The sequence below is a fragment of the Sus scrofa genome, chromosome 14 (genome assembly GCF_054392235.1).
Source record: "Sus scrofa isolate SSC_HxYL_T2T_F1_AM1 chromosome 14, Sscrofa_HxYL_maternal_Yorkshire_Landrace_v2.0, whole genome shotgun sequence".
NCBI classification, from domain to species: Eukaryota; Metazoa; Chordata; class Mammalia; order Artiodactyla; family Suidae; genus Sus; species Sus scrofa.
In genome coordinates, this window is record NC_139396.1 from 41601148 (window position 1) to 41860452 (window position 259305).

Sequence of the window (259305 nt, forward strand, 5' to 3'; positions counted from 1 at the left end):
GCGAATCGGAGCTGCAGCTGCCAGTCTATACCACAGCCACAGCGATGTCAGATCTGAACCTCGTCTGCAATTTACATCACTGGTCACAGCAACGCCAGATCCTCAAACTACTGAGTGAGGCCAGGGATTGAACCTGCATCCTCATGGATACTAGTCAGGTTCATTACCTCTGAGTCACAATGAGAACTCCCTCCCCTACAATTTTCATAATAACATTTTCTTTTCTCTTGCTTACTTTATTGTGAGAATACAGCATGTAATACGTATAATGTATAAGTATGTATCAATTGACTACTTATTTACTGGTAAGGCTTCTGGTCAACAGCAGGCTATTAAAGTTTGGGGGAGTCAAAATTATACATGAGTTTTCCACTGCCAGAGGGTTGGCATCCTTAACCTCTGTGTTATTCAAGGATCAACTGTATTTATCTTTCTCTGTCTGACTTATTTCACTAGGCATAATATTCTCTACTTCCATCCATGTTGTTGCAAATGACAAGACAGCATTCACTTTTTGGTGGCTGAGTAATATTTCATTGTATCTATGTACCACATCCTCTTTATCCATTCCTCTGTTGATGGGCACTTAGGTTGCTTCCCTATCTTGACAACGGTGAATAAAGCTGCTATGAACGTAGGGAAAACATATATCTTTTTGAATTAATGTTTTAGTTTTCTTCAGATAAATATCCCAGAAATGGAATTGCAGGATCACATGGTGGTTTTGTTTTTAATGTTTTGAGGAACCACCATACTGATCTCCATGGTGGTGGCACCTACTTACATTCACATCAACAGTACATGAGCATTCCCTTTGCTCCACATCCTTGCCAACATTTGTTATTTGTTGTCGTTTTCATGATGGCTATTCTGACAGGTGTGAGATGGTATCTCATTGTGGTTTTGATTTCCATTCCCCTGATGATAACTGATGTTGAGCATCTTTTCATGTTGGCATCTGCATGTCTTCTTTGGAAGAATGCCTACTCACATTTTAAAAATTGGGTTGTTTGGATTTTTCGCTATTGGGGAGTTGAATGAGTTCTTTATACATTTTGGGTATTTATCCCTTATCAAACATATCATTTCAAATATTTTCTCCCATTCAGTAGGTTGCCTTATTGTTTGGTCGATGGTTTCCTTTGTTGTATAAAAGCTTTTGAATTTAATTTAGTCTCATTTGTTTATTTTTGCTTTTGTTTCCTTTGCTTGAGGAGACAGATCTGAAAAAAAACCCTGTTAAGACCAATGTCAGTGTTTCCTTCTAGGAGTTTTGTGGTTTTGGGTCTTATAGTTAGGTCTTTAAACTTTATTTGGAGTTTATTTTTTGGTTCTGATGTTAGAGAATGTTCTAATTTTATTGTTTTACATGTACCTGTCCAGTTTTCCCAGATACACTTATTTTTATTTATTTATTTATTTTTTGTCTTTTGTCTTTTGTTGTTGTTGTTGTTGTTGTTGTTGCTATTTCTTGGGCCGCTCCCACGGCATATGGAGGTTCCCAGGTTAGGGGTTGAATCGGAGCTGTAGCCACCGGCCTACGCCAGAGCCACAGCAATGCAGGATCCGAGCCGCGTCTGCAACCTACACCACAGCTCACGGCAACGCCGGATCGTTAACCCACTGAGCGAGGGCAGGGACCAAACCCGCAACCTCATGGTTCCTAGTCAGATTCGTTAACCACTGCGCCACGACGGGAACTCCCCCCAGGTACACTTATTGAAGAGACTGTCCTTTCCCACTGTATATTCTTTCTCCTTTGTCATGGATTAATCAACCATAGGTGTGTGGGTTTATTTCTGGGCTCTTTGTTCTGTTTGTCTGTTTTAGTACCAGTACAATGCTGTTTTGATTATTGTAGCTTTGTAGTATAGTCTGAAGTGAGGGTGTACGATACTTCCTGCTTTTTTCTTCTTTCGCAAGATTTCTTTGGCCATTCAGGATCTTTCACAGTTCCATATAAAGTTTAAGATTATTTGCTCTAGTTCTGTGAAAAATTGCCATGAGTATTTGATGGTGATTGCATTGAATCTGTAGATTGCTTTGGGAAGTATGAACTTAACAATATTATGGATTTAGCAATATTCCTTTGATCCATGAGCACATAATATATCTCTCCACTTATTTGTGTTATCTTCCATTTCTTTCATCAACATCTTAAGTTTTCAAGTACAGGTCTTTCATCTCCTTTGTTAAATTTATTTGTAGTTATTTCATTCTTTTTGACACTATTGTAAATGGGATTGTTTGCTTGATTTCTCTTTCTGGTAATGCATTATTACTGTATACAAATGCAACATATTTCTGTACATTAATTGTGTATCCTGCAACTTCACTGAATTCATATATTAGTTCTAATAGTTTTGTTGAGTCCTTGGGCTTGTCTACATAAAGTATCATGTCATCTGCAAATAGTGACAGGTTTACTACTTCCATTCCAGTGTGGATTGCTTTTATTTTTTTTTCTTTTGTAACTGTGGTGGCTAGGTCTTCCAATACTACGTTGAATTAAAATGATGAGAGTGGGCATCCTTGGCTTGTTCCTGATCTCAGAGAAAAGACTTTCATCTATTCTCCATTGAATACTATGCTGGCCATGGGTTTTCCATAATGGACTTTATTATGCTGAGATATGTTTCCTCTGTAGCCATTTTGTTGAGTTTTATCATTAAAGGACATTGAATTTTGTCAAATACTTGTTCTACATCTGATGAGGCAATCATGTAAATTTTTTTTTGGTCTTTTTTAGGGCTGCACCCAAGGAGGTTCCCAGGCTAGGGGTCTAATCAGAGCTGTAACTGCTGACCTACACCACATCCACAGCAATGTGGGATCCAAGCTGTGTCTGCAACCTACACCACAGCTCATGGCAATGCCAGATCCTTGACCCACTGAGCAAGGCCAGGGATCGAACCTGCAACCTCATGGTTCCTAGTCAGATTCACTTCTACTGCTCCATGATGGGAACTCCCAATCATGTAATTTTTATACTTTGTTTTGTTAATGTGGTCTATCACACTGATTGGTATTGAAGAATCCTTTCATCTCTGGTATAAATCCCACTTGATCATGGTGTATGATCCTTTTTATATATTGTTAGATTTGGTTTGCTGATATTTTGTTAAGGATTTTTGCATCTAGGTTCATCAGAGGTATTGGCATGTAATTTTCTATGTTTAGTGTCTTTTTATGGTTTTGATACCAGAGTAATACTGGCTTTGTAGAATGAGTTTGGAAGTTTTCCCTCCTCTTCAATTTTTTGGAATAGTTTGAGAAGGATAGATGTTAGCTCTTCTTTAAATGGTTGGTAGAATTCAGCTGTGAAGCCATCTGGTCCCGATTTTTGTTCACTGGGAATTTTTTGTTTAGTGATTCAATTTCATTACCAGTGATCAGTCTGATTAGATTATATATTTCTTCCTTATTCAGTCTTGGAAGATTGTATGTTTTTCAGAACTTATCCATCTTTTCTATGTTGTCCAATTTGTTGTCATATAAGTGTTCATAGTATTCTCTTACAACTATATTTCTGTGATATGAGTTGTAACCTCTCTTTCATTTCTAATTTTATTTCTTTGGGCCCTCCCCCACTTTTTTTTTAATGGATGCACCCATGCACCCATGGAAGTTCCTAAACCAGGAATTGAATCCAAGCTGCAGCTGTGACCTATGCCAAAGGTGCAGCAACACTGGATGCTTTAACCCACTGCCACTCTGCTAGGCCAGAGTCGAATGCACCTGCACAGTGACCTGAGCTACTGCAGTTAGATTTTTAAACGACAGTCTCACAGCATTAACTCCCTGCTCTTTTTTTTTCCCCTTGTCTAGCCAAATATTTATCAATTTTGTTTGTCTTTTTTAAAAACTGAATTAGTTTCACTGATCTTTTCTATTGCTCTGATTTTATGTCTCCATTTTACTTGTTTATTTTTGTTCCAATCTTTATTACTTCCTTCTTTCTACTAACTTTGACCTTTGTTTGCTCTTTTCTTTCTAATTCCTTTTGATGTCAAGTTAGGTGTTTATTTGAGATTTTTCTTGTTTCTTGAGGAGGTCTGTATTGCTATGAACGCCCCTCTTAGAACTGCTTTTGCTGCCTTCCCTAGATTTTGGAAAACTGCGTTTCTATTTAATCTCCAACTATTTTTAAATTTCCTTTTTGAAGATGTGGTGCATGTATACAATAGAATATTACTCAGCCATAAAAAGAATGAAATAATGGCATTCACAGCAACATGGATGTACTTAGAAATTATCATACTAAGTGAAGTAAGTCAGAGAAAGACAAATATCATAAGATATCTCTCATCTGTGGAATCTTAACAAATGATGAAATTAGCTTATTTATAAAACGGAAACAGACAGACATAGAAAATAAACTTACGGTTACCAAAAGGGAGTGGGTTGAGGGAAGGATAAATTAGGAACCTGGTATTATCAGATAAATTATCAGGTAAATTACTCTATATAAAATATAGATAAACAGCAAGATCCTACTGTATAGCACACACACACACACACACACACAAATGTATTCAACACCTTATAATAAACTATAATGGAAAAGAAGCTGAAAAAGAATAGATGTAAATGTATGCATAACTGAATCCTTTGCTGTACACCAGAAACTAACACAAAATTGTAAATCAACTATACTTCAATCATAAAAAATAAATTAAATAAAATATTCACGTCAACACTACCCCTACAAATAAGGCTAGTTAGGCTTTACTGAGTTCTTACTAAGTGCCATGTAAATACATCAAGCATTTCAAATGTATTATCTCTTTTAAGCTTCACAACAAACTGTGAGGTAGGTACCATCATCTCCATTTTACGGATGATGAAAATAAGGCTGGCAGAAGTTAAATAACTATCTTTAAGTTACGCAAGTAAAAATGTCCACAGCCTGGACCCACATCCAAATCTGTCCAATTCCACAGTCTGAACTATTCTTCTTGTACAGTAACTGATGCTTGTCATGATGGCCTAGAGTCACCTGTACATGTTAATCTCCTGTGTTTTTATTTCAAAAATCATGGAAACATATACTATCTCTGAAATAGTTTCATTCAAATAAAAGTTGATTTTCCAGAGTAACCCATTTTTCAAGAATTCTGGATAGCGGAAGCTTTAGCTGTACTTTGCAGCTTCTTACTAAATTTCAGTAATTAGAGCTCTACAAAGTGGCTGAGATTGAGTGGCAAATAAAATTTTTATGCAATGCTATAAAATATATTGGTTGTAAATTCTGAGTACTACATAAATTCTATCTATTGCATTTCCTTGCAAACTTCAATTTTAAAAAGGCTTTTAAATGTTTTTGGCAGAATTTTTTTTCTAAATAATACTTGAATATGGACTTTTTCTTGGCAATCCATGAGATTTCCTGGAAGTTCTTGCCGAGTATACACTTACTATGTAAACATAAAACTTGATTCCCCAGTAAAAACATCAACCATTTGCAAATGCCAATAGACTTTACCAGCAATCTGCAGCCTGTGAATAAGACCATCTTCTTTTTTCCATGTTTTTACTCACGCTTGGAGTGTGGGCCACAGAACTCTTGGAAAGGCTATTCTCAAATTCATTCTTGCTTTAAGACCTCCCAACCTTTTGACTAAACATTCCTTCATTTTCCTGGAGTAAAGAATCTGAGTTAAAAACCCTAGTCAGCTTACGTGATCACATTTCCTCCAATATGTCAATGTAGCCATAACTGCTTTGAACATCTAACCTCTCCTGAACCCCCAGCACTTTCGTACAACTACACATAGCAGTATATACCGTTTCTTTTCATTTATCAAAAGAAAGAATCCTTAGGGAATAAAGATTTGACAGCTCCTATTACAAGATAATTGTAATGCTTAAAAAAAGAGAGAGAGATGAGACAGATGGTATATACCGGAGACCTGTGGAAGTTTGCTTGAAAAAGAGCCTCAGAAATTCAATGGAAACTGAAAAGAAATTATGCAAACCATCATTTTTGTGTAAAAGCCTCAAGGAACACAAGGAAATTATCTTAATCTTTAGTTTTCCACAATCTTATCAAAGAGCAAGAATGTCAGCAGGGTTGATCCCATCTTGGTTTTCTATTTTTTTTTTTTTTAAAAAGCTCTGTAGCCCTTCTTTTGCGTCACAAGGAAAAGAGATTATATTGAGAGAGATGATTAAGAACATCTATTTTGCCAGGCTTAGGTCCAATTCATTAACATCAACCATAAATACGCTTTTGGATGAGTTAATCAGTTTTTAAAATATATATTATGTAATTTACATAGGGAGTGCTTTATGATAAATTTACTAGATATTTCATCAGATTAATTCACATGGCATTAAAGGACAATGGACATTTAATTTTTAAAATTGCGTATTACTTAACTTTTTTCACTTTGCCCCTTTAAACTTTATAGGCTTGCCTGATTCACATGTTAACCAAAATTTAAAAAGAAAACATGTGTAAGGAGCTATGAGGACAGAAACTCTAAGGAACAAAGTGAATGCTGGGGTGGCCATGCTGGCAGTATAGGTTGAGGGGACTGAGGAACAGAAAATTAGTGAGAAAACTGACTTCGTGGAAGGAGGAAATCCGCTTACTGACTTCAGGCAGGTTTTCATAAGAACAGGTTTGAAGTGTAGCACCACTGGTGCCTGGTGTCATGATAGCTGAGCTTTTAAGAAAAAAATAAATGCATTTATTTAGGAGCAAGAAAGAGAGGCTGTAGACAAAAGAAAATGTTATGATAGGATCATTTCCACTCACTCTCAGATCATAGAATATATGTTTCAGAGTGTACATGTGAGTTAGGCAAGGTAAAAGGGCCACAGCTTTCACCCAATATTATAATGAAAGCAGAAACCTGGGTTGTACCTTATGAGTCTCCCGTGAATTCATGTGTGTGTGTGTGAGAACTGGCCTATTTAAATGCCATTAGAAAAGCCCCCCTTGCAGTTCCCATCGTGGCTCAGTGGGAATGAATCTATCCATGAGGATGCAGGTTCGATCCCTGGCCTTGTTCAGTAGGTTGAGGATCCAGTGTTGTCATCAGCTGTGGTGTAGGTTGCAGATGTGACTTGGATCCTGTGTTGCTGTGGCCGTGGTGTAGGCCGGTGGCTCCAGCTGGGATTTGACCCCTAGCCTGGGAAACTTCATATGCCGAGGGTACGCCCCCCCAAGAAAATAGACCAAAAAAAAACCCACCTTTTTTTAATTAAAAAAGAAAAGCCAACATTTATATTTAATTTGAACAGAGAAAAAGAAGTGTGAAAATTCATAAGCAATCTTTACCATATAGCGATGGGTTACCAAAGAAGGTGATAGGATTTCATTTCCCGAAGATGGTTAAAGTGATGGATACCCTCTAATGATCTGGGTTGGGCAAAGACTGCTTAGAAGCAAAAAGACAACTTCGAGTTTTAACTTTTAAAATGATAATGTGATAATGCAGTTTGACAAGAGAAAGTATTTTTCATAGGAAGGAAGACATCCTATTATATTTTCTTCCTATAGGTTAAATGTACCTTTGAACTTGGGTGAGAAAACACTAGGGCAGCCAGTGTTCAGGAAGGCTCTCATTGGAATTTCACAGTATCGGCAACAGGACTTGATGTGAGTGACCCTGGTCCACATTTGGGGTCCTGGGGTAACTTGGGTTTCTGGAAAAGCCAATATTTTGGCTCCCTTTTAAACTGATTTTTTTGTCTTTTTAGGGCCACATCCATGGCATATGGAGGTTCCTAGGCCAGGGGTCGAACCAGAGCTGTAGCTGCTGGCCTATGCCACAGCCACAGCAACACCAGATCTAAGCCACTTCTGCAAACTACACCACAGGTCACGGCAACGCTGGATCCTTAACCCAATGAGCAAGGCCAGGGATCAAACCCACAACCTCATGGTTACTTGTCGGGTTTGTTAAACCACTGAGCCACAATGGGAACTCCTAAATTGATATTCTTTTTAAATCTGTACAGCATCTATCAAGAGGAGAGGCTGAGCCCTGGATGGCAGAGTGGGCTGGAAGGGGGACAGGCTGGGGTAAACGCAGGTTGCAGTGTGCAGTCTCTCCTGTTGCCCCAGCAGAACTGCTATGGCTCAAACTCCATTATCTTGCCTTGGTTTTAGTAACAAAGCCTAGATGGCCCTTGATAGACTAGTTTCCTGGTCGGTGCCTGGGGGACCAGGTTAGCTTTTCTCAAATTACGGTGCAGGCATCACATTAGGATCTCTGGATCCTTGACTCCATACTAGACTTACTGAGGGGGTATCTCTGGGGGTGAGGCAGGGTGTCTGCATTTATAGTGAGCTTGGCAGGTGATTCTGACTACACTAAGCCTCAAGACCCATTCCCCAAAGACTGGGTTAGACTTAGAGGCATCTGTAGAACCCCAGCTCCTCCAGGTATTCTACCATCGAGCAGCTCCTCCAATGTTCAGACCTCTTTCAGGGATGCTGGAGGAAGATGCCGTTCAGTTACACCCACTCCTCAGCCTCTCTCCCCAGCATCCGTCCTGATGGAACCAAAGTCCCTGGGGAGTGCCTATTAATACTCCATCTGCTCAGATTTCTTGCCAGACAGTGGAGTTTGCACCACCTTCCCACTACTGAGCCCAGAATAGTTCCTCTGGGCTTGCCTTCCTTGAGCTGCTAAGAGCCCTGCTTCCTGACAACTATGGTGCCTCAGGACCCCTTGCCTTTTTACTTGGGAATTCCATTGCCCTTATATGTCCTTTATGCAATTAGGATGGAGACAAAAATTTACTGCTTAGCAATAATCCAATCCACTCCATAATTATATGCAAACAGATGCACAGAAGAGGAGGCAGAGAACAAAATTTTGAGTCCCCACAATGTGCCAGAAAGGTGCTGTGCTAGATTTTTCAACGTTTTGTCCTCAATTTTTTTTTTTTTAATACAAAGCTTTCAAAGGGTGACATCCTATCTGTTTGTGTAGATATGGAAGTTGGAACTCAAGAAAATGAGAGAAATTTGCAAAATTGTTCAGTTAACAGGTAGTGGACTCAGGTTTGAATCTAGGTTCTAATAAAAATAATAATATTAGCTGTCATTTATTAAGCACTTACCATGTGTTGGTCATCTTTCTAAGCACGGCATTTTTATTAACTTACATAAAACCACCACAAAATCCTTGAGGTACGGATTCAAGGGGACTCAGGCACTGAAGACTAGAAATTGGCACAGGGAAGGCTGATTAGTAGTGGTAGATCCTGACTGCAGCATCTCTTCAGAATCCAGTACCTGGACAGACTGAGCATGGAAGGTAGTTATCGCCCAGGTAGGAGGTCAAGAGGCCTGCAATAAGGAGCAGGGAGAGGTTGGAGAAGCCCTCGGATAATCTCTGTGGATGGGAGGTGGAGGAGGGGGCCGGGGGAGTGGAGACATGCTGCATTTCCTTGCCTGCTCTGGAGCTAAGTCCACAGTGACACCCTTAGCTGAGCCCTGGAATGAAGATAAACCAGCATTGCGTTTCCCTGCTGGGTTATGTAGCTGGTCTTTGGCTGTTCCTCCAGCTCCCTGGTGATCCGTGAGAGGAAGAATAACCCATTCTTATTTTCTACATAAAAACTTTTTGAAGGGTCAATTATAAGAAAGAGCCTATTAATGGAATTTGGAACACTGTCTGCTCCTGTCTGGTTTACTGTTCATAGGGCAGTGGAGTAGTAAGTGCATTTGCAGGGTGGCAGTAAAAACAAGCTCTGCTGGTTGGTTGTCACTCTGGGTTGGTTGTCAAGGATATTTGGTGAAGAAGACAGCTGGATCTGTACCCTTGGGGAGCTTGTAACATGCAGGTGAGGGAGGAAGATAAGTAAGACATCAGAAATCAGCCTGTGCAAAGCACCCCACCCCTGACAAAGGGAGTGACAAAGGAAGCATGATGTGGTGCCCAGTCCAGGTGACACAGGGGCTCCTAAGACGTGGTTTTGATTTTTACTCCAAGTGTCATGGGAAGAAATTGATGAGTTTTAAGCAAGGCAGTAACATGATGTTGTGCATTTTTTGCAGCTGGCTCCACATGTCCAGATTGTGAAGACAGGGCTGGAGGCAGAGAGGCTGGTGAGGAAGGCCAGGGGCCAAGGTGGATGATGGCTGAGATAAGGAGCCAGGAAGGTGAGGGGAAGTGGGTGGAAACTGAAATATATTTGGGTGGAGCTGGCCCACTTGATGAGAGTGGTAGAGAAGGAAAGGGAGAAATCATGATGGGCCCTAGGTTCCTAGTTTAGACACTGGATAAATCATGCTGCTTTTTGTCAATACGGTGGCCACTGGGAGAAGAATTAGGGTTTTTTTCCTCTGATAAATATTTATTATGAATCCAGTGAAATTACATTTAACCAATATATCTTACAAGCTTTTTGTTTAACCACAAAACTTAAAATCAAATGTGAAATTTCTGGGAATTTATACAACCATTTTTTTTGAAAAAGTTATGTTGGTTTTTTCAATTTGTTATTGAGCATCAATAAATATAGTTAAGAACTGTTCAAACAAGTGATAATAAACAGGTTGGGTACAGTTTCGTCTCACTTGGATAATGTCCAAAGCTTCTCTTTGGTTATTATTATTACTATTATTGCTAGTATCATTTTGCTTTTTTAGGGCCACGCCTGTGACATATGGAAGTCCCCAGGCTAGGGATCGAATCAGAGCTACAGCCGCTGGCCTACACCACAGCCACAGCAATGCAGGATCCCTAACCCACTGAGTGAGGCCAGGGATCGAACCCGCATCCTCATGGATCCTAGTTGAGTTTGTTAACCACTGAGACACAAAGGGAACTCCCAGGTTATTATACTCCTGTGGAATTACTGAAATGCAGATATTCTATAACTTTGACTTTCTGAGATAGTAACTATTGGTGCACAATACTTGGCTCCTTAAGGTATTTATGTTGGAAGAATTAGTTTCTGTCTTTTCAATGTTTCTTATCACATATCACTGAGTTTTGATTCAATTTTAAAAAATTGAGTCTTCAAATTTTTTTTCTTCTTTTTTTTTTTTTTTTTTTTTTTTTTTTGCTTTTTATGATCATACCTGCAGCGTAGCAAGTTCCCAGGCTAGTGGTCAAATGGGAGCCTACACCACCACTCATGGCAATGCTGGATCCTTAACCCATCCCCTGAACGAGGCCAGGGATTGAACCTGCATCCTCATGGATACCAGTCGGTTTCATAACCTGGATACCAGTTGGTTTCATAACCTGCTAAAGCCACAACAGGAACTCTGAGGCTCCGAATTCTGTATTGAAGTACAGTTGCTGCACAATATTATATGTTACAAGTATACAGCATAGTGCTTTTTAAAGGCTGTACTCCATTTATAGTTATTATAAAATAGTGGCTATATTCCCTTAGTATATCAAATATTCTCGCAGGATTTTTTCTACCTAGTAGTTTGTACCTCTTACTCCCCTCTTCCTTCTTGCCCCTCCCCCCTTCCTGCTGCTAACCACTAATTTGTTCTCTATATCTGTGAATCTATTTCTTTTTTGTGTTATCTTCACTAGTGTGTTGTATTTTTTAGATTCCCCATATAAGTGATATCATGCCATATTTGTCTTTTGCTGACTTATTCACTTAGCATAAAACCCTCCAAGTGCATCCATATTGCTACAAATGGCAAAATTTCATTATTTTTATTCCATTTATATGTGATATATATATTTATATCGATATATATTGATATATATATATTCTATATATATATATAAAATATATGTCTATACACACACACACACACACACACACACATATATCACTTCTTTATCCAATCTTCTGTCAATGGACACTTAGTGCTTCCGTGTCTTGGCTATTGTAAATAGTGCTGCTATGAACACGGGGGTGCATGTATTTTTCCAAATTAGTGTTTTCTTTTTTTTTTTTTTTTTTCAGGTAAATCCCCAGGAGTAGGATTGCTGGGTCCCATGGTAGTTCAATTTTTAGTTTTTTGAGGAATCTCCATACTGTTCTCCACTGTGGCTGCACCATTTTACATTCCCACAGATAGCATAGGAGGGTTGGAGGAGGAATTAGTTTTGAAGGAAGGTGACAACCAGACACAATGTACACGTACATGTAAATGTAGTACTGAGCTTACCAAGAGGGCTCTGGACTGGGAATTGAAAAGTCTGACTTGTGTCACTACATGATCATTATGAGCAGAAACTTCTCTACACCCTGTCTTTTCCCGTATGTAACATGGAGATGGTTACATCTGTCTTCACTGCTTCAGAGGGGTGCTGAGAAGATGAATGAGATGGCATTTAGGAAGCCCTTTGAAGGCTTGGGAGGAAAAGAACTGTATAAATCCGAGCTATCATTATCATGTACAGGCTGTTTTTATTTTTCATGTATCTGCTCACAATCACAGAGGCCATGCATATATCACAAGTACTTCCTTCATGTTCACCTCCCAGAAACGGTAACATGAATGTGCTTTTCCTTCCCCAGCTCTCCCCTCACCTATAGTATTCCCTTGACAGGATTTTGCAATTATTAGTGTTGTTGCAGACTTTTTAAAGACGCTGGGAGGAAAGGATTTTGCCCAGTATAACTCTTCCTGGGGAATTCTTGGCTGATAAGGATAATGACTATACTTTAAAAGGGATGGACAGGTTACAAAGAGCCAGTGCGCTGTGTCATAGAATCCTCAAAATAGTCTAAGAAAAGCACGTTTTCCCACCATTTGACAGAGGGAAGATAGCTCAAGAGGGCCAAGCAATTTGCCTAAAAACTTCATTTTACAGCTGGAATAATTAAAGCTAATAGAAGAGCTTTGTTCTAAAAAACAAAGTTAATGAGCACCAGGGATTTAAAGAGTCGAGCCCAGGGAGCACTCGAGAGGTGTGTGAACTTTCATCCCTGAAACCCCAGACTGCCTCATTTTTTTTTTTTTTTTCTTTTTTTCGGCCGTGCTTGCACCGTGGGCCAGGGATTGAATCCGAGCCACAGCAGTGACAATGCCCAATCCCCCACCCACTGCACAACCAGGGAACTCCCTCCGGTTCTGTGATGATGGGTCTGACTGCAGATGTTCTGGCCTGGAATTTTAAGAGCTGCACCATTCCACCCAGGACCTTGTGCACTGCTCTCCAAATACAATAGCGGCCTGGAGTTTCCTTCACGGCTCAGCGGTTAACAAACCTGACTAGTATCTATGAGGACTCAGGTTCAATCCTTGCTTGGTGGGTTAAGGATCTGGCGTTGCCATGAGCTGTGGTGTAGGTTGCAGATGCGGCTCAGATCCTGCGTGGCTGTGGCTGTGGCGTGGGCTGGCAGCTATAGCTCCTATTCAAGCCCTAGCCTGGGAACCTCCATATGCCACAGGCATGGCCCTAAAATGACAAACAACGCCTCCCCCCAAAAAAAACCAGTGGCCAAATAACAAAGTAAAATGTCATTTTCCTTTGGTCTCCAGAGTCTTTACCTCATTGAGTGTCACTCTTCCCTGGGGAGGACACACACAGTGTGTTCAGGTTTGCCTGAGGTGACCTGAGAAAGAGGAGCTTGGGGTGGTGGGAAAAAAGCTGAACTTGGGATCCAGGTATACAATTGCATCTTGGTCCAGCCTGATTGATTTTGTGACCTGGGGATAAAGTGATCCTATTTGAGTTTTGGTGTTAATAACTGTAAATGACACATAATAATATTTATCTGTTTAATGCCTGTAACCTTCTAATAAACCTCCCCTCCATCCACCTGCTGGCGGAAACTAGAGGTGTGTGGGCTAAGACATCACTTTCTAAGGGCCTTGTTTGTAGATTATGGGTTAAAAATGCTCTGTTCTGCTCATTGCTCCCCTTGTGTTTCTCAGCTCAAATGTACGTGTTCTAATGGAGGGGACGTGGGATGTCCTTTCTGGCATTGAGTACTGGCTGTGAGCATATTCATCCAGGAGAGCAAAGCCGGGGAGGGACGCATATGGGGGTGCAGTGAGAGCTGGGCTACTCCACCTGGCTAGCAGGTGACTGCAGACAGTGAGGGAGCCATCACTGTACCTGTCACAGCCTTTCCTTTCTCAGGGGATTCTCATTTGTCTTGAATGCTTTGGCTGTGGGCCTGGCTGGAGACCCAGAAGATCACTGACTCCCTTCAAGGTGTCAGGTGCATTGGTGGCCTGGCAGCAGCTCCTTTAAACGGGTCTCTGTCACCCTTTCTCCTTATTTTCTGCATACGTTAGAGGACGGGTATGTGGGATAACTTTTTGTTAAGCTGATGGTAAATGCAAATAAAATGACAATTTTGAGATCAATGACAAAATTTGAGCCCGTTTGCCCTCTAAACTGAGCCTGAGAAACGATCGCCCAAATCTGTGGACGTGTTTTTTCGAAGGACCTTTCGTTTACAGGTGTGTGCCCAGCTTTACAGGTGTGTGCCCTCCCCCCCCCGCCCACCGCCCTGCCCCGGAGGCCGTGGGGCCGGTTCGGGCCGGCCGGGCTGGGGAAGGGCCGCGCGGTGCCCGGAGCCAGGCTGACCCCCGGGTCCGGGGCGGGCCTCCCACCGACCCCGCCTTCCGGGTTCTGGGCCGACCCCCCGGACTCACGCTTTGGTCTGTGGCCGGGGTCGGGGCGGAGCCCGCTCCGCCTCTGCGGACCCCGCGCGGCCACCGCGTCCCCCTCTCGGCAGCTCTCGCAGCCTCGGCGGCGGCCGCCCCTCCCCTCCTCCTGGGACCTCTTCCCGGGCCGGCGAAGCCCAGACGCGGGAGGCTGGCGGGAGGCCTCCCCTGCTCCTCCTCCTCCCTCTCCGCCCTCCTCCCTCCGCCCCCTCCCATCCCCCTGCTCCTCCCCCTCCCATCCCCCTGCTCCTCCCCCTCCCATCCCCCTGCTCCGCCCCCTCCCCGTCCCTCCCCTCCTCCTCCCCCGGCCCGGCAGGCGGCGGCGGCGGGAGCGCGCGGTTGGCGAGCAGAGCCCCGAGCGGCCGCGGCGTCTGAGGCCGGCGAGCGGGAGAGCGCAGGGCGTGCGGACAAAGAGGGCGCCGCGCGGAGGTAGGACCCCGCCCCCGACCCTCGGCCCCTAGCCCCGCGCCCCCGGCCCGGGCTGGAGCGGGGCGGCCCGCCCCGGGTCCCTGCGGCGGCGCGCGCCCCGGGTGCCCGGCGGACGGACCTGGCGACGCTGGGCTGCGGGCTTTTCCAAGCCCCCGAAACTTCCCGCGGGCTTGGGCTCCTGTCCGGCCGGGCCCGGGGGCGGAGGCCAGGCGGCGGATGTCCCCACCCGGCCCGGCCCTGCCCTCCCCTCCCTTCCGCTGGCCCCAGCGCGGGGTCTACGGGGGCGGCCCCTGCACCAGCCCCGGGGCGCGTCTACGCCGGTAGTTCCCGGCACCTGGCCCCAGGCTGTCTATGCGGGCGACCACTGCACCATCCCTGGGGCGCGTCTACACGGGTGGTTCCCAGCACCTGGCCCCGGGGTGTCTATCCAGGCGGACACAGCACCAGCCCCAGGGTGTTTATACGGGCGGCCTCTGGCACCTGGCCCCGCGGTGTCTACGAGGCCCGCCTCCAGCACCTGGCCTCGGGCGCGTCTACGCCGGCCGCCCAGCACCTGGCCCGTCGTCCATAAGAGGCCCCCACCCCGGCCCGGCGTCCACGCGGGTCCGCAGTACCTGCGGCGAGCATAGGGGCGGCCTGGCCCCCGCCCAACCGTCAGGAGTGGCCGTTCCTGCTGTCGGCCACCCGGTTCTCCTGGGCATGTCTACATATAACCGGGGGTGGAGAGAGCAGTGCAGGGTCTGGTTTAAAGGCTTTTTCCTGAATGGCCCCATTTTCTTATTATGCTCACGATTCCCAGTACAGCATTCCATTCTCAAATTCTTTGGGTGATAATTTTGCCAGGTTTTCTGAATGGGATTAGCACAGGCTGTTCAGAAATGGTTTCAGAGTTTGTCAACCGCTGCCCGTTTCAAGGCCAGACTTAAGTGCGTCCTTTAGAATTGTCAACCTTCATCTTGTTTTGGTTGGGCAAGATTTAAGTCTTAGGACCAGTGAAGAAACATATGTATTTAATATTGGGATCACTTGCCAAAAGCGAATCACACCAGAGTGGTTTCTTAATCACTAAAGTGGCTTAAATATTGGGCACCTGGTTGGATTTGAAAGGAATTTCAGTTAAAGGCTCACTTTCTCATGCCATTGGAGGACTTTATACAGGCAGCAGATAGCATGTTGAGAACAGAGGAAATTGTTACTGCATTTCATAGATCCTGTTTGCTGTAGGGATGCTCAATGGGGTTTGATAGCCATTTCTGCACAGGAACCTAGATATCTTTACAGGTTAATTTTGAATTGCTTAGAAAGCCTATTCTGTGTTGAACTGCTGACTTTGGAGTACACTTTTGGTTCCTGGCTCTTCTGTGATGATCATAGGACTTTCTGTCTTCTCTTCTTGGGCTGTGACGACTCCAGAGCAGCGTCTGACATGGATGTTACATGAATCGCTCTCAGGGATGCACATGACTGTGCGCGCTGCTGGAGCCGTTTCCTCGTTGAATTAGGTGAAGATGGATGAGTCCGCTCTGCTGGATCTTCTGGAGTGTCCCGTGTGTCTGGAGCGGCTCGATGCTTCCGCCAAGGTCTTGCCCTGCCAGCACACGTTTTGCAAACGCTGTTTGCTGGGCATTGTGGGTTCCCGAAACGAGCTCCGATGCCCTGAGTGCAGGACCCTGGTTGGCTCAGGCGTGGAACAGCTCCCCAGCAACATCCTGCTGGTCAGACTTCTGGACGGCATCAAGCAGAGGCCTTGGAAACCTGGCCCGGCCGGGGGCAGTGGCACCAGCTGCCCAAATGCAGCGAGGGCTCAGGGCAGCGCTGGGGCCAATTGCAGCTCGAAAGACATCCAGGGCTCCCAGGGGGCACAGCAGCCAAGGGCGCAAGCCTGGAGCCCCCCAGTGAGGGTGAGTAGACCGCGACCTGGTGTGGCGGTGGGGGTGCTGATGGTCATCCTTATTCTTTGTTCTTTAACTGCATGTTTTCTGAATCAGCTCATGGCTAAAGAAGCCACACTTACTGGAACAGGTAGGAAATAATGCCTCAGGAATTTTTTTTTTTTCGTTTTGGAATGAGCTTGGATTGAAATTGGATACATTTTCTTGTTTTTAAAATTCTATCGTGGTGGTTGGTTTCTATTACCTGTTAAGTTAAATTTTGGGAGACAATGGCAATTATTCAATGAAATCTAAAACACAGCTGTTTTTTATGCTGATTTTAAAATGAAGATTTGGTGTGGTTTTACCTTTTTGATGGAGATGGGAGAGCCATGATTGTATGTGTGTGTGTATAGCTATGTATACGTGTTATAAATATATGGGTGCATAAATCCTAAGGAGGAACTTGAGCTTTAATTTTTACGTTGCTTGGAGCCATTCTGTTGGTTTTATGAATGCACAGCACAGAATTTTCTGGTTGGAGGAATTCTTAACAAATCATGGCCACAGGTAGCAGAGTTTTGTTGCTGTAGCAACAAAATGTCATTGAGAGCTGAGCTAAGACAGCAGAGAATCCAGCTTTTTATGTTGGGTTTATAGGGAGTGAAATGAATTGTTCTCATCAAAAAGCTTTTTCTTGGGTTTTGGGTTTTGGGTTTGGGCTGAAATCATTTTAAGTGAGGCTAATATCTGGACAGTTACCACAACTTCAGTTTCTGGAAGGTAAGGTATTTTGTGTCAGTCTCAATTATGCTGCGGGGAATGGCACCCCACTTGTTTTTGTCAACAGAAAACATTGTTATGGACATTAGATAAAGCAGTTCCAATTTTGTTGTAAGAAACTATTTTGACCATTGGCCAAACTTATAAAATCCATTTTTGAAGAACTCTGAGTGAGAAGATTTTTTTCAAATATTCATCGTAAACACCCCAAAATGACTTCTTTTCATGTGATATAGGAATAACCCTTTGGATTGGCATTAAATAGTGTAAATTCACAGGTGTGAGATCACAGAGCATCTTTTACAAATGATGTTAAGTATTTGCATCACCAGATGTAAGGTATGTGAAGCCTTTTAATCACTGGAAACCAGTTTTATCCCCAGGCTCTCAGGTTTCTTTTGAGTCATATTTCATTTTTTTAAAAGATAGTCAGAACTTTGGGTTCTAGAGGTTTGCAGATTTGAAGCCTCCAAGTTGTGAAACTGGTCTTCTTATAGAACTTTTCTTAGATTTCCTTTTTTTAATGGCATTTACTTGATTAGGATCCATGGACTCATGAATATTTAAGCTTCAGAACCAGCGATCAAGTTGATCATTTCTAAGACACCTGACCCAGGTCTGCTTCGCTTAATTAGGGAGTAGATTTGCTTCCGTGAAGGGATTTTGTTTCCTTGTTAATTAGACTGGAGAGGCATAGCTTCTGGCTGCGAATACAAGTGCCTTAGTTGGTTGACTCGTTGCCTTACCTGTTGTGAGGAATGCGGTAAATGTTTGATTACTGATAAAAAGGAATTTAAGAAGCGTGCTCAAGCCTTTAGCTGAAGGTCCTTTGAATTTTTTCTTTCTAATGTGGAAATTGCCGATGTGGTGCTGGGATGTTCATTTTATTTGCACTGCTCATCTCCCACGGTTGAGCTTCACTTTTCTTAGGTAAATTATTCTGAGATTTTGATGATGTTACTATCTTTTTCTGGCTGATAAAATTTTCCTCATTTACTTTATGTTTCATCTTTAGCATGAGAAAAATTACTTGCCAAGATGCTTAACTGAGCTTAAGCCTTATAACTTGGAGAAAGTAGTTGAGGTTGATAAAAACAGGAGATAATGTCTATTACTTTGGAGGGGAGGCATGGAGAATAGAGGACAGAACAAACGAAATTATTCTGTGTTGTGAGTTGATGGAGATGCTGCAGTTCTTATAGAAAGAACTTTTACCCCCAGTCAAAAATAAGGTCTCATTAGCAGTTACTGTTGTCTTTTATTTTCAAATATTCCAAACAACCAGGACTCCACAAACAGCTCAAGCATCTGAAAGATAAATACAGTTCAGAAAATGCTCTTCTTAAAAGTGAGACCGGTGGAGTTGTAAGCCAGTCTGAGGGTGTCCCCTGGGGTGGGTGATGTCACAAATCCAAGCCTGCATCCTCTGACCGCAGCTGTTCTGACACAACCCGGGTGCGAGAGCCTGTTCCCTGCCAGGTGGGAAGCTGGCCCTGATTGCCCAGGGTGCTGCTTAGGTTTATTGGGTCTGTTCCCTTAGCTTGTGGCCATGTGGCTTCCTCTAGCCTGCCGCTCAGGGATGCTGGGTGTTATCAGCAGATAGGAACATTCGCAACGTGTGAGACACATCTTGTTCCCAGAATTTTAGTGTTTCCTGCCTCCCATGAAGGAGAAAATGGAAAAGCATCACCCTGGGAAGCTGTCAGCTCTTTACTGCAAGCAAAGAGTCCCTGCTGTTTTGGGGCCAAAGTTGAGTGATGGAATGAGATGTGGATAGAGGGTGGCTGCAGATAAGGTTTCCAGGGCCTGAAAAATACCAGCAGAAGATGGATTTTGTATATGTAAATATATGCCAAGTTAGACATGGACAGTGTGTTTAATTCCTATAGAATTATGACCTAGTGGAAGAAGTTTCTGCTTTCTGAGTGTGGTTTTCACTGATTTCAAGATCTAATGCCGGTGTTTGTGTCTGTCTGTCTAGGTGCTGTTATTTAATGGTTTCATACTGCTGCTCCCTCAGAATGACCTTATTTGGCAAGTGTTGATCTCCTGGCCCCTGATTTACTCTTACTTATACTTCATGTATTCTTTCCTGGATATTTATTGAGCACTTACTAGGTGCCAGGCACCGCCCTAGCTGTAGATGTAGTCATGGGCAAACCAGATTCAGCTTCTGCTTTGGGCTTACATGTCAGTCTGGGGGAGAGACACACCTTAATAACATGATCATTAGTTCATTCCAGGTGCTAAGTATTAGAAAGGGAGCTGGGGAGAGGGTGGGGCCAGGGCTGGGTGTCATGTGAGGGTGAGTCTATGTCTGTAGGGCAGGCAGTCTTCAAAAGCTTCTTGAGTTGGAGGCATTTGAGCTGAGGTGTTCAGGGTGAGATGACAGGAGCAGGAAATGGGGCAGTGTGTTCGAGAGGCCCTGACCTACTGCAGGGTGAGGAGGAACTTCCAGGAAGAGGCAAGGACAGTCAGTGGGAACAAAGCGATGGGTCATGACCCATGATGTGGCCTCCATTGCAGTGCCGGGCCGGTGCCAGGGGCCATCCAGGGCTGCTGCATGGGCACACAGGTCAGTGCTTTGCATTTGGGACCCAAAAGACAGGTCACTGGGCTGAGATGACCGTCAAGGCTCAGAACGAAAATGTGTTGGAACGTGGCCTTGGAGGCTGAGAGACGGGGAGGCAGGAAGTTCCAGGCACAGGGACACAGCTCAGCTTCCCTTCCTCCATGGTTCTTCCACAGTTACACCTGCCTTTCTCCCTGGAGCTGACTGCGGGGGCTGCGTTGTGACCCCCAGGTGCCTAAATTTAAGCAGTTCTGAGTGTGACTGAGTTTGAGGGCTACATCTTTGAGGCGGTGGTTAAGGTAAAGTAAGCTCATGTGGGGCCCTAACCCACAGTGTGGCTGGGTCCTTAGAAGACAGTAGGACACAGTTGCACATGGGGGAGTGAGGCCTCAGGAGGGACCAGCCCTGCTGATGCCTAGTCCCAGGCCTGCAGCCTCTAGAACCGAGGAGATGGTGTGTGTGGTTAAGGCTACTCTGTGGGCCTCTGTCAGGGTGGTGGGAGCACCACCCTTGGATGTGCTCCTGCACATCTGTCCCTCCATGGCCCAGGTCCCTTTGGCCTCCTGCCCTGGAAGCTGGTCCAGAGGGCAGGGGTCAGGCCTCTGTGCCCTGGACGCTGAGTCACTTCGGGACAGAGTTTGGTCCCTGCACCTACCATCCCACGGGCCTGCAGGGGCTCCCACCAGGTGTGGGGCGGTCAGCAGGCACGCAGTGCTGTGGGGCTGAAGTAGGACCAAGCTTACCTTCAGGAGTCCTCCTGTGAGTGGAGCCTGGCCAAGGCGCCTCACTGGACTCAGTGGGTCAGAGGCATCCCCCAAAGGGGAGGAGCAGGAGGAGCACTGAGAGCCAGGTTGGGTAGGGGCTGGGTACCTGCTATCCCCCATGAGCAGATGCCCACAGGGGGCAGGTGGGGGGCGCTGTCCAGCGTGAGCAGGTGCTCATGGGGTAGGGGTGTGTATCATGGTCCAGTGTGAGCAAATGCGCAGGGAGGGTGGGGGCACGGTCCAGCCCGCTGGGGTGGAGGCTGCCTTGGGTGCGTGTGTGTCAGGGAGAGTGTACGTTTAGAGGAGTCCAAACACACGAGAAACAGCAAGCAAGGCAGCAGGCAGTGAGGGCCCAGGCTTTGGGACCAGATACAGGATTGTCCCTGGCGAGGGTCCAAGTGGCTGGGATTGCGAGTCTGTTCAGAGGGTGGAGGAGGTGGGCGACAGTGGGTGGGGACCCCCCCCCCCCCCAGCCCCATCACAGAAGGGACCACCCATCCTGGACCTAAGCAAGATGTTCACATGGTGGTTTGGATGAGGGGATATTTTGATGTTTCTAAGTGGAAAGAGAAAAAGGTGTTGTTCATGCCAAGCACCGTGCTGCAGACATTCTTGACGCCTTCTTTCCTACTTATCATTCCATCCTTGACCCACCCGCAGCCCTTGGGTTCCCTGTTATTCACTATTACCTTGTTCTTGAGTCAGGCCCAGCCAGGAGGCTCAGGGCTGGGATGGGGAGGGAGTCTGGGGTATGTAATTCTTTTTCATATCACATAAGCATCATGTAACCATTCCTAGTAAATCTCAAACAATCCTCTGCCATTGAAGACTTTTGTTACTTAAAAAATTAAAAAGAATGCAAGTTTTATTAGACACTTAAAGAGAATGCAAAATTCACAATGAGTTCTTTTTTTTTTTTTGTCTTTTTTTTTTTTTTGGCTATTTCTTGGGCCGCTCCCGCGGCATATGGAGGTTCCCAGGCCAGGGGTCTAATTGGAGCTGTAGCTCCCAGCCTACGCCAGAGCCACAGCAACACGGGATCCAAGCCTTATCTGCGACCTACACCACAGCTCACGGCAACGCCAGATCATTAACCCACTGAGCAAGGGCAGGGATCGAACCCGCAACCTCATGGTTCCTACTCGGATTTGTTAACCACTGCGCCACGACGGGAACTCCCCACAACGAGTTCTTAAAAACATTCTGGTTGTACAAAAATTCAGCACTGTGGAGGTATAATGTGTGTCTTCCTGCTCTTCTTTGTTTATGTATGTGTATGTGACTGTTGTGGTTCTTAACCTAGGTGGATACCATATTCTGCGTATCTGATGCCTTCAGTGTATCTGGGAAATTTTGTCATGTCTGAGCATGCACATCTGCTGCATTAAAAAAATCCTCCTGTTTACTGAGGTTATAATGTATAGCTCAATGAATCACCCTGCTTCAGTCTTTTTAAATGACTCCTTGGTATTTTCTGCTCCATCTGAAAAATTAAAGACAATATATATGCTCAAAGTAAGAAATTTATGGTAGTGAAGGTTGTGAAGGAGAAAATCCAGGCTTCTAATCTCTCTCTTCCTAATCTCCAGAGCTGAAGGTTTTTGGTGTAATTTTTTCATCCAGAAAAAAAAAAACCGAATAGAAATAGGATCACCATTATATGTGCTGTCCTGCAACTAAGGGTTACGTGGCATCTCTCTCAGAGCTTCTTTGTGTCCACTCTCATTAATGGACAGGAGGACATCTTCGTTTTGTGGGCGTGGGCAGGGTGGCTGGAGAGGCCCAGTAACTCCCACAAGGCCCCAGCTGTGAGCATGAGATGAGATGGACACCCCCCCCCACACACCCCTGGCCTGTCTTGTCTGCTCCCTCCACTTCCTCCCTTAACCGCGCCCTGCCTGAGGACCCGTCCTCCCTGGTCCTCACGCTGCTGCAGCCCAGGAGGCTTTTCTCAGGTGTAACTGGCGAGGTTCTTTGCACCTCACTGTCCTTGGTGTATGTCTTCTTGTTCTGATAAAAAAAGGGGCAGAGGGACCCTGGGTCAAGGTGGGGGGCCAGGCCCAGCCCTTCCAGAGTGTGGCTATAGGGAGTAGGCCTGGAGGCAGCTGCTCTGGGCTCCAGCTCTTCACAGAAATGCAGAACCCCCGGTCCCGAAGATCCGTGCAGGGCCAGGCCAAGGATGGCTGAGTTCCGCTCATCTTTGACTCTTGAGACCCTTTGCGATGTCTGGCACATGGTCCACACTCAGGAGAGGCTTGCTGAGGGCTCGTTCGTTTCCTGCATGGCTTTCGTCACCGTGGCTGCGCTAGCAGAGCACCACTAACCGGGTGGTTGAGAACAACGGAAGGTCTGGGGCGAGAATTTCAAATCTAGGTGTTGGCAGGTACTCTGGTCTCTGCGTTCCTGGTGCTTCCCAGAAGACCTGCCAACCTCGGCTTGTGGACACATCCCTTCCACCCACTCTTCTTACAGCGCCTTCTGCTCTGGGAGTAAGTCCTGACCCCCTCTTCCTACAAAGATGCCAGTCACTGGGTGATGGTCATTCGAGGCTGATGGCACCTCTTCTCAACTCAATTACGGCTGTGAGACCCTCCTTCCAGCCAAGGCCACATTCACTGGGACGGGGGGTTAGGGCTTGAACAGATCTTTTTGGGGGCCACAGTTTACCCCATGACAGAATGAATGAAAGCATGAACTACAGGGCTGAGTGATGTGAATCGTAGCCACCATCTGGGGATCCTCAGCTGCAGCTCCCTCAACACTTCATACTCACTTAGCCCCCTTTTTTGTGTTGCTGCCGCACAGTCTGTAAACTGGGGTCAACACTCGTCTGCCCATTAGTAAGGTTGTCTTGCGGGTAAAGGCAGGAACTGATGTGCAAACATTTTGAAAATTGTTAACATAATTGGGTGTGTTATTATGAGGATCACTCATAAAAATGAGTCTTCCTTGAGAAGGACTGTAACGCCATTTCTGTTTGGTTGACAAGAGCCACAGTAATTGGAAAGAAGGGTACAAGGTCACAGAGTGTGTGGCGCTGTGCATGTGGGCATGTGAGCACAGTCCTTTGGGGAGAAGCGGCTGCATGGGTTTGTCCTCTTGGGCGCCCGTGTCCCCATGTGGAGGGGTGGGGAAGGGGGCTTGTTTTCTGGTCGCTGGCTGGGCTGATGCAGGGGGACACAGCAGACTGCAGCCATAGCTCCTGGTTCTCAGGCTCCAGCATCTGCCAGCACGGGGCCTCTGGGCCTTGTCCCCTTCATGCCTTGCATGGCCCTGTCCTGCACCTATGGTCTAAGCTTCCTAAATGGCTCAGTGGGAAGTGGGAGAAAGGGCAGAAGGACAGCAGGGCCCCAGCCTGGCCACTTCCTTCCTGCAGCTGCCTTTCCACGTTGCTTTCCCAAGTTGCCTTTTGCCCCGTAATAAAGTCTCTGGGCTGGTGAAGAGAAGACACGGGTACAGAGGTGCAAAAGAGACATGAGGGTTGGGGTCTTCTGACCTTCTCCTCACCATTCCTGACGCCCCTGTGGGCAGAAGACCTGCTTGCCCTGCTGTTAATCACCCCTACCCCCCACCCCAGGCCAGCGCTTTACCGCCCATTAGCAAACCTCAGACATACACGAGAAGCCTTTTCCACGTTGAGGTCAGGAGGCAGATGACTGTGTAATTGGCTTTGCAGCAGGACCTCCATGAGGGTCCGAGGTGGTAGAGGATGGGGGAGGCAGGGTGTTGGAGTTCCTCCTGCCACGTGCACAGGAGGGCGAGGGCTTGGGTGCCACACTGGTGTGCACCAGGCAGCCTCTACGCAACAGCACAGGGGAAACAGCTTTGCTGGTGAGCCTCCCTCCCCATGGAACTCAGACCTCACCCACCCAAAGCTTTTATCACAGAGTGTGTGTATGTCTTTGCTTTTTAAAGAAATTTCAGAGACTTCTGAGAGTAGTGACCCTAACAAAGAGAACTGTGAGCCCCAAGCACTATCGGTGGCCCCGCCGCCCTTGTCCTTGGCCATGTCTGCACCTGCGCCCTGTCTGGAGGATGGAGCACTTGCTCCCTGAAGGCTGTCGGGTGCGTGGCTGTGACATAGCTGTTTCACAGCCTGCCTGCCAGGGGAGGGAATGGAGGTGCATGACCCCTGCTTGGTGGTAGCAGGTAAGTAGTAGGTTGAGTTTTGGAACATGGGGGAAAGGGAGCAGAGGTGGGGTGTGCACAGGAGTTTTTAAGTTGCATTAAATATAAAGCAGGAAGGCAAGGACAGTCAAGTTTGAACATTCTTCTGTTAGCCTAAGGAAATAAAAATTCCTCCAGGCATTTTCTGCAAGGACAAAAATCCTTTGAAACACTGTATGCTCACTGTTTATAATTCAGCAGTGAATGAACAGGGATGAATTATTTTTAAATGGAAGGAGTGTTCCAAAGCAACAGAGAATTGCCTAGGATGACATGCAGGTTTGTTGTGGGAGCTTCATATCTGGTATAGTTCATGTGAAGGGTCCCCTGCCCCACAAACAATGCAACAGCTGTAGGGCAGAACATAGTGTGTGTGGCGGGGGGGTGGTTACCAGTACCTTAATGTCTGTGTAAGCTTCCTGGAAGTGTGTTTGGACACTTAGACTGAAAGGTGGAACATTAGATTTCTTATGAGGAGGTTAAATTCCTATAGAGCTCAAAGTTTCTAACACTCCTAATTATAGAACTGCTTAGTTTCTAAACATCTATCTTTAAAGAACTTTAAAAATTCTTTGATACATTAAACGCATAGATTACACAATATATTGTAATAAAATTAAACATCCAACCTTAAATTTTTATTCACGCAACTCGTTTGAAGTGACATTTGGTTATCAGATATTTCAGTTTTCCCCCATGGTTGGATTTGTCTTTTAAAAACACACTCTTTGATGAATTATTTCCATCATTACATATGTTTTTACTTTTTTCCCCCATAGTTGAGCACAGTTGAAGAGGTTACCTCTCTGTGGTTAAACGTATTGCTGTGTTTGATGGATCTGATTACTGTCTTTCAGTGTTAGGTGTTTCGCAGTACACGACACTGTGTATGAGCACTTTCATTTGTCTATTTTCTGCTTCTTTTTATAAGAAAAGTCCAAAATATTGGAAGGCATTGAAAGCTTCAGCTTCGTTGTACAAAGGCAAATTCTGCTGAGACTGATGTTCACTGAGGGGCATCATCACGTGATGGCCCAGAACATGTAACAGAGTACAGGAACATCCAGCGCTGGCCCCTGGGAAGCTCTGGGTGTCCCTGCATGGGGCATGAGCCTGTAGGAAGCGTGACACTGACGACACCTGGACGGTGGTGGAGTGGTGGAGCCCTGCATCCGTCTTGGCTTTGTGACTTGAAGCCAGTGCTTCTCCTCCGCAGGCCAGCGTTTCCTCTTCTGCAAAGGACTTCTGTGTGTGAGTTCCCGTGCGGTCCTGAAGGTTCTGGCGTAATTGCCCAGGCAGAGGCCAGCCTTGAGAGCACCTAGAGCAGACCAGGGCTGGTGCGTGGTATTGTCCAGGTACACTGGCATGAAATGTGCCTCACAGTCACCTTTGGACACTGGCTTCTCCCCTCTGTCCCCTGGAGGCCTGTTCCCACTGCAGGGACCTTTACAGGGGCTGCTGGCTGGGCTGGGTCACGAGGAGGGGTCAGTGGGGACCCAACATGGACCAGGCTCTGAGCAGGGTGGCTAGGCTTCTGTGCGAAGCGTGACCTCTGTTCTGCCCGAGACTCATCCTCATACAGACCTGCCCACTGCCTGAAGTCCCTGCCGCTGAGGCTGAACACTTACGTGGGAACACCCTCCTCTGGGGGGGGGGTTGGGGGGGTTGGTCTTATCTCCCTTTCCCATCACAGCTGATGCGCCGGGTGTCTGTGAACTTGGGGGTCAGATGAGCCCAGCTGGTGGGTGGACAGGGAGGACAATTGGCCTTCGTCCTCTGCACTGGGAAGGATGCTGTGGAAGTGGAGAGGGAGGCTGTGGGTAGAGCAGAGTCAGTGGGACCCTGTGGGGCGATTGGGGAAGGAGTGCAGGGAAGATGCCAGAGAAAACAGAGGCTCCATCTCAGTGGCCGGGGAGGCACGGGACTGACTTCTGTGAAAGCCCCCCTCTGTGCACTGGAGAGAATATGGGGTGGGGGGTGGGGAGCCAGCACTGGGCAGGCCCGCCTGCTCCCGTTACCCATGCAGCTCTGGCACCTTCCTGGGCCTGGCTTCTTCCCCTGTGGACCCGGTTAGGATCTGCTCTCCAGGGCTGCCTGCGAGAAGGACCGGATCTGCTAGATGCTGGGTGACATGCTTCTGGTTCTTTCCAGAAAGGAGGACTCTTGGTGCTGGCTGTCAGTTACCTTGTAAAATAAATTCTGCGCATATGTGCACATGGGCTTGTGAAGCCTGGTGGTTTAATTATTCGGTGTTTGTGATGTTCATGTCATCGGATGTTTTGTTCTGTTTTAAACAGCCAGCTTCAACTTTAGGTTCACGAACTGTTCACGAGTTAGTGGCTACAATGATGCTAAGTGTCTGGTTTCGGCCTGTTCTCCCACTGGCGGATGTGACCCTGGTCTTGTTTGTGAAGGGACCTTGTCTTTTCCTTCCTGCTGCTCCTCCTCCTGTGGCCCCAGCAGACTGACCTTCCCTCCTCAACCCCCTCTTTCATGATATGGGGGCTTTTTTTTATTTCCCCCGCTCACCCTCCTCCCACCCCTCCTTCAGAGCACCAAGAGGATGGCTCTTAAATAGATACTAAGGTTGTTTTCTCCATGTTTGATTATTTTTCTATCTCCCAGCCTTTTTATGTGACTAGACCCATTTCTGGCTAAATAAGTGCATTTATGTAACTGAGAACTTTTCAATGAATTTTGAAAATGCAGCAGCAGTGAAGAGCTTTGCTGTGCTTCAACTTTCAGTAAGTTTGTGTTTGGTTTTTTTTAATGGAGATTCTATTCGTGGTTAAAATATTCACTTTCTATTTTTGCGGGGTGAGAAAGACTGAGTGAACATCTTATGAAGATGATCATCTACTGTGTTTTAAAAGGTCTCTTGGGAGTTCCTGTCTTGGCACAGCGGAAACGAATCCGACTAGGAACCATGAGGTTGTGGGTTCGATCCCTGGCCTCTCTCAGTGGGTTAAGGATCTGGTGTTGCTGTGAGCTGTGGTATAGGTTGCAGACGTAGTTGGGATCTCGCATTGCTGTGGCTATGGCATAGGCCGGTGGCCGTAGCTCCGACTTGACCCCTAGCCTGGGAACCTCCATATGCCCAGGGTGCAGCCCTAAAAAGACAAAAGACAAAAATAAAATAAAATGAAATAAAATGTCTCTTGAGGGTAGGGAATGGGATGGACTGGGAGTTCAGGGTTGGTAGATGCAAACTATTAGTTTAGAATGGATAAGCAATGAGGTCCTACTGCACAGCACAGGGAACTGTATATAATCTCTTGGGATAAAACATGATAGAAGATAATATGAGAAAAAGAATGTATATATGTGTGTGATTTGAGTCTTTGCTGTACAGCAGAAATTGACAGAACATTGTAAATCAACTATAATAAATTTTTTTTAAAAAGTCTCTTAAAAAGTCTCTTGAAACAGGCATTTCAAAAGCTTGTTGGTAACTTATTCCAGTGCCTTGCAGTCTTCAGCGCCAGGAAGTTCTGTGTGTGTGTCAATTATAAAGCCCTGTCCTTGCAGTTTAATCACATTCCTCTCATCCCTCCCGTCCCTAATGGGACAGGAATGTCCCTGGTCCACGATGGGCTCCTCCTTAGGCTCCTCATCTGCACATCTGCTGGATGTCCTCCTAGGACCTGTTTCCTTGAGTTTGGATTGTTTCGGCTGCCCACCAGCTTCTCCTTGCACTGGGTTCACGTCCCGACAAGCTCCCAGCCTGGTCTGAGGTTCTGAACTTGCGGTGGAAGGACGGTCACGTGACCTTCCCAGTGTGGTGCTCCTGGTGCAGCTTTAAAATAACTCACTGTGCTGCTGTTTAATGCTTTGCCCAGACCCTCAGGTTTTCTCCTGTATTCCTGTAAATTTGGTTTTCGCCCATCTTGACGCTTAGTTTTTACCTCTTTCCTAATTAAACCACCTCCTGGGTCTCTAATCCGTGTGGCTGTGTCAGTAACTGTCAGTGAACTGAACACTGTCGATCCCAAGCCTTGTTTCTGTGATAGGTAACTGTCGTTTATGCAGCCTTGACCTTAAACACACATGTAACTTGCTCATTACATTAACTTAGACTGTCCTCTGCTCTGATAGGTTATTTGTCCTTTAGTTGGTGTTTTAGTTTTGTCTCTGGTACCAAGTTATAAATTTCTTGAGGGCAGGAATCTTGTGATCCACGTCTCTTTTCTGTTGTCGACATTTGAAAAAGTCATGGGAGTTCAGTGTAGGACCTCCGTCTTCGTGGCCTTGACAGTTCACATCCCAGAACCCCAGGTCCACCTGGACTCTTCTGTCTTCATCTGCAGTGTCCTTCCGTGCACTTGATTGTGTTCCTTCTCCATCATCTAAGTCAGCTGCGAATGCGTTTCCAGAGGCCCTTGTGAAACGAGACCATCATTGGATCCCCTCTGGAGGATGGCCCTCAACACGGGTGACATCCAGCACGGTAGTCTGGAAGTTGTGTCTTCCTAGTTTATTAGAATGTTCTGAATTGAATCAAAAGCCTTATGCAAATTCAGGTATGTGATCTCTTATCTCCTGTCCCCCAGGCGCATCGTCAGTCTGACACAGAGGAAGGGGAAGTGGGTGTTATGGGAATTAGCTGCCAAGTGGTCAGGTTGATTTTTACCAGACACCTTGATCCCCCTGCTGGCAAGTCTGCTTTTGGCCTGAAAATGTTACCTGTGGTAAAGGCCGAGGTTTGAGGCAGAGAATCCCGATCCTGAGTGAGTCCTGGGTCAGCAGTCCCGCAGGTGGTTGGAAGCACAGGTGGCATGTGGTTAGCAGCTACACCTCCACACCCTAAATCCCACCAGAGGCAATGTCCACATTCAAAATTAAATTAAAATGCCTGAAAATGAAGCAGAAAGGGGAAAGCAAAGGGCAGTTAGGAGAATAAATTAGCCCCAAGGGGCTCTTTCCAGTTCTGCAGTCCTAAGCCGGCTATGGTAGAGCCATGACCCTGGGCTCTGCGATTCTGATACTTGCAAGGCTGAGTCCCTGTGAGTGTTAACATATCAGCTATTTAACTGTAATGCATGGAACTACCTTGCGTTATTTTAACCTCTCTCAGGAGACTGAGCTCGTGACACTCACACATAGGTAGCACCGGATCAGCCTCATTATAGGTGAGAGAGACCAGTCTGTCTTAAGGCATATCCAAAAGGCTTGGTGATCTTAGGAATGCCCCACACTTTGACCTTCAGGTGGGCTGTAAATGGAGAACTTTCTGTCCAAGGAGTGGGTTGCCATGTGAATATTTATGGTGTGAATTTGCTTGTGTTGCTGGGTTGGCTTATTTAAGTTTCTTCTTTGTGAGCCTACCTTTCGTTACTTCCTGGACTGGGAAGCAGGTTTATTTTTCACGTTAAGCTGCTATGTAAATTTCTCAACCCGCTGGCAGCTATTTTCTCCTTCCTGTAGAGGTACAAGGTTGGGGTCTGGGCAGGAAATGCCGCTGTTGACAGCTAGCTGGTGACTTGTCTGTTTGGCTGCAGCCCACCTGTGATCCACTCGTGCTTTTCTAACTGGGGTCTATTGGCCAGGGTGGGATTTACTTAACATGCCTTAGGTTCAGTGATGTAAGTTGGAATTGAGAAGGTATGAAAACAGGTGGTGATCCATTCGTGCAGTGCGCATTTCTTCCCCATGCTTGCATTGAAAAGTCACCATTTCTGGGACATTACCAGACCCACAGAGATATTAAACCAAAGAATAGGTAGGTGGGTTAAAGAGATATTAAGCCCAAGATTAATTTTCAGCTTGATACTTAATGGCAATCTTCCCAGGCAGTTGAGTGTTGCCTGACAAGTATGCAGAGTTGCCAGTTATTGGCAGCTGTGTGCTGGATAATGCAATTTGCGAAGTTGGGAGTTATTAGATCACCACTGTCTACAGTAGCTTTAGGTTGAAAATAGTAGCGATTTTAGTTGGATGGCAAAGTCACTTTTAAATGGTCTGAAATCATTTTAGGAGCTGATTCTGTGGATTTAAGAAAGTAAATTCTGGACCATTGGACCTTGGGGAAAAATATGTAACAAGATGTGTGTGATCTTCAAAGAGCGAGGTAGTGTTTTAGTAACATTGTATTCTGTTTGTTGCATCCAGGCTAGCAGAGAAGGAATTCCTTATGTTCTCAAAGAACTTGTTTTGCACTGATATCACCCTCTGAAAAAGGAAGCTGTGATATGTTTCATAAACTGGAAAACTCAGCATGCCCTAAAATATGAAAATGCAGGGCTTCCTTTTACATTCGAAGTACAGCCTGAAACGTCAGGCTTATTGCCTTCCTTCCAGGGTTCCCGTGAACGGGAAAGCAGACTCCCGGCCCTGTAGACATATAATCTCTCGATTATAGTCTCCGAAGGATAAATACACTTATTTGGCTCAAACACACATATCAAAGGTGATCTGAACAATAACATATAGTTTTGATGAAGGAATATGTTGGGCTTTTCTTTAAAGTTTGAACGAAGGATGACTCCCCACACAGTTTTGTTAATAAAATAAACAGGGGCTTTAAGACTGGACTCTGCAGCCTTAAATCATTCACAAGTAATGCAGCAGTTTTCTGGACAGATTGTGTTTCCTCACAAGGAAGGAAGCCACCTTTGTTCTGAGTCCCAGACGCATTCCTCACAGGTGAGGCCACCTGGTTCCTTTCAGGAAAGGGTGCTGTGGACCCTCCCCTGCATTCCAGCCCCCAGTCCCAGGTTCCAGAGCAAGGCTTACAGGTACCTGTCGATGAGGGGATTTTGAAGGACGAAAGCCCACCCCAGGGACTTGGTGAAGCATGAACGGACAGTAAAAGACAGTATGCTTCTGTTTTTCAAATAGCCTGTTCAAGGACAAAGGACTATTCACTCCTGGATGACTTTCATGTGGTGACAGTGAAGGAGAGGATGGGGGTCATTTCGTTTTGTGCTTGATTTTCAGGCTGCTTGACTGAGACCATTTGAAACCTTAGTTTTCAGTTGTTCCAGACTAGCAAAGTCACCGAGGGACGTGGGCTTGGCGTGTTCATGTCTTTTTCCTCGGGAAGACGTTTAAGAGGTAGCTCCCACCCCTGCACAAGCTAAAGAGGGAAGGCGTTTCGAGAGTGTCAGGTTAAGCTCTGACTAACCCACTGTGTCTCCCAGAGTCCCTGGCATTTCCGGTCCAGGTGACTTGATGCCTCTTGTTCAAAACTGCTCCAAGGTTATTCTGAAGCCCGGTACCTGGGTCCTGCCCTTTCTACCCCCTTATCTGTGCCACGCCCATGTCTTTTGCTCCAGTCACACAGGCTGTCCTGCAGTTTACCTGCCCTCAGCCCTGTCTGGAAGGAAGAGCCCCTTTGGCTCCCAGCTGTGAGGACCAGAACTTGCATTCATTTATTTCAGCTTGAATACTGCCTGGTGCTTAACAGGCCCTCAGTAAAGAATCAGTTAAGTTCACAGATTGGTGAATGAGTTTTACGTAAGGTATGTTGTTGGTCTTCATTACACTGCAGACCTCATGTTGAAAAAATGTGGCAAATGGGAAAATGATTGTGACTCATTCAGATGTTTAAGTTGGAACCGAGAACTTTTCTAGATGAGTGAATTAAAGTGTCATACATGCCTATTTGGCCATTCATTGTGTATTGCTTTGTTTTGTGAGGATAAATGTGGAATGATTGAAAAAATAATCTTTGCCACGAGCCCTTTTGTTCAACCTAAGGGATGAGCAACGTGATTTCAGACGATGGCAGCGCCTCTGTTTTTAGCTTTCGGAAATGAATACAGCTCTGATCACTGATGGTGCTTCAGTTCCTGAGCTGTGCCGACTCCCAGAATACAGATAATGAGGGTGCTGGGAGGGGCTCTTTTTCACTCATTTCTGCAAGTCCTGTGCCTCACATGCCCGGGGGTGGAGAAGCGACATTGTTTTCCATCCCTGCAGCTGTGTGAGGAGTGGGTGGAAACACCTAGTCATCGCAGCTGTGTCGTGACTCTGGCGAATTGAGTGTATGATGTGACGGGTATAGAAAGCGGCACTCAGCCACCCTGTTCCCCTTCACAGAGTCACACTGCCGACTGTTGGGCCAGCTACTGTGGGTTAACATCAGAAGGACCTTTTCTTTTCCAAGTCTGGTCGTGGCTGTATGTGTTTGTGTCACATCAGGGCTCATGGAGTGGCTCCCATGGGCCCTTGTGTCTCACTGGTGGCTGCACCAAACTCCATGAGCTGCCTCTCTTTGTGATTTGGGGAGTGGCCAGCAGGGGGTGGGTCTTTATGCTTCCCACTTCCTGATGACTCTGTGCTTCCGCACGTACTGGGACAGGGCCCACTTGCACCTAAATTTAGAGGATGTTCCCCCACTGCCCAGTGGAGGGGGAGATCACTGGGACTTGGCAGTGCAGATTGTGCTGGTGTCCCATCAGGTGTCACAGCCCCTGCCAGGTGTGCAGCTCTGAGCCTTTGCTGGGGCACATGGCTGCCTCCCTCTCCCATTTCCACCCCCTGTGGTCAGCTCCAGGGTGTCCAGTACCTGCAGGAAGTTCATGACACTTCCTGGGACAGATCTCCTCTTGGGCCCTTGAGTCTCAGGACGGCAGAACTGTTCTCTTGGCCCATGCGGATCACATTTGGTTGGGGGTGCTTCTCCCACCCCTGCAGGGAGCTGACCTCAGATCAGGGGAGCTGCATCCACTCCACCTGCAGGCCCTCCTGGCATGCTAGGCACTGATGGTCCCTGTCCTGGGTGGGGCCCCTCCAGCCTCACTGTGGATGCTGCTGCCATTCGTTCCCTTGGCAGACACTGCTTTGAGAGGCCATCCCTCAGCTGATCTGGTGGCCACTCCTGCCCTCCCTCAGGCCAGCCTCTTCTCCTTTCCCCACCTGCTTCCCTCTTGTTTCCCCTTTCTGTCCCTCTGCCCTCTCCGGCCTGTCTCCAATTCCAGGATTTGAGCTGTTGGCCTCAGTCATCACGTTTTCCCAATTAGCCCATCAGGCTTTATTCTGTTAAATAGCCCTTCATGTCATGTCTTGTTTTTCCTTTTTAGGGCCACACCTGTGGCACATGGAGGTTCCCAGGCTAGGGGTCACCTAGGAGCTGCAGCTGCCGGCCTACACCATAGTCACAGCAATGCTAGATGCGAGCCACATCTGCGACCTACACCACAGCTTACGGAAATGCCAGATCCTTAACCTACTGAGCAGGGCTAGGGATTGAACTTGCATCCTCATGGATACTAGTCGGGTTCATTACTGCTGAGCCACAACAGGAACTCTTTGTTTTTCTTTTTAAATTAAAGAATTTTACACAATTTTTAAAAGTTACTTTCCATTTGCAGTTATTACAAAATGCTGACTCTGTTCCTCGTGTTGTACCCTATACACCTTGAACCTCTTTCACACCCAGTAGTTTGGACCCTCCTGCCCCTCCCCCTCCCCAGGTAACCACTAGTTCTCTGTATCTGGGAATCTGCCTCTTTTTCTTTTTTTTTGGATGTTACTGGGATGGGGTATAGTTGATTCACAATGTTGTGTTTTAGGTGTACAGCAAAGTGAATCAGTTATATATGTGTTCCTTTCTCAGATTCTTTTCCCTTACAGGTCATTACAAAATATTGAGTAGATTTCCCTGTGTTGTACAATAGTTCCTTGAGAATCTGCTTCTTTTTTGTTACATTCACTTGTTTATTTTCCTTGATGTCCTTTCTCAATTCCTTCAGCACATTTGATTTCATGGGTAGAACAAAACCAGGGGAGAGTGAAGCACATGGTCAGAGGTGACTTTCTCCAGACTTTAATTTTCCTGCAAAAGGAAACTTTGTCTTTTTCCAGCTCCCTGTCTAGGTGAAGAGCTGTGTGATTATCCACATCTTCCACCAGCAGTCTTGCAAGATGGTCACATTTGCCAGGGAATTATTTTATAGATGAAAAAATTTGAGTTGGCTTTTAGTTTCAGAGTAAAATAATTGCTAGTTAAATGACTTACATTAGTGGATCAGACCCAGTTAATGTAAGCGTGTGCCTCTCTTAAAATAAAAGTTGAAAAATTGAATTTGTTCCTTGGTAATTTGATTTGTAGGAAGTGCGGAACAAAGGATTCCAAACAGGGCTTTTAAAATCAGCACTAATTAATTGCGTGTGCAGATGCACCAGGGAAGATTTGGAGGCAATTAGTCTCATTATGTTTAAAATACAGTTGCGCGCCTAAATAGATCACCACACCCGCAGGCCTGCCTATCTTTTTCTACTTTCTCCTTTAGGCATCTAGTGAATTTTTTGGCCATTAAGCATGACCTCGTCAGAGTCTGTGGAGCAGAACAGAGTGACAGACTGTAGAGGAGTGGCATTGCACACCTCCAGCTCGGCAGTAAGGCTGTTCAGCAGCCTAGATGGGGACACTAAGATGTGCTGGGGACAACTTAGGTTCTCTACCCACCCCCCCTTGCCTTTTTTTTTTTTTTGGAAGTCTGCGCTCTCGCTGAAATATTTTTCTCTTGCTCTGACTTGGAGTAAACTGTAACTGAATCTTGTTTCTGAACATGATGAAGTGATTTGAGTTTGAGAGTAAAAGTTGAGTAAGTAGCACCTTGCCTAATAATATACCCTTAGCATGGAAGACTTAGCTGCTGGCCAGCTGAAGGGGAGGGTCAGGTGGGAGGGGCCAGGTGGGGGGGCAGATGGAGGGAGCCAGGTGGGGGGCCAAGTAAAGGCCAGGTGGGAGGAGGTAGGGGTAGATGGGCTTCTGGAGTCGTTTTATACCTGCCAGGTCTTCAACTGTTGCTGCTACAGTGGATGTGACAGTCCTTCAAAACCATGTTTTTCTTTTTGACTTAAGTACAGGAGACTGAACCAGAGACATTTTTTCTGTCTTTTCATTAAAAAGTAAAGGGAACCACTTTTCTCTTCTGTAGATTCAGTTTTATGGGAAGAACTGTTGAAGGTGGTCTTCTGCAACTATTCCCCTATTGCCCTTCCTTTGGTTTCTGGTAGCACTAAAAATGATTTATAAATTACATTTTCAGTTTATAGGCTGTCCTGCCGTTACAAGACTACCGTCTTTATTCCCTACCTACCACAGCGATTTTGCTTTTCCCTGCAGCTGCATTGGCTGTATTTCTGATCATATTATTTGCAGCAGAAACTGAGGTTTTCTGTCATTGCTGTCTTAATAGCTGGATTGTGTGGTTTTCTCCAAGTAGGTTTTCTCCTACAAAGACGGATCTTGAGGACCCATGGCGGTGGCATTTTGGTTTTCTGATTTTGGTAGTTCTGGTGTAAGAACAAAGCTTACTTCATCTGTGGATTTAGGTAGCAGTGGACAAATTTAGACGAAGATTTGAAACACAGACATTTGAGTAGATAGGTCACTGGGCAATGAGGCTTGTTCACGGTTTGCCTGTGGACACAGGCTTAACTCTGAGTAGCTGTTCAGAGATGACAGTTCAGTTTTCCTTCTTGGAGGTTGCTTTGCCAAAGAGTTGGTGTTTGAGAAGTTTATTCTTTAATCTTTGAAATAAAGCAACTCTTTTTTTTTTTTTTTTCCTTTTTAGGGTTGCACCCTCAGCATATGGAAGTTCTCAGGCTAGGGGTCAGATCGGAGCTACAGTTGCAGGCCTACACCACAGCCACAGCAGCACTGGATCTGAGCCATGTCTTTGACCTGTGCTGCAGCTTGCTGCAATGCAGGATCCTTAACCCACTGAGCAAGGCTGGGGATTGAACCCACATCCTCATGAAGACAAGTCAGGTCCTTAACCCACTAAGCCACAACAGTAACTCCAAAACCACTCATCTAATCATGGTAAACATACCCAGATTCTTTTAAGGTCGAGTCAAATTTTGGAATTTGGTTTGTAATATGGCAGAAGATAAATATGTTCTTTTAAACAGATGTCAGTGCCCGTCATGCTGTTATTATGCCAGAATATATGCTCATAGAACATGGATGTGTTTGGTGTACTTACCTCCATGTGTTGGGTGACCTCTGTACATGACCTGGATTTTGCATAACCTTTACCAAAAATGGCATAACTCACACTTTTGCTTTGTTATGAATTTGGTGCATTTTTTTTTTCATGCAAAGTCTTATATATTATACTCTTTTCTTTTCTTTGGTTTTTAGGGCCACACCTGTGGCATATGGAGGTTCCCAGGGGTCGAATCGGAGCTACAGCTGTCAGCCTACACCACAGCCACAGCAACATGGGCTCTGAGCCATGTCTGCAATCTACACAGCACCTCACGGCAACACTGGATCCTTAACCCACTGAGTGAGGTCAGAGATTGAACCCACATCCTCATGGATACTAGTTGGGCTCTTTAACCACTGAGCCATGACAGGAACTCCAATCCTCTTTGTTTCTTATTATCAAAATCTTAAATAATAGCACAATTTAAAAATATTGAAAGAATGAACAGGTTATAACAACAGAACTGAAAACCACTGCTTAAGTCTAGAAACATTGGGGTTGCCATTGTGTCGTGGTTAAATTTGTGCAACTTAAAAAAAATACTCTGTCCTGTGTATTATTTTATTAGCCTCCACATAGTATATTTTAAATATTATCTTAAATATTACCATATGCATGTTGGTTAGTTAGGACACAATTTTGTGTGTCTTTCCCCTTTAAGAATTCTTGTTATAGTTAGATGAATTTCAATGATTAACTTATGGTCTGGGAGAATTTAGATTGATTGACATTCTGGCATTGGTAGTATAGTGCATTCTTGAGTCCACACAAAAAAAAAGATGTATTGTGAAACCCCAGAATTGGGTAGAAAGAGATCGTCTGTGTAGTGGCTTTAAAAAAAAAAAAAAAAAAAAAAAACTGGGAAGAGCTTTTACAAAAGCAGCAGGAAGTTCTTACTGAATCAGCACCGGGCCATTGTGTAGAGGGGTTTGCAGATTTCTAATTAAGCCCCTGAATACTTATAGTCCTCAATTCACATGGAAAAATTTTAAAATGGTGGTGAGGCTCCTGTCCCTGTGTGTTTGTGTAGGGCAGTTATATGTAATGACTTGATAGTGAAAATTAGGAAAAAAAAAAAAAACATGCATGGAAACAGCAAGAAAAATTGAAATAGAGCATCTTTTAAAAAAACAGTAGAACGCACAAGCAAAAAGTCACTCCGTGTAATTTCAAGATCAGACAGAGGGATGGCCAGAGCTTAATGGGAGCGTGTAGAAGCCTGTTGCTAAATCAGAAATGAACAGGAATGTGGCCCAGAACCTCATTTACTGCTCTTTAGTCTGTTGCCCTAGAGACAGACTTCACATATTGACTCTGGCGATACACACGCTTGCCTCTCTGCAATTATTGAAGTGAAAAATCTGAATTTGTGATTTGAAAATGTAAGTTTACCATCGCTGGGGCTACAGATTACATTTGTGGTTGGGTAGGAATTTCCAGAAGCTTCTCCGTCACCTTTTGGAAAACCATGAAATTAAAAAAAAAAAATCAGAAATGAATTCTGATTCTAAAGAGTTCAAATAGGAAAACACAGTAAATGAAAGCAAGCCCGGGACAGTGGCTGCTGAGATTGATTTAAACGTCAGGCACTGTCTCATGTTGTAGCAGGATGAGGTAACTGGAGTATGGAGATAACAAAATTAACCGTCAGGGGAGTGCTGAAAATATTGTTTAAAGATTAAACTGAGAGAATTCGCCTAAAATGATCACGATCCCATGCCACTCTAATTTTAAATGACACCGCCAAGCGAGTATTTCTGCTTCCCTTTACTCTGTCTGCTGTGCCTTGCCTCTCCGTGTTTTTGTTATTCTGTAGTTGCAGTGAAAGTGACATTTCAAAGCTTTTTCTTGAAAAACACTAATCCAACTAGGGATTGTTTAAAAAGTGTCAAATGAAAAAAAAAAAATCCTGGTGTTGAAGCCTGGACAGCTCTAATGGAAATGAATTCTCTTCCCTGCAGTGCTATTTTCTGGACCACCTGCGTCAGAAACACCAGGGTGCTTATTAAAAATGCATGTTCCTAGTCCCCCTTCCCCCACCCCCCCCCTCCCCAGGGACCCACTGGTTTCCTAGGGTTGGGACTTGGGAATCTGTATTTTGAACCAGTTCTGGGGCTAATGTTTGAGGAAAAACTCTTCCATGATGTAAATGTAGATCTTAGCTGTTAAGGCACACAGATTTTAACGTTTCAAATCTCTCTCTCCTTTGGAAAAGAGGAAACTTTGGGAAGTGGCATCTCATCCAAAAAATAGCGTTTGATAGTAAAAGATTCTGTAGATGCTAGATCTTGGGCCACTGTACAGGCAAGGTGTCTGTGTGTGGGGAGGAAGGTTTTCATATAAAGCAGTTTTGTGTCTGTGATTAAATCACACAGCAGATCAGTGATTGCTGCAGTTTTAGGCAGAGTACCTCCCCTTTGGGGAGAATGGCAGAGGGTCATTTATCTTACACGTTTTACTCTTCTGTTAAAGAAACATTTTCTGATTCAATTAGAAAACCATTTGATGAATCATATCCCTTCTTTCCCACCCAGGGACCTGATGTGTAGTATTTTTGGCATATAAGTATTATTTTTTATAACAAAATCTTCAGTTCTCATCGAAAATACGATTGAACTAAAACTTCATCTCCTAAGTTTTAGAAACAATTTTTGATGCTACGCTTTCTGCTCTTCTCACTACCTGGTCATGAGTTTAGGGACCAGCTATAGAGCGGAGAAGCTGGTTGATTTTCCAGGGCTCCAGGGCCTATGTGGGTAGCCAGCCCCCCTCTCCTTGGAAGTATAGTATTTCACTGACCTGCTGTCCATGGGCCTGGGTGATACTGCAGGGGGGTCTTGGCCCTGGGTTTTGAGGTTCCATTTCAGAAGCATGGTCATGTTCTTTCTTTGGTTTGGATGGGTTTCTGGAGCCACTGAACTTGGCCCAGCCCAGGTCCTGTTGGCTTCCCTGTGTCTCTGCGTGGAACCCAGGTGCCCATGTTGGTGGCAGGGCTGACTTAAGCATATCTCCTTATTCACATGCCTTCCAGCCCTTCTCCCCTCTCAGGCCATGACTTCAGGAATGGTAATTTAAAAGACAGCCAGCATACCCCCAGATAAGGTCCGACAGTCCTGGAGAGAAGTGGGGCTAAAATTCACTGCCTATCTGCCGAAGAGTGGGTTTGGTGAAGAAAATCTATGCAAGTCCCTTCTAAATAGTATTGAGTCTGCATTTCCTGGATTAATTTGAAAGTTTATTTTTATTTTTTTTTTGGCCACACCCATGGCATGTGGAAGTTCCTTGGCCAGGAATTGAATCCCTGCTACAGCGGTTGACCCAAGCCACAGCAGCGGCAACACTGAGTCCTTAACCACTAGGCTTCCAGGGAACTCCTAATTTGAAGGTTTAAACTGAGGTCCATTTCACATAGACTTGAGCCATTGGCAGAGCTTTAGATTATCCAGCCCCTAGTTAACATTTACAAAAGAAGGCTTCGCTCCTTCCTGAGGCCTCTGTGCCGTGAGAGGGATGCTCCGGTGTTTGGTTAGGTCTGGATGAGGATGGTGATGAGCTAGGGCTGTGTACCAGTGGGGTGGGCGGGAAAGGCACAGAGCAGGTTGGCAGCCCAAGTGGGAAACAGTTGCTCAAATGCCATCTTTTTAGGGCCACACCCACAACATATGAAGGTTCCCCAGGCTAGCGGTCAAATCGGAGCTGTAGCTGCTGGCCTACACCACAGCTCACGGCAACATCAGACCCTTAACCCACTGAGTGAGGCCAGGGATCAAATCTGCATCCTCATGGATGCTAGTTAGATTCATTTCTGCTGAGCCACGACGGAAACTCCAGACTCCATCCTTAAATAAAATAAGTGAAACTGATTGATCGTCGTAAAGCTGTGAGAGGTTTCATTTGACTTTCAGAAAGTCGATCTTCTCATTCTGGGTGTAGCTATCCTTAGAGAGTTTGTACTCTGTGATCCTTACTGTTGGGCTTCATTATTGTTAAAGAAACCTTTTTTATTGATGGGTCTTGTGTTATAATTTGCAGTCAATTAATTGCAGTTTTCCCGAGAACTTCAAAAGAATGTTCACATTTCATTGAGATGAACGTGTTTGATGAGGAGGCAGACACTGTAATGCTGGAGAGGTTGGAAGCTTTAACCCTTAGATGGTGCCTTTTAATTTCTTCAGAAAAGTCTGTGAACAGCTGTGTAACAAAATGTGCAAGTTTAACATTATTCTGGTACACTTGACTTCCTGGGCATCAGTCTCTTTTTGCACGTCACTTGTGCACCTGGCCTTTAGGATGTCCCTCGTGGTTGACGGGAGATGTGTGATGTTGACAGAAACATCCCTTATAAATAAAGTGGGTCAATTTGTAACTGTTTTTGGGGCTGCAATCGTGACTAAACAGTGACCCACATGTGGGTCAAAAAATTCCATGCTGAGGCCAGAAGTGAGTAGGAGGAAGATCACTGAAGCATTGATGAGGTGAGCCAGGCGTATCTGGTGGGGTCTAGGCTTTGAGAACTGGCCAAGGGTAGCACCGAGGGCTAAAGCTCTCAGTTTTTTTTTTGTTTGTTTGTTTGTTTTTGTTTTTTTGCCTTTTCTAGGGCCACTCCCGCGGCATATGGAGGTTCCCAGGCTCAGGGTCTAATCAGAGCTGTAGCCGCCAGCCTACGCTAGAGCCACAGCAACTCAGGATCTGAGCCAGGTCTGCAACCTACACCACAGCTCATGGCAACGCCGGATCCTCAACCCACTGTATAGTTCTCAGTTTTGAGAGTGCGTGAAAGACCAGCATCGTATCTGGAAACTGCAAGGGGTAAAGGAGGGAAAGAAAAAACAGAATTGGCGTCTTTATGCCTGAAATCTGATGGACCATAGCCTTCTGCCTGGTGGGATGGGGTGCTGTACCAGGCCCAGCTCCCATGCCTCCCCACAGTGCCGCCCTGGGGGTGGGCACCGGTCCCCATGCTGCCCTGCAGGGGCCAGGCATTCTCGGGGCTGGTACACCTTCCCCTGATGTCCCAGAACGTCCTTCTTCAGTTCCCAGAGGAGGTGGTGTCTGTGCTGTTTCCTCTTGGCTTGTCCTTGACCTGAATTCGGGGTGTCCAGAAACTGCTGACATTTTTTTCTCTTTTCGTCTGACTTTGTATGAGGACTTGTGTGTGTACATGAAAATGTGTTTATCTGGAGGGAGGGTCCCCTGGGCTCCCCACCTGGAGTGTTGAGAGTCGCTGTCTGAATCATGCTGTCCCCTGGGTGGGGCTGCGTGCCCTCCGAGGTTGCAGCACTGGTTCCTCCCCAGGACGAGACCTCTTTCTGACCTCTGTCTCACCGCCTTCCTCCTCTGGCTGGTCTCCAGGCTGTCCGCTTCACTTCTCCGGACCCTCTGTAACTTGCCATGGATGGCTTCCTGATGGACCTCCCACCGTCAGCTGCGTTCTGGGTCTCATTCAAATCTGCACTTGGAGATCCGGAAACCTCCATAGCCAGTTCCCTGCTAGGTTTTTTTCCAGGAGAGTGGAGGGCTTTTCAGTACATAAAGTCACTCTTCTCTCTACCTTTAAGAAAGTCTCCCTCTGTTTCCTTTACCAAAATTACATCTCGTAAGGACTTCAGAACCTGGCATTGTACTAAGCTGGTTATTGTTGTGGGCAGCCACCTGTGGCCACATACTGCCATCTGTCCTCTGGAATAGCTTCACTTTTCTTGCCAGTAAATAAAGAGCACCTGCTGAGACTAGCCCTTGGGTGCTTCTTCTCTTTAAAAGGCTTCATGATGGTCAGCATGGGCCCCTTCCTGCCCTGCTCACCGTTTTTGTGCCCAGGAGCCTCTCCCGATGGTTTCCCCATCATCACTCCTCTGCCTGCTGGTTCTACCCTCCTCTTCCACGTCAGGGGACATGAATTACTCTGTGTGTCACAGCCGGTTGGCAGCACACTTTTGGCTCCTTCTGATGAAGCTCTTTCTAGGCAGCTGGCAGATTGTCTGCTCATTGAGAAGGGTGTGTGTTTGTATTTGTGTTTGTTTACATGCTTGTTACCGGCAGAGGATGAAGCAGAAGCAAAAGTTGGGCTGGCTAAACATTGTCTCTCTCCCATTTTTCTTTCTTTTTTCATTGCTTGGTACCAGAGATCATGGATATTCCTGCTCATTTTTTTTTCTTTTTCATTTGTTCAGGTTTTTCTTTTTGTATTGAAGTATAGTTGAGATACAGTGTTATATAGCTACAGGTGTACGATAGAGTGATTCAGTTTTTAAAGATTATGCTCCATTTATAATTTATAATATATGTATTATTATTTTGAAAATACTGGCTTTGTTTTCCATGTTGTACAGTATATCCTTGTAGCTTTTCTTCTACCTAATACTTTGTACCTCCTAATGCCCCACCCCTTTGCTGCCCCTCCCAACTGGTAACCACTAGTTTGTTCTATATCTGTGAGTCTGCTTCATTTTTGTCATAGTCACTAGTTTGTTTTGTTTTTTAGGTTTCACATATAAATGATAACATGCAGTATTTGTCTTTGACGTATTTCACTTAGCATAATGCCCTCCAAGTCTATCCATGTTGCTGCAAATGACATGATTTCATTCCTTTTTATGGCTGAGTAGTATTCCATTGTATATATGAACCACATCTTCTTTATCCATTCCCCTTTCAGTTATCATTTAGGTTGCTTTCATGTCTTGGCTGTTTTGAATAGTGCTTCTCTGAACACTGAAGTCCATGTGTATTTTTGAATTAGCATTTTTTTTTTTTTTTCAGATATATATCCAGGAGTGGAATTGATGGGTCATATGGTGGGTTTCTGTTTTTAGTTTTTTTGAGAAACTTCCTTATGGTCAGTCAGTTATTTGCTGGCGTTTGAGTCTGTGTATGTAGGTATGTATGTATTATTATTTTGTCCTTTTTAGGGCCACACCCATGGCATATGGAGGTTCCCAGGCTAGGGGTTGAATTGGAGCTCTGTCTACAACCTATACCACAGCCACAGCAATGTAGGATCTGAGCTGTGTCTACAGCCTATACCACAGGTCACAGCAACCTGGATCCTTAACCCACTGAGCAAGGCCAGGGATCGAACCCGCGTCCTCATGGATACTAGTCAGGTTTGTTAACCATTGAGCCATGACAGGAACTCTGAATCTGTGTATTTAACAGTTCATCATTAGAATGGTAAGAAACAGCACATGTATTTCCACATGCTTCTTCGTGTTATGGTCTCAGCCGAGGCCAGCCAGTGGGCGGAGTGGTCGGGGTGGAGCGTGGGGTCCAGTGTACCAGCCACATTCTGGGTCTTCATGCGTGTGAACCGGTGGGACTCTCAGCAGCACCAGGAGATCGTCACTGTTACAGTCTGGGTTTATGGATGAGGAGGTCAGACGCAGAGAGATTAACAAGTTCAAGGTCCCTCAGCTGGTGAGTGTGTCACCAGGAGCAGGTTAAGTGGTTGGTGACAGATGGCCCTGCCTTCTGAGGGGCTTCCCTTGACTCACACTCACTGTGTACTTGTGCTGCAGGCCTGGCCCACGGAGCTCCATGTCAGCTCCTGCTTCCAGAGGGGATGGGCCACCAGGTCTCGGGAGTGACACATTTCCCTATGCTCATGTCTCGCTGTCTGAGCCCTCGCTGGGTGGTGAGTGGTGTGGTCCTGCATGCCCCGTGGATAGGAGAAGGGGTCTGCCAGCAGCCTTGGGACTAGCGGGGGGCAGGGCACCAGCCTCTGCCCCAGCACAGTGACCACACAGTGCAGGCATCCTGACCCATGTGGTGTCCACCGTGGTTTTGTTGCTTATGATGCAGAGGATGTGTCTTTTTTTTTTTTTTTTTATGCTTTTTAGTCCCACACCCAAGGCATATGGAGGTTCCCAGGCTAGGGGTCCTATCGAAGCTGAAACCATTGGCCTACACTACAGCCACAGCAAGGCAGAATCCGAGCCACATCTGCGACCTACACCACAGCTCACTGCAACTCCAGATCCTTAACCCACTGAGTAAGGCCAGGGATCAAACCTGTGTCCTCATGGATGCTAGTCAGATTCATTAACCGCTGAGCCATGACAGGAACTCCCAGAGGACATGTCCTGGAAAGAAAGTGAAATTCCCCTGCAGTATGCTCATTATGATGTGATTTTTTTTCTTTCTTTTTTTTTTTTTTTCTTTTCAGGGTCCCACCTGCAGCATATGGAAGTTGCCGGGCTAGGGGTCAAATCAAAGCTGCAGCTGCCAGCCTGCACTACAGCCATAGCAACACCAGATCCTTACCCCACTGAGCGAGGCCAGGGATTGAACCTGGATCCTCATGGACAGTAGTCGGGTTCTTAACCCACTGAACCACAGTAGGAACTCCTATTATGTGATTTGTAATGATCGATGAATGATGGCAAGCTTTTCTGTAACAGGAAGAGTAGCAGGGTTGTAGGAACATGGATTCTGGAGTCAGGCTGCTTGGATTCAAATGCCAGCTCTGTTGAGGATTACCTGTGTGACCTGGGGCGAGTTACTTAAGCACCCTGTACTTTAATTGCCCCCTATTTGAATGGAAATAGTAATAGCACTTGTCATACAGAGTATCATCTAAAGCTGTGTGTGTATTGCTATTAGAATAGCAAGTAAAGAGTTCATAGTAAATATTGAATAAATGCTAGCCACTATTTTTTATCATGAATTTCATCATGCCACAGAATAAATGACATCTCTAGGAGCTTAACTGTAAGTGAAAAAGTTGGATGACCAGGCTAGTCTGTAAGGATGTCAGTGTGTTTTTACAGAAGCCAGGCTGTCGGAATGCTTGGGTTCTGATTGGTGTTTGTAAATTTCCATTGGTGTTCACCAAGGATTAGAAAAGTGTTGCTCTCAGACCTTTTTTTCCGCAGTTATAGATGGAATCCTGCTTTTAGAATGTCAAGGCAAAGGAACTTGTTGATTTAGTTATTAAACACACCTGTGCCCAGCAAACCTAGTGAATGAAGTGTTGGAGCAGCAGTCTCATCCCCCAGGGATGTCCACAGTGTCTGGACCCTTGTCCTGGACTGGGGATGTGTGTGCTGGCATCTAGTGGGTTGAGGCCAGAGATGCTGCTAAACGTCCTACAGTGCACAGGACGATCCCCACTGCAGAAAATCATTTAGCCTAAAACACCAGCAGTGCCGGGCTGAGAAACCTGACCAAGAAGTGGGAATCCACTCCCTGTGGACGGCTTCCCGTGGGAAGAGCCCCCTGAGTCTGGCCGGTTCCCTGCAGTGAAGGCTGTTGTGACAATTGAGACTGTTTCTGGATGGGGCCAGAGCTCCTGCTGACAGGCTGTGCATGGGGCCTGGCACAGTATGGTCCATGAAAAGCTTGGGGTCAGAAGTGAGTGAATCCATCCTTGCCCTGAAGCCTGCTATCATAGTACCTGTTTAGGGGCCATGAAGGTTCTTCCCCAAACCCACGTTCTCTGGGTGCTGTGGCAGGTGTATGGGAGCAGGGTGTGTGGTTCACTCCCTGTGAGAACCTGGAGCTTTGGTGCTGTGCCCGAGGTCTCTTCTCAGCACCATGCTTGCCTTTTGGATCCTTCCTTTCTTTCTCTCTTTCTTTCTTTTCTTTTGGTTTTTAGGGCTGAACCAGTGGCATATGGAGGTTCCCAGGCTAGGGGTCGAATTGGAGCTGCAGCTGCTGGCCTTGACCACAGCCACAGCAACATGGGATTTGAGCCGTATATGCTATTTATGCCACAGTTCATGGGAACCCTGAATGCTTAACCCACTGAGCGAGGCCAGGGATCGAACTCACATCCTCACGGATACTAGTCAGATTCATTTCTGCTGAGCCATGATGGGAACTCTCCTTCCTTCCTTCATTTTTTCTTTGACTATTTTTCTCCCATTTTAAAAATTAAATTTTTAATTGAAGTATAGGGGGAAGTATAATTGATTTTCAATGTTGTGTTTTAGGTATATAGCAAAGTGATTTAGTTTTGTGTATATATATATATATATATATATATATATCTCCTTTTTTAGGTTATTTTTCCCTTTAGGCTGTTACAAAATATTGAGCGTGGTTCTATGTGTTATGCAGCAAGCAGGTCCTTGATTTTGGTCCTTTTTTTGTGTGGTCTGGTCTTTCATCGCAGGGTATTTATTAGCAGGCGCCTGGAAACCTCCCCCTAGAGGCCAACAGCAGCCTCCTCCCTAACCCCTAGCCAGCAGGGACAATAAAACCTTTGGCACTGCAAGTGTCCTCTGGGGATGGGGTATGTATGTGCCCAGTGCAGGACCAGCTCTAGAGTAGATCTAGAGTGGCTCGGGCAAGGACACTGCTTTTCCAGGGGTGTCTAGGGGACTAAATGGATAGGTTTGGCAGAGTGTGGTAAGAGTGGAAAACCAGCAGCAGCAACAAGCTGGAGCGCTTCTCAGTTTCAGGGCCTCATAGGACAGGGATGGCAGGTGGGGGCCAGCTCAGAGGACAGGATGGGCCAGCAGATCGTACTTACAGGGACAGAAAATTCTTCACAGTGGTTCCGGGCAGCGGTAAAAATAGAGAAATCGAGGGGGCAGGAAGACCCTCAGACTTACCTGAAAGCTACATTTTCATTCTGTTCCTTAATGAAATGTCAGCTTGTAAGGGTAGAGCTGACACCTATGAAAGAGGAATGGTTTTGTAAAATAATAGGGCAGAGGAGATGGTTTGCCAATTAAGTTGCTCATTATGTGGAAGCTGTGAAGAAAATCAAGCAATGAATTATTGTGGTGAAATAGAAACATTCATCTTTCCAGAAACCAAATCACCAAAAAAAAAAAAAAAAACCCACTAAAATAACCAGATTTATTTTTCATGCTTAAGATGACAGTTCTTGTTCCAGATTTATTTTTCATGACTTAAGATGACAGTTCTGGTTTATCAACAAGTTAATGAGGTGAAGTGTGTAATAGATAAACACTCACCAGAGCACCTGCCTGTGGTAAGCTTTCAATACATGCCCGTTATCATTAGCTGTTAAAATGAAGACCGTAAATAATCATACTCAGAATGGTTTTAATGTTATTTTATTGTAATTCTTTGAAAATTGTGTAATGCACAGACTACATATTACCATCCAAATAACCATAATATTAAATTAACCAGAACGTCCCATTTACTCGGAGTAACCAGAGTTTTACTATAATCTGTGCCGTAGTAGGGTCTTGATATGTACAAGCAGGCAGTTCCTGCCATTGACCAGCAGAATCTTGGGTTCCATCATGTTGCAAGTTACAGTCCTGCGTAATGCTTTGCTGGACACGAGTCTTCCCTGGGGGTTTGAGTACATCCCTGAAGAAGGGTAAAATATCCAGGGGCAGCTGACTCTCAGGAAGAAAGCACAGTTTTCCCAGATTCCCTGCATCAGCTTCATTTGATGCAGCTGTGAGGGGTGCATGCAGTTGTTTCAGTCAGGGGGTCTCTGATCGGCTTGTTGAGGTCACGTGCTTGGGCCTTGCTGGGGGACTGTAGCTTAGGGCGAGATGTGACCCACGTTGGCCTTTTACTACAATTTCAAGGGGTTGAGAGACCTGGATTCATGGTCCGCCTTGCTGCCACCGCTGTTTAGCGTTGCAGTGTGACTGTGGCAAACCTGGGACCTCGTCGAGGCTCAGTGTCCAACACTAAGTGGGACACTAAGTGCACTCATGTTGGAGTCAGGCACTGTGTTAGGGCTGCAGACACCCCGATGCTCCCCGGCTCAGGCTGCCATTTCCCTAATTCCTGCTTGCTTCATGTTACTGTCCACATTGCTGCAGCAGTCCTTTCCAAATGTGCAGTCCTTTCCAGACGCAGCAGAGCACTAGTGCCCCTGCTTAAATCTCTGCCAGGCCTTCAGCTGAGGAGAGCAGAGCCCACAGTTTGGGCATGTCCATGGCCAAGGGGCCTCACCTCGCTGTCCTCCCTCATCCCTCCCCGGCATTTAGGATAGATGCTCAGGGCTGGTCCAGCTCACCCACCTTTGTACAAGCTGCGCTCTACCTGCAGCACCCCCTGGTCTCCCTGACTGGCTCCCTGGCCTCTTGCCCCCCCTCCCCTCAGCAGGGCAGCCAGCCCTTTGTTTCTGCCAGTACTCTCCACTACGTCGTGGATGTATTTCCACTCTAGAATTTTTTAAACTGTTGGAAAATGTTTTTTTTTTCACTTTTTCTCCTTCTAGACTAATGGGTTTTTAAAGATAAGACCTGGTGCTTAAATGTCTTTATATTTCTTATGTCAAACAGTGCCTGACAGATAGTGGTATTTGATGAATAGAGTTGAAGGAATCCATAATTGAAGAGAGATGGTCCAGGCCAAGTAGAAGGCGGCCTCAGGTGTTCAAGACTCTTCCGGGAGCAGAACTGGTCTTTGGTGGTTATGGCTTGTTGGTGGAGGAGTAACTGTCCTGTTGCAGCTTTGGGATCTTGGCAGTTTAGAATCTTCAGTAGAGGAGAGATGTCCTTGGCATTTATGAATGACAGATTTGGGGCAGCAAACATGATCAGATAGTGTGTAGTGGAAACAGCAGTAACAGAATAAGCGGACATTCTTGTCAAATGCTCATGGGCCATTACTGTCCCCAGAGTCTGTGTAGTTAAAGGCCTGTCACTGCCACTCCTGTGTAATGAGGTGTGGCTTCTGGGAAGGTGAGCAACCCGGGCATAGGTGCAGAGCTGCCCACCCTGAACTTGTGGTCCCCATGCTGTATCTTAGCATCTCCCAGAGCAGTGTGCTCATTGACCAAAGACATTGTTTTTTGACCAGTTGAGCCCAGTGTATTGTTTCTGTTTAATGACTTTAAACTTAAAGATCTCATTTCTGTAGAGTTTTTTTATTTTTATTTTTTATTTTTTTTTGTCTTGTTGTTGTTGTTGTTGTTGTTGCTATCTCTTGGGCCGCTCCCGCGGCATATGGAGGTTCCCAGGCTAGGGGTTGAATCGGAGCTGTAGCCACCGGCCTACGCCAGAGGCACAGCAACGCGGGATCCGAGCCGCGTCTGCAACCTACACCACAGCTCACGGCAACGCCGGATCGTTAACCCACTGAGCAAGGGCAGGGACCGAACCCGCAACCTCATGGTTCCTAGTCGGATTCGTTAACCACTGCGCCACGACGGGAACTCCATCTGTAGAGTTTTTTTAAAAAGTAGAGTCACTAGTATTTGAATAGTTAATATATTAAGATTAAAGGTAAGGTTTTCACTTTAGATGGAAATATTTCTAGACTTTTGTTGAAACACAGAGAACCATTTAAAAGAAATTTCCCACCCTGTCAAAATTAACTTCAGTTTATTTTGAGTATCCTTTTTGATTAACTTAGTGGATGAAGAACAAACCTTTTGAAATGCCTTTTACAAATCTGTTGCTTATTTATAGTGGATGGAACGTCCATGGCTCTTATTGGAGAGCTAGCGGTTGGGTAGGATACATTTTGACTGTTTATAAACACAGTATGGTTTGTTTAGACTTGGATCATTTAAAGTTATATTGAGTTAAACATTGTTTCTTTTAAGTGACCCATCCATATAAATACAATTAGAGGCTACAGTACATTTTCATATTTGTGTTGTTTCCAGTAAATCTTAATCCTGCTTGCAATTTGGCATTGATTGTACATTGGATATTTGCGAATAGATCCTGTAAACTCTCGTGGGCTGTAGTGGGGCTGGTTTGTTCACACTTGTGACGAGGTAGCGGGGGCGCTCAGTGAGTGACACTCTGTGGAGATATTTTCTGCTTCAGTGTTCTCTCCTGCCTCAGCTCTGGATATTTACAGGGGTGTCAGGAAAGCTTTCTGAGAACAGTGAGGTCGCACAGTTAAAAGTCCAGTGCTACAGGACTTGTGGGTTTGAAACAGTTAATGAGCATTGGTGGCCTCTAAAAAGAGGGTCGTGTATACATCCATTGCCAAATACATGTGACCACAGAACTGGGGTTTTCTAGTTTTGTTTTTTGGGGGGGGGGCGGTGTTTAGATACACCACTTTATATTTCTTTTTTTTTTTTTTTGTCTTTTTGCTATTTCTTGGGCCGCTCCCGCGGCATATGGAGGTTCCCAGGCTAGGGGTCTAATCGGAGCTGTAGTCTCCGGCCTACGCCAGAGCCACAGCAACGCGGGATCCGAGCCGCGTCTGCAACCTACACCACAGCTCACGGCAACGCCGGATCGTTAACCCACTGAGCAAGGGCAGGGACCGAACCCACAACCTCATGGTTCCTAGTCGGATTCGTTAACCACTGCGCCACGACGGGAACTCCCACTTTATATTTCTGAGTGTTCAAGGAACATGGTCAATTTGGGGAACAACAAAGTCATGTGTTTTAGAATAAATTATTACTTAAATGACTCTTTTGAAGATTGAGAAGTTGTTCCTCTGATCGTTATTTAAAGAAAGTGGCCAACGAAGTATTAGAGAATTGAGTTTGACAGAATTGTTCTTAATTAAATTCACATGTTTTAATTACTCTTTGCAAATCTCTTCACTTGATTAAAAAAAAAATGTAATGATGAGTCCGTTTTCCCACAACTGAGGTTGGGATTAAAATGTCATGGTTTATGTTTATTGGAAAGAAGTGACAGCTGAGACAGAGTTCAGATATATTTGGTTAACTAAACAGAGACCTTGAGAATTTCTGGAAAAACTAACTCTTTTGAAATAATGTAGAATTAACTTATTGGAAGTGAAACCATATTTCAGCCTGCCTGTAACAGAATGAATTATACCTACAGCAGCCTTCAGAATAAGGCTTTTTGGGATAAGCCCTGAAATGTGCTTATAGTCAGTATCAAACCCTTTGTGAACCTGAGAGAGAGAGCTCCTTGGTGGGGCTGTCGTGACTTTATTTTTATTTTTTGGTCTTTTGTCTTTTTAGGGCTGCACCCGTGGCATATAGAAGTTCCCAGGCTATGGATCGAATCTGAGCTGTAGCCACCGGCCTACTCTATAGCCACAGCAACTCCAGATCCAAGCCGTGTCCTCGACCTATACCACAGCTCATGGCAATGCTGGATTTTTCACCCACTGAGAAAGGCCAGGGATCGAACCCATGTTCTCACGGATACTAGTCAGGTTTGTTAACCACTGAGCTATGACGGGAACTCCTGTCATGCCTTTATTATTATTTTTCAATCAAAGTAAAGATATTTTCTGGTTTGTATTCTTGAAGCCATCTGAAATTTCTTTCAAGAACATATTTTATAGTAGTTCCCGTTGTGGCTCATTGGTAATGAACCCAATAGTATCCATGAGGATGCGGGTTTGATCCCTGGCCTCGTTCAGTGGGTTAAGGATCCGGCATTGTTGTGCGCTGTGGTATAGGTCCAGATGTGGCATAGGCCGGTGTCTGTAGCCCTGAATCAGAACTTCCACATGCTCTGGTTGCAGCCCTAAAAAGCAAAAAATAAACAACAAACAAACAAAAAAACCCAGGTTAAAAAAAAAAAAGTTAGCACTACAAAGTTCTAGGAGGTGTTTGTGGGATGATTCAGCAGGGTTAGCGTAGAACTCATAAACCAGAGCAAGAAGTCCAAGAGGTCGTGTTGTACAAGTATGGCGTGTGTCTGTATCTCTATGAAGGAGTGAAATGGCATGTGTACTAATTGATGATTATAGACAGTGGGCGGCCAACGGAGGGCCCCTGCTCATTCTGGAGCCTGTGAGTCTGTTGTCTCATGGCAAAGGGCAGTTAGGGCTGCAGATGGGAACAGGGTTGCTAGTCAGCTGACTTCGAGATGAAGAGGTGACCTGGGAGTGTCCAGATGGGTCCAGTGTAGTCCAAGGAGGAGCGAAGGTCAGAGTGATGCCCTGTGAGAAGCAGCCACTGCTGCCACTTTGAGGTGGAGGAAGGACCTATAAACCAAGGGACCTGGGTGACCTCTATCTAGGGGTGAAGGCAAGAGGACAGCGCCCCCCTGGAGCCTTCAGAAGGGGAGTATGGTCCTGCCCACACCTTGACTTCAGCTCAGGGGGACCCACTTTGGACCTTGGACCTCAGAACTGTAAGATGATGAATTTGGGTGGTTTTAACCCATGAAGTTTGTAGTAATTTGCTATAGCAGCCACAGGAAACTAATATGTGTGTATCCTGTGTTCTGTTTTGGTTGACCACCTGTATCTGAAGGTCACCTGGTTTTATAGCCAGTGTTTTCTCATATGGATTTTCAGTTCTTGTAGAAGATGTACTTTAAAATATGTATTTGCTGCTCCTGGAAACAGTTAAAAAGTGATACAGTGAAATGACTTGTTGAAGAAAAATAAGAATTGAAAACACATTGTTACTTTCATAGGAAATAAAATCCTTACTAATGTTCAGATCAGGCTTTTGGGATTCAGAACCACTTCATGACCCCAGGATTTATAGACTTCCCTGCGTTTATTCTTGTGGTATTATTTTTTTTAAAGTTTTCTTATGAATTTCTTGGATTGAAGCATTTTGGGATGCAGGAGATTGTCCTTATGAGTCCAGGGTGGTATGTTTCCCTGTGGGAAATTCCATAATAGCTCTCTGTTGGCGTTTGATGTTCCTCTAGAAGTGGCTGGCTTTATCTGTCCTGCCGCCTGGGGACACGTTGGCTTTGTTCTCAAGGTGTTTCCAGTCCACTGGGGGAGAGTAATTACGATCTGAGTGGGACAGTGGCACAGTGAGATGAAGAATGCAGAGGTTGAGGAACACTCAGGGGTCCCAGCTACTGCTACCAAGATGTTGTTTCAGGATATGAAAGGCTAATTCTGATTTTAAAAGAAACGTGTTGCTGGGGGCTCCATTACAAGTCATAAAGCATGAATTCCAACTTGACAACTGACACCTTTTAAGAAAGCCATTCCTGGAGTTGCTGCTGTGGTGCAGCAGGTTAAGGATCTGGCATTGTCTCTGTTGTGGCATGGGTTTGATCCCTGGCCTGGTACAGTGGGTTAAGGATCCACTGTGATTGTGGTGTAGGTTGCAGCTGTGGCTTGGATTTGATCCCTGGCCCGGGAACTTCCATATGCTGCAGATGCGGCCCAAAAAGAACAAAGAAAGGCACTCATTTTTGTAGCCATGGATGGTCTCTGAATCATTTTGCCATGTACCTATCAGTGAAAGATGGAATATTTGGTGACAGATACAGTTTATTCAAGAGGAGTATTTTAGAAATATGTGAAATAGGGAATAGTTCTTTGTTTCTTACTTGCCATTTCAAATCTATTTAGTGTTTAATAAATTGAGTTTTTTGAAAATAGGTTATTGATTAATGTTATGGTCTAATGATTTTTAAATTTCCTATTCTTTTTTTTTTTTTTTGGTCTTTTTTGCCATTTCTTGGGCTGTTCCCGCGGCATATGGAGGTTCCCAGGCTAGGGGTCCAATCGGAGCTGTAGCCACCGGCCTATGCCAGAGCCACAGCAACATGGGATCCGAGCCACCTCTGCAACCCACACCACAGCTCACAGCAACGCCAGATCCTTAACCCACCGAACAAGGCCAGGGATTGAACCTGCAACTTCATGGTTCCTAGTCGGATTCGTTAACCACTGCGCCACGACGGGAACTCCAATTTCCTATTCTTAATATTTTGAATTTGGAATTAATTAAACTATCAGTTCTTTTTTTTTTTTTTTTTCGGTTTGTTTTTAAAACCAGTTTGGTAATTTAGGAGGTACACTTTAGATTTAGAATTAAGATTTACAGTAATACACTAGGTCATTCACTTTGTCACCCAATCAGGTGTTATAACTCTTGACCTTCATGACAGCCTTGGTGCACTGAATAAATACAGTTATAAAGATACATTTTCATTATTTACAGTAGTTTCCTACCTACTGCTGGTTTGTGCCATTTCTGTACCTCCCTTTGGGGCAGGAGGGGTGTTTAAATGAAGTTAGCATGTATTAATTACTTATTTCATTTATGTATCCTGTTCTCTCTTGTTTGTTTCTTTTTTAAATATAGCTTTGTCAAAGTTTCCCTTATTTTAGCATCCTATATATTTTGCTTTTTACGCTATGGAATTGTGGTGTTTGGCGACCAGGAAGAAAACTTGCCATGTAGACACAACTATGGTGCTTTCCATTTCCAGAATCCTTTTATGAATTTGAAGCTGAATTCTAAATGTCCAATGATTGTGAAAGATCAACCCAGTAGGAGTTTAACTTAATTTCAGAAACAAAATATGCTCCTTTACATACAGCAGGTTTTGCCCTGTCTGGAAGGTTCTTCTTCATTTCCTGACTAAAGGTGCTTAATCACCACCTCTTTTTTTTTTTTTTTTTTTTTTTGCTTAGTTTATTTTTCTGCTATACAGCATGGGGGCCAAGTTACACTTACATTTATACATTTTTTTTCCACCCTTTGTTCTGTTGCAGTGTAAGTATCTAGACATAGTTCTCAATGCTACTCAGCAGGATCTCATTGTAAATCCATTCCAAGTTGTATCTGATAACCCCAAAGCTCCTGACCCCTCCCACTCCCTCTCTCTCCCCGCGGGTGGCCACAAGTCTATTCTCCAGGTCCATCATTTTCTTTTCTGTGGAAATGTTTGTTTGTGCTGTATATTAGATTCCAGTTATATAATTTATATGGAACCACAAAAGACCCAGAATTGCCAAAGCAATCCTGAGAAACAAAAACCAAGCAGGGGGCGTAACTCTCCCAGACTTCAAGCAATATTACAAAGCCACAGTCATCAAAACAGTGTGGTACTGGTATCAAAACAGACAGACCAATGGAACAGAATAGAGAACCCAGAAATAAACCCAGACACCTGTGGTCAATTAATCTTTGACAAAGGAGGCAAGAACATAAAATGGGAAAAAGACAGTCTATTCAGCAAGCATTGCTGGGAAACCTGACAGCTGCATGCAAAGCAATGAAATTAGAACACACCCTCACACCATGCACAAAAATAAACCCAAAATGGCTGAAAGATTAAATATAAGACAAGACACCATCAAACTCCTGGAAGAATACATAGGCAAAACACTCTCTGACATCAACCTCATGAATATTTTCTTAGGTCAGTCTCCCAAAGCAACAGAAATGAGAGCAAAAATAAACCAATGGGATTTAATCAAACTGAAAAGCTTTTGCACAGCAAAGGAAACCAAAAAGAAAATCACTACCTCTTTCATTTGCTAAATGCAGGAAACCAGAGTCAGCCGGAGTCCCAGCCTGGGCTCTTTTGAGGGCAGGAGTCACTGGGGGATCTGCCATCAGGATGCTGTCTCTCCCTTCAGTGACCCTCCGAGTGAGCTGCCCTCAGTCTTCTGCCCTCTTGTTCTTTAGTTACGTCACTTAGATGAGGTTCCAGTCCCTTCCTCACCCCTGGAGTCTTCTCGCTAAGCTCCTTAATTCTCACTCACTCACTCACTCACACTCACACGTGTCCTCTGCCCTGCCCCTCCCTCATGGTATCCCCACCCCTATCCCCTTCCTTTTATTATTTTTTAAATTAAAATTTTTTTTTTTGGGGTCTTTGGAGGTTCCCAGGCATATGGAGTTTCCCAGGCTAGGGGTCTAATTAGAGCTGTTGTTGCTGGCCTACGCCAGAGCCACAGCAATGCCAGATCTGAGTCGTGTCTGTGACCTACACCACAGCTCATGGCAACACCAGATCCTTAACTCACTGAGCAAGGCCAGGGATCGAACCCATAACTTCATGGTTCCTAGTCGAATTTGTTTCTGCTGTGCCGTGACGAGAACTCCTCCCCTTCCTTTTAGAAGCAGCTTTGACAAGCGGTGCCCCCTCCCTGTGTCCCCTCCAGGTGCCTCTCACCTTCGTCCCTTCCACTCGCCCCTCCCCTTCGTCCCTTCCAGGCACCTGTGTGTGGACCTTGCCACATAGCTTGGTGCCTGAGGTACCTCTTCCTTCTCCCATGGCAGCCTTCAACCCAAGGTTTTCGATGCTGACCTCCCAGGTGGTGACATCAGTCTGTGACTTCCGTGGGAGCTTTGCTGATGCAGGCTCAGCAGTGACCCTGACCCCACCCCCCACCCGGGCCTGGGCTCTGGGCTCATACCCAGCTGACTCTCCTGCCAGAGTGCCTTCTCCTCAGCCCCCTCCTTATCCAAGGTCAGCTTGTTTGTGGCCTGCCACCCTTCTGCCCCGAGAGGGAGTTCCAGTGACCAGCATCACCATTCTGCTCTGATGGGCCTGTTTACACAATGCTCCCGTCTTCCTATTTCTAGCCCCCTCCTGTCTGTGCCCACCCCAGGCTAAATGTGGTCACCCTGTGACTGCAGTGTCCTGTCGCTGGTTCCCCCCTGCCCCCAACCGGTTGCTTTCTTCCTAGAGTCAGCCTCTCGTGCAGTAGACAGAGACCAATAAAGATAAAGTTGGGATCTCAGTTCCGTAGGACAGACCTGTCCTCTGCTCTGCTCTCTGCACTTGAAACGCGGCCACAGGGGATCCCGTGTGGGTCCACACTTGTTCCCAGGGTGAGCCTGCCCTGTAGCAGCATTGGAGTGAGGGCAGTTCTCTGGTTGTTACAGGATGGTCTGGGTGGCCTCCAGCGGCCATGATGCCTAGGGAACAGGACCACCCTCCCTGTCTCCCTCCCTGTCTCCTTCCCTGTCCTCCCCGGGGCTGTTGCCTCCCTTTCCCTTGTCCCTGACTGCTGCCCCCCTGCTGGGGCCTTTGTACCTGTACCCCCAGCCCTGCTTTGTCCAAGTCACTTCTCTTCTCACTTGGTTCATTCAGGCCTCTGCCCCTGTGTCACCTTCTTCTGGGTCCTCCGCTAGAAATCCCCCCAGATCACCTGCCCTTACTCTGCTTTATTTTCACTCTTTGTACTCAGCACCACCTGACATTTGCTTGTGTGTGTTTGCGGGTCTGTCTGTCCATCTCCTGTCCTGGAGAATGAGCTCCTAAGCCTGCTGCCCATCCTGTCTGCAGGGCCGCCCACCCCAGTGACCGCTTGGCGTGACAACCCGCAATGGATGAGTGGTTGGGGAGGTGACACTGTGGGTGGGGTTGGAACGAGGTCAGGCTGATGGCTCGCACCTGTTCAGATGCCCGCTGTCTGCACCTCACTTCCCACTGTCTTTGGGGCCCTTTCGGCTGCGGCAGCCTCTGATCTCACCAGCTTTATCTGCTGCTCTTTTATCAGTCGAATAGGTGTCCTTGGGAGTCCTCCTGGGGAAGAGGCCCCTGAGGGGTCAACCATGCAGTGTCCAGTGGGAGGACCTGAGCCACCTGCAAGGACGTTGGCAACATGGCATGTACCTCCCCTATTCCACACTGCACATGCCTGGGCGTACCGACCTCACCACACTCTTCTAGGGGCACCGTCCACACTGTGCATGCCTGGGTGTACCGACCGACCTCACCACACTCGTCAAGGGGGCGCCGTCCACATTGCACAAGCGTGGGTGCACTGACTTCACCACACCTGTCCATGGGCGCTGTCCACACTGTGCATGCCCAGGTGTGTTGACCTCACAACCCTCGTCTAGGGGTGCCATCTACACCACATGCATCCAGTCCACACAGGCACTGACTCTGGCCCCTTGGGGTCCTGGTCAGATGGTGCAGAACTTCCCGTGCAGACTGAATTTTCTCAGCAGCCTGAGAGGTGTGAGGTGTGGCCGGGGCAGGAGGGAGCCTGGGGAATAAACCTGCTCCATAAAAGTTAAAGCGTCACAAAGCAGCAAGTTGTTAACCTCAGCTCTTTCTCACTTTTAGTTGTAAAATGCATTTTAGAAGGTGAAAGATTAACAAGGGAAGCAGTAAAGGGGCTAAAACTTATCCTCAGGTTATGATTCCACATTTATTGAAGCAGACTTTGTTTTTATTTTGTTCCGGTGTTTATCTCACAATGTGGCTAACTTGGAGTTAAATTCTGTTATCTTAAATCCCTGTTAGGGAGGTGTCAAAATAATAAAGCACAACTAACAATTTATAATTTGAAAGCAAATAGTAATCATGTGTTGCTGATTTGATGTTGCAGTGTGTTGGGAACATTCTGGGAAAACATGTCAACCTTAAAAAAAAAAAAAAAGCAACAAGCAGGCAGATTGAGTATATGTTATTATCACAGAGTCCACGGCTATGCTCCATCATGTTACACATAGTCCACATGATATTACTTTTAGTTTATCAAGTCCTGCCTAGTCTGTTTATCCACCAAGCACTAAGGTTCTGCTTTAAAAGCTCAGCAGTTCAGTGTGTGTGCCATATAAAAAACTCAGGATCCCTCTAAAAAAAGCTATCAGATTGATAGAAAATGGGTATTGTGTGAATGATGACATGTCAAATTCAAGCAAATTTTAGGGAGGAAAATATGCAGTGTTAGATCATCTTGGATGTTATATTATCTTGGATCATGCTCTTTTAAAACGTGTCTTTTCATTCCAGTGTTACTGAGACATAATTGACATACAGTACTGTATAGCTTTATGGTATGCGGCATAAGGATTTGACTCACAGACATCATGAAAGGATTGCCAGTAACTTTAGTGACCATCCGCCTCACAGAGATACAGAAGAACACTGGAAGATAATTTTCCTCCTTATGATGAGAACTCTTAAGATTTTTTCTCTTAGAGCTCATGTGTAACAGACAACAGAGTTAATTGAGTGAATCGTGTTCACATTATTCCCTAGCTCTCCTTTATCTTTTAACTGGAAGTTTGTATGTTTTTGACCTCCTTTATCCAGTTCCCCTGCCCCCACGTCTGGCAACCTCAGATCTGGTCTCTCTTTCTGGGTTTCTGTGTTTCTCAAGTATAATCGACATATAACACTATGTTCCAGGTACACGGCATAGCAATTCGGTATTCCTGTGTGTTCAAAGTGAGCGCAATGATGCGTCTTAAACAGCTACAGTCTTTCCTTATAAGGCATAATTACAGATTACAAGGTATAGTCCTGAGAGTATAGTGTTTTTATGTTAAAATGAAATGTTGTGGAGAAGATTCTAGCCTGTATTGCATGTATTTGACCGAACCTTCTTTTCCAGTGTTAATGTTTTCTAAATTTTCCCAGAACAGAGTTGTTAGTGTAGTGGATTATGGTAAAGCTTAAGTTATACATTATTTTTCTTTGATGAAGATCAAAACCAGCAATTTGAGCAGTTCTTGAGTTTTATTTTTGTGGAGACGGGGTCCTAAGAGGGCTTCCAGGTCTGTGACTCAGCTGGTTCACTGTCTGTTGCACTTTGTTGGAAAGACCTATTTTTTTGTGTGTTCAGAGGCTTCTCAGAGTTCTGTTTATAAACACTGTCGGGAGTAGAGAGTGTTAGGAATCTTCCGCTTGAAGGAGAAATGACAAAAGGAATACAGGCATTCCTGGCCTTGCCCGAGGTCTGCTGCCTGGCCTCTCGGCCTGGGGCCCTGGGCTCCACCCTCAGCAGCGGGCATGGGGCACGTGGTGCCAGCAAGCTGAAAGCCGAGGTGAAAGGAAGCATGTGTCTCTTCCCCTGATGGACTGTTCCGGCCCCTTGAGAAGTAAGGTTGAATTGTGCTTAAACCATTTTGACACGTGATGCTCACATTTAAAAAAATTTTTTTATTATAGTTGATTCACAATGTTGTATCAATTTCTGCTATATAGCAAAGTGACCTAGTCATACATATATAGTCATTCTTTTTCTTATATTGTGATGCTCACATTTTAACTAAACTTTCAACTTGCTCACATTTTTAACTGAACTTTCAGCTAAACCAGAAGTGTTTGTCTGCCCATCTTCCACCCTGAAGGTACATTTTACCTGTGACTGACCTTCAATCTCATTACTTTGCATAATAATCGAAACCTCTGTGGTGACTTTGTTGTTCAGAAGGGTGACACTAACCCCGTGAAGTCCACAGATGGCTGACTCTGCCTCCAGTTGCCGCTATGTGGAATGTCACGTTCCCATGTGTGTGAATGATTGAAGGATGTTAGCCTGGTCACACGCATGTGTGGTGGCAGCTCGTAGCCGTGAGGGCAGTTGGCTGACCGAGGCGTCCAGGTGGTAGAAGTGACTCGAGCTGGTGCCCAGGTGCCCAGACTGCTGGATGGTGGGCCAGCCATGAATTGCTCATCTCTGCAAAGGCCACACAGTGGCTACCTTCAGAGCCAAGCCGGAGTCCCCCACCCCTTAGTCCGCCCCCGCCAAGGCATGCAGCCCGGGGCTCCAGAGAAAGGAGCTTTATCCTGTGGGAGAGAGGATCCAACAGAAGTTCACCTGGCTCGTTCGTTCCTGGCCGCCAAAAGCTGGTATAAATGTTTAATCATAGAACTTGTGAAGTGATGTGGGTTCATGGTGAAATTGATTCTTCATCTGCCTTCCTGTGATGAGGCAGCCAGCGCTGCACACACTTGGCATTTTCCTTCCAGTTCCAGTTCCAAGACGTTCATAGTGAAGAGAGGAAGTTATGTCAATGTCAACTTCATTATTAAAACAGTCAAGATTGTGCACTGCCTGGAACACAGGCTACCTCCTGTGCTAGTGGCTTTTCTCTAGTTGTAGACAGGCACGAGGTGGGAGGCTTACTGATTGGCAGATGGTCCACTGTGTGTCTTTAAGAAAGGTTTAAATGTCCCCTGTAATGAAAGGTTCCTCTTCTCTCCTTCCTTCTGTCCTTGCCCTAATTCAGATGACCACAAGCTAAAGGGAATTGATTGTACCAGTGTCGATTGTTAATGATGAGAAGAACTGTCTTTTAAGTATCATTTTCATCAAAGTGAAATCTGGGAGTAAAAAGCCTGACATTTAAGTGAATAACATGATACAGGGTGACAAGTCAATAATTGATCCTGGTGATTGATTGCCTGATAGGAGAAAATTGAGGTGAAGAAGTAGTCTCACCTTCAGCATTGATCACCCTTGGATCAGCAGGGGGGACGCTGGGGCTTGGCTGGGTTGTTGGGACAGCTGTGTCCTGCCCTCCGCCTGTAAGAGGGCCCAAGGGAAGCAGAAAACACTGGACAAGGAGAGCCAACACAAGCTGCCCTTGTCCGCAGCCCTCAAGTGTGCAGTGTGGGATGTTAGAGGCGGGGACATTCATTTTTTTAGCGGCCAGCATTTGATAACCTTGAAATAATTTCTTTTAGGAAGAAAAACTTGAAAATAAAGCCATGGCTCAAGACCCGTGGATGAATATTTAACTGTCATTTATCACATCACACACCAGAATGCTTTTTCTTTCTGTGATTTTACTGAAGTGTTGCCTTAAATGCATCACGTGCCCCCCGCCAGCATTGATCACCCCTGGATCAGCAGCAAGGATGCCAGGGCTTGGCTGGGTTGTCAGGGCAGCTAGACAAGGACTGCCCAGTGGAGGTGGCCCTTCCCTGCTGGTTTGGGATGCCCATGCTGCACCCAGCATTGCTCCAGGCCCCTGCGGCCCAGAGTCGGGTGTCTATCTTTGACTTGTTCACCCCTTCCCCAGTGTTAGGCTTCACCTGTCAACCTTCTGATTTCTTAGGAGTTGAGAACTCAGATAGCTGGGTTTACTGTGACTTGTGTGTCAGGAAGATTACCCAGGAGTGTGGGTCTAGGGGCTTGGTGATGCATCTTTGGGTGCAGGGGTCAGGCTTCTGTGCTCAGGGCTGTTTTAAAGGGTGGGTCTATCCAAAGTCTGATTTCTAAATGCTCTAAGTAATTGTGTCCTCTTTAAGACACCTTGAACTGTAAATTCTTATTTACTTGGAACAAAATCTACTTCTAGATTACCTTTACTTATATTATTCTAAGCTGCTTCCTCTCATTAACTTGTTAATACATGTATTTATTTTACTAGCACTCTACTGCCTACTTTGCATACCTACAAATGCATCCTGGTATCAGCTTCAGCCAGCTTTCACTAGGTAGTTAACTCTGTTCTAATTCCTAAATGAGGCGTAGTGACCTTGGCTTCCCCTGCATTCTGGTTGGTGGTCCTTTTAGGCCCCTGCTTTCCAGCCTCCCATCCCTGTGTCAGAGTAGCTGCACCCCCATCCCCAGGCTCATGGTCCCAGCTCCAGGGAAATGGTGAGGGGTATCCAGTTCAGGGCAGTGATTTTTATAGAGGGGGGAGTGAATGTTTTATTTAAATGTGTGTATGTATGTTCATTTTACACACACACACACACACGTACACGCGTTTGAAATGAAGGTGGCTGCATCAGACTCGATTCTGGTGTGAATCCTGGCCACTGCTGCTTCTCTGTGGGGGTAAAGGCACTCTCATTTGAGTTATTCTCTTCTCGGAAGTTGTTTATAGACCGTTTTTGCACCATGGTGATTTGGATGATCATGGCAAATTTCTCAGGGTCCTTGAAGAGACCCAGTACTTTTGACCAATGATGCTAGAAAGGATTTTTTCCCTTATTTTAGAAAAATTTCTCTTCACTGTAGTAAGATGCATATAACATACAATTTACTGTTTTAGGAGTACAGTTCTCAGGCTTTGGGGACACTTGTGGTGTCGTGCATCCATCTACAGGCACTCCCATCTCCCCACTGAACAATCGCTCCCTCTCCCGGTCCTGGGACTAGGCCAGTGCTTATTCCTCACAAGAAGGCACATCCGATGCTTGTCCAGCCCTGGGGCTAATCCTTCATCCAGAGTCCTGGGTTAGTGCCGGCCACACGCCCTTGGACTTGGGCTTCCTTTCTGCTTCTGGAGCTGCCTCCGTCTGTCCTTCCCTGAGCTCTGACCACTGTCTGACCTTCTGCCTCCCCTGAGCTCTAACCACTGTCTGTCCTTTTGTCTTTCCTGAGCTCTGACCACTGTCCTTCTGCCCTCCACTGACCACTGTCTGTCTTTCCGCCCTCCCCTGGCCTCTGACCACTGTCTGTCTTTCCGTCCTCTCCTGACTCTTGACCACTGTCTGTCCTTCTGTCTCCCCTGATCTGACCACTGCATGACCTTCTGCCCTCCCTTGACCCCCGATTGTCCTTCTGACTCCCCTGATCTGACCATTGTCTGTCCTTCTGCTTTCCCCTGAGCTCTGACCACTGTCTGTCCTTCTGTCCTCCCCTGAGCTCTGGCCCCTGTCCGAGTCCCTTCGCTGACTCAGTCACCGTCTCCTGCCCTGATTGCTGTCTCTCCAGTTTGCTGCCTGGTTACGGATGCTCTGATGGTAGTGACTTCGTCAGGTGGTCTCTTTGTTCCCCACTGTTGGCTCTGGGGCCCGCCTGCAGCTTCAAGCCGTCTCCCCAGGCTGCTGTGTTCCTCCTCCCGCTTCCTTAACGGGCCTTGGTCCTGTGCAGCCTGCCTGACCAAGCCTTTACCAACCATGAAAGAATAACATCAAGCAGGCTTTAAATTCTAAGCTAGCTTCTTTTACTGAAGCCCATGGGATACCTACTGCACAAGGAACTAAATGGTATTGTACTTTATTATAATGTATAACATTGAAAAATGAAATACCAAGTGTATTTCACTTACCAAAAATCTAAAACGTGGGAAAAATATTGAAGACTATTAATTAGTTTTCTAAAGATAATTTTCAAGTTAACAATTACTGGATAATACAAAAGGAACAGATGAATAATTCCCATTAAGACCTTCGAGTAGATGTTTAAGAAATTTGTATTAATCCAAGTGGGGAGAATATTTTCCTCTGTTGTTACATTGCTGTTTATTGCTGTGTAACAAACTGCCACTAAATCTGATTTCTTATAACTTGGGTTGGAGGGCTCAGCCGGGCGGTTCTTCTCTCTGTGCACTGGGGCTGCTCCAGAGGCAGCATCCAGCTGGGAGCAGACTAGGCCAGGGTGTCTGCGATGGCCCGCCCTTGTGCCTGTTCTCTTTCCACATGGCCTCCCATCTGTTCCAGCTCCTTCACCTGGCCATGGTGTTCCAAGATGATTTTCATCAACATTTTATTCTAACATTTGGAAAACTGCTCCTACCTTGATTTCATTTACTGTTAACATGTGAAAAGAAGTAGTTAAATACACCCAGATAATTGCTTAGTTGTTGTTTGTAGTGTGTGTGTATGTATGTGTGGGCATGTGTACAGTAAACTATAGGAAAGAATTTTTGCTTGGAATAAACTAGGCAGTCATACTGCTTTGCACATGTAGATATGATTTTCTTTATTCTTTTCCTTTTTTTTTTTTTTTTTGTCTTTTGTCTTTTTAGGGCCCCACCCGCGCCATATGGAGGTTCCCAGGCTAGGGGTCGAATCGGAGCTGTTGCTGCCAGCCACAGCCACAGCCACAGCAACGCAAGATCTGAGCCACGTCTGTGACCTACACCACAGCTCACGGCAAAGCCGGATCCTTAACCCACTGAGCAAGGCCAGGGATCGAACCTGCAACCTCATGGTTCCTAGTCGGATTTGTTTCCGCTGTGCCATGGTGGGAACTCCCTAGATATAATTTTCAAATGACTTGCCCTCATGAGATATTTTCATCTATTAGAGTGTAATATGAGTCTTTGATACAAAAACGAGGATAAAGCATTTCTCATTTCTGAACAGACATAGTAGTCATTGAATAGGCTTTAAACTCAATAACAACAAAATAAGTAAAGACAGTTATAGAAAAGTTTAACTAAAAAATGTAATATTTCAAAAACTGATAGGAAGCAATTAAAAATAGCTGGATAGCTTTAATTCAGGAATTATAAAGATGAATGCTAAACTAATTTTTAAAATACTTAAACCTCTTCATTTTAAACAGTATAACATCCAGTTTTCCTAAACTTTATACAAAATATGGATTTTTAGGAATTCTCGTTGTGGCTCAGCAGGTTAAGGGTCTGATGTTGTCTCTGTGAGAATGAGGGTTTGATCCCTGGCCTCACTCAGTGAGTTAAGGATCTGGCGTTACCACAAGCTGCAGCATGGGTCGCAGATGCAGCTCAGATCTGGTCTGTCTGTAGCAGAGGCCTATAGCTGCAGCTGTGATTCAGCCCCTAGCCTGGGAACTTCATATGCTGCAGGTGGGGCTATACAAAGAAAAAAGAAAAAAAAAAGAATTTCGATTTTTAAAGATTCTTTAGTTTGTGTGCCTTGGAAGTAATGATTTAGACATATTGCTAGCATATATCACATAAACTGTTGCTTGACTATTAGAAAATAGGTGATTATCTCACATATTCAGTAATCTGTAAATTTTTTTTTTTTTTTTGGTCTTTTTAGGGCCGTGCCTGTGGCAAAAGAAAGTTCTCAGGCTAGGGGTCAAATTGAAGCCACAGCTGCCAGCCTACACCACAGCCACGCCAGATCCAAACTGTGTCTGCAACCTACACCACAGCTCATGGCAGTACTGGATCTCTAACCTGCATCCTCATGGATACTAGTCGGGATCGTTACTGCTGAGCCATGGCAGGAACTCCTGAATTTGGTGTTTCTTAAAGAAATAAAATATAACTTCTATAATAAAAATGATGTCACTGAGTAGAAAGTCTGAATAGGGCTGTATGTATTAAGGAAATTTAATCAATATGTAACAACATTCCTGGAGCAGAGTACCAGGCTTGGATGGTTCACTGGTGAATACTACCAAACATTTAAGGAAGAAACATCAACTCTCCATAGTCTCTTTAAGAAGACAGAAACAGAGAGGATTCTTCTAACTCATTCTACAAGGTGAGCAATTACCCTAATACCCAAATCAGACAAAGACATTGCAAGAGGAGTTCCTTTTGTGGCTCAGCAGTAATGAACCTGACTAGGATCCATGAGGATGTACATTCGATCCCTGGCCTTGTTCAGTGGGTTAAGGATCCAGCATTTTCATGTTGGTCTCAGACGTGGCTTGGATCTGGTGTGGTTGTGGCTGTGGTGTAGGCTGGCAGCTATAGTTCCAAATCAACTCCTAGCCTGGGAAACTTCCATATGTTGTGGGTGTGGCCCTAAAAAGACAAGAAAACTATGGACCAGTGTCTCTCATGATCATAGATGTAAAAATCCTCAACAGAATATTAGCCAAATGAATCCAACGATATATGAGAAGAATTACACACCATGATCAAGTGGGGTTTGTCCTATGTATGCAAGTCTTTCTGGTTCAACATTAAAAAATGAATTGATATAATATTGCACATCAACAAAGTAAAGAAGGAAAAAATCACATGATTATCAATGTGTGCAGCAAAACATTTAAGAAAATCCAATACCCATTCATGATAAAACTGTTGCTAAACTAGGAATAGAGGAACTTCTTCAACTTGATAAATATGTACAAAACCCCTACAGCTAATATTCTACTTAATGATAAGAAACTTGAAGCTTTCCCACTAAGATCCAGTACAAGGCAAGGATGTCCCCTTTCAGCATTCCTTTTCAGCATCACACTGGATGTCCTAACTAATGGAATAAAGACAAGAAAAGGAAATAGAAGGGATTGGTAAGAAAGAAATAAATCTGTCTTTGTTCACAGTTGATATGATTGTCTATTTAGAAAATTCTAAAGAATTGATAAAGATTCCTAGAACCAACAGACAGTTATAGCAAGGTTACAGATAAAAGATTCATCTACAAAAATCAGTTACTCTCTTGGAGTTTCCATCATGGCTTAGTGGAAATGAATCCATGAGGACACAGGTTTGATCCCTGGCCTTGCTCATTGAGTTAAGGATCCAGCATTGCCGTGAGCTGTGGTGTAGGCCACAGATGTGGCTTAGATCTGGCATTGTTGTGGTTGTGGTGTAGGCCAGCGGTTACAGCTCTGATTAGACCCCTAGCCTGGGAACCTCCATATGCTGTGTGTGCAGCCCTAAAAAGAAAAGAAAAAAAAAATTAAGTTGCTCTCCTATATATCAGTGATGAAGAAGTGGAATTTGAAATTAAAAACACAATACTATTTACATTAGCACATCCAAAAATGAAATATGTATAAATCTCACAAAATATGTATAAGTTCTAGATGAGAAAAATACAAAACTCTTTCATCAACAAGATCAAAGAAGAACTTAGTAAATGGAGAGATAGTCCATGTTCATGGATAAGAAAATTCAGTATTGTCAAGAAAATAGTTCTTCCCAAATTGATCTTTGAATTCAGTGCAGTCCTATTCAGAATCCCAGCAAGTTATTTTATGCTTCTTAACAAGCTGATCCCAAAGTATGTATGAAAGACAAAAGACCCAGAATGGCCAACTCAATATAGAACAAAGAAGTTGGAGGAATGGTGCTGCCTGACTTCAGGTCTTAATATAAAGCTGCAGTTTCCAAGATGGGATGATGTTGGCACAAGAATAGACAAGTAGATCGTAGACAGACTAGAGGCTCAGAGATAGATCCACTTAAATATAGTCACCTGATCTTTGACAAAGGAGTGAAGATGGCACAATGGAGGAACGATAGTCTTTCAACCAAAGGTGCTGGAATAACTGGACATCCACAGGCAGTAAAATGAACCTAGGCACAGACCTCACACCCTTCACAAAAATTAACCCAGAATTGACCATAGATATAAAATGTCAAGTTATAGAAGCCCTAGAAGACAACACAGGAGAAAATCCAGGTGACTTTGAGTCTGATAACTTTTAAGATAAAACACCCAAAAGCATGATCCATGAAGGAACAATCGATAAATGGGGCTTCATTAAAATTTAAAATTTGTTCTGCAGAATATACTGTCCAGAGTATAAGAAGAAGGCTGAGCACTAATATTTGCAAAAGACATAGCTGATAAAGGATTATTATCCACAGTTTGCAAGAATTTTTAAAAAGTTCCCATGTGGCTCCGTGGTAATGAGCCCGACTAGGATCCAGGAGGATGTGGGTTCAATCCCTGGCCTCGTTCAATGGGTTAAGGATCCGGCCTTGCTGTGGCTGTGGCGTAGGCCGGCAGCTGTATCTCCGATTCCACCCCTGGCCTGAACTTCCATATGCCACAGGTGCGGCCCTAAAAAAGCAAAAACAGATAAATAAAAATTAAAAAAAGTCATCAGTAAGACAGCAAACAACAAGAGGTAAAGGGGGTTAACCATGTGGTGAACTTTTGATAGTGAGCACCCTGTCATATTCACAGGAGTTCAGGAGCTGAAAAATGATGCATATCAGAGTTACTGAATATTATAAATCAAAGATATCTCAATAAAAAGAAGAAAGAAAAACAACTCTTAAAACTGAGTAAAAGACCTGAACACTGGGAGTTCCTATTGTGGCACAGTGGAAACAAATCTAACTAGGAACCATGAGGTTGTGGATTTGATCCCTGGCCTCTCTCAGTGGGTTAAGGATCTGGCATTGTGGTGAGCTGTAGTGTAAATTGCAGATGAGGCTTGGATCTGATGTCGCTGTGGCTGTGGTGTAGGCTGGCACCTGTAGCTCCGATTCAACCCATAGCCTGGGAACCTCTGTATGCTGCGAGTGCGGCCCTGAAAAAGCAAAAAAAAAAAAAAAAAAAACCAGCTTGAACAGATACCTCACCAAAGAAGCGCCAATGCAAATAAGCACATTGAAGATGCCCCACATCCTGTGTCACCAGGGAAATGCAAATGAGAACGGTGAGCTACGCTATACACTACACACTCTTAGAAGAGGCACAATCTGGAACTCTGACAGCACCATACATAAACTAGTGAGGATGCGAGCACCAGGGCACAGCTGGGGGCAGTGCAAAATGGTGTAGCCAGCTTAGAAGACAGTTTGGCAGCTGCTCACAAAACCAGATGTATTCTTAGCATGTGATCAGGCGGTTGTGCTCCAAGTGAGTCAAAACATATGTCCACACAGATGACAATGGCAGCTTTATTCATAATTGCCAAAACCTGGAAGTAACCAAGATGTCTTTCAGTAGGTGAATGGTCCATCAGATGATGAAGTAGTGTCCAGTCCTAGAAAGAAATGAGCTGTCAAGTTATGAAGAGACATTCGAGAACCTTAAAATGCATGTTATCCAGAGAAAGAAAGAAGCCAATCTGAAAGAGCTGCATATTGTATGATCCCAACTATGTGACGTTCTGGAAAAGGTAAAATTATGGAGATAGTGAAGAGCTCAGCGGTTGCCAGGAGTGAGGGGGGATTTTGGAGCAGTGAATCTGTCCTCTGCAAAACCCTGTAGGTGTGGGTGTCATTGTACATACGTCAGAACCCAGAGAACGTACAATGTCAAGAGTGAACCCTAACAAACTTTGGACTCTGGGTGATACCTGTATTGGTGTAGGTTCATTGGTTGTAACAGGTGCACCGCTCCGGTGGGCGCTGTGTGGTGGCGATGCATATTGCAGCTCTCTCATACTTCACCTTAATTCTTTTCTGGGATCCTAAAACTGCTCTAAAAAGTAAAGTCTGGGAGTTCCCATCATGGCTCAGTGGTTAACGAATCCGAATAGGAACCATAAGGTTGCGGGTTCTATCCCTGGCCTTGCTTAGTGGGTTAAGGATCTGGCATTGCTGTGAGCCGTGGTGTAGGTCGCAGACGCGGCTCAGATCCCGCGTTGCTGTGGCTCTGGCGTAGGCCCATGGCTACAGCTCTGATTTGACCCCTAGCCTGGGAACCTCCATATCCTGCTGGAGCGGTCCAAGAAATGGCAAAAAGACCAAAAAAAAAAAAAACCCACAAAAAAACAAAAAACAAACAAACAAACAAAGTAAAGTCTACTTAAAAGGGGAGGGGAATGGAAGAAAATGGTAAAAAATATAGATATCTGCTTAAATATTAAAAGGAGTGCTGTCCTTATTGTGTCATTCTATTGCTTCAGACTAGAAATTTTTACTTTGCCTTCAATCATGATAAAATATTTCAGAGACTCTTAGAAACTAGATAACTAAGCAATCACAGAAACACTTATTTCTCTTAATGCTACTCCCAAACGGCCAAGTCCTGGTATGAACAGTGGAAAGATTAATTAGTTGCATTGGGGAAGAAATATCTAAACCTGGGTTTTATGTTTTTTTTCCTCATATTTTTGGCATTCGGATTAATACCACTTTGAAAAGCCCTGTGTGTGAGTGTGACTGTCCGGATGGTGGGGTCAGCACGGTTTTGTGCCAGTTTCCTTGGCATCTGACAGATTCCCTCACACACATGGAAATGAAACTCGAATGCTTTCCTCCACCAACCACACACATAGCTTTGTACATTCCTTGTCCAAGTGGTCACTGTCCACAGAGTCCCTTGACTGTGCAACATGCTGTGGACACACACAAGGACCTCATTCAGATTAAGGCACCTGCTGTCTAGGAGGGCTTTGAGCTGTTCCTCTGCCAGCGCAGACTTGGCTCATGAGGTTCCCAGCCTATTCTCATTCTCCAGTGAATGATGGCAGGATGGTGCCCTTGTATTTAGTTCCTAGAGGACAGGTTGAAATACCAAACCGGCTCTGTAATGGACATTAGTGGAGGCTTTTTCAGCTATGCATAGATGTTAATATTTCTTCTTTAAAAATTATTTTTCTTATTATTTGGTATTTTAGTTGCTGAACAGTATTATATAAGTTATAGGAGTACAATATTAGTGATTCACAATTTTTTGGTTATACTCCATTTATAGTTATTGTAAAACATTGGCTGTATTCCCCATGTTGTGCAATATAACCTTGTAGTTTATTTTATACCTAATAGTTTCTCCCTCTTCCCTGTCCCTTCCCCCCTTCCCTCTCCCCGCTGGTAACCGTGAGTTGGTTCTATTTCTTTTAGTCTGCTTTTTTTTTCTTTTTTCTTATATACTAGTTTGTTGTATTTTTTAGATTAGTAGAGACTTTTTTATGGGACTTTGGGTTTAAGGTTATAAGTGGGGTCTTTTGTTCTTATTTACATTGTCCTGTGAAAATAATTCTGTTTTGATGAAAGTGGGTTTTTTTTTTTTGAGTATAACATAGAAGCAGCTTCAAACAATAAATAATTATGCAAAGTCGGACCTGTTGTTATGAAATGTTTTTCATAAACTCCTGGGATAAATGCAATTCTATTTCAATACGTTTTGAAAAAATATTTTAAACACGCCGTTAAGATTACACTGTTCTGGAAATAATAACCTGAAGTCTTCATAATGTTTCATCATAGTTTTTGAACATAAATTGCTTCATTTTTTGCACACATTGTGCGTAATCATAGGCTAAAACATCTAGCGAGTATGTGAAGCAGTCACACTAAAAGTTTTGTCTTAGTGCAGATTAGAAGGTACAGTTTGCAAATGCTCCTTGTGGTAGGAAGATGGAAATTAGCAGAAACTAGTAGAGAAGGAGAAGCAAGAGGGAGGGAACAGGTACAAAGGCAGAAAAACTGGGAGTGGAGGTGAGGTGTGGTGAGGGGGGCGGGCATGAAGGAAGGATGTCATCTCATGACCTGCCCCCCCCCCCCGGCTGGTGCATCGTGTATAATCTCCGTGTCTCTATTTTGTAGGTCAGGGCACATGTGAGTATCTTATGTCACAGTGTGAGTTATTTGAAAATTAAATATGATTTTTCTAGTGTTATTGCCTGACTCTCAACCTGGGCTAAGTTTCCTGTGGAAAATACTGTTGTTACAGGCTCGATGTGGTTTTTGTCTTCACTCAGCTTGAATCCCATGGGGAAGGTGGGCTGGTGACCATGTGGTGACAGTGCAGGGCGCTACATGCTGTAGACAGGGGGTTGCAGTGGAGAATTCGGGGCATAACATCTCAAGCAGAGCTGGCACCTGGGAAAGCTTCCTGGAGGAGGTGGATCCTGATTTGCGGACTGAAGGATGAAGACAAAGACTCTTGTCCTCTTCTGGCCTCTCCTGGAACAAACGGCCTCATTTTTATTTTGTTTGATGTGTTTTTCATCTTTTTCCTCATTTCCGTTGTTTTTTGCATCCTGTTCTTATTTTCTGGAGTAGAAACCCGAGCCCTGAGGAAGTTCTGATCCCTTTATCCCTGCCTGGGGGTCTGTGCAAGGTGGCGGGGGAATGTGAGGGGAGGAGTTTCACAGCCTTCTTGACTTTGTCCCTCCAGTTACATGTTCCCTCACCGTTCATGGTGGCTTCCTCAAGCCAGCAGAGGACAGGCACCAGAGGCAGCCCTGGGCAGCTGCAGGCCCCACATTGGACACTGTCATCTCAACCTGGGATGTCAGGGCGGGTGGAACTGGTGTCACTGAGATGGCTAGTTGTCAGTTACTGGCCCTTCCACTTATGTGTGTCTGATACAGTGGGAATGAAAGATAATCGTTTATTAAATCGTTAGGAAAGAAACATTTGCTAGCAACAGTTTTCAAGTATTATTGAAATGAACATAAAGTGCATTTCGTATGTGTGTGTGCACGCTTTAGAAGCCTTTATATCTGTCTTCCTAAAAAGCAGAGAGGCTATCTGGCTCAGCGATACCTTTGTCCTTTCTCCATGGGGAGTTTCTTTGGGAAGGTGGTAAGGTGAGCAGAACTGGGGGCCCGATGGCTCCATGGGCACCAAAGGGTGGAGGGAATTCTGGGGGGAGACAGAGTGGGTGGGAGAGTAAAGTTGTTTCAGCTCTGGACAGACAGCACTGAGATGTGGGTCAGAGAGAGGAGCCTGGATGAGGGGGTTAGTGAAGGAATGTGCTTTCCTTTCAGGAAGAAAATCCACCCTGGATGCCTTGAATAAGCATGTCTGAGCTCAGTCGGTACCTTTCTGGCGCCTCTGTTGGACCGAGTGCCATTTCCTTGGTGGCACCAGAGGTGACAGTGGGGCTCTGTTTGGGTCTCAGCCCGTTCCTGTCCAGTGCCCCCGCCCCCCACAGCATTGGCAGGAGGCCTGTGATCTGAGTCCAGTGGGGGGAGGGCTGTTCCCCGTGCCTTTGCAAGGTGGTACCTGTGTAAACAACCTCTCCCAAGCCCACTGTCTCAGGGCATCCTGATGGTGGACATGCAGTTAAGGAAGGAGGACTTTCTAATCCAGAGTCCCCCTTGGGGGAGGTGCGGCAGGGCTGGAACTGGGGGACTGGGCTCTGGTGACCACATGTGTGGACAGAGCCTCGAGCCTCCCAGGTTTCCTGGGTTCCTGTTGGTTCACAGGCCAGAGTCAACCCTCAAAGGGGTCAGTATATTGTGATTACTTGTTTTTGTTTTTTTTAAAATTAAGGTATAGTTGATTTACAGTGTTGCTTCAGTTTCTGCTGTACAGCAAAGTGACCCAGCCACAAATACATACACATTTTTTGTTGTTGTTTTTTTTTTTTTTCACACTATCTCCCATCATGTCCTAACCCAAGAGACTGGGCACAGTCCCCTGTGCTGTATATTAGGACACCGTTGCTTATCCGTTCTAAATGTAATAGTTTGCATATTGTGAAGCCTTGTTTTAATGCGTAGTGGTCCTGGGGAGGCATCCAGAAGCCAGCCGATCTTGCGTCTTTTGGGGGTTACTGCTGCGTCCACTTTGTCCCCATCCTGTTTCTGTCAAGTGACAGCAGTACTAACTGCGGTTCCCCCATCCACTGTGGCATGGCGTGTTTTCCACAGCACATCCTGTGTCCTGAGAGTGTGGGATGCATGTTCCCTATATAACCTGTCTTTACTACACAGGGCAAGTGTTTGACCCAGACATTGACCTGTGTTGAATTTGATGGACCCTATGAGCAGTCTTTTTGGATAGTAGCTTTGGGCAGTGCTGGCAGGACCTCAGGCGAGGACTGCAAGAGGCCATGAATCCAGAGAACCTCCCAGCAGAGCCCCCCCCACCCGCCCTGTCCCCATGGCTGGGTCATAGGTGGGATGCACAAGGGTGTCGTTTTCAGGCACCTGGAAGTGTGGTGCCATCAGAGCAGGCAGGCTCCCTGGGTTTGGGCGTGTTTCCTAACCTTCTCTTCCACGGTGATGTTCAGGGCTCTTTTGTACCCTGTTCCGAACTCTTGGAAGGACGGAGCTGCGAGACCTGGGGCTGGGCCCTCTCGGGCTGCTGCCCTGGCTGTGTTCCAAGCCCTGTCACTGCTCATTCCCCTTAGAAACGTGAATTAAAAATGTATCTATTGTCCTTGTGTTGGTGGTGAGGGCAGGACTGATTGTGAAAGGCCCCAGTGGGCTGGGATTGCTTTTTCAGGGACTTCTTGCCAAAGAGGATTTGAGAGCTCCTTAGACTATGGTTTGCTTGTTTTCCCAAGTCAGGATAGGGGTTATTCCCGCGTGTGCGCGTGTGTGTTTTGTTAAGAAATTCTTCACATTTTCCTGTGTTGTCTTTCCTTTTCTTGGGTCAGAAGAATCTCACTAAGTGTCAGTGCAGCATGTGGGCACATTGCAAGGAAGGGAGAGGTAGACTGTGTTAGTCCAGGTGACAGTGTCACTGGGCTCCTCAGAGATCCCGGCTGTGTCACGAAGTGAAAAATGTGCTGGGAGGTTTTCCTGAGCTCAAAGGGCTTGAAAATAACCCTGGGAGGATGGGTTCAGTGCCACCCTGCGCCCCTCTGTTCAGGGCCATATATTGGACTGGCCTGGAAATTGGCCTACATTTTGGGGTGATTTGATCTAATAATATCAAAGGTTTTTGTGGTTGTTATTTTTTACAAAATCAGAGTTATTAATATCAGAGAGATAGCACTGGGGGAGTTTGCCCTGTTTATTGTTGCCTTATCGGTGGGATAACAGAATGTAAATTGTTTTTTATGATGGGAGGCCGACAAGCTGGTCCAGTTTCTGCAAAGTCCTGCCTGTCATGTTAATTCTGACCCAATCCACGGGTCCTCCGACAGCCTCACACAGCGTGTGTGAAAACAGCCAGACTCCCTGGCACAGACCCGCATTTCTTGCCAACAAAGGAATATTGTACATTAAATGAAAACCCAGTTTCAAAGCAAATGGCAACATTTTAAAAGGCTGGATTCACTGGGACGCAAATAGTGCATTAATGAAGCAATTTCTCCTGGCTCCCACTTATTCTGTCGGCACAGCAGGTAATTCTGTGTTGCACGGGAATTTCCATTTTCATGGATGATTCCTGTCTTTCCTTCTTTCTCAGATGACTGACTGACACAGAGAAGTGTAACCCAGACCTCTTATAAAGTCTTTTCATCAGCAGATCCACTTCTTGCTATTACAGATTACTTCAAATTTCAGAAACAAGATAAATAGGAGCCCGGACTCCTCAAAGGGGGCATTGGAATCTGACAGCCAGGCCAGGTGCATCCGATCTGCGTCAGTTAGAGGAGTGCTCTGTGCCTGCTTCATACTTGGATTGTTGTTAGTGTGTGGGGAGCAGTAAGCATGGATTACTTGGGGAAATATGTATGCTTGAGGCTTGCTGGAGGAAAGAGGCACTATTGTATTGTAAAAATAGGCTTTTGTTTTGTTTTTTGGTTTTTGGGGTTTTTTTGAGGGGGGCTTTTTATCTTTATATTTTTTGTCTTTTTGCTATTTCTTGGGCCACTCCCGCAGCACATGGAGGTTCCCAGGCTAGGGGTCAAATCGGAACTGCAGCCTCTGGCCTACACCAGAGCCACAGCAACGTGGGATCCGAGCCGCGTCTGCAACCTACACCACAGCTCACGGCAATGCCGGATCGTTAACCCACTGAGCAAGGGCAGGGACCGAACCCTCAACCTCATGGTTCCTAGTCGGATTCGTTAACCTCTGCACCATGACGGGAACTCATGGGGGGGGGGGCTTTTTAGAGCTGTACCCCCAGCATATGGAAGTTCCCAGGCTAGGGGTCAAATAGGAGCTCCAGCTGCTGCCCTACGCCACAGCCACGCCAGATCTGAGCCAAATCTGCAACCTACACCACAGCTCACGGCAAAGCTGGATCCTTAACCCACTGAGTGAGGTCAGGGATCAAACCTGCATCCTCAAGGATCCTAGTTGGGTTCATTAACTGCTGATACATGAAGGGAATGCCCCAAAATAGGCTGTTTTGATTTTGCAGATGTGAAGCCTTTGTCAGAGAACAGGGTGATTTGATGAAACTGCGTGCTGGGAGTTTTGTTGAGTTCATGTGATGAAAAGATGATGGACACATCAAGATGAAAAGACACTGCAGCACTTGGCCCTGGGAGTGAGCTGGGAACTTGCTCCAGCCTTTCAAAGCTGATTCCTTCTCATGTCATGTTCCATGTGGGATGCATTTGGGCTTATTTTCTTCATCTGACTTAAGAGCCCCCCACCCCCACCCCAATGTTTTACTCATCACTTGCGTTTCGGTTTCCTAGGTGTTTAAATGAGAGAAAAGTCCACCAGAATGAGCAGGGAGCACAGGGACCAGCATTCTTTGACTCCTCCCACGTGCCAAGATCAGGCCAGGCGCTTGCTTCTCTGTGGTCTTATGGGATGAAAAGTTTTAATTCCCATTTTGCAGAAAGTCAGTGCTGCAGATGCCACAGCCCTGCTTTGTACTAGGTCTGTGGTCTCTCTTCTGTGCTCCCAGGTGTGCTTCTAGGTGTGTGATGTCAGAGCATCCCAGGCCACTGCTTCCTCTAGGGTCTGGAGAAAAGATCAGAGGTGTTCTCTCTGGACTGGAATGAAGAACAAGGGAGAGGATGATTTGGTCATTCACTCAGCAGATATTTTTATTTGCCAGACACTGTTTTAGGTGTATCCTCAACCAAGCAGACTTCTGTTCTTTTCTGTCATTTAGCTAAGGTTTACATATTGATAGACGCTAATTCTCATTTCTGGTGGAGGTTGTTAAACATTTAGAGAGTAGCCCTGGGATAGCTTTGTTTGGAGGGAACTACAAACAGCAAAATGTTTTGAGTTAATACCCTGCGGGGCAGTTCATAAACCACGTGGGATGCTTGGAAAATATTCAATAATGGCATTTCTTCAGGTACGTTCTGTGGGTATTTGGTCAAATACAAATAAATGGTTTCTTTACTTTAGAACTTGGAGCCCTTAATACACTCTTGCATTGTCCATCTCCTGCAGTATTTCCACGTTTATTTGACCATAAACCCTTTTTTCTAAGTGCTTCTAGCCCATAGTATGTTCAGGAAAACTTAGCTTACTGTCTAGATACAGAGTGCTGTGTCCTCCTCCTGTAAGTTTTTTTTTTTTTTTCTTCCCTGCTCAGAAAGCAAACAGTTGTGTCTTTCAGGATTCTTTTTATTGAAGACCACTTCTGTGTTTCTAATGGTAAATTTATTAGGCTTTACTTTAGGGTCAGAGATTAAATATCTGATGACGTCAATGTGTGCAAACAACTCTAAGCGTTAGGCTTTCCTTGCCGCAATCTGCCCTTCTGCTTGTCCTGAAGTTGCTGGGTAAAGCTACTGTGTTCCTACTTAAGAAATAGGTACTTACCCTGGCCTGGAATTAACTCATCCATTGGTTTCTGAGGGTGGGTATTTTCTACCATTGTGTTTTCAGAGGTTCAGACAGTTGTCCCTGTGCTTTAAGCCCAAATAATAATTATAAGCTGGGTGCAAGCTGAAGACTTTTATTTTAAATTACCCTTCGGAAAAAACCACAAGCCCTCCTTCAGAGGGCTTGATGGGAAGTGAAGTAGTCCAGTCCCCCCTGGACCCCATTTCTTGTCCACACAGAGGCTCACTGTTCAAGTTCTAAACATATGCTGTCTTTCCCCGTGTGTGTGGGCACAGGAGGAAGCAGGGCCCAGAACCAAGATTGACCTCATCCTGGGAACCAGCCTTCTGCAGAGGGAGGTGAGCATGAAACCAAAGAAGTGGAAACAGAAACAGCCTTTGCTGGCCCTCATTGCTTATCCATTCTAAATGTAATAGTTTTGGAGTTCCCATCATGGCTCAGCAGGTTAAGAAGCCAGCTAGTATCCATGAGGATGCAGGTTCAATTCCTGGCCTCACTCAGGGGGTTAAGGATCCGGCATTGCCGTGAGTTGAGGTGTAGGTCACAGGCATGGCTAGGATCCCGAGTTGCTATGGCTGTGGCATAGGCTGGCAGCTGTAGTTCCATTCACAATTCAGCCCCTAGCATGCAAACTTCCATGTGCTTCAGGTGGTGTGGGCCCCTCCGCCCCCAAAAAAGGTAAATGAAATAGTTTGCATCTACTAACCCCAAACTCCCTATCTATCCCACTCCCTCCCTCTTCCTCCCTGGCAACCACAAGTCTGTTCTCTTCTATGCCTGTGAATCTGTTTCTGTTTTGCAGATAGGTTCACTTGTGCCATATTTTAGATTCCACATGTAAGTGATGTCATACGGTATTTGTCTTTCTCTTTCTGACTTACTTCACTTAGTATGAAAATCTCTAGTTCCATCCATATTGCTGCAAATGGCATTATTTGTTCTTTTTAATGGCTGAGAAGCAAACCGTTGTGTATATGTACCACATCTTCTTAATCCATTCATCTGTTGATGGACATTTAAGTTGCTTCCATGTCTTGGCTATTGCAAATAGTGCTGCAGAGAACACAGAAGTGCATGTATCTTTTTGAATTATAGTTTGGTCCAGATATATGCCCAAGAGTGGGATTGCTTGACATAGGGTAGTTCTATATTTAGTTTTCTGAGGAACCTCCATACAGTTTTCCACAGCGGTTGTACCGACTTACATTCCCATCAACAGTGTAGGAGGGTTCCAGTTTCGAAGGTGACCTCTGTCTTAAGTGGACATTTGCCAGGTGCTGTGCTGAGTGTTTCATTTATAGCTTCTCATTTAATTCTCAGAACAACCAAAGGAGGTATCTTGCCATTTAATGGATGGGTAAACTGAGGCTGAAGAACCTTGAATATTGTGCCTGGGGCACGAAAATCAGAGCTGGAGGAGCCCAGGTACAGGTGCCTTTCAGTTTCACCAGGTCCTGTGCTGCCTCGATGGGGATGGAGGATGGGGGTTCCGGTTAAGATAATGCTTCCAGAACTTTTCATAGTAAACCTTGTTTACTGTGGAAAGAGTAAAATCATGTATGATTTGACTGGAAAATGGGAGCTGCAGGGAAAGTCAGTGTTTACTCTGTGATGTCACAGGCAGCTGCAATGGCGATGCTGAGGGTGTCTTGGGATATGGTTTATAACCCGGAGTGGCCAGTAAACAGCCTCAGGGCCCAGAGAAGGAGGAAAAGCAAACTCCTTTTTGTCATCAAAGTGCCTTTTAGATTTTAGATGAACTCATTCAGAAACCTGAGGTCTAAATGCTGGTCGCTTTCAGCATTCCTGAAACATCCGTGTGAAATTATTCTTTTTACTCTCCCTGGTTTTGTTACTACTTTCAGAACATGTTGAAAGTAAAATAATTCCCATGTGTGCATATGTGTTTTTAGTTTAGCAAATATTGGTTTTTTTCAGATCCTTCCTGCCCAGCCTCCTCTAATCCCTTCTTCAAGATATTCCCAGTAGAGACAAACTTTCCTGGGTTTTGCATCAACAAATCCCCTGAGGAGGAAGTTAGCACTGGTGTTTGTTAATTGATAAAGCTGATTCTGGCAGTTGGACAGAGTGATTGTAGTTAAAAAAAAAAAAAAAAAAAAAAAAGGAAAAAAAACGTTATTTTCCCAGTAGAAACTTTTAACTCCAAATTCCATTGTTCCCGAGGCTGTTCAGCAAATATAATCCTTTCCCTAAAATGTTTATTTCAAAAACATTGGTCCTAGGTTTTAAGCCTTGGGGTAGAAAGTTGTTTGCAGACCGCTGGTAGTCGGAGGTGGCAGCAGTGCCCAGTCCTGATTTCTGTGTGGCTCCGGTGCTCGCTCTCCCTGCCCTGCATCTGCCTGGTTCTGGGCACTGGGGGCCTTGTTCCCTTCCTGCTGCCCTTTTGCTGTGAGGCGCTGACGACACCAGACAGGAGCCTCGTGGTGGTTGTGGCCCCCACGCTCTAGAACCTCGTCCATTGAGTTAGTACGACACATTCCTGTGGGATGGGAAGTATCTCTCTCCCCAGTCTGTTTTGGGATCTGAAATATTTTCCTAATCTGTGATTAGGAACAGGATAGCAGAAGTGGCACTTTCTTTTAAATAAAAGGGAGTTTTAAAATGGTGAAAGGAACATAGAGTTGAACACAGATGTATGTGTGCCTGTTATCAGCTGCTGCTACTGTATGCTACCCAGGAAGGGCTGCAAGGTGTGTTATGCAACCTAGATACACACAGGTGGCCTATTCCCAGTTGAAGAGACGGAATGTTCCCAATGCCAGTAGAGGAAACCAGAATAGGACTTGTGTGTTCTTTCACTGTTCCATTCGCCTACCAAGTTGAGTTTATCATTCACTTGTCTTGTAAAAGCAGAGTTCTATAGTTTACCAGATTAGTACAAGTAGTTTTGAAGAACTGGAAATATACTAGTTGTCGTATTTTTTTTTTTCATGCTTTTGTTTCTGGTTCACCCATGTGTTGTGAGCTGTGGCTCATACTTACTAATGTATACATTTCCTTTCCAATCTTTACTTTGACTTATGGGTTATTTATTTATTTATGTTAGGGCCGCACCCGCAGCATATGGAAGTTCCTAGGCTACGGGTTGAATTGGAGCTGCAGCTGCTGGCCTACGCCACAGCCAGAGCAATGCCAGATCCCAGCCGCATCTGCTACCTACACTGCAGCTCAAGGCAGTGCCAGATCCTTAACTCACTGAGTGAGGCCAGGGATCCAACCCATATCCTCATGGATACTAGTTGGGTTCGTTACCACTGAGCCACAGTGGGAACTCCCTGGCACTGGACTCTTGATGGAGATTTTATTGACTCTGTAGGTGACTTTTGGTAGCATTGACTTTTTTTTTTTTTTTTTTTTTTTTTTTTGTCGTTTTGCCATTTCTTGGGCTGCTCTCGAGGCATATGGAGGTTCCCAGGCTAGGGGTCCAATTGGAGCTGTAGCCACCAGCCTACACCAGAGCCACAGCAACGCGGAATCCGAGCAGCGTCTGTGACCTACACCACAGCTCACGGCAATGCTGGATCGTTAACCCACTGAGCAAGGCCAGGGATCGAACCTGCAACCTCATGGTTCCTAGTCGGATTCGCTAACCACTGAGCCACGACGGGAACTCCAGCATTGACATTTTAACAGTATTAATTCTTCCTTTCCTATTTACCTTCTTTAATATTCATTTTGATTAATGTATTTAATTATACATTTGTAAAGATTTATACAAATTGATCTAAAACAGATTAATCTTGGGGGGGTCCCATAGTGGCTCAGTGGTTAACGAATCCGACTAGGAACCATGAGGTTGCGGGTTCGATCTCTGGCCTTGCTCAGTGGGTTAAGGATCCGGCGTTGCTGTGAGCTGTGGTGTAGGTTGTGGACGCGGCTCGGATCCTTCATCACTGTGGCTGTGGCGTAGGCCAGTGGCCACAGCTCCGACTGGACCCCTGGCCTGGGAACCTCCACCTGCTGTGAGAGTGGCCTTAGAAAAGGCAAAAAGACAAAAAAGAAAAAAAAAAAAAGATTAATGTTAAAATTTATTTCCAAAGGGAATGCATTATTTCTAAGAACACAAATTTCCAAATATTATACAAATAAGAATGCATATGTTGGTAAAATATATCATAATTTACATATCAATGTAAATATGATATAAAAATAGCAAAAATAGATACATGTATTTTTTGGACATTTACAAAGGTGTATAATTTTCAATACCTGTTTATATTGACCAGCCCTCTGGAAAATTATAGCATATAAAGAGTTAGGGACTTGGTGTTCTAACACTCTGCTATGTGTAGACTGTATGCACTGCAAAGGGAGAACACCAATATTAATAGAAACATATAAAGTATGCATTTGCTGGTGTCCTAAAAATGAGGCCTTTCATTTGTGGTTTAAAGTGATGAAAGCTATAGTAGCCTGACAATCAATTTCTGATGATAGAAAGAAAAGGAATGCTGGAGACAGAGGGCCTTGTTTTGGACCTTTCGACAAGGTAATTTAACTTTTTCTCCAGCTCAAGAATATTGCCAGACAGGATGGAAAATCTTATTAGGTACAATAATTTTGGACACTTGATGTTTCTAAACCACTATTATGAAACATTTTTATTTTCCCTGTAGAGGAGAACTTTCTCATTTTGAAGTGTCACTTTTTATTTAGCAGTTCTAGCAGGCGTATCCACTCCAGTTTTCTTAAACAGCGAAGAAAACTGTTGAAACTTTTTATATTTTCTCTTTCTCAGTGTCCTGTAGTTAAGAGTAAACTTTTAGTCGTAGTTTAAAAGGATATAATACTGTTATAACCAAAAGATGCTAGAAAAATGTCACCATTTATTTGTGGAACGAGTACGAGGCCTGTTTGTGATTTTAATATAAAGTATCAGTAATTCTATTTATGTTTAAAGTATTATTATGCCATTCCATATTCAGTTTATTTTATATAACGTAAGACAAGCAGTTATTTTAGGATGGGCCTTTGTATAAATTAAAAATGAAAGTGGTAGAATTACAGATGATTTTTTTCTTTTTCATTTTCTTGCTTTCAACAACAAAGGTGTCCTTCCCTATAGCTCTCTCCAGAGAGAAAACCAAGGCGAAGGTGTGGGTAGGGTTGGTTTCTTCTGAGGCCTCTCTGCCTGGCTTGTAGATGCCACCTTTCATTGCCTTCACTTGTTCTCCCCTCTGTGTCTTCCTTTACTCGACTTTTGTTTACTTTTAATGTTTTTTTTCCCCCAGTATTTTTAAAATAGTCAAAACTATTTAAAGGACTTTAAATAGTTTAAATAGTTGAGCTTCATCCAACACGTCTGGTTGGATCAAACTGAAGCTGGATAAAAGCGAAGTTGAGAATAACATGTCTTGTTGGATAATACTAATGCAATAAGTAGACAAATTCATGAGCTACTATATGGGTAGACTTTGAGGAGATATAGCAAAGGATCAGCTTGTTAAAATAAAACACGGGGCCAGGGTGGTGGACTAACTCGAGTTAACTCGTTAAGGAAAGACTGGAGAAGCAAGTTAACATATTAAAAGATCTGCTCTAAGCAACAAGATGTCTTTCAGTAGATGAATGGAGAAATAAACTCTGATATATCCAAGTATTACAATATTATTCATTGCTAAAAAGGAACAGACTCTCAAGCCATGAAAGGACAGAGAGGAATCTTAGATGCATTTTGCTAAGTAGCAGAAGCCAATCTGAAAAAGCTCCTTACTGTTCAACTCTGTGACATTCTAGAAAATGCAGAACTATCGAGAGTGTACAGAGATGACCTGGCGGCGGCCAGGGGAGGCAGTGAATGGGTGGAGCCTGAAGGATTTTAGGGCAGTGAAAACACTGTATGATAGTGTGATGGTGGGTACATGTGATTGTACATTTGTCCAAACCCACAGAATGAACAGCATCAAGACTGAACCTTAATGTACACTGTGCATTTTGCATGATCATGATGTGTCAATGTGGTTGTAACAAATGTACCATCTGGTGGGGGATGTTGATAATTGGGGTGGCTGAATACATAGGTAGGGGTAGAGGGCATTTGGGAATTCTCTGTATCTTCTTAATTTTCATGTGAATCTAAAGCTTCTCTTAAAAAAAAAATTAGGTCTTTAGAGATGTAGAGGCATTGAGGTGGTTATAAGATAATGAAGAATTATAGGCCCAGGATCATGGAGTTGGGAAGCCCAGCTTTTAGTCATCTCATTCCCTGAAATGAGATCAAGGTGATTCCAGAGTAGGAGTACCATAGGCAGAAAAAAGCTTAAATCCCCTCTGGAAGAATATAGCATTATCCCAACCCTCAAAGTATTTCTACTCTTTGGTAACTGAAGTTACCAAAGTATTGCTACTAATTTTGCAAAAACAGTGCCTGACAATCAAAATAAACACTGAAGAAGGAAGAACAACATTACCCAAACCCAGAAAAACAATAGTGGTGGAAAAATGTATAGAAGCTTCACAGATTAGTGTTATGAAAAACAGACTTTAAAATTATTATACCTACTATTTTCAAGGAAAGACAAGAATTCAAGAGAACTGGGAAGTATAAATAAGAACCAAATGTAAATTCTAGAACCACAAATTACAATAACCGAGTAAACTCAGGGTCAGGTTCAACAATAGATTAGATATAACCAAGGACAGATTTAGCAACCCGAAAAATAGATGCAAATGTGGAATATAAAACACGGAGAGCAAAAGGAAGAAACTACAGAACAGAGGTTACAAGATGTGGTGAGGTTTTTTTTTTTTTTTTTCTTTTTATCATCTTATAATTGGAATTTTGAAAGGAGATGAGCGTTAACATGGAACACAGCAATACTTAAGTAGAAAATGACTCAGAACTTTCTTTTCTTTTCTTTGTTTTTTTTTTTTGTTGTTGTTGTCTTTTTGCCTTTTTTCTAGGGCTGCACTCGCAGCATATGGATGTTCCCAGGCTAGGGGTCTAATCAGAGCTGTAGCCGCCGGCCTACACCAGAGCCACAGCAACTCGGGATCTGAGCCATGTCTGCGACCTATACCACAGCTTATGGCAACGCCAGATCCTTAACCCACTGAGCAAGGCCATGGACCGAACCTGCAACCTCATGGTTCCTAGTCAGATTCGTTAACTACTGAGCCACAACAGGAGCTCCAAAAAATGACTGAGAACTTTCTAAATGATAACCTACAACTACAAACTCAAGAAATCCTATGAACTCTAACAAGGATAAGTAAAAAGCAACTCATACGAAGTCATATTATTGTAAAACTGATGAAAGCAAAAACAGAGAGGAGATATTAGAAGCAGCCAGAGAACAAAAGACATTACTTTTCAAGCTACGCTTTTTATCAATAGCTGACTTCTTAGCTGAAACAGTGGAAGCCAGAAGGCAATGAAATGATATCATCAAAGTGTGGAAATAGGGTGTTCCCTTCATGGCTCAGGAGTTAACAAACCCTACTAGGATCATCCAGGATCCATGAGGATGTGGGTTTGATCCCTGGCCTCGCTCAGTGGGTTAAGGATCCGGCATTGCCGTGAGCTGTGGTATAGGTTGCAGACATGGCTCAGATCCCATGTTGCTGTGGCTGTGGCGTAGGCTGGCAGCTGTAGCTCCAATTTGACCCCTAGCCTGGAAACTTCCATTTGTCATGGGTGTGGCCCTAAAAAGCCAAAAAAAAAAAAAAAAATTGTGGAAAGAAAAGAACTGCCAATCTAGAGTTCTCTGCTCAGCAAAAATATGCTTCAAGTAGGTGAGTGAAATAAAGACATTTCAGACACACAGTAATTGAAAGGTTTTTGTTACCAACAGATTTTAGACTAAGAACACATATATGGAATATATAGAAGATGTTATTTAGGTAGAAAAATTATCCCATATGGTCAGAAATGCAACTTTAAATATGATTATGTGGAGAAATCTACTAACTAATCACTAATACTAATCACTATATAAAAGAGTAACAAGGTCTTGTTCGGATTACAGTATACAGAGAGTTAAAAGACATGACACATAGACTTTTGAAAAGGTGTTCTACATAATTTATTATAGAGAAGGTGCAGGTACAACTACCATGAGTCAACTGTGGCAAGAACATGGGGCAGCTGGCACTTTCTGGCTTTATTGGTGAGCAACATGAGTTGGTCTCATCACTTTAGGAATCTGGTGTGATCTACGCAGATTTACGTTATGCATAATATTCAAGAATGTTTGGAACAGCACATTCATAACTCAAACCTGGAAAGAAATCAGATGCTCAGCAAGATTAGATGGACAGATTGTATATTTGTGCAGTGGAATATGCACTGATATAAAGGAATGAACGGACAAGTACATGTAACCACACAGATAAATTTCACACACGTAATGTGGAGCAGAGGAAGCTGGACACCAAGAATACTGACTGCAGATTCACTTAAGGAACATTTTTAAAAGGACCATGGAGCTATCCTAGGATGCAGACTTAGGTATGAGGCAGGAGGGCAGCTGCCTTTGGGAAAGGGAGAAGCTGCTGCTTAATAGATCCTGGGGAGGCCTCTGGTTCTGACAGGGTCTGCCTCATGACCTGGGATTGGTCACCTGAGTGTTTTTTTTTTGTGGTAAATCTTTGATCCTCACGTTTTGTGCCTTTTTCTGTGGATGCTTAATTTCACAAGCGTTAAGATACATACTCAGTCATATTTGAGCTATGTGAAAAATTTTTAGATGGAGAATTGTCTTGACTCCATCTCCTCTGAGTGCATGTCTGTCTCTCTCCGTATTTTGGAGGTCCTCTTAGGATGGCCTTTCAGCAGCTCGTGTGCTTACTTCCGGGAGCGGGCTAGTCCCCTAGTTCTTTTTACAGCTCTGGCCCCCAGACAAACAAAATCTCCTTCTTTCTTAGGGAAGAAAGAACACTTTGCAAATATCCAGGGAGAAAAGGGCAGAAAAAAACCCAAGGAACAGGAAAGGAATATAAACCTGGAAAAGTCTCTTTGGTTCAGATTTTGAACAACAGCTGATTTATTCCCAAGGCTCACAGGCTGTCCTCTCCCATCACTCAGCCAGTGTCTGTTAACTTCTAAACAGAGACCTCGTCCTTGAGTCCAGTTCCCAGACCCAGGGGACTGGCAGGCCGTGGTGACGCGGCCCCTTCCCATGTGGATGGCGTGGCGCGCTTCCGGCCGGGCCTGCCCTGTATCGGTGACTCAGCCTCACACAAGCCAAGCAGCCTTGGTAACAGGGCAAAGTCTCTTTGTCCCAGAGGCAACAATTTTGGAGTGACGGTTTTAACTTGCAGACTCAGTATCTGTATATCCTGACATAAGACATAACAGCCCTGGAATAGCTATCAGCATGTATTTATGTGAAAAGAAAAAAATATCCCTTCAGTAACTCTGTGGGGGCATGGTCCTCGTGCTTTGCTGGAGGCTGGCACCGTGTTCCTGGTGGAACTTCAAGCTAAAACCTGAATGTGGCTGGGGGCAGCACTCAGGTGCCCTGCACGCCTGCCCTGCCTCAGCCTCAGCCTCAGAACATGAGGGTAAAGAAGCTCAGGGAGGTCAAACGGCTTTTCTGGGAGCACACAGCTAGCTAAGTATGGGGGGTCCAGCCCTTGTGCACCCCACTTGCTCTGACAATGTAGGGAAATGCTAATTTTTTTTTTTTTTAACGCTTTTTAGGGCTGCACCCATAGCATGTAGAAGTTCCCAGACTAGGGGTCGAATTAGCTGCAGCTGCCAGCCTAAACCGCAGCCACTGCAATGCCAGATCCAAGCCGCGTCTGCAGCCTACACTGCAGCTTGTGGCAACGCCAGATCCTTAACCCACTGAGTGGGGCCAGGGATCTAACCTGTGTCCTCATGGATACTAGTCCGGTTCCTCACTGCTGAGCCACAAAGTTAACTCCCGGGAAGTGCTGATTTTATTTTTAACCTGGAGTGTTGCACTGATGGCCCTTGAAGCAGAACACATGTGGTTCACCAGATCTGCAGGGGTGGCAGGCAGTGGGGCATTGGTGTGCTGGCCAGGGCACCCAGTCCTCTCCCTGCCCTCATGCTGCCTCCTGGGCTCCTCAGCCAGAGCTGTGGCAGGAGGGAGCTCTACCCCTTTGGCTCCACGTGGGTACTGGACCTTGAAGGGAGCTGGGGGTCAGGCGGAGTTCCCGGGACTGAAATAAGAGCAGAGTATTAGTACTGGGTGTAGATGGTGAGCTCCATGTACCTGATGGCAGAGCGTCCTTCCTGAATTGACTGAAGTGGCTTGGGGAGGGTTTGTGTTCATTATTGTGATCAATGGGCACTTTATGCTTGCGGCCCTTGAGTGTCGCGTCAGTGGAAATAGAATTGCGGAACCACAGAGGGCTGCTTCAGCTTACACACTTGGCAGAGCTTCTCCTTGAACCGCTAAGAGTCTCTTCAGAAGAACTATTTAAGCCAAAGCCCTCTTTACTAGAATGAAGCAGTTTAACTGGATTCCCAGAAATTTTCATTTTTCTGTGTGAGTGTGAAATTTTTTTTTTTCTTTTCCACCTTTCGTAACTTGTTGAAAATGTCAAGGTAGCTACATAATTCCATTGAAAATGTCAGTTACAAGTGAGGCATTGATGAACGATCTCCCTAGTGACGCAGCCACCAAAATATTGGAGGAGAAAAGAGCGTCTGTTTAACCCTCCTTGCTGAAAGCTTGATGCACACACACACGACTGATACAGGGGTATGGAAGAAATTATTTTGACAATTCTGGCCACTTCTGCACAAAGCTTTTCATTTAGAATTGATTGAACTGCAAGAGGCAGGTTGAAATTATTAAGTAAGCCGGAAAAGCTTTAAAGATTTGGGGAATGTTGATGGTTTTAGATGTGGGCATTTTTCCTGTCCAGTTTTCAGTGAATTATAATGATTACAACTATGTTTTTGTTACTTTTTGTATGGGGCATGGGAAGGGGTTCCAGAAGTGGCAAAGCAGACAGGGTGTGGCTCCGTCGGGCCTGCAGGAGAGCCAGCTTTGCTTGACCTCCCCATCTCCGCAGCCAGTGGGCTTCTCCCTGCAGCAGGGCCAGGGTGCTGAACTGCCCGGTAAGGGGGTCCTGGGATCTCAGGGAGGGCCACCCAGGGCAGGGGGATGGGAGTGGTTGGCATGTGGGGCTGGAATACTAGATGGGCGTTTGCACCAGTACCAGGCTTCTTTGTTGCGTTTGGATTTCACTTGAGTGAAAACCGGGTCCTGGGCAGGCTGTTTTCCTCCCATCATGCTGTTGAGTCAAGATATTTTGTTAGTTTCCCAGAGCTGCTGTTGTCCATCCCTACACACTGGCCACAAGACCTCAACCTGTGGGGAGAGCTGGCCTGGCTTGGCCTGGGTCAGGCCTGCTCCCTCAAAGCTCTGAGGAGGGGTCCTCTCTGCCTGCTTGGCCCAGGGGGCTTGTCTCCAGCGTCCACCCTCCCTGTTCCACCTGGCCTTTGTGTGGGGACACCAGGGCTCAGATTTAGGGCTCCAGTGTGACTGCATCTGAACAGTCACACCTGCCGAGACCCCGTTTCCTGGTGCGGCCACACTCCAGGCTCCAGGTGGACATGGATGTCGGACTGTTTAACTCAGTGCAAATCCCCTGCCTTCTTCATTCCAAAGACATTTACTTCATTTTATGGACACCTTATTTACAACTTAACATTTTTAATTTAGGGGCTGCAAATGCCCGATGAGATGATGAGTTTTCAGGACGATCTTGACCGCTTTGTTGTTGCTGGACAGCCCCACCCCCCCGCCCCGGGACAAGGGGAATCAGCTTCGACACACCCCTTGTCACCCAGAAGAGTGAGCGAGAGGGATTGTCATGAGGAAAATAAAACTATATGAAGCAAGCCAATCTAAACTTGAACTGGAAACTATAGAGAATTAGTTATTAGTAGCCCTCATAGTATAAGACATATCAGAAAAGAACCCTTGTATGCAAAAGAAACCTTGAGGCTTTAAGAGAGACTTAATTTACCCTGGAGTAGAGAAGTGCTGTAAACTGAACTTAAAGGATGGATTCTGTTGATAGAGTGACATGTTTTAATAGAAAAGAAAATGTACCTGTGGACATACTTTTTGTTATTAACATTTGTATTTTCTAAAGACTATTTTGGAATATGTGAAGATAAAGAGTTCCTTTTAAAATAGTAAGTGCAGGAGGTCCCCATCGTGGCTCAGCAGAAACGAATCTGACTAGTATCCATGAGGATGCAGTTTTGATCCCTGGCCTTGCTCAGTGGGTTAAGGTTCACGGCTACACTATTGCATGAGCTGTGGTGTAGGTCATAGACATGGCTCGGATCCCACATGGCTGTGGCTGTGGTGTAGGCCAGCAGCTACAGCTCTGATTTGACCCCTCGCCTGGGAACCTCCATATGCTGCAGGTGCAGCCCTGAAAAAAAAAAGCCAAAAAAAAAGTAAGTGCAGTTTTTGTTATTTCTTCTTTCTAAAGGAACAGGATACTTTATAACAGAATCAAAAGATAGAATTTGATATAAAGAGTCATTTTACAGTCAGTCTTGGAGGAGGTAAGCTCAGCCTTCTGAAGAGAGGTGCCTCAGCTCCCTAGACTGACGCCTCGCATGGAGCTGAGACACCTTCCAGCCTCTCCTCTAAGCTTCAGGCCTTGGAACACGGGGCTGTGGTGACTGGCACTGGAAGAAGAAATCATTTCTTTCTTTGCCCCAGGTTTCTGTACCCTCTACAGCCCCTCATGTCTCAGCTCTGTACTTTTCCCTTCATGGTCACATGACATGGCCTGAGCCCCTATCCTGGGTGGTCTGGGAGCACCACGTGGGCCTCGTGTATCTGAGGCTTGGGAGGAGGTGGATGGAGGGCCTGGGTGGCAGTTCTGTGGCCTCTATAGCCTGGACTCTGCTCCTTGGTCTCAACTGTCCCGAGCGTATCTCCCCCGCTGTGATGGCCGCCCGCCCTCTGCCCTTTGGCCTCAAGGGGAAAGGCCCTCTCCTTCTTCCTCACATTCCTCCCAGAGCTGGTGAGTGACTGACTCTGCTGAAGCCTGGGAGTAAAGGAGGCTGAGTTAGAACCTAGCTTAGAACTCACTCCTGAAATCTCGGGCTCCAGGCTGTGACCTTGGTGTTGGGCTCAGCCCCCCAACCCCTTGACCCTCCTTCCCGACTCTGGGCCTGGGCCTGCACCCCCACACCCAAGTCCCTCCCAGTGAGCAGAGCCTGACCTGCCTCTTCTTTCCTCATTATATGCTTTTTTTTTTTTTTTTTTTTTTTGGTCTTTTTAGGGCTGCACCCACAGCATATGGAAGTTCCCAGGCTAGGGGTTGAATCAGAGCTGCAACTGCTGGCCCACGCCACAGCCACACCAGATCTGAGCCACATCTGCAGCCTACACCATGGCTCATGGCAATGCCAGATCCTTAACCCACTGAGCGAGGCCGGGGATCAAACCCGCATCCTCATGGATGCTAGTTGGGTTTGCAACCTGCTGAGCCCCAACAGGAACTCCCTACCTCATTATCTGGATGCCAGCTTGCTTTTTCCTGCCTGCATCAGCTTGGAGAGTGGGGTTATTTTGCACATGGTAATCACCTTTGAACTAAAATATTTTCCTAAAAGCAAAGAGTGAAGCTCGCTAAGAGTCATCTTTCTTTTCTGTGTAGCTAAGGAGGTCAGCTGAGACTGCACCTCACTTTTGAATTGTTAGAATCTTTTCTATCTGGTTTATCTAGAATATTTCAACTGTTTGAGAAGGCCTGGAGTTGAAAGTTCTAATTTCCTCCTGGCAGTTTCTCTCCTGGCATTTGGCCCTGACTGGGGTGGGCTCCCCACCTGTAGATCCTGTCCAGCATTTTATTCGTGGTGTCCAGCATGGGGCGTACACTCAGAAAATACTTGCTGGATGAGTGATAAACATGAAAAACAGACTCTTTCTGTGGAGGGAAGGAAATCTTGAAATTCCCACCCAAACGTGTCCCATTCAGTGGAAACCCCATCACAGAAAGCAGATAAACAACACACTTGGGAAATGTGTGGAATAGGAGGCTTTCATCTCATGGTCCTACACTACTGCTATTTGAAAACTGAGAGGAGCCACTAAGAATCTGAGTCAGGGAGTCAAGTGCTTTATCTTGCAGAGGAGCCCTGACATGTGCGAGCTTGCGTACTTCGGTCTGTTTTCTGCTCCTTGGTCCAGTGGCGTTTGGGGTGGTGCCATCCATGCAGTAATTGTGTGTACTCCCTGGGGCACAGGATCCGCCTTGGCACATTCCTTGAGCAGCCAGCATGCAAAGCACAACAAAGCCTCTTGCCTGGGGGGTTGGGAGGTGAGGGATCCTTTCTGCACCAGCCCTCACCGTCCAGAGATGGGCATCTTCTGGGCGGCTCGTGGATGATTAGCGGTGACTGCGGTTCATGTTGAGGACATGAGCCTTCATTGTCTTCAGGGCATCATCACATAGTGAAATTTTTTTTTTTTTTTTTTTTTTTTGTCTTTTGTTGTTGTTGTTGCTATTTCTTGGGCCGCTCCCGCGGCATATGGAGGTTCCCAGGCTAGGGGTTGAATCGGAGCTGTAGCCACCGGCCTACGCCAGAGCCACAGCAACGCGGGATCCGAGCCGCGTCTGCAACCTACACCACAGCTCATGGCAACGCCGGATCGTTAACCCACTGAGCAAGGGCAGGGACCGAACCCGCAACCTCATGGTTCCTAGTCGGATTCGTTAACCACTGCGCCACGACGGGAACTCCACATAGTGAAATTTGAATGAGTGGCCCCGCAGGAGAATAGCTCTGCTCGTGTGGGGCTCAGGGAGATGACGGGTGATGGAGTGATGCCTGGGTCTGACTCCATAGGTTCCACACTGCTCTAGGCCTCACCGCCTGGCTTTCTAGAATTCTCAAGTTGGACGGTCAGACCTTTGTTGGTATGTCAGATGCCCTGGTGTTGCTGACGGGACTGGAACAGGTAAAAGTATAGAGTTGCCCCAAGAGCATTGCTATAGTGCCTTCAGTGGATGGTGTGCTGGGACGATGCTCCGGCCAGGGGCTCCGAGGCAGGGCTATGCATCATAGGCTCCATGAGTGCCTTTCCATGTGTCGCCAAGGGCCCTGCACAGGCTCTTGGCTCTGCACCCCCACCCCAGGCCACAGATTTGCATAGCAAGAGTGATAGGAGCTATTAGTGCTCTTAGGAGAAAACTCACTTTCCTGTGAGTCCTGCTATTGGGGAGAATCTGTCAGCTCTGCCTTTGTGATCTCATAAACATGATTTCATAGAAATGAAACATCTCTTTTCCACATACCTCTTCTCTTGGCAAAGCTTCCAATCAGCAGTTATGTCTTAACTCATTTGTTTCTTGTTGATGTTAAAAAATTTTTCCAGCAGTTATTAAAAAGTCTTGAAAAACATTAGCAAACTCCACCTTTCTCTTTTCCCCATGTGGTAGGAAAAAGCAGTGATTAGCCTCCTGTCTGTTTCATAGTGTGATCTCCTTAGGGAGGCAGAGGGGACATCTGACGTATGGACTGTGGCCTCCTCTCCGTCCTGCAGCATAAAGGACTGTGGTCACTGGCCACTTGTGTTCAGGGGTCGCTTTCCCACAAGCTGTTCATGAGCCACATTTAGTGCAAGACCAGACCTGAAGATCCCCAGGGAGTCTAAGAGAGACCAGTGAAGGGTTCCTTTAAATGGTGGAGGTTGGTTTTCATGTTATGTTTCCATTCTCTCAAAGTCTCCATCAAAATATTTTTGAGGAGTTTTGAACTTTCAAGGCAATGTTAGGAAATTAAGAAAACTTGGAAAGAGAGGGAATGTTTCAGCTTTCTTAATTATCCGTGTAATTGAAACACAGGGGTCAGACGTTCCTGTTGTGGCTCAATGGAGATGAATCCAGCTAGTGTTAGTATGCATGAGGACGCAGGTTCGACTCCTGGCCTCGATCAGTGGGTTAAGGATCTGGCTGGCATTGCCATGAGCTGTGTAGGTTGCAGATGCAGTTTGGATCCTGCGTTGCTGTGGCTGTGGTGTGGGCTGGCAGCTGTAGCCCCTTTTTGATCCCTAGCCTCAGAATTTCTATATGCTATGGGTATCGCCCTAAAAAGCAAAAAAATAAAAATAAAAAATGATAATAATAAAAAAATACAGGGGTCAGGCTACATGAGTCCTGGTGTCCAAGCAGTTGCTCAGGAAGAGATGTTGTTGATCGTCCTTTTTGTACATGATTGTGTTGTATCTGCTGTGACTGTAAAAATCAGCTGTATCTAACAAACCAGTGGTAATAATGTATTACTTTTAATTTATACAGTAAGACACAAATAACTTTAAAATTATTAACTTGATGCATTCCACCAAGGACATGAAGTGTATGTATGTACATGGTATCCTTTACTGTGCAAAAGCTTTTAACTTTAATTAGGTCCCATTCATTTATTTTATACTTTTGTTCCCATTACTCTAGGAGACAAATCTCAAAGAAATGTGGCTATGATTTATGTCAGTGCTCCACATGTTTTTCTCTAGGAGATTTGTCGTATCCAGCCTTACATTTAGGTCTTTAATCCATTTTGACTTTATTTTTATATATGGTATTAGAGAATGTTCAAATTTCATTCTTTTACATGTGGCTGTCCAGTTTGCCCAGCACCACTTATTGAAGAGACTATCTTTTCTCCATTGTACATTCTTGCCTCCTTTGTCATAGATTAGTTGACCATAGCTGCGTGGGTTTATTTCTGGGCTTTTTTATCCTGTTCCCTTGATGTGTATTTCTGTTTTTGTGCTAGTACCATGCTGTTTTGATGACTGTAGCTTTATAGTATAGTCTGAAAGTCAGGGAACCTGATTCCTCTAGACATTTTTCTTTCTCAGTAATGGTTTGGCTATTTGAGGTCTTTTGTGTTTCCATACACATTTTAAAATTATTTATTCTAGTAGTATAAGAAATACCATTGCTGCAGGTTGTGCTTGAAAGTTTGTCAGGAGGATAGATCTGGTATGAGGTGGTTTTAACCACAATAAAATAAAAACAGAAATTGGACAATGTAAGTGGTTAAATTTATACGAGTGTAGTAGACAGTTACACAGGTGCTGTAGATGGAAGGGGTGGGGTCTCCCACTCTCAGGTATCATCAGCGCTTCAGATTTCACCATTCATTTAATGTCATTGGTACCTAAAAGGTCTCATTTCTCTTCAGGAGTCCTGTATGAAAAGGCTTTTCCACAGGGAATGTTTGCTGAAAGAATCCCAGATGTGGGACACAGTGGGGAGGGAGGTGCCAGTGGAGTACCAGCCAGTCTGGGAAGAAAGTAAGAGAATGGGTTTCCCAGAAAGTCCTTGCTTTTCCATGGCTCTCGGGAGGGAGCAGGGCCGCAGTGCTGCTCCTGCCTTACCTGGAGCAGCAGGAGGGTCTGCCCCCGGCCCCCCCAGGAAGCCTCCAGGTGGCAGGGTTTTGTGGCTCAATTGCAACTGGGAAGAAAAAATACTGCACTGGTGTTTCTTGTGTGCAACTGAAGGAGAAGAATAGACAGTGTCTGAGCCTCCTTAGGTATAATTCCAGGGCAGGACTGAGTGCCCTGCCCTGTGTGATGTCCCTGAGCCCCTGGGCTCCTTCAGCCCTGATTCATTTTGTTCAGGGAGGAATATAGCCCTCCATTCCCAGAGGGAGAGTGACTGAGGACAGGCAGGGTCACTGGGGCAGAATTGTCCCCTGGGGGAGGGGAAAGCCGGTGGGTGCCCGAGACATCGAAGGGTTTGATTCAGGTGTTTGTTTAGATGAGGGTTTGAAGAGTTGAGGAATAAAAGTGCCTACAGTGTTGGGTGTTAGTTGTTTGAGGAGAGGGGTTGGTGGTTAAGTTAGAAGGTATCGGGGTGAAGAATAATGCGACTTGTGTTGGCTTCTTGCGCAAACGAAGCTGATGTGGATGAGCATTTGTCACTCTCTTGAGGTTCATCCGATGTGCTTCTACTGCGTCTTTTTTCCTGAAGTAGAAACAAGCAAAGGCTGATCTAACTAAATCAAAACGGAACAGACAGGAGGAGGAGGGGCCAGGGGCTGGACTGGGCCGGTCATCGGCTGCTGAACTGCTGAGCTTGGTGCCCAGGGTGAATGCCATCCCTGGTGTGCAGTGTGTCCCGCTGTCTTGTGGCCAGCTGGGAGGGTCATGTCTGTGGTTCAGTATCTATCCAAGTGGACTGTGGGTTGACACCTTTTCTCCTCCACTGTGTTCAGTTTGCTTCCTTCTCCTGCCACTGCTTTATTCTCCATGTCCGCCCACCCTGCCCCAGGACCGAGGAGTGTTGGGTTGGAGGTTGGAAGGAAAACCAGTCTGGTTGCTGGAGCTGCATCTGCCTCCTTGGCCTGGGCTGTGAGGCGCGTGGTGCTTGGCTGCTGGGCACAGAAGTGCTGGGCCGGGCTGTGGCCCAGGTGTGCGCTTCCTCTGCCCACGTTTAAGGTCTGATGCAGTCACGCCTTTCCTGGAGAGGCTGGTTGCAGATGGGAATCACAGGGGTGTGCCTTCACCCTGTGATCTGGCCTCATCACCAAGGCTTTGGGCACGACTCAGGGGGCGGAATATGTTTTAGGAAAAAAATACAGAATTCTGACAAGATGCTTTTTGGAAAGTCCAACCGTTTCAAGCAGAACACTGCAAGATTTATTCAAGTAAGTTTTATTTTGCTTGGAAGCAAATGCAGTTCAAAGAATGAGCCACAGCAGGCAGTGGGGGAGGGGGACCTCTCTAGGAGCTGCAGGGCCCCTCCCACCTGCCCCTTGGCGCCAGGCTGTGTGGCGTGACCGTTGTCCTCATGTGACCCGAAGAGTGTGGGAAACTGCAGACGGATGTGCTGTGAGGCTGGGTCTGTCCCCATGGCCTTGGGCCTCAGACTGGCCAAGGGCTGAGAGTTCGCTTTCTCTTGCTCCTCTAACACATACCGCAAGCCTGGTGGCTTAGAGCAACACTAGGCTATTGTCTTTCAGTTTTGTAAGTTTCAGTCCCCACGCGCGGCTCCTGGGCTGACCCCGAGGCACAGGCAGGCCTTAGTACTGTCCGGATGTTGAGCTCAAGCCTCTGCCTTTTCTGTGTCTGGAGGCTGTGTGGTTCTGGGCTGGGGTCCCCCCAACCCTTGCAGCTCATGACAGGCAGCCTCTGCGTCAGCCTCCATGGCCCACAGCATCCTTCCTGATCCCAAATACCTCAGACCCGAACTCAGCCAGGAATGTTTTCTGATTTTGAGGACCCTGTGATTCCCTTCGTCCTACTTGCGCCCGGATAAGCACCGTCTGAAGGCTCTTAGCTGCATCATGTGTGCCAAGTCTCTTTGCCCCAGAAAGTAGTATCTTCTTGGGTTTTAGGGTCCTGGCTTCACCACTCATTAGCTGCATGATTTGGGGTTAGGTTCACCTTTTGTCCTGACGTGCGGGAGTTGGACCAAATAATCCTTCAGGTCCCTTTCAGCCCAGCACCCTAGGATTCTGTGCAGGTTCATTGTTTGGCAAATTTGTTTCTCTCTCAAGGATCCCATTTGCGAGAACCAAGGCTTCAGCGCCTTTACCCATGGCTTTGCAAGTGAGTATCTGTATGTTCAGTCCATAAGCACACATGGGATGTTTTCTCTCCAGTCAGACAGGAAACTGTATCCATGAGCCACGTCTTAGGACAGTTCTTCTTTCTTCTAATCCCTCAACTCCATGGAAATTGGTTTCCATACATGTAAGCAAGTTGAAAATACAGGTTATTTTGAAATATTTGAACACTTAGTTTACTTTTAAAATCATAGATGACACAGTTAACACGTAGTTAAAATGTGCCTCATTGTGAAATAGCTTATATTGGAGTAATCTTAGTGATGTGGACATTTACAGTGGATTCTGAATGTTCTTTCTTGCTTATTTAATAAACTGCCCTTGCATTACAAATTTATTGTGTGTGCATTCGTTAAAGTCAGTATGGAGATCTTTCAGTGCTTAATTTTTAAACTTTGTTTCTGTTCTTGCAAATGCTGGCTTTTCTTTTGTATATATCCTCTTATTTAATTAGAGGATGAAAAATATCTCCTTGGCACGCGTGTGGGTGTTTCTTAAGATCTCTGGGGTGGAAGCTGAAGAAATCTTTTATAGAAGATGTTTTCTGAAAGAATTTAAAACTGGAGGACAGGCTAGCAGGCGCTTTCCTGGGTGCATCTGTATCTAGCAGGCGCTGCTGTGGGTCTGCATAGAGTGGCTGACATACTTTGGTAATAACTGAATTACATACAAGCAGTCCACTTAGAGATGGTTTGTTGTCCTTTCAATGGAACTGTGCTGAAGAGTTGGAAGAATTTCTGGTTTCCTTTGCTGTGGGGTTGGAATAGGAGTTTGTTGGGAGAGAAGTGGGTATTGCTAGGGCTCTGGGTGGGGCGCTGGCTGGTGGGCAGCCTCCACTGAGTCCTTGCAGTTGGAAAGGAACCATTATTAGGAAAATCCTTCCTTCCATTGGATGTGGCCTTGGCCCATCGAGACCTTCCTTTCTTGTTCTAGTTTTAGGTCCAGGAACAATGTATAAAGAATAGATGCAAACTATTGCCTTTGGAATGGATAAGCAATGAGATCCTGCCCTGGGAACTATGTCTAGTCCCTTATGATGGGGCATGATAATGTGAGAAACAAGAATGTATACATGTATGTGTAACTAGGTCACCATGCTCTACAGTAGAAAATTGACAGAACACTGTAAACCAGCTATAATGGCAAAAATAAAAATAATTATAAATGAGAAAAAAATAAAAGTAAAAATAATAAATAATTTTTTTTTTTTAAAGGAATAAACCCTAACGTTGCTCTGCTATGTCACCCTGCCGTATTTTTAAAGGCTTCATCCTGATGTGAGCGTGGGCTGTGGAATCAAACCAAGCCGGTCACTGGGGTAAACATTGGCTCAATGGGAATAATAGTGATTCCTGCTTCATGGACTTGTGTGTGTGTGTGTGTGTGACTGTGTTATCACACGTTGTAAATGTACAACAACTACTGTTGTCACCTCCCTGTTTTAGCTGTTTGCTCCCAGGTCCTTTAAGTCCTTCTGACATGATTTCTGGACCACTCACCTCCTGTGTTTAGAGATCATGTTACTCATATTCCTCTTCACCTGGGACACACAGAACGAACTGTCGCTTGATTGTCACCAGCATTTCATTCACGCACACAAATGTCCCTGTTAATGTCTGCACATTACTGGTGGCTTCTTTTGAGCTTATGGCCAGCACAGCTCTTGAGTCTTTTTCGTTCAGTCAGGTCTTCTATAATTTCCTGTACAGGTGCAGGTGGTTTCAGACGATGAATACACACCCTTCTGTTCCTCCTGGTAAATGGGTACTTCATTTGGTCCATGTTGATCATCGGTGAAAATCTTTCTGTTGTCCAACACACAGGCCCACTGTCCCTACTAGGTGTGTGTCACGGCAGGTTTGTCACATGCTTCAGTACTGTCATTCAGATTATGGCTACAGATGCTGGTCATCCCGAAGGTGGACAGTCCAGGGCACATCTCAGAGCCTGCCATTAGGGTTCTTTCCGAGGCTCATCATTCCTTTCATCAGGGTCTTGGCCCATTCAGGCTGTTGAAACCAAGTACCAGAGACCGCGTGGCCACAGCAGCAGCTCTGGGAGGTGCAAGGCCAGGGTTCTGGTAGATTCTGTCCTTGCTGGAAGAGAGTCTTCCTGGCCTGCAGACATCAGCCCCTGGTTACCCTCTCACAGGACTGTCTGGTGCCCGTGTGGGGAGAGGAGGAGGAAGCAAGCTCTCTGGCCTCTCCTCTGATAAGGGCACTGATCCCATCACAGAGCCCCACCCTGTGACCTCATCTGAACCTGTCACCTCCCAAAGGCCCCTCCTCCAGATACATATACCACACTGGACCTTAGGGCTTCAGCACATGCATGTTGAGGAAGACACAAGCATTTCATTGTAAAAGCCAGCTTGCACGGTGTGCCCACAGCTCGCTGGGCGCAGATCCAGGCCCTGAACCCACCTTGAACAAGACGGCTCACTCCCAAACCCTCAGGATGGAATCAGGCTGACGAACGCACCCCACGTTCTTTACAAGAACATGGTATGAGTGTGAAGACAGTTTATGTCCCTTTTTTAAAAAAATGATTGCACTTACTGTGGACATTGGCTCCTTTGTAACATGTGTAAAGGCACAGCGAACTAGAAGTCTGTTCTGTATTTATTGTGAGAGAGGGCGTGCCTGGATACCAGGGGCAAATTGGGCATCTCAGCAATACTCTGCTGATACTGCATTCAGGCGTGAGGGCAGTCGTTCATGCAGCTGAGTATCCTTAGCAGCGAGAGGAGGTGGGGGGGTGCTTTAGGGTTTACCGAGCTTTTCTTCTCTTTATTGTCTTTTAAAGGCTACTGTATGGTTGGGGAAGAAAAAGCTAGGAGGCTTCTCTTGAATTTAAAATGCTTTATTTATAAAGTGAATTTGTAAGTACAGGTTATTTTTTGTATTCTCCATTGCCTTTGAAAGTCCAATTTTTTTTTTTTTTTTTTTTTTTTTTTGTCTTTTTAGGGCTGCTCCTGTGGCATATGGAGGTTCCCAGACTAGGGGTTGAATTGGAGCTACAGCCACTGGCCTACACCACAGCCACAGTGATGCAGGATCTGAGCCTCATCTGCACCCTACCCCACAGTTCACGACAACGCTGGATCCTTGACCCACTGAGCGAGGCCAGGGATTGAACCTGCAACCTCATGGCTCCTAGTCGGATTCGTTTCTGCTGTGCCACAATAGGAACTCCAATGTCAAATTATTTTAAAGACAAGATAATCTATTAAAATTTATAGTGAGTACCTTTGAATGGTATACACTGCGTTCCTGTTTCTTAGACACTTTTAAAGTTATGCCTCTTCATGATAGAAAATAGGTAACCAACACAGAAAAGCCTAAAATAACACATGTGTCTGCCCTCTTAGACACTTGCTTCCAGAGGTAGGTGCTGTTTGCCAGAGTTCTTCCGCTGGTTGGTGACCTTTACGACCTCAAACACTGTTTCCATTTTTTTATTTCTTGCCTTAGGCAGTATTAATTTCAGACACTCAGTGATTTACTTTAGATTTCTTCTTCCACTTCCATCTCCCCTTCCCTGCCTCCTGGTTTTTGCTCAGCATCTAATTTTTTTATGTTATCAGAATTTATATTCCCTTCTGGAGCTATAAATCTTCTTTGCTGTGAGTGGAGATGGATTCTAAAAATTGAAACCCCATCAAAACAGCATTTACATTGTTGTGATCCTATTTGATTAGTCACTAAGGTCTGGCTGGAACTTTGCAGCAGGACGTGTAACTTGTGTTACTGGGTTCTGCCCCCCAAGGGTGGAGTGGGTCTAGTTCCCAGGTCCAAGGGCTCCTCTTTGTTCCCACCTTCCTCGTGTCTCCTGGATCACACGAGGCCATCCACATTTCTAGCATCACACGTCTCTCTCTCTCTCTCTCTCTCTCTCTCTCTCCCTCCCTCCCTCCCTCCCTCCCTCCCTCCCTCCCTCCCTCCCTCCCTCTCTCTCTCTCTCTCTCTCTCTCTCTCTCTCTCTCTCTCTCTCTCTCTCTCTCTCTCGGCATCTTCTTGGATTTGTGGGAGGGGGTCGGATGGGAGGAACCTCCTTGAATAATTTTTTTTTCCCATTCGAAATGCATGGGGCATGAACTTTTTGAGATCTGATGTGGTCTGAGATGTCTCTGTTTTGTCTACACACATACCTAATAGGTGAGCTAGCTAAAATTTTTGAAATCACAGTTTCTTAGAACTTTGAAGGCATTGCTCCACTATCTTATCCAGTACTGCTGCCAAGAAGTCAGATTCTAGTTCCATTTAACGTTACTTTTGCCCCATATCTTCTAGAATTTTTTCCTTATCTTTGGTGTTCTGAAATGTGAATCGATGTGGCTGATGATGCATCTTTTCCTCCCTCCTTCATCCTGCTTGGTACTTACTGAACCTGTTCTGCCTGAGCTCTTCAGAGTCTTAAGGGCATGAAAATTTCTGCCATTCCTGTTTTCTTTCGTGATTCTCGGTCCTGCACCCCCACCCCCACCCATGGCCTCTCCTTCTTTATGGATTTTGGACCTTTTAGTAGTGGTCTTTCATCTCTCTCAGTTCTTCTCCCTTTGTCCTGGGCGTCCACTTGACACTGTGAGGAGGGTCACCACCTTGGTCAATAGCTCTGCTTATACTTTTAAAATTTTTTTTATTTTTATTTTTTGTCTTTTTAGGGCTGTACCTGTGGTATATGGAAGTTCCCAGGCTGGGAGTTAAATCAGAGCTGTAGCTGCCAGCCTACACCCCAGCCACAGCAATTCGGGATCCAAGCCGCATCTGTGACCTACACCACCACTCACAGCAACACCGAATCCTTAACCCACGGAACAAGGCCAGGGATTGAACTCACATCTTCGTGGATATTAGTCGGGTTCATTACCGCTGAGCCACAACAGGAACTCCTGCTTATACATTTTTCAGTCCAGCAATTGAAATGTTTCTGATTTCACTTGCTTTCATTCTTCTAGAAGTTCCTAAAATGTTCTGGTGTGTTAATGGATGTTTTCCCTATTTTCTAGAACTGCTGTAGTTTATTTAAAAAAAACAAAAGCAAAAAATCTCTTTGTTTTTTCAGTATGACCTTTAAGGGAGGTCGCGCAAGCAATTAAATGCATATGTTTAGGCACCACTGCAAACTGCTGTCTCCTTTTACATCTCTGCCTTTGGCTTCTCTGCCTAGATCAGGTGAAATACCAAAGTCTTGTCATATTGTTAGTTCAGAACTCAGGTGCATTTTTAGAGGGTGCAGGAAAGCCAAGAGAGAACCATAAATAACCATCTGGAGCCCCAGAGGAGAACATCCACCTGCACGGAAGCAGAAGGAAGCGGTGGGACCACGTGGTATGCAAATTCGATCTTGAAGCTGAGTGGGCTTCTCACAGGTGGGCGTGAGGCCTGGGGACAAGGGAGAGAATGTGGAAGGAAAGTGGCAGAGATGGAGAAAGAGTGACCGTGTTAGGGGACCTAGAGGGGCCCTTGTTTGATTAGGGTGGTGACACTGGCTGGAAGGGAGTGGGAGGTAGTTGAAAAAAATTGTTTGGGGGCTAGAGGTCCAAAGAGAAGGGTTGAACTGGGTTAGTTAGAAAGGGAGTTAGAAAAAGGCTCATCAGACAGGTCGTCTGATAAAAACCATGTTTTAAGAAGCTAACCTGGCAGATCTCTGTTGGATGGAGTGAGATCTGAGTGGAGTCCATGCTGCCTGCTGGGCTGTCAGGGTGCAAAGGTGAGTGAGGTTTTGTCCCAGACTCAAGGGGCTCACAGCCTGGTGGCCATGGAGACCTGGTTGCTTTGCCCAAAGGAATGTTTCAACAATTTTTTAAAAACATATAGACATTGTAAATTATATTAGTAGCTTTTTAAAACTGTAATTCAGTCTGCTGTCATGGCCTTCTCAAATGATTGATTTTCTCATTATCAAAATTTTCTATTATCATGAATGCAATTAGAATGATATGCACTACGTAGTAAGTGCTTATTGAAAGTAGTCTTGCTTAATTTTATATTCTTTGCTGTACATTTCATCTAGAAGTATTAAAAATAATACATCTTTTTATTAATGGTTCATTTTGGTTGAAAATACCTATAATTCATATCCTACCATTTAGCTATTTCTGAGGAAGATATAAGAGATTTAAGCTTCTCAGAATTAGCTTATTTGGAGTTCCCACTGTGGTATGGCAGGTTAAGGAGCTAGTGTTGTCTTTGAGGTGGCAAGGGTTAGATCCCCAGCCTTGCACAGTAGGTTAAAGGATCTGGTATTGCCATAGCTGCAACATAGGTAATTATCTGTTGGAGTTCCCATTGAGGCTTACTAGTAACAAACCTGACTATTGTCAATGAGGATGCAGGTTTGATCCCTGGCCTCACTCAGTGGGTTAAGGATCTGGCATTGCCATAAACTGCAGTGTGGGTCGCAGATGAGGCTCAGATCTGGCATTGCTGTGGCTGTGGTGTAGGCTGGCACCTACAGCTGCGATTCAACCTCTAGCCTGGGAACTTCCATATACTGCAGGTGCAGCCCTAAAAAAGACAACAAAAAGAAAAGAAAAATAAATACAATAAATGTATAACAATAAAAATTAATAACAGCCACCATCTTTGAAAAATAAAATAATTATCTGTTGATAAAATTATTCATTGCAAATAGATATTTCTTTTTCTCTTACAAAGTCATATACTGGAGAAATTAGGGTTTTTCAGTAACACTCATTTCACTCAGAATATTTTCAATTACTTTTTTTGTGTTTTTTGTTTAATTAAAAAAATCTTATTACAGTATAGTTGATTGACAGTGCATCATTTTACAACAGCCTCAGTCAAAGGTAAAAGGGCTGAGATCAAAGGGCCATAAGATTGGGCTTTTAATACTTTTTGAAAACCAGAATTCCAAAGCATAAATAGCATTGGTTTGTATGTTTCTGAAAGACTTCAGTGGACCTTCTGGGTTCATAGGACTGACTTTCCATCCTGGTAATAGATTTGTTTCCTAGTGTGAGGTTGTCTGCCCCATGATTACACTTCGTGTCTGTACTTGGTCCACTAGCCGGACAGGGCTTTGGGGAGCAGTGTCGCTGACACACATGGTCCCATCACCTCGTGCTGAGATAGGGGCCTGGGTGTAGCTGAGCTGGTCCTGCCTCCTGCATCTGGTCCACATTCCACATCCTGAAGGAATATGTCCTTGTGCCCCTCTCCCCTGCCTGTCACCCTCCTCCTCCTCCTGGAGATCCCGCCCCAAGAAAGGCAGAAACCCTGTCATCAGGAATCACGTCACGGTCTGATGGCCTCAAAGGTCATAGTCCCTTCCTGTGCCTTTGAGCAGAACCCATCTCGTGAGAAGGTCGGCTTTTTCAGAGCCCTGGTGACAGAGATGTCACGGCCTGTGGCAGTATGTGAGCACCTCTGCTGCCAGGCTGTCCTCTCATCCCGCTTTGTAGTGCCCACTCCCCTCTGGCCCGTCTTCCCTCCGTGAGGACCAAGTTGCTGACCCTGGTGAGACTATTCTGTGCATTTGAAGAGTGACTTTAATGCTGCCCCATGAGAGCCTCTCACTGTCTGCAACTCGTCTGTGGTCACAATTGCAAATATTAAGTATACATAAAAGTGGGACATAGGCAGGCTTACCATACCCCCCAGCCATCCACCCACACGCACACCAGACACCCTGCACCATCTGTCCTTCTGTGCAAGAGGCTCAGGCTGTATCCCGTGTGTCTGGCCAGAGGCCCCACTGGTGTGGGGTCAGGACACACCGCCACCTCTGCCCCCCAGCGGGGACCACCCTGCCATGCACCCCTCTGCTTCTGGACTGTGGAGCTCTTGGTGTCCCAGTGCAGCCGTGTTCTCCAGGCCACTGAGGCTTGTCACTCACTGTGACACTCGTGTCTTTCTCTCCCATCGTGGACAGTCCCCTGTCTGGTACATGTGGTCATCTCTAATTTTTTTCTGTGTGCTCCCAATGGCTTGATTTTTTTAAAACATTTTACTATTGAGGTAAAATTTACCTTGTGTGAATTACAGTGTGGAAATCCTTAAGTTGGGAGGTTCCAAGTTTTCATGCATCTCTGCACCTGGAGAAGCAACACTCCCGTCAGGGTATAGAATTCGTCTGTAATCTCAGAAATCCTGTTCGTCCCCCACCACCGAGACCCGGTGCTGTCTGCTCCTTCCTCCAGTGCCTTACTTCCCACTCCCTCTTCAGTCAGGCCTTTCATCTGATTTTTTTTTTCTTTTTTCTTTTTAGGGTCTCGGGTGCAGCATATGGAAGTTCCTGAGCTAGGGGTCGAGTCGGGGCTGCAGCTTCCAGCCTTCGCCATAGCCACAGCAGCGCCAGATCCTTAACCCACTGAGCAAGGCCAGGGATCGAATCCGCAACCTCATGAACACTATGTCGGGTCCCTACCCCTCTGAGCCACAACAGGAACTCCAAATCTTTCAGTTTTGAAGACGTTCAGTTTTTAAGATGTGTAGTTAAGATTTTGGGGGTGCGGGAGGCCTTCCTCATCACCGAGATATTATCCTGTTAGGTCTCCTGGAAAAACGTACGTTTTAGCCTTTACATTTGATTCTGGGATCCATCTCGAATTCTTTCCTCTGTATGATGTGAGGTAGGGGGTCAAAATGAGTTCTTCCCACGTGGGCTTCTAATTGTTCCAGATCCATTGTTGAAAAGACTTTCTTTTCCTCAGTTGAATTGCCTTGACATTTTTGTCTAATGTGGGTCTATTCCAGGGTTGTTTTATTTCTGTAACTATGAACTGTCATATTTAATGTCATATTTAAATTATACGAGCCTCTCTCTCTACTACGTTAATGAAAACGCTGGATGAAAAGAAAAAAAAATCTAAACCAGGCTGTTGAATTCGAGGTCTCCCCTAACCTTCTGGTTTAATATTAAAACCTGCTCCTGCAGCCCCCTCCCTCTGTGTTTCTGGCCCTCCTGCCTCCCTGGGTTTCCGGGAGGGTTGGATGGGGCCACGGGGAGCCCCTCCTGCAGTGTCGCTTTGCCCTGTCTGCCGCCCACTGTTCCAGTGGCAAGTGGGAGGTTAGGCAGGGCTGGGGCAGGAATGCAGGTGTTCTCCAAATAGAGGGAAAGTTAACCTCTTACCAGGAAATATCCCTCATCCAGCCATGACTCCTCAACATGGCAGCTCACATTACTGCAGAGAGCTTTCCCAAGAAATTTTCCTGCTCTCTGCAAAATATTATCACAATTATTAAATGTGATGAAACAGAAAATGAATATCCTGGGCAATAAGTGATATGAATTTCCTGCATTTCATTTCAGTGACAGCATTCTGAAGCGCCCTCTTTCTTAGAAACCTCCCTAAGATTGTTTTCTTTAATGGCTTGTCTGTCAGACGGACAACTCGCCTTTTCAGGCCCTCCAAGAAAAAAGCTGTGTATCAGCTATGTGGCTGTTTCCTCGGAACCACCAGATGAGTTGGCAAGGATAATCTTTGTTTTCTGTGGTTTGCTGCATACTTTGCTGCACATTTTTCAAATGCCAACAATTTAATCAGTGCAGAGCACTCAGCTGTCCTCTTCAAGAACATGTTGAGTTTTTGGTTCTGTTTCTAGCACACGCTGAAGCAGACACCAGTTAGCAATCCTGGCTCACATTTCTCCAGGTTTTCCCCATGCTTCTCAGTGTGCCCAGGTTCCCAGCAGCCCTTGGGGACAGGAGTGACACAGCTCCTTCCCCCTGGCCTTCCCATGTGTCCACTGCAAATGGCCACCATGCACCATGCACCAGAGGACACACTGAGGTCAGTTCAGAAGGACAGGTCTGCAGACCTAGAGATGATCATCCTAAGTGAAGCAAGTCAGAGAAAGACAAATACCACATGACATCACGAATATGTGGAATCTGAGATGACACAAATGAACTTATCTGCCAAACAGAAACAGACTCCCAGATGTAGAGAACAGACTTGTGGTTGTCAAGAGGGTAGGGGATGGATGGATTGGAAGTTTGGGATTAGCAGATACAAACTAGTATATATAGAATGGATAAACAACAAGGACCTACTGTACCACGCAGGGAACTATAGTCAGTTTCCTGTGATAAACCATAATGGAAAAGAACATGAAAAAGAATGTGTAACTGAACCACTCTGTTGCACAGCAGAAATTAACACAACATTTTAAGTCAACTGAACTTCAATAAAAAAATTTTTAAAGTGTAGGTCTGCTGTGCCCAAGGAGCACACATGAGTGGAGGCGGGGCGGGGGTACATGTGTTGTCTGTGTGTTTAAAGCTGGGAGCCTGACCAATTATAGAATCATTTTTAAGTGTCTTACCCTTTAAGTTCCCCCCCCCACTTAGCCATCCACACTACTTTGGCACTCGGCCTACCAGGAATAATGTTCATTTTTTATTTATCCAGAAGGGGTGTTGGCACAGGCTGTGGTAGGTGCTCCAGGTAAGAGAGGCACACCCACAGCCCCAGAGGTCTGGGGCATCACAGCCTAGAGGGAGCAGGAGGTGAGCTGAGAGGAGGGCAGTGCCTTCTCCAGGCGTGGGGGATTGATTTCCCCCTAAGGAGGGGACACCTGCTCTGGTCTGAAGCAGCCTATCCTGTTGACCCACCCCGCTCCCTGATCTTGGCCGTATTTACATCTGATTCCACACAACAGATGTAAAAGTGTGGGTTTGCGAGTTGCAGCATCCTCAGCTGCAGCCCCTGTGCAGGCAGGAAGATGGCAGGAGAGGGGGCCGCCCTTGTTGCGTTTCGTCGTGGCGGAGGACGTCTTGGTCCATGCAGGCTGCTGTAATAAAATGCCATGGACTGGGCAGCTTATCAACAACAGAGTTCTCTCTTCCCTGGTCCATGGCCGACACCTTCTTACTGTCCTTAGGGGGCAGAGGGAAGAGAGGTTTCTCTGCATCTCTTTTATAAGGGCACTAATCCGATCTAGGTGGGCCGCACCCTCATGACATAAGCCGCCAGCCACTAACAACATCACCTTTGGAGGCAGGATTTCAACATATGAGTTTGGGGGCCACACACCTTCAGACGGAAGCAGGGAGGCTGGCAGGTTTGAGGGGGAGATGAGAGCAGACTGGCTCTTGCTGAGGGGAGAGGGTCCCAATGGGGGGCTGTGACAGTCCTGGTTAGGACGTTACTTTGATTGAGGAGGGGGTGGAAGCATCCAGATTCCAGAGGCCTGACGGAGTTTCAGGAATCATCCTGCCACTGGTTCTCTTCCTCCCTCTCTAGTCCTTAGGTTTTTTTTAATCCCCTAAGTACAGGCATTTACTGAGTAATGCCCCTTGGCCCACTTCTCCCCTACAAGGTGGCCTGTGAAACTGTGCTGCCAGGTCCCCCCAGGCTCTTGGGGCATGTAGGAGGGGGACGTGGTGGGCCTGACTCACCCCGCACCCATGTATACTCATCGCTCAATATCGTGGTTCCCAGAAACGCATTTAGCACTCTTTTTAAGTTTGGAAAACTTCACTTTCTGTCTGGGTGTTTGAACAGAATCTCCTGACTTCAGCTAACTTTGTTATGTGTTCACATTTCGTTAAGTGTTCGATTAGGTAAACACTGATCTGTCAGTTTGCATGCATCCCGGGAGACTGGTAACAGGCTGCTGCCCAGCTCCTCTCCTCTTGCCCTTAGTTTTGTTTTCTCTTCTCTCTCCCCCGACCCCTCCCTAAACCATTGATGCCACTAAAACAACAAGGCCGGAAACCACCCCTGGCTGAGTGCTGCTTGGTCAGGGGTTGGAACAGACACTATGCGAGGAAGATTGGGGGACTGCAAGAGCAGAGGCCCCAGGTCACAAAAGTAGCACCACGCCAGCTTGCCTGTCACCGCATTCCATGGCAGGTAGAACCCAGCCAGGTCAGGGTGGAGGAGACAGATGGCAGCTGGAAGGGCCTGCTTCAGGAGAAAGCCGAAGAAAATGAGTGTGCAAGAGAAGGGTGTGCAGCATAGCAGAATAAAGACAGAAAGGAGTAAATGTGAATGAAGAGAACGTGATTTTCTTCATTCTGTTCATGTACACCTGCCATCCTCAAAGTGCTAATTGGTATGATTGAAGTCACTCTGATGAGAAGGTGTCATGTGGCACGTTGAGGTAGCCTGGAGGTTGGAAGCTTGAGATAGTGATCAGACCAAGATGCCCCAGCTTGGTGCTCTCCACATGTAAAGAGTAAAGGAAGAACAAATAAAAAAAGATGGGCCATTGCAGGAATATTGGAGTCATGATGTTCCCTTCTGCTGTTTATAGCTTTGGAAAAATACTTCATAATAATCATCTTCGATGTTTGTCATATCGAAGTTAAAACAGTTCCGGGGATGGTCAGGTTGTATTTGAGTGTTCATCCAACCCAGAGATTCAAGATCAATACTTAAGATTTATTCACCATTAAGGAATCAGTGTTTTATGAAATGCTCTTATTTTATCCTGACATTTCACTTCATAGGGAGAAGCCAAGATATGTTTTGTTGTACACAGAACATGTTTTAAAAATTATGTCCTCAGCCATTTTGCTACTTGTTACTCTGTGTGTAGTGCTGCTTGCTACTGTTACTTCTTTCTGCCTCAGCTCTTTCTGGAAAGTTTTTGAAAGTCAAGCTGCAATCAGCCAGAGTTCATGCCGATTGAGATACAACTAAATTATGAAATTATGCACATTTTATTGCTATTCCTATGGCAAGAGTATCTTCTTGATGCTCTTTTGAGTAGGTCATTAAATCTTTTTTTACTTTATGGAGCAGTGAGAAATGCATGAAGGATTTTGAATTGAGAGAGGCTCCCTTACATGTATATCTGGGAATTGGCATTTAGAGTCCATAAAATAAATCGGCAGTGAATGTTTTATTTACCTGTTAGGATCTCAGCTAGATCATCAAACTGCACATTGCTAGATATAGTGAAAAACACTTAATGGCGCAGAAATGGAGTGGAAAGGATTGCATCAGAAATATCTATGTGCCCGTCTCACGAGGATTTTAATGTCCCATAAAATACCTGCATGTATGATGTAGAAGCAAAAGTTATTTGGGAAGTAAAGGTGGCACAGTTATGCTGTCACAGTTATGCTTTCGTATATGAACAGAATAGTCAGTTTACTAAAATGTACTTTAAGAATCTCATTACGAAGCCTCCCCTGCCTGATGGCCAAGCTTTCTGCTGAGGCTGGTGTCCTGAGTGACAGCTGCAGAGCGAGCATGGCCCTCTCTCCTCTGAGCCTCCCTTTCATGTGCAGCCAAGTGAAATGTAAGCCCTACAGATCTGGGGCCTTGGCCTGGCTGTGGTTTGGAAAGCCCCAAAGGCACGAAGGCCAGGGGCCAGCTGAGGCCACGATGCCCGGCCTCTGCAGGGAGGTGACCCAGAAGGCTCGGTGTCTCTGGGCTATCAGATGATGGTTTTGGCTTCATCCCCCAGATGCTGCATGAGGAAAACACAGCCTCCTGTTGCTCTTCCAGCCAGTTAACTGTTTATCCTTAATCGCCTGCAGTCTGCATGGGAAGAAGTCTTTTCAAGATGAGTGAGCTTTGCTTGATTTGAAATCAGAATGGTATTTGTTTTATTTAATACGGGAAGCTTCTTGGGAGAAGTTTGACACAAACTGGCTTTTTGGCCTCTTGGGATTTAGCTGAGAAAGCAGCGCACAGAGGACAGGCCGGAGGCACAGGTGCCCACTGGTGGGTTAGGTGGCCAGAGCCCTCAGAATCCTTCTCTGTGGCCACTGATCCATGAAAGAACTGGGTTGGCAAGTCAGTGCGAGTCAGTGAATTTTTGGTCACATCCTTGGGGAAGCCACTCGGCTGACAGTCATGCATGTTGCTGTCACCTTAAGTTTTATCCTTGATGCTCATTGTATTGGAGGTGTTGGATAATTGTAGGAAGACAAGGTTTGCTCTGGTGGAAAGGTTAGTCCATCCATCAGGCCACTGGAAATAAGTTCCTTCCGTCCCCACACTGGCTGTCAGGAAAGAGCTGTCCTGCGGCTGGTTGGGAACTTGACACAGGTCTCTGCAGGGAGCAGTCCGGGGCAGTTCTGGGGGCCTGGTGCATGCAGTTGGCTGGCAGAGATTTGGACAGAGGGGGCCCAGCAGTGCTCACTGAGGTGGGGGAAAAATCGAGAGAGAACAGGCCCTGATGGTGAATAGAGTTATTTGTCACCGAGTTGGTAATGGGATTTTCAATTAATTCTCGCAGGCTCACGGGGGCTCGCATTAGCCTTGTCAGGATGAGCTACAGCCACACATAAAATGCCATCCCCTATTAAACAGTGCGTGTCACCGAGTCTGTCATTTCTTCTGTTCAAGCAGAGGATGAATGGCTTCCACCCCAAACAGACGTGTGCCTCAGCCTCGCACACTGAAATCCCAGCCGCTTCCTGGGAGGAATATTCTTTGCATTATTACACAGCGACTGTATTAGAAATGTGATTGTGGTGGGAATTCATCCAAAAGGAGAGCATCCAGCTGCAGAGACAGACACTTTTGCAGGTGCCCCGTGTCCCTGGGGGCCCGCTCTTCTTGCTGGACCGTGGCAGTGGGTGACAGGTCACATTCAGGGCCTGTCCTGCCTACACATGCTCCTTCCCTCTGTCCACACAGCACCTGGAGGACAAATTGGGCCCAGAGAGGCTCACCTCTCATGACTACACCGCTGGTGGGTGGCAGGCTGGGACCCCGGCCCCGGCTGCTCCATTGCGGTCCAGTAGCTGGCACCCAGGAGTGGCTTCCCTCCAGGTCTTGTCACTTCTCTGGCCCTGACTCTGTCCCTCCTGCTCCATCCCATGGTGATGTTGATGGCTTGTTTATTCACTGTCATCTCCTCAAGTGTGTCTTGGGAAAGATGCTTAAATGGTAGTCAGCAGACCCCAGAAATCAGCCCTGAAGGAGAGAAGGCAGTGAGGCCCTTCTGTGAGGGGGTGTGGCCAGGTGCCTTGCCCACATGGACCCAGGCTGGGCCGTGACTCATGACCCTAGGACCAGGCAGCATCGGCATCCTGCTGGGCATCCCCTTCTGGGGGGCAACCAAAGGTTGCAGTGCAGTCGTTGACAAGGTTCTGTCAAGGCTGGGCAGTGGGTCATGTCATCAGAGGCAGGATCATAATGCCAGATCCGAAGCTCACAGGGCACTTGGGGGTCTCAGGACTTCTGGAAGGCTCCACCATGACTTCCTCCGACATAGCTTCTGTTAAACCAGAGAGTATCACATTGCATGGGCCAGGCCAGGATGGCCGCCCACAATATGTGAGAGCCAAACAAAAATATTTAACCAAAAATCTTTGGTCTACAAGAGAGCCAGACTCTGATCTCTGACAAAAAACTAAACTGATTTTTTTTTTTTTTTTGGCTGCGCCTATGGCGACATGTAGAAGTTCCTAGACCAGGGATTGAACCCGTGCCACAGCCGTGACTTTAGGCCAGATCCTTAGCCTCTAGGCTGCCGGGGAACTCCTAAACTGATCTTTAAAAACTACATTATGAAATCTTGTAGCCATCAGGGTGTGACAGTTTGATCCACATTTTTGGAGGGGAGGGGGCCAGTAAGGGTCCGTGGTTCTACTGCAGTAGAAAGATTAAACTTAAAATAAACTACCCTGGTGCAGCCAATGCCTGGCTGTCACCAGCCCCTGGCTACCCGCTTTCCCCTCCGGAGCACTGGCTTGCCTGCATGTTCTCCCCGCGGCCTCTGTGCTTCATGCCAGGCAAGGCTGGGTGCTGCCTGAAGGACAGGGAGGTGGAGAAGCCCAGAGGACAGGCCCCCACCTGCATGCACTGATTCCTGATTCCCAGGGCTCCGTGAGGGCCAGCCCTGCCCGGACACCATGCCCTGTCTGCTCCAGCTTTGCCTGCTGACCCCCACATCCTTGAAGGCTTGGCCCCTGTGTCACATCCTCCAGGAGTGTTTAATTTTCCCACCACACAACTCTGCATAGCCCCTGCCTCCCTGTCACCATGCAGCCCTGGCCCTGTGGTGCCTCATCCTCAGGGACTGATCTCTGAGAGACAGCAGTGAGTGATGACTTAGGGTGAGAGCTTAATCCTCTGCTCTACCCAGGAATTGAACATGGGCAGCTTGGTTGAAAACCAGGAATCCCGACCCCCAGAGCAGCTAGAGGCTAGAAGCATAATTGCCCTGATTCTTGTCCCTGCTGAAAGTAAGAATGTTTCAAGGAGACAAAAACTGTAAAAACAGGTACAAATTTTATTGTTAGAGTCACAGTACAACATGAGGGAGAGCACACAGAAAAGTGTTTTATTTATTTAAGTCAGAAACAAAGAAGAAAAACACACCCTGGAGAGGAGTACAGGTGCAGGTGTCCCCAAGTGAGGAGCACACCGGAGAGGTGATTTAAATCACTTAGCACGATTCTTCAGGGTCTTTGTTCACCTTTAGCCAGTTCTTTCTTTTTTCTTTTTCTCTTTCTTTTCTTTTCTTTTCTTTTCTTTTCTTTTCTTTTCTTTTCTTTTCTTTTCTTTCTTTTCTTTCTTTCCTTCCTTCCTTCCTTCCTTCCTTCCTTCCTTCCTTCTTTCTTTCTTTCTTTCTTTCTTTCTTTCTTTCTTTCTTTCTTTCTTTCTTTTTCTTTCTTTTCTTTCTTTTCTTTCTTTTCTTTCTTTCTTTCTTCTCTCTCTCCTTCCTTCCTTCCTTCCTTCCTTTTAGGGCTGCATCTGCAGCTGTGGAGGTTCCCAGGCTAGGGGTCTAATCAGAGCTGTAGCCGCCGGCCTATGCCACAGCCACAGCCGCGCCAAATCTGAGCCTCGTCTGCAACCTGCACCACAGTTCACGGCAACACCAGATCCTTAACCCACTGAGCGGAGCCAGGGATCGAATCCGCAACCTCATGGTTCCTGGTTGGATTCACTTCCACTGCACCACAACAGGACCTCTTAATTATCTTGTTTTATTCCCACACCTGCCTGGACACAGGACCCTCACCAATATGCATGTGCGTCTTTTGATAAAGATTGATTACAGAGCAAAGGATGCCAGGATGGTATCAGGACTTATATATGGCCTGGCGCCCCCTTGCTTTTTTGACCCCAGGAGTCTCACTGTACATGTGTAATTTGGGAGATCCCCTTGACCCCAGGAGTGATTGAAGTGGTCATCTTATCTTTCTACTCCAGCTGAGCTCAGCTCCTTCAACTGTCTTTTTCCTTGAGGTGTGAAAGAGAAATGATTTATTTGGCCTAAGAAGTCCCAGCTGTTCTCAGCCCAGGGGCCCAGCTACCTTGTACCTCAGGACCATGGCCGTGCCCTGCTCCCCTTCAGGCCTACTCGCAACAAGATGCTCGGGAGAAGGGAAAGCTGGACGGATGTTTGCTGGATGATGAGCGAATGAATGAGGACGGAGGAGCTGGAGCCCAGGGTCTTGCTCAGCCACTTAACTCTGGATCTGTTTGATTGGCCCTTTACCCTCTGTCAGCAGTAGGCAGTGATGACTCCAAGAAGCCAGAGGTCTCCTTAAAGTGACAAGAACTGGCTCCTCCAGTGCCACCAGGAGGTCTCCTGCTCAGTCCATTTGGTGATTACATTGCCCGGGGCCACTTGCACATTTAAAGCTGTCATTTAAAACCCTAATGCAGGGCAGTAATATGGAAACCACACCCATGAGCATGTCAGTCCAGCAGGAAAGCCAAGTGCAGCAAATGGATATAGGTCGTAAGGACTATGTTCAGTCACAGGTTACAGACTCAGTGGGCAGGCCGGTGACCATCCTTCCCACAGCCATTCCAGACTCTGGCACAGAGTCACCCCCCTCATAAAGGAGTGAGATCCACTGCCCACCTTAAAAGCAGTTGGAGGAGTTCCTGTTGTGGCCCAGTGGGTTAAGAACCTGACATAGTGTCCCTGAGGATGAGGGTTTGATACCTGACCCAATTCAGTGGGTTAATAAGGATCCAGAGTGGCTGTGGCTATGGTGTGGGCCGGCAGCTGCTGCTCCAATTTGACCCCTTGCCTCATAATTTCCATATGCTGCAGGTGCAGCCCTAAAAAGAAAACACAAAAGTAGTTGGAAAAGTTGTACCCCAGAGTCAGACTGTGATTCTTACCCTTTGAGTTTAAGAGCAGTTAGTAAATTAGTGAATTGTGCTTCTGTTTAAGTTTTTCTTCTGGCTGCTTCTCATGTATCCTGTTAAGTATTTAATATCGGAAATTAAGGTTTCTCAGGAGTTTTTGAATTTTACACCAGGGAGCCAGACTCAGTGGTACTTTCCAGGTACTAAAACTCCAAATAAGGCAAAATCCCCGCTGAGTCAGATTTGGGAACACAAAGCTGTCTCAGGCTTGGGGCAGGGGGGCGGGGGGTGTCCGCTGTTTGTTTGCTCTCGGTGATGCACATGTAGGTTTTTATGCCAAATTTTCTTCCTTGGGCACAGTGTGGATTTGACCTTGACTTCACAACCATGATAATGCGGTTGAACTTTCAGGTACTTGAGGACCAACCTGTCATTAAAACTCTTCTCTCTCCTTCAGGGGATACCTCAGTTACCATGTGCCAAAGCGTTGTACAACTACGAGGGGAAGGAGCCCGGAGACCTGAAGTTCAGCAAAGGCGACATCATCATTCTGCGGCGACAGGTGGATGAGAATTGGTACCATGGAGAAGTCAACGGGGTCCATGGCTTTTTCCCCACCAACTTTGTGCAGATTATCAAGCCGTTACCTCAGCCCCCACCTCAGTGCAAAGCACTTTATGACTTTGAAGTCAAAGACAAGGAAGCCGACAAGGATTGCCTTCCATTCGCAAAGGTAACATTGGGACAGTGTTGCCTTCCACTTGCTGCCCCTTCCCTGTGCCTGGATGCTCAAACAACAGCTCAAGTCCTTTGCAAAAACATACTGTGGTTTTATGTGTGCTATCTCACTGTGCTTCTAAAAATATCTGCAGGCAGTCTTCTTGGAGTCACAGAGTCAGTAATCTTGTGCATAGATCGTTCTCTAGGAAAGATAATTTTGGTTGCTGCTCTGTGTGGTATCATTTTCGTATTTAGAGCCTAAATGTAATTCTAAGCTACATTTCAGGGTATATGTGCCTCTCAGGGATTTTAATTCCCTGAATTATGAATAACAAAATGAAACATCATTACTTTCTTAGTTTATATGTAAATTTCTTGGCGGAAAAGCACACAAGACTGTATCTCCTGAATTGATAAAATACTTTGGAATTTTGAGCAATGTGTTTTTTTTTTTTTGGTAAAGAAAAACAGTAGGCTAAGCATGTAAATGGGCATTTGGTATATTATCAGAGAGAAAGTGAGAAGAGCCTGAGAATCAGTCTAGAAGGGAAGTGCAGGGCGCAGGGCGGGTTGGAGGCTGCAGTGTGGGGGTCTCAGCACAATAAGCTGTCAGCCCTTGGTGTGAAGGGTTCAAGGTTTTATACTCTCTGCTCTGAAAGTCTCCAGGCTGGCTGCTGGTTACCATTGCGTTAATTGGCTTATTGCATCCACACCCTAAAGGCACACCTAGGCTTTTTCCTTCATGGATGCTCACAACCTGAGTCCCCACATTGAAAAGGAAAATTGGCGGCAAGCTTCCTGGGATCAGGTGGACTAATGTTTGTTGTTTCTTCAGGATGATGTTCTGACCGTGATTCGCAGAGTGGATGAAAACTGGGCCGAAGGCATGCTGGCAGACAAAATAGGAATATTTCCAATTTCATATGTTGAGGTGAGTCTGTCTGTAGACACTTCAGTTGTGTTAGTGTTCTGCTTGGCAAGTCAGTCTGAAGTTTGCAACCTGCATATTCAGGAGTCTCCACGTCATTTCTCAGGATATGCACGTGTTGTATCAGTATTGTATACCCTCAACTAATGCAGTGTTACATGTCCATTATGTCTCAATAAAACTAGGGGAAGAAGTTCCCACTGTGGCTCAGTGGTTAACGAATCCGACTAGGAACTGTGAGGTTTCGGGTTCGATCCCTGGCCTTGCTCAGTGGGTTAAGGATCCGGCATTGCCATGAGCTGTGGTGTAGGTCACAGATGAGGCTCAGATTCTGCGTTGCTGTGGTTCTGGCATAGGCTGGTGGCCACAGCTCCGATTAGACCCCTAGCCTGGGAACCTCCATATGCAGCAGGTGCGGCCCTAGAAAAAGACAAAAACAAACGAACAAAAAAAACCTAGGGGAAAAAAGAAAGACAAAAACCTATTTTTAAAAAGTCCTCTTGGCCCAAATGTCAGGAATGCCCCTGTTCTAGATCATTGGGTAGAATTCCTCCATCCTGTCTTAACGACTCCTGAGGACCAGGAAACTGTGAGGTGTGTGAAATTCTGTTCTTTGTCCTGCTGCAAAGGCACCTGGGTGTCTGTTAAACTTGACCGTGTGCTCTCTGCTGGTCTCGCGCTGCCTGCAGCTGCTCTTTTACATTCATGGCTTTGGGGTCAGAAGGCTGGTGAAGTTCCTGACTAAGGTGGAGAGGAGTGTATCTGTATGTTTCTTCCATATGTGCCACATCTCAGAACTGGGGTAGTGATTTGCACAGTAGCCTCCAATAAACAGGAAGTAAGCCAAGAACGGCCCTCTCCATCCCATCCCTGCAGTAACTTTGCCACACCCACCCTGCCCCCTTTTAATCAGCTTTACCCAGAAAGGTTATGGCCAACTCGATTCAGCAAAGTCTTTTTAGGAATGTGTTTAAAGTGACATGGTTGTATTATTTGAAAGAATAATGCACATTAAAAATGAACCAGGAAGTTATAATTTACAATAGGGCCTTATTACACCATATATCATAAACTTTCATGTCATTCAGGCATAGAAATTTCATGCTGAAAACCAATTTGAAGTCATTTTCAAAGAATGAAATACCACGGCAAATAACCCTATGAGGTTAGCTGAGGTCACAGAAGGCTCTAAGAATTAGTGAGCTCCTAGTGATGGTAAATAGGGCTTCCCTCAGAGGGATGGAAAAGCCACATTCTGTGGCAGGAAGAACCCCCATGCAGGGCCACCAGCATGTGCAAAGACCAAAAAGTAAGAGGCACAAAAATTAGAGAATTGAAAGTAAGTCCGTTGTTGAAGGTATCAAAGCATGTATCTGAAGCACATGAAAAAGAAAAACTGCATCACTTACGTTTGTGTCTTTCCATTTGAGGCATTTGTTTAGGCGTGATTCTGAGAATGAAAACGATACATGGTGTCATTGTAGCCAGCATTTAGTCTCCATCCCAGTAGGTCGGATTATCAAAGTGTTCACGCAAAGTCAGCCTAGCCACGGTCTACCTGTGGAAAGGTAGTTTGAACCATGTCTGAGCCTTGAATTTTATCCATACCCTTCAGATGTTCCTGTTCATTAACGTATTTTTTCCTCCTTTGAAAATATACAACAGGAAAAATTCTCAACACCCAGATTAAGCCTTCCTGGACGTTGTTTACATCTTCTACAGTCATGGCAAGTTATGCACATTCCCAAGTATTTGAATAGTTCCAGTGGGGAGCGTGGGTACCACAAGCTTCGTAATGAAAGCCTGTCTTCACTTGTTAGGTATTATCAGTGCCACATGCCAGTACTTGGTGTGTGAGGCTGGAGAAGCATACGGGCTTTTGTTTCTGGGCAGGTGCAGAACTGCAGATAGGCGTTGATGATCCACCCAGAGTCGTTGAGTCCTGAGGATGACTGACTCTGACTTCAGCGGGCAAGATGAACCGCTGCCCCAGGGCACTTTCATTCTTCCTCCTCTTCTCCTTCACAGTGGTTTCCTCTTTGGAACCATGGTTTTGCCGTTTGAGACGAGAGGAGCAAATCTCTCTTTGGGAGTCTGAAGCTCCCTGCATGTTGGGCTACATGATGGAGGTTCCTAGCACCTGGGGATTAGCACAGGGTCAGGCTCTAGGAGCAGAAAAGGCCAGGCACATCTTGGCAGCAGCCTACCACAATTGAAGTGTTCAGAACACAAACTTTTTTACCAGGCAGCCTCCCATGGAGGGAAGCCAACTAACCATGCAAATCAGAAACGGGTATTTTTCCTGAAGAATGTCGTTCTCTTGCTCTGTGAACCACTTCAGGGTCAGACCATCCCCACTAGGAAAACAGACGGATACCAAAGTCCATTTGTAAATGATCTGTCTGGTGGACATGCCTTTAGGATCCCAGCAGGGTGTGCACGCCCCCCACTGCGTTACAGGAGGTGAGAAAACAGCGACTTGCCCACAAATGCCATCGATTAAAGTACCAGATTCTTCAGGGTTTGAGCAGACGAGGGGAGTCTGGTTGGAGGTGGTGAGGAGGGAAGGGCCAGCTCTGTGAATGTTCAGGAATCCTGTGTGTGTACACACACACACACACACACATACACACATAAACACACACACCTCTGTCAGGCTGTAAAGATTAGGACTCTCTTGCCTTGATCACTTGATCGCTGTCAGGCTTCCCCCGTCAGAGGGCTGTGGACTCTGTTCTCTTTAGACCTGGGCAGTCTGGGAAGTAGGGTGGGGTAGATGTTTTTTGGGAAAACCCAGGTTGTTCTAGGAGACACCTGGTCACGATGTGTGTACAAGAGTTCCTTTGCCAAGGACCGAAATGAAGATTCAGAAAGAAACTAGTAGCTTGCGGTTTCTTTGTTTAAGAGTATGTCTTCCCCAAAACCAAATGGAGGGTTTTAACAACCTCGTTAATTCAGAGCTGACTCATGACTCATTCACATTTTGTGGTCTTTTGGACAAAGATGACATGATTCTTAGCAAGCCCAATGTCTGAATGAAGTAAGTGCTAAATAGGGAATTTTGGATGACTTTCAAACATGATTGTGTCTTGTAGGCTTATGATGAACTGCATTTTTATTAAATTTGTCATGTAATATTTGGATTCCTAGTCACTCACTTAAACCATCACTTCCCCAGTGTTTTCCAACCAAAAATTATCGAGCATCTCTCAGTTAGATACGATACAAAGATAAGCATTCCTTGTGGGCAGGCAGCGTGGAGTGGCAGTGGTATTCTAGACAACCCACCGTCTTACTTACTCTGAAGCTGTCCTGGTTGGAAGGACTGCTGCTCTCTGGTTATGTCTCAGCTCTGATGTCACTTCTGCTGACAGGTTGCCCTCACCAGCTCCTCTAACCTGCTTCCTCCTCTTCACCTGCTTTGCCTCACATTACCACGTGCTGTGATCCTGGAAAAACTTGCACTTTGGGCCCAGGTGGCTGGGATCCCAGTCTTGTCTGGATAGCCAGTTGTGGAGCGACCTGCTTCCTCCTTTGTGAGACAGCAGTGCCCTAGGAGAGTTAGCCTGGGGCGAGCCAGGCAGGGGGCAGGAAGTAGGGGTTAATGACAGCGCCCCCATGATGTCATTGAAGTTTCTCCTTAGCTTTCACTGTAGCTGTCCCATCAGGGGCTGGCTACCTGGTTACTGCCCCCCCCAGTGTCCTCACCCCAGTGAAGTGTCAGCTGTCCCCCCACCCCCACACCCCAGGGACCCTTGCCTTGTCATCTGTTTCACCCTGTCTCCCAAGGTCCTTGCACAGTGCCTGCCCAAAGTCCACCCTCAATAAGTGTTGATTGAATGAGTGAGCAACCCTAGAACCTTGGAGCCAACACCAGGTGTGAACTGGTTTTAAATGTTGCCATCTTGTACATTTTTCCACCAGTGTTCCCAGCATCCAGATCTGAGAGCCTATGTTGCAGCTTGTGGCAACACCAGATCCTTAACCCACTGAATGAGGCCGGGAATCGAACCCACATCCTCACAGAGTCTGTGTTGGGTTCTTAACCCCCTGAGCCACAACAGAAGCTCCTGAAATCTTTTTTTTTTTTTTTTGAAAAAAAAAGAAATGTAGGAAAATTTGGGGGAAGTTGGCAAGAGAATTACCATATAGCTTGGCTTCTGAATACCCCTTTGATTCTGAAGTAATTTTTATAAAATAAATTTAGAGAAACTGTTGGAAAGTTTGAAAGGCAGTTGGTTATCACCCTTTCTTCCTCAATTCTGAAGTAAGTTGATTTGTATAAAGGAAACTTAGAGATTGTTAGGGAATCATTGCAAGGGAGCAGTACTAAGCATTGCACATGCCCCTGGAATCTGATTGGCTGAGTGCAGTCTAATTGGAAATCTGATTGGCTGAGCACAGGCTCTGCTTCAGGTAGACTAGTTCTGACCTGGTGGCTCTGTCTGGTTTCTTCTGAGTGGTGTCAGCTTCATGCCGCAAAGGCAGAAGGAATAGGGCACTCTGGATTCTGGATTTCCAGGGCAGAGGCAGGTCTCTGGACTCGGACCGCTGGCCCGAGCCACCCTGACCGGCCCCAGTTGGAAGGGAGCCCCGGGAACTGGGCGAGGAGCTTCATTTGGGGCTGTTTACATTCCATCCACTGTGTAGCAGCCTCTTTCTAACTGAAGGGTTTCCTTTTGTTTCCCATCAGGAAAACATTCTGGGTCAGTTATTGTGGGGCTCTCCCTGCCTGAGTGGACTGTTTCTGGCACTCCGGGTAGTTTCATGAGATGTAAAGATGGGGTGTCTCCCACAGAGCCTTCACCAGAGGCTGAGGGTTGTGGCCAATTGGTGTCTGGCATGAGGTCCCTCCAGGACCCTCAAGTTCTTTAGTCCTGCCCTATTCCTCTGGGCCCCTAAGTTGGTGTCATGATCCATCCTGGAATTGCTACCGTTCCAGCTCATCCAGGCTATTTCTGTGTCCACGTAGAAAGTTCACTCCATTTTCACGTCCTAATGAATACTGTCATTTCTTGGGAAGCTTTTCTGTCCTAATTGTCCTTTGCAGAAGCAAAACAGAACAGTCCTCTCCTTGTGTGAAACTGCCTCAGTTCTCAGCTGGTCCATCTTTAGAGACCCAGCATATGCCAAGAAGGTAGCTGTGTGCATACGTGAATCAGAGCTTGTCTGTTTTCCTGGAGAGCCACATCTTACATGAAGGATATTTTTAATGATTTTATTTCTAATATTAGAAATAAAATCCCTGGGGAGTTGGAAACAAATAACCCTTAGTCCCATCACACACAATTTTGGTAAATATCCTTCCGTCTTTTTCCCCTGTGAGATGACCCATACAACTTTGCCCTTCCCTATGCTATTATAATACTATTAACCATCAGTTTTTAGGATTGCATGATAAGCATTCTAGGAACTAAATTATACTTACTTAATTGTTTTTCCTTTTTTCAAACAAGTCAAGTGTCTAGTTTAGGGACACCTGGCCAGTAATTGAGACGTGAACTGTGGTCTTTCTGCCCTAGCCCCCTCCCTACCGCCCCTGCCCCATGGTAGCTCAGAGCACCTGTGTTGATAGGTAGTGTTGCTAACGCTGGTACATAATCACTGTTACTATCAGCCCTCACTTGAGAAGAGTGTGGAACATTTTGACTTTTCATCAAAGAATAACAACAACTTTTCAGGTTCTAACATTCAGAAGGTTAATTTTTAGAAACGATTTCAGATACTGAGGTTGCTTTGTTTATTTGTTTTTTAGGGCCACACCCGAAGCATACGGAAGTTCCCAGGCTAGGACTTGAATCTGAGCTGCAGCTCCTGGCCTATGCCACAGCCACACCAGATCCGAGCTGCATCTGTGACCTACACCACAGCTCACAGCAACGCCAGATCCTTAACCCACTGAGCAAGGCCAGGGATTAAACCCAAGTCCTCATGGATACCAGTCGGGTTTGTTACTGCTGAGCCATGACAGGAACTCCGAAGTTGCCTTTTTTAAGAGAATCACACATTGATTAAAACCACCATATTCTAAGATCTTAAATTTTATTATTTGAAATTTTTATTGTGTTGCTCTGTACAGCCTAAAATTGGTAGTAGCTAAGGCTTTTCAGAAGCAAAGTCAGTTCATTTTTTTTTTTTTTTTTTTTTGGTCTTTTTGTCTTTTTGTCTTTTCTAGGGCTGCATGCGCAGCATATGGAGGTTCCCGGGCTAGGGGTCTAATCAGAGCTGTAGCCGCTGGCCTATACCACAGCCGCAGCAACGCAGGATCTGAGCCGCATCTGCAACCTACACCACAGCTCATGGCAACGCTGGATCCTTAACCCACTGAGCGAGACCCCCAACCTCATGGTTCCCAGTCAGATTCGCTAACCACTGAGCCATGACGGGAACTCCAAGTTGGTTCATTTTAATTAAGCAAGGGCTGAGGCCTGTTTTGTGTTCTGCACGGTTGTGTGTGTCTGTGGCATGTGGGTGGCATCTTGATTAAACCCCTGGGAACAGGCTTCCCGGGAATGAAGTAGACACGTCTCAGGAAGAACGTTGGGAAGTGGTGTGGAGCAGTATGCTTGGTGATACAGTGGAGCAGCTTGGTCCCCCAGCCTCATGCATTGTAGGCAAAAGGAAGAGGAAGGTCCTAAACTTGCCTGCCACCACCCTGCTCCCCACCACTGTCCCCCACTTCAGGTTCCAGGTGGGGAACCCACACCATAGCAACAGCCAGAGCCACATCATGAACAACACCAGGTCCCTAACCCACGGAGCCACCAGGAAACTCCACAAGTTCAAGTCTTTAAAGGTCAGTGATGGGACTTCCATTCTGGCAAGATGTCCTCATCCACGTGGTGAGGAGACATGGTCTGACCATGTAGGTGTGACAAGAGCATTGATGAAAGCGGCGTCTGTCAAGTCTGGGGTGGGAAACTCTCTGCTACTCTTAGAAGGGAGGCTTTCCCGAATCCCCTTTGGAGAGTTTGTTGTTTTTCATCATCACGCCCTTTAAGAGGTACAACGATGCCCAGCTTTTCCCGTTACTGTCCCGTCTGGGTAACTACATGTGCTGCTCATGGAGCTTCTGGAAAATGCTGTATTTTCCCTCAGGGAAAACCGCAAGTCTGGGTTCTTTCCTTCCTTGGGGGCATTCCCAACCCCGCGTGCAGCTTTGGACAAACCCTTGTGCCCTGACCTCACCCAGGCCACTTCTCAGATGGGCCAGGTTCACTTGTCAACAGGATGTGGATTTTAGGTCTTAACGTATTATCATTCAAATTGTGAGCACATGAACGTGACAGACACACGGCAGGTTGAAAGCAACTGAGTTTCTGTGAGGCTCCTGCTCAGGACGTGGAAGCGGGAGGTTGATTCATGAAGGTGTGGCTTACGGTGGGTGGTCTTGCCCTTGTTACCTGCCTGGAGGTGTCCGTGCAGGCCCAGCTCTGAGTAGAGGCCCAGCCATTGTCACAGAGAGGCTGCGCTCAGCCCACCACTCCTGCTGTACCTCTTCTCTGGTTACTTTGAGCCAAAATAAATCTTCACTGGTTACTGAAAAGTTTAAAATTAGGTATTCTGAGGAGTTCTTGCCATGGCACAGTGGGTTAAGGATCCAACTGCAGCAGCTCAGGTCCTTGGGGAGGTACAGGTTCCATCCCCAGCCCGACACAGTGGGTTAAGGATCCAGCATTGCCACAGCTGTGGTGTAGGTCACAGCTGCAGCTCAGATTTGATCCCTGACCTGGGAACTTCCATATGCCTCGAGTGCAGATATATAATAATAATAACATGAGGTATCCTGAAGATTCTTGGGAAGAATGTCTTAAGCTTGTCTGTGATGTGTTGGATTGTTTGTTCTTGGTTTAGCTCTGCTGTGACACAGACACAGGCCAACTCTGTATGGAGAGGGCATGTCAGTGGGGGGAGCGTGCACTTGCATACACAGACGCTGCAGCGGTGGTGCTTGGCTTCGATACAGGTGCATCAGGAATGCATGTCCCTGAGTCCTTGCCATCTGACCTTCCCATGTCCTCTGTCGATTTGCAGTTTAACTCAGCGGCCAAGCAGCTGATCGAGTGGGACCAGCCACCTGGGCCAGGGGTTGGGGCTGGGGAGGGCACCCCGGCTGCCCCCAGCAGCACGGCCCCCAAGCAGCCGGATGCCAAGAAGAACACCAAGAAACGCCACTCCTTCACCTCCCTGACCATGGCGAGCAAGGCGTCCCAGGCTGCCCAGCACCGCCACTCCATGGAGATCAGCCCTCCTGTCCTCATAAGCTCCAGCAACCCCACGGCTGCTGCTCGCATTGGCGAGCTGGCTGGGCTCTCCTGCAGCGCCCCCTCTCAGGTACCGCCCACCTCCCCCTCTGCTTCCGGGACACTGGGTAGCAATGGCAGTCTGTAGGAGCAGCAGTGCCCTGGGCATAGCGTCTCATCTGTGGTGGAAACAGGAGACCCAGCGTGAGTGTGTCACCCAGAACCACAAAGTCCTTTCCAAAGGGAAGAGCAGAACTTAGCACTGAAATGATGCTGCCAGCTGCAATTGGCCGCCACTTGCCTGGGCAGACCCTGCTCTCCGTTGAGGCATGTGGTTTGCAGCTGCCTGCATCAGGGTGAGTTGCTGCCTTGTTTAGGCTTCTGGTCAAAGCACAGGAAGAAATGTGTGGTTTAAATTAGAGACTGGCCTCCTATTTTCTTTAAGCTCATTAGTTCCTCATGACTTTGGATTGCCTTAAAAACAGCTCCACCTGATTCTCGTGATTGGGGCTATCAAGGTTCATTTGGCAAACATTTCTTATTATATAGGGTACCTTATTATTAGATAGCTTCACCCCCCCACCCTTCCCAGGTGGGAAGGCACTGCAGCCCCAGGAGAGGGGTGAGCCCACAGCAGGCCACCTGCCTGCCTGCTCCAGACATTTCTTCAGGACTGGGCACCTCTGCCCATCACTTTAGCCGCCGGCTTCTGTATCCAGACATTCTCTGGGGACTCTGTCTCCTCCTTTGCCCGTGCTGAACTGGGGCCTGCAGGGTCCTCCCCAGAGGGCAGAGACCCCAGCAGCCCTCTGGGGCAGAGATGCGACTGCCCATCTGAGTCCATGGGCTCATTGGAGCTCCTCATCCTGCCTCCATGTCCGGTCCTCGGGGAAACACCAGGCACAGTGAGGTTCCTGCCCCAAAGATTCCAGGTAATGGTGGGCGCTTTGAATGGAGCTTCATTATCCTCAAAGACAGACTTGTCTTTTCTGTAGTACCAACTGGCAGATGTCCTTGGATTGGGTAAATAGCCAGAGGCCAGTAGGTTTATTCTGGGATGGACAATCTGTGTGTGTCTCATTAGACATTGGATGTAGACTGTGGTCTAGGGAGAGACAGATGCTGAGGTTGGGGAGAAGCCTCTGTGCTGCTGCCTTTGGATCTGCTTCCGTTCAGTCAGTGCTTGAGTACCAGGCACAGGTGTAATTTCAAAAGGATGTGGAACCCATGTGTCACCGGTTTATTTGTGAAAATAAACTGTGAGCTGTGATGCCCTTGGTGGGGCCTCACCCAGCAGGACATGAAAGTTCCTACAGGCCCTCTGGGAGCAAATCTTTGAGCCTTCCTTTGTCCTGATAATCTTTTTCCTAATTATTGGGATTGAGGAAATGACTTGGGGATTAAGTTTTTGTTACAAGAAGCCCAGGGTTTTCGGTGTATCATTGTTTCTTGGGCTAGCAGCCACGTTCTTTTAATAGAGCAGGAAAAATGTCCCGTGTGTGCAGGAAGCCACACCCTACGTCTGCAGTCACACCTGCGGAACAGCGGGAGTGAAGTTGATCCCATAACCGGACACAGGTGATGAAATGACCAAGTAACTCAGTTTCTTTCTAGTGGATTCATCTCAGGTAGAGTCATGGACAAGACACCTTTGAAAACAGCCAGTTTGGCTCGATGTTGTTTCCTGCTCTCGGCTCCTCTGGGCAGCTGCATTTTAAGTATGTGTCCCCATTGAAAGGTACACATCACAAGAAATGACTCTGAAAATAGCACACATCTTAAGCCTTTCACGTAGATTTACCGTGTTGGTAGATAAGTGAGTGCTCAGGACCACCCACCTGATCGGGATCCCAGGAAGTTTTGGGGGGCGAATTGCGGACCAGGCCGTTCACCTGAAGGGCCAGGTGGGTCCCGACATCACCCGAGTGAGGCAGGAAGGCCAGCAGCTGGGGAATTCTCTGTGGGAAACGTTGTCATGATCATGTCGATCACATGACCGCACAGCGTCTAACGCCAGTGAAGTAATCGGCAAATTGGGGCTGCATAAACGGAAAGGGGGTTCTGTCTTCCCCAGTAAGAGAAACTCCAGATTTTATGTGTTTAGCTGTGACCTGCCTTCCCAAGGCTCAGCTGGCCTGAGCTCTTGTATTAAGCGTGGTGTTCTTTTTAGTAACTGTTCCTTCCTTGGCAGGTTCACATAAGCACCACCGGCTTGATTGTGACTCCACCCCCGAGCAGCCCGGTGACAACGGGCCCCTCGTTCACGTTCCCGTCGGAGGCTCCCTACCCGGCCGCCCTGGCAGTGAGTACTGTCCCTCTCGCCGTGTCCCTCCTGGGTGTCACCACCCCCATCCCCTGCCGGGCCGGCCGCTCCACCTCCTGACTCGGCAGCTCATGCTCACACTTGCTGGGGATGGGGGGTGTGTCTCTATCTTTCACCCTCTATCTGGGTTAATCTTACCAAAAAAATCAGAACATCTCAGGCCCGCAGTCTCGCTCTTTTTTAACAGTGAAGGTTGGTGGCCTGAAGCTATTGGAAGAGATCCAAAAAAACTTGGATTTTTGTTCAAGTTCAGCCTGATTTTCCGAAGGTGTGACCTTTGCTTCTGTGGAGTCGCCACGCGGGCTTATTTCTTAGAAAGATGCATTTACAAAATGCCGAGGAGACTGGGCTCCCAGAGGCAGAAGAGTTGGTCTTGGGTCACAAGGTGTGGATTCCCACCTGCGTTAATAGTTTGCCTCTGAATTCTTGGTCTCCTGGTGGTCACCTCGCCTCTGGGTTCTTGGTCTTCTGGTGGTCGGCACAGTGGGGCCTCCTGGAGGCGGCAGGTGTGGTTTTCCTGAAAACCTCTCAGCCTGCAGAGTCTAAACACTGACTGCTCTAAACATCCTACTGCAGAAATTAATGGCAGGAGTGGGGGCAGCCCAGAGAGACTGATAGAAGGAACACTGCGGGAGGACACTGAAAGGGCAGAGAGAAGAAATGCACCCTCAGCTAGTGAAGGACCATGGTTCACATCCTGTGCCCTGAACTTGCAGTTGGATGGCTAGGAACCAGCATGTCTCATCCAGGCCAGATCCCATGACACCTTCAGACTCTTTCTCCCAGTCCCCAGCTGGGTGAGGCTAGAAAAGGTCATTAAATGCCGTCTCCCCAGAGGACCCCGCCCCTGTAGACCCCCGCCCTGGTCTCCCCAGAATCCCATCTGGTTGTGGTGACTTCAGAGAAAACGGTGTGGCCGATGATGGGTGCATAGCCTGGGTTGGAAGCCCAGCTCAGCCACTTACCTGCTGTGGGGCCGTGAGGTCACTCAGCCTCTCTGAGCCTCTGTGTCCCCAGCGAGCATATCTGCTTCAGGTGGTAGCGCTGCTTGGATCGTGAGGTCTGAGCATCGTCCCCGTCCAGGGCTGTGGTGGGTGTGGTGTGTTGCTGGTTTACCCTGCGAGCCGGGGAGTCCTGGCTCTTTAGGGTTTTCTCCACTGTCTGTACCAGGAATCCTGAGGCTTCTGGGGGGGGGGGGCGGGGGGGTTGTTTTTAGCTGGTGGATGTGGGAAGTGCTGTAAAGATTGTATTTCCCTCTGCTGGGCTACTCAGAGCCAGATCTGCACCCCTCCAGCTAGGACCTCACAGCATATGAGTCAGATTGTTGGCTCCATCTTGTCGCATTTTTCTTCTTTGCCTTTTGCCCCATTTTTCTTATTTTATACTTATTTTGTCTTGATACATTTTATGAGTAATTGAAAACTGACTTTGAAATAAGGTGAGATATAAATAAATGCAACATTAGTACTTAGCTCATTTAGATGTTTGAAAGCTTTTCATAGAGTTAAACATGCTATATATTTAAATGGTGGTTAACAAGCTCTGGCTAGAGGTTACAGTTGTTAATGTTTCTGAAACTTCTGAAACAAATATCACTTCCTTGATTGTACAGCTGTTTGTGGCGGGGAAGTTGCATTGATTCCTCTGGGGAGAAGATGAAAATTGGATAACTTTGATTGAAAGGTGGTTCTCTTGGCCCTGGGGCTTTTGACCAGAGCCAAATCTCCCAGATTCCTGCCCTCCCACCCCAGAGAAGACCCTGTCTGTCCACTCTCCCTTCCCTCCCTCCCTCCTCCCTCCCCCTTCCTTCCCTCCCTCCCCCCTTTCCTCTGTCCTTCCTTCCCTCCCCCCTCCCTGCCCCCTGCCCCTTCCCTCCTCCCTTCCTCCTTCTTTCCCCTTCCTACTCCAGTCCATTTCCAGATGACTACTTTGAGTGGGAAAATTCTCATTTGATTTCTTAAGGGGGAAAAAACCCTGACTTCTGGTCCTAGAAAAATTAATTAGTGGAAAAGATGTCAAGCTGGCTGTTTCGGCCCTCGTGGGCTGGCCGTCTCACAGTACAGTAAGTGGCCAGTTGCCCTCGCTGGGGTGCGCTCCAGGGCAAATCAATGGGACAGGTCACGAGAGAGTGTGAATACACAAAAATTAATTTATGTTCCAACATTTCATCCTGAGATTATATGAGGAAGCCTCCATGTTCAGAAGAGGGTGGTTCATTAGCGCTGTGGCTGCTATGCCAGTTCCATCTAATGCGAAACAAATTATGGACAGACCTGTCATCCCAGGAGGTATCTGGATCTCTAAGTCCCTGGCAGGTTTAATGTCCGGTTTCAGTGGGGAAATCTCAGTAACGCATGTCCTCTGTGTCTTCCATCAGTCTGCCAAGTATCTTATCAAAAACTTGAAACATCTCCCAAGACTTTGAGCAAGATCACAGCAAGCATAGGCAGCACAATGAGAAGGAGACCGTGCTTTTCCCGGCGTGGATTTTAGGTGGTGGGTGCCACTGCTAGACTAGGAAATGAATGTTATTTATAGCACCTTCTTAATAAGTTGAGGCCTTTTCATCTTTTATTCATATTGTCTCACACAATAGTTAAAATGTTAACTATCTGGATTTCCTGTTGTGGCTCAGCAGTAATGAACCCAACTGGTATACACAGGGATGCAGGTTCGATCCCTGGCCCTGCCATTTCTGTGTGTGCGTGTGTGTGTGTGTGTGTGTGTGTGTGTGTGTGTGTGTGTGTGTGTGTGTTTGTTGTGTATATCTGTGTATGTGTTGCATGTGTTGTCTTAGTTTGTATATCTGTGTGTTTTGTGTCGTGTCTATGTGTGTATATCTCTGTGTGTTATGTGTATGTATATGCCTATGTGTCTGTGTGTGTTTATGTGTATGTTGTGTGTGTGTACTTCAAGAGTTTAATGATGTCAGCCTCTCGGAATAGCCAGGAGTGATTAGACATTGCAGCCCATATGGGAGGCTGGGGAGGGTCTGGAATGGGGAATGGGATCAGGTCCTCCCAGCTCAGTGGCTGGAGGGGCAGACATCCAACCTTTAGAATTGGCTGGGGTTCTGAAAACCAGGATGGGGGCCGGATGTGGCCAGTTCATGATGATCACGGAAAACGGCTCTGGTGTCTCAGGCCAAAGGTGCCAGCGAAGGCACTTCCACACTATATGGTGGGAACTGCACCACACAGGGGGCAGTGGCACCGCCTCAGTGAACAGATGCATCTGTCCTCAGGTCTAATGCGGAGCAAAACACCTCCCGTTAGTGAGAGAAATCCCACCCCCAGAGAGGTTGTTTAAATAGCAAACTCTTTACATCTCATCTTTACACACCATCTTCTAAGCATCTATTTCTAGCATTTTAAAAATATACTAAAATTTTTCTCACTTCGTCATAACTGTGCCCGCAACTGACTGGCTTAATTCCAGGGAGTGAGTGTCCAGATGAGATGAAAAACTCACCGTTTTCCATCTTAATTTTACTTAATGCTGACGCCTGAGTTTTTGGTTTGTTTGTTTGTTTGTTTGTTTCGGCTGTGCCCACAGCATATGGAAGTTCCCAGGCCAGGGATCATATCAGAACCATAGCTGCAGCCTGTGCCACAACTGTGCCAGGATCCTTAACACACTGTGCCAGGTGGGGAACCAAACCAGCACCTCCAGAGACAAGCTGGATCTTTAACCCGCTATGCCACGGCAGAAACTCCCCAGAGTTTTTTAAATCACAAATAGTGCTTCCATTTTTCTGCTTCCTACTCACTGTCATTTTAAAAAGGCAAATTACTTAAATAACTGCACCGACATGGCTTGTGTGTGAACGTGGACAGTGATGCTACTGGGGTAAGTGGTACCCCTGGCCCGAGGGGCTTGACCAGCAGTGCCTCCCACTGTCCGCTTGTTGGCCGTGTCCCTGCGTCTGAGTCCACACCACAGAAGGACCCTTCAGAGAGGTGGTTTGTGGGGTTGAAAGTGGGTTCATTGGAAATTGGCCGCTTAGAAAGCAGTGATGTTGGGGTTGGGGATGACAAATGGGCTTTGCTCAGAGGACCTGGAAGTCTGTCCTGGCAGCCACTTTTTGGCCCCAGGAGGTGAGGAGATGCACTCATAAAGGACAGTAAGAAGGAACGTGGACCCTTGACTGTGAGAAGCCCAGACCCCAAGCAGAGCTCTTTGGTCAGTGGCCTGTGGTCATCCATGGCTAGGACCCCCATGGGGGCTTGGCAGCCAGGCACCCTGGGCTGGTGGCAGGAAGTGGGTAGGTCACAGCATACCCTGGAATGTTCACTCACTGTCCACGAGCAGACGTGGCCCATTGGTGATCTGGAACTGCCCACTCAGAGGACACCTTTCCCTTAGAAAAAACCCGAGGGCGGCCCTTGGGCTCAGCCAGGGTTGGAATCTGTGTGTTTCTGACCTCAAAGCCTGTGCTGCCTCCACGGGCAAGGCTGCTTCTTTCAAGATCAGCAGGTCAGGGACAGAGGCTGGACATGGGTCCTGACCGTCTCCATCAGCAGAGCACCAACCCCTGGTTTAAAAAGTGTATTGTTCAGAGATCATCCTCCTTACCTTCAGATCATTGGCCCCTGCCAGTGACGGGGTCTGGATCTGCGGACACATGAGCAGAAGCTTGTCTCAGTGGCCCAGTGGCCGTGGGGCCAATATCCAGCCCCCTGCATCAGCCCTGGAGCCCAGGCATAGCCGTCCACCACCGGCCCTTCCCGTGCTCAGCCCCGGGACCCCATCCCAGCCCTGCATCCTCAGCACATGCATCTAGTGAGAGTGGTACCAAGCAGGTGCCTGGTTCTGAACATTAAGTGAACAGACTGTCAGAATCATGTGTGCCCAGTGCTCCCAACAGCTCTGGAGACTTTTTTGCTGTTGGTGGAATGCCGGCCTCCAGTGCCTGGCTGACTGCAGGTGGCCCTGGCGAGGGGCAGGCCGCAGTTTCCCTGGTCCCACAGGACAGCACCCAGCACTTCCTCCACATAATCCATGGCTTATTCCAGTGTAGGTTCATGGGGTGACCACAGAGCTTCCTGGTCTGAGCATCCCTAGACTTGCCGGGACCCCGACCTCTGATCAGCTCCCCAGGAGCCACGTGGGGGAAGCTGTGTGTCCTCTGTAGTGTCTGTGTGTTTCTGCCCCACAAACACATACACGCCTGCCACCCACACCCACACCTTTACCTGGAGATACGCAGCCCAGTGTGGGAGAGAAATCTGCCCAGTTTAACTGAAGACCGTTTGTTAGACAGACCTGCGTTTTTTCTCTTGAGCACAAGCTCTGGGCTCTTGCAGGAATCCTCCTTTACGCCAGGTCTGCAATGCATCCTGACTTACACTTTATGAAAGTAACCAACACCAAACGTTTCCTTCCTTTCTGTTGTAACTAAGAGGTGTTACATTTTGTTAATGCAGTGTGGCCTGTGTTCTTATCAGGTCCATAGATTTTCTTTTCTTTTTTGGCCTTTTTCTTTGGGGGACCAATTGAGTACAGCTCCTGAGTCACTCATGTTAGGGTCCAGCAACATTTCCCGTCCCTTCTTTCCATTGGGGTCCCACCCGGACAGCCCCGTGGGGCTTGGCTCTGTTCTGAGTGATTTCCAGGGGTGGCTAGCCTGGGTCTCTCTGGCCCCATCTGTCCCCCTGCCGTTGCATGGCCACAGCTGAGGTAGGCCTTGGGCAGGTGCAGCAGAGATGTCCTGCAGTCTCCTGGCCAGGCCCCTGTATGTCATCGCCCAGGAAGTGTCCTGGTCATGTGCACTGCCTGTTCTACCAGGAGTGTTTTTATTCCTGTCCACTGTGTCCCCGGAGACAAGCAGCACACATGCTCAGTGTTCTCCTGGTGAGAGGTCATGAGTGCTCCAGACCCTGTGCATGCCACCTGGAGTAGTCCTGGGTCACAGCGTGGCCAGTTCTGCTGCCTGCCCCTCGTTGGGAGCCCTGCAGCTCCAAAGTCGAAAAATTTAATGTGTGAAATAGCTGCCACATGTGTCTAGAAATCTGAAATTCTTTTCTCCTCAGTTTACTGTGTTTCTGGAACTGTGTCCATTAACAGGCAAAGTAAATGTTGATGAGACTCAAATTTTCATCCTGAAAAATAGAATGTTCCCTGTGTGCAGGAACCACTGGGCTGCTCCCTGTGCTGAGTGAAGAAGCCACACACACGTTCCAGGCTGCACTCTTTAGCCTCCTGTTTCTCCTCTGATTCCGCTTTTACACTGAGTGATTCAGTGATTTGGGGAGGGCGTGGCGGGGGCTCAGGCCAGTCTTTGTGTGCCTGTTTTCCCAGGAGTTTCAGTATCCAGACCCTAAAGAATTATCCAGGGTTTCTGGATCCAAAGGTAACAATTGCTCCATTGATTGTAAAGAGGAGCCAGCAGCTGTTCGTGGTGCACTTGTTAAAGATTACCGGCCCTGATAGTCCTAAATTTCAAAAGCTGGCAAAGCTAAGAAAAGAGTAAACAAAAGTAGCAACAATGGCCCAGTGACTGACTGGCTCACGGTAGTTCGTGGTTTGGGGAGAGTAGGCATCAAAGGCAATGTTCCCTTGTAGGAGTGGCTTGCCAAATTGTTTTCTGTTGTGTTCAAGCTCTGGGTGGCAGAAACAATCACAAAATAATTCCTCGCAAGCAGTGTGACGTTCTAGCTGCCCCCTCAAAAGGCATTTGGATCCTTGTCCTAGTTTGTACTTAAAAGCGCCATTAATCTTAAAATTATATGCAACTGTGTCATTTTTTCTTTCCCTCCTCTTAGTGTGATTACTTACCTGTTGGATCAAAGGGTTGCTATGGCTCTCAGATCTGCAAAGAGAACAAGAGAGTCTTTTAAAACAAGGCTTTTGCACAGAGCGGCTGGCTCTGCTCTATGTGGGTTCCACCCACGTCTTTTTCCCGTGGATTTCTGATTCCCTTGCCCACCCGCCCGCCTGCTGTAAAGGATGTAAATAAATCATTGTTCCTTCCTTTCCTCTCTCTCCTTCCAGACTATGAACCCTCCTCTCCCCCCACCTCCACTCCAGGCAGCCTCCCCCGCTGGCGCTGCTGCAGCCGGAATGGGCCCCAGGCCTGCTGCCGGACCCTGCGACCAGACCACGCACTCACGGCCGCAGACCCGCCCCAGTGTGTAAGTGCAGCCTCATTTATGGTGGTGATATTGAGCTTGGATGGCAGAGGTGGGGACACCTTTCTGGGCTGAGCTTGCGGCTGGCCAGCCTGCCGTGTGCCCCATCGTGCTCATAATTAGGAAGGGGAACAACGTGGGTCTGAGGATGAGCCTTGGGCAGGTGCTGCTGAGGTGGGCCTTCTCCGCCTTCCTCTGTGACTACTGTTTACCTTCATCCCTCGCTAAGGATGCTTGGGGCTAGGAGGGACCTGCTGGGGCCACACCAGCAAAATGTACATGTGAAGGGCTGTCAGTCCCCAGCAGTGAGTCTCCAGGGAAGCCTACCTGTCCCGCTCAGTTTCCCCGAGGCCAACGGCAGCTCCCTGTTTGAGCCCTTCCTGAGTGGACCATTGATTGTCCAAGACATAGTTTGGGGCTGGTTCCTGCTGCCCATTGGGTTTCCGCGGGTTGACGACAGTCACCTTACACCAGGGGCTGTTGGACTTTCTTTGCCTTTGACTCCTTCAGACTCAGTTTCCCCCCAGACAAGCACAGAAGGCAGGTGCAGCTCATCCTGCGGGGTTTCAGAGCACATGTCCCAAGTCCAATGAGGGCCATCAGAAGGGCTAGACTGTCCCAGTGGGCACTAATGCCCAAGGCAGTCTTGCACTCTGGCAAGCCACATGAATTCCCTCTCACCTACTGGTACCATTGGGTGGGATCGGGAGGACTGGGTGGGCGGTTTGGGATCAGGAGGCTCCGCCTTTATAACGGCAGGTCAGTGGACAGCCGCCAAGGCTGCTCACAGGTTAAAGGAGTAGACTTTCTGATGGAATAAGACATTCAAGACTTTGTGCCAAAGAAGAGTGTTGGGCATCTTGGGGTTTGTATGATCCTCAGCTTGAAAACAAGGCTTTTTTCTCTGCCAGGTACGTGGCTGTCTATCCTTACACCCCCCGGAAAGAGGATGAGCTGGAGCTGAGAAAGGGCGAGATGTTTCTGGTCTTCGAGCGCTGCCAGGACGGCTGGTTCAAGGGCACATCAATGCACACGAGCAGGATAGGGGTCTTCCCTGGCAACTACGTGGCCCCCCTGGCCAGGTGAGCCTTTGAACAAGGGGCGCAGTGTTCTCAGTGAGAAGCTCTGTTCTCCCCTGTAACTTTTAGCCAATCCCACACTCCTTCCCACATTCTTATTGCTTTCTCCACAGCCAGCATTTTACAACTCCTTCTGTATTTGCCCGAATCCCTTCCCTCTCTCAAATTCTTCGCTCACTCTTCACATGGATCTATGTGAAATTGTAGGTTTCTCCCAATAAATGTACTGGGTTTTAAGTTATTTAAGTTACATGTGAGAAGATTCAAATCCACCATTTTCAATATTCTTCTGCTAGAAAATAAACATGCAATGTATAAGCCAGAATGATATTATTAATACTTACGAAATGCCAGGCAAGCAGATTTCCAAATGCATTACACGTATTACTCCAAGTCCTTAAATAGCTCGCTATTCCCCCGCCTGACAGGCAAGCCTAGAGATGGAGAGATAAATAACTCGTCTGAGGTCACCAGGTGGGGACGTGCTGAAAGCCTGGTGCTGGCCCTGTATTTAGTCCAATAGCTTGGCGATCATGCCTGAATTCTCACACTGATTTTCTGTAACGTAAGCAGAGATGAAATTCCTTAGATAGGACATAGATGCTTCACCCTTCTCAGTCCAGGGCGAGTTCGCTCCCCAGGAGAGTTTGGCAAAGTCTAGACACATTTTTGAAGGTTACCATGGGGGAGGGGGGTGCTCTTGGCCTCCAGTGCATAGACCCCGTGGACGCTGCAGGAGACCCCTGCAGGGCACGGTACAGCCTCCACAGGAAGGAGTCATCTGGCGCCAAGTATCACCAAGTTTGAGAAGGCTTGTTAGAGGGCAGTAGGAAGCAGGAGCTTTAGGGGTATAGATATGTTCTTTATTTAAAGGTAGTACATGCTCTGGGCTCTGAGAAAGGTAGCTTTGGAACAAATGAAGTGACCTGTTTTGGCATCTGCCTTGAGGAATCCCTAGTTCTTGGCCAATGGGTTCCTCATAAATGGTCCAGGCTTAACTGTGTTCAGTCATTTCTCAAAGCCCCTGATTTTAACTAAATGGCTTAATGAACTGACATGTTGTCAGCTGTTGGCCTTGATTTATAGGTTGGCCAGCAGCCTAATCAAATGAAAATCACGCTTGCTGCAGATGGCGACAGAATGTTAGCTTTCATTTGACTTGCAGATTTTTAGTCCATATAAACCTTCTTTTCCATATATGTTAAAGTCTACATTCATGATCCAGAAGATGGCAAATAGATCCTCCCTGGTGGGAACAAAACACACAAACAGAAAGCCACCAAAACTAAGGGAAATAAAACAAACCAAACAACAACCAAAAAAAACAAGTTACTAAAGGAAAACTTTTTTTATAAGATTCAAATTTATTAAACATTCCTGGAGAGATACTTACCATAAATTCTCTGTTATTCTACACGGTAAATAATAAGCTTCAACTTAATGAAGTATTATTCTATTTGGTAGAAAGGTACTATATATAGGATTGTTTAAATGAATTTAGAATATATTAAAAAATATGTCACCGAAAACTATACTGATCCTAATTTTATTAAATTCAATCAGGACATATTTGTTTAGAGCTGGCTGTACCCCTGTAACTATGCACATATAAGAGAAATGGAATAGAACCAATGCCCACGGCCCTGCTTTCAGGAAGTATTTTAAGAAAGTGTTTAAGGAGTTCCCATTGTAGTGCAATGGGATCAGCAGCATTTCTGGGGACGCAGGTTTGATCCCCGGGCCAGCACAGTGGGTTAAGGATCCAGTGTTGCTGCAGCTGAGGCCTAGGTTGCCAGTGTGGCTCAGATCTGATCTCTGGCCCAAAACTTCGTATGTTGCACAGTGGCCAAAAAGGGGGAAAAAAAGTTTTAAATAAGGAGTATTTAGTTAAAGACTTTACTAAAAAATAAGGAATTTACTGAAAAATAACAGATCACATTTTGAATCAGCGGTGACAGGAGGAAGGAGGCCTGAAATAGGAGACTCCACAGGTCTGAGGCCTGGGCCTTAGGCAGGCTTCTTGGAATGATGGGGGTGAAGCGGAATTGAGTTTAAGATGGGTCGAGAGAACCAGAAGGGACATTCCAGGATTGTGTACACCTTTTGCTGATGGACTGGGCTTCTGTCTTGGCAGGGCAGTGACCACTGCTTCCCAAGGGAAAGTCCCCATGTCTCCTGCTGGGCAGACTGGTCGGGGGGCGACCTCGGTCAGCCCTTCCACCACGGGAGGGCCTGCCCAGAAACCCCCGGGGAATGGCATGGCCGGCGGTCCCAGCGTGGTCCCCACCGCCGTGGTATCAGCAGCTCACATCCAGACGAGCCCCCAGGCCAAAGTCCTGCTGCACATGTCTGGACAGATGACCGTCAACCAGGCACGCAGTGCTGTGAGGACAGGTATGGAGGGGACCGGACTGGGCAGTACGGGAAAAGGGGTCCCTGACCATTGTCAGACCTTTGAGAACAGATACTGAGAAAGGCAGGCGGAATATAAAAATGATGAGTGACGTTAGGAATCAAGGCAGGCCCAGGTAGTCATGGGCACTGTACACCTGCCCAGCTTGTGAATTTGAGCCTGATCTGCAGATGGAAAGTCTGCAAGAAATCAGACGGATCCTAAGACTGTCAATAGTGCTTGAAAATAAGACTTCCATGGTCCAGGTCATGTGCTCTGGAATCCTACTACTGCCGCAGCGGGACCCACCTCCACCTCGCCCAGTGGAGCCCCCTCTCAGACCCAAGACCCGAGTAGCCTTCTCTCTGCAGCACTGAAAGCCTACGAGAGTCTTGAGTGACAGTAGTGGAATAAACATGCTAAATTCTCTCAGAAAAACCCAAAGAAGGGAAATGGTTAATGAGAAAAGGGAGACTTATTTATTTATTTATTTATTTATTGGTTGCACCTACAGCATGAGGGAATTCCCAAACCCACACCACAGCTCTCCCTGGAGCCACAGTGGTGACAATGCTACACCCTTAACCTCCTGAGCCACCAGGGAGCTCAGGGAATAATCTTTGAGAAGCCCTGGGGGCCAGTCTGACTTAACCCTGCAGAGCTGGGCTGGATCTGCTTCCAGAATTGGGAAGGCCTCCTGTGTCCCTGAAGGCCTGACTGTAGCCAAGCCCCCGGCCACTGCACTGACTGGAGGGTGGATTTGGGGTCCTGAGGGACTGCACCCAGGGCTCTGCCAGGTTTTAGTGCTTCTTGGCCCCCGTGATGTTACTCATTGATTATCATTGCCATGAGTGCAGGGGTTGGAGGTGGGGAATGCATTTGTGAGAAGCCTGTGTCAAGAGTGGCACTGTTCTGTTCTCTCGTCACCCTCCAGTGTCTGCACACAGCCAGGAGCGCCCCACAGCAGCTGTGACACCCATCCAGGTTCAGAGCACCGCAGGCCCACACCCCCTGGCCTCGTCGCAGCCCCCCGCCCCCATGGCTCCCATGGTGATGCCGGGTCCCAGCGGCCTGGGCCGGGTCAACGCCCCACTGGCCTGCACTGCAGCTGCTGCCCTGGCCCCTCCAAGTGTCACTGCCGCCTCTCTGGACACTGAGCCCAGCGGCCGCCCTGGGGCCACTCTGCCTGGGCTCCCCACATCTCCTGACAGCAGCTCGTCAGCCAGCGGGAGCGTCTCAGCAGCCAAGCTGGACAAGGACGGCAAGGTGAACCTGTGGGTGGGTTGGGGGGGAATGGGCCTCTGGGGACACAGCCAAGGGGGCCTCCTCACTCCTGCTCATGGGGGCGCCTCCCCCTCTGGCCCCTCCTCCCACCTCCTCCCCATCCTGAACTCTTCCCGTGTTCTCAGCTTTGCTTCTTGTTAACACTTCTGCAGAAATGTATTTAATATGCGAAGGGGCTGGAACTGCTGATCGCAGGTGGTACTGGTGGATTTCTTGTTCCTACTCTACATTGGGTTATATGCCACATGGATGGTTTTTTTCTCGACTTGAAATCTAGTGGGAGTTATAATTTGATAGATCTTTTGAAAATCTCTCATTTGGGGAGTTCCCATCGTGGCGCAGTGGTTAACGAATCCGACTAGGAACCATGAGGTTGCGGGTTTGGTCCCTGCCCTTGCTCAGTGGGTTAACGATCCGGCGTTGCCGTGAGCTGTGGTGTAGGTTGCAGACGTGGCTCAGATCCTGCATTGCTGTGACTCTGGCATAGGCTGGTGGCTGCAGCTCTGATTAGACCCCTAGCCTGGGAACCTCCATATGCCGCGGGAGTGGCTCAAGAAAAGGCAAAAAGACCAAAAAAAAAAAAAAAAAAAAAAAAAAAAATCTCTCATTTGGGCTAGAATTCCCTGGATCATATAAGTGGGAAGCTGTGTTTGAAAGACTAACCTCTGATTGGTTCGGAGGTGAAGGGAATTGATGGTGAGTAAATGCGTGCTGAAAGAGCAGGGTGTTAACAGACTGGGGCACTTGCGTTGTACTCAGCGCTTTCTGTCTGCCGTGCCTCTCCCCTAACTCCGTGGGTCCTCAGCTTGCCTCTCCCCTAAAGCTGTGGGGTCGTCATCAAGCCTTTCCCCCAAAGCTGTGGGGTCGTTACTGCACCTCTCCCTTAAAGGTGTGGGGTCATCACTGAGCCTTTCCCCTAAAGCTGTAGGGTCGTCACCGAGCTGTTCCCATAAAGCTGTGGCCAGGTTTGAGGAAGTTGTGGGGTCATCACCCAGTTCAGTGGTCGTGTGTGTTGCTCTAATTCAAAGGTCAGTAAACAGGGTTTTTTAAGGAAATAGACTTTATAGCCTCATAAAAGGTTAATACTTAATTGTTGAGTTAACCTGGGCATTTTTTAAAAGATCAGTATCTGTTCAGTGTTTATAATTAACTACATTAAACCTGTACACAAGCTGACGGGGTCAACGTGGTCAGTATCTTTTCCGGTTGAGATGATAAGTCCGGAACCATGTGTCAGGGCCTGTCTTAGGGGAGCACAGACCCTGGCCCCGGGCCACCTGGGGAAGAAGTCACTGGGTGTCGGGCTGGAAGACCCTTGTCTGATGCCCCTCCCCGTGATGCCCACACCCCGACCCCTGAAATCTGACTGTAGGTCATCTGGGCGGGCCCAGTACAATCACAAGGATCTTCTTGCAAGGGTGGTAGCAGGTTAGGGCTGCGGAGATGTGACATCAGAGGCAGAGAGCAGAGTGATGTGGGGAACGGCCGCACGCCAGGAAGCGCACGTGGCTCCTTGAATCTGGAGATGCCAAGGGAATGTGGTGTCCTTCCTGCGCCTCCAGGAGGAACCAGCCCTGCTGACACCTGGTTTTACCACGAAGTTTGTGGTGACTGGTTACAGCGGCAACTGATAAGGGCTGGAGGTTATCCCGCTGGGTCCCCATCCTTAACTAGTGGCCTCTGGGCCTCTGCTTGGACACCCTGTGGGCCTCTGCTTGGACCCCCTGTGGCCACAGGGTCCCTGGCTCCAGGGCGTCCACGCCACCTTCAGAAGGCTCCAACTCAGTGAGTTTAGCCAGCGCACACACCTGTCTCCCTGTAACTTCAGACCCTCACTTGCATTTTGAGGGGCTGCCTGGAAAATGATGGTGTCCTTTCTTTATGTCCCCTGGCAGTATTTTCTTTTTGAGAGGCTGCCTTGGAAAGCTTTTCCCTGTTCCTCCATCACAGAGTTCAAAGTGCCCCTTCCTGAATCTGCTGCCTCACTCAGTGTTCCCAGGCCCGGAAAGAGACTCTCCCATCGTTGTACACTCTGAGCTCCCATGATTCACATGACAAATGTCGCTTGGCCCCATCCTTCCATTGCTTTGCCAGGACATCCTGGGGGAGCTGGGCAGGGGCCCGCTGCCATCTGAGCATCTCGCCCTCCCACGCAGACGTTCCACAGCTGCCCACCGTTTATGCCGCAATGTCCACTTGCATGTGTCTCCTGAGAGCCTTGCTCGGCCTTGTGTCCTAAGTGAGCCTTTCAGTGAACAGGCTGTTCCAGGACCTCCCAGGTGGTCTGCGAGGTGCGCTGCTGTCATCTTGATGAAAAGAGGAAAGGCCACGCCCGTCTTTAGCTGGTTGAGGTGGCCTCGATCGCAGGTTGACCGGGATCGGTCAGAGATGATCTGTTGCACTGCAGCTGTCATTTCCTGCAGACGCTGGGGTGGCTCAGCCTGTGCCCAGCAGCCGGCTGGTCTCTGGTCCCAGTCTGCTCACCCATCCCCTCTCATCAAGGTCCTTCCTTTCCGTTCTCAAGATGACCTTCCCTCCCTCACACGTCCAAACCACCATCCACCCAAACGGCAGCTCTGCATCTTCTTGTTTCAAACGCGACTTTAGAACAGCTCACCCTCACCATTTTTGGTCCTTAGCGTTTTTTGCAGGTTTAAGCTCACTCTGGTCTTCTGCCTTCCTGCTTTGATGGCTTCTTTCTGGGGGTCCCTCTCCTGATCTTTGCAGGGTCCTCTCAGCCACTCCCTGGGACATCTCATCAGGGCCCTCAGGTGCCTCTGCATGTTTCTCCTCTGGAGCAGTTTGCCTTGTGTGGTCAGAGCCTCATTCTGGAGAGCCCCCCATGCTGGGCATTTCTGCTTCACCAGCTGGACCTACCCCCCCACCCCACCCCACAACCTGGGCTTTGCCTTTCGGTCTGTGAGAGTCAGTTATTACCATCTAGTCAAGGAGAAGGTGGCCTTCCCTGGTTTCAGTCAGGACTTCCAGCCAGTGTCTTGGTTTTGATAGTTCCCTTGCTAGTTCCTTCTTCCTGTCTTTGTGTGATGGGCACCAGCCGTGTACATCACCCCCACAGATGAGGGCTGGCCTCCCCCCTCTCTTCCTCTCTCTGACCAAGTGCTCTGGGTGGGCTCCTCCCTGGGGTGGGTCACTCCCTGTATACTAGGGGATGCTCCTTTTGAACCAGATGTTTTCTGGAAGTTCTCGCTCCTCAAGTCTCAAACCGTGTTCTTGCCCCCAACATGAAATCTAGCGAACTCAAGCTGTGTTGTGTGGTTTGATAAAGAGGCGTCTGAAACTCACATCATTTATTTCCAGACATTATCTCCATTACTTCTTGTTTGCAATTCAGGGCCTTTCTACCACGGTTTTTCTTCTTTCTCTAAGGTCCCCGATGTGTCTTGCAATTAGCAGTTTAACAACTTATTTGGATATTTTTCTAACTTCATATGCAGTTTAAAGGCTTCATTATTTAATCAGCTGATTTCCAGGCAAACGTATTTCTTGGTCCTTGTGAAATACTTACATGTGTGTGTATACATATGTTTTTATTGTTTTCTTATTATAAAATATTGGAGTTCCCATCGTGGCTCAGTGAAAACAAATCTGACTAGTATCCATGAGGAAGCAGGTTTGATCCCCAGCCTCGCCAAATGGGTTAAGGATCTGGTGTTGCAGTGAGCTGTGGTATAGGTTGAAGACTTGGCTTGGATCTGGCATTGATGTGGCTGTGGTGTAGGCCAGTGGCTATAGCTCAAATTCACCCGCTAGCCTGGAAACCTCCATGTGCCATGGGTGCAGTTCTAAAAGACAAAAAAAAAAAAAAAAAAAAAAATTAGGAGTTCCCGTCGTGGCGCAGTGGTTAACGAATCCGACTAGGAACCGTGAGGTTGCGGGTTTGGTCCCTGCCCTTGCTCAGTGGGTTAACGATCCGGCGTTGCCGTGAGCTGTGGTGTAGGTTGCAGACGCGGCTCGGATCCCGCGTTGCTGTTGCTCTGGCGTAGGCTGGTGGCTACAGCTCCAATTCAACCCCTAGCCTGGGAACCTCCATATGCCGTGGGAGCGGCCCAAGAAATAGCAACAACAAAAAGGCAAAAGACAAAAAAAAAAAAAAAATTAATTATACATGTTTATTTAGAACTTAGAGAAAATCAAGATATCCAAGTAGAAAACCTAAACATGATAGAAAATTTCAAAGAAAACCTACTCTGTAGCAAAATACAACAAATATTATTTTGGTATATTAAAACTTTTATCCAGAAAATAAAAATATTTTTTTATCTCCCTTGTGGCTCAGCGGGTTAAGGATCTAGTGTTGTTACTGTTGCAGTTCCAGTTGCTGCTGTGGCATGGGTGCGACCCCTGGCCTAGGAAGTTCCATATGCCACAAGTGTGGCTATATGTGTGTGTGTGTGTGTGTGTGTGTACACATATATATGCAAATATCTATATTTTTTTAGCACCAATGATGTAATTAATGTTTCATATATGCTCTAAACTCTGTTAAAAGATAAACTGAGGCATATAAAAATTTTAAGAATTTATTTGAACCACACTGTATGCAAACCAGATGACTCCACAGTGGGAGGGGTCAGGAGACACCACCACAGAGCTGGGGGGCAAGGTTTTTATAGGAAGACCCAGGAGCAAAGCCAGGCAGTTCTGTGATTGGCCACAGCCTCAGTGGCGCCTTATTTGGGGAAGGCCAGCATCTGTCTGTCCCAGGTATGGGCTTCTTAGCCCGGAGGTGTCTTCAGGGGGGCTAGTTTGCTTACTCAGCTGCCATCTTAGAGCCGCCTTGTCTGATGGCCTCTACTTCAAGCCTGATGGTTTCCTACCCTTTGCTGTGGTAACCTCAGGCCAGGAAAGGAGAATAACGGAGCTCTGTCACCCCGTCTTCCTATCTCTCTCAGCCCCCTGCCGCTGCCCCTTCCTGGTCCTACAGGTGCTGGCCCAACCTTCCCCACGCGGTCCTTTGTTCCCAAGTCTCCAAGCCCACCGGCCGAAGGGCTGCTCCCCAGGCTGTCTGTGCTGTGCTGGAATCTTCCTGGGAGATGGCTTCCCTCCACGCTCACGCCCAACACCTCACCCCCGCCCCAGACCCTCACCACTCCCCCTGTGGCTTGGTCGCTCCCCAGGTGCTGGCGCCCTGCCCCTGCCCCTGTCCTTGGTTTCTTTCTTTTTTTTTTTTTTTTTTTTCTTTTTTTTGCCTTTTCTAAGGCCGCTCCTGCGGTGGCATATGGAGGTTCCCAGGCTAGGGGTCAAATCGGAGCTGTAGCCGCCGACCTATGCCAGAGCCACAGCAACGCAGGATCCAAGCCGCGTCTGCAACCTACACCATAGCTCACAGCAACGCTGGATCCTTAACCCACTGAGCAAAGCCAGGGATCAAACCCACAACCTCACGGTTCCTAGTCGGATTCATTAACCACTGAGGCACGACGAGAACTCCTGTCCTTCGTTTCTTAAGCAGAGCTCCTGTTGAGGGTTTTCGGTTCAACCACATCTCTGCCAGGAGGGTGTATATGTCTTGGTGCAGGCTCACTGTTGCAGGGTTTATATCTGGTGCTCAGTGAGCACTTGTTAAGAGAACGCGTGATTATCAGTGGTCGATGGTGTGGATTGCGTTTCTGAGATGCCTCAGCCACGAGCAGTGACTCCGATCATTGGGATCGGAGGACGGAGACTCTTGAAGACTGTCTCTCACTCCGATCCCTGTGCACCTGAGGGCAAGGTGGGGTACAGATAATGGAGAGCTGTTCAAATGAAGCACATTTCTGCCTGGAAGGAGCTCTGACTTGGTGCTGCTGTGTGTTCTCAGCCTCTTGTTATAGACTTAATACAAAGTTATTAACTTAGGCTCAGACATTATACATAGAAATTACTCTTTCTGGTTATCTGGTGATCATTTCCTGATCCAGATAGTTCTCTTGGTTGATGAGATATGGTTTTAAATGATGAAGTCTTCTGAAGAGAAAATAATGACTGGAAAAACATTATTTCATCTCGGAACAATTTGTTGTAAAACCACAGAGAAGAGTCAATAAAGTTTCTATTAAAAAATAGGCCCTTTTTCATGCATGCTAACATTACATTTAAAACATTGCTTGTTGAAGTGTAGTCTTTATTTTGTTTCTGTTGCTGGATTTTGAGGAAACAAAGGTGTACTTGAGGACAGGTGTCTGAGTTTGCAAAGCTGTATCTCTCAAGGGCTCAGTGTCCTGCTCTCATGGAAAAGCCAGGGGTGGTACTCACAGCCCAGCCCCTGGCCCTGGCAGCACCCCCTGCCCCAGGTGGATGCTCTATCCCCATCTCGCCCCCTGCACTGAGCCCGTGGCCTGTTTCCGGGAGCTGGCTTGGCGCAGGTGGGAACACGTGCCCTAGGAGTCACTGCGTGTCCTGTGTGGGACCTTGTAGAGGAACCAAGTCATCCTTCTTCCTCACTTTAGAGACTCTTTCTGAGCGGCATCCAGCTAACTCTGTTTTCCTGAGCACCCAGACTGAGGCACCCTGGTGCCACCCTACTCTAGGCACGGCTGCCCTGGGATATGTGGGCTGGGACACCAGGCCAGGTGCGTGGGGTCATTCACTGCCATCACATGGTAGCCCCATGGAAACCCAATGAGTGAAGCATAAGCCAGTAAGGGAGTGGAGACCAGACCTTGGCCAGGGATCCAGGAGAGCCTTCACCAGGATGGATCGGGGGTGGGGATAATGGACCAGCTCTGCTCATCACAGCCTCAACCGAGACGAATGGGAAGGGTTCAGCACAGCCCCGGCCCACCCCTGCCCTTCTACCCCTGCCTGGTGGGTCAACAGGTACCCAGGGCAGTGTTAGAGAAACAGAGGGCACAGCCCCACCCCATCCCTGCCCTGGGGGTCAGCAGGTGTCCAGGGCAGCGTGAGGGAAAGGGGCCCATGGTACAGACCCCTGAGGTGCTTGTTCATCTGATAAATGGTTACTTTTGTTCCTTCCTCTTCCTGCCAGTCTGTCTCGAATGTAAATGTGCTGTTACGGATTCCCCAAGAGATTTTTACTGAGTCTGAACTAACTCAATATTCAGTACAGATTCCTCAGTGTTTTATCTCCTTGCAGCCCCTCATAATTCTGCTTCCCCATTAGTGGACCTTAATCATCCCAACTTACCCGGAGCGTGTTCTAAAGAATGATTTCCCTGAAGTGTTTTATTTTCAAGCCACGTTTTGCATTCAGAGGACTTTAGGATATAGTTGGCATTTTAGTGAAGCAGTGTAAAATGGTGATTGTCACCTGTGCTTGGGCATCAGAACATCAGTGCCTGGGATCTAGGCATCGTGGAGGTAGAGAGACACCTAGATCTGGTCTTGCTGGCAGAGCAGAGACCGGAAGCATCAGAAGAGACCAAGACCCACACGGTGGCCTCTGTGGAGTGAGGTTGCTGGGGAAAATTCTTATTTGTACACTTGCTTGCAAAAAGAGGCATAAATTGGTTTTTTTTTTTAGTTATACTGAAGCTTTTTCCCCCCAAATTTGTGGAGTTGCTTTTGGCTTTTTAATCAAGGAAGTACTTGCACCATTGAAATGGTTTGACTTCTGTTATTATTGGCTTGTTGAATTTCATCAAGGTGGTGACAGAGTGGTTTAACCCTTATCCCTGATCAGGTTATCGCCGGTGATAAAAGACAAGCCAGGTCTGAGGCTGTGGAGTAAGACGCAGGCAGGTTTACCTTGTTTAATTCAGCACACAAGAGTTAGAGCTAGGGTGGGCAGAATTTTGGAAAGTAACTCCATAACCCGAAATTTCTGTTTTGTCCTGAAGTATTACTTTGCCTTCACTGAGCCTGAGAAGTGAATTGGTGAGATTTTTGTGTTAGATCTTTTTTGCTGCTCATTCCACCTCCATGGAAGATAGTGATGAACAGTGGAATGTCCAGAACCAGGGAAAACAAAAGGCCGGAGCAGGGAGAAGGAGGGTGGGGGCTGTGCACACCAACCCTCAGAGCCGACACCCCCAGACATCCTTGGAAAAGATTTGAAAAGACCAAATCAAAGCTTGAAACCGTCCTGACAGAACCATGTCTCCAACTAATGCGCTTTTCTTTTCTAGAAAGAGAAAAAGGGGCTGTTAAAGTTGCTGTCGGGAGCCTCCACCAAACGCAAGCCTCGGGGGTCCCCCCCAGCCTCACCCACGTTGGATGTGGAGCTGGGGGCCGAGCTGCCCCCGGGGGCCCCAGCCACCCCCTGCGCCTGCCCCGGGCCCTGTGATGCAGACAGCCCGGCCCCCGAGCCTGGCCCACAGCGCAGGACCTGCTCCCTGGACTCGGCCGCCCCAGTGGCTCCCCCGCCCCGGCAGCCTTGCTCCTCCCTGGGCCCGGGAGCCAGTGAGGCCCGGCCTGTGGTCTGCGAGAGGTGAGTCAGTGTCGGGGTTGGGGAACCAGGAGTGCCATCCTGCGTGGGCTGCATGGCTGCACCATCTCAGGAGTCCCACATCTCCTTCACTGGATTCTCGCTGGAGCCAGCTCTGGCTCTGTCCCCTTTGTGGGATGTCACTGAAGCCCCGGCCACCTCCTCCTTGCTCTTAATCCATCACCAGCAATCCGCCCCTGTGTCATCTTTTGCCTCTTTGATCAAAGGTTTACACCAATAACTCTACTTGTAAAGCCCCTGGAGAATCCTGCCCACACAGAATCCCCTTTGACTCCTCCTGAGCCAAAGGACTAAGGCTGGGTCCTCCCAGCGACTGCCATCCTGACCCAGTGACTCGGTTCCGTTACATGTCCTGAGCCTTGTTGGGACGGAGTCTGGACGGCGTGTCCTGTTTGATGCAGCTTCAGGGGCTCTAGGAGTGTGTTAATCCACTTAATAAGACGAAAACCTGCTAAGATTATAGGAATTAAAAACAAAGGACTGTTCATTGCCTAGGAAGACACCATGACATACACCAAAAATAGTGAACTATTTTCCATAATACGTGAATATATAAACATATATTTTAAAGGGTGCCATCTGTTCCTGTAAGCCTTATAGCCCCTGTACTTGCAGTTCATAAGTAAAGAAAATTTCTGATTTGTGGAAGTCTTACCTTTGGGGCAGCATTTTCCATGTTACTGACTTGAGATCTTATTATAAAGTGTTATACTTTTAAATGACTTAGATTCACCTTAACTCTGATTTTCAGACAGACATTTGTACCCATGAAAATCTGAGGCCTTCATTCATACAATTTGGAGGGCAAACTTTTTTACCAAAACATAACCTGGAAAAGAATGAATCAAGCCATCTGTGTGCCTTAAGTACACAGTACATGATTTACTATGCATTTTTACAGTGAAGTGAAATCATTTTCTCTAGTTCTGACCATTATAAAACCAGTTTTGAAAAGAAACATTACCCTAAAAGTGTTTCTGCCACACAAATAAAACCACTCTGTCCTGGAGTTTCCACTGTGGCTCAGCAGTTATGAACCCAACTAGTATCTGTGAGGATGTGGGTTTGATCCCCGCCCTCACTCAGTGGGTTAAGGATCCACCATGAGCTGTGGTGTAGGTCACAGATGTGGCTTGGATCCTGCATTACTGTGGCTGTGGTGTAGGCCTGCAGGTATAGGTCCGATTCGACCCCTAGCCTGGGAACTTCCATATGCCACAGGTGTGACTCTAGAAAGAAAAAAGTTAAATTAAAATTTAAAAATCACTTTGTCTCCCCCCTCATGTAGTCCGCTCTAAGTCAGGCTTTCACATTTTGCCTCCAGTTCGCACAATAGTTTATTCCGAGAGTTGCAGCACTTTTTCCTGCCGCGTTTCTCTGCTTTCCAGAGATGATGGCACATCTGTTCATGGAACCAGTCCAGCAACTTATGTTCTTTTGGTCACAAAGGCGTCCGCCTGCCCCCAGGCCCTGATGTGCGGTGGTTTCCCCTCAGTGCCCTGAGCCTCCCCCTCTTCTCTGTCGTTTGCGGTGTTGGTGTAACTATTCTGACTGATGGATCACTTTGCCAGATGCCCCCGCCCCGCCCCCCGCCCTGCCAGGGACTGGCTGTGATGCTGTCCCCCTCCCCAGCACATGCACCTTCTCAAATGCCAGGCGTCCCCAGGTTCTGTGGCTTCTGCATCCAGCCCCTTCCTCTTACCAGAGGGCCTATTGCCAAGAGCATTGAAAGAGGGAACGTGGTGTAGACAGGCGACAGGGTTCAGGGAGCAGCAGGGTTTAATGACAGGACAGCTGGGCACTGGGGTCCTCTGGCAGCCGTTTCTTAGAACCATTTCCATTTTTACAAGTGGGAAAGGGGCCTTTGGAGAGAATTTCTGCCCTGCGTTTATGTTTTTATTATCCATCTGTTCAATGGAATATTGAATATAATAGGCAGACTGACCGGCTTTTCATACAATGCTGGCAATAGTATGTATCAAGCTTGGATCCTTAAGTCTGCCTGTCTGTAAAAACAACAGGACAAATGTGTGGGAAAATGTCATATTGTCCTGTTAGCCACTGGGAAGGAAATCTTTTGGTTACGCAAAAGCACCCAAGGATATCATTTAGGGATTACCTGTTTTAATATTTCAAAAATGTCGACATAATGAAAAGTACTTCGTGCTAAAAATGAAGGGAACATTAACTTTCACACCAGTATCATTCAGGAAGCCTTTCAGAACCTTTGTCCCTGACTCACAGCGAAACATCACAGCTCCTGTGCTCGCCCAGTGCAGAAGCCTAGGGTTTTCTGGTACAATTTTTTCCTGGTAGAATTTCACAGATGTGATTTTCAGTGTCTAGCATTGATACAGTATGAGGTAGGATTCATCTCCCAGTTGGAATGAGAACAAGTGGAAAAATCTCCTTTCCAACCATGACCTGTGCCATAAATCAAAAGGGAGAGAATGTGACGAGGGCCAGTCAGGGCTGTGACGATGTTCTCGGGACATAAAGACAGAAGAGTCACACAATGAGGCAGGAGGAGCCTGGGGTGTGGTGACAGGTCTTGGTGGCAGCTGAGACAATTCTCCCAGGAACAAAGGCATCCTTCTGTGTTTATTAGAGAGACGGAGGAAGACAAGCAAGAAGTGATGGTCCATCCCGGAGGCAGAGTGTAATTGACGACAGCAGAAGTAATAGGACAAATATTTTAGGCTGTTTTTTGGAGGGATTGAGAAAATATCATTAGAAATTTATGAAGAGAAAGTAGAAATTAAATATTTTGGAAGGGGTAGCAAATAAAAGAAAGTCCATGGGACAGTTTTATTCCTGCCTTAAAAAAAAATGCAGATCAAGGGCTTAAGGAGAGGTGGCAGGTCATCTCGGTGTCTAAGTTTAAGTTTCGGAAGGATGCTGTTAAGTACATATCTATAAGCCCAACTCCTAAACTGGGAAAAGAATGAATGATCTTTGATTGGGGATTAAGCCAGAACACTTGGAAACAGACACATTAGATAGAGATAGATTTATAGAAAGGCAGTCGGGCTTAAACGGTGTGATTAATTTGGGTCTGTGACAGTGAACCCCCTGGGTGAAGCGATGAGCATAATTTACTCAGACTTCAAGCAGGCTACATATCAAGCCAGTACAGCTTTGCCAGTGAAATGTTTAATTGGATATTAGATTCCTGGTGCGACTGGCAGAAGGCGGTAAATGGTTACCCACCCAGACCAGAGTGATGGGCAGACGGCCTCCCAGAGCCACAGGGGTTCAATTTCGGCCAAACCAGGAGAGATTAGAAACACAAATGTATGGACTGCAGAAAATGTGAGAGAGATCAGAAAAATTGGACATGGAAAATTTGTGCTAATAAAAGCTTACAGGTACACATCTGACCTAAAGCCAGAGTACTTCAGCCCGGAGCAGGAAGATGGGCTTTGGGTGTCATACTCATTAACAGAAGGCTGGTCTGCCGCCGCCCAGGACCCTGGCACCCTGGGCACGCTCTGCTCGTGATGTGGACGCAGGGGCCGGGCAGGGTCCACTCAGCCTGGAGGCAGTCGTTGGAGGACTGGACCCCCTCAGTGCCCCTCCCAACCCCGATCAGATAAACTCTCCTTCCTCTGGGAGAAGGAAGGAGACAGGCAGTCCCTGTCCTGGGAAGTGGAGCCAGGCCTGCTGTCCATCTGGCTGAGGTCAGCCACGGGGAGGGCACAGGAGGGGCTCTGCCTGTCAGGACCCCTCATACCCAGGCTGGGTCTTCAGTGGTGGCCATTATGCGCAGCCAGACTCCACATGTACCACGTGTCTACTCAATGGTAGGGTGGCCTTTTAAATTGTTTTACCAACAGTGTAGCAATCACGTGCTCTGTCCTGTTCTGTTGGCCTCTTAAGTGTGTGCTCTGTCTTTGCCTGACCTCTGAGAGGCTATGACTAAGCCCCCTCTCTCTCCCTCTCTACCTCCATCCCTCCTCCCTCCATCCCTCCCCCTCCCTCTCCCCCCAACAGGCATCGTGTGGTCGTTTCCTACCCTCCCCAGAGTGAGGCAGAACTTGAGCTCAAGGAAGGGGATATCGTGTTTGTGCACAAGAAGCGGGGGGACGGCTGGTTCAAGGGCACGCTGCAGCGGAACGGGAAGACGGGGCTCTTCCCCGGGAGCTTCGTGGAGAACATCTGAGGAGGCGCCAGAGGCAGGGACGTCCCTCAGCCCCGCACTTGGCTGGGAGAGGAGCGCCCGCCTCATCCTGAGTCACTCCACAGAGGAACCCCCTTCTGAAATATCAGCTGAAGTGGACGGTTGTTTACACGGCATCACTAATTTATTTGCTTTCTTAAACTTGAATTTTTCTTGTACTAGATCAACTCTTTGGGTTGTGATTTAAAGAAATTATTAATTTATGAAATGGTAGCCTAGGAGAGGCCGTGAGGTCACCCGCCAGGAGGGAGGTCCTTCCTGATGCTGGATGCGGGGCATCTCGCTGGTGGGGTCGGGATTCACCCCAAGACCTCATCCCTCAACCCCGAGGGCTTCTGGCTGCCGAGGACGAGGGAGCATAAAGCACAGCCCTGAACACACCGTGTTCAGAAGTAGATTTAGTTTAAAACAGAAGCCGCTCAACTCACAGCTTGGAAGTGGGTGGATGGAGGTTGTCCCCAGCATGAGACGGCTCTGAGGGTCACCCTGGGTGACCGCGTGCTGGGCGCCACCCGCGTGTGTGGTCATGCGGTGGGGGCAGAGGCTGGGGGGACCCCGAGAGGTGTCCACGTGGCTCTTCCCACATCCCACCAACCTTGCTAGACCCACAGAGGCCCCAAAGTGGCGGGAACAGGCAGCCCCTCCTCTGCCTGGGCGCTGTCCAGGCCACCTCCTCCATCCCTTCCCTCAGTGCCCCGCAGCCTGGGTCAGGGCGCCCTCCCCATGGTGACCGAGATCACTGCCACAGTTTTCTCATGAAAAAGCAGAAACAAAAACTCCTTTTCATTTCTTCTAAGAATTACAACTGGGAAATAGAAATGGGACCTGAAGAGCTTTCTTGCAGGAGCGAGCGGTTTCATGGTCTTAAAAAGATGTTATGTGGTTGAAATGAAATCATTCCTAAATTAACCTTTTTTTTTATATATATAAAACACTGTACATTATGTTTCTGTGTATTGAATTTTTAAAAGATACTTTACTGGGATATTCATGTAATATATAAAGTTTTGGTGAAATGAACTTTAGTTAGAGAAAAAGCTGACATCGGCTTTCATCTGCGTAAGTTGACACCAATGTGTCATGATATTCTTTATTTTGGGAAATTAGTGTATTTTATAAAAATTTTAAAGAGTAAAAAGACTACTACAGGATAAGATCATTTTTTACCTGTCTTTTCTCCATATTTTAAGCTATGTGATTGAAGTACCTCTGTCAATAGTTTCCTGGTATGAAGTTGGTTAAAATTTCATCTGTTAATAGATCACCTAGATAATATAATGTATGGGTTTTCTCCTGGATTTTTTTTTTTTTTTTTTGAACACAGTAGATGGAAATTTTGTAACAAGGGCTTGTTACACCACGATAAGGTAATGATAAAATTACAACTTATCATTCCTCATCATGTTAATAATTTGAAGACTGGAGAAAAGTTTCAAGATTAAAATTTGATGTTCAAACTTTATGCGTCCATTGTGTCAATTCTTAATTTTTTCCTTTCATTTTCTTTCTTTCTTTTTTTTTTTAACATGGATACATTTGACTTGATTTCTACTCTGTAAAAATTCTTCACCTGTACCTCACCCAGGCAGTGTCAACAGTGGTCACTTTGGTGGTTAAACCTTTTACCTCTGCAGGCCACAAACCTCATTTGTTAATAAGATTTCCCCACCAAGTTTAAAGTCTTATTAGAAGCATTTGTGGGGTCTCACCAGGGCCTGAGTGACACACCTGCTCCCCCTTCAAGGTGACTAAACCATCCGGTGACTCAGGACTTTTTTCCTTAGCTACAGAAGGAGAACCAGACCTAACCCAGCTGGGCAGTGGCTGCTGGTCCCAGCAAGGCTGGGAACGTACCTTTGGACACACTGTGATTTTAACCTCCTATGAAAGGCCCAGAAATCCTAAGTTTAAAAAGATGGTGTGTACCAGGTTATAAAAATTTCTTTTCCTAGTTTAATGTTTAGCTACTGTCCACTTACTTGTCAGAATTAAAAATCAGGACTTCTCGGAGTTCCTGCCATGGTACAACAGCATCAGTGGCATCTCTGCAGCACCAAGACACAGGTTGCATTCCTGGCCCGGCACGGTGGGTTAAAGGATCCAGCATTGCCACACCTGCAGGTCACAATTGCAGCTCAGATCTGATTCCTGGCCCGGGAATGCCATATGCTGTGAGGTGGCCAAAAAAAAAAAAAAGGGCATTCTAGGTTGTAACATAGCTTTGCCAACAGCTACCTTTGTAACCACATGTACAAGTCACTGATGACTTAGTTTCATCCTGTTCCTGCCCCATCTCCTCACTGGGCAAAGGTGAGGATGGGGAGATCATGTCTCTGTTTTGAAAACTGTGTTTTAACACAAACATTATTTTCACCTCTGATTTCAAGCAGTTGGCCTCTCTTAGGGTGTAGGCATGCAGTGCCCTTGCAGGGTCAGTTTGGATTGAGAAGGGACGAGTGAAGGTGGTGTTGGTAACTGTGGTGCATGTGATTTTCTCTCCTCATGAGAACAAGACAGTGTTTTCATACCTGAAGGAACTCAGGTAACTATTTCAAGCAAGAGCTCTACCCTGTAATTGAGTTGGAAAGTTCAAGATTGGAAAATGCTTTTTTTTTTTAATGATTTTTATTTTTTTCCATCATAGCTGGTTTACAGTGTTCTGTCAATTTTCCACTACACAGCAAAGTGACCCAGTCACACATGTATACATTCTTTTTCTCACATTATCCTCCATCCTGCTCCATCATAAGTGACTAGATACAGTTCCCAGAGCTATACAGCAGGATCTCATCGCTTATCCATTCCAGAGGCAATGGTTTGCATCTTTTAACCCCAGATTCCCAGTCCATCCCACTCCCTCCCCCCCGCCCCCGGCAACCACAAGTCTGTTCTCCAAGCTCATGAGTTTCTTTTCTGTGAAAAGCTTCGTTTGTGCCGTATATTAGATTCCAGACATAAGTGATATCATATGGTATTTGTCTTCCTCTTTCGGACTTCTCTTAGTATGAGAGTCTCTAGTTCCACCCACGTTGCCACAAATGGCAATGTTTTGTTCCTTTTTATGGCTGAGTAGTAGTCCACTGTGTCTATATACCACATCTTCTTAATCCATTCATCAGTCAATGGACAGTTAGGTTGCTTCCATGTCTTGGCTATTGTGAATAGTGCTGTGATGAACATACGGGGGCATGCGTCTTTTTCAAAGAAAGGTTTGTCTGGATAGATGTGCCCAAGAGTGGGATTGCCGGATCATATGGTAGTTCTACGTGTAGTTTTCTGAGGTACCTCCATACTGTTTTCCATAGTGGTTGTACCAATTTACCTTCCCCCCAACAGTGTAGCAGGGTTCTCTTTTCTCCACACCCTCTCCAGCATTTGCTATTTGTGGACTTATTAATGATGGGCATTCCGACTGGTGTGAGGTGCTATCTCATGGTAGTTTTGATTTGCATTTCTCTAATAATCAGTGATGTGGAGCATTTTTTCATGTGCTTATTGGCCATCTGTATATCTTCTTTGGAGAAATGTCTGTTCAGGTCTTTTGCCCATTTTTCCATTGAGTCATTTGAATTTTTGCTGTTGAGTTTTATAAGTTGTTTGTATATTTGAGAGATTAAGCTCTTGTCAGTTGCATCGTTTAAAACTATTTTCTACCATTCTGTTTAAGTTGTCTTTTTTTTTTTTTAATGGTTTCCTTTGCTGTGCAAAAGCATATCAGTTTGATTAGGTCCCATGGTTTATTTTTGGTTTTATTTCTGGTGTCTTGGGAGACTGACCTGAGAAAATATTTGCATGGTTGATGTCAGAGAATGTTTTGCCTATGTTCTCTTCTAGGAGTTTTATGGTGTCTTGTCTTATGTTTAAAGTCTTTAAGCCATTTCGAGTTTATTTTTGTGCATGGTGTGAGAGTGTGTTCCAGTTTCATTGACTTAAATGCCGCTGTCCGGTTTTCCCAAAACTACTTAATGAAAAGACTTTTTCCTATTTTATATTCTTGCCTGCTTCATTGAAGATTAATTGACCATAGGTGTCTCAATTTTTATCTGGGTTCTCCATTCTGTTCCATTGGTCTGTATGTCTGTTTTGATACCAGTACCACACTGCCTTGATTACTGTGGTTTTGTAATATTGCCTGAAGTCTAGGAGAGTTATGCCTCCTGCTTGGTTTTTGTTCTTCAGGATTGCTTTGGTTCCATATAAATTTTTGGATTGTTTTCTGTGAAAAATGTCATAGGTAATTTGATAGGGATTGCATTGAATCTGTAGATTGCTTTGGGTAGTATGGCCATTTTACAATATTAATTTAGAAAATGCTTTTAATAGATGTCAGACTAAGTTGTATAGCTTGTGTGTATCCACATAAAATTTCTAAAAATCATTTTGAACCCATTCAACTGTGTTCTTATCAAGGAAGCATTCTATTCACATCACTCCTTTCCAGGAGGAAGAATTCACTGACCTCTTGCCCTAATGGAGGGTTGTTGCAGGAGGGTCCCAGGTCCACGCTGAGCACGGCCCTGCCCAACTCTTGGGAGCTCCAGACTCTGTTCTTCGTGGTAAGTAATTCTCACCGGCGATGGGAAGGAGCTAGTGGGGGTGGCAGCCAGCTGGTGTGAACTGTGACTTTTAAAATACCCTCTTTCTGGTTTGCAGAGGAATGTTTCTCTTGTCTTCCCTGTTATGAACTTTTAATGACTTTCTGACTTAGCTGTTTAGATTTCTATCTGGAAAATAGCACCTTGGTCTCACTCAATGCCAATTCATACGACACTGCAGTGAACCAGACCCCAGGCACTATGCTGAAGAGACCTGCCCTTGGCGGTGACCTTCAAGCCATCATCCTATGCTGTCACAACAGCATCAGACTACTTGAGTGGTGCTGTTAAGTCTCCAAAGGTCGCAAGGCAGTCAGCGAGCCAGCTACCATTGCTGCTGCTCACAGTTGAGATGAGAGTTCTGGTTCCAGAAGGCTTTGACTTTGAGTTGAATCTTTCCAGGTCTGAAATCCTTGTAAAAATACTAGAAGAAATCAGGGAGAGACGTCAAAGTGAGATCTTCCTGAATATGACTGAAAAGTCAGAAGCCATAAAAAGGAAAACATTGATGTCTTCAGCTACAGAAAAAATATCTAAACGATGAAAGACCTTCATCAAAATAAAAAAAAAATAATAGAAAAAAAATCTTGTGACTCCTGTGGGTGATAAAGAGAATTTCCCTTTATATATAAAGAGCTCTTATGACTCAATAAGAACAAAAACCCTAAAGTAAAATTGACCAAGAACATGTGATAGAAACTGCCATTTGCCTCCCAATATCTATTCCCTCTTCTCCATTACTAACTCATACCGGGCAACAGGCTCAGTTTAAAAGCCCCGTTTTCCAGTTTCCCTCAGATGCAGTCACATTGCTGAGTTGATGCTCTGATTGAAGCTTCTTAAAAGGGAGGAAGCACACAGCCTTTGCCATTTTCTTTTCCCCCCTTGTAGCCTACAGTGTAGACATGATGGCCAGTACTCCAAGAGCTGTCCTGAGCCATTAGTGATATTTAAGAAAGAAGCTACATTTTAACCTGATGGGGGAAAAAAGAGCTTGGACCCTGATAAGCTTGCAGCCTTCATGTTGCCTGAGCTACTTGTCTTCAGCTACAATCCGTGTGAGAGTAAACCTCTCAACTGATCTCTTAGCTGCAGCCAACCTGAGGCCAGTATCAACCAGCAGTTCATCAAAAAAGAAATGAAAATATATTACAAGATGTGCTACCACAAGGCACCAGAAATAAAACCAAAAATAAACCATGGGACCTAATCAAACTGACATGTTTTGCACAGCAAAGGAAACCATAAAAAAAAAAAAAAAAAAGAAAAAGACAACTTAAACAGAATGGTAGAAAATAGTTTTAAATGATGTAACTGACAAGAGCTTAATCTCTCAAATATACAAACAACTTCTAAAACTCAACAGTAAAAAATCAAACGACTCAATGGAAAAATGGGCAAAAGACCTGAACAGACACTTCTCCAAAGAAGATATACAGATGGCCAATAAGCACATGAAAAAATGCTCCACATCACTGATTATTAGAGAAATGCAAATCAAAACTACCATGAGATAGCACCTCACACCAGTCGGAATGCCCATCATTAATAAGTCCACAAATAGCAAATGCTGGAGAGGGTGTGGAGAAAAGAGAACCCTGCTACACTGTTGGGGGGAAGGTAAATTGGTACAACCACTATGGAAAACAGTATGGAGGTACCTCAGAAAACTACACGTAGAACTACCATATGATCCGGCAATCCCACTCTTGGGCACATCTATCCAGACAAACCTTTCTTTGAAAAAGACGCATGCCCCCGTATGTTCATCACAGCACTATTCACAATAGCCAAGACATGGAAGCAACCTAACTGTCCATTGACTGATGAATGGATTAAGAAGATGTGGTATATAGACACAGTGGACTACTACTCAGCCATAAAAAGGAACAAAACATTGCCATTTGTGGCAACGTGGGTGGAACTAGAGACTCTCATACTAAGAGAAGTCCGAAAGAGGAAGACAAATACCATATGATATCACTTATGTCTGGAATCTAATATACGGCACAAACGAAGCTTTTCACAGAAAAGAAACTCATGAGCTTGGAGAACAGACTTGTGGTTGCCGGGGGCGGGGGGGAGGGAGTGGGATGGACTGGGAATCTGGGGTTAAAAGATGCAAACCATTGCCTCTGGAATGGATAAGCGATGAGATCCTGCTGTATAGCTCTGGGAACTGTATCTAGTCACTTATGATGGAGCAGGATGGAGGATAATGTGAGAAAAAGAATGTATACATGTGTGACTGGGTCACTTTGCTGTGTAGTGGAAAATTGACAGAACACTGTAAACCAGCTATGATGGAAAAAAAAAATCATTCTAAAAAAAGATTTCCTACCATAGTCCTAATGTAAGTGCACATTAACAACTAGGAAATATTTCTGACCTATAAGATTAGAAACTAAAAAGTTAGAAATTCAGGAGTTCCTGTTGTGGCTCAGTGGAAAGGAATCTGACTAGTATCCTTGAGGACTCAGGTTTGATCCCTGGCATCGCTCAGTGGGTTGGGGATCCTGAGTTGCCGTGAGCTGTGGTGTAGGTCACAGATACGGCTCAGACAGGTGCGGCCCTGAAAAACAAAAAAATAAATAAATAAATAAAAGGTGAAAAATTAGAAGCACTTAACATTTTGCTGATGACCACGTGATTTGATAAAACTTCTGAGGAGAGCAGTTGAAAAATATCAGAATTGCAACTGTGTTCACCCCATCTCAGAATCTGCCTTCCAGGGGTATTTATTCATCAAGTGCAAAATGACAGGACCGTATCCACTGCAGTGTTGTTTATCATGGCAAAATACGGCAACAACTTTAGTATCTCCCAGTAGGGCACTGGTCATGTCTGTGCAGCAGAAAGCTACACAACCATGAAGAGTCATGATCCCTGGATATGGTGATATCTTGGAGCTGGATGGTTAGAGGACAGAGATGAGGTGGGGGTGCCACGGCTCCCCAGCAGTTGGGAGGGGGAGAATGCATCAATGCAGCTCTCGGCTCTTGTTTGGTGCAAAGGTCTCTGGGAGGAGACCCAGGAGGGTGGAGGGTTTGTCTCCACATGGAAGACGGGACCTGTGCCAGCTGCCTTAACCTGAGTCTCCTTAGACGGAAACCAGAGCCCCAGCCTGTGAGGGTCAAGACTTGGCAGGAGGAGCAACCCTTCAAAATGTTGTCGGGAGATGAGCTCTTAAGTGACAGAGCAAGGGATGCCCACATTGGTGAGAGTGATCACCCATCACTGGGTCCCAAATGCAGGAGCAGACAGAGGATGGTGTCGTGTAGGAAGACAGAGCTGCCACATTTCCACAGTTCTTGCGAATGTTTAAGCACATGGTCTTAAGAACCTAGGGAAACCCACAAGGGATGTTCCCACAAGGAATCGACCTTGACTCGCCTCGTTACTTGGGGAAACTGAGAACCGACTGACTTTTTTACAGTACAAGGGGGCTCGTGGGAAAAGTCCCCACAAGGTAAAATGCATGCATTACCTAGATTGATATAAAGTCCTCTGCAGGTGTCCCCAGAGCCCTCAGAAACTCCTGCCATGGCGGGAGACCAAGAAGAAGGTGAGCCACGGGGGAGACTTACGTGCCAGCCTGGCGACTTGGGTCTGGTTGAAGGCACATCTGACATGAGGCAGGGCTGCTAGGACCATCACTGTGCGTCCCAATGTGAGAACAGCCAGTGGAGATGTTGGCAAACCAGCACCGAAGCATAAGGACACAGACCCAGGGGTGATGGAGTCTACCTCCCAGACCTCATGCTCTCCTATGGGTTCCTGCAGGACCAAGGGACCTTGGACCTTCACGTCACACCCTCCACACAAAGCAGCCGAGGGCAGGAGGTAAAGTGAGCAAGTAATTCATGAGGCTCAGGGTCTCTGCTGGCCCCGTGGCCCTGAACTTCCCCCAGGTCTCTCTGCAGAGTCTGAAGTTCACCTTCCAAGAAGTTTAGCTGTTTTGGAAGGTGGAGTCTCTGAAAGACCCACTGTTGAAGTAAATCAGTTGGCTACCCTCCCACTGGCCGTTAAATCACAAGACCCAGTTGCTGGCTAGAGTCGGGTGGCAGACATAAATTTGCTTTGAATTGCCAAGTCACTGTGGGGTCTGGCTACAGGGGAGCATTGGAAGAAACGAACCCATTGATATTTATTTTCCAGAGCAGGGCCGTCCCTCTGAGCCTCTGCCCCAGGGAAAGTGAGGACATCTCACACCCACGCTGTCTGGTACGAGGGCCGCTCTGCACAGTGGCTGCTGTGACCAAGGAGCTGAATCGCTAATCCGATTGCATTTTAATTCATTTCAGTTTCAATATAAAGAGTCACATGCAGCTGATGGCTACTGTACCAGACAGTGCAGTTAAAGAGAATAAAAATCTATTTTAAAGTGATGACCCAAAATAGGAAGAAAACTGCTCTACTGTGTCCAGCTTCTCATTTGGGGAAACAGTGTGTCATTTGAGGATAATTCGTATTAGAAGCCCTCCCAAGACGTGTGAAAACATCTTCACTTTGAGTGGGAGAGATTATTTCTTTATTTGTAGCAGCTTCTTCCTCTCTTGCCCTGGAGAGATTTGAGTCAAGGAGAGAACTGGGATCTCCTGCTGCTTGAAAGGGCCACTGCTTCTCTGTGGGCAGAAGTCAGTAGTCCTTGAAGGGCTCACCCTTGACGTGGTGGTGAGCCCACAAAGGGCTGCCAGGTAGGACAGGTGACTCCCAGGGTCAAGGTTATGGTCAATGCCCTGTCATCTATGAACTAATGGATGTTCTCAGCAGGTTGGGGTTGAGGTCTCGAGAGAGAATACGCAGAATTCCAGCCCTGGAATTAAATGTGGACCCTCCCACACCCTGGGAACAAGGCCATGCTTCTCATCACCCCCACCACACTCAAGGTCAGTTCCCTACAGCCAGTGCCCATCTTTCTAATTGCAGCAAGCCCATTTCTTCTGCCAGCGCAAATTGAAAGCTTAAAGGAATTACCTTTCCCCCCCTTTTAAAGCAAAAAGTCCTTTTGAGGTTAGCCAGTTTCTTCATACATTATATCAGGAACACCCCCAGTGAAGCCCCTAAAGGGAGCTCAGAGGCACAGAGGCCTGGCTGCCAGCTCGTCCCAGGCGCCCATGCTCCAGGTGGCCTGCACTCCCTCAGAAGCCCCCTCCTCCCCTTCCCGCAAGCTCCAGTGAAACTTCCTTTGGGGCTGGGATTCTGATGGAGAATCCTGGCTTGGGAGAGGAAGGGTCTGTGGAGAAACTGCTTCTCTGGTTTTATGAGAACCAGGCACAACACCACCAAGTCTGTGGGGCCCTTTCGTGAATCCACATAAACTGCTCCATGTCAACGACCCACCCTCCAAGTCCGGTAAAGACAGACATAGGAATCACCAAACAGACAGCATCTAAAAGTGGCTCCTCGTGAAAGGGCCCCAGTGCTGGAGCAGTGAGTCCACGCAAAGGGGGCCCCCGCAAGCACGGCGGGCAAAGTAGCCTCCATCCCGCAGGGGTGCAGGGGTACAGGGGTGCAAGGCAGGACAGGAGGCCGCTCCTTCTGGCTCCAGCCTCAAGGCCATGGGCCGAGTCCATATTTAGCCTTAGCCCGCACTGCTCATTCAGCTGGGGTAGCAATTGTGGGATCGCTGTGATGTGGTGACTCGGCCGAAATCAAAGCCAGCTCAGCTTTCTACCCTTGATGCCAAAATGCTCTTGCTTGTGATGTATTTAGCCACTGAGACAGAGGCGTGGCACTACGCTGTCACTGGTTGGCCCTGTCATCACCCAGGAGTGTGTGAGGCAGAGGACACACGGCACACACGGAGCTGTGATGCTCTCGCTCTCCACAAGCTCCATGGCTCAGGATGGGAGAGCAGACCCAGACTTAGCCTTTGATCTCAACTCTTCCTTAGGCCAGAGGGTGTGCTTTTCTTTCCTTTAAAAAAATAATCCTCTTCTGTATGGCTTCTCTCTCCACTGTCTCTGGGTGGGCCTCCATTTGTGCCTGCCCTGCCTGCCCTGGTGTCAAGGAACCTGGTTTATGGTGAAGTGTCCCCTGTACAAGTGACCTCATACAGAACCCATCTCCCCCTCTCCTCCTTAAATTCCCATCTGAAGCACCTTTGAGGGGTTTTGTTGTTGTACGTTTTTACCTTTTCTCTCTTTTTAGTTTTAGTTGTCATAAGTCATCATCATAGGACTAGGATATCATGAAAGATGGCCCTGCTGAACCAGGGTGGGGAAAACCCTTTAAATCACCCCACTTAAGTTCAGATTCTTAAGGGGCCGAAAGACATCTTGTAGTTGCCTAATTACATTAATATGCTTACGCCGTATTTTATTTCAGAACCAACTTTGTATTTATTGAGTGGCTTCTCACAAACCGCTGTGTGCTTAGCCAGTACAATGATAGGTGTTGTGAAAAAGGTAGGGGAGAAGTTATATTTTTATCCCATATGTGTTTAAAGATGGCTTCCAAGAACATATACAGTAAAAATGGTAACAGTAAAAACGGGTAAAATGTAGGATCATAGGACACAAGTAGGATCAAGAGAAGAAAAATTGGGAAGAAGAAATGCAAGACCTCACCCCTGTGCTCAAGGAGAGTACAGTCCGGGTGGGGAGAGAAAGGCAGACAAATTCAGAAGAAGTGTCAGAAGACAGTGCATCGCTGTAATGACTGAGACAGATTACAAACCCCACATGAGCTCAGAGTGACAGAGGCAAGGAAGGCAGAAGTACATTTAAATAACAAGGAGATGGGACCTGGGCGATGAGGGTGAGGAATTCCAAATACGCATGGAGGAAGCAGGGGCCAGTGGGCACAGGACCGCAGCATGGACGGCCCAGCTAGTGATACAAGGCAGCTCACCTAGGCAGGTGGAAACTTTGTACACTCAGTGTGTGCTTTGCAGTGAGCTTGTGGCCAATGCCAACAAGTCAGGAGAGGCAACATGAGTGTTTGCCTGCTGCTGCTGCAAGTTTCCAGATAGAGAAGCAATGTGGGGAGACCAGGCAGGCAATGGCACATGAGCTTAGACGGGGGGCTTGGGGGCCAGGAAGAGTGTGAGGTGATGGGGCTGTGCCTGGGGACAAGGGAACAGAACGGACAGAGCAGCTGGGGGAGGCATTTAGAAAAAGGGCCGGTTGGGATTGATGACTGAGGAGTAGAGGAAGCATCTGAGGTCTAAGTCACGGTGGCCATGGCAACAGCCTTTGAAAGGGATGCGGGCGGCAGCAGGAAGAGTGGTCCCCCTTCAAGGTGGAAAGTTTCCTTTTGGAAACACGTTCGAAATGATGGCGGAAGCTTAAACTGTAAATTTCTTGCTGAAAACATGAGATTTAAGTTCAAGCGGGGTGACGGTGCGGAAACTACCAACCAGGGGACTTTGCACCCCCCTCAAGGACAAGGGGCATGGGAGGTGGACAAGCCAGGGCAATGCTGCGGTTTGGAAAGGCTCGGGGGCAGCGCTTCCTTCTGGTGATGGGACAGGAAGGAGGTCAGAGCGAGTCACAGGTCACCGCAGCTGCAGGAGAGGCCAGCAGGACCCACCCAGGAAGAACATGTGTCCCCCAGCCCTGTCTATGCAGATTCCCTGAGTGGGAGGTGGCACGTGACCTGCTGGGAGTTTCTGCTCACAGTGCTTTTGGAAGCAAACCAAAATGTTCTTGGCAGCCAGCCTGACTCTTTTCCCTCCTCTGTTTAAAAAAAAAAAAAAACAAAACAAAAACAAAAAAAAAAACTATTCCTCTTTGAGAAAAGAAGACAAAGGGCTTGTAGAACCGATCAGAATTGAAATAAAATTCTTGTGTTCTTGCTCTAATGTAACTGTGATGATATGGAAATCCTGGCAGCAGATCAGATACAGACTGACGTTTAGAAAGGATGGCTTTAGAAGTTCCCATCATGGCTCAGTGGTTAACGAACCCGACCAGCATCCATGAGAATGAGGGTTTGATCCCTGGCCTTACTCAGTGGGTTAAGGATTCGGCATTGCCATGAGCTGTGGTGTAGGTCACAGATGCGGCTCGGATCCTGCATTGCTGTGGCTCTGACGTAGGCTGGCGGCTACAGCTCCGATTCGACTCCTAGCCTGGGAACTTCCATGTGCTGCAGGTGTGGTCCTAAAAAGGCAAAAGACAAAAAGGGAAGGAAGGAAGGAAGGAAGGCTTTAAAATCATACAAAATTCCCATGCCTGTGCCATCTGTATAAGTGGGTTTGGGGCCCTAGCCCTGCCAAGAGGACGAGTTTTGGCAGATACTCACTGCCACCCCCGTTGTGAACACCTGCAAGTACCCTGTTTGCCTTCTGGCCCTGCATCTTGGCTGGGGGGTCCCTTGATGTGATTTTCTCCATATCTGAGCCTATTCTCTGCTCCTCATACGATACCCCTCCCTCTGGGCCCATGGCCACAGAGAGGAAAGAAATGCATGGAGTTGTTGACTCTATTAACTCTGCAGTGATCTCTTAGGAACACAGTGTGACTTGAAAATATGTTTCTTTCCTGATGGAACAGAATGAGGAAAGGGAGCCAAAATGGTTTGTTTCTCCCTTGAAGGAAGGGAGCATCATGGGGCCAGACAACACCGCAGATCCTCAAAGATGGCAAGTCCAGACTCCTGACTCCTGTATCCCAAACTGCCCAGGTGGGGAGGGGCGGAATGTGTCACCTGACGTGGCTGAAGTTACCCCTGGGCTGGTCAGGATCCCGTCTTCTGTCCTGGACTGACTGGTCTAAGCACAACTCTGGTGCAGAAATAGAAAGGGGCAGTCAGGGAGTTCTCTTCGTGGTTCAGTGGATAACAAACCCAACTAGGATCTCTGAGGATGCAGGTTCAACCCCTGGCCTCATTCAGTGAGTTGAGGATGGGGCGTTGCCATCAGCTCTGGTGTAGGATCCTGTGTTGCTGTGGCTGTGGCGAAGGCCAGCAGCTATAGCTTAGATTCAGCCCCCAGCCTGGGAACTTCCATGTGCCTCAGGTGCAGCCCTAAAAAGAAAAAAAGAAAGAAAGAAGCAGTCAGGTGTCATGGGTATTGTCCACATGGTGTGGAGTGGTATGGAAGGGAGGTTGGACAGGGCAGTCTTGCCCAAACCCAAGCCCTGGGCTCTGCTCCTCTGCTGGTGGGCAGTGCTGGGATCTGGAGCGAAGCTGCTGGTGGGGCCCCCAGACCTGAGCTGTCTTGTGATGACCCCCAGGAGGGCATGCAGGTCTCCTGTTTTGGCCCTTTTTCCTGAAGCCCATGGCTCTGGTATCAGGCCAGCCTCCTCGGCACTGTCCATGCTTCTCATATGCCCGGTGACTTTTGTCTGTGATTTTGCTTATCCTTAAGCGGGGTGGGGGTCCTGATAAAGGGAGTTAAGATGCATTCTTTCAGAACGGTGTGGGTTCGGTTGCAACCCTTTGGGGAGAGGGAAATGTTGATGTGTATCGTAGTTTTGTTTGGGGTCTTGCAGACAGGGTGAGGACAGGTGCAGGGCTGTTGGCACCAAAGGCTGTATCTCTGGGGCCTAAAGACTTGGAGGGGGGTGTCATAGGATCCATTCCATCCTCATAGAGCAAGCATCCAAGGGCCCCTCCCTCTGACATGTCAGCAAGGAGTAACTCCAGGACCATGGAGACGGGGTGAAGAGGGTCTTACTAGCTGTTTCCAGGTCAAAACAACAGAAACAAATTCTAGTTCATTCAAGTGGGAAAGGGATTTTATTCAAGGATACAGAGCAGCTCACAGACTCTCTGGAAAGGCCATCAAACACCTCAATCCCAGAGCTGGTGAATTCCCGCTTCAGGGCAGGGGTTAAGGACCCAGCATTGCTGCAGCTGTAGTGCAGGTTGCAGCTGTGGCTTGACTTCGATCCCTAGCCCAGGAACTTCCTTGTGCAATAGGTGTGGCCATTTAAAAAAAAAAATGTTATAAAAAATTAAAAGGAAAAAATCCATGGGGCTTATCACCACTAATCTGGATACCACTGCCTCCACTGCCAACGCCACCAACCCTGGTGTCCCCAAGGCTATGAAACTCTCCCACCCTCTGCAGCTCCTGGAGCAACATTCAGCATGATGCTTCTGACCCCTGGAGCCCGTCACATGGTTGTACCCAGGGTGCAAAGGATGCTGGGAAAGCAGGCATCTTCCACCTTTCATTCTGGGAGGTGGGCTCAGCTCCCGAAAGACGCATAAGATCTGTAATTGCCCCAAATAGAAAAGGGGCTCAGAGGATTATGACCATAAAGGCTGCCTGACGTCCTCCTCACAGGGGTTGAGGGAGAGAGTAATTGGGTAGGTTCATAAATGGCTGGAGGATCAGAACTATGGGTTGCTAATTAATCAGTCCTTTTTAATCTAAAAGAAGGTTGTTACTGGCATACTGCAGGACTCGGCTTTTTTTTTTTTTTTTAAACTTGGGCTTATTTTATCTGCAGGTGACACAGAACTAGAATGGATGCTAACACATTCAAAGGCAAAATCAGAATCACAAAAGATCTCTGGAAGTCTGAAATCAGCCAGCCCGTATTACAGGACAAAGTCTATCAGTAAGTAAATGGCAGGCTCTGTTTTGGGGTTTAAAAACCCAACCACTCAAATGTGTAGTCGCTGCTAAGAAACAAGCCACCCTTTCATGTGGTTGCCAGGAAAGCTAATTAAACCCTAAGCTGCGTGAATGGATGCCCAGTGTTTAGAACAAAGCCGTCTGGCTCTGCACTCAACAGCCGCAGCCGAGCCCTGTGCCAAGCCGTGGGCACCACGTCCACCAGGGGCCGGCCAGTCAAGGCACTGGGAGGGCACTGGGAAGGATGAGGGGCTGGAGAGGGGGTAAGAGAGGGCCACTGATTCCCCAGAGTTTGCCTGTGGGAGAAGGGGCTGAAATGGAGATTAATCTGATGAATTCTAGGGTATTGTCTACCTGAGCTGGAAGAGCCTGGCTGGGAGGAGGAGTATTACCTGTCACTGAAGGTATTCAAGGTGCTGTGAGGGGACCCCTAGCTAAGCTTAGATTAAATGAACTTCCAACTTTTTTTTCTTTTTTTTTTTTGGTCTTTTTTTCCTTTTTACAATCATGACTGCAGCACATGGAAGTTCCCAGACTAGGGATCAAATCAGAACTTCAGCTGCCAGCCTATACCACAGCCACAGCAACACCAGATCCAAGCCGTATCTGCGACCTACACTGCAACTCATGGATCCTTAACCCACTGAGCGAGGCCAGGGATTGAACCTACATCCTCATGGACACTATGTGGGGTTGTTAACCTGTTGAGCCACAATAAGAACTCCCTTCAACTTTTTTTAGTTTTACTATTTTTATCAAAAGGATGTTAATGACATATAACCAGCATATAACTCCATATCAGTGTCAGGTGTACAACCTAATGATTTAATATTTGCGTATACTGTAAAATGATCACCAAACTAGGTAATATCATTTCCCATACAGTGACAGGATGTTTTTTCTTGTGATGAGAACTTTTAGGATCTCTCTTAGCAATTTTCAAATATGCAACACAGAATTGTTACGTATAGTCACCACGCTTTATATGACATCCCCAGAACTTAGTTATTTTATAACTAGATGTTTGTACCTTTTGACACATACCCACCCCCAGTGTTGGCAACCAGTATTTATCCTTCTCTGACTCATCTCACATACCATCCCTGATGCTGCAAATGGCAAAGTTTCTTTCTTTCTTGTGGCTGAGTATATTCGACTGTGTATATATGTACCACATCTTCTTTATCCATTGCTCTGTTGATGGACATTTAGGTTTTTTCCATGTCTTGACTGTTGTGAATAGTGCTGCAGTGAATATTGGGGTGTATGCATCTTTTCTATTGCACTACTGCCCGCCCTTGGGGTACATGCATCTTTTCAAATTAGTGTTTTCTTTTTTTTTTTTTTTTTTTTTTTTGGATATATGCCCAGTAGTGGGATTGCTGGATCATACTGTGGCTCTATTTTTAGCTTTTTGAGGAACCTCCGTGCTGTTTTCTAAAGTCACTGCACCAGTGTACATTCCCGCCAACAGGGTAGGAGGGCACTATTTTCCCCACACCTTTTCCAACACTTGTTATTTGTTGTCTATTTTTTTTCTTTGTCTTTTGTCTTTTTAGGGCCACACCTGTGGCATATGGAGGTTCCTAGGCCCGGGGTCGAATTGGAGCTATAGCCGCCAGCCTACACCACAGCCACAGCAATGCCAAGATGCTTAACCCATTGAGTGAGGCCAGGGATTGAACCTACCTCCTCATGGATGCTAGTTGGTTTCATTACCCACTGAGCCACGATGGGAACTCCTTTTGTATGTGTGTGTATGTTGTCTTTTTGATGATGGCCATTCTGACAGGGTGAGGTGATGGCTCACCCTGGTTTTATTTGCATTTCCCTGATGATTAGTGATGGTGAGCATCTTTATGTGCCTGTTGACCATCTGTATGTCTTCTTTGACGAAATGTCTAAGTGTTCTGCCCATGTTCTAATTGGATTGCCTGGTTTTGTTATTGAGTTGCATGAATTCTTTATCTTTCTTTTGTTGTTGTTGTTGTTGTTGTTGTTGTTGCTATTTCTTGGGCCGCTCCCGCGGCATATGGAGGTTCCCAGGCTAGGGGTTGAATCGGAGCTGTAGCCACCGGCCTACGCCAGAGCCACAGCAACGCGGGATCCGAGCCGCATCTGCAACCTACACCACAGCTCACGGCAACGCCGGATTGTTAACCCACTGAGCAAGGGCAGGGACCGAACCTGCAACCTCATGGTTCCTAGTCGGATTTGTTAACCACTGCGCCACGATGGGAACTCCCTTTTTTGTTGTTGTTGTTGTTTTGTTTTGTTTTGTTTTGTTTTTTTGTTGTTGTATCTTTCTTGATTAGTAACCCCTTATCAGATACATGGTTTGCAAATATTTTCTCCCATTCCATACATTTCCTTTCCACTTTGTTGACCGTTTCCTTTGCTGCACAGAAGCTTTTGGGTTGAGGTAGTCCCACTTGTTTATTTTTGCTTAGAACTTTCAACTTTAAGATTCTGTTTTGTATGGCTGCATTGGGCATTACAAAGGTAATATAAGTAGCTCTGATGTACACATGTGCAGTGTAAAAGTCTTTTAAATATAAAAGATGCAAAGACATCTTGCAGGTAACCTGAGGCTGATGACATGGCTCAGGACACTCTGAGGACAGCGAGTGGACCTGTGTGTCTGGGCTATGGGAACCGGGCTATACTCTTGCAAAGGGAGTCATCAGTTCAGCTCTTCTTCTCAGGAAGAACTCAGGACAAGCTGAGGCCATAGCCCCAGGGGCTCCCTGCTTGCTGGCTGCCACCCAAGCCAACACTTTCCCAAGGACAAGTCACACCCCCTTTAACTTGGTCTTCACCCAACTTACGGAGAGTGACTCCTTCTACCTGCAGGGCTGCTGCTGCTTTTATTTCTGTTCCTCGTCCATCGTTACATTGACACTGGCCTGGAGCTGCGATGGGAGTGAATTGACTCCAGAGAAAGCAAAGCAGGCAGTAGAGGACTCCATCTGCACCCCTCACCCCCAAACCGGGCAGATGCCAGAGGCCAGGCAGAGGACATAGGCTGCTGCACAGTGGAGGATCCATGGAAAGGGACAACATCCAGGTAACAGGCAGGCAAAGGGGAGAAGGAGGAAAGCAGACGCCCTGCTCCCTCCTGTACGTGCGGTTAGGACATGGCAGGAGCTGATCCTTCGGGTGATGGACCTGTCAGTGTTCATGGCCTTGTGACGAAACCAGATGTTTCTGTCTCGCCAACTCTTCCCCATACTTCCCCTAATCAAGCCGAGGAAGCAGGTTTCTGGAAGTTCTAGGTGTCCCTGTCTGTCTGGTTCAGGGCTTGCTAATCACAGACGGACGATGGGCAGGTTCTCAGCAGAAAAGGCAGCCTCTGTGATCAGAACCCTTTGGGGCCATGGGGGTGGGGGGCAGGGGTTCCAAATGTGCAGTGACACCTCTGATGTGGCCAGTAGACTTCTACGTCTCTGTAACCGTGCTGGGCTTGTGCATGAGCGAGTGGAAACCCAGTCTTTGCCTTAAGGGTAACCCACCACCTTCCGGCCCAGCCTCCTCTTCTGGGCAATTCCTTGGTCAGTTCAGGGTTTTAACTCCTGGGCTTCAGGGCTATTGCCCCTCATCCTCTCCTCCTGGTGACCCTGGTGTGCCTCTGTCTCCCCCGGCCCAAACAATTGTCACCTTGCTCTTGGGTGCTGGCCTTGGTCCAGCGCCTCCCATATGACTCAAACCCACAATGTCATGATCTCATTTGCCCCAGTCCTGGTGGAGCTTGGGTGAGGGGAAGAAGCAGGTGTTCCTGTCATAGCTCAGACAGACTCCGAATATGTCAAACCGCCCCACAGAGAAAAAATCACAAGATCACACTACCTTCCCCAAACCTAGAAGGGGCTTCTACCACCTGTATTCCTGTTTTCATCTATAAAGAATGGATGGATCTTAAAGTTCCCACTGTGGTACAGTGGGCTTGGCAGCGTCTCTGGAGAGCTGGGACGCAGGTTCATTCCCTGGCCCGGCACCATGGGTTAAGAATGGATTGATCCTGGAGCTCCCGTTGTGGCTCAGTGAGTTAAGAACCCTACTAGTATCCATAGGATGTGGGTTCAGTTCCTGGCCCTGCTCAGTTGGTTAAGGATCCAATTAAGTGACAGCATGGCTTCATAGTCAAGGCTCTTGGATCTAGTATTGCTGTGGCTGTAGTGTAAGCCAGCAACTGCAGTTTGATTCGACCCCTAGCCTGGGAACTTCCATATGCCAGGGGTGCAGCCCTAAAAAAAAAAAAAAAAAAAAAAAAGAATGGCTGGATCTTGAAGCAGGTGCAGTGGTCACAACTGGCCCTGTAGCTTATTGTCTAAGACTGTATGTTCAGAAGGAGCTAGGTTTCTGTGCTGAGTCTGCCTAGGTGGGTTTTGTGTTGTCTCTGAGGTACTTTGTGTCCCAGTAGAGGTGATGGCTTGGGGTCCATAGCAGTGACACTAGGGGCTGTCCCAGCCCTGGTCCCTGCTTGGAGGTGGTGCTGCCCACGCAGCTGGGCCCCTGGGCCCCCACTTCTGGCAGTTGACACTATGGGTTCCTGGAGACCGTTCCTATATGGGACAATCAGCAGAAACTAACTGTTCACACACATGTCTGTGCACCAGAGGGATGTGCCCCTACCTGGGCACCTGTAGCCAGAGCCCCAGAAGGTCACAGCCAGCGTGGCACCACCTGACATAGGGAAGCTGGGGCTAAAACCTCCTATGTCTGTATATTTTGTTAGAGAGCAGACGTACACACGGCTGGGAGCATCCTGGGGCCTTGGATGGGGTCTGTGAGCTGGGGGATTCTGGGGCTTCCGTGTGTCTGCGTCCGAGGGATAAAGGACACCAGGCATCAGAATCTGACCAAGAAGCTTGCTCGGAGGACCCCACCTTCGCAGGTCCAATTCTGTGACTTGCTGACGGCGGTATTTTGAAGGAGGGGTGGGGCTGAATGGAGCATGAGTAGCATCTTGGGGGTGGGATGTGGGTTCTATAGGCTCTCAAGCCCCACTCCACTCCTGTGTCCCCCAGCACAGTCAGGTCCCCTGACAAGGCACAGCCCCACCATGACGAACTCCAGGAGAGCCTAAGCAGTGCTTCTACCTCCTTCACTCCCTGGACAGTCCTGTGCTATGATTTTTGTCATCACTGCTTCTGCCATGGATGGCCAGTGGAATGCAGTGTCCAGGGACATCTGTGCCCCTGGACCCTAGCCCTGCCATCCAGGGCGCAGGTGGAGGGGGGAGCACGTGGGCTGGGAGGCACCACAGCTGCAATCAGCTGAGAAGTGAGTTGTTCCTACTCGGGTGTGAGTTACACTGCCTGGTCCTTCTACATCTTTCATGCTCAGCTAGGGCAGAGGCCCTGGGGGTCCTGGTTCAACCCCAGCTGCTTGTGGAACAGAGTCCCCACTGCATGGCCGCCTTCAGACCCGAGCATCCCAGGAGGGACTGGGACTGGTGTGGGCTGCCCTTCCGGCCCCCTTTGTGGAAGGGAAAAGCCACCTAGTCCTGGGGCCTCTTGCTTGAGAAATGTGTCTGTTTCGTCCTCAAGGCCAGAGCAATGACAAAAAGGCGGGGCGTACAATGTGAGTGTGAAATGTCTTGTCTGGATGCTGGATCTGTGACCAGGACTGCTCCCCAAATCCCTTCCTATTCAGCATAGCAGAACTTGAGGCGTGATGCTTAAGCCTTTATATTTTTTCCTCCTCACTTCCTCTTTTTTCTTTTTGAGTTGCTGCCAAGCTTCTATAGCCTTAGAGCTGGGAGTTCCTGTGTGGGGGTGGGGTTTGCATCCGGATGAGTCAAACTCAGGAGAAACTCGGGAAACATGGGAACCCTGGGGTCGGGGTCCCTGCACACTTCCCTCACCTGAGCAGGCATTGTCAGAGGATAAAACGTGCGGAAGGAGTGCTGGGTCAAGGTTGAAAGGCTCTGGTTTCCATTTGATACTAAAGAAATCATGCTACTCGCACGTCCTGTGACATTCAGAGCTTTAAGAGCATTTGCACTGTGCCGTGCGGGACCCAAAGGACAGAGTCTAACACGAGGCTTTGAAGACGTGAAACACCTGCAGGTCATGCCTGCCCTTGTCACCTGTGGTTTCTTTTCTTTATCTTGTTTAATGTTAATTTTGATCTGGCATCCTCTTTTTTTCACGTGTTTTTTTCCCACTTTTTTTCTAAATTGAAGTTTAGTTGATTCACAGTGTTTCAGATGAACATCAAAGCGATTCAGTTCTATGTATATTCAATTTTAGATTCTTTTCATTACAGGTTATTACAAGAGGTAGGCTATGGTTCCTGGGCTATATAATATATCCTGGTTGTTTTTTCTATTTTATTATATAGAGTGGTGTGTATCTGTTAACCCCCAGTTCCTAATTTATCCCCTCCCACCCCCGCATTTCCCCTTTGGTAACCATGTTTGCTTTCTATGTCTGTGAGTCTGTTTCTGTTTTATAGCTAGGTACATCTGTGCCATAGTTTAGTTTCCACATATAAGCGATATCATATGATATCTATCTTTCTCTTTCTGACTGACTGTGCTTAGTAGGAGAATCTCCACTTGCATCCATGTTGCTGCCAGTGGCATTATTTTGTTCTTTTTTATGGCTGAGAAGCATTCCATTGTGTATATGTACCACATCTTCTTTATCCACTCCTCTGATGATGGACATTTAGGTTGTTTCCATGTCTTGGCTATTGTGAATAGTGCTGCAGTGAACATCGGGGCACATGTATCTTTTCAAATTAGAGTTTTTGTCTGTGCTGGATCTATGCCCAGGACCAACATCCTCTTTTTTTTTCCTCAAATGTATTTGCCGAAACATATATTATGGGGACGAGGAGAATTGGATGGTGTCACTGGATGACATTCCCCTATCTGTGGCCTTTTTTTAAGCAGCTGTGCTTTTTAACCCGAGAGCCCGTGATGCCACATGCTTCAGTTGATGGTTAAGACTCACCTCCTGCACCTCCTTGGTGCCCAAACAGCTGAGCTGCAGGAAGGCGCCCTTTTTCCTATTACCTGGGAGACCAGAGCTGGAAGGGACCACTTCCTCTGTGCTAAACCTCCGAGCAGCTGTCTCCCTACACCTGCCCCTAAGCAAGAGACTCCGCCAGGGCTGAGGAGGTGACTCCTGTGCCTGTGTCTGATGGGCTTGTGTACCTGCTCTGTGCCCAGCCAGGCCCAGGGTGACCGGCCTGGGTACCAACTCTGTGCCTCTGTGCTAGACCCGAGCCCGTCTGCAGGTAGGAGGCCCAGGGACCCTCACAGTGGCCCTGGGAGGGAAATGCAGGGAAGTGGGGGTTCATAGCACCAGGAGATTGGAGACATGGAGGTGATGCTCTAGATCCCTCGGCTGAAGACCGTCCAGCCCCAGGAGGCCCTGTGACCCCATCCCAGGACGCAGGAAAGGAGCAGTGCTGGTGATGGGCTTTGAGAATTCCTGACCTACTCCTCTCCCAGAGGAGGCTCTGAAGGGAAGCAGCAGACTCCAGGAGGCCTAGTTTCGGGGGAGCTCCCAGAGCTGGTGTTCAGTGTTCTTTGTTCCAGAAAGTCCTGGTAACTTGGCGCAAGGACCTCTGCTGCACACATGCCCGGCCTGTCGGAGGAGGGGCCGTTGGGGCCTCGGATAGCAGAGCCCCAGGTGGGTGGGGGCCCTCTGGGAGCTGTTCCTGGGATGTGAGCAGGGGCTGGATGCTGATTGCTCTCAGGAGCTTGAAAGCCAGAGCCGGCTTTGCTCCTGTTTGTTGAGAGAGGCTTTTTTGGGAGTATTTCCGCTGGGGATCTGGCTGGAAGGAAGTATTCACGCCCCTCCTCCCCCTTGCAGATGTCCCACGCCAACAGGTGGCTCCCAGGCCCGGCTTCTCCCAGGGAGATTTCTGTGTATTTGGTCCTAAGAGCTGATGTCCTGCAGCATCACTGTCTCCACACTGGGCCCACCATGTGGCTTGTGTGGCTTGTGTGGCTGGTGGTTATGACAGTGTGTCTAGAGCACAGGCCTGGGTGTGAGACGCTGTGGGGAGAGGAAGCCTCTGTCAGCTTTGGGAGATGCCGGCTTTTCCAAAGCTGTTCTAGGCAGGCTGCCGTGAGCTGCACAAGGAGGCTCTCGACTTGTCCAAAGGAAGGGGCAGAAAGCTGCAAGGTTTTGGGGAGCTTGGAGGGACTGTCCCTCGGGCATCTTCCCCCACCATCCCTGGTCCTAAAGCCCCAGCCCCAGAGGAGATAACAGTCCCCAGAGCTCATGGCTTTGGTGTGTTTATTGGAAAGGCACTGAGGCAGCAAGGAACATGGTGGCCGTGTCCTGAGAACCAAGCCCAAGCTCAGGGGCATCATGTGGGCTGGGTGTGGAGGAAGCCCCCCTGTCTCCGTGCTGCTTCCACATAACCAGCAACACAGGGCATGTTGTGGTGGGTCTGGGACTTCCCAGGCTGGCGGTGACATTGATAGGCCTCTAGCAGACACATGGTCCCCACAACCCCAAGAGAATCCCAGCCTCCCCCATCCTGTGACCTTAAGCATTTGGTCACCACCATGGCCTTTGGCTCTTGGAGGGGATGGGACTTTGGAAAGCACGGTCACTCCATTGCTTCTATAGGTCATCTTCCCAGGCTTCCTGACCCTCAGAACCTCAGTCATTGGCTCGGTTTTGCTTATGTGTGTTTTTGAAGTGTTTTTTTTTTTTTTAAAAAATCATGAACTGCTGTGTTTCAAGCCTAGAGAAGAGGATGGAAAATAACATAATAGGCATCCGAGTAACCACCATCCAGACTGAACAAGTACTAACATTTGGCCCCGTTTGTATCAGACATCTTTTCAATTTGCTGATGGAATTCCCCCCACCCCCGCATATCTATTTTTGGTCGATGGAAAAGCATAGATAAGTTCCATTCTAGGAGGCTGCTGGCTCCACAAAGCAGCTGCCTTTGAGTCTCCAAATAATGGACAGTTTATCGTTTTGTGCAACGCAGGGAAGCTCTAGCCACGCACCTTCAAGAAAGATTGTCTCCAGAAAGATCATCTCTATATTCGAACTAGTTTTCTCAGACTGGCAGTGTGTAAGTTTTCAGTTTGCCAGATGTCCACGGGGCAACACCCCCACCCACCAAAGGCGGGAGCCCTCTGGCTGCAGAAGTTCCAGATGTGGAAAAATACACCTGGAGGGTTTGGAGATTTGCCCCACTGAATAAGAAAGGGGACTAGATATTTTCACAAAATTAAACAACCCTTTAAAGGGTGTTCAAATACATTTTGATGACCACGTCAGTGAAACTCCTAGAAAGCTGAGCATCCACTCGCCTCCCGGCATAGAGGCTGAATTTGTAGCTTTGCAGAGAGCATCTGTCCTAGATTCTGGTCCCAAGTTTCCAGTGCACTTTGTTTCTGCCAGGCCGCCCTGAGGACGTTCCAGACGGGAAAGGCCTGGAGGTGGAGTCATGCCCTTCCCAGCGAATAATGCCATCCTTCTGCTTCTCAGTTTTTCCATGAAAGGCCCCAGATCACTGTATCATTTGGCCAATTCTGCCTTTCCACTTTCCCCACAGTCCAGTTTCAATACCAGATTACCTTCTAAAAGGAGCATTTGTGCCATTCTGCTCAAAATAATCCAGTGGTTCAGCAGACCAAACACCATTTTTCTACCCAAAACCCCCCGTGCTTTTCCTCATCTCTATTGGCACGTGCATGTCTCCGTGTGTCCCACGTAGAAGCTTCTGCCCAACACATAGCACACTTGCCCTCTCTGATCCCCTGAGTCCTCTTGGATTACAGCCTCTGCCTGAGTTTTCCCTTCCTTCCTTCATTAAACTAGCCAACCCTCCAAGGGCGCCTTCTGTGCACCAGGCTGTGTGAAACTGCTTGCCTGTACAACCTCTCAGAAGACACGTGGCCGTGGGCGAGCCAGGTTATGCAGGGAGTGCCATGGCGAGGGAGGACAGGGACGCCAGCCGGGGACACAGATTACAACTTGTTCTGTGATGGTTACTGGGTGTGGGTGAGGGGAGGGGAGGGAAGACCCTGCAGAGGGAGTTGCCCTGCTCAGCCCCTCCCCACTTCCATAACTGGCCCGGATGCCTTCCTGACCAGACAAGAGGTGCCCTGCGTGGGGTGGGGTGGGGGCAGACCCAGAGTGTAACACTTGCCCATGACACACTCATGCGTAAGTGACCATGCTGTAGCTCACTAGTCTTATACTGTGAGCTGGCCTCCTACTCTGTAAAAACACTGACTCTGACATCAAGTTCACCCACTTAGTAAATAGTTATCAAGCATGAGAGCCAGCGCCCCTTTTGGGTGATAAGGATACAGCCGCGAACATGATGGAAATCCTGCTCTTACATCCTAGGCAGGAAAGCAGACAGTCAGTGAAGTCAGTATATAAACTGTCCATTAGAGGAGGATAAATTCTATGGAGAAAATAAACCAGAGAGGAGACAGAGAGGGTGAGGGGGTTAACATTTTATTCATTTATTCCTTAACTCATTCATGTATTTCAATTTTTTTTTTAAGACTGCACCCGTGGTGTATGGAAATTCCTGGGTGAGGAATGGAATCCGAGCCACAGCTGCAGCAATGCTGACCCTTTAACCTACTCTGCTGGGCTAGGGATTGAATCTGTGCCTCCACAGTGACCTGAGCCACTGCAGTTGGGTTCTTAACCCAATGTGCCACAGCAGGAACTCTTTATGTACCCCAAACTTGAAAGCCTGCCACATGCCAAGACTGTTCCAGGCCCTGGGAGTGAAGCAGACAGAAGTCTTTGTAGAGCTTTCGTTCTGGTGGGTGGCGGGAGGGGAGACAAGAAACAAGATAAAAACAGGAAAACAGAATGTTAGTGTAAAGCAGGACGGATGGATGGGAAATGCATAGAGGTGTTTGAATACTAAGCAGAAAACTGCTGAGAAAGTGATGCTTGGTCAGAGGTGTGCAGGATGTGAGGGGCAAGTGTGGGAGGCCTGATGTTAGCAGGATGGCTCTGGCTGCCTGCCTGGAATAGTCTGGAGGAGCTGGGGCAAGAGCTGGGAGCACAGCGGCAAAGCTGCTCAGTGAGGCAGGGATGCTGCCCCAGATGCTGCCCCAGGACATCTGGGTGGGGGTGGGGGGGAACATAGGATTCTGGGCACCCCTTAGAGCAGGACCAACAGAGCTTGTGGTGCACCACACAGCAGGTGTGGGAGAGGTAAATGATTCCACTATGGGCTGGAACAGTTGGAAGAATGACTCTTTATTGAGATGGGGAAGAACCTAGGGAATAGAGTGGTGCAGCTATAGATGTGCTGAGTTTAGTGAAGAATGATCTATCAAGGTCTCAGTGAAAGGAGTCCATTTAGTAAACATTTGAAGGAGATGAGGAAAGAAAACTCAGGTATTGGGAGAGCACTCAGAAGGTGCAGAGTGAGGCAGGCTCAGCCCAGTCAAGTCTCTCTCTACCCTGGAGCTTCCTTCTCCAGGGTAGCAGCTGGTGCACACTCATCCTGATATCCACCTGCCAGTGGGGAAACAACCATGTCCATCATAGCTGCTAAACAGTGTTTTCTGAATGCACAAGAGGAAAGAATAAGCTTAATCCATGAAGGAGACTGTTCCACCTGTCTTCCCTTCCAAGGAGGAGAGCCTGGACAAGACACTCTGCATCTGCAGATGGGGGAAATGGAGGTCTGTACTCTCTGTCTGGGGGTTACCAGTGCCCGAGTTTCTCCAAGTGTGACACCACCTGCAGCAGAATCAGCAGGGATGGTGGTAAACATGCATTCCTGGGCCCTTCCTGGACCTCCTCAGGATGAATCTCTAGGAGAGAAGCTGAGACCTCTCAGTGACAGATTCATCAAGTGGTTCTGCTGAAACTACAGAAGATGACCTCTGTTAAACTACAGAAGTGACCACTGTTAAACTGCAGAAGATGACCACTATTAAACCGCAAAAGGTGACCACTGTTAAACCACAGAAGATCAGCACTGTTGAAACTCTCTCCCTTTGAGACAGGTGATATGTAGCCTGATGGGTGAGTTGCAGCCACCCAGCGGTTTTGTGATAACGAGTGCTCACCATCTTATCATGCCCAGACATTGACTTGGAACCCGGCTGGCTCAGAGCCCCGTGCCATCCAATGACCACTCCAGCAAGTGGGGGTTTGTGCCAGACACCTCTCAGCTGAACTCTGCAGCTTGAGAAAGAAAGTATGAGAACACGTAAATGCCAAATCTCATTATTCTGGGAGTTTTCAGACAATGAATATGAGTTCGTCTCACTCTCAACTGTAATGTAGCAACGAGCACGTTCCCTTCACACTATCTGGGCCATAAGGACTGAAAGTCCTTGACCTTGGACGCCCTCCTTAGAGAGCCCTTTACAGCCCACCTTCCAGCACCAGGAAGATGTTGGCTCCACGAGGCAGTGCTGGTTGGCCGTGCCTCCCCCCCCTTGACACCCACATCACCCGGCACACAGTAGTTGCTCAATGAACCTCTGGACGGATGACGCACTCATCCTGCTTCCCGACTTGAGGGGCCCATGTGTGCGTGTCTCAGACTTGGAGTTCCTGTCGTTTTCTTCCCACCAGCTAACTTCCCCTATATAAATCTGTACACTTTTCACTTAAGACGTAACTTTCTGGTGACCCCGTAAGAAATTGGCAGGAATTCTCGGAAAGGATGACATTGTGATTGTTCTTGTGGGGATCCGTGGAGGGATAAATTTCACATTATTCATGTTTCCAGATGGGCTTCAGTCCCCAGGGCTGTCATTCCAGAACCTTTTCTCAGCCTTAAGTTTACTCCAAGAAATAAAAATAGTGATTTAGGGCTTGATCACTCCCACAAGAAGTTCCCTGTTTGGGGTATAGGGCGGGAAGGCAGGCAGGGAAAGGCAGCTGGGAGCAGGATGGAGGCTGGTGCCCACTAGGGCCTGTGTGTCAGGGAGATGGTCTCTGCCAGGTCTCTCTGGAGAGTGAGGGCTTGGAGGGCAGGTGGGCAGGGGGCCAGGCCAGAGGTGGAGTTGTCTGCATGGTCAGGCTGTTCCGGAAATGTTGAGCAGCAGGAAGCCTTGGGTGCTGGTGCAGTGAGGCTAGAGGTGATTTCCAGCCTTCTGCAAAAATGGCACTCAAATACCAAGGCTCCTGTGCAAGCCTATTTGATTTAGTTGATTGGGGTGCTCTCCTACCAGGGTTTAATTGTAGTATTCCTTGAGCTTTAACTAAGCTAATCCATCACTCTTTCAACAACTAGTTACACTTCAGCCTCTGTTCTGGGTGCTCAGGATAGAGCAGTGAACAGGATGGCAAGTAAGGACCACCGATGAGTAAACTTCTATTGTTTCTAAGCCTTAGATGCCATCTCCCCCCACTCAGAGAGTCCTCCTATGCCAGCTGTTTTGAAAGGGACACATTCAGAATCAGTGGATCTGAGTGCATCCTTTAGGGGGCCCAGCCCCCTCTTTTAAGGCCATACCCACCTAAGGCATGACTGAAATCAGCACTTCATGTGCCCAACCTTTGACTCATGTGAGGCTCAGAGTTTTAGTGTGAGCTGATGGGATGCCCACTCCTGGTGCAGAGTGAACAGAGGGGCCTGGCCAGAGCCTGCCACCTGGGTGTGCATCACCCCTGCTCTGCAGCTGTTTTCCACACAGTGGCCCGGGCTCCACCACTGCAGTCTCCGTGGCCTCTGCTGCAGGGAAGTTAACCCGGCATCCCACCAGCAATCCTACAGGGTCTGGTCCTGCCTCCGAGCCCTCCGATTCCCCTAGAAGCTCCTTCTGGCCTCAGAGTTGGCCTGGGGCCCATCCCCTTCCCCCTCCCTCCCCACCCAGCCTTTCCTTATCCAGGGCTCAATGCGCCCCCTGTGGGAGGTCTGTTCCCCCCCCCCATGTGCCTGAGGGTGCTTGCTCCCCTTTGTCACACCAGAGCAGGCAGCTCAGCTCACTCTTGACATGTTATCCCCACCTGCTCCTGCTGGAAGGTAGTTCCTCAAGATGGGAAAGTAGGAGGCACTCAGTAGAAAACTTACATGGACTTCATTTCCCACACGCCCATGGCTCTCTGGGGACGTTTGTGACCATGGCCAGGTGCCAAGGGCCAGGCAGCACTTTTGCAATTGTGTCTGGAAACAGAGTCCATGACCCAGAGCCCCAGCTCCGAGTAGTAACCTAATGCTTCATGTGAGGTGTTAAATTGACTCAAACTAAATTAGCACGAAAGCAATAACTGGGAACATTGCATGTGACTGGAGTCCCCAGGATGGGGCCAGACAACGACCCAGGAAGACACACTCACCACGGGCGCTGGTTAAAATGGCGATGACACCCACGTTCCCCTTGCTAGGACAGAGGCTGCGGCAGAGCCAGGGACTGGTGCCACCCAAAAAGAAAGCCGTTTGGGGGCAGGCTGGTTGAAAGGGGGTGTGTGGGGAGGTGGTCCAGCCGTCTTGCATTCCCATTGGTTGGAGATGGGTGTTGGTGGGATGGGGCCCTTCTGTAGCCCACGGGGTGGCCGTGATGGCTCAGGTGACAGCCTCTCTGGTACAAACGGACAAGGAAGAAATGAACGTCTCACCTGTTCCATGTCCCGGGAACATCTCACTCTTGGCTGCGGATACAATTCCTACTTCCTTTGTCAGGCTGTCAGCAGCTGTGACGCCCCTACCCTCTTGGCTCACTAGCCAGCACACTTGCTGTTCTTTTTCACACAAGTCTTTTTCTTCTGTCCCTTTGACAGCACAGTGTCAGAAGCAATGTATTGTCTTCGCTGATTCCCCATGTTGCAAAGCACTTGCTCTTCTCTAAACAGAGAGATGGAAAGGGACATGACACATGGATCCAATACTTTGGGGTTTTTTAAATTATTATTTTATTGAAGTATAGTTGACTTAGTGTTGTGTTAACTTCAGGTGCACAGCAAAGTACATCAGTTATATATATACATATATCCATTCTTTTCCCATTTCGGTTATTATAAACTATTGAATAGACATCCCTGTGCCATAGAGCAGAGCCTTGCTGTTTGTCTATTTAACATAGAGTAGTGAGGGTGTGTTAATCCTAACCTCCTAATGTATCCCTCCACCCATGGCTTCCCCCCTTGGTGACCAGGAGTTTGATTTTGAAATCTGTGAATTTCTTTCTGCTTTCTAAGTTCTTTGGTATCGCTTTATTAGATTCCATATATAAGTGATAGCATATGATTTTTGTCTTTCTCTGACTTACTTTGTAGAGTATAATAATCTCTAGGTCCATCCATGTTGCTGCAAATGCTATTTTCATTCCTTTTTTATGGCTGAGTAAGCTTCCATTGTATGTAGGTAGCACGTCTTCTTTATCCATTCCTCTGTTGATGGACACTTAGGTTGCTTCCGTATCTTAGCTATTGTAAATAGTGCTGCTGTGAACATTGGGGTGCGAGTATCTTTTTGAATTATGGGTTTCTCTGGATAGATCCCCAGAAGTGGGATCGCTGGATGTTATGGGAGTTCCATACCGTTTTAGTGTTTTAAGGGAGCTCCATACCATTTTCCATAGTGATTGCACCAATTTACATTCCCACCAACAGTATAGGAGGGTTCCCTTTTCTCCACATCCTCTCCAGTATTTATTGTTTGTAGCATTTTTGATCATGGCCATTCTGACTGGTGTAAGGTGATACGTCATTGTAGTTTGGATATGCATTCCTCTAATAATTAGTGATGTTGAGCACCTTTCATTTGCTTTTTGGTTATCCAATCCTTTTTGCCCCCTTTTTCAGCTGCACTCAGAGCATATGGAAGTTCCCGGGGCCAGGGATCAAATCCAAGTCACAGCTCAGCGATCCCAGATCCATAACCCACTGCCACAGCAGGAACTACAGCTACCTAATCCTTTTAATGACTTACGGCATAAGATTATTTTTTTCTCAGTGGGACGACTATCAATAAAAAAGGCCAGCTACTAGGAACTGGAGAGTTTGCTAATCCTGCTGTAATGGGACATTCTAAGTGTTTTGGAATAAGCTTTTCCATCCACAGAATTTCCCTGACAGGCCTTGAACTGTTCAGTTCTGACTAGGGGAAGGAAGACTGGCTCCAGCCTCTGCGTGTTTGTCACACCTGTGAAAGCCCTGGTAACTGTGTCCTTCTCTTCCTGAAGAGGAGAGCCATGCAACCTCAGATCTAGGGGAATGGGCAACCCTCCTCCCACCCGCCCTGCGTCTCTGCTTGGTCCAGAGCTGACAGGAGCCTGCAGCTGAGACTCGCTCACTGTAAGCCAGCTGCTGCCTGACCTTCTCCTCACTGGGCCAAGAACTCACTGAGAAGGGAGCTCAGAGCTGCCCAGCCGCACAGACATTGCCCAGGAACACGTGGCCATCACTAAGAACCCAGAGCAGAACCTGAATTTCTCACCCCAGCAAACCCAAGAGCGACTCTCCTAAGGTGGCTAAGAAATTTGTTTCTGACCCAAGGGTCACAGAATAGCTTTCTATGAATTTTAATTGGCTGACAAGTCATTGCTAATTCATCTCTGACTTCGGCAGAAAAAAAAAAATGTGTTAGAGAAATGAATTGAGCAGGAAGAATTTTTTTTTTTTTTTCAGGTGAGCACAATCCTACAGCTGCTGGAAGTCTAACAGAGGGGGTGGTAAATACATCTAGGAGGCAGGGAGCCTTTGTTTCAGGACTTTCCGCTGAAGAGGAGTCTGAAGAACTGCAAGATTCATTTTGGATTATCGATCTTGAATGCTGACAAGGGAGTTTTCTGCCATGGCCAAAACCAGGCCAAACCAAGTTCATGAAGCTGAATAACAAGGCTGAGGGATAGGAAAGACACACAGGGCCCACCAGTGACACCAACACCAGCCTAACTTGGGCTTGAGGAACTGAACCCAGGTCCCCACCTCCCCTCCCTGAGGGTCCCCATGTCCCCTCCCTTTTTGAGGGGCCCTGTCCTCAGCAGGTTGGCTGGGCCTCCTCATCCCTGGCCCTGTGGGATGCTGGTCAGAGAGGGAAACAGATGAGAGAGAGGAGGCAGAGGGATGATGTGAGGGGACGGCCCCCTATGCGATGCTCCTTCTTCTCAGCTCCAGCCCTTCCCTCTGCTCCCGACCCCATTCCCAGGGGACAGTGCATCCTTGTCCCACGTCCCCTGGTGCCTCAGAGTCCAGAAGTTTCTGATACTTGCCACCAAAAATGCTAACAAAGTTAACTCTTGTCGCTTAAGAGGCAGGGAGGAAAAAGCTTTGCCCCTGCCCTTCTAAGTGCAGAGCTGAGAGCCCTGGAATGAAAGACGGGCAAGCATGGCACAAGTTCCACAACACATCCGCCTCATGCACATTTGGGAGGTGTCCGGGGACATGCAGGGCTTGGAGAGGTGGCTCAGGACTCAGGCTTAAACACCATATTAATCGGGGGAGGACTCTTAGGGCAAGTGCAAGACTTTTAGGAAGGACGAATGGGCTTTGCAAGTCAATGGGAGAGGGGACAGACTGTGACAAAGTTCCCCAGGTGTCACTTCCAGTGTGACAAATCCAGCCTCCCTGGCTGATGAAATTTCCCTGGAGGGTGTGTGATAACTGAGTTCCTTTCAGAGGGTCTGTCTGTGGCAGAGAAGAGGTGTCAGAGACGGCTCTCCTGCCCTTGCTGCTTCTCAAGTGCCTGCAGCTCAGCATGATCAGTACACCAAAGTGCAGAGTTCTGGGGGGCAGGGGAAGGACCAAAGTGCAGAGTTCTGGGGGGACGGTGGGAACCAAAGTGCCAAGCTCTGGGGGGGAAGTCAGACTGTGGTGTTCTGGGGGGAGGGACCAAAATGACGTGTTGAGGGATGCGTGTAATGCCACTTCCCCGGGGAATGCATTGCTGGCAAAGGTTAAGAAGGGATGACTCTATTGTCACCAAGATGGACACAACTTAGCACCCTTTCGCAGAACGGCACCAACAGCACCGTCTGGGAAACCAGGCTGGGCATCCATCCTTCCGAACAAGGAAAATTTCACTCCCAAACTGACCTCTTTTCTAGTAGGAAAGAGCTTCCCTGAGGTACAGGCAGAACCACCTGCTCTTAGACAAGCAAGGTCAAGTTCACACTCCAGCAGATCCTCTGTAAATGAGAAGCTGTCCTGAGAAGCCCAGGGCTGGAGTCCTCGTCACTTCCCGGCACTGTCCTGACCATACATCCCTCCAGCGGGCATAACCAGGCTGGCACCTTCCTAGGCTTGGTTCTGCGCATATTGCCCCTAGACTGCTTTTTATTTATTTGATGTTGTTTCTCATATTTTCAATGGTGAAGAGAAGGGGGCAAAAGTGGCTTCTTACTTCCTGTATCTTATGAATGTCCCTTCTGGTTCATAGCTAGTAACTCTGTAAGGCTGGGTGAAAAGTGGGGGAAAATGGCAAAAAACTTTAAATCTGAAAGTTTAAGTCAAGGATGTCAGAAAGAGGAAGCTTCACTAGCAGCAGGTTCCTTAAGGAAAAGAACACTTCATCCTGGAGCCGAGCACGCGCCCTGGAACAGAGCAGGAAATGAGACAGTCTGTGGGGCTGAAGGTGCGAAGGGAGGAGTGAAAGGAGTGATCCAGTGAAGCCCAGAGAGCTCCATTACACACTGCTAATGGGGCATGGATTGGGTGCCATCAGATTTCAAGCATTAAATCTTCCTGTTGTGACTCGGCCGAAATGAATCTGACCAGCATCCACGAGAACGCAGGTTCCATCCCTGGCATCACTTAGTGGGTTAAGGATCCGGCGTTGTGAGCTGTGGTGTAGATCACAGATGTGGCTCGGATCCAGCATTGCTGTGGTTTTGGTGTAGGCCGACAGCTACAGCTCCAATTTGACCCCTAGCCTGGGAACCTCCATGTGCCGCCGGTGCGACCCTAAAAGACAGTAAATAAAGGAAGGAAGAAAAGAAAGAAAGAGAGGGAGAGAGAGAGAGAGAGAGGAAGAAAGAAAGGAAGGAAGGAAGAAAATCTTCCTGGACACGTTGCTGTGGCTCTGGCATAGGCGGATTAGACCCCTAGCCTGGGAACCTCCATGTGCTGTGGGTGTGGCCCTAGAAAAAGACAATAAAAATAAAAAATAAAATATGAAAGTTGAAGCCATTTGAGGTCCATAGATATGGGTCTGCAGACTTTCCCACAAGAAGGACTAGAAATTCCTCAGGACCCAGCTGTGTGTATTCCCTGTGTCTTCCTGAGCCATTGGCACTTCACTGACCAGCTCCTCATTTGCAGCCACGTGCCATCCTATTGCACTTCTGCACAACTCTTAGCCGTGTGGCATTCACCAGGACTTGGCAGAGGTCCCCCTAAAATTTAGTGGAGCCTTATTTCTGCTCACTATATTTATTCTTTTTTTGTTTGTTTTTGTCTTTTTGCCTTTTCTAGGGCCATGAGCACAGCATATGGAGGTTCCCAGGCCAGGGGTCTAATCAGAGCTGTAGCTGCCAGCCTACACCACGGCCACAGCAACGCAGGATCTGAGCCGTGTCTGCAACCTACACCACAGCTCATGGCAACGCTGGATCCTGAATCCACTGAGCAAGGCCAGGGATCGAACTCCCAACCTCATGGTTCCTAGTCGGATTCATTAACCACCGAGCCATGATGGGAACTCCTATTCATTTGTTTTTACTTTTTTAAATTGAAGTAGAGTTGACTTTAATGTTATGTTTCAGGTGTACAGCATAGTGATTCTGCTGTATATACATCTTTGTATCAGCTTCTTTTCCCTAATAGGTTATTACAAAATATCTGCTCACTTTTGAAGGAAGAGATCACAGAAATGACTTAGAAGTATTCCTGGAATTTGGCCATCTATCTGGTTTGATCAGGTGGATTCCCTTAAATTGTGCTGACTAAATCGCCAGCTAGTTCAGGAAAGCAATCAGCTTACCTCATAGCCTGTTGACCATCAGATCAATTAAGGGCTTTTGTCTGAGTTGCTTGTTTTTGTTTGTTTTGTTTCAGACACAATGTAGGCATGGCTCAAGTTAAGCAAACCAGACCGTCTTGTCAATGTTTCCAGAACATTGACGGGGCCAGTAGGTTTAAAAACGTGAGTCTGTACGGAAAACAGAGCTTCATTAAAGAATCGGATGGGATTGAATGGGTTATACTTACCAGGAAAAAAAATGGAAAGGCTCATTTTGCCAGGGAATGAAGTCTCTGCAGAAACTGGTTGTGCAGAGGATCCCTCTGGGCCTGGGAACAATTAGCTCTCAGAAAATTAGAGGACAGCCTTGTGCTTCCGGGGACCCAGGGGTACCAGGCGTGTCCTGTCCCGGGGGAAGCTGTTCATTCCCTCCAGCCTCTCGTCTTTGGATGCTCATCCCTGCAGGTGAAGCCCAAGCCCTCCAGAATGAAAAGATCTCGAGTCGTAGAGAATCTGCGTAATTGGATTTTTGGAAGACAGTACTTGTATAAGATTCTGCTACAGATGTACCTCCTGGAGTGATTTCTGTCAAAAGTATAATAATAAAATAAAATCCCTGCTCCTTACTGAGAAAAGGCAAGAACTGAGAGGCTGTGTTTCCTCAGGGTGGGGATGGAGAGAAGACTTCCTCCGTTTACTGACTTCGCTCTTAGAAGAGCGCAAGCAGTGAGAGACCATGACCAGGCCCTCGCCTTGTAGCTGCAGGGGGTGGGGTGGGGAACGGTCTTCAAGGGCAGCATCTCAGGTGTTTAGAGGAAGTGGGAGGTGGAGGGGGGCGGATGCTGAGCCCAGAGGAACATGGCCCCATGGCCAGGAAGGGGTGATGCTCTCAATGCACCTGCTGGGCTTAGGGCAGGGTCCATGCGTGTCCTTAACCAAATGAGGGACGTGGGGCATGAGGAGCAGGGAAGGGGGAGGTGGGCAGGAGGAGGGGCCCCATGGGGAAGGCTGGGCACCTTTGGGCCATGTCCATCAGCCCCAGGAGGAGAAGGCACAGGCCCAACTTTGGAGGCTGAGCCGGGTGGCTTGTCCAATGAGGTCAGGCCCTGGGCTTTGGAAGAAGCTAGAACTGACCATGTTTTCCTCCTTGAACCTCCATGACGGTGGTTATCAGGAATGCACAGAGAGTGTGGGGTGTGGGGTCTGGAGGCAGAGGGGTGTCTGAGGCTGTGAGGCCGTGGTCAAGCCCAAGATCCAGGAGGGCCACCCTGGCACCTGAGCTCCGAGCCAGGCCACGCCCATCTGGAGAGGATGAGTGTGTCTTGGTTTTTACTGTATTGGATGTAGTTCCACATCTGTGTGGGGGGCTGGATCACCTCCATGAGGCTGGCTGCCCTGTGCAGTAGCTGGTGTGTTACCTGTGTCCCCAGAAGAGAGGACTTAGGAGAAGTCGCCTTGCTGGGCTGACTCTTAGCCACGTGTGTACATCCTTTGGGAGGGAAACTGGGCAGCATCTATCAAGTGGGCGTTTCCAGTGTGATTCCGCAGAAAAGAACCCAAATGGTAGCCATGAGGATGCGGGTCTATTCCTGGCCTCACTCAGCGGGTTAAGGATCTGGCTTTGCAGTGTGCTGTGGTGTAGGTCGCAGATGCGGCTCAGATCTGGCATTGCTGTGGCATAGGCCAGTGGCCACAGCTCTGTTTTGATCCCTAGCCTGGGAACTTCCATATGCTTCACTAGGTAACTTCCCTCCAAATCTGCCCTTCGAAACATGCATGTACCGTCAATGCAAGTTCACGGCAGTTGTTTGGAAGCACAATTTATCAGGCAGGGGCTCGGAAAGCGGCCTGTGGTCCACAAACAGGAGGCACTCTAGTTACAGTGATGATTACACATTTGTATGAAGGTCTCCAAGATCAGACACAGAATGTTTTTTGTCTTGATGTTAAATTCATGAAACACAGAATTAGCCCTTAGCCCCTTTAACATATGTGATTGTGTGATGTCGTGGCAATCAGCACACTTGCCCTGCATCAGCCTCCTCGTCTGGCTCTAGGGTGCCCTCTTCACCCTGAAGGGCACCCCTTTCCCAAAACGGTTGCTCTCTGTCACCTAGAATTAAAGTTTAAATGTCAGCACAGTGCCTACAGCATTATCCCACGTGTGTTTGAAGACTTGACCCTCTGAGCCAAGGGCACACAGTTGTGGTTCTGGGGTATCCAGCTTCCACCCTGCAGCCACGGTCCCTGCCCTGTGTTCAACCTGCCTGAGCCTCCAGAGGATGCAGTCCCTGGAGAGCGGCTGTCAACAGTAAAGCAGAAGACTAGATGCTTCCTTGTTGTCTGGATTTTTTTTTTTTTTTCCAAAATAATGAACACAATCCCTGTCTCTCCTTTAAAGAGCAGGTGTCCAGCGACATGGGCTGCTTCACCCTGTGGTTGTGGCATGCTTACAGCAGGGGCCCTGGGAAATGTGTGTTCTAGGGCAGAGAACCCCCCAGTCAGCCCTTTCAGCCTCCTCAGCAGCACAGCAGAAAGACAGCTTTAGGGGCAACCAAGTTCTGACTGTAAAGGTCCGGGTCAATACCTATTTTTTGAATTACTCCTAAATCTAGGGCCAGGAGGCCATTTAGAGAGTAAGGCCAAGGGTATCCTAGAAGGTAGAAGACTAAAAGGAGAAGGAGGGAAGGGAAGAAGGAGGGAGGGAGGGAGGAAGGAGGGAGGGAGGAGGAAATAAGATAAAAAAAAAAAAAGAGGGAGTTCCCGTCGTGGCGCAGTGGTTAACGAATCTGACTAGGAACCATGAGGTTGCGGGTTCGGTCCCTGCCCTTGCTCAGTGGGTTAAGGATCCGGCGTTGCCGTGAGCTGTGGTGTAGGTTGCAGACGCGGCTCAGATCCCGCGTTGCTGTGGCTCTGGCGTAGGCCGGTGGCTACAGCTCCGATTCAACCCCTAGCCTGGGAACCTCCATATGCCGCGGGAGCGGCCCAAGAAATAGCAACAACAACAACAACAACAAAAAGACAAAAGACAAAAGACAAAAGACAAAAAAAAAAAAAAAAGAGGCAATAGGTTAGGATGGGGGAAAAGAGGAGAGAAGGGTGTGAAAGTGGGAAGAGCAGGCAGCCTGGGAGGGACCAGCTGAGGCCTCAGCGGTACATGGTTCAAGTTCACACAGGGCAACGGCAAAGCATTTCCCCGCACTTAGAAAGAGGGAACTTGGAGGAGCTCTGTGTGTCTGAGCTTTTCTGTGGCCCTGAAGGCCCCTCCCCCAAGGGGCTCCTTCTGTGTCTGCCAGCCCATCCCTGAGTCCCCGCAGAGACCCCTAACCCACAGCCCCTGGAAACCTCAGCTTTGTTTCTGAATCTGAGCCTGGTCACTGGTCAGCTTTAGGAATATTGAATGGGGCGTGGAGATGGTACCCAGAAAGCGCTGACCTGACCCCCTGATGCGGAAAGAGGCAATTGTGAATGAAAAGAAGGCTTGCAGATTGAGAACGCAGTATTGCAAGAGTGCTGTCTTTTCAAAGGGAAGGTTTTAAATCTCTAATGCTGCAGAGCCACCGGAAAATGATGTAGACATACTGTATTTTGCTAGCATATATTTCCAACTATTTAAAGAATGTTTTGTATGCTTCTGTTGATTTAGTGAAGTGATTAAAAAGGGTTACGCAGGGTTTGGCATCTTTAAAAGGGTGATTTTGCTTCTGATAACTCCCCAGAAAAATTAAATGTGTTCTGAAGGATAAATTACAGTTTGACGTGAGTTGTCTTGTTAAAATGTCATTCCTCTTCCCCAGCAACCTTCTTCCCATCTCATTAAGCCAGCTGACTGGCTCTATCTAGGCAATTATGACTGTGATTTACTACTACCTGGCTGCTCAGTTGTTTCTGGAGCTGAAGAGGGGGTGGGGACAGTCCCATCTTCTGTGTCTCCAGGAGGGACATCAAGTCTCAGCCGCAGCATTAAACACAGCAATAGAAAGCAGAGACACAGGAAAGCATTTCACTGCTGTTATGAGCTGAGATATAAACCGAGATTTATTTGCTACAATCCGATAGAGAAAATTGAGTCCTGGGAATTGATGTCCCAGAAAGCCCTTCGAGTCAGCCAGGAGTTACTACAGGACATGAATCACACAGCAAATAGGAAAGAGTCAGAGGAAAAAAAAAAAAAAAAAAAAAAGAGCTTTGACATTTTCTGCGGCCATTGTTAAGGATAAAGGGATTGACCGGTTTGGACAACGTGAATTATGGCCACACAGACTCCCCGACTCACTCTCTCCTAACAGTTGGATTCCTTGGGCCCTCAAATTGGTGCCATAATTCAGCTTTTTAAAAATGTAATTCTTCCACAGATTCGATGCCAAATAAACAATCCCTCCCTCCCCACGCACAGAGGTGCTCTCCTTTGCCCAAGGGGTTTAACCCAAATAATTGCCATGGTTTTCTAGCATTACACGTTGTCGTTCTTAGATTTTCTGAAAATTACAATTGAAATTTAAATTTGAGGTTACAACAACCCCCCAGCTGATATTTTAAACTGAGAACAGAAATTGGAAATTCACGTTAAATTTCATTTACTCGAGTGTTCAGTTCTTCCAGCACGGCCAATATTTATCACACTTTTAATGTGTGTCTGGCATTGCTCAACTACATTTAGAGAGAAGATACATGTGATTTTTCAGTTGGTGCAACTTGCCTCAAATATATTTCAAGTCTATACTTGTTTGCAAACTATCAGAAGTCACAGGTAAAGCTTTAAAAAAGTGCAGGTTCAGAGTTCTCTGGTGGCTCACAAGGTTAAGGATCCAGCGTTGTCACTGCAGTAGCTGTGGCACAGGTTTGATCCCTGGCTTGGGAACTTTTTGTCACACATGCCATGGGTGTGACCGAAAAAAAAAAAATTAAGGTTTGTGAATCTTTGAGGACTTTGCAGAGTCAGGGGTGCCCTGTCTGTGCAGGCTAACCTCAGGGTTGTGAACAAGCCAGGATCTGAGCTCAAGACACCTCTGTGTTCAACCCAAGGCAGTCCCCACATGCTCCAGCTGCTTGTCCAAGAGTTACAACCATCTAGGACCCACTCCTGCACTGAAGCTTTTGCCCCTAATCTACAGCCACTTCCATGAATGACCAGATGCCTATTTCACAAGGGAAAACTCGGACAGTTTTATTGCCCCTCCAGATGGAAGTGAGGGTGGTGATGGGGTTCAAGGGTAGCTGGCACACTCGACCATAACTCACCTGCCTCATCTGCCCCTGGGGTGGCCCCGTGGGAAGGGCTTGTGTGGGAATTTTGCAAACATTTCTTTTTCTGCTGGTGAATATGTATAATTTACCTTTCTGGGAAAAGTGCATACAGCTTTTGCATCACTTGCTTCATAGTTGGGGTTTGGTCATTTTATCTTTTTTCCCGAAGAGAGCTAAGGGAAATGATTAACTGTGTGGTGTGTGAGTCTATCTTTGGCCCATAAAGGGTAATTGCATCAAGAATTTCTCAAGTCAGTGACATTGACTTAAAAATTCACATCTGCATTGTTTTGACAGTTACCTTTATTTTTTGCTCTATTTGAACAAGACCCTCACATCCAGTTTTCTAACTAGAAATTTGAAAAAACACTCAAAATATTTTTACTGTTTCATTATTGTTTGGCTCTAAGTGGGAAGGATATACAGGGTTCCCCGAATTCCTCTTCTGTCCCAAACTTTCTCTTCATGTAGTTGTGCCTCATTGACTTGAATGAGGCCAAGTTTCTATCCTGCTTAAACTGAGTGAGAAATTTTAAGGAAAGTGATTGCAGATTTCATTCAGGAAAGGTGTCTGGATGGTCAGTTATCTTTTTTTTTTTCTGATTATTGATTGATTTTGCAAGCTTTGAAATAATCTGGAAGTAATTATAGGCTCCCAGAGGGTTGTGAGACGGAGTTCTCTCCCACCCTCCAGCAATGGTGATGGCCAATCACTGCAGCACGTATCAGCCCAAGAACTGGTGATGGGCTGGGAGCCTTGTTCGGTTCTCACCAGTTTTTACAGGTGCTCATGCAGGGGTCTCTCTCTGTGTGTGTGTGTGTGTGTGTGTGTGAGAGAGAGAGAGAGAGAGAGAGAGAGAGAGAGAGAGACAGAGAGAGAGAGAGAGACTGGCTTTTCCATGCAAGGCAGTGCCCTTGGGTCTATCCCAGTTGTGTGGAGTTCCATCATATGGATGGTTCCAGAGCCCACTGGCCACTCGCTCTTTGAAAGACATTTGTGTTGTTCCCAGGTTTTTGCAAGGACAAGTTAAGCTGGTATGAACATAGGTTTTTGTGTCCGTATTTGTGAACATAAGTTTTTATTTTTCAGGCATGGAAGGGACCACTATGCGCTGTCCCTCCATCTGGTCACTTGAGTGAATTCAGCTGGCCTGTCTGGGTCACTGTCTCCATCCTCCCTCACTGCCATCCCCCTGGGCGGGTGGGGGTGAGAAGGAGCCTTTACTGGTCAAGGGAGCAGACCCAGCAGAAGCCTTCCTAAAATCCCCGAGGATTCAGGGAATCAGGGCACTGCTCCCAGCCTCACTGCTGCCTTTTTGGCTCAGTACCTGTAACAGGGCTAGGGATTGGCCTGTTAGTTAAGGTGCAGATGCCAGGTGCTGTAACAAGGGCCCTAAGCTCCCAGTGGTTTAAGTGAGACAGAAACTTCCTTCTCCCTTCAGGCTCAGAGCTAATGGCACCTCCACCCTCTCAGCTGTCCAGTCATCTTTATCCAGTTGCTCTGCTGGACTCAGCAGGCAGCGCCAGTCCTGGTCCCTCTCTGGCCATCCCTGCCCTTGCCATCAGATGGGAAATACGCTTCCTTCTGGGTGTGACCAGAAAGGGGTCATATAATTTTCACTTAGGTCCTCTTACCCTAACCGTGGTGGCCTTGCCCCCTGCCTCCTCACTGCGGGAGGTGGGGGGGGGGTGTCCAAGCTTAATGGAGCATCTGTCATCAGAACAAGTGCAGATGCGGGGAGCGGCCAGCAGAACCAGGAGCAGCCCTGGACTTGGGGCCCAGAGGGAGTGTATCATGTAGGGCACTAGTTCTCAGCTGGGGTGGCTTGGCCCCCAGAACACATGGGGCCAGCTCTGGAGACATTGCTGGTTGTCGTTCGGGGCAGGGGAGGGTGTAGATGCTGCTCAACACTCTGGGATGCTCAGGATGGTCTCACACAGGAGATGGCCCAGCTTGAGGCTCTGGCACTACAGCTGAGGAGCCCGTGTTAGGGAAGTGTCATTACAAAGCCTCAGCCCACCACAGGCTAATGGTCTCTCTTGGCTTTCATTTTGTTCTTTCTTAGGAAATTTTCTAAGCCTAATGTCCTCTTGGGTGAGGTTAGGGAGGCATCAATGGGCTTCCCGTAAATTAAAATTTGTTGAGAACTGAATGTGTGCCTGCCCCAAAATTCATATATTGAAATCCTGCCCCATGAGATGGTGTCGGGGGTGGGGGCGGGGGGGGGGCATCTGGGAGGTTCATAGGTCATGAGGGTGCAGCCTCCTAAATAGGCTTAGTGCCCTTAGAAAGGAGACCCCACAGAGCCCCTCGCCCCTTCCTGTGTTGGCTCACCCCACCAGGCTGGCTCCTTGATCCTGGATGTCCAGCCTCCAGAGATGTGAGACACAAATGTTTGTTGTTTACAAGAGGCCCTGAGTGGCCTGAGACAGGCTTTGAGCCTCTGTCACTCAGTTTACTCTAGGTCATTTTGAAGAAGGAATAAATGTTCCCCCCATCACCCCAGCGCAGTTCTCAGGAGCTGTTACCAGCCCAGTTCAGTCCTGAGGGCAAAGGGTTCCTGGTCTGGCTTTCCCCAAGCTGTATAATAACATACAACATCCCACTAACCCGGGGAAAAGAAGGAAATCTATTTGATTAAAGACAAGTGTAATTTTGTACAATTAATCATAGTCTTCTTAAGGGAAATGAAAATAATTTGTTTTTAGTAGGAAGGAACCAGTAATTATTTGGTGAGGGAGGAAAAGCCACTTATTAGCACGTTGTGTTTACTCTGAATGTGGGGCGGGCGGAGGGGGGGAACACGGCAGTTTGTGCTGTTAGCCTCAGGCTTGAAATACAGTGTGTGCCGTCTTGTCATTTCTGGTTCTGACGACTGGCTTGGATGGTGGATGGCCCATTAAACATGGACTTTGGCATTTCAGGACATAAATCTCAAATAATCAACCTGCAAGGATGGACACTAGTCCTCCCAGGAGGTTTCTCAATACACTCAGGGTGACTGATGTGACTTGTCCCTAGCTCAGTCTGGAGAAGCAGGAAAACGACCGGCGGCTGCTGCAGGGCCCACTTGACGGCTGTGTCTTTAATCTGGAAAACCAGCCTCAGGAAGTTCTCCCCAGGGATGAGGACACGGCAGGTGTCACCGTGCACCATGGACACCTTTTATCAACTCACGTGGTTGCTGGGCATCCCCCAGGCTTCTCTCAGACAGAAACAAGCAGGGGCCATCATTTCATGATGGCCTGGATCCTTCCAGGTCCTTCTTGGGACGTTATGGTCTCCTCTCCTAAAACATCCATTTCACTTCTGCATTTTTGTTGCATTTCTAGCCTTTCTTTTTCTTTTTGTGTCTTTACTCTTTGTCTTTCCAATTAGACAGTAAAAGCCCTGGGGGTACGTCTTTACCGCCTGCTGCGTGAGCTTCATGAGCTTCGCTGAAAACCACTGTTACTTAGCATGCTCTCAGAGTCACCATGACACATTTAAGCTTTCAGAGACTGTGTGCAATTAAACTGTTCTTCATCAGGAATACAGAAGAATTTAGAACATAATAGAATAGAGAAGAAAAGATCTGGATTTAGGATTATGAGGTATTTTAAATAGGGAAATGACGTATGTATTAAAACAATATACAGAACTTTCATTTGTTGTATCTGCTGATATCTAGTAAAGAACTTTCAAAGCAGATGCATCTGAAATGTTGAACTTTTGTGGCAATGAAGGAAACTGTTTTTTGAAGTATAGTTGATTTACAATGTTGCATTAATTTCTGCGGTACAGCAAAGTGACTCAGTTATACATGTATATGTGCTTTTTCATATTCTTTTTCATTACGGTTTATCACAGGATATTAAATATAGTTCCCTGTGCTATATAGTAGGATCTTGTTTATCCATCCTATATGTACTAGTTTGCATCTGCTAATCCCAAACTCCCACCCCTTCCCTCCCTCACCGCCTCCCCCTTGGCAACCCCAAGTCTGTTCTCCATATCTGTGAGTCTGTTTCTGTTTTGTAGAAAAGTTCATTTGTGTCATACTTTAGATTAAACATATAAGTGATATCATATGATATTTGTCTTTCACTGTCTGACTTACTTCATTTAGTAAGATAATCTCTACGTCCATGCATGTTGGTGCAAATAGCATTCTTTTTATGGCTGAGTAATATTCCATTGTATATATGTACTATAGCTTCTTAATCCACTCATCTGTCGATGGACATTTAGGTTGTTTCTATGTCTTGGCTATTGTGAATAGTGCTGCAATGAACATTGGGGTACATGGATCTTTTTGAATTATGGTTGTCTCTGGATGGATGCCCAGTAGTGAGATTGATGGGTCCTATGGTAGTTCTATTTTTACTTTTTTTGAGGCAGCTCCCCACTGTTTTCCATAGTGGCTGCAGCAATTTATATTTCCCCCAACAGTGTAGGAAGGTTTGAAAGGAACTCATCTGTGAGTTGGGGGACCATAGCCTCTGGAATCGAGGAGCTTCACCACCTGCCTCCATGTGTCCTGAGCAAGTGACTCCCAACCTCAACAGCCTCCTGTGTATAAAATCGGATCCTGATATCTTCCTCTCAAGGACGGCCTGAGTGGGACACAAGCAACACAAGCCAACACTGCCAAACTAGAATGAGAAAAGCATTAGCATAGTCCTGGGTCCTTCCTGTGACTGAGGAAGATATTAACACCCTGGTTTCAGAGCCAGGGGCCTGAGTGTCCCAACAGCAGGGGGTCTCGGCTGCTCTCTGGGCACAGCTGTTCCCATGGGTGAGTGGTTTCATTTCTGCCTCCCGGCTCTTCTCTGGAGTTAAATTTGAGGGCTACACAAGCTCATCATTGTGGGTAGGGTCACCTGGTTTTATTGGTCCTTGCCAGGACCACAGGGAGTGATATCCCATGCAGGAAAAGGGAGGTGTCTTTGCAGAGAGAAAGGGGAGGGAGGCTGGGGAGAGAGCAGAGAGCCCTGAGCGGCAGGCTCACAGGCAGGGCTCAGAGGGGCTGGTCCCCTCCAAGTCAGCCTGTTTGGTAAAGTCTGTTTCATACCTTAGCGTGAAACTGGCAGCCTGTGAGCATCTGTGTAACGTGACCAATGTTAACATTCGCTGAACGAGGTCTCTTTCCTCCCCATGGCTGTGTCCTGTCTCGTCCTGGACACTCTCCTCCCCTCAGTGGGGACTTGGGCTTCTGGCCCTCAGCCCCCTCCCCTGACACCCTGCCTTGGGCTGGGTTGACCTGCACATCCACGAGGTCCCCCTCCTCACCAGCGCTAGCCTCTCGCTCCTTCCCTTCTTCCTGTCCATGACCTTCTCCTGCGTCTCTACCTCAGCCCACAGTTATCTAAAGTCATCCGAAGGCAGTGGTCCTGGGTCCCCACCTCCCAGCCCCCAGCTTGCTCTCTCAGCCACGCTCAGATTGCGTTTATAGCCCTCTGCTGTCTCTCCCTGCTCTGTCTCCTTCTTTACAAGCCTGGATTCTGTGGGCCATCATTTCAGTCACTCTCACCCACTGAATCTCCTGAGTTGTTCATTTCCCACACATGCATGGAAAATCAATACCTCTGGGTGACCCTGTCACACCTGGATGGCAGAATCCTCCTGGGGGAAGTGATTTGCTCATTAGCCCCCAGGGGACCCTGAGTGAATCTAGCAAGCCGATGTGTTTCTGCAATCAGCTCATACTCCTGGTCTCCATATCAAATTGTTCTGCTAGGGAGTTCCCATTGTGGCACATCGGAAACAAATCTGACTAGTATCCATGGGGATGTGGGTTTGATCCCCGGCCATGCTCAGTGGGTTAAGGATCCAGTGTTGCTGTGAGCTGTGGTGTATGTCGCAGACATGGCTCAGATCCCTCATGCTGTGGCTGCAGCATAGGCTGGCAGCTGTAGCTCTGATTTAACCCCTAGCCTGGGAACTTCCATATGCCTCAGGTGCAGCCCTAAAGCAAAAAAAAAAAAAAAAAAAAAAAGAAAGAAAGAAAGAAAATAAAAGAAAGAAAAAAAAATTGTTCCATTCAAACACCTTTTTTTCCTGACATGTGGAAATTCCTGGGCCAGGTATTAAGCCAGTAACAATGCCAGATCCTTAACCCAGTAGGCCACCAAGGAACTTCTAAAGTGCTTTTTAAAAATCCATGTTGGAGTTCCCGCTGCCGCACAACGAGATGGGAGCCATCTCTGCAGCACCAGGATGGAGATTTGATCCCCATCCTGGCACAGTAGGTTAGAGGATCTGGTGTTGCTGCAGCTGCAGTGTAGATCACAGCTGTGGCTCGGATCTGATCCCTGGCCTGGGAATTCGGACAGGTCAAAATAAAAATTAATTAGTTAATTAATAAAATAAAATAAAATCCATGTCCTTTTGGTTTTGTTCAGAAATATCTGTCAAACCATAGCCTCTTCTCCATCCTGATTAGTCCACCTGGGGCACATGCCGTCATCTCACACCTATGTTTCTCCAATGACCTGCTGGCTGGTCCCCCTGTACCACCCTCATCCCTCTCAATTCACTTCCCCGCTGTAGCCACAATCATCTTTCGTTTTTGTTTTTGTTTTTTAGATCTGCACCCACAGCATATGGAAGTTCCCAGGCTAGGGGAACTAGTCAAATCAGAGCTACAGCTGCCGATCTACACCACGGTCACAGCAACACAGGATCTGAGCCGTGTCTATAACCTACACCATAGCTCACAACACCACTGGACTCTTAACCCACTGAGCAAGGCCAGGGATCGAACCCACATCCTTGTGGATACTGGCTAAATTCCTTTCCACTGAGCCACAATGGGAATTCCCAAACACACTCATCTTTAAAATGTCTTATATGGCTTTCTCTTTTCTTTGGGGTCAACAAAACCTGCAGGTGTCCTGGGAGGCCTGGCATCACTGGGCATTGCCACCATTATTCCTTCTCATCTTGTCCCCCACCCTCCCCACCCCCAAGCTTCAGGCACCTTGGCCCAATGTTCAATTCCTAGAACAGCTTCCATGTCGGCTCGCTGCAGAGCCAGGTGCCAAGGTCTCTCTTGGGCACATGTAACATCACCACCATGGCCCTCTTCATTGGATTCTTTCTCTCTCACCAGGACCCTTGAAAGGTCACTTCCTTAGGGATTTTCTCTTGACTGCCAGGCGAGGTGAACCCCTTGCTTCCCTGCCACAGACATACGTTCCTACAGCCTGTCCACTGCACTTGGCTTTCAGAACCTTGATCACAACTAGAAATGCTTATTTCTCTTCCACCTTCCCCAGTGGGATGAGCTTTATGACAAGAACACAGCTGTGCTTTCCTCTGCTCCCCCCAGGCTCCAGTGCCCTGAAAGGGGACACACGCAGCCAGGGCTGCACGCAGTGCCCAGGACCCACAGCACACTGTCCCCCTGCTCCTCCCAAAAACCGAGCTCTTTCCCTAGTGCTCAGAAAATTGAGTTTTCTCAATTGAAAAATTTTCCTCCTGGGAGTTCCTGCTGTGGTGCAATGGGTTAAGGATCTGACATTGCTGTAGCTTTGGCTCTGATTCGATCCCTGGCCCAAGAATTTCCATATGCCATGGGTGCCTCCAAAAAAAAAAAAAAAAAAGGAAAAAAAATGGCCTCCAGTTATTATTATAACCCTCTAATTTGGGTCCTCACATATACCTGGGTGATTTCCCCAAATTAACAAAGAAATGCTGATCAAATCTAATGGAAAACTTGAAAACAGCTAATCACAGGTGGTTCTGGAGTTAGCCTTCCCTCACTGATGTGAGCCTGCATATCTGATATATTCTTTTTTTTTTAAGTAAGAATTTGTAAATAATGTCTTTATTTATGAGGTATAAAGATCTTGCTAATGTGAAAGAGGAAAGCAGACTAATGAAGCATAACTTATAGCCAAACCAGAGTTCCCTGGTGGCCAAGCAGTTAAGGATCTGGCATTGTCACTGAAGCCACTTGGGTCACTGGTGTGGCGTGGGTTCATTCCCTAACCCAGGAATTTTTACATGCCCTGGGCATGTCCCCCCCACCAAAAAAAAAAAGAGCTTTTCAAAACAAAACAAACTTGAAACAAAACTGTCTCTGTAAAGGGTGCTGTGGTTGTGAATTCAGGAGATTATGTTGGCTGCAATAGAGACTGTCAGGGCCTGGTGCTAGGGTCTTTTCCCCCTGTCCTTCCACCCTGTGTTTCTGGCCATAATTGGAATTTTGGGCTTCGATGTGCCCTCTTTTAAAGGGTGGAAGTGATGACTATTGATTTTCCTTTCAGCTTTGAGTGTCTATAATCCTAATTTGCATGAGTTAAAGAAAACATGTGCTTAGGGGATATTACTATGTAATTGAAAATAATTGGGCATTTATTCCCATTTAATAAACCAGGGCTTGTACAGCATATCCTCTAAAGTGTTTTTTTTTTTTTTTTCTGATCTTTTCTTTTTTTTTCATTTTTTTATTACTCAAATGAATTTATCACATCTGTAGTTGTATAATGATCATAACAATCTGATTTCACAGGATTTCCATCCCACAGCCCAGACACATCCCCCCACCACCCAAACTATCTCCTCCAGAGACCATAAGTTTTGCAATGTCTGTGAGTCAGCATCTGTTCTGCAAAGAAGTTCCGTCTGTCCTTTTTTCAGATTCCACATGTCAGTGAAAGCATTGGATGTTGGTGTCTCATTGTATGGCTGACTTCACTTAGCATGATAGTTTCTAGGTCCATCCATGTTGCAAAAAATGCTGGTATTTCGTTCTTTTTAATGGCTGAGTAATATTCCATTGTGTATATGTACCACATCTTCTGGATCCACTCCTCTGTCGATGGACATTTAGGCTGTTTCCATGTCGTGGCTATTGTAAATGGTGCTGCAATGAACATCGGAGTACATGTGTCTTTGCGAGTCATGGTTTTCTCAGGGTAGATGCCCAGGAGTGGGATTGCTGGATCAAATGGTAATTCTATGTGTAGTTTTCTGAGGAATCTCCATACTGCTTTCCACAGTGGTTGCACCAATTTACAATCCCACCAACAGTGTACTAGGGTTCCTTTTTCTCCACCCCCTCTCCAGCACTTATTGTTTGTAGACTTTTGGATGATGGCCATTCTGGCTGGTGTAAGGTGGTACCTCATAGTGGTTTTGATTTGAATTTCTCTAATCATGAGTGACGTTGAACATCTTTTCATGTGTTTTTTGGACATCTGTATGTCTTCTTTGGAGAATGGTCTGTTTAGATCTTCTGCCCATTTTTTGATAGGCTTGTTTGTTTTTTTGGTACGGAACTGCAGATGTTCTTTATAAATTTTGGAGATGAATCCCTTGTCAGTCGATTCACTTGCAAAGATTTTCTCCTATTCTGTGGGTTGTCTTTTTGTGTTGTTTAGGGTTTCCTTTGCTGTACAGAAACTTTGAAGTTTGATTAGATCCCATTTGTTTATTTTTATTTTTACTGTCAATACTCTGAGAGGTGGATCTGAGAAGATGTTGCTGTCGTTTATGTCAGAGAGTGTTTGGCCTATGTTTTACATATCTGATATATTCTTTAGAAATATTAAATATGTATAATATGCAGAATGTGTTTTCTGCTACTAAGGTTATTCTTAGATTATATGATGTGTTTCTCTTTGATGCTCCTCCCTCCTCCCCCCAGATCCCCTGCTTTTCAGGTACTGTCCGTACCCCCTTGTGAGGCTGGTGTGTGTTGACATTTCTTCTTTATAAACAAGCTGAGGATGAGCCGTCCTTGCTCATACAGAGCTTCCACAGCCACTGCTCACGGCTTTAAGTACATAACATTTTTGAGTAATTCACCCCTTTATCAATCGCTTCAAAACAGCTCCCAGAATTCCACCTAAGTCCAGACTTAAACTTTTAAAAAAAGAAAAAAAGGAGGATGTGGTCACAAGGAAATACACTTCAGCCTGCATTTCAGTGTCATTCTCAGGACTGGATTTTCAGGAAAATATCTGAAGATAGGCCTTTACAAACAAACAACATGTCCAGGTTGAGCCCTCAGGTAACAAATACTTTTTTGTTCTTTTAACAGTTGCACCTGCAGCCTACGGAAGTTCCTAGGTCAGGGATCGAGTTAGAGCTTCAGCTGCCCTCCTACACCACAGCTTGCAGCAATGCTGGATCCTTAACCTACTGAGTGAGGCCAGGGATCAAACCCACAGCCTTTTGGATACCAGTCAGGTTCTTAACCCACTGAGCTACAACAGGAACTCCAACAAATACTTTTTTATCCATTGATTTGAGATGAATGAAAGGTGTAGAAGTTAAACCCAGAAATCTGATTGAGGTATTTTGTCTAAGATACAGGAAGTAGTTAATACATATTGGAAGAAAAATACAAACTGAGGGAAAGAATGCTTCTTAAAACTGAGAAACTAGAAGAATGCCGTAAGACCATAAACAGAGGTTACTGGGGCTCCCTGGCAGTGCAGCAAGTTAAGGATCCAGCGTTATTGCTTCTGTGCCGCAGGTTCAATCCCCGATCCAGGAACATCCCCATGCTGTGGGAACGGCCAAAAACAAAGAACAAAACACAAAACAAAAAGTAATGCTTGGAGTTCCTGTCATGGTGCAGTGGTTAATGAATACTACTGGGAACCATGAGGTTGCATGTTCAGATCCCTGGCCTTGCTCAGTGGGTTGGGGATCCAGCATTGCCATGGGCTGTGGTGTAGGTTGCAGATGCAGCTCGGATCCTGCATTGCTGTGGCTGTGGCATAGGCCAGCAACTGTAGCTCTGATTAGACCCCTAGCCTCCATATGCTGCAGGAGTGGCCCTAGAAAAGGCAAAAAGACAAAAAGACAAAAAAAAAAAAAAAGTAATGCTTACTTGGCTGTGTTTCTCAATGCATACACCCAGTGCTCCCACCAGAAGAAGGTTCTACTGGTTATTAATAACAAGCAGGTGGTGGCATCGTGCCTTGTGCTCCGTGGAGGATCTATTCACCTCGTGCTTGTCACTCAGCTCCCATGAATGCTACTTTCCTCATTTTTCTACAGAAACTTGAACCTGGAGAGTTTAGTAACTTCCTCAAGATCACACAATTTGTGGTACAGCCAGGACAGCCTAATTATAGTTCAATGTGATGCTGTGTTGCTAATCTCACATTTCTTCTATAAGGAAGTCTCTGTAAGTCTTGCCTGAAATAGCAGACCTAGTCTTCGCTTTGACTAAAAAGTGTTCCTGTTTTAGTTTGTCACCTTCTAGGCAAAATCTTTTCAGCTGAGTTATACTCTCTCTTCAGCAGGAGGGGGATGGATATTTTACATAGTGTTGATTAAGGATCACCCACTTTACACTCTGTTTGTTTGTTTTGCTTTTCAGGGCTGCACCTGCAGCATATGGGGGTTCCCAGGCTAGGGGTTGAATTGGAGCCACAGCTGCAGGCCTACACTACAGCCTCAGCAATGTCATATCTGAGCCTTGTCTGCAACCTACACCACAGCTCATGGCAATGCCGGATCCTTAACCCACTGAGCGAGGCCAGGGATCAAACCTGCATCCTCATGGATCCTAGTTGGGTTTGTTAACTGCTGAGCGATGAAGGGAACTACCTATTTATTATTATTATTATTAAAGTATAGTTCGTGTACAATGTTGTGCCAATCTCTGCTGTACAGAAAAGTGTCTCGTCACACATGTATATACATTCCCTGTCTTATATTATCTTCCATCACAGTCTACCCCAAGAGACTGGAGGTAGTTCCCTGTGCTGTGGGGTAGGTAGGACCTCATTGCTTATCCATTCTAAATGTAATAGTTTGCATCTATTAACCCCAAACTCCCAGTCCAACCTACACTCATTTACCTTAAATTGCTGTGGTCTAGGGGCTAGCCTAATAACTTAGCCAAATAAATTGATATGTCATTCTTTAAAATAATGAGATGAATTCTGGCCTATTTCTTCTGCTCATAAGTTGTGTAGGGACCCATAAATATTTGCCCCTTGTCTTCCCAACTTAAGCAAACCCTGAGTGCTGCTTCCCCAAGGAGGTGGAATACTACTCCATGTAGAATTGGTGCCTGTTTCACTTTATTAAAATCCATGTATCTTTCCTCGGATTCCATCACCTCCTATTCTGTCTTCCTCGCGTTGTATGTTAAGAGCGACTCAGTGGTCCAGCACTAGTTCCCTGCAACAAAGCACTTACAGATTTCACGGGGCAATGAGCTCAGCTACTTTGAAAAGAGGAAAACATAGAAGTCTGTTCAGAAGACTTCGTGCAGTCCTTCTGGAGTCCGGGGTGGGTGTGCCCTAGTGGGTTGGTCCCAGCTGCGCGGCCCCAGCCCCATCCTGGCTCAGAGCCCGCTGGGGTGCCCTTGTGTGCTGGCGCATTCACTGCCCTGAACCTGTCACCTGGCTCATGCGGGATGCATCACATGCTTTGTCTTGCACAAAAGGAGACAGAGATGTGGAGGAAAATGACGTGGGTGGCCAGCGTGGCCACTGTCACCCTGGCGTGTGGGGGGTTAGCAGAAAAGGCGGCTGTGCTGGGAATGGGAAGCAGAGGGCGAGGAGGAGGTGGGGAGCCTGGCCACTGTGTCCCCCGTCTCCCCTCCATCCCCACCCTGGGCACAGCCTGCTTCCTCCGTGGGGGCGTCCTAAACCAGGGTCCCCAGTACTGGAACCACTCCACCGGGCTCCCCTCAGTGCAGTTACCACCACTTCCAAGCTCTGTGTGTGCGACTTCAGCGGTGCTGCCTCTGCCTGATCCAGGCACTGGGACCTCCTGGGGCCTCTGGCTCTTGGTTCAGGAACACGGGGCTAATGATGTCTTTCTATAGCATAGTTTGTTGTGAGGATTAAACCCAAGTAAACAGTGTGCTTGGCTCGTGGTGTTTAAATATCCAGTGAGCATTAGCTGTTGTCTTAGTAACAGCTTTTACACACACACACACACACACATTCATATATGCATAGGGTACACATGCCTATTATATAATCACACCTATAATACACCTATTTTGTAGGGGTGTGTGCATATTTATAGATGTATACACGCATATACACATATAGGTACACAGATACATACATAATGTACATACGCCTATCATATAATATTTATAAAATTATATCTAATTTGTTTATTATCTATGTATATGTGTGCATATGGAGAGATGTACACACACATATACATATACTATATTATTATATAATAATACCTATTACAAAGTTATCTATTTTATGTGTATATATGTGTGTGCATACATATAGATGTACATACACATCCAAATATGTGCACATATACATATAAGTGTACACATCCCTATTATATGATGCCTATTAAAAAATTATCTATTTTATGTGTATGTGTGTGTGTATATATAGATGTGCACACATACACATATATGTGCGTGCAATAGTGTACATGTGTCTATCATATAATACCTATGGTAATGTTACCTAGTGTGTGTGTGTGCCATGTGCATGCATACATAGAGATGTACACACACTCACACACACACTCACCCTCGCTCCCTGGCCAGAGTCGGAAGCCCTGGCATCCACAGTGCCTGGTGCACAGTTACTTTAGCTCCTTCATCACAGGGCAGATCACCCACTGTGCACCGTCTTTCTCAGTGACGCAGGTGCTGCCCCTTGGTCCTCTCATCCCCGAGCTCTGCTGCTGCTGAGGACGGTCCTGAGCACACAGCAGGGTGGTGGTCCTTCACTGAGAGACTGGCGCCCCTTTAGCCTGATGCATGGCTCTCTGTTAGATCCCAGTGTCCCTAAGTGACTCTGTGCTGCTATTTTTTTCTTCTTTTTAGGGCCACACCTGCAGCATATGGAAGTTCCTGGACTAGGAGTTGAATCGGAGCTGCACCTGGGGCCTACACCACAACCACAGCAACACCAGATCTGAATTGCATCTGCTACTTACACTGCAGCTTTTGGCAATGCTGAATCCTTAACCCACTGAGCGAAGCTAGGGATTGAATCCACCTCCTCACAGACACTATGTCAGGTTCTTAACCTGCTGAGCCACAATAGGAACTCTACATGCTGTTGTATTATTTACAACACTTAGAGGGAAGGGGTTTCAGAGCTTGGGAGAGCAGATAGAAGACAGATCTTAGGGGTCTGGATGTCTGCAAGTGACGAGAGTGACAAGAGTGAGGCTCACGCCTTCTACATGCTTGTTCTCATGGTGACATCTCTCAAGTCCCCTCACGTGTTCAGCAGCCTGCGTGCTGCTCTCCAGCGAAGATGGAGTCTTTGCAGCTTGGTTGTAGGAAAGAAGAGATGGTAGTTCGGTTGTGTTATTCATTGGGGCAGCCCTAACAAAATCCCACAGATCTGGTGGCTTAAACGACAGAGATGTATCTCCTTGAAGTTTTGGAGCCCAGAGGTCTAAAACCCAGGTGCTGTCGTGTTGGTTTCTGATGAGGGCCGTCTTGGCTTGTGGGTGGTGGGTGGGTCTCAGGTGTCCTTTCCCTTGCGTGAACCCAGGTTGTGGGGGCGAGGGGCGGTTGAAAGGAAGAGAGAGGACTGGTGTCTTTTCCTCTTCTTGTAAGGACACCAGTTCTAGTGGGTGGGGGCCTCACCCTTCTATAGACTTGGGTGTCCCCCAGATTCACATGTGGAAATCCTACCCCCAGGGTGATGCTGTGAGGAGGTGGGGCCTCAGAGATGACCAAGTCTTGAGGGCAGAGCCCTTGGGAATGGGGTCAGTGCCCCCATCCGAGAGACCGCAGGGAGCTCCCTGCCTCCATGGCCAAAGAGGACGTGGTGACAGATGGCTGCCGTCTGTGATCCAGAAGAGGGCCCTCAAGCATGTGGAACCTGCCAGGACCTTGATCTTGGATTTCAGCCTTCAGAGCTGTGAGAAGTAGATGAGAGTTGTTTACTAGTCACCCGTAGGTGGTGCTCTGTCACAGCAGCCTCAGCGGACTAGGGCAGCGCCAATGGCCCTTCACCCTCGTTACTTCCCGAAAGGCCCCCTTTCCAAATCGAGTCCCGTTGAGGCTGAGGGCATCAACAGATGGTGCTTTGGGGCCGCAGTTCCATCCCTAGCACACGTTAATCCCACCTGGAGGCCCATCTGAGCTGAAAGTTTTCCATCTGTAACTGCCAGGAGCCACCTCTCTGCAGCCTGGTGATGCGGGGCATGGAGCCGAGACCATAGGAGCAAGACCCAAGGTTGCATGGTGGGAGCCGGAGCCACAGGAGCCAAGGGTTCAGGCCTGTCCCAGATGCTGACACAGTGTGGAGTCTGCTTTCCTAGGAAGATGTGGAGAGAGAGGAACATGCAGAGTCCTAGTGAGTCCGTGGAGGAAACACGGCAGAGAGCTGACTCTCCGGCCAGAGGGCAGAGGCAGGATGGGATGGAGGAGGAGCAGGAGGACTGAGGCCAGCCTCAGGACCAATTCTGGAGCGCTGGGCCTGGCAGACTCGCTGCACAGGGGCTTGACCTTAAGTATACAGAGCTGGACTTACACCATTAGAAAATTGGGGGAAGTTTTTTTTTTTTTTTTTTTACAAAAAGCAGTTTCCTAAAATTTCAGACATTGTACTCTTCCACACTACTTCTGGTCAAAGTCCAAGCTAAGTGATCTCATCAGAGAAATAGCAACTCTGCTTCTCTAACGAGCTCCCTCGCCAATTAATTCTTAAATCAGGATTTGCATTCTTTATGTATAAACAATGCCATTTCCTAGTTAACTTCGTAACCTACTGTTGGATAATAACCATAGTTCTCACTCTTCCTAGTATTTCTTAGTTATCATTCTTTTCTTTATGAACATCGTGTCCTCAGAGCAGCGGCCTTCTCTGACCTCAGACCCCACACTGCATCAAAGCCCGCTCCTCACAGCCTTCCTTTCCCCCATCGTGACCTTCCCACTCTCTCGCAGTGAAATAGCAAGCTGCCTGATTAATTGTCTATTGCCTGTCTTCTTGCCAGATCATTTCCCCAGTGAAAGCAGCAACCAGGTCTCTTTCAATCATAGCTACAGCCAACACTGGTTCTTGCCCGTAGCAATAAATTCTTTTTAAATGAGTTATTTCATTCCCTCATTTATTCATCCATTAGGTAATGCCTTCACGAGCCCTGGGAACTGTGCTACAAGCTGGGAAACACAACAGTGTGATCCTGTCTGTATTCAAAGAGCTCACAATTCCCTGCAGACAGTCCCGAATCATGATGGTGAATGTTCTCCTTGAGAACCTGAGGAGAGAAGCGGTCCCTCTCCCCAGAGACTGCTCATTGAAATGGATGCAAGATTTCGTCGGTAACTTGGGATGTTCATAAATTCCTGGAAGTTTGATCCCTGGCTTCCTAAAATTCCCTGAATTCTGAGTTCAGCATGCCTCCATGAAACACAGAATGAAAGACAGCAGGGAAGGAGGGAGGTGACAGAGGGTGTCAGCATGTCCTCCTGGCTCAGGAAAGCTTTCCTGGAGGAGATGCTTAGGCAACTTGAAGGATAAATCTGATGTCAGCTGAAGAGGTGAGGGCATGGGAGGTAGGAAATGCATGGAAGTGGGGAGGGACCTGTCATCACTAGGACTGTGTGATGGGAGGGGCTGGGTGGGCCAGGCACCAGGAAGCTGGAGGGGGCCAGGTCATGAAAGGCATGGCTTTGTCCTGGCCAGATGGTGTCACTGCTACAGCCTTATGCAGGAAAAGGAGGATCAGACTTGACTTCTGGAGGAGCCTCTGTTCGGGGCTGAGGGAAGGCTGGAGGATGGTGGACCAGCTGTCCCCATCATGCAGGCCCAGAGTCTGGATACAGGTGGGCTCTGGGGTTGAGGAGGGAGTACGGGCTGGAGTGGTGTTTAGGAAGGAGAACCAGCAGGACTCCAAAGCTGATTGGAGGGGCCGTCTGTGCTGGGGCTGGCACTTGGAATAAACTCCAAGTTTTTGCCTTAAGCAGTTGAGTGCTTGGTGTGGGTGGGTTCAGAAAGTGCCTTTGGGCACGAATGCCAATGCAACAACATAAAAGTGCCCACACAGGACACATTTTCTTCCATTCAAAATGAAATAAGCTTTTGTAAATGGTAAAAAGTACATTCCTTACAACTCAGATGACCCAGCAGATTGGATAGAAGGAAGTCAAGAGAAAGCCAATACTGCTTTTTAATCACAGAGTTGTATCTGCCATCACATGGAGGCAGCTTTCTAATCTTTCTCTGCAGTAGAAGCAGGCGCTGTGGCGCTGCTGGGGCGCTGGGCTGTCTGTAGTCTGGGTGCACAGGGATACTCATGCTGGAGGGCTGGGAGGAGTCCTGGACAGGCTCAGTTGGAGCTGCTCAGTACAGTGTGCTATGTAAAGAGAGTCCCCCAAATGTCAAATCATAATTTTGAATTTCTTATAAATAAATTTCTATAGGTTAGGAATCTTGGGTATTATAAATCTTGACTTATGATAAAAGTACTCATTGAAAGAAACCCACATACACTTAGCTGCCATTTTTTTTTCCCCTTTTTTTAAAGCCATGCTCATGGATTTGAACCTGTGCCACAGCAGCAAACTAAGCCACTGCAGTGACAAGGTCAGGTCCTTACCTGCTGAGTTACCAGGAAACTGCTGCTACCATTTCAAACTTCATATACTAGGACAGTGATTAAAATTTAAATAACAGCTTTATTTATGAGATATATTTCACATACCATATGATTCACCCATTTAAATTATACAATGCAGAATTCCCACTGAGGTGCAGTGGGTTAAGGATCCAGCATTGCTGCAGCTGTGTCATAGGTCGCAGCTGCAGCTCAGATTTGATCCCTGGCCCAGGAATTCCCATATGCTGTGGATGTGGCCATAAAAGAAAAAGGAAAAAAAAAAAAAGAAAAAGAAAGAATCTTTGCCGTACTAAAGAAGAGATGCATATGTGATTCTGAGTTTCTTAATGGCCAAAACAGATAAAGAAACACAACTAATGACAAGCAGTAATTTCTCTAAGAAGTGAATATACTGGTTTTACAGCAAAGAGATCTGAGTGACGGTCCCTCCTCCTCATAAGAGGTACGTTAAGTGGGCTTTGCTTGTTTTGAAAATCTACATTGAAGCCATTTTATAGCATCTATTTTTGCAAGCAGGGGATGAAACAACAAAACAGACTTTATTAAAAGTGAATGCAATGGGAATTTAAATGATTACAAGCAAACATTCAGATACAAGCCCAGGTCTTGGTATATTTGAAACATTGAGGAGATAGGACTGATTACAGGAAAGTTGGGATGGTTTTGGGTTACAGAAGCTTTAAAACCAGATTCAAGCATTAAATAGGGAGGCTCTTTGACCCCAGAAGTTATAAGATAAAAGCTGAATTTAAGTACCAGTGGTTTAGTAGTGATATCAGGATGGACTAGACCAGATTTGTCTAAGCTCCTCTCTCACTACATACTTGGAAACCCTATTTTAGACAAATTACTAATAAATGGGTCGGTCTAAATGCCAGTTATGTTCTGGCATCCAGTATTGTAGGATAAACCAGAGAGGTTCAATCCTTGTAACGAGTTCTGTCAATTTCAGTAGGAGAGGAGTTACGCTTTTTTCTGCATGTTGTTTTAGCAAAAAGTATACTTTTTAGATCCACTGCATCTACCACCAAGATTATGAACACAGGAGGTGAGGTGACATTCAAATTCTCTTAAGTTTCTGATGCTCCTCACTGTGTTCACACACCAGTGGTTAAGTGGAGCTGGTCTTTTGTCGCCTACTTCAATTTAAACCCCAAGGCAATTTTCTCCTCTTAGTGCAATGCCACTGCTACCCTGGAATCATAAACACATCAGCCATCAGCCAGGAGAGCTGCAGGGGAGGTAGGGTGCTCCCTGGCCCCTAAGGGTGGAGTGAGGGTCTGTAAGTTAAACCGGGTCCCTTCCCTAGCAGGACAGTGAAGAAAGCCACAAGGACCACCCACCTCTAGATTTTTCTTCTCACTCCACATGTCACTTTTGTGATAATATAGACACCATATTTTACACTTCAATTTATTTATTTTATTATTATTTTTGCTTTTTTGCCTTTTCTAGGGCTGTTCCCGCGGCAGATTCCCAGACTAGCCGCCGGCCTACGCTTCAATTTAAACCAACAGAAGAATGTATTTTCTCTTGATGCCAGTAATCAGAGGCACCTGAAAAAAATTCCTGACATATGAAGACTTTTGTACACATTTTAGAATATACATCTTTTGCATTATTATTCTTGTTCCAAAAGGAATACCATTTAACTGCAAAAAGAATTTTAGAAAAAAATTTTAAATAAAAATTAATTGAAAGCATTGTACACTCTTTATTTATTTGGCCACACCTGCGGCATATGGAAGTTCCCAGGCTAGAGGTCGAATAGGAGCTAGAGCTGCTGGCCTACACCATAGCCACAGCAACATAGGATCTGAGCTGCGTCAGCAGCCTACACCACCGCTCACGGCAACACCAGATACTTAACCCACTTAGGCCAGGGATCGAACCCACGTCCCCATGGATACTAATTGGGCTTGATACCACTAAGCCACAACGAAAACTCCTAAGAGACAAAATTGAATAAAAACCCTAAAAATAAAGCTGTTTCTACAAATTGAAAGCAACCTGGTATCAAGTTTGTGGTATAACTCCTTGGAGAAGAAATACTTAAAGCGCTTTTAAATCAGAGGATTCTGACAGTATACCTGTACACTTTAGGGACAAAAACAACCTTACTAAGAAACTTGAAACTACATTCAGTGTTCTTGCTGTCACTGTTAATATCTGTGTTGCTGGGGTGGTTCTTCCTTGACTTTAAAAATTATGGTAAAATAGGGGGTTCCCATTGTGGCTCAGTGGAAATGAATCCAACTAGTATCCATGAGATGCGAGTTCAATCCCTGGCCTCACTCAGTGGGTCGGGGATCTGGCATTGCTGTAAACTGTGGTGTAGTTAACAGATGTAGCTCAGGTCTCACGGTGCTGTGGCTGTGGTGTAGGCTGGCAGCTGTTAGCTCTGATTCGACCCCGAGCCTGGGAACTTCCATATGCCACAAGTCTGGCCCTAAAAAGAAAAAAAAATATGGTAAAATACACATAGAATTTACATCTTAAAACTATTTTCAAGTGTATACAGCTCAGAAGTAGTAAGTAACATCCATGTCGTAACATCACCACCGGCCTCTCCTAAACTGTTTTCATCTTGCAAAACCAAAACATTATCCTCTTTAAACAGCTCTCCCTTCCTCCTCGTCCCCAGCCTCTGGCAATCACCATCCTACTTTCTGTATGATTCTGACTAGGCTGAGTACCTCATCTAGGTGCAATCATACAGTGTTTGTTGTTTTGTGATTGGCTCATTTTGGCTTATTTCATTTATCACAACGTCCTCAAGGTTCATCCATGTGGTAGCGTACTGCAGAATTTCCTTCCTTTTGAAAGCTGAGTAACACGTGCGTGTGTGCCCGTGCTTATCCATCCATCCATGATCACATGGGTTGCTTCCGCATTCTAAGTATTATGAATAACACTGTTATGAACATGGGTTTACAAATACTGCTTTCGGACTCTGCTTTTAATTCTTTTAGGCATATACCCAGAAGTGGAATTGCTGGACTATACGGCAATACGATCTTTTTGTGAGAAACCACCATACTGTTTCTCAGAGCAACTGTACCAGTTTACATTCCCATCAACAGTGTACAAGAGTTCCAGCACTTGTGGATGCTTGTTATTATTTTTTATAGTGGCCATCCTAATGGGTGTGAGGTTTTACAATGTATTTTTCCAAGCCCTTTTAATCTGCTTTGGATTCAGGTGGGACAAAAATGATGTTCAATTTGCTTAGCGGTTTTTTGTTGTTGTCGTTGTTCTTCCCCTGCCTTCATTCATCTGCATCCAGACCTCAAATGCAGCTTCTCCATGCATTTCTCCATCCTTCATTGACTTCCTTTTCCTCTGAGCTCTCCTGTTAAGACGGTTTTGCATGTCGTGATTTTGGATTATTCACTGGTGTTCACCTGTAGTTGTCCTGTTATCCCAGGTGGTCTTCTTTTTAGTAGTAGGGACCATGCTTTACACTTTCCTGAAACATTTAATACAGTGACAATGTCTCAAGTGTTATTGTAACAAACACTAAGCTTTCAGCTTATTAATCCTGAAAGCACCCAGCACGTCCTCTTCAGTACTGCAGGAACCTATTTTTCTTTGCAGCATTGGAGGAGGCTCAGTCCTTGTGCTTTGGATCAGGCAAGACTATTCATTCAGTTAACATTTCTTGAGCTCCTCCTGTGCCATCCAGACTGGGTCCCTTGCTTCTACCACACCTCTCTTTCAGATGACTGGTGGGCCTAGGTGGGAGAGGGGTGCTAAGACAGGGTCTGGTATGAGTCTGACCCTTGTGTCCCTGCTCCTTCCATGGGGAGGACACTGGGGTTTGATATGAGGCTGACCCTGGAGCTACTCCTCCAGAGAGGCAAACTTTATCCCTAAAACTGAGTTACCCTGCTAAGCTCATCAACCTATTTATCCAAAATGTTACTCCTTTCCTTGTCCAACACCTGTTCCCCTCAAGACTGAGAAGAATCAAAGAAAACAGAAGATTGAAACTGAGCAGCACCCTGTGGGGCCCTTCCAGGTATAAAAGCCTTTCCATGTCACCCATTTCTTGTTTGTAGGAAAAAGGTTTTCAGCCTCCTACACCTTCGGATTCATGCAGCTCCTGGTCAGGAGAGTAAAGGGATGCAGAAAGAACCGACAGTTTAGGACCGGGTAGCATTGCGGTTCCTTCTCAGGGGATGGGCATAATAATCAGATGCACATCTGAGTTTTTCTGCAGGAACTAAGGTTCCTCCCACCCAGGTGGAGGTTGGTCACTTAAGGCTGAGCTCAAGCAAGTGGACCCTAGACTAGTTGGAACCAGAAGACTTCCAGATTGAGGTTCCCGCAACACCACCCTACTACCTTACCACCAACCAATCAGAAGAGGGTTACCCCCCCACACACACTCCCGTCAATTCTGCCTATAAACAGTCCTTTCCTGAAACCCACGGGAGAGCTCAGGTCTTTCCAGCATGATCCAATTCTCCCTCCTCAGCCCTGCAATAAACCTTACTTTGATGCAAATTCCTAGGTTTTGGCCCGTTAGACCTCACAGTGCGCCTGTGTCCAAACTAAGCTGGACAACGGTTGGGCGGGGATCTGCTGCGGGCCTGATTCCTGCCCCCATTCTCCGCCAGACACAAACTCAGAGGGTATACCCTGGGTCCTAATGAGGTGATCCGCATGTCCCAGCTTGAGTTTTAGGTGGAACATCCCGCACCCAGGGAGTTCGCAACCCCGCTCAGCTGTAAGAGGTAAGAGCTGGTTCCCTAGAAACGGTCCCGACGCCCACACCAACTGCATGCAGAGTAGCCCAGCTGCCTTCAACGCCTTGTCCCCTAAAGCACCGCGACCACGTGGTCTTCTCCTGCTTCGAGACTACAAGTCCCAGCATGCAGCGCAGGCCGTCTCTGCACCGCTCCCGCGGCCTAGCTCTCAGGCCAGTATTCGCGTCCTCAGAAGGCGCTGCGTCCCGAACCCATGCGCGCTGACGTCGACGCGCTGACGTAACGCGCCGACGCTGCGCTCAAGGAGTCTTCGCTCGCCCGGCAGCAGTTTGACTGTGGGGGCGGCGCTTCGGCTTGTGAGGGTTGCTGCGAGGCCGTAGGAAAGGCAGCCCCTTGCAGCCTCCTCCCGGTCCCAGATGGACAGGGTGTGCGCCGTGTTCGGAGGCTCCCGGGGCATCGGCAGGGCGGTGGCCCGCTTGATGGCCCAGAGAGGCTACCGACTGGCCATCGTCGCCCGGAATCTGCAAGGAGCCAGAGCCGTGGCTGGGGACCTGGGTGGTGGGTACCGACCGGATACGCCCCGCTTCCGCGCGGCGAGTGTGCTGCAGCCGCAGCGGATCTTAAAGGCCCCCTTGAGCGCTCCCCTCCACCGTGGTTAGGTCCCCCGTGCGGGCGATGGGAAGGGCACGGCGCAGGCGCGCTGCGGTCTCCGTGCCTGTTCGGTGCGCGCCTGTTCTTGCGCTTTGCTGCGCGTGCTCGGAGTGGGACTCTCCCGGTCGGGTCTGTCCGAGCCGTGTCCCGTCCTTTTCTCTGCGTCAAAGCGTTTACGTAATTACGCTCCCTCCATGACCTTTACAAAGGGACAGTGAGATTTGTTCCGTCCGATTCTGATAATGCGCTGAAACTCCATTTTTTTCTATTTGTTAGGAATGGGTTAGCAGTTGCTTTGCAAATTTCAGTGTCTGGGTGGCTGGGAGACGGGTGTTTTGACGGCCCAGAGCACGCAGTTGTCTGCTGAGTTAGGAGGGCGGCCGGTGCAGGTGCATCTCGTTCACCTGGGAACGGGGCACCTGTGCAGCGACGTCACCGCTGGGCTCACCCAAGTGTTTGCGTATTAGAGTCTATAGGACACTCGGGAGTCGTAGACGCGGGAGAATCTCCGCGATGCTTCCTGCTGCAGTCATTACAGTCTGGCCCTGGGGCGAGCACGCGCTGGCCCTACGGGTCACCCAGCCATCAGTGAGGCTGTGCTGGGTTCCAGGGTGGTGCGGGGCCCAGCACACCTTCAGGTGAAAGCCGAGTGTCAGTGCTCTGGGCCTTGCATTTCCTTGAATTGCGTGGTCCAGGAGTGATTGGTTTTCACCCAGAAAGTGTTGCTTCCTGAGTGACTTACTGTTTCCGAAGATTTGAGGAAGTAATTTTAGTGTTGATATATAAGGCAAGGCTAGCCAGAAGATAAACAATTATTTAGTTTTTTTTTTTAACTACATTTTAGAGTGGTAAAATGGTACGTTATTAAGTAGAGAAGACTTTGAAGTGTAATTTTTTGTTGGTATTTAAATAGTTCACAATGAACATTTTAAAAAGAACAGAGAAGAGTTGTTTTTAGTAAAAAGTTGTTTTCTTTCATGGTTTGTAGTTTTAGCATTTTTTTTTTAACAGCTTCCTGTTTTGTCTCATTTCTTCTAATAGGCTTGAATAACAGTCATTATATGTGCCACAGTTAAAACAAAAAAGCCCTAGAGTTTATCTCAGGGCCAGGAAACCAATTCAGCAAAAATATAACTGAATTAGACATTAAGTTTCAAAAAAAGGAATATAAAACTGAAAAAACTGGTGCATGGGGTCAGTATCAACGGTATAAATATTATTAGATGAACCATACAAAGTATTTACAAGAAAAACATTCTCCCCTCATTTTTTGATTAAAAAAAGTTTTAGGATTTACAGTCTATTGTATTACTTTATTTCTGCTCCCCCCCTCTAGTTTATTAGAAGAATTCCATGAAATCTGGAGTCCATGACATAATCATCTTTTGTCTCTAGGTTCTGGATAGAACAGGTCTCACTCATAGTAGATGCTTAACGAATGTGTATTGAATACTTTCTAAATTCAAGTTATAATTCATTAGTAATTCCAGTCTAATCTTATGTAGGAGATCATTTGGCATTGAGCTGTGATGTTGCCAAGGAACAAGATGTTCAGAGTACCTTTGAAGAGATAGAGAAAAATTTAGGTCCAGTTAATTTCTTGGTTAATGCAGCTGGAATTAACAGGTTGGTCATAAAGTTAAGTACATTTCTTAATATGTCTTTTTTTCCTAGTATGTCTTTGCTTGATATGAGCATTTAATATATATTAACTTGTTTTACTTGTAATTGGAAGAAAAACTATTTTAAAACTTGGTCTGTCAATCCACACACTTTTTTCATTCTTTTCTTTTATATTGAGATTAAAGTAAGTACAGTTCAGTTTCAGCATTGTAATCAACACTCATGTTGAGCTGCAGAATTTTTCCAGAACTCCAGCAGGCTCTCCATTTCTTCTCAGTTAGTACTTCCTTATAGATAACCGCTGTCCTGAGTTCTGTCACCACATATGTTTTCTTAGTTAATATGAGTGGAATCAGATTGGCATTCTTTCCTTTTTTTAATGAATTTAGGACAGAACATTTAGAATATTTGGTATAAAAATTTTCTTTCTTTTGCTCTTTAGGGCCGCCCCTCTGGCATATGGAAGTTCCCAGGCGAGGGCTTGAATCAGCCACAGCAATGTGGGCTCTGAACCCCTTATGCAACCTACATCACAGTTCATGGCAATATTGGATACTTAACCCACTGAACTCGATGAACTGATATCCTCATGGATACCAGTCAGGTTAATTTCCACTCCAAAATTTTCTTTCTAAGCAAAACTTAGTATGGCACTTATTACGTTCTCTCCTGGTTTGGCTACATAGCACGACTTTCAGTAGTTAGGGATGTGTACCCCTCTACCTGGTTGGTAGGCACCTGTCTTTAAGTGGGTCCTGTCTGTGTATCACTTGTTTTAGTTCCTCTCCAATCAAGTTTAAAATGAACTCTCCAGGTATTCTAGCATAAATGTGAAGTACTATTCATAATATATATTCAGGAAAAATGTATTTCCTGCCTTTAAAGTTTGTTTTGTTTTATCCCATTTTTAAGTTAACATGTTTTTTTGTTGTTGTTTTGATTTGGGTTTTGTTTTTTTGGCAGGGATAACCTCTTAGTTAGGACAAGCGCTGAAGATATGCTGTGTCAGCTTCAGACTAACCTCTTGGGTTCCATGCTGACGTGTAAAGCTGCTGTGAAGACCATGATTAAGCAACAGGGAGGGTCCATTGTGAATATAGGTGAGAGTTCACCTTTGTGAATTTATAATTATCTCCTGGTACTATAAAAATAGTTTGTCAGCTAATTTGAAATTTATTTACCTGTGAAACTCAGATGGACTGTCGTCCTTATCTATAGAAAGAGGATTTGATGAACTGATTAATGGATAAAACAGGAATTGCCAATTCATATTCTTCTAGTGTTCAGGCAGGTGTTACATGAGTGATACCACCAGGTATTAGGGAAATGACAGCAACAAGCCAGGTGATACATGATGAAAGGTAGCCAGCTTTGTGTCCAGAGGCTGTGTGGACTGGTTTAGCTCAGGCAGGTTGTTGCTACACACATGTCCAGTTTGGCCAGCTGTTTTGACTTTTAAGAGAAATTGGCCATGCTGATTTTTACATAAAATTGAATTTTCAAAATTTAGGCAAGGAATTGAAACGCTTTAGATAGTGGGAGCTGAAAAATGACTTCTGCAGGGTCACTGATAAATCTAGTACAGAGGCTTAAGAGAAAGTTTTCTTATGAGAATAACCTTTCAGTTTTTTAGGATGGATGCACATAACTCCTGGTCTTCAGTTCATCTGACCCCTGAGACAGACAAAACTGTGTAGTACGTGCCTGTAGATCTCAAAATGCAAAATGACTTGAAATTGTATTTGTTTGAAAATTTAAAAATAGAAGCATACCATCTGCCTTTAAGTGGTAATAATACCTTAAACAGCCACAAAAGGGTGGTGACACTTTGTTAAAGTGAATGACCCTGTTCTTTTTAATACAGGAAATGCCTTTCCAAGCCATAATACAGGGTTTTTCTTTTGAAAATGAAAAAGGGAAGGAATACTGTGATAAGAATTAGAACATTTTTGACACGTACTCTTAAAAGTGTAAGAGGTCAGTTTTCTTGTAAATATTAGTAAATGAGTTGACCTTTGCCATCTAACGCAATCGGATAATGATTTGGGGTTTTCATAAACTGGTATACTGGCCTGTGTACACCTGATAACGTGACATGTATTTACTCTAAAATATTCCCTTTTTATTTTTATGTTTTTCTTTTTAGGCCACATTTGCGGCATATGGAGGTTCCCAGGTTAGGGGTCGAATCGGAGCTGTAGCCACTGGCCAACACCACAGCCACAGCAGTGCAGGATCTGAGCCACATCTTCGACCTACACCACAGCTCATGGCAACGGTGGATCCTTAACCCACTGAACAAGGCCAAGGATCGAACCCGAAACCTCATGGTTCCTAGTCAGATTTGTTTCTGCTGTTCCATGACAGGAACTCCTCAAATGTTCCCTTTTTAGATATGTTTTTGAAAATCCACATTCCTTTATATGCATGCAAACTTTTAGATTTGTGCTGAAAGTAAAAAATAGACAATTGAAAGTCAAATAGGAGATTCTTCACACAGAAGGGACTCCTTTAAACTGCTAGAAAGTTTGTTGGTATTTAAGAAGGTGTGTCAGGAACCAGAGCTGCTCCAGCCTCCTGCTCGGCCTTCCTTCCGAGTCCATGTGTTGTGTGTGTTTGTGTCTCTCCTTGTTTCTCCTTCTCCCACGCAACACTTTTCTCTGTCCACCTGTGTCTCCTCTGTCTGATGTGTCTTTTCTGTCTTTGTGTGCTTCACATCTCTCTTCCTCTGTCATACCTGGCATGTAACATCTGCTGTGGATAAATATTTTAAATGTTGGACTTGACTGTAATATAAAAAGTATTTGGAATGTTTCCTTTCTCTAAGATAAAATCACTTTTTCAAAAATCTGGTGAGGTTCTTGATTAATTTTTGTAGCAAAAGTCCAGGTCACTGGTGGAGAAAATTACTTCCCCAGCTTCTGTTCTGCAAGAATTTATTTGCATACCACTGATATTAGAACTATAAATTATTCTTTCCTATTCATATAAATGAGGCCACCCAAGAATCTTTATTGTAGGCAGCACAAGTTAATATGTCACTGAAGGTAACTAAATTGCAGTTTTACAAAAAAGATTATAATCGAGACGTTGCTAATTTAGTTTGACAGTAGTTGAAATTTACCTCAGATAATATTTTTTTTTGGTGGAAATGAGTACTTCCTTTAATATATGTTGTAGAAACATAAACAGCCTTTATCTCACTTTTTTTTAATGGAAGCCTTTGTACCTACTGTAGAATTTTCATCATATTTGACCTCAGAGATGAGCATGGATTCCCCTTACTTAGTGAGTGGATCAGTTCTCAAGCCCCTGCCTGGCATTTACATACCCCCCTGGTTTTACATGAGCTTCTTTTGAGTCCTGTTTTCTTTTTTCTTTTTTTGGTTTTTTGCCCTTTCTGGGGCTGCTCCCACAGCATATGGAGATTCCCTGGCTAGGGGTTGAATTGGAGCTGTAGCCACCAGCCTACGCCAGAGCCACAGCAACGCAGGATCTGAGCCGTGTCTGCAACCCACACCACAGCTCACGGCAACGCCAGATCCTCAACCCCCTGAGCAAGGCCAGGGATCAAACCCGCAACCTCATGGTTCCTAGTTGGATTCATTAACCACTGAGCCACGACGGGAACTTCTGAATCCTGTTTTCTTTATGTATCTGGAGCAAGCTCAACCCTAAGTCTTACTAAAATGTCAATGGTTAGAATTCCTCATTTTAGCAAAGGACAAGTTAAAATGGTTTGTACCTTGTTTGTTAACTACAGATTATCTAGAAAATTCAGAATAATAATCCCATTAATTGGCTTGCATTGGCTTTCATTCCTTTTTCTAGGAAGTGTTGTTGGTTTAAAAGGCAATCCTGGCCAGTCTGTGTACAGTGCCAGTAAAGGAGGACTAGTTGGATTCTCACGGGCTCTTGCTAAAGAAGTAGCGAAAAAGAAAATCAGAGTGAATGTAGTTGCACCAGGTCAGTGAAAACTTCTTTTTCCTTTTAATTTATGTGAATCCGTGGCTTATACAGCAATAGCCAGAACCGTTGTTGTTTCTGTAAGTACACCAGCATCGTCAGGCATTCCTCCCTGGGCTGGGGCAGGAGCAGGAGCAGGAGCAGGAGCAGGAGCAGCAGACCCATACTGTTTCTCAGCCCTGGAGCCACGCTGCCTAGGGTGGGGGTGGGGGTGGGGGTGCTTGACTTCATCCTGATGGGACACAGGTGGCTGCAGAAGGCTTGAGTGGCACCACGCGTCTGCACCGAGTGATTTTCCCAAACTAAAACCACAGGGAATCTTGGCGTTTAAAAGTCAGTTGTCAGAACAGATACTGACTCACAGACTTTGAAAAACTTAGGGTTTCCAAATGAGGTTGGGAGGTGGGGGGATCCTCTGGAGGTTTGGGATGGAAATGCTATAAAATTGGGTTATGATGATCATTGTACAACTATACATGTAATAAAACTCACTGAGTAATAAATACTACACACACACACACACACACACACACACACACACACACACACACACACACACACACACACACACACACACACACACACATGTAAAGTCAGTTGTAAGTTAAGAACCGTGGGGAGCATAGCCTGAGAGTTTGAAACAAGTCAACTGCGGGGTATCAGTAACGTGTCCCCGGTGGTGCAGGCCCTCTTGCGCACCCTTGGAAAACTCATTCTGTCTGTCTTCCTCCTCTTGGGCATTTCATAGATTTGCTGTTCACTGGGATACAACATTTGTTAATTTGTTTAGGCCTTGTCATTTTGTCAAGCAACTTTCCAAGTAATGCATGTATTATCTGATACATTCTATACATCTAGATTAAAGAAATAACATGTCTTTATATTTAAAGCATCTGAGTAGTTTGATAATACAGTGTGCCTTCTTTTTCTAAATGGCCAGCATGTGGAAGTTCTTGGGCCGGGGACTCAATCCAAGCCACAGCTGCAGCAACACCAGATCCTTTAACCCACTGCACTGGGCCAGACATCAAACCTGTGCCTCTGCAGTGACCTGAGCTGCTGTGGTCAGATTCTTAACCACTGCAGAAACTCCCAACACAATGTGCTTTTAATAACAACACAAACCAGAGGAAATAGCCAACAAGGCTGCGTAGGTGATGTCATTTGCACACTTCACGAAGCAACTGAGTACTGATTGCAGGTAGACCCCAGAGATACTGCGGGTTCAGATCCAGACACCGCAGTTAAGTGTGTATCACAGGAAGCTAGTCACAGGAACTTTTTTGGTTTCCCAGTGCATAGAGCAGTTATGTGCACACTGTACTGGAGTCTATTAATGTGCATTACCACTGTGTCAAAAAAAAAACAGTGTTCTGCCTTAATTTAAAAATGATTTATTGTTAAAAGATGCTAAGCATCATGTGAACCTTCAAAAGGAGTCATATAGTAACATCAAAGATAACTGAGCACCGATACCATAACAAATGCAGTACCAGTGAATGAATTTGAAATATTGCAAGAGTTACCAAAGACGTGAGAATTACCCAGAGACATGAAGTGAGCAAATGCTGTTGGAGAAATAGAGTTGATAGACGACCTGGAGTTGCATCAAACCTTTAATTTGTAAAAATGCAGTATCTGCAAAACACCGTATCACAGCAGAGGTCTGCCTGTGCTCCAGAACACCAGTGTTTATACAGAAAAAGAATTACCAGGAGTTCCTGTCGTGGCTCAGTGGGTTAAGAACCCAACAAGGTGTCCGTGAGGATGCGAGTTCAGTCCCTGGCCTAGCTCAGTGGGTTATAGATCTGGCATTGCCTCCAGCCATAGTGAAGATTGCAGATGTGGCTCAGATCCTGCATGGCTGTGGCATAGGTCTGTAGCTACAGCTCCATCTCCAGTTTGACCCCTAGCCTGGGAACTTCCATGTGCCACAGGTGCAGCTGTAAATAAAAAGAATGATCAGAGGTCTCATACATTTGTTTTCAGAACGGACAAAATGCCTTTCACTAGACCTCCTTGTGCCCCAGAGAGCTACGCAGTGTTCATGTAAGAATTTCAACAAAAGGAAAATTTGGAGGAAAGGATATTTACACAGACTCAGGAGGAAGAAGTATCTTTTGACAAGTCACTATGGAGAAGTAGATTTTAACAGTACTTTTAGCTGTAGTTGCCCCTTTAGTGAGTGAGGGGACTCTGAGGCCGCTGTGTGAGGGTCCGGAGGTGGCACGCGGTGACTGGTGTGGGCACGCACTCTAGCCCAGCAGGTTCTAGTGCATGCACGGGAGGTACTCAGGAGGAAGGCTTCGAAAACCAGGTGAGTGTTGGAGTGACCGACGGTGAAGGTGGTTAGAGGTGGCGATTTAACGAGTTCTCCGAAGAGGAGAAGTCACAGTGGGGAGCTTACAGTAGAGCTGGCCCCGCAGGAAGTCTGCCAGGAACCCTTGTGTTCTTGTGAAACATGGAAGAGAACCAAGCCAACAGAGATGCAGTTCACCTGTGAGACAAAGCCAGTGTGATCTGGGCTCCTGAAGAAGGGATACCTGTTCTTCTTACTGTGCAGCCTCTGGGTGTTCCACAACCCTGGAAAATAATGATGGGTTGAATGGGATGCAAAGCCATGGTTGCTTGGTTTGTCTGATACAAGTAATTGGAATATATTGAAACAAACTGATTGGAATTATAGTTTAGATTGCTAAAGGCTAAAGAAATTCTCCACTAAGACTTTTTTCCTTTTTTGGCAGTACCTGTGGCACATGGAAGTTCTCTGGCCAGGGATGGAATCTGATTCACAGCTGCAGCAACACCAGATCTCTCAACCCACAGCACCAGGCCAGGAATCAAACCCATGCCTCTGCAGCAACCTGAGGCACTGCAGTCGGAATCTTTTTTTTTTTTTTTTTTTTTTTTTTGCTTTTTTAGGGCCGCACCCGCAGCAAATGGAGGTTCCCAGGCTAGGGGTCAAACTGGAACTGCCCCTACCAGTCTACACCACAGCCACAGCAACACAGGATCTGAGCCAGGTCTGCGACCTACACCAAAGCTCATAGCAACCCCAGGTCCTTAACCCACTGAGCGAGGCCAGGGATCAAACCCCGAAACCTCATGGTTCCTAGTCAGATTTGTTTCTGCTGCACCACAACGGGAACTCCTAAAGTCGCCTTTTAAACTTAAATTTTCACAGTGAACCAAGTGCTCGGAAGGGCAGAATGAGAGGGGAATGGAGTGTGCATGTGGATGTAACCCTTCAAGATAAAACCAGCCTCCTCCTGGACCAAAACGGGAGTGCAGAGTGAGGGGGAGACTTGTGCCGAAGCTCAGTTCAGCAGGCGGACTTGCTCCAGAGCCCAGGTTGAGAAAGGAGCACTGCTTTATATGTAGGTCTCCTGGTGACCTCAGATGTTAGGGGCCCCGGGAGTGACTGAACAGTAGGTATGCAGGCCCCCATAAACAGTGCCATGGAGTGCAGAGCCCACAGGTTGGTGGGAGCAGGTGGAATTGCTCCAGAACATGTCCATGAAAACATAGAGTGCTCCCAAAAACAGTACGCAAATCCTCTGTGACCGCCCTGTCATTGTATGTTGAATGGTCCAGAAACCCTGAGCTTGTGAGTCTTACATACAGTGATTCTAAGTTGAGTCAGAAACTGGGAATTCCCTTCGTGGCTCAGTGGTAACAAACCCAGCTAGGATCCACGAGGATGCAGGTTCAATCCCTGGCCTTGCTCAATGGATTAAGGATTTGGCTGTGAGCTGTGGTGTAGGTTGTAGATGCGTCTCAGATCTGGTGTTGCTGTGGCTGTGGCGTAGGCCCAACAGCTGTAGCTCCGATTTGACCCCTAGCCTGGGAACTTCCACATGCCAAAAAAAAAGAAAGAAAGAAGAAAAGAAACATCCGAGGTGGTGTCCTAAGGTGTACAGATCAGTTAACTACACATAACCATTAGAAACACAAAGTGACAGGTATTTGGGAGGCATTTACACACAGAACTGTGTAAGAAAGTAGACTCCAGTTTTAAGAAAACATTGCAGTTCTGTATTCTAGGTATAATCTCAGATCTTAACAAGAACCTCAAAAATGACTTATCTGGAAATTAGAACCATTTACATGTTTGTACAAATTTCCAATGACAAAATAAAAGACCTGTCCAAGGGTGATGTTTTGTGTAATTTTTTTTTCAAAAGAGTTAACAAGTCCACTAATTCAGCAGGTTGAGCACAGGTTCCCGTGTGAATTGTGTGCAGTGGGAGCTAGGCCCAGGCTGTTCCGTGACGGTGCAGACAGAGAGCTCAGCAGGACAAAGGTGTGCAGGACATGAGAGCAGGACAGTGTGAGAAAATGTACACTCTCCTTAGCCCAGACACATGTGGAAAGAAGCAAAGATACACAAATACAATTCTGTGTGCATTTATCAAAGATTACACGCATTTGTGTGTTTATCTAAAACTTCTTAGAATAACTTAATTATGATTTTCAGTTGATGGAGAAGGAAGCCAGCACTTAGCCTGTTTGATACTCATACACTGACCCCTGGTTAGAACAATTTTTTTTTTTTTTTTGGCTTTTCTGGGGCAGCACATGGAGGTTCCCAGGCGAGGGGTCTAATCTGAGCTGTAGCTGCCAGCCTACACCACAGCCACAGAAACGCCAGATACAAACCACATCTTCGACCTACACCACATCTCACGGCAATGCAGGATCCTCAACCCACTGAGCGAGGCCAGGAATCGAACCTGCAACTTCATGGTTCCTAGTCGGATTCGTTAACCACTGAGCCACAAAGGGAACTCCTGGGTAGAACAGTTCTAAAATAGTTGTGCACTGGTGACTACAACAGATTTCTTGTTCCTTCTGTTTTATGTAAGATCTTTATTTATTTATTTACTTGTCTTTTTGCCATTTCTTGGGCCGTTCCCGCAGCATATGGAGGTTCCCAGGCTAGGGGTCTAATCCAAGCTGTAGCCACCGGCCTATGCCAGAGCCACAGCAACATGGGATCCAAGCTGCGTCTGCAACTTACACAACAGCTCATGGCAACGCCAGATCTTTAACCCACTGAGCAAAGCCAGGGATCGAACCCTCAACCTCATGGTTCCCAGTCGGCTTCATTAACCATGAGCCACGACGGGAACTCCCAGTAAGATCTTTATTTTTTAAATTTTCGCTAATTACGGGATAACATAGGTGGATGGGATCTTAGTGATCATTATCCTGGTTATTTGATGGTTTAGAAGACTGGGACCCAGGACACAGAGTGACATACGTGCCCAAGGTTCCACTGCAGATTTTTGGCAGAACTGTTACTAAAGCTTTATTTTTGATTTCCAGCTAAGGAAAGCTTGAAAATCATGGCCCCCTAGATTTAACATCATTACAACTTCAGGTCTCTGTCCTTTCGCCAATATAATCCGTCTAAAATATCTAGAATCTCCCAATTTTACAACTTTTACCTCTGTATTGTTTGCCTTTTGACAATTCCTAGTTGATAAAGTTGCCTGGATTAGTTAGGAGGCTAATAAAAAGATGGTTCAACTCAAATCTACGTCATCACTTATTAGCTGGTGTGATAGAGGGAGGATTATGTGTGGCCCAGGAACGTCCACACGGCTTGTGTGCAGCAAAAAAAGAAAAGGATGTTTTATTTTCCTGTACCTCTGCCAGTTGCCATGGGACCTCTGTCCCAGCTTGCTGTGGTTTCTGGGACTGGCCAGCTGGGGGTTTGTAAGGAGGAGGCTGAAGTAGACCTTGGCTGCCGTCCACTCAGATCACTCTGGCTCCAGCATGGACCCTGTTCTCAGTGTCCATGTGACAGCAGTGTTGACCCAATAGGGCTTAGGGACTTGTCATAATGTCCTGGTAGGCCTCTTGCTCTGGAGTGTGCCTTCATTCTGGTTCTTTGTTTAGTCGGAGACTAGCTAAATTCAGGTATTCCAAATCCATGAATATTTGATAAATGACTAGGTTTAAATACATCGATTTTTCTGGAAAAATGGGAGAAAAGAAAAAGGGTCATCCAAAAGCTGCACTGTTGGAGTTCCTGCTATGACACAGTGGTTTAAGAACCTGACTGCTGCAGCTTGAGTTGCTGTGGAGGCAAAGGTTCAATCTCCAGCCTGGCGCAGTGGGTTGAGGGATCCACTGTTGCCTGGAGGTCACAACTGCGCTGTAGCTCAGGTTCAATCCCTGGCTCAGGAACTTCCATATGCTGCAGATGCAGCCATAAAAAATTTAATTAAAAACAAAAAGCCACAGCTGCACTGTGGCCTTGGCACTGCTTTCTGTATGTGTGTGCTTTGTGCAGCCTGATTGATTTAGGTCTTTGCCGGTTATAACCATACATAAAATACGTGATTTGTGGTTCGGACCCTGTGTATGTGCTTCCCTCTCCTTTAGGGACTGCAGTAGAGAGAGTAATGGAGAGCTAATTCTAGGGCATGACAGTCTAAAATCCAGACGGTTTAAGGGTACCGCAGATGTTCCTAATGCCTGGTGCTCCTTCAGCAGACTTCTTGGGGTGGTTCCTGTTTGTGAGGGCTAGCTCCAGTCCGGAAGTACAGACACAAATAATATTTTTCTGCCACAAGGAGCCACGTAGAGTGGGAAAGACATAAAAACAATCACACTGCCACATGATGACCATGAAGTAGATACACATGTGATGCTATGGAAACACTGGAGAAGGAATGCATAATTTTGTCAATTAATTATTAAGGCAACAGGCTAGATAGTGCAAATCCAGTTTGTGTACAAAGGGAAATTTTATGAGTGTTGGGAAAGAGCGTTTGTGTATCCTTTCCTAAAGAACTTACTTTCCACTGCAGTTTATACTGCAGGGAAAAACCAAAACCCTGTTGCTAAAAATGTGGACATTTAATAAGGTGACTTTTATTATATTGGCTGTAGTATAATAGACTGGCTATGCTATAACATAGTATGAATATGCTTCATTAATCAGAAGCTAAGTATAAATAGAACTGGTAGCATTAAATCAATTCTGTGGATTATTTATTAACTTTAGATAGCAATTTCAACCAGATTCTTCATGAGATCTCTTTTTTTTTTTTTTTCCTGTCTTTTTAGGGCCGCACCCTAAACGGCATGTGGAGGTTCCCAGGCTAAGGGTCCAATCAGAGCTGTAGCCACCATCCTGCGTATGCCACAGCCACAGCAATGTGGGATACCAGCCACATCTCTGACCTACACCACAGCTCAAGGCAACGCCCCCGCATCTTTAACGCACTGAGTGAAGCCTGGGATCGAATCCTCGTCCTCATGGATGTTAGTTGGGTTCGTTAACTGCTGAGCCACAATGGGAACTCCACCAGATCTTTTACTAGAGCAGACAGACATCAAAGTTAATGTTTCTTTTTATTTATTTTATTTTATTTTTTGTCTTTTGTCTTTTGAGGGCCGCACCCACAGCATATGGAGGTTCCCAGGCTAGGGGTCAAATCAGAGCTGTTGCCACTGGCTTATACTACAGCTACAGCAACACAGGATCTGAGCTGCATCTGCAACCTACACTACAGCTCACAGCAATGCCAGATCCTTAACCCACTGATCGAGGCTAGGAATTAAACCCACAACCTCATGGTTCCTAGCCCGATTAGTTTCTGCTGCACCATGACGGGCACTCCAATATATGTTTCTTTTTAATGTTAGTTTTCCTGGTCACCTTCAAATGGAGTTTCCAATTAGGAAAAGACTGCTAAACAAATCATAATAGGAAAAACAAGGAACAAGAAAAATATTAAATTAGGCTATCATTTGCTGTCTAATGTTTACTTTTTAAAATAAATTAGTTGCCAAGCTTTGATATTTAACTGTAAATTTCCCATCATGGATAAATGTTACTGATTGGAAAATATTGAATAGGAGAAAGAATATTTAATAAGTTGAAATTATAATGGATATATTACTTTTAAAAATATATTTTTCAATAGATAATACAAACATATGGTACAAAATTTGAAAGTACAAAAAGGGAATTCCCATTGTGGCTCAGCAGTAACCACCCTGACTGGTATCCATGAGGACGCATGTTTGATCTCTAGCCTCGATCAGTGGGTTGGGGATCTGTGGCTGCCTCAAATTGAGTGGTGTAGGTCGCAGGCATAGTTCACATCCTGTGTTGCTGTGGTTTAGGCCAGCAGCTACAGCTCCAATTTGACCCCTAGTCTGGGGACTTCCATATGCCATGGGTGCAGCCCCCAAAAAAGACAAAAAAGAAAATAGTACAAAAAGCAGAGAGTGAAAAGTGAGTCTTTTCTGGTTGCTCAGTTCTTTCCTCGAGACAAACACTGTCAGCTTGTTTTCTCCGTATTTCAGGTATAAGCCATTAAGGCTTTTGTGTGCATAAGAAAACACAAATTGATCATTTTATTCACAATGTTCTGTGCCTTGCTTTACTTATGGAGCAATCTCTTTTGGAGTTGATTCCATATTATTCCCTATAGAACTGCTTCACTTTTTAAAATAACAGCTTTATGGAAGTGTAACTCACATACCATACAATTCACCCATTTAAAGTGTCCAATCCAGTTCTTTTAGTGTAGTCACAGAATTGTTCATCACCGAGGTGCATGTTAGAACATCACATTTTCATCTTCCCCAAAGAAACCCTGTAGCCATTAGAGCCGTTAGCATTCACTAAATTCCCTCCATCTCCCCAGCTTTTGGCAGCCACTAATCTACTTTCTGTCTCCATCATACAAAGTGTGGTCTTTTGTGACTGCTGCACCACTTTTTTTTTTTTTTTTGCTTTTTAGGGCCACACCTGCAGCATACAGAGGTTCCCAGGCTAGGGGTCAAATCAGAGCTGTAGCTGCCAGCCTACATCACAGCCAAAGCCGAGCCATGTCTGCCCCCTACACCACAGCTCACGGCAACACTGGATCTTTAACCCACTGAGTGAGGCCAGGGATCAAACTTGTGTCCTCATGGATGCTAGTCAGATTCATTAACTGCTAAGCCACTCCAGGAACTCCACTGCTACACCACTTTTAATGGCTAAATTAAAAGACAGTAATGTCTGGTAATTCATTTAACCTATGACTCTCAATGGGCATTTAGGTTGTTTTCAATCTTTTGCTGATCCAACTAGTGATACAGTGACAGTACTTGTACATGACTTATTTTTGCATGTACGTGAGTATGTGAGTATAATCCTGGGAATAGAACTAACAAGGCTCAGATATGTACATTTTAAATTTTACAGATAGTATAGCATTCATTTATTTCTGTAGGGTATTTTAAGTGTTTCACTACCCCCTCCTTAAGTTGAAGAGTTTTATATTTACTACTTGGAAAAACTCTTGTTGACAAATGCTTGCAGAAGCTTGGCAGCTCCTCAGAGCAGATGTTACCCTGTGAGAGCAGGCGAATAGCTAGACATGAGCAGAGGCAAGGTGGACCACAAATGTGCACCAGGCTCTGGAGGGGGCTGGCTGAATGTCAAGCAGCAATCAGAGGCTGGCCACCAAAGTTGGCAGCCAGACTTGGTCCCACCACCGTGAGTCCAACGCAGTGACACAGGATCATTTCTTCCCTCGCCACCCTCAGGGGTATCTGAGCCCTATCCTCGACCCACACCACAGCTCAGGACAACTCTGGAGACTTAACCCGCCGAGTAAGGCCAGGGATTGAACTCACATTCTCATAGATACTAGTTGGGCTCATTACCACTGAGCCACAATGGGAACTCCCTCTGTTTTTTTAATTGAAGTATAGTTGATTTACAATATTGTATTAGTTTCCAGTGTATAGCAAAGTGATTCAGTTATACATCATATATATATATATATATATATATATATATATATATATTCTTTTCCATTATAGATTATTCCAAGATACTGAATGTAGTTTCCTGTGCTCTATATTAGGTCCTGTTTGTTTTGTTATTTAAGGGTAAAATGCATCATTGATTTCCTGCTGAGAGTTGTTAGTGGGGAAATAAAATTTTTATGCCTATTTTGCTAGAATTCAAAATGAGCTTAGAGTAAATAATAGTATCATGAACTCTTTGAGAATATAACAATGAATATTTAAGTGTTAGACCCACAGTTTATTTATTCAACATTGCAAACCTGTGGGGTGAGTTTTCTTCCTCATTTACTTTTTGAGGCACCTTTGACAATTAAGTGTATGTGGAGGCTGGGAGTCTGGAGAGCCTGCGTGGTGCTTGTCCAGTACTGAGCCTGGGAGTGTTGCCATCTCTGGGTAGAGGGGATCCCATTTGCAGCTTCTGGTGGCAAGGTTTCCTTGTGCGTGGGCTGTGCTGCTCCTTCCCATCATCCCTGTATTCCTTCTGGCCACCTCGTTGCTCCTGAGGATGGAAGGGAGTGAGGGGGAATGTCGATGACTTGCTAAATGACTGTGGCAGTGTTTTACGGCAGGTGACACTGTATTTCAGAGTCTGAGCTCATAGTGGGACACAAGTGATCCCAGTTTGTTCTCTTGTTCTAGGCCCTCATTACAAACAGTCTGAACTTAGTACTGAGTCCTTTTTCTGTGACTTTTTATCTGAATACAAATATAATGTCTATCATAGACAGTTTGGAAATTACAGAGAAGTTCAGAGAAGAGAGCAAACACCACATGTACTTCTTGCGTCTCATGATAATCACAGGTAGTATTTTGTGTGTATTTTTTTCAGTCATTGGTGTGTATTCAGTTTTTTGTTTCCTTTTTGATAGTGGTATAATTCATTTGTAAGCTGCTTTTTATATGCAAATATTATCTCTTTTAAGTGTCCTTCTGAAGCATCATTTTTTTCTTTTTTGGCTGCCCTGCAGCACATGGAGCTCCCAGGCCAGGGATCAGATCTAAACCCCAGTTGCACGTGCACAACAGCTGTGGCAAAGCTGGATCCTTTACCCACTGTGCTGGCCTGGGAATTGAACCTGCATCCCAGTGCTCCAGAGATGCCACCAATTCCATTGTGCCACAAGGGGAACTCCTGCAGCATCATTTTTAATACTTGCCTGCCTGTTTGATCTATGGTGCGGATGTACCATGATTGATTGATTGATTGATTTTTGCTTTTTAGGGTCACACCTGTGGCATATGGAAGTTCCCAGCCTAGGGGTTGAATTGGAGCTACAGCTGCCAGCTTACGCCACAGCCACAGCAACGCCAGATACTTAACCCAGGGGTTGAAAGCATATCCTCATGGATACTTACTAGTCGAGTTCATTACCACTGAGCCACAACAGGAACTCCCCATGATTTATTTATTTATTTAACTGTTCTTTATGAAAGACATTCCACTTGTTTCTCTCTCTTTTTTTTTTTTTGCTTTTTAGGGCTGTACCCACGGCATATGGAGGTTCCCAGGAGAGGGGTCTAATCCGAGCTGTAGCTGCCAGCCTACACCACAGCCACAGCAACACCAGATCCAAGCCTCATCTGCAACCTACACCACAGCTCATGGCAATCCCGGATCCTTAACCCACTGCGTGAGGCCAGGGATCAAACCTGCATCCTCATGGATACTAGTCAGATTCGTTTCCACTGAGCTATGGCAGGAACTCCTGTCTGCAATTTTTCCCTAATAGTTAAACTCTTACTGTCATAGAGGGAAAATTTATGATTATTTCTCATAAGACTTAAGAAACCAAAGATGTGTATAAGTAAACCCTAAGGCAGAGAAAAAGGTAAACATTACACAGTATTGGACAATAAGCCAGGGGCCCAATGCTGATTCTTATCCAGTGTTCATCCTAGCGCTTTTAAAGACAGTGTATTGAGGTTGGTTTACAGTCTGAGTCATAAATGGTTTAACTGTGACATAAGCTATTTTGAAAGCTGTGTATTTGAGATCGTTTATTAAACTTTCACTTTGCAGGTCATGTCTAACTTTTAGTTCATGTGTTTTTCATGGCCTTAAAATTGTTCAAAATTTTCTTTTTGTAAACTTCTTGAGGATTAATTTGCCTTCTTTTTTTAAAGTCTAAGTAATTGAGTAGTATAGAGAATACTGATAGTAGATTTTATAGGTAGTATGTATATGTATGCTTCAGACTAACCTCATAAGATTTTCCTGGCATATATCTATGCTATGAATCCTTCAGCATGGCTGCCAGTTATTAGATAATTACTTTATAGGACAGGACCTCATTCTTGAGAACATGTTCTCTGCAAGCTTTATTCCATACCATTGCCGTGGTAATTCTTAATTTTCTCTGTATACTTGCATCGGGATTGGATAATTCTGTGGGATCTTTTTCCCTTATATGAATGTCAACACTGACCTTTCTCATCTTCAGCTATCTTAGCCACAGCAAAGGAAACTAATTTTTGTCAGAACTGCCAAATCAGGTCATGTGACCACATTGGTGATGGCTTCCTTCCCTGTCCCCGCCCCCCACAAGTGCAACTGAATCTGTAGCTCTTTGTGTTTACAACCTCCATCAGGATATTCACCAGAATCCATTTTGTTGTAATTAGGGGTGCAAATGAGGGTTTCCTCAGAACTTATAGGTTCCTTAAGGAATGGAATCTTTATTCATGTTTATATCTGCCCACTTATGTTGTCCTATGAGTTGGGCCAAATATTTGGGGGTTAAATATTTTAGAGTCTCATAAATGTTCATTGAGTTAAACTGAACAAGGAAATGAAGACTTGATTGCTAGTCATTTGATTGCTAGCAAAGCTCTGTATTTACTCAACAAGGCTTATTAATCACCTCAAAGTTTCAGGAGCAAATTCATTTTTATTTGAATTTGAGCAGGAGCCTTAGTGTCTGTTCTTTTCAACTAAAGACAAACATTTCTCTTTCAGGGTTTGTTCACACAGATATGACAAAAGACTTGAAGGAAGAACATTTAAAGTCAAATATCCCTCTTGGGCGGTTCGGAGACCCCCTCGATGTAGCCCACGCGGTTCTGTTTCTCTTGGAGTCTCCGTACATCACGGGACATGCCCTAGTGGTGGATGGGGGGCTGCAGCTCACCATGTAGCCGGGGTCAAGGGCACACTCCGGCTGTGGATGGGACAGTCACACCTGCATGTGCCGATCAGACCTGTTGATGTCCATCTTCCTGTGAATATGTCTGTAGAGAGCCATGTCTGACCGCTTGTGCTTTCTTAATGATCTGTACCTTCTGGGCAGCAGTGTTAGTGTACTGTTGCCCTGGGTGTTGGCAGGGATTGGCTCTAGGATCCCCACAGTCATCACATGATTTGGTCCTTATACAGAATGGCTACATAGTGTCTGAATATAACCTGTGTATACTATAAATCATCATTAGATTACAGTATAATACCTAATACGGTGTAAATGCTGTGTAAGTAATTTTTGTTCAAATATTTTCTATCCATGGTTGGTTGAATCCATGGATGTGGAAGCCATGGATGCAGAGACCAACTGTGTAGACATTTGGCAAGTGATAAAACAGGTATTAATTTATATATTTTGTTACAAAGTGGGAAAAATTATATGGTCTAATTGTCATTAGTGTTTCATTGTATCAGATTGAAAACTGTAGAAGTTAAGCTTGACTTGAAAACTCTAGAAGTTAAGTTAAACTTGTCAGAGTATTCACAGTTGAGAGTACCTTCACAACCCTGCTGGAGTTAAACACTCTTTCTTTTGCATTTACCTTGGATAGTCAGTTGTTAGACGGTTGAAAAAAACCATTTCAGACGTTGGGTGGGGGGGGTGGTCTGGTGTCTTTGAGTGGCATTACTCCTCCTCAGTCATCTGGGCTCCATGATCTACAAAATCAAGTGTGAGCAGTTGACCCATCCTATAGTGTTTCTCAGAGATGGTAAGGATTAACCCTTAAGGCTTTACTGTCTGGTACAGTTATGAGCCGCGTAGATTGCATCAACTTCAGAAGTAGAAGTGGTGGTGTTTTTTTAAATGCGCAAAACACTCAATTTAACAGGAAACTTAAAAATAGCATAACAAACAATTTTAAAAGTTAAGAGTATTTTGCAGTCATGGATAATGATTTTTACCTGAAATTTTAGAAAAATAATTTTAGAAAAATAATTACTTGTAAACATTCATAGATAAATATGCAATAACAAGGAGTTAAATGTCTTTACTTAGAAGGAACAATTAAAGCATTAGTCTTAAAAGAAAATGTTTGGGAATTCCTTTATGGCACAGTTAAGGGTCCAGCATTGTCACTGCTGTGGCATGGGTTCACTTCCTGGCCTGAGAACTTCCACTTGCTGAGGGTATAGCCAAAAAAGAAAAAAAAGCAAATGTTTCCCTCAGATTAGAGATAAAGATACAAACTGTGAATGAAACGACAAACGACATCTGTTTTGCACTGAACTCCTTGGTAGGGAATAGTGTGATATTTTAAGTGTCACTGGGTTCATGTTGATTTTTACCATTTAAAAATGTTTTAACTATTTACTCCATTTTAAAAAGTAATCTTTTATAGTTTAATTGGAGCTGAACATGATTTTATATTGAAAGTGCAAAATTATGAATAGGTTATATTAAATATATGTAAAGTAATAAAAATGTAAAGTACTAAAGTCAGATCTGTGTTCTAACTCATGATTCCTGATTCCTTAAAGATTCTTTTAAATTTATCTTCAGATAGTCATTATTACCTAGAGAAGTCTTTAGGATGTGAGAAGGTCAAGTGTGAACAGCTGAGTATTGTTAACCACTTGCCTACCAAGGGCAGACATGGTGCTTCTTGAACGGGATCCATCAGCCGTCAGCAGCTCCAGCTGCTTGTGAGCAGGCAGCGGTGGGGATGGTTCCCAGTCCTGGCGTCCGGAGGGCGGGCAAGGAGGCCACTTCCCCAGCGCTGTCCCCCTACAGGCCTTCGAGTGACCTTAACGTGCTGCCCCCACACTCCTGGGCTGCTGAAGTCATTCTGACGCTGATGGACTGGTGCTCAGAAGAAAGCAGGGCCTTCACGTGAACCTGTGATGCCTAGGTGGAGGTTCCAGGTGGATTTAACCCTCAAGTGTAGGTATTTATATGTTAAGAAACAACCCCCTTTTAAACTGCTCCACCCCCTGCAGCGTGGAATGTGGGGCAAAATCTAGACACAGGTCACCGCTCCCACTGCCTTCGTGGACTTGACACCCCCTGCTCTCATCTCAGTGCTGGAGCCAGGTTGCCACTCCTGTTTGGAGAGTCAAGAAGGTAGGTGAATTTTTAGCAAGAAAACTCCTCCCCAGCTGTTATCTGACTCTGAGGAGGCAACAGGCCAGCCTGTATTGAGTACTTGGTTGGTTTACAGTTAAAGCCAGTGTGTTAACATTTTTCATGGAAAGTTTATATATTGCTTCCTTCCATAATTTTTCATGTTCAGTTTGTAAGAGCTTTGTGTTATAAATTTGGGGGCAGTAATTTGTGCAGAGATGATTCCAGGGATATGCTTCTATTACCTAGAATAAGGAAGACCATTCTTGAGTTCTGGATGCTCAAAGAGTTAGGCCTTACTTTGCAGAAACATGTTCCAGGCTTTTAAGATGAAAATATGTGTAAGGTAGAAAGTCATACCACTGCCCCAACTTGACACACATTGTATACTTAATAATTTAAAAGTTTCTTTTATATTAATTTAATCTTCCAACTACATTGTAAGCTTCTGAGGGTAGAAACTGCTGTGCTTTCAATCCTTTGGTTAATTAACTCATCATACTGGTTGAATACCTAACGAGTGTCTTGTATTTCTTTTGACTCCTCCACCTTCTCCCCTCAGCTTAGCTCTGAGGGCGGGCGGGGGGGACAGTCCAGAAATACGCCAATGAGTCATTGTGTGTGTTTAATTCAGGATCATCAGTCAGTGCATTTTGTTATAGTGTAGGGGGGGCATTGAAATATATCTGTTCTCAGTACATATCCTGGAAGAGTCTGTGACTCACAGACTGGCCATTTATATGTGACTTTGATGCTTGCTTTCATTCTGTAACTGAATTTGAAATGCTAAGCCCGTCCACTATTTCCTCTTAGGCAACATGACTTACTGAGTAATTACCACCAGTTTAATTTGGAATCCTTGGACTAATCACCCAGACGGGGGTGGTATCTATCCCCTGTCCCTGAGCATTTTGTTGTGAGTCGGGTGGGGTGAAGAAAATGTGGAGATGCTTTTAGGAAAAGCTTTCACCGATTGAGAGGGTTCGTTACTTCATTAAGTATTTGTTCATTCCTACTGAGGACCAGGTCGCGGGAGGCACAGTGGTGAGAAAAACAAGAAACGAACCCAGGTTCCCTGGACCCCACAGACTAATGGGGGCAGGCCGATCTTAAACCTGCGCCTCCACGGAGGTGAGCACGGCAAGGAACGCTCCCTTACCATCGAATCCTCTCGCCGGGATTTGACCTGTTCTGGAAGGTTGGGAACGGCCCCTTGGAGGCAAGAAAGCTGAAGTCAAAGTGAAGCCTTCGTTCAGAGGGAGTGGCTTGTGTGAAAACCTGGGGAGGGAGGATGATGGGTTCAGCTTCAAACAGGCTGGACTGGGGTGTCTTAGAGATTCTTTAGAGGAGACCCCAAAGCACTGAGTTAGGAACACCGGGGGCGGCCTGCGTCCTCTCCGTGGAGATGATAGCGGGTGGGGAACCCACCAGGTGAGGAGGCTTCGCGAGGAGGAGCCGATGACGTTGGTGCAGATCCGGGCAGTTCTCGACAGTGCCAGGTGCCACCCTGGGCGAGGGAGGCGGGGCTGGGGGCGCAGGCGAGCCCGGGAAGGGGCCTGAGAGCCGGCTCGCGGGTCAGGCTTGGTGGCAGGGAGGGAACCCGAGAGTCGGGTCCGTACGCCGCCGCCCAGATCTTTTCCTGGAGGCCTCGTCCTGACGTCCAGGAAGAGGACGCGCTGTGGGCGAGCACCTTCAGTCACTTAAACAGGAGTGGGTTCTGTGGGTTCAAGGGACAGACCCTTGAACAGCACGGGGGTTCACCCGCTTGTAACTGTGCCCCCAGTTCCTGCGAAATCGCGGATTCAACCAAGCACCGACCCGGTAGCGCTAGAGCATTTACTACTGAAAAGCACCTGCGCACAAGTGGGCCCGCCAAGTTCAACTGCGCTCTTCAAAGGTCCGCTAGAGACAAGTGGGGAATTTTCGGCCCTGGGATGTGACAGGGGTTCTTAAACATAACAAGAAAAGATAGGTTAAACTGACTATATTAAAATCAAGGCCCTTTATTCATCAGAAAACACCTTAAAATAGAAAAAAAAAACTGATTATAAAGCTGATAATGGAGGGTTTTATGCAGCATGGATAACTAATGAAGATGATCCAGAATATGTAATGAGCAATAAATCTGTAATAACCCCGTGGGAAAGTGGGCAAAAGATACAAAACCAGATATTTTAGAGAAGACAAAACAGCCAACGAATGCTGAACACCTGTTGAACCTAATTAGGAGAAGGCAAATCAAGACCACATTGAGATTTCATTTGACACTGGAGTGGCAAAAATCACCAAGTCTGGGAGTTCCAAGTGATTCAGGGCAGGGCTTCTCAAACTTCAATGTGAATCACTCAAAGAATTTCCAAAACTGCAGCTTCTGATATAGCAGATCCAGAGCTGGGCCTGGATGCTGCATTTCTAATACATTGCTCAGTCGGCGCTGACTATCTGTGGACCACAGTTCCAGCTGCAGGTTGTGAGGGATGTAGATGAGCAGGCTCCCTTAGACGTGGCATGGCAGTTGGGAGTAGAAATTGGTGCACAGATTGGAAAATAGGTAGATAACGTGTACTGTTGAGCACACACCAGTAACCCTACCATTATCCCAAGTCCCTTCTTGCATGTGTACACCAGGAGACCTGTTAAGTCTTTGCCCAGGTCTTCTCCTTAGGGCCCCTGCTGTTTTTGCCTATTGGTCTTGCCCTGGCTGTGCTTTCATTCCCAGTTGCCAACCACTTTTTTCTCTTTGTTGACTGGCTGACCTAAGGCTGCTGGGATACTCTCTCTGCCCAGAAGGCTAGATGTGCCTGGGAATTTATGTCTTCTGGGGGGGCACTCAGGGTCTGCCTAGTGTTGGGGGAGGGCATTACACCGGCACCCTTGTCCCTTGATGGGACAGCTTTGAGCTATGACCTACAGTTTCTCCAGAGTTCTCACAAAGGACTCAACCACAGCAACCTTTTTTTTTCCCCCCAGGTTGCTTAAATTTAATTTAAAAAAACCAGCAACGTGATTTAATGCTTAATGTTTGCAAAGAAAATTTTACATGGATGCAAAACATAGCTATATGTGGGATCTTAATATTTACACAGATGTAACCCCTTTTCTGACTCCTGGCAGTTTACTATGTAGACTCCGCAGTAACCTTCTACAGGACTTTGCTTAGAATCACACCCTTGGTCTCCTTTATTATCCCTTTCTGCCTCCCCACTCTGTACCTGGTGGTCCCTGGTCCCTCACTGGTCTGCCTGTCTTTCTCTTCCTCCCTTCCTCTCTCTCCCTCCCTCTCTTTTTCTGGCATACCGCTATTTATTGAGATGCTTCTTAAGCAAATTTTTGTAGTTTCATTGTACACTTCTTTCCACGTATTTGTTAATTCTGTCTCTAAGTATTTTGTGGGCTTTTTTGAGATTATAATCAATATGTGACATTAGTTTGAAACTGCAACATATGGATTTGATATTGGTATATATTGCAAAAGATCACTTCAAAAAGTCTAGTTAACCATCATCATCCAGTTGCAAAGTTTTTTTTTTCTCATGAAGAAAACTTTTAAGATCTACTCTTTGGGCACCTCTTAAATATGCAACACAGGGTTATTAATTATAGTCACTACGGTGTGCATCACCTCTCCAGATTTTAATCATCGAGGAACTCTAAGTTTGTACCTTTGGCTCACATTCACCCATTTCATCTCTCCACCCCATGCGTCTGGCAACGACCAATCTGTTCCCTGTAGTAATGAGCTAGGGTGTTTGTTTTGTTTTAGGTTCAACATATAAGTGAGATCATATGGTGTGTGTCTTTTTCTAACTTAAATGATACACACATCACATTTTCTTTCTCTGTCACATCCGTCAACATCTTGGCTATTGTAAATAATGCTGCATTAGGCACAGGGTGCATATGTCTCTTCAAGTTAGTGTTTTCATTTTCTTTAATAAATATCCAGGAGTGGAATTGCTGGGTCGTATAGTAGTACTATTTTAATTTTTTGAGGATTCTCCATAGTGTTTTCTGTAGTGGCTGCACCAATTTGCACTCCCTTTAGCAATGCAAAAGGGATCTCTTTTCCCCACATCCTCACTGTTATTATTTTTTGATAATAGCCTTTCTAACAGGTGTGAGATGATATCATTTTGGTTTTGATTTATTTGCACTTTCCTGATGATTTGAGCATTTTTTCATATACCTGCTGACCCTCTCTGTGCCTTCTTTGGAAAAATAACTATTCATATCCTCTGCCTGTTTTTAAATTACGTTGTTTGGGTTTTTTGGCTGTCGAGTTGTATGAATTCTTTATATTTTTTGGATATTAAGCCCTTACCGGATAGAAGGTTTGCAAAAATTTTACCCCATTTGGAAGGGTGCTTTTCCATTTTTGCTGATGGTTCCCTTTGCTGTGCAGAAGCTTCTTAGTTTGATGTTGTCCCACTTGGTTATTTCTGCTTTTGTTGCCATTTCCAAGAAAGCATCACCAAGACTAACATCAAGCAATTGCCACCTATATTTTCTTCTAGGAGTTTTTTTATTTCAGTTATTATTTTCAAGTCTTAAATCCATTTGGGGTTAGTTTTTGTGATTGGTATAAGACAGTGGTCCAGTTTGATTCTTTTGTGTGTGGCTGTCCACTTTTCCCAGCACCATGTTTTGAAGACATTGTCTTTTCCTCATTGCGTATTCTTGACTCTTTTGATGTAAATTAATTAACCATATATGTGTAGGTTTATTTATGGACTCTCTATTCTGTTCCATCATGCTATACGTATGTTTTTATGCCAACACCATACTGTTTGACTACTATAGCTTTGCAACATAGTGTATAATAAGGGAGTATGATACCTCCAAGTTCTTCTTTTTCAGAGTTGCTTGGCTATTAATGGTCTTTTGTGGTTCCATACCAATTTTAGGATTTTTTGTTTTGTTTCTGTGAAAAATGCCATTACATTTTTTTTTTTTTGGTCTTTTTAGGGCCACACCTGTGGCATATGGAGGTTCCCAGGCTAGGGGTCCGATCAGAGCTGTAGCCACTGGCCTATGCCACAGCCACAGCAATGCCAGATCTGAGCCACATCTGAGAACTACACCACAGCTCATGGCAATGCTGGATCCTTAATCTACTGAGCGAGGCCAGGGATTGAACCTGCAACCTCATGGTTCCTAGTCCGATTCATTTCTGCTGGGCCACAATGGGAACTCCCACCATTACAATTTTAACATGAATTGCACTGAATCTGCAGGTCTCTTTGGGTAGTAATAGTAATTTTTGCTTTTTAAGGCCACACCCACAGCACATGGAGGTTCCCAGGCTAGGGGTCCAATTGGAGCTATAGCTGCTGACCTACACCACAGCCACAGCCATGCGAGATCCGAGCCACGTCTGTAATCTACACTATAGCTCACGGCAATGCTAGATCCTTAATACACTGAGTGAAGCTAGTATTGAACCTGCAACCTCATAGTTCCTAGTCAGATTCATTTCTGCTGGGCTATGCGGAAACTCCCAGGGTAGTAATTTTTAACAGTATTAATTCTTGGAGTTCCCATTGTGGCTCAGCAGGTTACACACCCAACTAGTATCCATGAAGATACAGGTTCTATCTCTGGACTCGATTGGTGGGTTAAGGATTAAGCACTCTGTGGCTGTGGTGTGACCCGGCAGCTGCAGCTCTAATTCAACCCCTAGCCTGGGAACTTCCATATGCCATGGGTGCGGCCCTAAAAAGAAAAAAAAAAAAAACTAACTCTTAGAATATGCGATCATGGAATACTTTCCATTTATTTGTGTCTTATTTCTTTCATCAGTGTCTTATGGTTTTAAATATTCAGGTCTTTCACCTCCTTGGTTAAGTTTATTCTTAGGTATTTTATTATTTTGTGCAATTGTAAATGGGAATGTTTTCTTAATTTCTCTTTTGGGTAGTTCATTATTAGTGTGTAGAAATACAACATATTTGTGTATATTAATTTTGTGCCCTGAAACTTTACCGAATTTGTTTATTAGTTCTAACAGTTTTTGGTGTGGTGGAGTCTTTAGGGTTTTCTCTATATAACATCATATCATCTTCAAATAGTCACCGTTTTGTTTCTTCCTTTATGATTTGAATACTTCTTATTTCTTTTTCTTAGTAATTCCTTTGGCGAGGGCTTCCAATACTGTGTTTAAGAAAGTGTTGAGAGTGGGCATCCTTGTCTTAATCCTGATCTTAGAGGGAAGGCTTTTCACCATTGAGTATGATGTTAACTGTGAGATTTATTATATATTTGGCCTTTATTATGTTGAGATACCATCTCTCTGTACCCACTTTGTTGAATGCTTTTATCATAATAGGATGTTGAGTGATTTTTTGGCATGTATTGAAATGGTCATAGAATTTTTATCCTTTGTTTTGTTAATGTAGTGTGTCACATTAATTTACTAGTGTCGAATTATCCTTGCATCCATGGATTATTCCCATTTGTTTTTGGTCATGCCCACAGGATGTAGAAGTTCTCAGGCCAAGGATCAAACCTGTGTCACAGCTATAATCAGAGCCACAGCAGTGACAATGCCAGATCCTTAACGCTGAGCCATGGGGGAACTCCTGGATTAAACCCCTTTGATCATGGTGTATGATCCTTGAAAAGGACAGCTGACCCTTCCTACTGTACTTTTTGAACTGTGTGTCCACTTATATGCAGATTTCTTTCAGTTAATACATGCACAGTCCTAGATTGGTTGAATCCATGGATGCAGAGGCACCAGTCAAGGGCCAAATGTAAAGTTAAACATGGGTTTTCAACTGCCTGGACAATCTGTGTTCTTATTCCCTGGGTTGTTAAAGTATCAACTGTGTTGCTGAATTTGGTTCACTAATATTTTGTTGAGGATTTCTGCATCAGTGTTCATCAGAGACATGAAGAATATTAGCCTATAATTTTCCTTTCTTGTGGCATCCTTGTGTGGCTTTGATATCAGAGTAATGTGGGCATTGATAAATGAGTTTGGAAGTATCCCCTCCTATCTTGTTTTTTGGAAGAGTTTGAGAAGGATTGGTACTATTTTTTTTAAATGTTTGGCAAAATTGACCAGTGAAATCATCTAGCCTTGACTTTTGTTGGAAGAGGTTTTAGATTACTGATTAAATCTCCTTACTAGTAATTGGTCTGTTCAGATTTTCTATTTCTTAATGATTCTGTCTTGACAGGTTATGTGTTTCCAGGAATTTATCCATTTCTTTTAGGTTGTCCAATTTGTTGATGTATAATTGTTCCTAGTAATCTGTTATCCTGTGGTATCAGTTATAACATCTCTTTTATTTGTGATTTTATTTATATGAGTCCTCTCTGAGTCCTTTCTTTCCCCTGGTGAATCTAACTAAAGTTTGTCTATTTTGTTCATCTTTTCAAGTAACAAGCTCTTAGTTTCATTGATCTATGGTTGGCAAAACCATTGCATTGGTTCTTTGACCTATGGAATAAGAGCCATCATGATAGGAAAAGATGAGTGGAAACCAATGAAACTTCTACACAAGACCAGAGATCAGAAGGAATACTATATCTTGGTTAGCTGGTAGAGATTAATGTCAGTCTCAAAGACTGACTGGTAGAGGGTGGTGATTCCTATTGTATCTTTTTTTTTTAATTAGTGAGATTATCCCTGCAAAGGACTAATGAACTATGGTAGGGATTGGTGAGCTATTACACAACATTAGAACAAATAATTTCCTGGCCACAGCTGCTGTATCAGATGCTAAGTCTTTCCCGATTAGATCAGTACAGCCTATGACACTTCTATGCAACCTTTGACAAAGGAGTATGCCTTCTTTAAGTAAATGTCATGGAGGAGGATCAGAAGAAGTTCACACACACTGAGAAGGGACCAAGATGCACATTTATGGTCTTGCCCTAGGGCTGAATCACCTCTCCTTTCCTCTGACGCTGTGTAAACCAAAGGACCTTGATTGTTTGAACATTCAGCATCGCACTCTACTGCTTATCATTTAGTTGACAATGCACTGTACCCCCTTCCCCATTGTATTTTCATCACGTTGGTCAGTCTGGCAAAACTACAAATTAACGTCATCAGCTCTTGGATTTTCTCTGTGCCTGTACCAAAAAAGCTAAAGGCTGTGTTAAAGTAATATACAAGGGAAAACTGACTTTATGCTGAACATATGACTGCCATCCTCAAATGGTGACTTTATTTTCTCTGTAGAGGCTAAGGAATTGGCTCCTAGGGGGATGGCACTAGGGTTTGAGGAGAGTAGAGGAGGAGTGAATTTGTTGTTACGGAGGGTGAGGACATGCGGTGAGTAGAGGAAGGTTGTAACTTTGCCAGATAGTATTGAGGGCCATCTCTGAAGACGAGCTACTATCACAGTTGAGGCGCCGAATATCTGTAATTATTTTCCCTCCAAATTTTCATTCTGGAGTTAATAAATGCTTTTTTTTTTTTTTTTTTTTTTTTAGTTTGAAATGTGTCCATCAAGATTCTACCTCCAGGGAGTTCCCATCGTGGCACAGTGGTTAATGAATCCGACTAGGAACCATGAGGTTGCGGGTTTGGTCCCTGCCCTTGCTCAGTGGGTTAACGATCCGGCGTTGCCGTGAGCTGTGGTGTAGGTTGCAGACGCGGCTCGGATCCCGCGTTGCTGTGGCTCTGGCTAGGCCAGTGGCTACAGCTCCAATTGGACCCCTAGCCTGGGAACCTCCATATGCCGCAAGAGCAGCCCAAAGAAATAGCAAAAAGACAAAAAAAAAAAAAAAAAAAGATTCTAGCTCCAAACTCTTAGATAGGACTCCAAAACTCCTCTCAATGGAGTAGAGCATGGTCTATCAACTTTTGTTTGTTTACATAACTTTCCTGTTCCTACCCCCCCAACCCCCGCAAATCCACCTGCTCCAGTCTGGACTAGGTCCTTTTTAATGTGGTGTACAACTTTTAAACTAAAGCTTTACCACGATCCTAGACATTTCTTTTGATTTATTCCTAGGTATCAGAGATTTCTGGTTGTTCTCCAAAGTCCATTTCCCACCTTCTTTCATAATAATTTTTAGTTTGACTCATGAACTTCTACAATAAAAACTACATTTCCCCAAATGCCTTGCTGCTAGGTGTGGCCATGTGATTAAATTCTGGCCAATAAAATGTAAGCTTAAAGTGTCTAGTTCACTGTAACTCTGGTAACACAGTGATGGACTCAGATGCACAATAAATATTTGTTGACTTACTAAATCACTATGTTTCTTATGCTTGGGAGCGCCTTCAGCTCCTGACAGCTTTTCCAGCTGATTGAAACTTTACTTTTCAAGGCTGCTCCCCATTTCTTCCAAGAAGTTTCCTGTGTCCCCACTCCTCTCTCATTAGCATCATTTCTTACTTTAATGTTTAATGTTTTATTTCTAAGTTTGGGGAGTTATAATTGATAATCATTTTCTTAATGACAGTTGTATCTGCTGTAATGGCTGGGTGGTTTGATAAGAAAAGCATCGGGTACTGTTCTATGACATTTTTAGCACCGCCTACAACAAAAAGCTGATAAAAGAAAGATCCTCTGGCTTGCAGGAAGGAAAGTACTTGTATTAATTTAATCTTTACTTGTCTCTATTGGATTGCATGTTTAGATTAAGAGTTTTCTTAATTTTTTATTTCTCATTGCCTTGCCCAATATCTGTCATAAGAAAATTGATTGATTTAGACAAAACTGAATTCTGTGGGTGATGATTAGGTTAGATGAGTATTGGGAATCTTTTCAATATTTAAGGTTACTGATTTCCTGGAAGAAAAAGCAATCAAAGATTAACAAAATTCCACAACTATGACTATCAGTGAAGGTTTTTGTGGAGGGTGAAATGAGATGTTCAAGTCATCTGCTTTATTTTAATTTTTTTTTTTTTTTTTTTTTTTTTTTTGCTTTTTAGGGCCACACTTGTGGCATATGGAGGTTCCCAGGCTAGGGGTCTAATCAGAGCTACAGCTGCTGGCCCATGCCACAGCCACAGCAACACCAGATCTGAGTCGCATCTGTAGCCTACACCACAGCACACAGTAACGCTAGATCCTTAACCCAGCGAGCAAGGCCAGGGATCAAATCCGCAACCTCATGGTTCCTAGTCATATTCGTCTCCACTGCATCACGACAGGAACTCTCAAGTCATCTGCTTTAAAATTTACAAATGACAACAAATAGAAAAGTTTAGAAAAGGGCCACAGTAAAGTTGGAGTGAAGGAAAGAGAGAGAGAGTCTGAGATCACACATGTTGACCCCACCTAGTTCCCTTAGTAGCCTGAGTTTTCATCTTGATTGGAAACATACAGGTTATGAACAGCATGATTTCTGTTTATTCACAAAATATTAACCTTGCTCTGTATCTCTGAGTGCAGCTGAGTGTGAGGGCTTGCTCCACAGTGGGGCTGCTATGTGGATATTGTTATATATATCACTCTACTCCCCTTGTGTGAGGGGTCATTTAGAGGCAAACATTTGTTGTACTTTTTTTTTTTTTTTTTTTTTTTTTTGTCTTTTTAGGGCTGTACCTGTGGCATACGGAGCTTTCCAGGCTAGGGGTCTAATTGGAGCTGCAGCTGCTGGCCTACGCCAGAGCCATAGCAACCCCAGATCGAAGCCGTGACTGCGACCTACACCACAGCTCACAGCAACGCCACATCCTTAACCCACTGAGTGAGGCCAGAGATTGAACCTGCAACGTCATGGTTCCTAGTCGGATTCATTTCCTCTGCACCACGATGGGAACACCTAGAGGCAAACATTTGTGCCTTTAGGCCACCAAAAGAGCAATGAGCCAGCAGCAGTTTTCCCACAGTTTCCTAGAGTGATTCATGGCCATCATCCCCTTGCCTGTTGGTCTCTTGTGCTGAGCCCAGATGAACCCTTTGGTTATTGCAGTTCCACAGCTCTTGTGCCCTTGGCCTGGGCTTGTGGCCTGCCTTGATCAGTAGACATGAGATGTCCTACCAAGGCTGCCCCTGACCTTTGATCCCTGGTGAGGGTGGCGGGGTCAGGGCTGGGGCTTGTCCCCACAGATCCTCCAGGTGCGGCCAGCCACAGCGGCCATGCTCTGCATTCCAGCTTCCACACCTGGAGAAACAGCACATCCACCCTGTGAGAAACACACCTGAGAGCCGCCAATGAGCAAACATAACCGTACAGATGCATTCTCCATCCTGCAAAGAACATCTCCTGTTCAAACCTCCAGAAATAGCGTTTTTATGCTTCAGTGTGTAAATCTAGTTTTCATCTGTATCATTTACATATCAACATGATTTGGAAAAGCACTTCCTGTTCCTTGGAGGGAAACACTGTAGTCCCAGATTCACTTGGTATTAGCTTCCTTATTTCATTTTTTTTTTTTTTCCATTTCTGGCTGCCTTATTTCCAGTGAACATATCTTGTTTTTTTTCAGAATTAGGCATTCTATGTCTGCTCCCCACCGAGGGAGAAGAGGATTTACCCCTCCTTGACCCGAACTCCACCCCCGTGACATGTGAGCACACTCCCCATCCCCCACCCCCAGTAGACTGAGGTCATGAGCAGCAATTACATCATTATAACTGTATGAACATGATTCTCAGCTGAGCTATGTCCTATCAATGGCCACTTTTCCTTTCCCACCCAACGTATTATTTTCCCTGGAATCGATAATGTTGTTTGTTCATTTGTTTAGTTTTCTTTGTCACCATCAGCACTCACTAACACCAAACCTTTCCCAGACCTGTGAATATCCTTGGTATCTGCAGAAACACTGGGTAACTTTATCAACTTCAAGTGTTCCATGAATCTTTCCAGATCTGATCTGTTTCAGTCTTGACTGCTTTTCTTTCAATCCACTGTTGTCCTGGGATCTTGCCTCAAGATCATCTTATAGATTCTCTTTGCCTCTCCTGACATGGATCTCATGTCACCCCTTTTTTATTGAATTTTTAAATTGAATTATAGTGGATTTACAAGGTTATGTTAATTTCTGCTGTACAGCAAAGTGACTCAAATATATATATAAATACATTCTTTTTAATGTTATTTTTCATTATGTTTTATCCCAGGATATTGAATATAGTTCCCTCTGCTGTGCGGTAGGACTGTGTTGTTTATCCATCCTATATATACTAGTTTGCACCTGCTAATCCCAAACTCCTAGTCTATCCTCCCCACTCCCCCTTGGCAACAAGTCTGTTCTCGGTGTTTGTGAATCTTTTTTCTTAGATTAATTCATTTGTGCCATATTTTAGATTCCACATATAAGTGATATATATTTGTCCTTCTCTGACTTAATTCACTTAGGATTATGATAATCTCTAGTTGCTTTAATATTGTTGTAAATGGCATTATTTTATTCTTTTTTATGGCTGAGTAGTATTCCATTATGTATATGTACCACCTCTTCTTAATCCATTCATCTCTTGATAGACATTTAGGTTGTTTCCATGTCTTGGCTATTGTGGATAGTGCTGCAGTGTACATAGGAGTGTATGTATCTTTTGGAATTAAAGTTTTGTCCGGATATATGCCCTGGAGTTGGATTGCTGGATCACCTGGAACCTATGTACTGTTTTTTGAGGAGCTTTTTCTTTTTTAATTTAATTTTTAATTAAGTATAGTTGATTTACAAGGTTCTGTTAATTACTGCTGTGCAGCAAATTGATTCAGTTTTTAAAGAACTTCCATAATGTTGTCCATAGTGGCTGCACCAATTTACATTCCTACCAACAGTATCGGAGAGTCCCCTTTCTCCACATCCTCTCCAGCATTTATTGCTTGCTGTAGACTTTTTAATTAATTTTTTTGTTATTACTCAATAAATTTATCACACTTGTAGTTGTACAATGATCATCACAATCCAATTTCACAGGATTTCCATCCCACAACCCAAGCACATCCCCCCACCACCCAAACTATCTCCTCCGGAGACCAAAAGTTTTTCAATGTGTGTGAGTTAGTATCTGTTCTGCAAAGAAATTCCGTCTGTCCTTTTTTCAGATTCCACATGTCAGTGAAAGCATTGGATGTTGGTGTCTCATTGTATGGCTGACTTCACTTAGCATGATAATTTCTAGGTCCATCCATGTTGCAAAAAATGCTGGTATTTCGTTCTTTTTAATGGCTGAGTAATATTCCATTGTGTATATGTACCACATCTTCTGGATCCACTCCTCTGTCGATGGACATTTAGGCTGTTTCCATGTCGTGGCTATTGTAAATGGTGCTGCAATGAACATCAGAGTACATGTGTCTTTGCGAGTCGTGGTTTTCTCAGGGTAGATGCCCAGGAGTGGCATTGCTGGATCAAATGATAGTTCTATGTGTAGTGTTCTGAGGAATCTCCATACTGCTTTCCACAGTGGTTGCACCAATTTACAACCCCACCAACAATGTACTAGGGTTCCTTTTTCTCCACCCCCTCTCCAGCACTTATTGTTTGTAGACTTTTGGATGATGGCCATTCTGGCTGGTGTAAGGTGGTACCTCAGAGTGGTTTTGATTAGCATTTCTCTAATAATGAGTGATGTTGAACATCTTTTCATGTGTTTTTTGGCCATCTGTATGTCTTCTTTGGAGAACTGTCTGTTTAAATCTTCTGCCCATTTTTGGATGGTTCTTTTTTTTTTTTTTTTTTTTTTTTTTTTTGGTATGGAACTGCAGAAGTTCTTTATAAATTTTGGAGATGAATCCCTTGTCAGCCGATTCACTTGCAAAGATTTTCTCCCATTCTGTGGGTTGTGTTTTTGTGTTGTTTAGGGTTTCCTTTGCTGTGCAGAAACTTTGAAGTTTGAGTAGGTCCCATTTGTTTATTTTTCTTTTTACTGTTAGTACTTTAAGAGGTGAATCTGAGAAGATGTTGCTATCGTTTATGTCAAAGCATGTTTGGCCTATGTTTTCTTCTAGGAGTTTGATAGTGTCTGGTCTTATATCTAGGTCTTTAATCCATTTAGAATTTATTTTTGCGTATGGTGTTAGGGAGGGTTCTAATTTCATTCTTTTCCATGTGACTGTCCGGTTTTCCCAGCAGCACTTATTGAACAAGCTGTCCTTTCTCCATTGTATAGTCTTGCCTCCTTTGTCATAGATTAGTTGCCTGTAGGTGAGTGGGTTTAATTCTGGGCTTTCTATCCTGTTCCACTGATCTATATGTCTGTCTTTGTGCCAGTACCATGCGGTTTTGATGATTGTTGCTTTGTAATATAGTCTGAAGTGAGGGAGCCTGATTCCCCCAGCTCCATTTTTCTTTTTCAGGATGTCTTTGGCTATTCTGGGTCTTTTGTGCTTCCAAACAAACTTTAAAATATTGTTTTCAAGTTCTGTGATAAATGTCCTTGATGATTTGATAGGGATTGCATTGAATCTGTAGATTGCCTTGGGTAGTATAGTCATTTTGATAATATTAACTCTTCCAATCCACGAGCATGGTATGTCTTTCCATTTATTTGTGTCATCTTTGATTTCTTTCATCAGTGTCTTACAGTTTTCAGAGTATAGGTCTTTTGTCTCTTTAGGTAGGTTTACTCCTAGGCATTTTATTCTGTTGGATGTGATGGCAAACAGGATTGCTTCCCTAGTTTCTCTTTATGATCTTTCATTGTTAGTGTATAGAAATGCTGTTGATTTCTGTGTATTAATTTTGTATCCTGCAACTTTGCCAAATTCGTGGATGAGCTCTAACAGTTTTCTGATAGAGTCTTTTGGATTCTCTAGGTGTAGTATCATGTCATCTGCAAATAGTGATAGTTTTACTTCTTCCTTTCCAATTTGGATTCCTTTTATCTCTTTTACTTCTCTGATTGCTGTAGCTAGGACTTCCAAAACTATGTTGAAGAGTAGTGGTGAGAGTGGACATCCTTGTCCAGTTCCTGATCTCATTTGGAATTCTTTCAGCTTTTCACCATTGAGAAAGATGTTTGCTGTGGGTTTGTCATATATGGCCTTTATTATGTTGAGGTAGTTTCCCTCTGTGCCCACTTTCTGAAGGGTTTTTATCAGAAATGGGTGTTGGATTTTGTGAAAGGCTTTTTCTGCATCTATTGAGAGGATCATATGGTTTTTCTTCTTCAGTTTGTTAATGTGGTGTATCATACTGATGGATTTGCAGATATTGAAGAACCCTTGCATCCCTGGGATAAATCCCACTTGATCATGATGTACACTCCTTTTAATATATTGTTGGATGTGGTTTGCTCGTATTTTGTTGAGGATTTTTGCATCGATGTTCTTCAGTGAAATTGGTGTGTAGTTTTCTTTTTTCTGTGGTATCTTTGTCTGGTTTTGGTATCAGGGTGATGGTGGCCTCATGGAATGAGTTTGGGAGTATCCCTTCCTCTGCAATTTTTTGAAGTAGTTTCAGAAGGAGAGGTGTTAGCTCTTCTCTAAATGTTTGATAGACTTCGCCTGTGAAGCCATCTGGTCCTAGACTTTTGTTTGTTGGAAGTTTTTAAATCACAGTTTGAATTTCAGTTCTTGTGATTGGTCCATTCATCTTTTCTATTTCATCTTGGCTTAGTCTTGGAAGATTGTACTTTTCTAAGAATTTGTCCATTTCTTCTAGGTTTTCCATTTTATTGGCATATATTTGCATATGGTAGTCTCTTATGATCCTTTGTGTTTATGTGATGTTCGGTGTTACTTCTCCTTTTTCATTTCTAGTTTTATTGATTTGAGTCCTCTTTCTTTTTTTTCTTGATAAGTCTGGCTAAGGGTTTATCAATTTTGTTGATCTTTTCAAAGAACCAGGTTTTCATTTCATCGATCTTTTCTATGGTTTTCTTTGTTCCTATTTCATTGATTTCTGCTCTGATCTTTATGATACCTTTCCTTCTACTAACTTTAGGTCTTGTCTGTTCTTCTCTCGAGCTACTTTGGATGTAAAATTAGCTTGTTTATTTGAACTTTTTCTTGTTTCCTGAGGTGGGCTTGTATTGCTATAAACTTTCCTCTCAGAATGGCTTTTGCTGCATCCCATAGGTTTTGGAGTGTGGTATCTTTGTTGTCATTTTCTTCTAGGTATTTTTTAATTTCCTCTTTGATTTCTTCAGTGATCCATTGGTTGTTTAGTAGCATGTTGTTGAGTCTCCATGTGTTTGTGTTTTTTGCAGTTTTTTTTTTTCTTGTTATTGGTTTCCAGTCGTATAGTGTTGTGGTCGGAAAAGATGCTTGATATGATTTCAATTTTCTTAAAGTTATCGAGGTTGGATTTGTAGCCCAGGATGTGATCAATCTTAGAGAATGTTCCATGTGCACTTGAGAAGAATGTGTATTCTGTTGCTTTTGGATGGAATGTCCTATAAATATCTATTAAGTCCATCTGGTTTAATGCTTCATTCAGGGCCTGTGTTTCCTTATTGATTTTCTGTCTGGATGATCTGTCCTTTGCTGTAAGTGGGGTGTTAAAGTCCCCCACTATGATTGTATTATTGTTGATTTCTCCTTTTAAGGTTGTTAGCAATTGCCTTATATATTGTAGTGAACCTATGTTGGATGTGTAGATATTTAAAATTGTTATATCTTCTTCTTGGATTGATCCTTTGATCATTGTGTAGTGACCTTCCTTGTCCCTTAAAATATTCTTCATTTTAAAGTCTATTTTGTCTGATAGGGGTATTGCTACTCCAGCTTTCTTTTGATCCCCATTTGCATGAAATATGTTCTTCCATCCTCTCACTTTCAATTTGTATGTGTCCCTAGAAGTGAAGTGGGTCTCTTGAAGACAGCATATATGTGGATCTTGCTTTTGTATACATTCAGCCAGTCTATGCCTTTTGGTTGGGGCATTTAGTCCATTAACATTTAAGGTAATTATTGATATGTATGTTCTTATTGCCATTTTATTAATTGCTTCAGATTTGTTTCTGTTGCTCTTTTCCCTTCTTTTCTTTTTCTCTCCTCTTGTGGTTTGATGACTATCTTTCGTGTTGTATTTGAGTTGATTTTTCTTATTTGTTTGTGTATCAATTGTAGTTTTTTGGTTTGCAGATATGCTAAAGTTTTGATATGTGTATGAGATTGTTTTAAGTTGTTGTTCTCTTAACTGTAAGTTCATCTCCAATGTCCTGCATTTGTACCCACCTGTTCTCATGATTTCTGATTTTGGTGGCATAATTGTGTATGGATGATTTCATATCTTTATATATACCTTTACTGGTGAGCCTTGTCATTTGTGGTATTTTTGTTTCCTGTTGCTGTCTTTTCTTTTCTGCCTAGAGAAGTTCCTTTATTATTTGTCATAAAGCTGGTTTAGTGTTGCTGAATTCTCTTAGCTTTTGCTTCTTTGTGAAGCTTTTGATTTCTCCTTCAAATCTGAATGAGAGCCTTGCTGGGTTAAGTAATCTTGGTTGGAGTTTTTTTCCCCTTCATCACATTAAGTATATCATGCCACTCCCTTCTGGCCTGCAGAGTTTCTGCTGAAAAATCTGCTGATAACCTTATTGGGGTTCCCTTGTATGTTATTTGTTTCTTTTCCCTAGCTGCTTTCAAGATTTTCTCTTTGTCTTTAATTTTGGTCAATTTGATTAATATGTGTCTCAGTGTATTCCTCCTTGGGTTTATTTTTTATGGTTCTCATTGTGCTTCCTGGATTTGAGTGAGTGTTTCCTTTCCCATGTTGGGGAAGTTTTTGGCTATTATCTCTTGGAATATTTTTTCTGTCCCCTTCTCTCTCTCTTCTCCTTCTGGCATCCCTATAATATGGATGTTGGTGCATTTAACATTGTCACAGAGTTCTCTCAGACTCTCTTCATTTGCTTTCAATCTTTTTTTCTCTTTTCTGTTCTGCATCCATAATATCTACTAATCTGTCCTCCACCTTGCTTATTCGTTCTTCTGCCTCCTGTATTCTGCTGTTAGCTGCTTCTAGTGAATTTTTTATTTCAGTTATTGTATTTTGCATCTCTTCTTGTTTAAGTTTTATATCTTGTATCTCTTTGCTCAGAGTTTCCTGTAAGTTATCCATCTTTTGCCTCCAGTTTATTTCTAATGTCTTGCATCATCTTCAGCATCAACAGTCCAAAGTCTTTTTCCTGGAGGCTGAGAATCTCCAGATCACTTAGCTGTTTTTCGTGGGTTTTTTCTTTCTCCCTCATCTGAGTTATAGTTCTCTGTCTTTTCATTTTTATAGGTTTTTGGTGTGGTGACCTTTTTACAGATAATAGAGTTGTAACCCCTTTTACTTCTTGTGTCTGCCCCCTTGTGGCTGAAGTTGGTATAGGGCTTGCTGTAGGCTTCCTGATGGGAGGAGCTGATGCCTGCCTCCTGGTAGGTAGAGCTGTTTCCTATCCCTCTGGTGGGTGGGGCTTTGTCTCTGAATAGGATTAGAGGCCGCTGTGTGCCTGAGGGGTCGTTAGGTAGCCTGTTTACTGAGGGGCAGGACTGTGATCCTACCTGGATTGTTGTTTGCCCTGGGGCTTCTCAGGGCTGACTGATGGCTGGGGCCAGATTTTCCCTAAATGGCCACCTCCAGAGAAAGGAACACTGCTGAATATTCCCAAGAGCTTTGCTTCCAATGTCCTTCCCTCACAACAAGCCACATTCACCCCTGTTTTCCTAGGATGTCCTCCAAGAACTGCAGTCAGGTTTGACCCAGATTCCTATGGAGACTTTGCTTTGCCCTGGGACCCAGTGCACATGAAAATCTGTGTGTGCATTTTAAGAATGGGGGCTCCGTTTCCCCCAGTCCCATGGAGCTTCCGTGCACAAGCCCCACTAGCATTCAATGCCAGATACTCCAGGGGCTCTTTCTCCCAGTGCCAGATCACCACACGTGAGAGTTTGATGTGGGGCTCAGAACTCTCACTCCTGTAGGTGAGTCTCTGTGAACACGTTAGTTTCCAGTCTGTGGGGCTTCCCACCAGGGAGGTATGGGATGGCTTATGTCACATAATCGCCCCTCCTACCTCTTCATGTGGCCTCCTCTTTGTCTTCTGGAGTAGGATATCTTTTTTAAGGTTTCTGGTCCATTTGATTGAAGATTGCTCAGCCTTTAGTTGTGAATTTTGTTGTTTTTAGGAGAGAAGTTGAGCCCCAGTCTTTCTATTCTGCCATCTTAATCCCATCTCCTTTGTTATAGACTTTGGATGACGGCCATTCTGACTGTATGAGTTTTGTCTTGCATTTCTCCAATAATTAGTGATGATGAGCATTTTTTTTTCTCATGTGCTTACTGACCATTTTTGTGTCTTCTTTGGAGAAATGTCTCTTTAGGTCTCTGCCCATTTTTTCGATTGGATTGTTTGTTTGTTTTGTTGTTGCTGAGTTGTATGAGATATTTGTATATTTTGGAGAGTAAGCCCTCATTGGTTGCATCATTTGCAACTATCTTCTCCCTTTCAATATGTGTCTTTTTTTTTTTTTTGTCTTTTTAGGAATACACATGCAGCATTAGGAAGTTCCAAGGCTAAGGGTCCAATTGGAGCTACAGCTGCCAGCCTATGCCACAACCACAGCAACACCAGATCCGAGTCGCATCTGTGGCCTACGCCACAACTCATAGCAATGCCAGATCCTTAATCCACTGAGCAAGGCCAGAGATTGAACCCACATCCTCTTGGATGGGTTCATTACCACTGAGCCACAGTGGGAACTCCAGTCTTTTTTTTTTTTCAAATGGTTTCCTTTGCTGTGCAAAACTTTATATTTGATGAGGCCCCTTGTATTTATTTTTGGTTTCATTTCTATTGCCTTGGGAGACTGACACAAGAAAGCATTGATAATCATTTATATCAGAATGTTTTGCCTACTTTCTCTTCTAGAGTTTCATGGTGTCATGTCTTATATTTAGGTCTTTAAGTCTTTTTTTTTTCTTTTTATGGCTGCACCTGTGGCATATGGAAGTTTCTAGGCTAGAGGCTGAATCAGAGCTGCACCTGTGGCCTATGTCACAGCCACAGCAGCACTGGATATCAGCTGTATCTGTGACCTACACCATAGCTTATGGACAGTGCCAGATCCTTAGCGCACTGAGTGAGGCCAGGGATCAAAACTGCATCCTCACAGAGACCACGTTGGGTCCTTAACTCACTGAGCCACAATGGGAACGCTAATCTTTAAGTCATTTTGAGTTTATTTTTGTGTATGGCATGAGGGTATGTTCTAGTTTCATTGATTTACATGCAGCTGTCCAGTTTTCCCAGCACCACTTTCTGAAGAAACTTTTTTCTTATATTATTGCTTCCTTTGTTGAAAATTAATTAATCTCCTATGTCTAGGTTTATTTCTGGGCTCTCCATTCTATTTTATTGATCCAAATGTCTGTTTTTATACCAGAACCACACTGTCTTGATTACTGTAGCTTTGTAGTATTGTCTGAAGTCTACAAGAGTGATGCTTCTAGCTTTTTTTGTTTTGTTTTGTTTTATTTTTTCCTTAGGATTGCTTTGGCAATTCTGGGTCTTATTTGGTTCCATATAAATTTTAGGATTACTTGTTCCAGATCTATGAAAAATGTCCTGGGTAATATGATAAGGCTGGCATTAAATCTGTAGGTTGCTCTGAGTAGCATGGCCATTTTAACAGTAGTATTCTTCCAATCCAAGCGCATGGGATATCTTTTAATTTTTTTAATCATTAAATTTCCTTTATTAATGTTTTACAGTTTTCAGCATTTAAGCCTTTTACATTCTTGGTCAAGTTTATTTCCAAGTATTATTATTTTTTAGATGCGATTTTAAAAAGGATTTATTTTACATTCCCTTCCTGATATTTCATTGCTAGTGTAAAAAATTTTTGTGAATTAACCCTGTATCCTGCTACCTTGCTGAATTTATCAGTTCTAGTAGTTTTTGTGTGTCATCTGCATATAATGACAGTTTACCTCTTCCCTTTCAATCTGGATCACTTTTATTTCTTTTTCTTGTCTGATTGCTATGGCTAGGACTTCCAATACTGTGTTGAATAGAAGTGGTGAGAGCACCATCCTTGAATTATTCCAAAATTTAGTGGGAAGTTTTTCAGCTTTTCACCATTATTACATTGGCTAAGTTTGTCTTAAATGGCTTTTTACTATGTTGAAGTATATTCCCCCCATACCCACTTTGATAACAGTTTTTATCATGAATAGATGTTGAATTTTGTCAAATGCTTTTTCTCCATCTATTGAGATGATCATGTGGTTTTTGTCTTTTCTGTTTGTTAATGTGATTTATCATACCGATTGATTTGCATATGTTGAACCAGCCTTGTGAACTTGAGATGAGTCCCATTTGGTTGTGGTTTGTGATCTTTTTTTGTGTAGTTGGATTCGGTTTGCTAGTATTTTCTTAAGAATTTTTGTGTCTACAAAGTCAGAAATATAGATCAGTGGAACAGGATAGAAAGCCCAGAATTAAACCCACTCACCTACAGGCAACTAATCTATGACAAAGGAGGCAAGACTATACAATGGAGAAAGGACAGCTTGTTCAATAAGTGCTGCTGGGAAAACCGGACAGTCACATGGAAAAGAATGAAATTAGAACCCTCCCTAACACCATACGCAAAAATAAACTCTAAATGGATTAAAGACCTAGATATAAGACCAGACACTATCAAACTCCTAGAGGAAAACATAGGCCAAACATGCTTTGACATAAACGATAGCAACATCTTCTCAGATCCACCTCTTAAAGTACTAACAGTAAAAAGAAAAATAAACAAATGGGACCTACTCAAACTTCAAAGTTTCTGCACAGCAAAGGAAACCCTAAACAACACAAAAACACAACCCACAGAATGGGAGAAAATCTTTGCAAGTGAATCGACTGACAAGGGATTCATCTCCAAAATTTATAAACAACCTCTGCAGTTCCATACCAAAAAAAAAAAAAAACATCCAAAAATGGGCAGAAGATTTAAACAGACAGTTCTCCAAAGAAGACATACAGATGGCCAAAAAACACATGAAAAGATGTTCAACATCACTCATTATTAGAGAAATGCTAATCAAAACCACTCTGAGGTACCACCTTACACCAGCCAGAATGGCCATCATCCAAAAGTCTACAAACAATAAGTGCTGGAGAGGGGGTGGAGAAAAAGGAACCCTAGTACACTGTTGGTGGGGTTGTAAATTGGTGCAACCACTGTGGAAAGCAGTATGGAGATTCCTCAGAACACTACACATAGAACTATCATTTGATCCAGCAATGCCACTCCTGGGCATCTACCCTGAGAAAACCACGACTCGCAAAGACACATGTACTCTGATGTTCATTGCAGCACCATTTACAATAGCCACGACATGGTAACAGCCTAAATGTCCATCGACAGAGGAGTGGATCCAGAAGATGTGGTACATATACACAATGGAATATTACTCAGCCATTAAAAAGAACGAAATACCAGCATTTTTTGCAACATGGATGGACCTAGAAATTATCATGCTAAGTGAAGTCAGCCATACAATGAGACACCAACATCCAATGCTTTCACTGACATGTGGAATCTGAAAAAAGGACAGACGGAATTTCTTTGCAGAACAGATACTAACTCACACACATTGAAAAACTTTTGGTCTCCGGAGGAGATAGTTTGGGTGGTGGGGGGATGTGCCTGGGATCTTTATGATTTCCTTCCTTCTGCTGACTTTAGGTTTTGTTTGTTCTTTTTCTACTACTTTAGGTGGTGTCTTAGGTTGTATATTTGAGATTTTTCTTGTTTTTTTTTGAGAAAGGTTCATATCACTATTAACTTCCCTCTAAGAACTGCTTTTGCTACATCCCATAGATTTTGTATGGTTAAGTTTTCACTGTCATTTGTCTCAAGGTATCTTTAAATTTCCTTTTTGATTTCCTCCTTGACCCATTGGCTTTTTAGTAGCATGTTGTTTTAGTCTTCATGTAATTGTTTTTGGTTTTTTTCTCATTTCTTTTCCTGTGGTTGTGGTCAGAAAAGATGCTTGAAGTAATTTTTATATTTTTAAATTTGTTGAGGTTAGTTTCGTGCCCTAGTATATAGTTAATCCTAGAGGATGTTCCATGTGCACTGGAAATCAATATGTATTCTGGGTTTTTTGGATGTACTGTCCTGAGAATATCAATTTAGCCTAATTTTATATCATATCATTTATGATTCTGTTGCCTTATTGATTTTCTCTCTAGAAGATCTCCCCATTGATGTGAGTGAAGTATTTACAGTTTCCTACTACTATTTTATTCCCATCAGTTTCTCTCTTTATGTCTATAAGTATTTGTTTTATGTCTTTGAGT

General features: G+C 45.9%; 2 protein-coding genes and 1 long non-coding RNA gene across 7 annotated transcripts; all 3 read left to right on the plus strand.

Annotated features, from left to right (window-relative positions):
• The first annotated feature begins 14906 nt into the window (after nucleotides 1–14906).
• Nucleotides 14907–153797, plus strand: SH3RF1 (SH3 domain containing ring finger 1). 2 transcript variants are annotated; one of them, XM_021072854.2, is made up of 12 exons: nucleotides 14907–14998; nucleotides 16412–16899; nucleotides 116109–116384; nucleotides 117207–117302; nucleotides 125334–125633; nucleotides 127734–127844; nucleotides 134859–134998; nucleotides 135907–136077; nucleotides 138209–138468; nucleotides 139401–139732; nucleotides 147838–148139; nucleotides 152151–153797. In XM_021072854.2, the coding sequence occupies exons 2-12, from the start codon at nucleotides 16507–16509 to the stop codon at nucleotides 152317–152319; spliced, it is 2550 nt and encodes an 849-aa protein (XP_020928513.1). In that variant the 5' UTR covers nucleotides 14907–14998; nucleotides 16412–16506; the 3' UTR covers nucleotides 152320–153797. The 2 variants fall into 2 exon arrangements, with proteins under 2 accessions (XP_020928513.1, XP_020928514.1); XM_021072855.2 differs by having other exon boundaries at nucleotides 134895–134998.
• Nucleotides 46723–53330, plus strand: LOC146396509 (uncharacterized). Its single transcript, XR_014826512.1, has 2 exons — nucleotides 46723–49902; nucleotides 50209–53330. It is a non-coding gene; the product is annotated as an uncharacterized LOC146396509 (long non-coding RNA).
• A 61264-nt stretch (nucleotides 153798–215061) lies between the features above and the next one.
• CBR4 (carbonyl reductase 4) lies at nucleotides 215062–235526 on the plus strand. Of its 4 annotated transcripts, none has more exons than XM_001927085.7 (5): nucleotides 215062–215340; nucleotides 216939–217059; nucleotides 218020–218156; nucleotides 220888–221022; nucleotides 233807–235526. In XM_001927085.7, the coding sequence occupies exons 1-5, from the start codon at nucleotides 215199–215201 to the stop codon at nucleotides 233983–233985; spliced, it is 714 nt and encodes a 237-aa protein (XP_001927120.2). In that variant the 5' UTR covers nucleotides 215062–215198; the 3' UTR covers nucleotides 233986–235526. The 4 variants fall into 4 exon arrangements, with proteins under 4 accessions (XP_001927120.2, XP_084850832.1, XP_005657341.3 ...); XM_084994706.1 differs by lacking the exon at nucleotides 233807–235526 and adding an exon at nucleotides 223767–225175; XM_005657284.4 differs by lacking the exon at nucleotides 233807–235526 and adding an exon at nucleotides 221108–221911.
• The last annotated feature ends 23779 nt before the right edge of the window (nucleotides 235527–259305 follow it).

Bases quoted from the DNA above. Each gene is read 5' to 3' on its own strand.
- SH3RF1 (XM_021072854.2), top strand. From the start codon at position 16,507: ATGGATGAGTCCGCTCTGCTGGATCTTCTGGAGTGTCCCGTGTGTCTG. The intron at 116,385-117,206 runs GTAACATTGGGA...TTGTTTCTTCAG, and splicing joins ATTGCCTTCCATTCGCAAAG to GATGATGTTCTGACCGTGAT. The intron at 138,469-139,400 runs GTATGGAGGGGA...GTCACCCTCCAG, and splicing joins ACGCAGTGCTGTGAGGACAG to TGTCTGCACACAGCCAGGAG.
- CBR4 (XM_001927085.7), top strand. From the start codon at position 215,199: ATGGACAGGGTGTGCGCCGTGTTCGGAGGCTCCCGGGGCATCGGCAGG. The intron at 215,341-216,938 runs GTGGGTACCGAC...AATCTTATGTAG, and splicing joins CGTGGCTGGGGACCTGGGTG to GAGATCATTTGGCATTGAGC. The intron at 218,157-220,887 runs GTGAGAGTTCAC...TCCTTTTTCTAG, and splicing joins AGGGTCCATTGTGAATATAG to GAAGTGTTGTTGGTTTAAAA.